Source organism: Pelodiscus sinensis, chromosome 28 (genome assembly GCF_049634645.1).
Source record: "Pelodiscus sinensis isolate JC-2024 chromosome 28, ASM4963464v1, whole genome shotgun sequence".
NCBI lineage: Eukaryota > Metazoa > Chordata > Testudines > Trionychidae > Pelodiscus > Pelodiscus sinensis.
In genome coordinates, this window is record NC_134738.1 from 12,431,052 (window position 1) to 12,719,409 (window position 288,358).

At 48.1% G+C, this 288,358-nt stretch overlaps 1 long non-coding RNA gene across 2 annotated transcripts; it reads right to left on the reverse strand.

Moving 5' to 3' along the window:
* Positions 1 to 64,328: 64,328 nt before the first annotated feature.
* On the reverse strand, positions 64,329 to 225,046 carry LOC112547383 (uncharacterized). Of its 2 annotated transcripts, none has more exons than XR_012897996.1 (3): positions 224,724 to 225,046; positions 65,077 to 65,279; positions 64,329 to 64,552 (listed from the first exon to the last, which is right to left on the reverse strand). It is a non-coding gene; the product is annotated as an uncharacterized LOC112547383 (long non-coding RNA). The 2 variants fall into 2 exon arrangements; XR_012897995.1 differs by lacking the exon at positions 224,724 to 225,046 and adding an exon at positions 67,844 to 67,984.
* Between the last annotated feature and the right edge of the window lie 63,312 nt (positions 225,047 to 288,358).

Sequence of the window (288,358 nt, forward strand, 5' to 3'; positions counted from 1 at the left end):
AAACCCTGGGCACGAGCCATTTGCCAGCTGAAAGGGGCGTGTCGCCGAACGGAGGCGGTACCTCTTGCACGCCGGTTCAGCCGTTCGCGTCCGTCGGCCATTGCGCCTCCCCAAAGAAGTGCGCCGGAGTTGTTTGTCCATGCCCTTGGTTTTTGCCATCGCCTCTTTTGATTCTTTAGCAGAGGGATCGAGTATTGCTCTGTTTCAGCTGCAGCGGGGTACCAGATATCCAGGGATGTGGCTGCTTTCTTCTAAGGCACGACTCTTCCAGGCCACTCGTACACACTCAGACAGATGGCCGGGGCTTTTACTGCTCGCCCAGTACTATCATTACCGTTACCTTTGAGCAGGCTCTCCAACCCGTAGGATTGTAGCCAGCGAGGAAGGCTGGATGGGTCTGGTTTCCGTGATATTCTGCTCAAGTGGCTGCGGAGCATCCCTCTTGGAGAATGTCTGGGAGGAGAAAAGCATTTACGAGTGGGTGTATTTTCTCATAAACTCTTGCTTTCCAAGGGCTAGCGTAACCCACGCACCTTCTGGGTACGGTGCACTGTCCCATCAAGTGGCCCCGAGGCCACTTAGAGAATAACGAGTTTGCTCTACAGCGTTGGCTGAGCGCCAGCCTGCTTTTAGCTCATGTAGCAGAGGCTCACAGAGTACTAGAACTGGAAGGGACATTGAGGGACATCAAGACCAGTCCCCAGTCCTCACCACAGGGCCAAGCACCATCTAGATCAGCTGTTTAGTGAACCTGTACTAAGCTCCAGAGGTCTCAAGTTCGATTCGGTCTGTCGGTGTTACACTAGTGGGACAGAAGCTTCTGGGATGATAGCTGTTGAGGTTTTAGGATTGTGGGGATGCTCTGTCAGCCTCTCCAGGATTTTGGGGTGACCAAAGGAGATATACAGACCTCTGAGAGTCCATACCAGGTGTCACAATGAGTCTAGGTTATTCTGGGCCAGGACTTTGGAGGTGGGGGGTTGCTGTGGTATGCTTAAAAGAAGCACACGGGATCTTTTTCAGGGGGATACAGTAACACATTGCATTTACAGGCAGTCCCTGGGTTACATACAAGATAGGGACTGTAGGTTTGTTCTTAAGTTGAATCTGTATGTAAGTTGGAACTGGCGTCCAGATTCAGCCGCTGCTGAAACTGATCAGTTTCAACAGCGGCTGAATCTGGACGCCAGTTCTGATTTACATACAGATTCAACTTAAGAACCCCAGGTGTCCCCAAGTCAGCTGCTGCTGAAACTGATCAGCGGCTGATTCCAGGAAGCCGGGGGCAGAGCAACTCTGCCTCGGGCTTACTGTAGTCAGCCGCTGGTCAGTTTCAGCAGCGGCTGACTTGGGGACACCTGGGGCAGAGCAGCTGGGGTGCTGCTGGGTTGCTCCAGTAGCGCCGCTCCTCGGCGCTACTGGAGCAACCCAGCAGCACCCCAGCTGCTCTGCCCCAGGCGTCCTGATTCAGCCGCTGCTGAAACTCACCAGCAGCAGCTGAATCAGGACGCCTGGGGCAGAGCAGCTGGGGTGCTGCCGGGTTGGTCCAGTAGCACCGAGGAGCGGCGCTGCGTGACCAACCTAGCAGTGCCCCAGCTGCTCTACCCCAGGTGTCGTGGGCAGAAAAGCCTGGTCTGCTGGGGGGGAGGGGGCACTAGCTGTGCCCCCCCCCCAGCAGACCAGGTAGATGGGGAGCAAAGCCTCGGAGGCCGCCCGCAGCGGGACAGCCCAGGTGCGCCGTGGCTGTCCGCTGGGGGCATCCTCCGAGGCTTTGCTCCCCGTCTCCCTGGTCTGACCAGCAGACCAAGGAGACGGGGAGCAGCTTTTCTCGCCCCGGGGAACGCGGGCGGCGGGACCGCGGCTCATCTGGGCGTCCCGCCGCTCCCATCCTCCGGGGCGAGAAAAGCCCCGTTCGTAACTGCGGATCCGACATAAGTCGGATCCACGTAACTCGGGGACTGCCTGTATCGATAATATAACAAAGTAGCATATGCATTTACACACAGACACCCTGTTGATGGAATAGTTACCAGATAAGTTGGGTGCGAGGAAGGAGCCGGGTTCTTGTCTGTCCGCACTGATACTCCAGGGTCGTAGCAGGATGGAACCCGAAGAACCATACAGGACACCCCATCCTTTATAGGCTTTTCCTTCTATGCCAGTCAATGCATTTTGCCTTGTCAGACCTTAATCAGTCACTCAGCATCAGCAATTCACAGACACTTACCTTCCTTCCTCCCCCTTCCCACCCCCCCCCCGCATCCCCCTTCTGTTCTGCAATGTGATTTGTCCTTTTCATATTTGTTCATTTTTTTAAATTGTATCCTTTGGTATATATGGTTGTGACTACTTTCTTCCACTATTTGATCTGAGGAAGTGGGTCTGGCCCACGAAAGCTCATCATCTAATAAACCATCTTGTTAGTCTTTAAAGTGCTACATTGTCCTGCATTTTGTTTCACTCAGCATCACAGTCAACCTTCCTGCAACATATGCTTATCGGGAAGTTGTTCTCACAGTCATTTGACATCCGTATGCTGACGACTCCTCCAGTGAAAGTTGTTAGCGGTTCCTATCAAGGGGTGCTTGCCACTAACTTCAGGGTTCGTCAACCTGCCCCGGTCCAGATTGCGTCTTCACTGTGCTTTAGCTTGATTGATAACTGTTCGGTGCTTCTGAGTTTCCGGCTTCTCCTCTAACCATCTGGGCATGCACTAGCCTTCACACTTATCGCTCTCAAAACATTCTTTCTCTCATTCACACAAACATGCATTTACATAATTGCAGCATGGAACAAAGAGGGTACTTCTAGTCACTTCAACAAAGTTACAAGGTCTTTCAACATTAAACTTCCTTCTCTCTATTACAAAGCTTTATCTAACAGGAGAATTACTATGCATTACAATGTTCAGTCTCTTCACTTCCACATGCGAACATCAAACAGAGCTGGAGCTAAGTTAACAAAGCTGCCTGGCCTGTCTGAGGCCTACATCTTGTGTTTAAGTTTAACACAAACCTTTTGCTATAACATACATTCATTATAACAAACTGACTTATTACTTACAAAATTACAGGGCTACCGCTGAAGGACAAGATGTATTTCTGGGCAGGCATGATGAATAAGAGGAGGAGAATCCTAAATCTTTCTATTACTGTAGCACCCAGAGGCCTCACTTGTCAGACAACATTGTGCTAGATGGGGGATAGGCAATTAGACAGAGGCGGTTCACCAGAGTTAGCTCCTGACAGGCTGCTGCCACTATATTTACCCCTGCCTCTGCAGGTCTGGGCGATCGTAGCTGCCGTTGGCCGGGAATAAGCCAATCGGAGTGGCAGGAAGCCGCACAAACTGGGACACCACTTCCTGCAGCTCCCATTGGCCAATCTGCCACCAATTGGAGCTGCAATCATCTGTCCCTGTGGAGGCACAGATCAATACAGTAGCAACAGCCCCCACCAAGGGCTAGCCCTGGCAAACCGGATCTCTTGCGTTAAATGCTCTCTACATACCTCGCAAGCGACAGTCCCTGTCTCAGAGAGCTGGCTGTGTAGATAGAGAAGACCTCCAAGATTTAGCAAAAATGTTGTCCTTGCCATTGTACCGTTAGGAAACTGAGTCACGGGTTAAGTAGTTGCCATCGGTCTCTCCCAGTCTGCGCTGAGCCGGGAAACGAACCCAGACTGGTCCGCGCCTGCATCCGTTCTCTGAAGCTAATGCTATGGCCATCCCTCAAGGGCTAGGACTCCATGTAGTACCCCTGTGCTAGCTGGATGAAAGCTTGTTCGAGGTAGAACTCATGTGGCCACGACAGCCTGGGCAGCAGCTTGAGCCATGCCGGGTCGACGCTTCATTGTTCTCCATTGGGTTTGCACTGGGCACAGTGGAGGTGTCTCCTTTCTAATAAAAGAAAGTTCTTCACACAGCATGTAGTCAACCTGTGGAACTCCCTGCCAGAGGAGGCTGTGAAGGCTAGGACTATAATAGAGTTTAAAGAGAAGCTAGATAATTTCATGGAGGTTAGGTCCATAAAAGGCTATTAGCCAGGGGATAAAATGGTGTCCTTGGCCTCTGTCTGTCAGGATACTGGGCTAGAAGGACCTTTGGTCTGACCCAGTACAGCCGTTCTTATGTTCTTATGTCTCCGTTTCAACTGCCTGCCCTAGCCCAACGACACTACTGTCGTACACCCTCTAGTTGGGCAGGGAGGTGTCTGTGTATGCAACCAGGGACTTGCACCCCAAGTTCACGGTGAAGGTATAGCTTGCCATAGTTGTCTTTGTGCCAGGCCAGGACCATGGCTTCTTCGCCTCTGTCACTTTCCAGGCAGTTAGCACCCATTTGTCCTTGGATTCCAAAGCAAAGGTGTTCCTGGAACAGGGCCATGTACCTGACAGGCTGTCAGAGCCAGCCAGGCCTCCGTGTTCATCTGGGGTTGTCTTTATTTATATTTTGTATGTCTGACTGGCAATGCGGCTGAGCTGATTTCAGCTAAAGTGGCTTTTATTGAAGCTTTCGGGAAATGTAAATGCCATCAGCCCTGTCAAAGAGAGAGACGGGAGAAAATAGCAGGGCTCACCACAGACAGACTTCCACGGGGGCAGCACAAATGTGGAAAGAGCTTTGCTTTTCCAGGTGCACTTGGCATTGTGGCTATGCGGAGCCTAGGTGGTCTTCAGCTCTGCCACCGACATGCTGTGTGAACCTTGGGCAAGTCTCTTTTCAAGGCATCAGATGCTCGGTGCCATCTGTGGGTCTCCCTGGAAGGGGTGGGTGGGTGAACATCTGATGCTTAATCTTTCTGCTTCCATTGTCTCTTTGCAAACTGGGGAAGGTGCTTTGTTTTCAGCCTTTGTCTTTTCAGGAGTGGGCCTCTTACTCTGGGTTTGTATAGCATCTGGCACGATGGAGTGGAACCTAGGTGGTACTGTCATACCAATAACGATATCACGATAGATAACAGTGGCACTACAAAGACTTGCAGTAGGTGATCTGATCCAAAGACTCGACCACAGAGGTGAAATTCGAGGGCAGATTTTTTTCACTTTTTCCTTCATCCCGCCTATGACCCAACAACTTCTCAAATTTCCTTCCAGGTGACTTTGGGCCTGGAGGGCAAAAGTAATCGAGTGTGCTTAGCTGCATGGCTTTGTTTCTTTCCAATGGATGCAGCTGAAGGGTGGAGACATGAAGTTCAGAAAATATAATTATTTTTAAACAGCACGAGGCTGTTTGTTCTTGCCGCTGAACCTGAGTAGCGTCCCTTTCAAGACACATTGCCGTATGGATTCATTTTTAAAGGAATTGTAAAGTGCACAGAATTATTGTACAAAGCAGGTCTAATAAGCATGTAATTAACTACCCCGGAGTTAAATGCAATTGCTTTCTAAACACACCACAGTTTTTACACCTCCTCATAGGTCACCTGATAACTGGATTGGAAGCTCTCAAACAGTTCAAAGATTAGTCCCTATGTAAGCCGAGGTTTCTAACTTTCCCATGAGGCTCCAGTTTAGAAGACTGAAATAGCACAAGAATTACCTTGTGGTTTACCTTGACAACAGACTAAAGTTGCAATGTAATTACAAAGATAGCCTTTCAAATACAAGCAAAGCCAGATCCATATTGGCATGGAATGTTTAGTTCACTTTTTTTAAAGTAAATTTCTTTCTCTTCCTTTCTGAAATGAATGGGACTTAGTCACTTTTGATAATCTGGCACTTACCAGAATCTCTAGGAGCCTGAATACCTCTGAAAATCTGTCCCAGTGTGCTCAAGTCACTCTCGAGAATGGAGTTTCGGCTCTTAATGCACGCTTGCCATTTTTACTCCATGGCTTCTTGCTTATATTGGCAAGAGACCATCAGAATCTTGGAGCAGTAATAAAGTGGACACTGCAATCCAGCAGAGGTCTGGGGGGACCGTATGGTATCTGTCTGGGTGACCTATGTGAAAAGAGAGTCTGTTCTTTGGGGGGCTGGTAATCATTTATCAAACGCACCGGAGACTCCAATGCCACTCAGCTGATTAGCAGAGCACCCGCAGCTAGGTTTGTGTTTCTGCTATTGGTGGTGCACATTCACCTACTTTGGCGCACATACAAATTATTCCACACGTGGCTGGAAAAAAATCTGCACATGGATGAACAAAATGAGGGGAACATTGCTTATCACCCTAAGAGGTCATAGAATCATAGATCTGGAAGAGACCTCAGGAGGTCAGCAAGTCCAGCCCCCTGCCCAAGGGAGGACCAATCCCAATTAAATCAACCCAGCCAGGGCTTTGTCAAGCCGAGACTTAAACACCTCTAGGGATGGAGATTCCATCACCTCCCTAGGGAACCCATCCCAGAGCTTCACCACCCTCCTAGTGAAATAGTTTTTCCTAATATCCAACCTAGACCTTCCCCACTGTAACTTGAGACCATTGTTCCTCGTTCTGCCATCTGTCACTACTGAGAACAGTCTCTCTCCAGCCTCTTTGGCACTTTCCCTCAAGAAGTTGAAGGCTGCTATCAATTCCCCCCTCACTCTTCTCTTCTGCAGACTAAACAGACCCAACTCCCTCAGTCTCTCCTCGTAGGTCATGCTCTCCAGCCCCCTAATCATCCTCCAGGTCAGTGTGATTGCCAGTCGGTGTTGAGAGGGAACCCTTCATGGGACACTTTACCCCTGCCTGTGCTTTCTCCTCTCTTCTGTACACACCATTTCGTAACCATCTTTATTGCAGGTTAGAAGCATTTCACGGACAATGTCAGATTTGCAAGAATTGCTCTTTCCTTTGCCCCCATGACCTCTGACTCTCTTGCATCCAGGCACTGGGTGGTACAGCCTGAAGGTACCATAGCATTTCATCCTTGCTTACCTGCTAGGATAACTTCAATATCCAAGGAGCCATGTAGTTTAGACACACCCTATGGGAAAGAATTAATGGACATGAACCAGCTATCGGAAAAGGCAATACAGAAAAACCTGTTGGAGAACACTTTAATCTACCTGGACACTCATTAATGGATCTCCAAGTCACTGTGTTGCTTCAGGCCAATTCCACAAGCCAGATACACAGGGAAGGGTTGGAATTTAACTTCATTTACAAGTTTAATTCTTATGTAAATGGTATGATCAAGGACATCTGTGGCTCCCTCCCTATCTTCCACATCCTGACTTAACCTACCAACCCAATAATAGAGATGCTGATTGTTCTTATCAGCCTCTTGTAACTATTTGAAACATCTACTCACTGTCTCTCTTTTTTCATTTGTTTCTCCTTTCCCCCTCCTTTTTTTCCCCTTTTTTTTCTCTCCCCTCCTCCTTCCCTTATTTATTCTTGGATCTGGACTTCCAACACTCCAGTCATCTGAAGAAGGGGGCTGTGCCCACGAAAGTTCATGATTCCATTGACATGTTTTGTTAGTCTTTAAGATGCTGCTAGTCTATTTCTTGGCTGTGTCTAGACTGGCCAGTTTTTCTGGAAAATCAGCCGCTTTTCCGGAAAAACTTGCCAGCTGTCTACACTGGCCGCTTGAATTTCTGCAAAAGCACTGACTTCCTACTGTAAGAAATCAGTGCTTTTTGTGGAAATACTATGCTGCTCCCGTTAGGGCAAAAGTCCCTTTTGAGCAAAACTTTTGCTCAAAAGGGCCAGTGTAGACAGCTGAGATTTGTTTTCTGCAAACAAGCCCCGATCGTGAAAATGGCGATCGGAGCTTTTTTGCAGAAAAGTGTGTCTAGATTGGCCATGGACGCTTTTCCGCAAAAAGTGCTTTTGCGGAAAAGCGTCCTTGCCAATCTAGACGCAGTTTTCCAAAAATGCTTTTAACGGAAAACTTTTCCGTTAAAAGCATTTCCGGAAAATCATGCCAGTGTAGACGTAGCCCTAGTGTTTTAAGTTTTTCTCGCTGCCGTCGCTACGTCAGTTAGGCACCTGTGTGGTGTTTGGGGTTTTGCGTTGTTTCCTCTCCCCCACACGCCTACCAGGCACTGCTAAGCTGCTGCACTTTTTAGCATGCACCAGTGTGTGTTTCCTGTATGCGGAGACTCTGGTGGGGATTTTCAAAGGCACAAGCGTCGTAATGGGAGAGTGTCCCGATGGGCAAACCAGGGCATCTTTGTATGCATGTGGGGGCCTGCAAGTGTGAGAACAGCCGGGCAGCGAAGCCTGATGCGATGGTGGGTATTGCACGTGTGTGCGCACCCCTTCCTGGGGCTCTCCCTGCTGTTTTAACCGCTTTGGTTGCGCTGTCGCTGGGATTGATGGGTTGTTTCCTCTGCAATAGCTCGAGCCGTGCTGCCCGAGCTTAGGGGGGATTACCCCACACCGAGGGGAACGATTGATGCGGTCTCAGCTGCAGCAGCCAGCTAATTTGTGGCTAAATGCAGTGATGCGGTGGAGGCTGTTTGAACCTGGCTGTTTGACAGGAGGAAGCGGGGGCTGTCAGAAGGACGCACGGCCCGGAAACGTCACTGCCACTGGGGCAGGTTGGAGAGCGCGGACTGTGAGCTTCCTTCTGGGCTGTCCTATAAATTCAGACAGCCACGGACGTCTGAGTCCTTCAAACGGCTGCAGGAGAGACTGACAGGGTCCAGAGCCAGCAGTAGACCCCGGTCACCCAGGGTCGCATCTGGTGTTCACTGAAGTACGTTGAGGGAAGATTTGCCATTGGTTATTTCTTTAAATCCGGCTTTAGAACAGGCCTTTAACTGAGTAATTCCTGTGACCCAGTAGAGATGTAAAATCCCGTTTAATTGGTTAAACAGGCGGTTTAAATGGTTAACCAATTAAAAGGGGGGAATCGGCACAGCCTCACCTGTAACAGCCTCACCTGTTCACTTTAAGGGTGAAGTTTATCGGTTAACTGGTTAAACCCTCACATCCCTCTTCCCCAGTGTAAAGTAGGATGAACGTGGGCAGCCACAAATGTGGAAACACCCATGAGGGTTTTACAGCCCTTGACCAAGACCTCTGCAACACCCACCAGAGGCAGCTTCCCCTCAGGGAAGGTGACCGGGAGCTGCTCGAGGTAAACCTCTCCTGCCCCCCCCCCAAGCCAGAGCTCCCTCCTGCACCCCAAAACTCCCCTCCTCCACCCCACCCCAGAGCCCACATTCCAGCCACATTATGCTGGGTTGCAGCATCAACAAATTTCTTCAACCGGGCCAGGAGGAAAAAAGCGTGGCAACCCCTAGTGTAGACACACTGCAGCGATACCACTGCTGAAACGTGGCTACTGATTTTTCCTAGAGCCGACGCGCTCTGGGAGAGGGGATGAGCACGTGTCTGCGCAGACCTTCCCTGTGCAGCTCCTCGGTACCCCTGTGGCATGCTGGCTAGAATAAGAACAACAACAGCAACAATAATAATTAATAATAATTAATAAACGAAGGGCACGTCCACCTGGAAGGCACTCAGCCGATCCCAGGTAATTCATATGAAGTGCAGCCCCCTGATGTCAATTTCACATCAGCGGAGAAGTGTTTCTTGCTGGGCAGAACTGAAATGTACAAGGAGGCTTGCGAGCCCTTTGACTGCCTTCTGCCTCCTCTTTCGCCACCCGCTCCTTTTGCAGAGTCAAATTACATCCATTTGATTAATCCAGTTTCTGGGCACAGCTCTTTGCACAAATTCATGAAGAACGGCTTGAGAGTCGGAGCTAATTGCCTGCTCCATGCTTGCCCTGGAAAATTGTTTCCTTTTGTTAGTTTCACTCATTTTTAGTCCAACCCTAGGGTGAGGGGGTGGGGGCGAGTCCCAAGGAGGCTGGATGCATGCTGCCGTGTGGTTAGGTTCATGGCGTGGCACCCTGGTGTGCTGGTCAAACCTTTCCCTGTTGCCGTGTGGTCGACTTATCGGTGGGTTGGGATGAGATTCAGTAAAGAGGCAGAGCATGAACCTATAGGTCCAATCCTCCAAAGTGCTCGGTTCCTCTCGGGAGGTGATGAGAACTCAAATCTAGTACATTCACTGAGGTTCTGATTTTTTTGTAATTGTTGTTATTCATATATGTGTCAAGTAGATGTACAATTATTATTTTTATTGGCGTATCCTCTAAAAGGCCTCACAGCCATCAGGAACCTACAGTGGTAGGGGCTGGACAAAACAGGTGAGAGAAAGTCTCTGCTCCAAATGCCTAGGAGAGACGACCGAGGAAACCGAGTCACAAAGCAGGGTAGAAATAAAGCCCTGCTCTTCTAAGATCAAGGCTTTGCGCTCTGTCTGTGGCTCCACAGCGACTTTGGACAGTGGTTTTCAACTGTTGGGTCGCGGCCCAGCGCAGAGCAGTGAGATGTCGGGCGCTGGGTCCCGTTGCTGCAGGGGGGTGTCCGGTGATCAGTGGGGGCGGGAGGAAGGCTAAGGCAGCTGCTTGCCTGGCCTGGCACCACAGACTGTGCTGCACCCTAGAAGTGGTCGGCACCAGGCCTGGTTCCTAGGTGGGGGGAAGCACACTGCGCTCCCTGCATTGCCCCTGCCCCGAGCACTAGCCCCACACTCCCATTGGCTGTGAACATGCTGCCGGCTGCTTCTGGGGTGCAGCAGAGTTTGCGGTGCCAGGATAGGCAGGAAGCTGCCGTAGCCCCCCCGCTGCTCCACTGCCCGGGAGCCACATGAGGTAAACCCCTCTTGTCGGAGCCCTGAACCCCCCCAAGTCAGAGCCTCCTCCTGCACCCCAAACTCCCCTCCTCAGGACCACCCCGAAGCCCACACTCCAGTCACATTATATTGTCACGGCATCAACAAATTTCTTCAACTGGGTCAGGAGAAAAAAGTTTGAAAGCTTGTGGCTTAGGAAATCATGACAATGGCACATTACACACACACACACACACACGTACGCACACACCCCCACACACTCCCTCTGAACTCATGTTTCAGCATTGTAGATGTTCAGGTCAGACAGGGAGAACAGTGGTATGTACAAATCCGCAACTAGACCCGAATGCCCCGGTACTGTTGGCAAGAGCCAATGACTCTGCCCTGGCGGTGGGAATTTATACCCTTCCCTGCCTTGCTGGAAGTCCCAGCCCCGAGCTATTGCTTTACTGCCTGAGAACCAGGCGGCAAACCAGGCTAGAAACCCCGCAAGGCAATGCTGAGTTTCCTTCTTGCTGCCCCGTGATGCCACGCGGAAAAGCAGGCAGCCGGCGTGCAGTAAATTGGTTTTATTCGCCGCAGGCTAGCAGCTCAGGGATGTTTTGAACAAAACTGAGCTGGGGGAGCTAGCCAAAGGGCCGGTAGGCACGCAACTTCCACTGGAAGTCAAGTCGGTGCCCAGCTTTCAGGGGGAGCGGGCTACTTCATTCCCTTGTGTCACAGAATTTCTCCTTGCCACCCCCCCGGTTTTTAAATCTCAAATGTGTCCCTGTTAACAGCACCCAATCCGATCACTGGCGGGGCCACTTGTCCGCGACGGCGCTGGGACCAGGGCACGGTTGGGGCACCGCTAGCGTGTCAGAGATGACGTTTCCGCGGATGCTGCAGATTCCTCGGCCTTGGTGCTGCTGGCGTTTGCGGTGGTCACCTGACTTTCGGGGACCCTGTTTTCACACGGTGCCTGGTGAAAGCGATTTGCCCCCCTCCCCGGCCTAACTCCCTTTTGCAGCCAGTGTCACCGCTGCAGCGTCCGCGGGTCTTAGAACGCCATACCTTCTACATGCCTAGGCCCACCCCCCGGCTAGCTACCGCCTCCCTCCCCACCGAGCTGCTCCTCCGGTTATATTTACAGCCAAGCTATTTGCTTATTAAACCTCGCACGAGTCAAAGTTGTTCCAGCCAGGGGTCCAAAGCAATCGATACCGTCCATTTTCCCTGCGATAGATTCCTGCGGCGCTGGGGACCTGCTCGATGGGAGGTGACATATATCATGCTAATTAAACTTCTTTTAAAATAGATTCTCCAACTGTCCTGTGGCGGGTGACCCTCCCCTTGCTAATCCTCCTGCTTGGCTATCGCCTCCCTGCGGGCTCTCCTTGCAGAGTGGAGGATAATTGATTTCATGGCACCTTTCCTGGGTGGATGGCAGAGCCCTTGAAAACAGCCTTGCAAGGTTAGCAGCAGCCGCAGGAACACCTGCCCCATGCTGAATAGGCCGTGCTCAGGGCCTTCTGGGTGGCTTTCTGTGTTCTCTCTCTGCTAAGCAGACAGAGCAGCAGCCCTGAGTAGGACTGAGGGTCTGGGGTGCTCATCCTGCCTCATCCAGTCACACATTTGGACTTTGTTTGCAGGAGGGTAAACTTGGAGTCGCTTCCCTCAAGTCAGCAGCGTTGCTCTTGGGTTTACCAAGCAACATAAGAAGGGCCATACTGTGTCAGGCCTAAGGTCCATCTAGCCCTGTCTCCTGTCTGCTGACAGTGGCCAATACCAGAGAGAGGGAAAACGACAGGTAATCCCCGTGTGATCCCTCTCCTGTCACTAATTTCCAGACAAACAGAGGCCAGGGACATCATTCCTACCCAGACTGGCTAATAGCCATTGATGGACCTAACTTCCATGAATCTATCTAGCTGTTTTTTGAACCTTGTTAAAGTCCTAGTCTTCACCACATCCTCTGGCAAGGAGTTCCACAGGTTGACTGTGCACCGAGTGAAGAAAAATGTCAACCTGGCTCTTCAAACCTTCCAATAGAACCAGGAGCCAGGCACAATTATACCTCCAGGTTAAAACTCTCTAAACTAAGACCCTCTGGTCTGGCAATATCTGTGGTCTGGCCTGGATGTTGCAGGGCCACAGAGTCCCAGCGGAGAGCCAGAAGCTGGGAGCCCTTGCAGGGTCAGCAGGGAAGCTGGGAGGCCGGAGGGCTGGCACAGGGGGGCATGGCAGGAGGGCTAGAAACGACCTCCCCGGGTCCAGCTAAATCCCTCATCCAGGACCGATCAGGTCTTGAGGGTGCTGGACCAGGGAGGTTCAACCCGTACGACACCCTGCTAGTGGCTGCAGCAATGGGTTTAGGTTGCATTTGAGAGGTCCCAGAGCATCTCATCCCTCCCAATTCACAGAGCGCTTCTTTCTGTCGTCTCTGCCCCTCCAGCTCTGGGAGTAGCCGGGCTAACGAGACGATCAGGCAGGACTAAGGAATAAGCAACACAATAGCTGTCCACTCATATTTCCTGCCCATAGCCTCAGGGTGGAGACAGGGAGCTGTTTGATTCCTGCGGAGGCTGCGATCAGAGCTGTGCCGTGGGCTTCCCTTTGGAAGTCCTCACGATGCCAGGGCCCCAGCTCCTGAATATTCATGCGGCCACCGCTAGGCTATGCCCCGTGCTGTGTGATTATCATTTTAAAGGCTCACAAATGCTTATCAGCGTGTAGCATGAATGAAAGCAGCATTGAGCTGGGGGCCTGCAGGGATGGCGGGGGATCGAGAGGATGGGGCACACATCTCACGGCGGGGAAGAGAGGTGGGTGGGCAGGCTTTCTCCCCACTCCTCCGCACTCTTTCCTGGGATGCGTTTCCAGCAGGGCGCGGAGGGTACCGGGAAATTTGGCTTACTCCTCTGGATAATGACAGGTAATGTCGCGGGTATCCCCTGCGATCATTACTTCCCATGTGCAAAATGTTCTCAAACCCGCAGACAAGGGCAAGGCTAGCCCGGTTGCCCACTTAGAATTTTAAGGCTGGGGTCAATCTCAGATTCTCCTCCTTCAAACCCACATATTGCTCCCAGTTGAGCTAAAGGAGAATCTCCGCTCATACTGCTGTATAGGGCTCATGACACACAGTTGGGCAGGTCTGTTTCCACCCACGAGAAGGCCGCTGTGATGCATGCTTGCAAGTCAGCCCACTGCGGCATTCTCGTGTTATCGTCGATGCGTCATGCTAGTGGGTCAGGGATGACAAGGGGTGTAACGCTTGTGAGTTTTATTAAAGAACTAGAGGAATTTCCCAACGTTGTGCCCCACCTGGAGCCAGCGGGGTAGCAGGGTTGTGCAGACTGCCCGCTGGCTTCGCCCCGGAGCTGGCCCAGTGTGGGGCATTTACTGCCCTCCAGTGATCATTTGGGTGTGTAACTCCCTGCACTCACACCACTCCCTTTCTTTTTTATGTGAACCAATCCCATTCCAGGGACATCCCATTGTCCTGGTGCAACCACGCCCTGCCCTGGCTTTAAGTTATGATCAGAGGAAGCTGCCTACCAAATATGGTGGTCCTAGTTTGTACCGTTTAGGAGGAGTGATTGGACACACAGATGGATGGACGAAGACAGACACACAAACACTCTAAAATATCGAGTAGAATATGGCAACACAGTACTTGTAAATGGCAAAAACATCAGAGACGGTGACATTAAACAGCTACGTGCACTATACGCTGAAATGCATAGCACACTAGGGCCTTGGTTGAAAACTGTTTTTCAATTTCTGGAAATGCAAAAGAATTTTTTTTTTCAAGTTTTCATTGAAAATGACCCTTTCCTATGGAAATAATCTCTTTGACAAATGAGCCATTTTCCACTTTAAAATATTTTGGATGGACATTTTCAACCAGCCTTATCTCGTCATTCATTTTTTTAGGGGGAAGAGGGCATAAAATTGTCCACTTCTTATTACCAACAGTTGTACTGGTGTTTAGGAATTATTTCAGTGACCAGGAACCAAACTTCATAGAATCATAGAATACTAAGACTGGAAGGGACCTCGAGAGGCCATCGAGTCCAGTCCAGTGCCCTTATGGTAGGACCAAATACTGTCTAGACAGTCCCTGATAGACATTTATCTAACCTACTCTTAAATATCTCCGCAGATGGAGATTCCACAACCTCCTTAGGCAATTTATTCCAGCGTTTAACCACCCTGACAGTTAGGAACTTTTTCGTAATGTCCAACTTAAACCTCCCTTGCTGCCAGTTTAAGCCCCTTGCTTCTTGTTCTATCCTTAGAAGCCAAGATGAACAAATTTTCTCCCTCTTCCTTATGACACCCTTTTTGATACCTGAAAACGGCTCTCATGTTCCCCCTCGATCTTCTCTTTTCTAAACTAAACAAACCCAATTCTTTCATCCTTCCCTCACAGGTCATGTTCTCTAGACCTTTCATCATTTTTGTTGCTCTTCTCTGGACCCTCTCCAATTTCTCCACATCTTTTTTGAAATGCGGTGCCCAGAACTGGACACAATACTCTAACTGAGGCCTAACCAGCACAGAGTAGAGCGGAAGAATGACTTCTCGTGTCTTGCTCACAACACACCTGCTAACGCCTCCCAGAATCATGTTGGCTTTTTTTGCAACTTGTGGGAAGAAACACATTTTTCAGTCAATGAAAACGTGTCCAAAGAGGCAAGAAACATTTCTGCTATGATTTAATACAGAGCGTGTGGGCAAAAGGGCCATTTTTGCCGTGTCTCATGCAAAAAAGACACATTTTCAAACCACATCGATGGGATTGGCAGCTAATTCTAAAAATCAGGCCTTACTCAACCCTGTCTAACCTCACGATCCCGAGGCTGAGGCTTCTGGGGTTGTAAGTCTGCCCGGTCATTAGCATAGTCACACCTGTGGGAAGGTCTTCTGCTAGAAATAGATAGCCTGCCAGTTTTTATTCCCTTTCCAGACCTTTCTTGCAAATAAGCCTCATCTCTCTGGCTTATCTCCAGCCATATCTTGAGGGGGTTTCATTATAAGTATCCTTTGTAATGTGTGAGCGGAGCACTTCCAATCCTCCGCACCCCCCGCAGCTGGCATCCAACGGGGGATCTTGCTGATGTTTAAGCTCGGCATCCGATACTCTCTTTCATCAAATTGCTGCATTAATAAGGGCCCGCGTGTTCTTGGAGGATCATTAATTATAGATACAGTTTTATTTCCCCTGCAAGCAAGCCCGGGTCCCCGCTCAGCGATTATGCAACGGGAAAGAGAAGGGGATACATTCTGGTCCGCAGGCCTCCGGGGAGGAGGGGAGCCCGTCAGCCTGAAGCAAGGAAACCGGCTTTCTAGGCAAGAGCTTGACTATGTGAAGGCCGTTGCCATGGGCGGCGGGTGTAAGAGGCAGGGGAAGGCGTTGCCTTCCCAAAGTGCTGAGTGTGGCTCCCCCGAGGCTTCAGCCACATTGAGGTATGGACCAGGGGCCACCTGCCCTCAGGGCTGGCTTTAGGAAGTGCGAGGGCCCAATTTGAACAAAAAAAGAGTCACGGCCCCTTTAAATGCTACAGGGCAGAGTCCCGCCTTCCCTGCGCTCAACTCAGGGAAGCCACCGACGCCCCCTCCTGCAGTGCGCCCGGCACGCCAGCACACTTCCGGCTTTAGGGTGCGGGGCCCGATTCGGGGGAATCGGACGAATTGGCCTAAAGCCGGCCCTGCCTGCCCGCCTTGTGCTCCGGGTCTGGAGAGACACATTTGAGGGGCTGAAGACCTGCCCCTGCAGTGGGGGTGGCTTGTGGGGGGATGGGAGGAGCTGGAGCACTGTCATGGGGAGGGGCTTGGCTCCTGCAGGGGGCGGGGCCTCAGTGGAAGAGGCGGGGCTGAGGCAGTGCCTCCCACAGCCCTAGGTTCGCCCCCTGTCCGTGTTGTGGGCAACAGGACTGACGAGAGGGCGGAAAAGAGGTGTCGGTCTCCCTTTGGTGTGTCATGGGGCAGGAGGCGACGGCTGTTCCATGGACCTGTACGGATTCCTCCCGCCACCACTGTACGGCGCTGTCAGTGATGCAAGGGGCGAGCAGCTGGAGCAAAAGGAGTGGGTGTCGGGGCACCTGCGTTCTAGACCCGATCCTCTCCACCCATGGTGGGCATGCTCCCGAGCAAGCCAGATTTGTGGGTGCTGCAGATCGCCTGCACATAACATTGGAAAATAACATTTACTAGGCAGGTGGGGAAGCGCTGGGATGGGTTCCCTAGGGAGGGGGTGGAATCTCCATCCCTAGAGGTGTTTAAGTCCCTGCTTGACCAAGCCCTGGCTGGGATGGTTTAGTTGGGGTTGGTCCTGCTTTGGGCCGGGGTCTGGACTCGATGACTCCCGAGGTCTCTGCCATCTCTCAGTCCCCCAGCTGGCTGTGTACCCACGTGAAAAAGATCAGCTCTGCTGTGACTGAGCAGTACCATTCTGCAGGGGTGAGAGCAGGGAGCCGGGAAACCCAGGCATCTGTGTTCTGTTTCTGGCTGCGCCTCCCATTTACCTGTGTAATTGCGTGCAAATTGTAGCACGGCTTTGTGCCTCAGTTTCCCTATGTTTCCTTGTAGAACACAGCCCGTCTCTAATGTCTTGTTCTAGTGGTTATGACATCAGGCACGACAGCCCACAGCCCCCTGTGCTTCCCCGAGAGCAGGGGTGAAAGTAACTTCTGTTTCTTACAGGTACTGTCCAGTCACAACCCGGGTCCCGGCCTGCTCTTTCGATAGTTCCTTGCTGGCTTTTGCCGCAGCTCAGCTGGCGCATCCCTAAATAGACGAACTAGAGGACACCAAATGAAATTAATGGGTAGCAGGTTTAAAACTAAGAAAAGAAAGTTCTTCTTCACATAACGTGTAGTCAACCTGTGGAACTCCTTGCCAGAGGAGGCTGTGAAGGTTAGGACTAAAATAGAGTTTAAAGAGAAGCTAGATAATTTCATGGAGGTTAGGTCCATAAAAGGCTATTAGCCAGGGGATAAAATGGTGTCCCTGGCCTCTGTTTGTCAGAGGCTAGAGAGGGATGGCAGGAGACAAATCGCTTGATCATTGTCTTCAGTCCACTCTCTCTGGGGCAGACAGGATACTGGGCTAGATGGACCTTTGGTCTGACCCAGTACGGCCGGTCTTATGTTCATCCCCTTCCTTTCACCTCTGCCCAAGAGAGATCCTCACTGTTTTCCAGAGGCGACGGGAGGCCAGGAAACATGAAAAGTCTCATCACCAAGCAAGTCCATTCCAGAGCCAAGAGTAGAACCTAGGAGTCTGGGGCCCCTGACATCAAAGTTGCCCTGCTTGCATCCGAGGATGGGGGTGCAGGGTTTGGAGGGGGTTGACGCTTTCAGTTTGCAGAGCACTTTGCACTAAAGCCCCCTCTGACCCCGGCATGTCAAAGCAACATTGTTAGGTTTCGTTAATCGGATTCCTCCGATAGCAAAAGGGCCTTGTGCAACTGTGATCACTATTGATTCGCAATTAACAAGTTGTCAGGTAGAGCTGTAGGTTTACATGGTTCTCTGTGCACCTGGGATCGAATCCAGAGTCAATGGGAGTCAGGCGCTGGGGAAGAGACCGATTCTCTTGCTCCCAAAACATACGTTAATAAAGACAACTACCAGATGGCAGGTCAGAGGAGAAGCCAAAGGCGATTGGGGCTTTTTTGCGGAAAACCGCGTCTAGATTGGCACAGACGCTTTTCTGCAAAAAGTGCTTTTGTGGAAAAGCGTCCGTGCCAATCTAGACGCTCTGTTCCGAAAATGCTTTTAATGGAAAACTTTTCCGTTAAAATCATTTCCGGAAAATCATGCCAGTCTAGACGTAGCCAGGGGTTTTTCCCGCAAAAACTTCCGCAAAAAGGATCGGAAGAAGATAGGCAAATGAGAGAGTGAGCGATGCAAATGAGCGCTCCATTTGTATTTCCTCTCCCGCAAAACACCCACAGTGTAGACGTAGCCTCAGAGCCCCAGACCGGGAGGAGGGAATGAAGCTGGAGCATGGGATTTATGCCCGGCCCTTCCCGGCTTTGCGGGAGCCAATGGGGAAGTGACACATTTACCGAGAGAAGATAAATTCCCTTTTGCAGATTTATTAGTAGAACTCGAAGGGGCGTAAAACTGGATCATAGATTTTTTTTTTTCTGGTAAAGTCTTTAAATTTTTATGTCACGCCATAATGGGAAATGAAGTCCGCCCTGCCGTTTAAATAGCCCTTGATTAAATAATTCCCCTTCCCCCTCAGCTGCCGGCTGCGCGTGGCTAAGGCTGTCCTTGCCGCTGTACGTGTGGCTGGATTGTAGAAGGAGCCCGGCTGCACGTGCAACTCGCGGGGCTGTGAGCCCAGGAGACCTGCCTGCAGACCTGGGTTCGAACCCTGGGCTTGGGTCGCCAATGGAGCAAGAGGGTTGAGCCTTATGTGGGTGGATCCTCACACACAATTAGCAGCCTGCAAGCTGGACTGAGCCAGCAAGGGGGGGTGGGGAGAGGCTGCAGGCAGGGCTGCATTATGACTTTCGTGGGCCCTACGCACTTTTGCCTTCGTGGGCCCTTTCCTCCATAAAAAAAAAAAATTACAAATTATTTTTACTATAACTTGAAATACTTCAACATTTTTTTCCGTTTTAGGCAACGGATTTTCGTGGGCCCTAAAAGTTTCGTTTTTTTCTGATGTGAGAAAAAAATTGAAACATGCTCTTCGACCCTAAAAGTTCATTTTTTTCCTTCTGATTTTGAAAGAAATTAAAACAGCTTCGTGGGCCCCTAAAAGTAGCATGGGCCCTGGGCACTGTGCCTACTGTGCCTAATGGATAAGTCGGCCCTGGCTGCAGGTCAGGATGAAGCCAGGACCCCAGAATGAAAGGATAGGGCAGGCTAGGTGTGCAGGTCTAGCAGAGCTACGTATGGGGTCAGGGCTGGCCTTACCAGGAGGCAAACTGAGGCAGCAAACTGTGGCTGGGGGGCTAAGGGACACGGACTGAGCTCGGGAGGATCCTCGGACCACAGAAGGTGCTGCAGGTCAGAGATTAGGTGTGTGGGTTCAGCTAGAGGTGGACCCGGAACTGAAATAACAGATGGGTTTCAGGCTCTGACTGCGGCGCACCGGGTAGCGTGAAAGTCGCTGTGTCAGGAAATGAAGAGCAAATTGCACACAGGGCGTGGCATGGGAGGAAAACGTCACTTCGTTTCCCAGGCTTGAAGGAGGTGGGCAGTGGGGGTTGAAAGGAGCACAAAGGGCCCGTATCCCTTTCCGCTGGCTCTTACCGCTAGCGTGCTTGGGTTGGTTTCTCTCCACGCCGGAAACTCCTCATGCTTGCGTCACTCTGCTTACGTGGGTCGAGTGGAATGACTCCTGATTTGCAGGGGGGGGGGTGAAAACAGAATCAGTCTCTGGAGGGGATAAGTGAAAACTTTGTCTTTGAGGGATGTCTGCTCATCGGATGAAATGGGTTTTGCCCGCAAAAGCGCAAGATTCTTTATGTTTTTGCTAGTCTATCAGCCCTGGTTTACATGAGGGCTTTATTCTGAAATAACTCCCGTTCTTCTGAAATCCACACTCCTGCTTTCCTCAGGGAATAATGCTCATTTCAAAATAGTTATTTCACAATAGCAGTCATGTGGACGCTCCGTTGCCGCTATTTCGAAATAACGACTTCCCAGAGTCATTCAAACTAATTACTCCCCAGTGCTTCCTGGGGTTTTACGCTGAGGTAACACATCCACATTAATAGAGCCTGCCTCGGACTCATTTTGAGGCTTTCCCCGTTGCAAGGACACGCTAGTTCGATTTTATTTGGGGAGTTATTACATCGATTTTAGTTATTTCGAAATAATGTCCTAGGTAGACATGCCTTAAGATCAGGGGCAGATGACCATTTTGCGGGGCCCAGGGCAGCACAATCTCGCGGGGCCCCCCTTTGCCACGGCGCATGCGTGGGGCTTCTTGAAGCGTGGGGCCCGGGGCGGCTGCCCCGTTCACCCTGCCCTATATCCGCCCCTGCTTAAGGTGCCGTGGGGCTGCTTGTTTTTAAAGTTGCAGACAAACCCAGCAATCCCTCTGAGACATTTTGCGGGACGTGTGTTTCCCAATCGCACAGGAGCTCTTGAAAAACCCCCTGACTTGGGGAAGCCATGCAAGCATTTTCTTCCCCCACAAACCCAGCCATCTGACCGTTTTCCAGTGCATGAACAAACACAGGCCGGTGCGCACACAAACTCCCACTCTCCCCACTTCTCATCAAAGATTTAGCAGTGGAGAGACAGCGATGTTTGCAGCCAGGTCTTTGAGGCTTCATCTTCGCCGTGGAATATACTACAGTGCATTTACCAGTACATTAGGAAGCATTATAAATATTTAAAGCCACGCTCCCCCTGCCAAAATAAACGAGGAGAGTCCATTTTGGGAGGCATTAGCCTGGTTCTTTATCGGCTCGCTTCCTCGTTCGCAGCTCAGTCAGCAGCCCCGCCAGGGAGAATCCATGAAGCTCCGCTCTGTGTCTCCTTTTAGGGCAGCCCTCGGCACCAGGGCGGGGCCAGATAGCCATCTCTACCTCTGGGCCTGATGCAAGGCCAATGGAAACACTCCCGTGGGTTTCAATGAGCCGTGGAGCAGGCCGCGGGTGGACGCGCTCATCGTGGCTTGCTCCTCTCGGTGGCTGCGTGCCCAGGAGGGGACTCAGTTGCTCAGGATCTTATCACCATCTTCTAGACAGTGCTTGGTCCTGCCAGGAGAGCAGGGACTGGACTCGATGGCCTCTCGAGGTCCCTTCCAGTTCTAGTGTTCTGTGATCTATGATAAGGCAGGGGTTGCCAGTCCACCTCCCAGACGAGGCAGCGGGGCCTACCCCTCAAATCTCGTGCTCCCCTGGGGCTCTCATATCTGGCAGGTTAGTGGGAGATCGACAGAACCCCTAGCCCCTCAGACACTGCCCCCCGGGCATTACCCAACAGCCTGGCTTGATCAGAGCCACTTTTCGGGGTGCTTTTCAGGGATCCCTGCGCTGAGAGAGCTCAGTATTGCAGGAAAGAAGGCTCTTTGGCTGGGCATCCATCTGCTCGACTCGCTCCTCTCCCTCTCAGGCTGGCGCCTGGACAGAGGGATGCTGCTGCCATAGATTCCCCCCCTTTCGAAGTGGGAGGGAGAACATAAGAGCGGCTAGACTGGGTCAGACCAAAGGTCCAAGACACCACTGTGTCTTGTCTGCCCACAGTGCCCAGCCCCGTTTGCAGAGTGTGTATCTGCGTAGATCTGGAGGGCTTGCTCATTGCGCCCTGAAAAATGATCTACTCTAAGGAGGCAGTGTGGTTTAGTGGGAATAGCAGAGGGAGCCAACAGGCATGGCTCCTCCTGGAGAAATGGAGAGTCAGAACTCCTGGGCTCTGTACATAGCTCTGGGAAGCAGTGTTGAGTACAGGCTAGAACAGGAGGAACTGGCAGTCTGTCTGCGGCTCTATTCCTACCTCGGGTGAACAGTGCAGTCTAGTGGTTAAAGCAGGCAGATTCGGCGTAACGGGACTGCTGGGTCATATTTTTCCCAGCTCTTCCACTGACCTGTTCTGTGGCCCTAAGAAGTCACTTGACTTCCCCTTGCTTCCACTTCCCCTTTGAAAAATGGCAATAATAATACCTGGCTTTAGAAAGTGCTGTGCGGTATTAAATATTAAATAAAATCCAATGTTATCAGTATTAAAGGTAATATTTTTTCCAGTAGGGCCATGTTTAAATCACTCCAGTTACCCCTGGCTGATTGACTATAGGAATGTTGCTGTCTCATACAGACAAGGAGAGCTTCCATCATGTGCTTACGGGCATTTTAAAGGACTAAAATGCTTTTTGTTTCTTAAAAAATGATTTTCTGTTCTGAGGTGGAGCCAAATATCTATATGAGGCAAATCTATAGATCCTGGTAGAAGACTGCCCAGGCATAATAAACTTCATGCACATGTCAGCTATATATCAGAAGGAAAGTAAATACATTGATGGGTTTCCTTACAAGAGCATCTATAAATTACAGTGGCTTGATGTTCCTAATAAGGTTATGGGTGATGTCACTGGCACATTCAAAGCTTGTTTCCTGAGACGATGAGTTTCGCATCATATTTTTGTAATGCAAGCCTCTAAGAACTGATAAAAGAATCCAAGAGGAAGTGTTGTCTAGTCATTAAAATAAGAGTTTAGGGAATCAGGTTTCCTGGATTCTAGTTATAAGAACAGGAGAACGGCCATGCTGGGTCAGATCACAGGTCCATCTAGTTCAGTATCTTCTGACAGTGGCCAATGCCAGATGCCCCATGGGGAGTGAACAGAACAGGGAATTAAGTGATCCCTCCTCTGTTGCTCATTCCCAGCCTCTGACAAACAGAAGGTAGGGACCATTCCTACCCATCCTGGCTAATAAGTATTGATGGACCTCTCCTCCATGAATTTATCTAGTTCTTTTTTGAACCCTGGTAAAGTCCTGGTTTTCACAAAATCCTCTGGCAAGGAGTTCCACAGGTTGGCTGTGTGCTGCGCGAAGAAAAACGTCCTTTTGTTTGTTTTAAACCTGCTGCCGATTCATTTCATTTGGTGACACCTCGTTCTTATGTGATGGGAACAGGAAAATAACTTTTCTTTATTCACTTTCTCCTCACCTGTCATGATTTTATAGACCTCTAGTCTGAACTCTGAGTACATGTTTAGAGCAGATTGGATAAACATCCATCAGGGATGATCTAGATCAGTGGTCCCCAACGTGGTGCCCGTGGGCATCATGGCGCCCGCTGGGGCCTTTATGTGCGCCCGCCTAGTGACCAAGGCCGGCCCAAGCTATTCTTGCACCCTGGGCCTCGGGCGTCCCTCCCTGGGTGCGCGGCGCATGCATGGTGCCACCTCTGGGCACGTGGCGCATACGTGGCACATGCGTGGCCCCGCTCCTGGGTGCCCGGCAGCCCCAAAAGGTTGGGGACCACTAGATGATGCTTGGTCCTGCCATGAGGGCAGGGAACTGGACTTGCTGATCTCACAAGGCCCCTTCCAGTTCTAATGTTCTATGATTCTATGATGAGTCTAATGGTAGGAACTGGGGAAAATACGGAACGTTCCAAACAAAGTCTGGCCGGCTATTTGGCCTAAACACTCACAGGATACCAGCAATACACAGCTGTTACTTCCATATGGCCTATACTCATTTCATGCAGTGTGAGAAAGCCCCTTATGCTTTCTCTTGGGAAGTCTGATCAAAGTGGAACTCACACCAAGCAACCATCCAATGAAACCTGGTGCAAAACCATGGGCAAGGTGCAGAGAAATCTCGGATCGAGATTTTTAAGTTTTAAAACGAACGGGAGCCGTGTGACAGAGTCCCCTAATCGGCTTGGAAGATTTCAGCTCCTCTCTCCGGGAGAGGACTAAGTTGAAAAACCACTTGAGAGCTTTTCCTCGAAGCCTAGACTGGTCCCTAACACACATCCCAGCTGGAAGGATCTCCAGAGCAGCAGAAACCCCTCCACAAAACAGTCTCTCCTAGAATGCAACCGGCTGGTCATTTTCAGCTGCCCGTTTTTGTTTCCACAGAGCCATTTCTGTCCCTGTGAGCCAAGAGGTCATTCCTCACCCACATAAACCTGCAGGACAATGTAGCACTTTAAAGACTAACAAGATGGTTTATTAGATGATGAGCTTTCGTGGGCCAGACCCACTTCCTCAGATCAAATAGTGGAAGACATAAACCTGTGCATGATGCTGGATCTCCAGCGAGGCAATCAGTCCTGGATCCTCCAACGTATGTCAGGGTCTAACTTCCTTAGGGAAATAGGTGCCCACATATCTTTAAAGAACTGAGCCTCAGATACTGTGGTGATGGAGAGAGGCCAGGAGTGTGGGTCAGGAGAGGCGAAGGCCATTCTTGGCTCTGCTACAGACAAACTGTGTGTCCTTGGGCAAGTCATTTTCCTCTCTGTGTGTTAGTTTCTACCCCCCACACCTTGCCTATTTAGATGATAGGCTCTTTCGGGCAGGTAATGTCCCTTACTCTTTATAAGTACCGTGCCTAGCACTATGGGGCCCTGATCTTCATTGGGGGTCTCAGGATGCTGCTGGGAGATAAATAATATAACCAGAGTAATTGATGGGCTCAAGTCATAATAAGACTGGGAGCTGGATTAATGGAGCCATTCTAGCGCCCTTAACCAAAGGAAAGACTATGGAGCTGGGATAAAACTTTTCCCTCTTCCCTTTAAGAAATATCCTGTATCGTGGATTTGAATTCTTCATCGCTGGCTTTCTCGTGCGGTTTGAAACAACAACCGGTGAATCTCTTCCTGGTTATGCGGACAGCCTGGATCAGTCCATTGGCAACACACCAGGGCACATGGTTATGATCAAGTGATTTAATGGAAATTCCTGCTTAATGGAAACTTTATTGTCCATACACCAGGAGCCCCATGTCACTTCCACTGGAGCCCGTGGAGTGACTCCTCTTCGCCTTAATGGCCTTCGGATTAGGCACCGAGCCATTTAGTGCTGATACGGTACCTTTGTGCCTGGTTAATGCCAAGCGATTTCCTGCTCCAAACAACACTTTGTGTCAATTATTGGATGCAGCACAGGCCTTGTTGCAATTACCTGCCTTATATAATTTTATATTTCCAGCCTAGCTGCATGTGGTTTGTGTATACACTGTGTAAAAAGGAGGACCGGGGCAGACAGGAGCCGGGACTTCACTTTGAGCCATAGAGTCTGGATCTTGTTTCCTGCCATCCCCCTCTTTCACTCCGGGGATGGGGAATTCTGGGTTAGTCCATGGTGCCAGCTCAGACTAGCTCCCAAGTCTCCACCAAGCGATGGGCCCTGCTCCTTGTGGCCATGCATCCGGGGGACCTTCATACCTGACCTTCCCTGCTTCTGTGAGAGAGACGTAGAAGAAAATCTATGATTTGAGGAGCCTCTCTGGGATTTATGGAGTCTGGGAGGAGGAGGGTGTAGAAACTAGGCAATGCTCAGGGAGAGGAACAGATGGGAGAGGGATGGAACTTGTGTAGGATGGCTGTGCCTTCTTTAGCCCTGCAGAAATTAGGCGGGAGGGAGGGCACTAACACAGACCCTGGAAGCAACTTCTCCCTTTGGCATTACATCACTGAGGCCACGTCTACACTAAAGGGAAAGGTCGAATCAAGATCCTCAACTCTAGCTATGTTAGTTATGTAGCTGGAGTCGATGTCCCTTGTTTTGAGTTCCTCCTGTTCCCACAGCGAGAGGCTGATGGGAGCAAATGCTACCGTCGGCTTCCCTTACTCCTTGCAGAAGCAGGAGTACTGGCTGCTGACGGGAGCACCTTCGGAGTTTGATTTAGCAGGTCTTAAACCAGACCTGCTCAATAGAACTCTGGAAGATCGATCGCGGCAGTGTCGATTTTTCATTGAGCGAAACATGGCCTGAGGCTCTCATTTGTCACCTTGGGAATCTCTGGCCCAGGCTGCTCTTGGAGACAGTTTGTCAGACCAGTTCGGGTGCAGCATTTACTCATTGGCCGTATTTAACGAGGTGCTGCAATGCAGGATGGAGGAACAGATGAATGGACAGAGAGACAGACATTGACTAGGACCCGAGGGGTGGGGGAGAGAGAACCATGCAACCATGAAGCATTGATAACCATTTATTTGCACCTGGTCCTTCTCAAAGACAGGTTCAAAGCCAGCTCCTCAGAGTCGGTCTTTTCAACTGGTTGCTAGAGCTGCCCTGAATCTGGCTAAAGAACCGCGCTGACTCACTCCCGCTGTTTGCTCTACTACAGAAATCCCCATTTTTCTTCAAACGTCCCCAGCAAGGGAGGAAATACGTTGCATGCTCTGCCTGTCGAATTGATGAATGCGCTGTGGTCCGAGCCAGGCCACTTAGTCTCTCCTTGTGCTTAAACTAATCCCCATGTCCATCAATCATCAAGGGAAAAAGCCTGGACCCTCATTTATTATTGCACAGATAAATATGCAAAGACAACTTTTCCTTAAGGCGGAGGTGGGGACAACAGGAAAACATTTTCTTTTCCCCGGTCGGGTTGTTTTAAGCTCTTTCTCCCTGCTCTTTCAGCTCTTCCTTGGTACTCCGGTAACAAACCAGGCCAGGAGAGGTTACAAAGTGCCTGCCGTTGAGTCAAGAGAGCAGGACTAGCAGGAGCAAAGGACGGGTTCTATTTACATCCCTGGGATGAGGGGTTGGTCTAGGTACCAGCCTGTCAGCTAATCAGCCCCCGAGTTTCAGAGGAATAGCCGTGGGAGTCTGACGAAGCAGGTTGCAGCTCATGAAAGCTGATGCCCACGTAAATGAGTTTGTCTTTAAGGTGCCACTAGACTCCTCGTTGTTTTTGCAGCCACCGAGTGGCATAGTCACTTTACCCCGGGGGTCTTGAACTCCCTTCGCAATCCGGCCTGCAAGATCTGGTGGCCCGGAAGGCATGTCCGAACCTGGCCCTCAAACCTGCCCCTTTCCCCTCCCCAGTCTTCTGCCCCCCATGGCATCCCATCCCCCGAGAGACCCAACTTTGGGGATTACCCAGAAGGCTTGGTGCGGTGGGGAAGTGAATGGAGGAAGTACATTTGCTGAGTGTGCTACACTTCTTCACAGTACCCACCAGTGTGAGGAACACAGGGGGGGCATGACCCGTGCACTGCACCTCCCCCCCCCCCGGCAATCCTCTAGAGGTATGGGGGTTGAGAATGGGGTGGCAGTGGTGGGAAGGGGCGGAGCTTGGGGGAGGATTTTGGACACCCCCCAGGCCAGATCGCAGATATCCTCCAGCCCCTAGATGGCCCGAAGGCCAGGAGTTTGAGACCCCGGCTTTTCACACATTTCTCTCTACAGGTGTCTCTCCAAACTCTCTGCTGCTAAATCAAACAGAGCCGTTAGGGGCCTGATCGAAAGCAGCTGCATCCCCATGATTTCAATAGGCTTTGGCTCAGAGTCTTGAAAAGAATCAATCCAGGATGATAGCAGGGGATTGCTGCACCTACTCGGGTACGGCCTGTGTTTGTACTGCACCGAGCACAACAGAGTCCTGGCCTGTGCCTCTGTAATTAACCGTTAAGGTTTGTTTTATGTAAATCCCCATTAGAGGAATTTGTTCCAATTTGGTGAGGCAATTATTATATGCTAAGTAAATAGCTGATTACTCAGTAAAGCGTGTACAGTACAGGGGTATGTGTCTGTGACCTACTGTCGTTAAGGCTCAGTTAAATACATTCTTAATAATCAGCTGGCATTTATGCAATGTACAATAACTCTGGTGCTAAGCTTCGACGGGAGGCAGAGTTAATTAAAACCATATTTTGAAATCAGTCCTCTGGGGAAAATACTTTACATGCGCTGTCTTTCTCTTCCCCCCCATGTCTGTCCCCACTGTTAATTTCATGTGTTATATTTTTCTCCCATCCTCTGGCGTGATCATTCCCATATTGATCTCTATAATAATGCAGCTTGGCAGAGGGGGCTTTTGTTCCAGCAGGCGCTGGAAATGAGGTTTGCCATTGACTTCAAGGGGGCTAGGGTTTCACCCAGAATAGTTTGATAAGTAATTTAATTAAGAAGAGTATTGTTTTATTCACACTGCAATAGGGCCTAGAGGCTACCACCAAGATGGGAGGGGGGCCCATTGAAGACAGCACTGATAAAACACAGGATGAAAGGATCCATGTCTCAAAGAGCTTAGAGTATGTCTACACAGCAAAGTTATTTCGAAATAACAACCGTTATTTCGAAATAACTCTCCTAGCGTCTACACAGCCATCCCGCTATTTCAAAATTAATTTGAAACAGCGGAGGGCTTAGTTTGAAATTGGTAAACCTCATTCCATGAGGAATAGCATCAATTTCAAAACTGCTAGTTCAAAATAAGCGCTGTGTAGATGCTTATTTCGAAATTGGGGGCCTCCAGCCCTTCTCAGGATACCCTGCAGGCCGCCCTGGCCACAAGGCAACTTCTGACCTGATGCCCTGCCGGAACTGGTTCCAACCAGCCTTAAATGCTATTCAACGTCCACTCAGTGTGGATGCGCTATTTTGAAATAGAAAAACGCTATTTCGAAATGCATTTTGTGTGTAGACGCGTTATTTCGAAGTAAGCTATTTCAAATGAACTATTCCGAAATTAGATATTTTGAAATAACGCTGTAGTGTAGACATGCCCTTCCAGTCAGACAGGGCAGGAAGTAGTTTGGATGGAAAATGACATGTTCGCGGTCGCAGAGCAGAACCCGAAATAGAGACCAGGAAGTTTTGGTTAGGATGCAGGCTACGCTTGGATTTTTACAGGTGTGTAGGGGTTCCTGCAGTCAGCACAGCACCTCTGCACAATTTAGGAGCCAATGTTGCATTTTCAGAAGGGATTTTGACTCCAAAGTGTCTAAATCACTTTTTAAAATGAGACCGAGGCTCCTAAGTCTATTAGGTGTTGCAAAGCTGAGTGTACCAATGCCTTACTAGCTTTAAAAATCTGGGCCCAAGCAACTAGCCCACATTACTTCTCACCCGAGAGGGCTTATCTATGCTATGGAGAAGAGTGACACTGCTGTGGTTGATCTTTGGGGGTGTGCAGTAGCGGGTCTAATGAAGACCCATTAATCTGGACTGAAAGGGCGTTCCCATTGGTGCCGGTAGTCTTGGAAACATGAATAAATTGCCCAGGGAGGTTGTGGAATGTCCATCTCTGGAGATATTTCAGATCAGGTTGGACAGACACCTGTCAGGGACGATCTAGATCAGGGCTACTCAATACCTGGCCTGCGGCCCATTTGTTTGTGGCTCACGGTGACGTTTGGGTTTACGCGGGGCTCAACACACAGCCCGTGGGTAAGATCCAACACAAAAAAGTTGTCCGTATAATGGTCTTCTGTTGCTATGTGGTTTAGTAGTTACATTCCTGGACTGTCATTGCTCATTAAAAGTGCTGTCATATGGGTGGAAATCGGGTAAATATTGCATTTTATTAATATCAACAGAACTGACTTAAATGGGGCCTGTGTATTGTGTAGTCTTGCCTTAATCTTTGTATTCATGCCCGTCAGTGAGAAAGAAGCGATTTGCATATATTTGCATCTATATTTGCATGTATCTGCAACCACACTGAAGTTGCGGCCCTCTGCATATGCCGTGAGTTTCATTGTGCCCTCCGGGGCTTCCAAAGTTGAGTAGCCCTGATCTAGATGGTACTTGGTCCTACTGTGAGGGCAGGAGGTCCCGTCCAGTTCTTGTGTTCTGTGATTCTAAGAGTCTATGTTTGCTGGTCCCAAAGAACAGTGATGTTGCTAAAACAGCCGACACTATTACTGTAAAATGATGTAGCATTTCGCTACCACTATTATTATTAGGCATGGGGCAGGCCAATCAAGGTGGGTCCTTCCCCATTGTACCTGTGGATGGAGGCTCTGATCATGGCTATGGCAGAGTGGAAGAGACAGTTCCACTACAGATGGTCACGGAGAAAGTTCCTCTCCTTGCTGTCCCCTGAGAGTGGACCCGAACAGCTTGGCAGAAAAAAGAAGAGAAACCTATGGGAAAATTTCTCTCCCCATCCTCACCCTGGACTCTCTGGCTGCAGAGCTTTGCCAAGGGAAAGGTCAGCGTAGAAGGCTCTCTCTCTCTTCCCCCTTCGTCGAACCTGAAAGCGAATGCGAGGGGGCCATGGAAAGTGAAAACATTCCACAGTGCAGCCTTAAAGAATCCAAAGCCTATTAAAGTGCAGGGGAAGCACAGAGCTGGCAGATTTATGGGACTTGGACGAGACCCCAGCTTCCCCGGAGCCTCGGTCATCCCTTCCCCAGAACAAAGGCGAGGTGATTAAAAGTTAATATCAGATCCTGGCTGGAAGCAGTAAGCCGGCTGTAATTACTCGGCTGTGGGGCTATTAAGGGCCGGTGTAATTATAATTCCGAGGTAATCGAGAGAATGCGCTTGGCCAGGTTTTGTGCTAATGTTGTGTTTTACATAGCACATCGTGGCATTGATCAGAAGGCTCCCTCGCTGCCTTGTCTCCGTCTCCCTCCCTACGCCGCGCAGGGGGCTTTTCTTTTCGCTCGAACAAATGAAGAACAGAATTGTTGATCCGTCGGAAGCTGGTAACAAGATAAGGACTTACACTAAGACACGGGTTGCCTCCTTCAGCATGCAGGGGCCGAATGCAGATGTCTTTGGTGTCTACTGAAAGAGAAGGAATAGGCTGCGTTGTTTTACGCCTGTACGGGGAAAGAGGGACCACGCTAAGAAACACTGAGGCTACGTCTACGCCACATGCTTCTTGTGCAAGAAGCCTTTTGTACAAGAGTTTTTGTGCAAAAACTTCTTGTGCGAGAGCATGTCCACACCTCAAAGCACATCGCAAAAGCGATATGCTTTTGTGCAGGAGGGCGTCCACACTGAACAGACGCTCTTGTTCAAGAAAGCTCTGATGGCTATTCGCAGAATGGCCATCAGAGCACCTGTGTTTTTTCCCATAGAAGCGTCCCTCTGGAGTGTCCAGACTTGCCTTTTTGCACAACAACTCTTGCGCAAAAGGGAGTTATACCTCATAAAATCAGGTTTACCTACAGCGGGAAAAGCCCTCTGTTCTGCCGTTTTACTCTGCGCAAAAGCACATTTGAGGTGTGGATGCTCCACGGGTTTTGCGCAAAAACCTTGCAGTGTAGACATAGCCTGAGTCTGAGACATCTTCAGCCTCTGTCGAAGGAGTCAGAGGTGGAGAACAGTCCCTCCGCTCTCATGGGAGATTGTGCCCCTAGGGACAGTCACAACAGCTGTTTCAACTTTCCTTGGCTGCATTAAATAGCAAATAAAAAACTCCTGGTGGATTAAAAGAAAAAAACCGAATGGAAGCAGAGTGCTACCGAGCGCGACGCATTTGTGGCTCGTCTCTCATCTCTGTGGGGTGGGTTTGTGGACATCAACTTCTGAGATGACTTAAGCTGCACGGTGACGACGTTCAAAAAAGAGCTTGATAAATTCATGGTCTGTCAGGGGCTACTAGGCGGGATGGGCAGGGATGGTGTCCGTGGCTTCTGTGTTTGTCAGAGGCTGGGAATGGGTGATAGAGGAGGGATGATCTGATGGGTCTCTGTTCTATTCACTCCCTCTGGGGCACCTGGCGTCGGCCAGTCAGAAGGCAGGACACTGAGCTGGATGAACCTTTGCTCTGACCCAGTCTGGCCGATCTTATGTTCTTACCTATTGAATGTCACAAGGTGGTCAAAGCTCCACTCACCTATTGGCATGAAGCCACCAGCTCGCAAGGGCGACTGTGCCAACACCATGGCCATCGGGCAGCAATGCTGGGATCAAACATCTCCCAAGCCTTCTGGTGCGTCGACGGGCGGACAATGGATGCAGCCTGGGTTGCAGCCTGGGTTGTGAGTTGGGGGCCGAGAGGGAACCCATCTATGCCTGCAGGGAAGCGGCGGGAGTTCTGGATGTCATAGAATCATAGAATCATAGAACTGGAAGAGACCTCAGAAGGTCATCAAGTCCAGCCCCTGCTCTAGGCAGGACCAATCCCGACTAAATCAACCCAGCCAGGGCTTTGTCAAGCCGAGGCTTAAACACCTCTAGGGATGGAGACTCCACTACTTCCCTAGGGAACCCATTCCAGTGCTTCACCACCCTCCTAGGGAAATACTTTTTCCTAATATCCAACCTGGACCTCTCCCACCACAACTTGAGACCATTGCTCCTTGTTCTGCCATCTGTCACTACTGAGAACAGCCTCTCTCCATTCTCTTTGGAACCTGCCTTCAGGAAGTTGAAGGCTGCTATCAAATCCCCCCTCATTCTTCGCTTCTGCAGACTAAACAGACCCAAGTCCCTCAGCCTCTCCTCATAAGTCATATGCTCCAGCCCCCTAATCATTTTGGTTGCCCTCCACTGGACCCTCAGATTCCACAGGTGCCAAAGCAATCAAGGAACTCCAGTCCTGTGGCTTTTCAGCCTCCTCCTGGTAGCGTGAATGCGAAGGCTGGGAGAGGGGAGGAGGCAGGAGCCCAGAGTATGAAATCTTATAGCTACTGCCTTCATCCTTCCGGCTCGCCTCGTTTCAGGGCCCCTGTATGAGATGGGATTAGAGGCACCACACGCTTCACAGCCAAAGCTGCCAGTCTGAGTCAGAAGATAAGGATGGAGAGGAAGGAGAAATCTCGCTCGGCTGCCAAGGGTGGCCAGAAACACACAAGAGGGGCCAATCCATTGCACAGTAACCCCGAATAGCTCTTTGTTGTGGTTGTTTTCTAACGGTTCGTTTTGCATTGGTTGGTTCCTTTCCGTTTCACAGCTGTACGAGCAAGAGAGCCTGCAGGGGAAGAAGGGGGAGTGGGGATTATCACTCATTTTAGGAGTAATTAGGCTTGATCCAGGAGCCTTCTGGAATACTAGGTCAGCTCAGTTTACTCCCGAGGTAATTTATTTCTGTTTCCAAATGTTTTCCCTCATAGAGAAGAGAAAGGAGCAACGTTGCCAAGACTTAGCCTTCTGTTAACATGGCAGGCTCTGATCAAGTCTCCGTCTTAGCTCCCTGGAGCAAGATTCGGCCCTCTGTAGGCACTAGATTCCTCATCAGAAAGACAAACGGGCCAGTGGGAGCTATGTCCAATCGGGCAGAGCAGGTGGGCTGTATGAAACTGGGATTCATTTTTAGAAATGAAGCCAGGGAGTAAAATAAAGCACTTTGGGCCAAGCTGTGCTCTCATTTGCGCCAGTGTAAATCTAACCTGGAATAGCATGACGCACGTCGATGGATTCAATGAGACTTCTGCACTTTCTCCCAGAATAGAGAATGGATGGGCAGTCCTCCGTCTCCAAGCGCAGCAGTGACAAAGTGTCCTCCAACTTTTTCCATCCATGCGCAGAATAAATCTTGTTACATGCACCAAAGCATGTGTGGATGTGCACCACCAGAAGAAACGCATGCTGGCAGCTGGGGGCACTCTGCTAATCAGGCCATGTCTAGATTGCAGGCTTCTTTCGGAAGAAGCTTTTCCAGAAGAGAGCTTCTGAAAAAATGTCTTCGGCAAGAGAGCGTCCACACTGCAAAAGTGCATTGAAAAAGTGATCTGCTTTTTAGCAAGATAGCGTCCACACTGAATGGATGCTATTTCACATGTAAGCTGTGATTGCTATGGACGGAATGGCCACCAGGGCACCTGTGCTTTTTCCTCTTTCCTCCTCTTCCGAAAGAACTCCCTCTTCCCGGTTCACACACGCCTTTTTCCAAAAGAGCTTTTTCCGAATAAGGCTTCTTCCTCAAAGGCTATGTCTACACTGCAGACTTTTGCCAGTAGAGAGTATACTAATGAAGTGCTTATTAGTAACTTCTCGTTCTTCATTTGCATAAGCTCTGCCTGAGGCTTTTTGCGCAAGAAGTTTTTGCGCAAAAACTAGCAGTGTAGACGGGTCCGTTTTACACAAAAAAACCCTTTTGGGCAAAATCCTTGTGCCTCAAAAAAGGAGGTATACAGATCTTGCACAAAAGGAGGGTTTTGCGCAAAACGGACCCGTCTACATGGCTAGTTTTTACCCAAAAACCTCTTGCGCAAAAAGCCTCGGGCAGAGATTATGCAAATGAAGCACAAGAAATTGCTAATGAGTGCTTCATTAGCATACTCTCTGCCGGCAAAAGCCTGCAGTGTAGACATAGTCATAGAAACATAGAAAGAGGTTTATCGATGTCGGAAAAAACCCTCTTTTGGAAAAAATCAAAAGAACGCGATTGCCGTGTGGATGTCAGTGAAGTTTTTTCAGAAAAACATTGTTTTTCCGAAAAAAACTCTGTAGTGTAGACATACCCTCCGCTGGGTGGCACTGGAATCTCTCCTGGGTGAGCACTTTGCCCCAAAGAAACTCTATCTCTAAAAGTCACACTATCAGTGCTTCTCTGTTTTTTTCTGGGTCTGCCTGCTTCTGACACACACCGAAACACACCGCTCTTTCATTTGCATCAGCCCCCAGAGAAGCTCCACCACTCACATAGGCCTTCATGTGACCTAGTTCTTTGGACAATGTTTTCTATTGTTTCCATTTATCTTACTCCACAAAGGAGCTTAATTTCTTCTTGCATTTACCCTGAATGATTTATGTTATATTAGTCAAAATGATAAAGTTGAAATAAAATGTTTCCATCATTTCAAAATGTTTGGATAATTTCCCATGAAAACATTCTGTCAGAACATTTTCTAATATTTATATATAATCCGCTATACAAAAGTACATCCCACACTGCATATGCAGCAGGGCTGAGATGAAGGCTGGCAACTCGCCCACTGCACTAATGTGGCAAATGTCGTTATGATGTATGGAATAAGTCTTTCTTAAGAAGGAGGCTTTTCATATAGACATCAAGAGTAGCTTAAGGTAAACAGGCTTCCCCTGAGCTTGAGTTCCACCTTGGTTTCTCTTGTTTACCACGGACCTTTCTCTATTTTGAATTCAACACTAAGTGTGGACATCGATTGGCTAAATAATATTCTGAAATTACATATATAATGATAGGGAAGAACATTTTGGTTGGCAGAACTTGGGCTGAACCTCCTGCTCTTTTGAAAAGTGCCACAGAATATGAAGGAGATGGTATTCTTAGCTCTGACCTGAAAGGCAATAAACAGCAAAGTGTTGAATGTACCTACCACAGGGCTGAACCTGCTGAGAAGTGAACCTTTTTTTCCCCAGGGAGACTAGCTACTGCATTTCAAAAATGATGTCTTAGATCACCCAGCCATCCCCTCAGGCAGCTAACTCAGGTATGCTTAGTGCAGTCTCTTCATCTTGTGCTGAGCAGAATTCTTCATGATAGCCTGTAACATCTTGTATGCTGGCTGGGTTTGTTTTTGTTTTTCCTTTTTTATTTCCCCATCTCCTCTTGTTTATATCAGGCGTCGTCTGGTGCATCGCAGTGTTTCTCCCCCAGGTGTTTCAATTATGTATGAATGCTGTGTATTTGATAGGTGCTGTGGGTTTCCATTTGCCATCTGAGCTTTGTACATAAACACAGTCACCCCGCTTTTAAATGCGAGACGCGCTTGAGCAGAGCTGTCGGAATGTCACCGGTTGCTTCTGCCTTTTGGTGGCTGCACATCCAGATGCCGGTGGCGTGTTTATCGCTTGTTATAGTTAACCCTCCTGCTTTCCTGATCTGTTTCTACCTGGACCTCTTCTGTTAAGTAGACGCTTGGCGCTTCTGACAACTGCAGAAGATCGAGCTAATGACTCCTCCTCTGCTTGAGCATTGGCTTATGCCTCTGCCAGAGATTTGGATACATTTTGTCGATCGTTGGTGCCTCTCCGCCTCCTGCTGAACTAGAAACATCAAATTGATACTTGACAGGTTGTGACACTTCATAATAATTTTTGAGATTTTTTTTTCCCTCCCGAGCTGTCAGTGAAGGAAGAGCTACTTAAAATGTCTCTGTGGTACTTGTCTGTTCTGCTCTCTTGTATTAGGTTGTGGCCAGTTGCTAAGGTAAACTAAGGCCATGCAAAGTGAGGTTGACCCAATGGATCACTCAAGGGTGTGAAAAATCCACACCCCTGACTGTCATCGTCAAACCATCCTAACTCCCAATTTGGACATAGGCTCTGGGTTTGTCTTCACTTACCAGATCAATCTCTCAGGGTTTGACTTATCAGGTCTAGTAAGGACCTACTACATCAACTACTGATGGTGCACCTGCCAACCCTGGTACTACCCTGGATCACGAGACATAAGGGAAGTTGATGGGAGAGTTTCTCCCGTTGACCTCCCCCAGTGAGCACGCTGCAGAAATTTGATCTAAGGTACGTTGACTCCAGCGACGCTATTCTCATAGCTGGAGTTGCGTATCTTAGGTCAGTTGTTTCCCTTAGTATAGACCAAGCCTGAAATTGAATGTAAACATTAAAGCGCTGCCCACCGGCCCAGCCTCTCAAAAGAGTTTTCCATAAAACTTCAGAGCACAAGTCTGCCACAGAAAACGTCTCTCTTTATCAGGGCCATCCCTACCAATATGCAAAATACACTGGTGCCTCAAATTTCTTGGTACCCTATGCAACTAAGTGCCCCCAATCGCAGGCAGCTGTATATAGGGCGGTGCTAGCTCCAGATACCAAACCCATCCCTGGACCAGCCCTGTAAGGGCTGTGCTCAACTGAGCCATCCCTATGGGGTGCGGGGCCTGGGACAACCCCCATTCTGCTTCTTCCTTCCCCTACTCCACCTCAACCTGCCCCCACTACACCCCAACCCCCCCGCCTCTGAGCACGGCTGGGTGCTGGGGGCGGGGAATGAGTTGGGGCTGAGTCCCACTGCCACCGGTGGGTATGGGGACGGGCCCAACCCCTGCTGCCTTCCTGCTGTACTCCTGCCTCCATGGTCCCGCAGCCTTGAGCACAATTCCCCCCCTGCAGGGGGCGCAGGTGCTTAGGTTGCCTAGGTTACCAAAACTGCTAGGGATGGGCCTGCTCTTAATTTCATGATTTGTGGGGCATGATTGGACTCCTGCATCACAGCCTATTGCTTCATGCTCCTTGATTGCATGACAGACATTTTTAGAACAGCAGAACGGAAAATAGCAACGGGAGGAGGATGAGCAGTGAATGATGTGCGCTCCGGGGCGGATTTTCAGACCAATGAGCCTTTGTCTTTGAATCTGTGAATCCTTCAGTATTTGTGACTGTTCCTTATTCAGCTGGCATCCGCCCGAGTCCTCACTCATAGATGACGTAGCAGGGAAGCGCAATGAGCCTGTTTCTTTGCAAACCTGTTCGTGGAGCAGTTTGCTCGTGACAAATCCCAGCCCTATTCTAATCAAGGGACGTTATGTCCCTTCTTGCTGACGTGTCTGAGCCCCTCCCAAAGTATTTATCCTCTTCACCTCCAGCAGTGATAGGGCAGTGCTATGAACCCCATTGTACAGATGGGGAATTGTGGCATAGACGTCGGGTATATCGCCACTGGGGAGGTTTGGAGAAAAAAGTGCGGCCGACGTGCAAAAGTCGGCAAAAGTGAAAACCGGGAAAATCAGTTTTTCTGCCTCCCGTTGTTAACATTTCATGGCCACATGGCTAGCTCCCTTGTTGATGAAGCAAAGCATTGTGGGCAAGCCGCACATAGGGCAGTGTGTTGGGAAGGCAGAGCTTATCCCTGCGCTTTTTGGGATTCCCTCAGACCTCTGGGAGTTCTCTGTGCTGAGGAATGTCAAAGCAGCATAGCTGACTCTCCAGCCATCCCTCTGCAGCAGCAGCCTGTCTGAGGCTGTGTTCCTAGCAGGGCAGAACAGAAGCATCCCAGTGATTTGCTCTTTATTTGTTCCCCAAAGGCAGCAGCTCGCTCAGCTGTAAGATATTTCCTGGAGCTTTGACAGGGGAGGGGGGACAGGGTGGCGCAAGTCTGCAGGGCAGCAGAGATCACAAAACACTGAGCAGAGCCATCAAGGCAGGCCTAGTGGGATATTGACAGAAGCCAGTTCTCTCGACAAAACAAACAGCAGAGTCCACACTGACCCTTTGTCGACAATAAAGGGAAGGGAAAAGATGAAAATGTCTTGCAGGGGTGGAAGAGTTTTGTTGTCAAAACTGGGTGTTTTCCTCCACAAAAGAAGTCAAATTGCAGTGTAAATGCTCTCATTGTTTTGTCGCCAAATGGCAGTTTTTGGTGACAAAACGTGCCAGTGTAGACAAGGCCTAAATTAGTTGCCCAAAGTCACTCACGGAATAAGGAATTAAATGCAGTTGCCCTGAGTCCCTCAAGCCAGCACCCGAACGGCAAGATCTTCCTTCCCCCTAGAATAGGAGTGGGCAATAAGTAGCCTTCGAACTGGTCACAGTTCAAAGGCTAATGCCTGGTAGGCTGCCAGATGCTTTATTTACCCCAGAGTCCACAGGTACAGCCTCTTGCAACTCCCATTGGCCACTGTTCTCATTCTCAGCCAATAGGAGCTGCCGGCCAGGCCATTGGGTGGGAACAGTAAAATGCAGCCCCTTGGAGCTGCGAGTGGCCTCATCTTTGGCGGGGCAGGTAAATAAATAATCTGGTGGCCTTCCAGGGCCCAACCCTAGCAAACGGCGTCCGGCTTATTGCACACCTCTGGACTAGCAGCACAAATATTGTAAAGCACCTGGGACTTTTCAGTTTAGAAAAGAGGAGACTGAGGGGGGATATGATCGAGGTCTATAAAATCATGAGTGGTGTGGAGAGGGCGAATAAAAAAAAGTTATTTATTAGTTCCCATAACAGAAGAACTAGAGGACACTAAATGAAATGAATGGGTAGCAGGTTTAAAACTAATAAGCGAAAGTTCTTCTTCGCACAGCGCATAGTCAACCTGTGGAACTCCTTGCCAGAGGAGGCTGTGAAGGCTAGAACTATAACAGAGTTTAAAGAGAAGCTAGATAATTTCCTGGAGGTTAGGTCCATAAAAGGCTATTAGCCCGGGGATAAAATGGTGTCCCTGGCCTCTGTTTGTCAGAGGCTGGAGAGGGATGGCACGAGACAAATCTCTTGATCGTTGTTTTCGGTCCACCCCCTCTGGGGCACCTGGTGCTGGCCACTGTCAGCAGACAGGCTACTGGGCTAGATGGACCTTTGGTCTGACCCAGTATGGCCATTCTTATGTTCTTAAATAGATTAGATTCATCTTATTAGTGTATGTCTAGCTCTAAACGTCTCCCTTTTACTATTTTCACCCTGCCCTCGACCTCCTGCCATGATGCTTTCAATGGGAGTGGCTCTGTAAAATGTGGCGTCCACAGAGCAGGAGGCCAACACTTCCCTCAGCTTCCCTCATGCCTCCCAGAAGGAGGAGTACTAGATGCCAGCAGGGGATGCTCTCAGCCTTCAATGTATGGGTCTATACTAGACCCGCTAAATCAAATGCCAGAAGATCGACCACCAGAGCGTCGGTCTTCCGGTAAGTATAGATGTTCCCTTAGTGCCCCAATTTGGGATAATAGCCCTTGTGTGCTTCCTCCGGCTTTTGAGAGAGTAAATTTACTTACAGAGAGGAGCAAAGAGACCCATCCCCATCTTCCTGAGAATAAGAAGCAATAAAAAGGGGCAAAGAAGAAAACCATAGAAATCCTCTTTTAAGAAACAACAATCCAACCGTCCAGAAATCCAGTCCAAGGGAAGTTTGGCCCAAGCCCCGGGGAGACACTGCAATTTAGTATCCTCAAATAGGAAGTGATTCCTTAGGTATTTGTTTGCCTCCTGGGCTAGGAACACCCTAGGAACATTTCTGAATCTTTCTTCTTCTCCTTCTCTGCATTTAAGGGTGAAAAAAAAGGAGCAAAGCTATTTAGACTTTCTTTCATTCGTTTGTTTGTTCTATTATTTTTTTAATCTGTCCCTTCACACCAAACACTTTCAAAGTTAATTTCAAAAAGCTGGGAACACTGATAGTTTTAATTAATCCAACGCCTGGGGAAATATGTTTTGTGTAGCCAAAGACGCTCTCGCCTTTTTCTGGATAACTATCTCGCTCTGGCTAATTTTGATGTTTCCAACTTGGCAGTGATTATAAGAGTGACTCTTGTCGCTTTATTTTATTTGATCATAAAGGTAACATATGTCCAGTTCTGGTTTTTTTCCTTCTCACAGCTGGGGTCTCACTTTGATATAACTACGACTGAATTTCCATAATCAACCTCTTTTCTGGGAGGATTTGTAAAACTTGAGCCTGGCTGAAACTGGAGGAGTGAGGACAATTTCAAAAGAACACAGAGTAAGTGGTAGACAGAGGTAGAGCACTGGAATGCAGAGGGAGTTGAAATCCCTAAGGTCTATGCTCAGCTCTGCTACTGCTCTGCTACTGCTCTGATCTTGGGCAAATCACTTTGCTTCTGTTTCTCCTCCGGCTATTTCTCTGTTTAGTTCATCATGGCAGACATGGCCTTGCTATCGGCTGGGGACTGACTGGCTAAGCAGCAGCTTGTCAGAAAAGGACCTGGGGATGACAGGAGATGAGAAGCTGGAAATGAGTCAACAAGATGGTAGCCAAGAACGCTAACAACATTTTGGGTTGTATTAGTTGGAGCATGGCCAGCAGATCTATTATTATTCCCCTTTATTCAGCACTGCTGAGGCTACATCTGGACTATTGTGTCCAATTCTGTGTCTCCTCTTTCCAGAAAGGATGTGGATGCATTGGAGAAAGTCCAGCAAAGGGCAACAAAAATAATTAGGGGGCTGGAGCACATGACTTATGAGGAGTGACTGAGGGATTTGGGCTTATTTAGTTTGCGGGAGAGAAGAGTGAGGGGGGATTTGATAGGAGCCTTCAACTCCCTGAAGGGGGGTTCCAGAGAAGATGGAGAGAGACTGTTCTGAGTGGCGGCAGATGACAGAACAAGGAGCAATGGTCTCATGTTGCAGTGAGGGAGGTCTAGGTTGGATACGAGGAAAAACGATTTCCCTAGCACAATGGGGAAGCACTGGGATGGGTTCCCTAGGGAGGTGCTGGAATCTCCATCCCTAGAGGAGAGGTCCTCGCTTGACAAATCCCTGGCTGGGATGGTTTAGTTGGGATTGGTCCTACTTTTAGCAGGGATTGGACTTGATGACTCCTGAGATCTCTTCCAAGTCTATAGTTCTATGATTCCATGACCTGCTGTACCTTGCTTAGCACAATGGAGTCCTGATCTCACCTTCAGTTTCTAGGTGCAATTAATTAATCAGAAGCCTTGATTCTCCATTTCTTTGCACCATGGTAACCCCATTGACCTCAATAATTGTTCCTGGTTTACACCAGTGTAACAATCTGATACAGAAACCGTTGGAGACTGTCTGAAGAGACCCATTGATTTGAATGGGCTTTGGACCAAGCCATAAAGGAGAAGGGAACCAGGCAAGTGTGTTCCCAACCCGAGACAGAATTCACAGTACCATCTGGGGGAGTCAGTCAGGGCCCCGGGCAGTCAATGGGGGACACTGTGGATCAGTCCCTTTGTTTGTCCCAATAATTTGTACTTGTGCAGCAACTTTCATCCAAGAATCTCAAAGCCTTGTATACAGATTAAATAGCCGAGCCTTGTGATCCCCCACCTCCATACATGACCCCATCTCTGGGGCAGACGGATGATGGAAAAGATCAACTAATATTTCTTAAAGGACTGTTCTGAATTTTTAGACTAATTTAAAATAAACAACCTGATTTTTATTTCAGATAATCTGAACGAATAGCTTATCAAGTCTAATCAGGACCATGTCCTGGAGCAATGTGGTGATATTTTTTATACAATTTGATTTGATTTAACATTAATTAATTTTTAAAAACCTAGGAGACCACTGCGATTTTCTAATGTGAGGTCCTGCATTATACAGTCCAAAGAATTCTACCTGGTGATCTGTGCCAGGCCTCTGATTTCTAGTCGAGCTACAGAACATGGTTTAGAAAGATTCCTCAGCCAATTGAGTCCTGGAATGTCCTAGACCAATAGGAATTATTTCTGAACCCAGACTCATTCTGTGCCTACACTGGGAAGGTTCGGGAACAAAAAGTGCAACATGCAAAAGTCGGCAAAAGTGAAAACTGGTCAAACTGGATTTTCTGCCTCCCACTGTTGACATTTCATGACCACATAGTTAGCTCCTCTGTTGACAGTTAAAGCAAAGCATTGTAGGTAAGCATCCTTCAAGGCAGTATGGTGGGAAAGCAGAGTTGATCCCTGTACTTCTTGGAATTCTCTTAGCTCTGGGAGCTATCTGTGCTAAGGAATTTCAAAGCAACACAGCAGCCTCTCCAGCCCCTCCCCGACAGCAGCAGCCTGCCTGCCAGGGCAGAAATGGCGTGTTCCAATGATTTGTGCTTTGTTCCTAAAATGGAGCAGCTCATTCAGCTGCTAGACACATCCCAGAGCTTTAAAAGGGGAGGGGAGTGCACGCCTGCAGGGCAGCAGAGATCACAAAACACTGAGCAGAGCAGGCCTTGTGGGATAGTGGAGAAAACCAGTTCTTTCAGCAAAACAAACAGCAGAGTCCGCCCTGGCTCTTTGTTGACAATAAAGGGAGGGGGCAGGACAAAAGTCTCTCCCAGGGCTGGAATTTTTTGGTCCCCAACCCAGGGTGGTTTTCCCATGGCAGCATAAACGCTCTCACTGTTTTGTCGCCAAAAGGCCATTTTTGGCGACAAAACGTACCAGCAGAGACAAAGCCTCGGATGCAAAATATTCTCACGTTCAACTCCAGCAGGCAGAGTCCTAACGGCTCAGCAGAGAATGCTGTGGCAGTAGAGTTGGTGCCAGCCCGGCTGTGAGCAGAGCCTTGCAAACCGTCTCTCTTATTTCAGTGCTAAAGTGACTTGGAAAGTCCCTGTCTGGCTTGTGACTTTGCTGTCAACCCTGGCGCGCCTTAGCCACACTTGACTGCCCAGGTGGAACCTCATGAGCCCGGAGAGGGAATGTTTGTTAATGTGCCACAGGTGAATGCAAATGAAACAAAGCAAACTCTGTGCACATGGGCAGCCGAGACACTTCTGCCAGGAGCAGCCCTGGTTCAGCGTGTGGGACGTCGACCTCAGGGAGAGGTACTCGAGAGAGCCCTGCTGAGAGGAGACGCGAGCCATCAAGCATTGCTGTGATGACTGCCCCTCCTCTCTCCTGCCCTCGCCTCCAAGCTGTCTGCTGGCACGAGACCCTTTGCCCTTCTACAAAGCCCCGTGTCCTCCCTTTCATTCCCCATCAGGCGGGCGGGGGGATGGTTCGGGCCCCATCTCTCCCCATAATCTAGCGTAAATGCTGCACTTTGTAGCCAGTTAGCTAAGGCTGGCATTTGGAAATGACATTTAAAGGTCACTGCCAATCTTCTTGCTTGGAGAATATGGAAAGAAGGCGGCAGCGGAGGATTTGGGGACCCGCGTAGTCACCTAATGAGCATTTGTGTGAGGCTATTAGCGGTACATGGCTGGGGGTGAGGAGGGAGTGAGGGCCAGAGCAGGTGCAGCATTCAGAAGGAGAGGAGAGGGAAGGGCGGAGGGGGAGTTTTGCACCCCGCTGCCTGAGCCACAGGAGAGAGTAGCGACAGCCCCCGCTGGGACGATGTGTCTTTGGCTCAAGCAGTAGCAGCTCCCACTTTGGCTTCTGGAGGTCTGCGGTCCAGGCTTGGTGGGTCGGCCAAGGTAGCAGCCATGCCATACGCAAGGCTGGCTGAAAACAAGGCTGGCTGGGTGGTGGAGATGTTGGGCGCTGGGTCTTGTTGCTGCAGGGGGATCAGGTGAGCAATGGGAGTGGGAGGGGGGGAGGTAGGGCAGCTCCCTGCCTGGCCTGGCACCACAGACTGCGCTGCGCCCCAGAAGAGGCCAGCAGCAGGCCCGGTTCCTAGGTGAGGGGGCAGATGAGCGCACAGGGCTCCCTGCACTGCCCCTGCCCCGAACACTAGCTCCACACTCCCATTGACTGGGAACCTGCTGCCGGCTGCTTCTGGGGCGCAGCAGGGTCTGCAGAGGCAGGAAGCTGCCTTAGCTCCTCCCACTGCACCGCTGCCCGGGAGCCGCTCGAGATAAGCCCCTCCCACCCCACCCCTCCCCCTCCCCCAAAACCAGAGCCCCTTCTTCCACCCCAAAGCTCCCCTCCTCAGCCCCACGCCAGAGCCCACACTCCGGTCACATTCTGCCGGGTCGCGCCATCGATGGTTTTCTTCAGAGGGGTCATGAGAAAAAAGTCTGAACTCCGCTGCCATGGGGAAGAGCTGATGCAGACAGCAAAGAAGCCAGGAGATGGGGTGGCGGGGGCGGGGGTCACTTTGCAGCCAGTCCTGCAGCCCCCAGACTGCTCTATTCACTGTAGTGCCTCCCATTCGATGAAGCAGGGCAAGCGCCAGTAGATCCACTCAGTGGCGGGTGCCAGATTTTGACCATCTGCCCCTGCCCTGTTCATGGACCTCTCTGCTCTGGGACATAGGAGGGGCCTTTACAAAGTGAGTTGCCATTGTGTGGCTGGGGGCACACACTTCAAGCTGGCGTCCTACCACCTGCCCACGAAAGCTGCAGTACTTGAAAGGGTGAAAATTGTTCTCCTTGGCCTCTGAGGACAGGACAAGAAGCAATGGGCTTAAACTGCAGCAAGGGAGGTTGAGGTTGGACATTAGGGGTACGTCTAAACTACATGCCTCCGTCGACGGAGGCATGTAGATTAGCCAGATCGGCAGAGGGAAATGAAGCCGCGATTAAAATAATCGCGGCTTCATTTAAATTTAAATGGCTGCCCCGCTCTGCCAATCAGCTGTTTGTCGGCAGATGGGGGCAGTCTGGACACGCCGCGCCGACAAAGAAGCCTTTCTTGATCGGCACAGGTAAACCTGGTTTCACGAGGCACACCTGTGCCGATCAAGAAAGGCTTCTTTGTCGGCGCGTCGCGTCCAGACTGCCCGGATCTGCCGACAAACAGCTGATCGGCAGAGCGGGGCAGCCATTTAAATTTAAATGAAGCCGCGATTATTTTAATCGCGGCTTCATTTCCCTCTGCCGATCTGGCTAATCTACATGCCTCCGTCGATGGAGGCATGTAGTTTAGACACACCCTAGGAGAAACTTCCTACCTGTCAGGGAGGTGAAGCAGTGGAATAAGTTGCCTAGGGGGGTTGTGGAATCTCCATCTATGGAGATTTTTAAGAGCAGGTTAGATAGACGCCTATCAGGAATGATTTAGACAGTGCTTGGTCCTGCCGTGAGGGATTCCTTTCTGATTCTAGTGTTCTATGATTCTATGAGTCAAATATACACGAGGCTCCACTATAAGCAGCTAGGTTGCTTGTGGTGAGTCTCTGGCTACACAGTTTTGCCCCGGGTTCAATTGCAAGCCAGTGGAAAATTTTCTACTGAAATATCATTTTTTCCTCCACAGAAAATAGATTTTTGGATACAATGGGAAAGTCTATGAAAAATATCCCTTTTGTTGAAATATTTGTGTTTCCATTCCTTTGTCAACAGACCCATCCCCAAAATTTTTAAAGGAAAATTGACATAGATGAGGGACAGTTTTCCTTCTCCTTGACATTTTTTATAGGGGTGAGGGGAAGAAACTACACTTCTAATGGATTTCCACCATTGCTTGTCATGTAACAGGTTGCCACCTATGGGACAGAATGAGAACTGCTCAGATCTGTGTCATATGCCCAATACTTGAAGAAGCTAATGGTGATTCTCCTTTAGCTCAAGTGCTTTTGCAAGCAAGAGAGCCTGAATTGAATCCTGATGGGTTGCTATGAAGTTCCTTGCAGTCATGGCGTACAGCACCAATGACAGCCACAATATTATTTCGTTACTTGTATCGCTGCCTTCTGTGTGGCACATTTTGTCTGGTTTAACCTGGTTTTTAGCATCCCTGTAAGGGGGGGGAGGGTATAAATACAGATTTCAAAGCATTTGAAAATTGCATTACCTATTTCCAGTGAAATAATAATAAAACAATACAAATGAAATGTCAAAAAAAAAAAAGACTCTTTCTATTCTCTGCACTAGGTTCCAGGGCAATTATTTCCATATCTCCCTCATAAAATTAATAAGTATTCTGCTTGAACGTTCAAAAGAACTTGGCTTTGCCTAGCATCTTTAAGGCAAAAGGAGCACAGAATGCTTGATTAGTTTCTTACAGACACTCCTCTTAGAATAGTGTGGGGATGGTACTGCATGTAGGTGGTTCAGCAGCCACAAACTTGGGCGGAGCTCTTGTAGTGGGAGAGAAAGATGTGTATCACAGCCTTTCAGAGAAGGCGAAGGTAACAAGGGAATGAGCTTTGAACTGCTTAATTAGTAAGGAATGGTCGAAGGATCAGAAAGGGGGGAGAAGCAATTGGGTTGGACAGGCATTAGAATAATCAATGGTAGGCCATTGATTTGGTTTCACTGACTCTGAAAGGAAAGCGCTCCCTTACTGAAAGGCATTAGGATAAACAGAATACCTACAGTGTGTGTGTGTGTGTGTGTGTGTGTGTGTATACACATAGTGGATGTAACATGCGCTGCATGCGACAGGAAAGAAAATGTGGAGATTACAATCTCCCCAGTTCAGCTGGCATTAATCTGCAGGAAGAATACATGCTAAACAAAGGTGGGTTAAGGAGCAGTTGATTAGGAGTTGAACATCATAAGCTTGTATATCGACAACCTGCTTTGGGGAAGAAGTGGCCAGTCACAAGGTTCTTTGATGAGTGGTTCAGATAAACCCAGTTTGCCAGCAGCTACCTCTGAGGTAAATAGGATGAAGTTTAATAAGGACAAATGCAAAGTGCTCCACTGAGGAAGGATCAGTCTCACACATAAAGAATGGGAAGCGACTGTCTAGGAAGGAGCCCTGCAGAAAGGAATCGAGGGGTGATAGTGGACCACAAGCTAAATATGAGCCAACAATGTGACAATGCTGCAAAAAAAGCCAACCTGATTCTGGGCTGCATTGATAGGGGTGTTGTGAGCAAGACACGAGAAGTCATTCTTTTACTCTACTCTGTGCTGGTTACGCCTCAGCTGGAGGATTGAGTCCAGTGGAGAAATTGGAGAAGGTCCAGAGAAGAGCAACAAGAATGATTAAAGGTCTAGAGAACATGAGCTATGAAGGAAGACTGAAAGAACTGGGCGGCTACGTCTACACTGGCCCCTTTTCCGAAAGGGGCATGCTAATTTTCAGCTTCAGAATAGGGATATCCGCGGGGGATTTAAATATCCCCCGCAGGATTTAAATAAAGATGTCCGCCGCTTTTTTCCGGCTTGGGGAAAAGCCGTAAAAAAGCATCTAGACTGGCCCGATCCTCCGGAATAAAGCCCTATTCCGGAGGATCTCTTATTCCTACTTTGAAGGACAGTTAGGGTACGTCTAAACTACATGGCTCCATCGACAGAGCCATGTAGATTTGTTTGTTTGGCAAAGGGAAATGAAGCCGCGATTTAAATAATCACAGCTTCATTTAAATTTAAATGGCTGCCACACTAAGCCGACAAACAGCTGATCAGCTGTTTGTCGGCTCAGTGCGCTAGTCTGGACGCTCCCGCGCCGACCTGAAAGCCCTTTATCGACCTCCCCGTTATGCCTCCTAGGATGAAGTTTACCGGGGAGGTTGATAAAGGGCTTTCATGTCGACAGGGGAGCGTCCAGACTGCCCTGATCTGCCGACAAACAGCTGATCGGCAGAGCAGGGCAGCCATTTAAATTTAAATGAAGCCGCGATTATTTAAATCGTGGCTTCATTTCCCTTTGCCAAACAAACAAATCTACATGGCTCCGTCGACAGAGCCATGTAGTCTAGACGTACCCAGGGAAACCAGCCCGCGACTGCTTTTGAGGCTTCCCTGCAGTGTAGACGTACTATTTTGAAGGAAGCTATTTCAGAATAACTATTCCAGAATAGATGATTTCGAAATAGCTGTGCAGTGTAGCTGTACCCTGAAGCAGGAACTCGGTGGAAGTCTCCTGGTAGGGCACGTGGGAATTGATGATGCTCTATCCAGTTTCCATGCAAGTCACCGGAGAAGTTTCCAGGGATTTAGTGCCTGTTGGGTCAAGCCCCGTGTGTCTCATAAATGGAGAGCCCAGTCAGGCGTTTTTCGCTTCCTTTCCAGCGCACAGTGAACCCCTCGCCGCAGAGTCCCTGGGGGAAAAGCAGATCATGCTCCAGACTCCAGATTTACCAAGCTGAGGTCCTCGGATGGCCCCCACTAATGGACCATCGGAGCAGCTCACGGACAGTAGCACGTTGCTTTACAGACCCCCTCAGAGGTAATGCTGTTTTCCTCCTTGTGCAGGTGGGGAATGCAGCCATAGTGGGATTCAGTCACAGAGCTCTCTGGCAAAGCAGGGAATTGTGTCTAGTTTTCCCAAGTTCACCCTCTCTGTTCCCTCTGGAGACATGCTTTCCTCCCTGCACCCCCTCCCCCCACGGCCTGTCCTTCCCCTCCAAGACGCATCTTTCAATGGCTCCCCTCCACTTCGTTCTTGTCTGCTACTCCTCCATAGACACCAGCACTTAGATCACATGGAGATGCTTGTCATGGAAACCTGAACTTGACTGATAGATAGATGGATGGGTACATACGGTAGGGGAGGAGAGGGAGAGAGATTCAAGAGAGAACACTCTCCCGGCCTCAAATCAAATTAAGAAATCTCTCACATCTAAATCGGAGCGATGCCAAACTCTTCCTTCCATCCAAGCCTCAATTATGCAGAGCTCACTTCCCTCCTAAGCATCATCAATAAAGCATCGTTAGCAAGAGGACATCACTATTATGCTAATAAAATCACACGCCATAAACAAACAATGAAAGATGTCACTGACAGTCAGGTGTGTGTGTGGGGGGGTGAGGGGGAATATGCTACCCACTGTAACATCTCACTATTGAATGCAGTGAGACCTTCTGGGATGGTTTTTGTCTAGTGGTCCAGATCTTTAGCTGCTGTGTATCCACAAGGCTCCTTGGCATCCATGGAGCTATGGCAAATTTGCACCAACGTAATATCGATTTAGAGTCACTCCTTCAATTGGGGTAAATCAACACAAAAGCTCTTTGGAAGTCAATATGCGGGGGGGGGGGGTGATAGTGTGTTTTTAGTTAGATGTATTTATGGACACACACGTATACATATATTTCCTCTCTAAAATATTAAAATAAATTACATCTTTTTTTCCCCCAGAATACAGACATTAATTCTGTTTCCAGGAGATTTGTCAAATCAGTGGTCTGTGTTTGCATAACAAGCTCTTTGGTTGTGTGGCACAGAATACAAATTACCACGTCCTCAGACTCCAGATCAGAATCCCTGGACTTTCAAGCACTGATGAAGATGTGCCATGAAGCGTGTGCCTCTCTACGCTCTGGCTATGCGAGAACAGGCCCGAAGGCGGCTTTTTACCAAATGAAACGGCACTGGGGAATGGCTGGGGTTGTGGCAAAAATAAGATGCCTCGGGAACCTTTCAGTGATCCCAAAATCGTTGTTTACTTATATTCTCCTTCCCTCTCCTGCGTCTGGTTTACAGAGAGCAGGGGGCCACGTGTTCAGAAACGTGAGGGAAGAATATTCCAGAAGTATTTCTGGCCCGCCTCAGAGTGGACACAATGGTGATGCCATATGGGCTCCAGCACTTGGATAAAGCAACGGGCACCATATTGGCTGGCTGGCTAGATTGATCACCAGTTGGCGTTTGGTGTATAGGGGATAGAAAAACAGATGAATGACTCCGGAAAACTTAAATTTCCCCCTTTGTCGCAGGGGTTAATTGGAACATTTTGTTCCTGTAGAAACAGGCGTTCTTCTCTACAGCAGAAGAGGTGAATATTGAAGACGCTGGAATGATCGATGCTTTTCTGCTAACCTGTTTGTTGTAACCTCATCCTCACAACCTACCCTATATATCTTCGCTGTCCTGTCTGACATACAGACCGTAAGCTGCCCGTGGCACAGACTGCTGTCTTTGTTACTGGGCTGTAAACAGGGCTCTGGGCACGGTGGGACATAGCTGCCTCTGACAGATGCATAAGAGGCCTGGCTTTTGCTTTGGCACCACTTGTGATGCTAATAAAGCCTCGGTGAATGTAATTGGATTGAATGGTACCTACCACCCCTGGGCTATGTCTAGACTGCATCCCTTTTTCGAAAAAGGGATGCAGATTAGGCACATCGAAATTGCTAATGAAGCAGGGATTTAAATATCCCATGCCTCATTAGCCTAAACATGGCCACCGCTTTTTTTCAAAACGGAGCTTTTTTGAAAAAAAACCCTGCAGTCTAGATGTGATCTTTCGAAAATACAACCCTGTTTTGAAAGATCCTGTAAACCTCATTTTTTGAGGAACTTGGGATCTGTCGAAAAAGGGTTTATTTTTGACAGCTCCGTGTCTAGACTGCCGAGGGTTTTTTTTCGAAAAAACTCAGTTTAAAAAAAAGCGGCGGCCATGTTTATGCTAATGAGTTGCAGGATATTTACATGCCAGCTTCATTAGCAATTTTGACGTGCTTGATTTGCATCCCTCTGTCGACAGAGGGATGCAGTCTAGATGTAGTGATGGGGGCTAGGGTTCTTCATCTGGTTCAAGATGGACAGAGACCCAAAGCTGGAATATCCAGAGGTCTAGATTCTGCTCCCAACTCGACCGCGAATCTACTGTGTGCTCTCACTATTCCTGCTCGTTGTGTTGTCAGTCAGCTCTTGAGAGCAGAGACTCGCTTTCTACCACCTGATCTCAGCAGAGGGGCTGCTAATAAATATAATAATGACACAGAACCTCTGTGGCGGCACTGCAGGGCCTAGAGCGGCGGAGGGCCGCACGCAGCCCCTTGGGGTTCTAGATGCGACCCACGAGACGTTGTGTTTCCCTACTGATATTAAGCGGCATTCATGTGAAGTCAGGGGCATGCGGATGGCACAGAATGCTGAGCCGTGTGCTCCTCCTGCATCCGGTCCCCATGAGGCTTCGGTCCGGTTGGTATCCCCCGCACGTTCTAAGGACGCCAGCACAGTGAGCAAAACTGCCCGACCCTGGGAAACCATCTTGGTTGCAACAATATTGGGGCCCTCTGAAGTAAAGGAGGGCCACTCACGCGCCCCCCACACCAGCCTAGGTTGCCCATGGCTGTCCGAGAGCGTTGGATAGCTCAGAGTAACTTGGCAACCCCTGCCCTCCAGTCCCCCGTCATGGGGTCGTGTAGTAATTTTCATGGTCAGAAGTGGGTCACCGTGCAGTGAAGTTTGAGAACTTCTGGATCTAAACCAGGGGTGGGGAACCTCAGGCCCGGGGCCCGAATGCGGCCCTCGGCTTGGCTGGATCTGGCCCCCAACACTCAGGGCGTCTCCCAGCATTGGGGGCCCACTCTGGTGCTCCGGCCCCACTGCTACCCCCCTGGTGGCAGGAGCACATAAAATCTACTAGGCTGCCCCCCCCCCCCCCAGCTCTGGTGTGCGAGAGGACTGTGGGGCGTGTCTTTTTCCTTCTCAGTCAGGGGACAGTGAGGGTTTTTCCCCGCTTCTCACTTGTGTGCAGCCCTTGACTGTTTTTACTGTGGGTTAGGGACCCCTGACTCAAAAAAAGTTCCCCACCCGTAATTAAAGCAAAGGCTATGGGCCCTTCCACAACCTCCCTCCGTGTCTATTCCATTCTCCTACTATTCTTAGAGGTAGAACTTTTTCCTGAGATTGAATCTAAATCTGCTCTGCTGTAGTTTGGATTCCTTGCCACTTGCCTTTTGCCACAGAGAGAAGGACAATAACTCCCCCCCCCCCTCATTATTATGGAAGTCTTTCAAGTATCAGAAGAGAGCTATTGAAAAGGATATGATAGAGGGCCATAAAATCATCACTGGTGTGGAAAAAAGTGAATAAGGAAAAGTTATTTACCAGTTACCATAACATAAGAACTAGGGGGCACCAAATGAAATTAATAGGTAGCAGATTTAAAAGAAACAGAAGGAAGTATTTCTTAATGCAACACACAGTCAACCTGTGGAACTCCTTGCCAGAGGAGATGGTGAAGGCAGGGACTTTAACAGGGTTCAAAAAAGAGCTAGTTAAATTCATGGAGGTCAGGTACATCAGTGGGTATTAGCAAAGATGGGTAGGGATGGTGTTCCTATCCTCTGTCAGAAGATGGATTACTTGGTGATTCCCTGTTCTGTTAGTTCCATCTGGGGTACCTGGCATTGGTCACTGTCGGCAGACAGGACATCGGGCTAGCTGGACCTTTGGTCTGACCCAGTGTGGCCGTTCTGATGTTCTTATATGGCTTGCATGCCAGCCCCTTCATTATCTTTGTTGCTCACCTGTGGATCCTTTCAAATTTTTTTAACATCCTTTCTGTACAATGGTGTGACAGGGTAGACCAGGCCCCAAAGCCCCCTGCTGGAAACTTGTGGCCTTGCCACACCCCACCCAGCAAACATAGAGAAGTCCTCCAGGAAAGATAGAGTGGCACAAAGGACATGACCAATCAGGGCCCGGCATGCCAGTTAAAAGGAAGCTTTGAGGCCAGAATGAGGCAGTTCCTCCTTGGAGCTCAAGAGGCTCAGACTCAGCTGAAGAGCTGGGTTGAGTGCCACAGCCCTCCCCTTCCCTTCCCTTCCCCATCTAGGCCCCTCTGCCTTATACTTTCCAAGAGCCCAGGCTTGGTACGATCAGGGTTATGGGTAGAGTACACGTTCCCTCTCTTAAGCTACTCTCAGAGCCTGCGGTTGCTTGCAGAATTTGGTTTGGTCTGGTCTCGGAATCAATTTTTCAGTGAGATGTGTTATCGCACACGTGCACACACAAAAAAAGTCCATTAAATGTATAAACCCCAGACTGTCTCTTCTTCTCTTAAAGGCTAAACTTATCTGCCAAGGCAGTAAACAGCTTGGGGTTTATAAAGTGCAATCAGGAATCGCATTTCCCCTGTTGATGCGGGCAACAGGCATCTGTTCGTTTGTTTTAATGAGATAAAGCCCTCTCCAGAAGACAGGGATACGGTCTCCAAAGTGCTTTGCCTTCTTCTAAATTTCTCGTGCTGGTTTGCCCTGGCAGCTGGGGACGCCTGCTCTGATTCCGCTTTGATTTATTGGGTGACGGTTGCCTGGGCCCTGCCAAGCCAAGATGCATGACCCTCTTCCCCCTTCCCAGCAGATCACTGCTACATGTGGACAGATATCAAATAGCAGGTCTCTCCAAGGACGTGGCGCTTGTGGATGTCACTTTCAAAAGTTTCTGACAGATAGAAATAAGAAGCACAGCTCATGATTAAAGAAAAGTTTAGCGAGCGCCAGGCAGGCACTCACATAGCAAGAGAAAACGAAACCCTTCATCTTGTGGTTATAGTAGGTACCTGGGAGTCAGGGGACTTGACTTTTCAGTTGTCCTGCTGTGTGATTTCAATTGAGCTGGCGTGCCTCAGTTTCCCCCCATGAAACGGGAGCAACGATAAACACAGCAGATTGCGATGCTCCACCTTTTTGTTTGCCCCTCTCTCCTATTGCACTTTTCATTAGAGGAAATCAAAGTGTTTTTCACTCCTGCCTGTTCAAGGGAACATTCTCCTACACGTTAATTGCTTTTAAAACAAACAAACAAAAACCCACCGGGAAATGAGTCTGCGACTGTTTCTTTGCAAAGTGAGAGAAAAGCAGCTGCTGAATTCATTCCTAATGCGCAGCCTGGCAGCGAACCCAGGAATCAAACCATTCTCTTGGCAGTTCTCTTTGCTAAATTCTAGTGGGCATGGGACCTCTGTATGGTTTTTGACTTCCACAGAGTTGCTCCTAATTTGCAACAGTGTGTAGACGTTGTAGACTGTGGGGCGGGGAGAGGAGAAGGGGAGGGGGACTGTCCTTTGCTCCCTAGTTGTACATCTCCTGGCACAGTGGAACTCCAGGGTGGCTGTACATGGCGATGACAGCCACCATAGTGTCTTGTGGTCAGTCGGAAACGATTGACGCTAACCGCAGATATCAGAAAGTGAGGCCTTCTCTCCTCCCCTCACCCTTCTTGATAACATCTCTTCTCATTGCTAGAATCCTGGCCATGCCGTTCGGATTCTTTAGGTGGGGAACCTAAGGCTTTGGGGCGGATGCGGCCCCCGTCTCACCTGGATCTAGCTTCTGAGGATCAGGGCCCTCTCTCAGCATTGGGGCTTCCTGCCACCCCACTACGGCGCTGGAGCGCACAAACTCCACTCAGCTGGGTCCCCTTAGGCTCTGGTGTGGGAATGTGGGGAGAGTCTTTCCCCTGCTCAGTTGGGGGCCATGTCAGTGAGGGTTTTTTTTTTCTTTTTGCAACTCACTTGTGCGCGGCCCGGACCGATTTTCCTGGGGGTCGGTGGCTCCCTGCCCCTCCTTTACGGGGAACTGTTGAATTGGCAGCTGGAATGCAAAAAATTGTCCATCCTTGTGTCCCATGGTGACCTCCTGGAAGGGCTGTGCTGCACAATCAGACAGAAGTCCTCGAGGTCTTACACCATGGGACTCTACACCTTGAACTCAGTGACCAGCCTCAGCGGTGGGCTCTTAAACGTCTTTATATGGGTCAGCCACTAGAGGGGAACAAAGACATAGCAGGCCAGCATGTGACAGGTGGAAGAGAGAATTTGCTTACTCAGCAATAAACCCATGTGGACAACCAACTCCTGATAGCAGCAGTGATTGGTAAAGCATCTTGGGGGGTTATTTTTTCTTGGCTAGACTACATTTCCCATGATGCAATGCAGTATCTCATGTGAGCACCTGGTGTCCGAACATCATGGGTGACACATCTCATCAAATTCATTGATAGCGTATCTTAGCCCTGGGGCATTTAAAATCAGCATAGCTCAATAAAATGTACAGTTTAAAAATACATGAATTACAAACACAAGATTACCCCTTCTCCCAAAATGAGTTCCATTTTTTAAATCACCCTCTCCCCTTTCGAACACTAACACAATAAACAAAAATAAAATGACAAGGGTTTAAAAAACATTATTTACATTGTGGGAATGACATAGATGTAGGTACCACGCAGGAGATGGAGGCTGGTCCACCAAGGAGAATAGGGCTATATCTACACTGCATGATTTTCAGCAAATGCTTTTAACAGAAACGTTTTTCCGTTAAAAGCATTTGCAGAAAAGAGCGTCTCGATTGGCACGCATCTGACGAAGTGGGTCTTTGCCCACGAAAGCTTATGCTCCTACACTTCAGTTAGTCTATAAGGTGCCACAGGACTCCTCGCCACTTTTGTAGATTGGCACGGACGCTTTTCCACAAAAGCACTTTTTGCAGAAAAGCGTCCGTACCAATCTAGACGCGGTTTTGCGCAAGAAAGCCCCGATCGCCATTTTCACGATCGGGGCTTTTTTGCGCAAAACAATACCGCTTTGTCTACACTGGCCCTCTCGCACAAAAGCAGCATAGTATTTCCGCAAGAACACTGACAATCTTACATGAGATCGTCAGTGTTCTTGCGGAAATTCAAGCGGCCAGTGTAGACAGCTGGCAAGTTTTTCCTCAAAAGCAGCTGGTTTTGCGGAAAAACTTGCCAGTCTAGACGCAGCCTAGGAATATAAGAAATCCAAGCTACAATCCCTAGGAGACAAATCAGTGAAATGCCATTTAATGTTGACCTGACGTGAAACAAAACCTTTCGATTTGGAAACCTCAAAATATTTCATTTTGACTGAAAAAGCTGAAATGAAAACATGTTGTCACGTCTAAAAATGATTTTTAAAAAACTTCTTATTCTGCAAAAAAACTGTTGATATTTCAATTGGGAGGGAGGATGAAAAGGAATGTTGAAATAACCAGCGTTTTCCATCGGATGCAAATTTAAATTTTTCTGAGCTCTGATGATTATCAAGTTTGACTCACTTAACACAGGCCGGAGAATGCCATCCCGCCATTCCTGCATTAAACCTCTAACTTCTGGCAGAGTGACAGTATTTCTTTTAGAACGAGGCATTCAGCCTGCTGTGTCTACACTGGGCCACTTATTCCGGAAAAGCAGCCACTTTTCCGGAATAACTTGCCAGCTGTCTACACTGGCCACTTGCTTTTCCAGAAAAGCAATGACGATCTACTGTAAAATTGTCAGTGTTTTTCCGGAAAAACTATGCTGCTCCCGTTCGGGCAAAAGTCCTTTTCCGGAAAAACTGTTCCGGAAAAGGGCCAGTGTAGACAGCAGAGATTTCTTTTCCGCAAAAAAGCCCCGATCGCGAAAATGACAATCGGGGCTTTTTTCTGGAAAAGCGCGTCTACATTGGCCACGGACGCTTTTCCGGAAAAAGTGCTTTTCCGGAAAAGCATCCTGCTAATGTAGACGCGCTTTTTCCGGAAATACTTATAACGGAAAACTGTTCCATTTTAAGCATTTCCGGAAAAGGGTGCCAGTTTAGACGTAGCCCCTTTGTGTAAAAAACATCAAGAGGTGGTGAATCCAACACCTCTCTGGGGACATTGTTCTGATGGCTAATTACCATCACCCTATTCCTAGCCTGCATTTGTCTAGCAAGAGTTTCCAGCCTCCACTGAGGCTGCCAGCAAAAGGGTCATGTGTGATGATGATTTCAGGCTGATGCATCTGTTTAGTAGGAATTGAGCTGAGACCTGCCAGCTCATTTCAAGCCAGGCTCTGGAGCAGAAGCAGATGGGAACGGCTTTTGGTCACCCACCAGAATGTGGAAGGAAACGTTAATGACAAAGCTAAGTGGGAAGGGAGCGAATGGATTTAAACCAGCACACGTAACGTTCTTCCTTCATGTTGGGCAGAAGCACCTGGGAGCCAGCTACGGTTTAATTGTCTTGCTTTAATTTTACCAGTGAGATGCCTGGAGGCAGAGACACATGAAAGGAGATTATGATCCAGGAGAGTTCCTCTTCTGGTTTACCAGAAAGAGTGTTTCCTTAATGCCTTTGCCTTCAGGGCACAGTGCAGGAGATGAGGGAAAGGAGTTTGTACTACACCTGTGCTAGTCCAGAGGCAGGAATTTGTATATCATCAAGCGCGATAATGCATTGGTTCTTACTCCTCCTCCGCGAGCAGAATGATTATTATTCTCCCCATATGACAGGTGGGGAAACTGAGGCTCGAGACAGATCACATGGTGGGCTTGTGACTGCACCAGGAACTGAACCAGATCTCGCAGATGTGTTGTGCTTCACATAACCTTGTGTTCAAGAAATGAATTTTTATTCTTGACTTTGCATCCTTCTAACAGCATACCAACAATACTAGGCTCCCATGGGAAGTGGGTGAGGGTAGGTGAAGGAACAGAATCTGGACACCGTATGTGAAGCAAGCAGGAGAGTTTATTACACACAGCACTGTGGGAGTGTCACATCACTTGTTATGGCTCAGTGAACAATAGGTTACAACTACGTATATAGGATGCTCAATGGGCAGATCAAAGTGATGGGGGAGGGGGAGATCCTGGACTCCTGGATACGTGCTAATCGTGAGGCAAAATAAGAGTAATAATATAAAGTTACATAGTGTTTCTAGAAAAACAAATAAAACAAAGCAGACACCAATTATGTGTTCAGTGGTGATATGTCTGTCAGCTTCAAGAAGGTATCTGCAGGATGTGGTCCATCTGGGGATTAAAGCAGAGACATTAGAAGTACTTGACAATGGCACATTGTTCCTAGCACCACTGAATGTGTCTTGTCCTGTCTCCCACCCTGGGCTAGGTGTGGGGGGGTAACCATCATGTACTGTGTGTGCCAATCCCAGACTCCAAATTTACAATAGGGGTTCTTAACAGAATATCATAGCCTGCCTCTCAGAATTTTCATCCTACGGTAGGGCTGGGGAAGGCAAGCTCCCAGCCCCACCAGCCCCACCACTTCTGTCCCCATGGGAGCTGCCACTCCCTCCCCCCCACATAAAAAAGGTGGGCAGTGTGTGACCCCAGCCTCCCCAACCCCGCCAGTAGGTGTTATGGGGGCAGAGTCTGGGTGAGGCTAGGCTGGCAGGTTTGGGAAGGTAATGTCTTCCCCCACCCATTCTACCTGCCACATCTGCAGGCTCCCATCCGTTCTGCTGAGTTTTGGGAGACTTATGGTGTCAAGATGGACCATTTGAACTCTTCTGCTAACAGCAGTTGCTCCATTGAGAAGGTTGGGCTGAAATCCATAGACCTTTAAAGAATCCAAGGCCATGAAATTGTTAGAGAGTGAGAGAGTTGCTGATTCTTCTTCAAAGGAAATCTCCCACTCCATAAATATATCCACTGAAATGCAGGCCAAATATAATGTATAAAAGATGGAATAGAAGATATATTATGCTATTGCATAGCAATCCTGTCTGCGGGAATTTATAGCTGCGCTATGTTCCCTGTTAAAAGAGGTTCTGCCAGCTGATGGAGGCGTTCAATTTATCATGTGCCTCTTGCCAAGCATCAATATTATGGCGCACCTATTTACACGGGAGATGGGACCAGCTCTTTTGCCAGTGAGGCTGGCAGAAGGGTGCAGAGAACTAAAAAGTCCATCGAACATCTGTGTAGACTGGTTCCAATGTGTGTTGCGGAGAAGCTGTAGGCCAGGAGTGAAGTGCATTGACGGAGCTGTGTCTCGGTTTTGGTCCAGGACTGGAATAACAAGGGTGCCTCTGGCTACAGGCGGTTGTCGGTATCTGTTGGAGGGCGGATGGTCCCAAGACTCAAAAGGTAAGGGGTGTCAGTGATCAGGGATGCATTATGGGAATCCCTGGTATGGAATTGTATGCCAAAAGTGGGTTGTCTCCTCCTTTTTCACTCTGTCCAAATATGCGGTTGAGAAAATGGATCAACTTCGCTTCTAATCCAGGCTTGAGATCCTTTGGGGTTGTCATACCGATGTCTAGGGCTTGAAGCTGGGATCTGTTCCCAGATCAGCTAGGGTGCGTCTACACTGCACCGTTATTTCGAGATAACGCGCGTTATTTCAAAATAACGATGTGAGCGTCTATACAGCCATTCCGTTATTTCGAAATAATTTTGAAATAAGGGACACCTTATTCCAAAATCTATAAACCTCATTCCACGAAGAATAACACCTATTCCGAAATAGCTATTTCAAAATAAGGCGTGTGTAGACGCCCTGCTACTGCTATTTCGGAATAGCCCCTCACCAGGGCCATTCTGAGTTATTCCTCCCCAGTGCCTCCTGGGGCTCTAAATCAAGATAGCACATCTGCATTAGGGAAGCCTGACTGGGACTCCCTGAAGTGTAGACATGCTATTTTTAAATAAGCTATTTTGGAATAACTATTCTAAAATAGCTTATTTCGAAATAAGCGTGTAGTGTAGACGTACCTACCTACAGATCTGCGCAAAGGACTTTTCTTTGTGCCTCACATTCTGTGTCTGTAAAATGGGAATAACACCGGAGTGTTCTGAGCCCTTAGTATTTGTTAAGTGCTCTGAGATACTCTGGTGGAAAATGCTACAGATGTTTTCTTTAGAGAAGTCAAATAGAATGTACACTAGCCAGGCGCACAGAAATGCAGACATGAATACACACTCACACAAAGACCTGAGCATGTGCAGCTGCATGCACACGCGCACATACACACAGAAATGCACTGGCACACGACCACCACAATAACACACAAACAGGCACACAAGCACATAGACACATAAACACACACAAAGACAGGCAGGGTATGCACACACACTTACACAGATGCAAATTTGGACACTCTCATGCATCCATCTATGAACATGCGTACACATGTGCACCTACACACATTTCTGCATACTTTCAGATACCCAATTGGGGTTCATCTATGCTGCAGAGCTATTTCGGGATACTGGAAGTATCCCAAAATAGCTATTCTTCATCTTTAAATGCTCCCGTTATTTCAAAATATATTTAGAAATAATGGACATGCTGTTCCGGCATCCCTGTAACCCTTGTTCCACAAGGATTAAGGGATTTGTCGAAATAGTGCTTTATTTTGAAATTTGGGGCTGTATAGGCAGCATCAAATTTCCAAATAAGCTCTTTCAAAATAACCTCGAAATAAGCTATACACAATTTGCATAGTGCAAATTGCTTAGCTTATTTCGAGGAAAGGGTGCTGTGCAGATTCACTTTTACAGTCACAGATTAACTACCATCCCATAATCATGTTGGAGAATTAAGGGGTAACCCACTAGCTAGAAAAAAAATCATTGCTGTCAATTTAGGCAGGTGGTGATCACCAAGATGGATGTAAATGTTGGAAGTGGAGTGTTTTTGTAGATCATGTAATGTTAATATATTGTTGAGCATCCAATACGGAAAAAAAATCCCCCAAAAGTCCATAACTCACAGAAACATAGTTTATTTGTGACCAAAATTGTCAGAAAGATTCTAAATACAGCTATGTACTCAAAACTGTACTGTTTTGGAAAGTTTGAGCAATTTTTAGCCCCCGGTGACATATTTTGTGCATTTTTGTGCTTTCGGATAAAGCAAACTCTGAAGTCACATGACAGAATAAGCTTGTTTGCACCATGTCATCCATCAAAATATTTGTTACTTTTTGTGGAATGGACAGATTTGGAAAATGTTTTTCTGTCTGCTATTTTTATGAAGTTACGCAGATAATAAAACCTCTACCCCCTAATTATAAAAAATCTATTTTTGATTATATCTGCTTGGCTGCCAACATAAGTTTAAAGCACACCTGGTACGACTGTAATTATCTTCCTACTATCATTGAATATAATGACAATACATGGAAACTACTTATATTACAGTAATGACACTAGGAGAAAGGCTACTGCATGTCTTGTATGAATAACAAAGCTATACCCTGGTACTCTAGGTAGCTCCGACATAGAACTATGAGCTACTGAATGTCTAATGCAACCCCGGTTAGAGCCGATCTTGATTCAGCTACCATTTGGCTCTTTATTAACTTTCTGGCTAGGTCAGCTCTGTCCATGTCATGAGTTCCAAGTAATGGTCATAAGTTATTAAGCCATCAACAAGCAGAGATGTAGCTTCCTCCTAGATTGTCATCTTTGATTGTCATCTTTGATGTCCATGATTGTCATCTTTGATGTGTGACCATGTCTGAGTGTTTCTGCTCTTTGCCCTCACATGGCTCCCCCGGTAGGTGTCGGGAGCAGGCTTATAAATGACAGCCTGCAATTAGGTTCCCAACATACCACAGCTGATAGATCACGCTTGTTCTTGGGCTGGGAAAAAATCACAACACTCAGGTGAACGTTCACCTAGGCACTAGAGTATCCCTAAATAGCTTTCCCATGTCCTCACAGCAAGCCTGTTATTTCGGGCGCACTATTCCGGTTTCCCCATAAACCTCACTCTATAAGGAGTAAGGGACATTTTGGAATAGCACTTTGTTCTGAAATTTGGTGCTGTGTAGATAGCGGCAAATGTTGAAATAAGCTATTTCGAAATAGCCAATTGTGTGGCTCAAATTACGTCTCTTATTTTGAATTACTGTGCTGTGTAAACACACCCCTAGAGGGCATCTCACGAGGCTTCCCCTGAGCTGCCCTGTTCTTAGCTCCCAGACCTGGGGCATCAAGAGATACAAAAGAGGCACAAAGGCTGCACTAGCATTTGGGTTTAGAGCACATTGAACGTTACCTCTAAAGGTCATAGACAACATCAGACTGGCTTGGAAAACCGTGTGCTAGGAGACGGCCTCGGGGATACCATTTGGAGGGCACATTTGGGGGTGTGGTCAGAGGGCCATCTTGCAAAGGCCCTGTATGTAATTTTAAAGAGCTTAAAAAGGAAATGCAGAGTGGGAGATCTTTGAGAGTTTGTGGTTCAAATCCCGCCTGTTTAAGAAGGAGTTGGAATAAGGGTATCCCAGGTGAGCAGAAAGGTGGGAGATTCCTGTTTAAGATGCTCTCGTGTCACTCATCTTTTCCTTTCTGACTGTCCTCCCCCTTGCTTTGCTTCTGAGCCTTGTTTTGCTTCGAGGAGCTTCCATCATGAGCCTGTTCCCAGCATCTACTTCCAACTGAAATTGCTTATGCATAGATCAGCTATCCATATATTTTAGAAAAGTACATCTGCATGTCTATGAGTCTGTTTCTTCAAGAATACCTCCTAGACAGCAAGAGTTAGGACCACCAAATTTGATAGGCAGCTTCCTCTTGTCTTGAAACAAAGCCAGGGGTTGGTGCTTCCAGGAAAATGGGAAGTGCTGGGAATGGGACTGTTTTCCATAACGCGGAAAGGGAGGGGAACAGAAAGGAGGGAGGTGATACTGAGAGTGACCACTGGGGGGCAGCGACCCACAGGGGAGAACTATATGCAGAAGAACACTAGGGGTAGTCACACCAGGATCTGCCATCTTGCCTGCCCATCAGACTGGATAAGGATCTCTCCTGAACCAAACCATGCCCCCAAGGGTACGTAGACATGGTGGGGAGGGGGAGCTGGAGGTAGTCAGCCAGTCTGGCTGGTTTCAAGCAGGTTAGAGCTGAAGTGAAATGCTCTGTGGCCCATTGGTAACATTTTGAGCCACGTTGCTTTCCCGTCCTCAACCTCCTGCTGCTTCGGCATCTTAAATTAGGTTGGCTCGATGCTTTCCCAAGGGTAGGAGGCTGTGGAGGCAGCTTCCCGCTTCCACCGGGGCCTCCCCTGCATCCCACAGCGTCAGGACCAGCTCCCAAGAAACTTGCCAGAGAGAAACTCATCACTTATGCCGTGCGGGTCAGCTGCAATCACAGCCATTTGAATACTGTCATCAGACAGTTTCCTCTCGCTGCGACGTGCCGGCGAGTGTGAATAAATCCTCGTCGAATCTTTCTCGCACGCTGCCTCTTGTGCAGGGTCTGCTTTTTATCTCCTGCGGCTCAGCGCTCTTATTTCACTCACTTTTATGCTCCGGTGTAAGGAGTAAAATGCTCTATAAAAACTTCATGGCGCGGCCTGTGCTCACCGTTGTCAAACCGCGGCACTTTTGGGGATGTAAAAGCTGGGGAATGAAATCAATCAATCATTATTGGATTTATAGAGCTTGCTGCATGCAAAAGCCCAACGAGCCGCTTTACATTTTAATCAGCGCAGCACCCTATCGAAACTCTTGCAAAACAGAGAAAAGACGAACCAAAAACCCAGCGAGTGCCGCTCAAGGCTCTGTAGGCCTCTTCTATGCATTTAAGGTGCTTATTTGACCCTGGTCACAAATATCTGAACACTGGACACCGCTGTTTGCCGCTTTTTGACCTGAGTGGCTGGTCAAAATTCAGGGTGTTGTGTATGTTTTGATCTGGAATAGAAATTGATTGAGTCTGGTATTTTTTTTATTTGTTCCTTTTAAGTAAAAAATATTGTTTCAGATAGATGCTCTTCTGAACTCAGGGGCTATGTCTACACGACAAGGTTTTTGTGTAAAAACTTGTGAAGACTCCACACCTCAAATGAGCTCTTGGACATTTAAATGGTCAGTTAAATGACAGAACGGAGAGTTTTTTCTACCGTAGGTAAACCTCCTTTTCTGAGGCATCACTGCTTTTAGAGCTACAGCTATCGTGCAAGAAGGCTAGTGTGGATGTATCCTGCACAAGAAACCCATATGGGAAAAAGCACAGGTGCGCATGTAGATTTGTTTGTTTGGCAAAGGGAAATGAAGCCGCGATTTAAATAATCGCGGCTTCATTTACATTTACATGGCTGCCACACTGAGCCGACAAACAGCTGATCAGCTGTTTGTCGGCTCAGCGCGCTAGTCTGGACTCTCCCGCGCCGACCTGAAAGCCCTTTATCGACCTCCCCGTTATGCCTCGTAGGATGAGGTTTACCGGGAAGGTCGATAAAGGGCTTTCATGTCAGCAGGGGAGCGTCCAGACTAGCGCGCTGAGCCGACATATAGCTGATCAGCTGTTTGTCGGCTTAGTGTGGCAGCCATTTAAATTTAAATGAAGCTGCGATTATTTAAATCGCGGCTTCATTTCCCTTTGCCAAACAAACAAATCTACATGGCTCTGTTGACGGAGCCATGTAGTTTAGACGTACCCTAACTGTCCTTTAAAGTCTATCCCTCTATGTGTGTATAGCACCTCCCCCAATGGTGCCCTTGTCCTTAATTAGACTCTCTCTGTGAGACCACAATCAATAGTAATTGCGGTGACTTACAGTGACAAATGTAGGGAGCAGTGTTCACTGTTCACTCATTTTACCACTCAGGAGTGATTCAAATGCCACCCAGCTGATTAGCAGGGTGTTCAGAACTAGTTTTTTTTTCAGGTGGTGCACACCTGCACCTGCTTTGTTGCACATAAAATTTATTCTGCACATGGGTGGAAAAAAAACCTCATGTGGATGGAAAAGATTAGAGGGAACATTGGTATGGAGCTCAGCTTAGCTTATTGAAAAAGGAGACTGAGTCATGACTTGATTATGGTCCATCAGTACCTTCACAAGGAGAAAATACGGGATGCTAAAGGGCTCTCTAATCTAGGGGAGAAAGGCATAAGAAGAACTAGGAAACTAAAGCCAGACAAATTCCAACTGGAAAAAAGATGACAGATTTTTAAAACAGTGCAGGTGATCACCTTTTGGAACATACTGCCAAGGGAATGGTGACGTGTCCATCTCTGGATGTCTTCCGGCTGGATACTTTGCTGGAAGACAGACACAAGGGTCACTGGGTGAAATGTAACACAGGAGTCAGACTAGGTGACCTAATGATCTTTTCTGGCCTTAAACCCTATGGCTGTGTCTATACTGGCCGCTTGAATTTCCGGAAAAGCACTGACAATCTCATGTAAAATCATCAGTGCTTTTCTGGAAAAACTATGCTGCTCCTGTTCAGGCAAAAGTCTTTTTCCGGAAAACTGTTCTGGAAAACGGCCAGTGTAGACAGCAGAGATTTCTTTTCCGCAAAAAAGCCCCGATCGCAAAAATGACGATCGGGGCCTTTTTGCGGAAAAGCGCGTCTAGATTGGCACGAACGCTTTTCCACAAAAAGTGCTTTTCTGGAGAAGCATCCTGCCAATCTAGACGCGATTTTCCCTAAAATGCTTTTAACGGAAAACTTTCCCGTTAAAAGCATTTCCGGAAAATCATGCCAATGTAGACGTAGCCTATGAATCTACGTATGTCGTCTTATATTCCTTAGTTTCTCCCGTTCTCTCTTTGTCCTGACCTCTCCCAGCCTGCACATGACCCTGCGATGACTGGTCAATGTCCGTCTCCATTCCATTTGCTCCAGCAGATTTTTGCCCGGGTGGTTGCATAGCTCCCCGACAAGCTGTGCTCCAGGATGTCGATTCAGTTGGCTTCCAAACTCAGCCCTTCTGATGCTGCTGCTTTGCTCTGTCTCATCAATCATTGATCTCTCTGCGCGCTCTGTTTAAAAAAGAAAGAAATCAATATTACACTAGATAAGGCTCAGGGCAGAAGCGTGAGGCGGCTCCAAGGGGCCCACGAAATGCAAAGGACAAGACGCTGAGCTCCAAACGGAGCAGAGACATCACAGGAATGATGGAGCAGAAAGGAGTGGGTGACAGAGGCAGATGGATGGAATATCAAAGGAGCAGAGAGGGAAAGCATGTGTATTAGATACACACCGATTGCCACTGAGTCACTCCTGACGCAGCTGTGTATCTTCTTGCCTCTTTCTCCATCTGTGTAGTCAGAAAAGGGCAACAAAAATGATGAGGGGTTTGGAACAATTGCCATATGAAGAGAGATTAAAAAGATGGGGACTTTTCAGCCTAGAAAAGAGGAGACTAATGGGGGGATATGATGGAGGTCTCTAAAATAATTCACTTTCTCAACACCTGTCATAAGGAAAAGTTATTCTCTTGTTCCCATCACCCAAGAACTAAGGTCACCAAATGAAATTAGAGTCATAGAACACTAGAACTGGAAGGGACCTTGGGAGGTTATCAAGTTCGGTCCACTGCCCTCACGGCAGGACCAAGCACCATCTAGATCATCCTTGACAGGTGTCTGTCCAACCTGATCTTAAATATCTCCAGTGATGGAGATTCCACAACCTCATCTCAGTCTTCTCTTTTCCAGACTAAACAAGCCCAATTCCTTCAGCCTTGCCCCAATAGCTCATGTTTACTAGACCTTTCATTATTCTTGTTGCTCTTCTCTGGACCGTCTCCAATTTCTCCACATCTTTCTTGAAATGTGGTGCCCAGACCTGGACACAATACTCCAGCTGAGGCCTAATCAGTGCAGAGTAGAGCAGAAGAATGACTTCTCGTGTCTTGCTCACAACACTCCCGTTAGTGAGTCCCAGGACCGTGTTTGTTTTAAACCTGCTATCAATTAATTGAGTGGACCACAAGCTAAATATGCATCAACGGTGTGACACTGTTGCAAAAAAAGCAAACAAAAGGAAGCATTTCTCTACACAATACATAGTCAACCCTTGGAACTCCTTGCCAGAGGATGTTGTGAAAACCAGGACTTTAACAGGTTCAAAAAAGTGCTAGATAAATGCACGGAGAATAGATTCATCAATGGCTATTAGCCAGGATGGGTAGAAATGGAGTCCCTAGCCTCTGTTTGTCAGAATCTGGGTATGGGTAACAGGCGAGGAATCACCTGAGGATTCCCTATTCTGTTCACTCCCTTTGAGGCATCTGGCACTGGCCACTGTGGGCAGACAGGACACTGGACTAGATGGACTTCTGATCTGACCCAGTACGTCCATTCTTATGTTCTTATGTTCTCATATGACAATGACCTCTGTCATGGTCCCAGTGATCCCATCAGAGAAACCAGCCTCAGAACTAAGGCATGAATGGGCCATGGAAACATGTATCCACGCTGACTCTGGAGCCTGCGTTAGCATTCCGGCCGGGGGCACTTTATACACAGTTCTGTGTTGCTCTGCTCTGCCACCTCTCAGCTGTGGCGCTCGAAGCCTTCTACAGAGAGGAATGAATTCAGCAGGAGAGTTCCCCTCTGGAAGAAGAGAGGTTCTAAGGATCCCCATTTTACCAGTGGGAACACTGAGGTACGTAACAATTAAGGGCCAGCTTTTTGAGAGCGGGGACTGAGGTCTTCTGAAAATCTGTCGTTAAGGGGCCTGCTGGGTGAATTCTTTTGAAAAGCTGACCCCACGTGACTTGCTCATGGTTGCATAGCCAGTTGCTGTCATAACTCGTTGTTACCAGCCCCACTTTGTGCGCCATCTCCAGGTTTTCAGGAGCTTGTGTTATCACAACTTTGGCAGTTCCCGGTCAATGTGCCTGCTAATTTTTTCCATCCGTGTGTGGAATAAATTTTGTCATGTACACCAAGGCATGTGTGAATGTGCACCACCAATAGAAACACATGCGGCCGGCTGTGGGCCCTCTGCTAATCAGCTGGGTGGCATTTGAGTCTCTTCTGGGTGGCCTCCCAAGCACGTAGGTTACAGGAAACATGGTCCCTGGTTCATTCCCCTGGGTGCCGGGCAAGATGGCAGGACAGGAGTAGAATGCAAGTGCCCAGCATTGTGTTCCATGCCACAGGGCACCAACCTGGCCCAGAGCTGATCCATAGCTAGTTAGAAGGCTCTGCTCTCCAGGCCTGCCAAACACACCCCTGAATGGCAAAGGAAGCATCTACCAAAAAACGTTTACATTCCACTTAATCAGTCCGAAGTATTTCTTTTTTTTTTCTATCAATTCCACATGGAGCTCCATGAAGTTGACCTAGCCGGGACCGGCTCAGGAAGAAAAAGGGTTCCTCTGGTTTCTGTTTAGCCCTGCAAGAGCTGTGATCCCCATAAAAGGCCCCTCTGTACAAGAACGATGCACCAGGGTGGGGTAGAAGCAGTGGAAGAGCAGTGGGAGCTGGATTGCATGTCACAGCCTTGTTTGACAAGCCCCTGGAAGGATCCAGAGATAAAAAGGAAGCCACAGCACTGGAGGACAGGATACTAATCACCCGCATCCCTTGCTCACCTCTCTCCCATCCGAATCCAGTTCAGGCAGCAGAGTTTACATGGGCATACCTCACCGCTGACATGTGCAGAGTTCAGTGCACCTCTCTCTTTGCGCAACCGGCAGCCAGCTGTGAGACAGAAGACGACACGGAAGAAGCAAACCTAGGCAGCAAACAAGTAGCCAGGGAGGTCAAAGCAACTTCAGGGCATTTGGTTACCCGCGGGCACAGAGCCATGTTGTTCATTGGCTGCAGGATTGGCTGCAAGGACCTCCACTCTGTATTCAGAGTTAGTTGTTCATGTTGTAGGGGAGAGCTCAGTTGTGCAAGGTGCTGTACTGCAGATCAGTCCCCACCTACCCCACAGCATTGATAATATTCCCTGGGTCTGTTCTATGATCTCAGTTTTACAGATGGGGAATGGAGGCATGGGCAGATTAAGTGATATGCACAAGGGCATGCTGGTATCAGTGGCAGAGCCAAGAAACACATCCCCATCGTCACAGCTGTCGCCCAGGGCCTTAGCCACAAGGGTCTGCTGCCTCTTGAATGGCTGGTCTCTGCTTTAATGCAAGAACAACGCAGCGCCTTTGTATCAAAACAGCATAGCACCCAGGTGGGAACCGTGTCTAGCAACTGATACACAAGCCAGGGGCCATTCGCTTTGCCACTGACTTAATCTGCATGACGTTAGGCAAGTAAGTTCACTTCTCCATGGCTCCTCCTGGGCCTCTGTAGCACAGATACAAACGCACGCCTGCCTCTCTGAAGTGCTTTGAAATCCCCAGGTGCTGTTATTCAACGGGGGTGGGAGGAGCAGGGTGTTCATGCCACAAAGAGCCCGAAGCAGGCCGCTTGCTAGCCTCCCTCTGTTGCCAACAGTTTCTCCTTGAGCCAAGGAAGGACACACACGCACAGCTTCAGACAGAGAGGGGATTTGGGAGGAGGCAGGTTATAAAACACTCTGCAAGCAGGAAAGGTTCCATTCAGTGCTTCGGGACTAGAATTAATAGGTGCAACCCATAATCCTCTTGTAGGGGGAGAGGAATGGGAGAGAGCGCGCACGAGAGAAAAATAATGGCCAAATCCTCGGGTCTGGTTGTCAGGGAGGCTTCCAGGTTTGTGAAGTTCGATGCATGGGAAATGAGGTGGAGAGGCCCTGCCTGCCTCAGCAGGGTGTTTTTTTGGAGAGGAAGGGTCAGGACTGACCTTCACACAATCAGCCCTGGTTGGGAAACACGAGTGTTTGTTGCTAGGAACAGGCGGGCAGCAGAGCAACAGGGACGGTTGTTATAGCGCTCATCTAGCGACCCCCGTCCTTTCATCGCTGTGCGCCTGGGGCGGGTGTTTTTTTATCTCCACGGTTTCTGCGCTGGCAGTTTTTCCCTCTTGCGTGCGGCGCGGGTGGAAGGGGTGAGCCGGAGAGCACAAAGGCCTCTGGTGAATACAGAGCAGGTACCTCAGAGGCAGGAGTAGGGCAAGCTTCCCTCACACACTGGATCTGCAGAAGCCAGCGACAGAATGGATCCTAGAGCCTGAACACCCTTGGAGACAGAGCTGGGGTGCTTCTGCTGCAGTCAGACAGCAGAGAGCTAGGCAGGTCCCCACTGTAGGGTGGGGGGGGGGGTTCAGTGTCAGGGAGGGTGAAGGTGTAACGCCCACCCCTTCGTCTACCTCCAGGGGAGGAAGAATACAGCCAGCAACACAACCCGTGGGACTATTTATGATGCCGTGGGCTGGGTGTAAAGTCACTCTTCCCTCAGCACGACAGAGTTTACACCTGCTGACCACTGGCTCACCCCACAAGGCCATGGGGCTACTGAGATGCTGTGGTGGTCCAGGAGGATTCATGAAGGAACAGAATGAAGGGGAGAGAGCTCATCTCCCTGTCAGAGAGAGAAGAACCCTCATTCCCCCAGGGAGTCGGGTCTTTCACCTGAATTAGGGCCCCACAAACCTGGTGTCTCTTGGGTACTTTTTGCCCCCTTTTGTTATCATTGGGGTGGGGGCGAATTAGGGTCTCTCAATTTCCCTCTGAGATTTAGCGGGCGTCAACACAGCACCGTAACTCGCAGTAAGAGGCGCCATTTGAGCGGCACAAATGGCGTAGCTTATTTCGATGCCACTTCAAAATAGCTTATTTCGTCATTTGGCACCATCTACACAGCGCCAAATTTAGAAATCAAGCGCTATGCCAAAATGTCCCTGACTCCTTGTGGAATGAGGTTTACAGGGGCCACAGAATAGTGAGCCCCTTATATTTGGAAATAACAGGCCTGCTCAAAAGACGGGATACTTCTGTTTTCCCGAAATAGCTCCGCAGTGTAGTCGTAGCCTAATGCTGCCCAGCACAGAGGGGTACCAGCGCTGGGGGAGGGAGCAGAGGGTGTCCTTTACCACCTCGAAGGACAAATGATGGAGGACGGGGAACCCAGCAGAACGAGGGGGGAGGGACAGGGTCTTGGGGGAAGGGGGAAGAGGCGGTATGGGAGTGGGGCTTCAGGAGAAGGAGCAGTGTGAGGGTGAAGTCTCAAGGGAAGGGGCGGTATAAGGGCACAGCCTTGGGGCACAGGGGTGGCATGGGAGACAGGGCCATGATTTGGGTGCCAATGGGTCCCCCACACACACACTTTTAGGGGCCTTCTGCCTCTCCTGACTGGGGAGCTGGGCTGGTGTGCATGCAGGGCGATTGGCAGACACGCTGCTCTTTTGAGGCCCTAGCTTCAGTCTGTCTACACGGGCTGGAATCACACGTCTCAGCTCCAACGCCACTGTGCCCTATGGGCATGTCAAACCTCTCAGGCTGACCAGGCTGACCGGGAGTCACATGCATGGAGGCGTCTGGGCTTCATTCCCGGTGTTGGCTAAGCTGGTAACTGCCCCCTAAGGGGCTCTCGGAAGAGTTTAAACCTTGCCTGTGTGGCAGCGGTGGAGCGGGTCAGTGTTTGAACAATCCAACCCCGGAAAGGCAGAGTCCTGGTTGGAGGAATCAAAGCTCCCCCTCATTGCCTTTTCTTCTTCAGATCACTTGCTTTTGGCTCCTCAAGGATTCCTCCTTGGAAGAGGGATCATGCATTCACACACACACACACTCATGCACACGCATGCACACCCACACACACAGACTCACACACACACACTCATGTATGCACACTCACGTGCACACATGCACACACAGACTTCTACATGCACTCATGCACACACACAAACATGCGCGCACGCATGCACACACACACGCACACTTATACACACACACACATGCACGCATGCTCACTCACACACATGCACACTCGCACATGCACACTCAAATATGCCCACGCACACTCGCGTATGCACACTTACACGCACATGCGTGCACTCACTTTGTCTCCAACATGATGTATTTGTTGCTACCAGCTGCAGTGCACCAGAAAGATCAAAAAGAGGGGGAGAGAAGGGGATACTTCTTTTAAAAAACACGAATAATGGAAATTGTCAAAAGAAAAGGGCGAGAAAAAAGGCCATTAAAAAACCCCTCTAAATCTACTTGTGACTTGTCCAGTTGTCCTGAGCGTATTTGATTGGTGGCCGTGCACAGGGCTCTCATAGCCCGATCTGTTCTATTTCTTTCCCTTTTGCCATTTACGATTTCTTTCCCCACCGCTGGCTGGGTGCTGCTGAGCGCTGACCTATTTTGTATGCAGGAGAGAAGGGGCGGAAGGGGGGGGGATAAAACAACCCACCTCACTCACTTTATCCACTTCCAGTGATTCCCCCCACCCCCTCCCTTCAAGCCAATAAGACTCGTATTTCATTTTTTAAACTAACCCGTCAGCTCCCATTATGCTCCTGGCTAAATGGCCCCTTCCATCTCTACCTCTCCATTTTCAGCTCCCTTCACTAGGGATGGGAACACAGCTGGTCTGAGATGTTTGGGGTGAGGGGGGGGGAGCTGTTTGGGGTCAGAGTGTTTTCACTTTCCCAGCAAGTGTGAGAAGTCAATGGAACCAGGCGCTGCATTTTTAGCACCTGGCTGGGGAGGAAGGCCAGCTGGGTGTGAGGTTGGGGAGGGGGCTGTTGCTTATGTTTGCAGGTGATTTCCCCCTTCTCTTCTCTCACCCACATCTGCTCTTTCTTGTTTTCAGTTGATAGCAGGAAACAGAGGAAGACCAAGTTCAGGAGTTAGAATAAAATGCAGGGTCTGAGTCTCCCACCCAAATCGGAGGCTAATCTACGTGTGGTTTGCAGGACAGACCCGGTCCTACACAGCGATTAAACACCTGCCTCAGCCGGCTTGGACTAATTGTGGTTTTAATGGATTCCCCGTCCCAGAAAGTGCACGGAAACAGCTTCCTAGCCAGAGCGCCCAGAAGCCCAGACAGCTGGCAGGGGTCTGCTACAGTGGTTTAACTGCAGTGCAGACGTACACTGCAGTGTAGATCACACCTCCCTGAGAGTACGTCCACACTGCACGCTTATTTCGAAATAAGCTATGCCGGAAGAAATACTCCGAATATCTTATTTCAAACTAGCACGTCTACACTACAGGGAAGCCTCAAAATGAGTCTGAGGCAGGCTGCCCTCATGTGGACACGCTTCCTCAATTTAGAGCCCCAGGAGGCACTGGGGAGAAATTAATTTGAATGGCCCTGGGGAGGAGCGATTTCAAAATAACAGCCGTGAAGCGTCCACACGACCACTACTTCGAAATGCCGTTATTCCTTGTGGAATGAGGTTTACAGAAGTTGGAATCAGCCGCCCGTTATTTTGAAATTATTTCGAAATAACGGAATTGCTGTGCAGATGTTAGTTCGGAATAACGGCCGTAATTCCGAAATAGCGCTGCCGTGTAGACGCACCCTCTGAGAGTCTAGGTTTCTCTGGACTTTCTTTCTACCTACCCTTCCCCTCTCCTCCTTCCAGCTCTCTGTTCACTCATCTCAGTGGAGGAGCAGAATCGCTTTAACTGGTTTATTGCCTGGTATTTAACTCGTCACCTCCTCAGTTTGTCCCACAGAGGGATGCTCCTGTAATGCCGGCAGGCAGAACCAAACCTGAGACCGGTGGGGCTTAGGGCAGGAGCCTCTACAGCTTGAGCTAAAAGCCAGCTGGCTCTCAGGTAAGGCTGCAGAGCAGGCTCATTCTCTCTCGCTGTAAATGGTTTCCGTGCTACTAGAGGCGACAGTGTCCTGCATGCCGCAGGTGTGTGGGTTACACTTATAAAGTGCAGCCAAAGGCTAATCACAAACTCTCACAAATGGACCGAGGGGAATGACTTTGAGGTCTGGCCAAGGCTGAAAACTTAGATTGACCCAACTTTGTCATGCAGGGGTGAGACAAGTTCATCCCGGTCCGTGAGGGCATGAAACTGACCGAACTCCCAGTGTGGACAGAAGGAGGTCAATGGAAACATTCTTCCATCACCCTAGCGACTGCCTCTCTGGAGGGTGGATTCTGCATTGAACAACACCGGTGAACCCCCACACACTGGGGCTGTGTCTAGACTGACAAGTTTTCCAGAAAATCATCTGCTTTTCCGGAAAAACTTGCCAGCTGTCTACACTGGCCGCTTGAATTTCCGGAAAAGCACTGACGATCTCATGTAAAATCATCAGTGCTTTTCCAGAAAAACTATGCTGCTCCCGTTTGGGCAAAAGACTTTTTCCGAAAGACTTTTGCACAAAAGGGCCAGTGTAGACAGTATAGTACTGTTTTCTGCAAAAAAGCCCCAATCGTGAAAAAGGCGATCAGGGCTTTTTTGCGGAAAACCGCATCTAGATTGGCAGGACGCTTTTCCGAAAAAGCACTTTTTGCGGAAAAGCGTCCATGGCCAATCTAGACGCGCTTTTCCAAAAATGCTTTTAATGGAAAACTTTTCCGCTAAAAGCATTTTCGGAAATTCATGACAGTGTAGACGTAGCCTTCCGGTCTAAAAGATCAAAACCAGTGACGGGCAACCGAGGCTAGTGAGCGGGCTGTATGAGTGGCCCTCTTCATCCCAGTGGGCAGTGAGATTGTCGGGATCAAGACGGCCTCCTGGGACCACCTGCCCTGCTTTAGGTGCCTGTCACATTAATAACACAGGTAGGAAAAAAATGACATGGATGATGACCAGCGGAATCTGGCAACCCTGCCCATGGGCAACGGTAAACAAAGTGTGTCATGGACCACACACAGAACCTCAAGGGGCCCCATGTGGCCCTCGGGCTGCAGGGTGCCCATCGCTGGTCAAAATTCTCGATCCTGGAGCAGCGTCACAGTGGATAAGGTGAAGGTGGAACAGAGACTGAATCCTCCTGCTAGGTCTTACCCATGGTGCCTCCAAGTTGGAAATCAAGGCACAATTCCATGGTACCCAGCGGCTGCTCTTTGGGCTTCATCTATTCCTCAAACGTCACTTCCCGACACTGTCCTGTCCACGCTCCCTGCAATGTGACGATTGCTGCGTTTGGTGCTTTAATTGCAACACAGCGTAAACAACCAGGGCAGTAACCGTGTTGTGTTGCTCTTTTCTCTTTGCACAGTCATCTGTCTCAAATTGCAGTGGGAGGAGGCCTAGGTTGGACAGTAGGAAAAATGATTTCCATAGGAGGGTGGGGAAGCGCTGGGATGGGTTCTCTAGGGAGGGGTGGAATCTCCATCCCTAGAGGTTTTTAAGTCCCAGCTTGACAAAGCCCTGGCTGGGATGATTGAGTTGGGGTCAGTCCTACTTGGGGCAGGGGGCTGGACTAAATGACTCGTGAGGCCCCTGGTCATATAATCCCAGAATCCTTGGGATGGCAACGGCCAGTCTGGTACAGCATCCTAATGGCCAGAGAAATCTCCGGGGCTGGAGGACTCCTAGCACAACACGCTCTGACCCGGTGTTCAGAGAGGCGGCAGAGGAATCCGTAACAAAGGCATGCTTAGCACGCTTCCTATGGCCTCATCCAAAGTTGGCGGGAGTGAACGGAAAGTCTCCCAGACACGGCCAGGGATGCACTGTGCTCCGTGGACAATACTCTGGAGATGCATCGCACCAGGCAAGGGAGAACGCTGAGGGCGGCTGGATATTTCACAGCCACGCTGCCTCCGAGCAAGGAGAAAAGGCTCAGTCGTGCTTATTTCTCCCTTTCTCAAACCTCCCCACCGCAGGTGATAAAAGACTCATTGGGGAAGATGAATGGCTCTCACCTACCAAGGGCTCCTGTACTCATTGATTATGAGCGCTCTTAACCGTTGTGATGAGCACAGCGCAGACTCAGAAGCCAGCGACGTTAAAAAGAGCAGCTGGCGCAGGGTGGATTGTTGAGTCTGATTTTTTTTTTTTATAAAGCAACCTATTTAGAGGCAATTATACCAAGATACCTGCACTGCACTTCCTCCGGCTTTATTGCGAAGGGCATTTGCATGAAAATAGGTTTTTGTGTTTAATTTCCCACCTGCTCTCACAAATAACCAGCGCAGTGAAGCCGTGGCAGCAAAGTCGGTACAACCTCACCCGGGACCCTGGATCGCACTTGAGCGGCTAGCCATGTGGCTACTTCTGCTGCCGCAGTTTCATTGCTCGCTATATCAGAGCTGCTTCAGCTGTGACTCCATATGCTGCAAGTTCATTCTGCTTGCACAATGGACAGGCCTTCGAAAGGATGCTGGTTAATAGGGGCTATTTGTCTGAAATAGTAGGATGCCTTTGGGTTGCTCTGGGTGGACAAGAGAGGAGATTTGATGAGCTTCCCTTATTAGTTTCTTAGGGTGTGTCTAGAATACAGGGTTTTGTTGACAAAAGTGGCCTTTTGTCAACAACAACAACCTTTTGTTGACATAATGTCGATAGAACTCTGTTGACAAAAGGAGTTATTCGTCGTAGAATGAGGTTTATCGCCGTCGACAAAACTGCCGAGTTCTGTCAACAGAAGGTGTTATTGCACCTACAGGCTACGTCTAGACTGGCATGATTTTCCGGAAATGCTTTTAACAGAAAACTTTTCTGTTAAATGCATTTTCGGAAAATCGTGTCTCGATTGGCAGGACGCTTTTCCGCAAAAGCACTTTTTGCGGAAAAGCTTCCGTGGCCAATCTAGATGCGGTTTTGCGCAAAAAAGCCCCGATCGCCATTTTAGCCATTGAGGCTTTTTTGCGCAAAACAGTACTGTGCTGTTTACACTGGCCCTCTTGCGCAAATGATTTGTGCAAGAGGACTTTTGCCCGAACGGGAGCAGCATAGTATTTCCGCAAGAACACTGACGATCTTACATGAGAGCGTCAGTGTTCTTGTGGAAATTCAAGCGGCCAGTGTAGACAGCTGGCAAGTTTTTCCGGAAAAGTGGCTGATTTTCCGAAAAACTTGCCAGTCTAGACACAGCCACACTGTGCTTTGCGTCTACACTCTGATGTCGACAAAGCGGCTTGCTTTTCGACAGAACTGACTGTAGTCTAGATACTCTTTGTCAACAGAAGCCTGTAGTCTAGACGTACCCTAAGTTCCTCATTAATGAACCCCCCAAGTAATTGGCATACAGGGTACCAGACAGGTGCTTCTAATCAAATTAAACTGACATTGTTGGTTTGTTGCTAACAGTTAATGTTGTTTATTTACAAAGCCACACACAAAAAATCCCAAGGGAGTCCCACCCACAAGCCAGTTTTGCCTTCTTTTTTGGGGACACTGGGGCAAACAGAGAAACCTTGGACAGAATCCTTCAGGCCAGCAAATCCAGAGACTGGAGTCAGCTCCTGCATCCGGGGTCTTTGCTGGACAAGCTTTGCTTCCTGCCTTCTTCTATGGCGACCGACTACAGGGGCTAGTAAGTCCGGCTCCTTAGCCAGGTACAGATGTTTGGCCATTGGTGTGGGTAGGCCAGCATCTGTGGGCAGCCTGTTGGGAGAGTCAGAAAATTTTCGGCCAGAAGGGACCCTTATGATTATCTAGCCCCGTGGTTCTCAACGGCTGTGTCTAGATTGGCATGATTTTCCGGAAATGCTTTTAACTAACTGCGGCCTGGCCTCCAGGGGAGCCGGCACTTCCATTCTCAGCGAGGGTTTCCGGGGGCTCAGGGCTTCTCCCCCACAAGTGGTGCCGAGGCTCGGAGCTTCAGCCCTGTGGATTTGACAATATTTACCAGAGAGGAGTTCTGAGAAGCTCTGGAGCACAGAGCGGAGACTCTCCTCTGATCATTTTTGCCTCCGGCCCATAGCTCGTGGCTGAGCTAGGGCCTCTCTTTTAAAAGGACACCCAGTCCTGCCTGAAGGCCTGCAGGCGAGAGGTAGCCATCAGGCCCTAAGGTTCATGACATCAGGCTCATGGCATTCGTGTCTCTGGGACAGGAGATATTGGATCAGATCGACCTATGGCCTGGCTGTCTTACGCATTTTTATTAGCATAGCACCTACAGGCCTGTTTTGAGATGAAGGCTGCTCTGTGTGAAGCGCTATACCCAGACGCAGTCACCCAAAGACTATACGTAGACAAGACGGTGTCCCATGTACTAGAATGCGATAGGAAGCTAAGGCCCAGAACGGTTAAGGGATTTACCCAAGTCACACCAGCAATCTGTGGCAGAGGCCTAAATCGACTACACAGCTGTGGGAAATAGGGGGAGAGTGCTGAAGGCTCCTCCAGCCTCTGGTCCCAGCCTCTGGGTGGCCCCTGCAGGGTCCTGCTGACCCCGCCGGCCCTTGGGGTCCCATCACCCGCCTGCCCCGTGGGCCAGACTTCATTCACAGCAATGGAGTCCAGTCTGGGAGAGAGGTCTCAAGGGGTGCCCGCCTAAAGTAGTCCCAGTGCCACCAACTGATCTCAAACCTCTGGAATCCCCCTTGAGCGCCTGATTCACATTCTTCCACTTGCGGGGGCCGAACGCTGTTCTCTGTTGACTAGGCAGGCCTTGAGGGACTGTTCAGTTTCTTCCCGGCTTCCTCAGCTCTCTGCCTCTCTGTTAGCCAAGTGCCGGCTCCAAAGCACGCTTTGTGAAACCAGCCAGGCCTTTTCTATTTGTTTGGTAATCATATTTCATTTAATTTCAGGTTTCCCCTTATTCTCTCCTTTGTGCCTTCCATTTGGAAATAACGGAGGCAATGTGCTGTTATTACTCCTGTCCGTGCAGAGATTCCTTCCCTCCCCTTGTTGTTGCCAGCTCTGATCTATTTTTTCGCCTCCCTACAATGACTTCGGCATTTCTGCTTGCTCACCTGGAAACGGCAACATTTCCTGTTTCTCTCTGATTAGATTGTGTCTTACAGACGCACGCGGCTGAGCCCTTTTTAAATAAGACGTTCGCTTAGCACAATGGCCTAATTATGTGGAGTTTAGTGCCATTGTATTTTTACATACACTTTTACAATTGATTTTTTTTTTTTGAGCAGGAAAGAAATTCAATTGTTCCGCTGGACGCTGGTGTATTTTATACATGGTGGGTTTTGTGCGCATATTACATTTTTAGAAAATCAATTTCAGGCTGTGTACGTATTTATTAAACTCGAGGCAGAACGTGATGCTTGGTGCTGGGGCCGGAAGGACTTAGTGGGACTTTGCAAGGCGCTGGCGCAGAGCGGACATTTATTCCTGTAACATACCTAAGCAGCAGGCAAGCTGTCCTTGAATGCAGATCTTGCCCCACACAGACCCAGAGCCTTCTTGCTTGTACTCTTGTATGTTATTTGCAAAAGAGACAGAGTGACCCATAATACTGAGCATTGGAGAAGTGTTGCTACTATTTTTGGGGGGCGGGGAGGTGTAGTATTCCCTGTACGCTGGGGTGTTGGGACAGCCACCCAGGAGAGATTCAAATGCCACCCAGCTGATTAGCAGCGCGCCCACAGCCAGAAGCATATGTTTCTACTGGTGGTGCGCATCTGCACATGCCTCGGTGCATATAACAAAATTTGTTCCACACATGGATGGAAACCAATTAGAGGGAACATTGGTGGCAGTGAGGTGTGTGCATGTTGCTGATTCTTATGATCTGGAATCTGATGCCTGAACTTCTACTGACCAGAACATAATTCTATGAGTAAACCCATTGGCCACGTCTACACTGGCATGATTTTCCAGAAATGCTTTTAACGGAAAACTTTTCCGTTAAAAGCATTTTCGGAAAAGTGCATCTAGATTGGCAGGATGCTTTTCCGCCAAAGCACTTTTTGCGGAAAAGCATCCATGGCCAATCTAGACGCGCTTTTCCGCAAAAAAGCCCCAATTGCCATTTTCGCGATCGGGGCTTTTTTGTGGAAAACTGTACTGTGCTGTCTACACTGGCCCTTTTGCGCAAAAGTCTTTCGGAAAAAGACTTTTGCCCGAAGGGGAGCAGCATAGTATTTCCGGAAAAGCACTGACAATTTTACATGAGATTGTCAGTGCTTTTCCGGAAATTCAAGCGGCCAGTGTAGACAGCTGGCAAGTTTTTCCAGAAAAGCGTCTGATTTTCTGGAAAAACTTGCCAGTCTAGACACAGCCAATTGAGATCGGCTTCCTACTCAACCCTAAAAGGGACTAGAGAAGAATTCTTTGGGCACAGGCCCCTCCTGCGACCCTGGCAGGGTGCATACCGAAGGCCTGGCCACAATGCATGTGGCTATGCCCAGTCTGGGGTTTGCTGCGAGATATTTAGCCCTGCACAGACTGGCATAATGTAGTGCATCCCCAGCCTCACGCTGGGATTCCCTGCATCACACTATGGCCCCTGCATCAGACCAGAATTAGAAAGACTCCAAGGCGATGGCCTGTCTTTTGCTCTCTGCACAATGGTAATAACACAGAGAAACCACACAGAGCACAGCTGGGTTCCGATAACCGCTCTTACTAAATAAACACACACACAGTGCGGCTGCGGTGGGTTCCTGGTGGTTTATCAGACCCAGAACACAGTGAGCACCGCGACAGGGTTCACCGACTACGTAAAGAGAGACAACACTATTTTTAGAAAGATGCCTTACAGCCCATCCTCCAGGCTATGCCGAAATCTCAGCCACTTTCTTTACATTTTCCATACAGAGTGTTTCTCTAAAAGATCTGGTCTAGGTTGACAGAAGTTATTCAGGGAAGTTACATGGCTTGTTTTCTCAGTCGGTCAGACTAGATTATCACAGTGATCCTTCTGGCTTTATAATCTGTGAATTAATGAATGAGTAGGGCCTGGAAGGCATGTTCAGGAAACTATTTTGAAATAGCTAAAATTATTTTAATAACTCCCAAAATAACCAAGTTGAAATAGCATGTCCATGTTATGGGGAAGTCTCAAAATTAGTCCGAGGCAGGCTTCATTAATGTGGATGTGCTACCTTGACTCAGAGCTCCAGGAAGCACTGGGGAGTAATTAGTTCGAATTACCCTGGGGATTAGTTATTTCGAAATAGCAGCATCGGAGAGTCCACACTACCCAGAAGTGGCCCGAGACCGGTTGAGGCAGCTGGCGCCCCAGGCAGAAGGTGCGATCGGCGGCCCCGCCTGCACGGCCGTCAATGGCCGTGACGTCATCATCAGGCACCCCGGGCCGGTGGCGTCCTAGGCAATTGCCTAGTTTGCCTAGCCTCACTACCACTATGTTGGAATAACTATTTTGAAATTTGTGTTATTCCCTGAGGAAAGCAGAAGTAATTATGAAGAGAGATTAAAAAGTCTTGCACTTTTCATCTTAGAAAAGAGGAGACTAAGGGAGGAATATGATAGAGGTCCATAAAATCATGACTGGTGTGGAAAAAATGAACAAGTAGAAGTTATTTACTTATTACTACAATATAAAAACTAGGGGTCACCAAATGAAATTAATAGATAGCAAACAAAAGGAAGTTTTTCTTCACTCAGCGAACAGTCAACCTGTGGAACTCCTTGCCAGAGGATGTGGTGAAGGCTAGAAGTTTAATAGGGTTCAAAAAAGAGCTAGATAGATTCATGAAGGTTAGATCCATGAATGGCTATTAGCCAGGATGGATAGGAATGGTGTCCCTAGCCTCTATTTGTGTGGAAATGGGTGACAGGAGAGGGATCATGTGAGGATTATCTATTGTGTTCCCTCCCGTGGGGGCCTCTAGTATTGGCCACTGTTGGCAGACAGTATACTGGGCTAGATGGACTTTTGGTCTGACCCAGTGTGGCCGTTCTTACATTCTTATTTCCCTGAACCAAATACCCACCTGCCTCCCCAAAGTTGCTTTGAATCAATCAAAAGTTTCCCCCCCTTTTTTAGCATAGATTTACCAATGAAAAGTTGTTTCAGCTCAAAAATTCAAACTCTCATTTGGCAGTGTCAAAATGGGACTTTTGGATAAATCTGGAAACTCTTCTTGACCTAAAATGTTTTGATTCAGGAGTTGGGTTGAACCCAAGATTGTTTTGAGAGCAGTTTGGGTTTCAACACATCAGCGATTCATCAAGATTTCTTTATTGTGAACAAGAAGCTCATCACTGGGTCTATAGGAGTCTATTCCCCAGTCCCAGATCCAGTGTTAAAATGAAGCCCCATGCATGGGAAGAGAAAATAAAGCTCCCTCGGAAATCAGGGATTTCACCTCTGAGCTGAATTAACACTTTGCACATGTTGGTCTCACTTTTGCCTTGATTGTGCTTCAGAGAAATCACGCTATGCATGTAAAGACACAGAGAGGAGAAAGGCAGGAGTGCCACACTAATGAGTTATCTGTACACATACATATAGAGATATTAACCCAGAAAAGCTGCTCTGAATGCCTTTATAATTCCTCTGCCTCCAGCGGTCTCTCCCGGGGGAAGGCTCAAGTTGCCATGCTTAACGGATTTGTAAATTCCTTGCAAAACAAGCAAAATGAAGAAAGCAGATGTGCTTGAAAAAAAGCAGGGGTCTTGGAGGCCCCCTCTGCTCTGGACCTGCACCAATGCTAGCCAAGTATGTTCCTACCACCAATAAAGGGGTGTGTGGGGGTAAATGCACCAATAAAACCCACCAGTATGCTGATAATTAAGTATTTCATTACACATGCTGGTGGCTGCACTGCTGTCTCTTTATAGGTGTCTTTCCATAGGCGTCCCTGATACCTGAACAAAACTGGCTATCTGCCTGCATCGCTTGGTTTCTATTCCTGGCTTTGCCACTGACACACTGTGTGACCTCAGTTTCTCCATCTTTGAAATGGGCATATGATTGTTGTTAATCGTATTGCAGTGGAACTTCTTGACCTTTGACCTAGCTAATATGACTACTCTGATGCAAAATGCATATATATATTGGATTTTGTTATTTCCTCTCCAACTCATCTGATGAAGTGGACTCTGCCCATGAAAGCTCATGACCCTATATATTTTTGTTAGTCGCTAAAATGCCACAGGATCACTCGTTGTTGATAGTGTTTGTTACTCTTTTATTTGTTTTAATAAAGCTTTTAATAAATTGGTATTGTCCTCGACTTGAGCAGCTTTGCCATGTTCTCTGAAGCTCCCCTGCTCTGACAGAGCTCTCTGAATTCTCTCTCTTTCTCTGTAACCCGAATCGGGACGAGATCCTAAATATCTTCTGGTCAGATGTGGCCAGTGGTAAACCATAACTCCCTAGCCCATCAATTCAGAAATTCATGTCTACAGGTCTCTCCTTTTATACTTATAGGCTGTGTCTAGACTGGCCAGTTTTTCCAGAAAATCAGCCGCTTTTCCGGAAAAACTTGCCAGCTGTCTACACTGGCTGCTTGAATTTCCGCAAAAGCACTGACTTGCTACTGTAAGAAATCAGTGCTTCTTGCGGAAATAGTATTCTGCTCCCGTTCAGGCAAAAGTCCCTTTTGCGCAAAGCTTTTGCGCAAAAGAACCAGTGTAGACAGCTCAGATTTGTCTTCTGCAAAAAAGCCCCAATCGTGAATATGGCGATCGGGGCTTTTTTGCGGAAAAGTGCATCTAGATTGGCCACGGAAGCTTTTCCGCAAAAAGTGCTTTTGCGGAAAAGCGTCTGTGCCAATCTAGACACTCTTTTCCGAAAATGCTTTTAATGGAAAACTTTTCCGTTAAAAGCATTTCCGGAAAATCATGCCAATCTAGATGCAGCCATATTGTAAAATGCCTCAGGGTGTTATGTGTGTGCATAGCACCTAACACAGTATGTCCCTAGTCCTTGATTAGAGCCTCGAGGAATAATAAATAATAATAAAATCCCCTGAACAGTGTTCAAACGATATGGTGATTAGTGACAAAATTAGATACATTAAATAGAGAAAAAATCCCCTACGCTAATTAATTGCTTTGGCTTCTCAGTAATATCAACATTGCTTGAAAACTTTTAGGATTATGAACTCTCCTGATGCTGTTTAAACACATCTTAAACCCTAATCTCTAAACAAAGACACCATGATTCCTGCTAAATATGTTGGATTATTTATCAAGATAAAGTCAAGGATGCAAGGAAACAACATCTGTTCTAACACTGACTTCTTATAAAGATGGGAGAGACTGCTGAACAAGGTCTGTGCTTAGAAATATACATAATAAATACACGTGTCAGGTCGCTACTCAGCATTGTGGTTACAGATTATAGGGTTGGTGGGTTTTTTTTTTTACCTTGGTTGCTTGGTAATGAGACAGGCAATGAGAGGATGTACAAATCTTTGGACAGCTGAGTTAGTGTCCTATACAGGATGCAAGTACCATGCATGTGGGTGGCTAATTTGACTTTCAGAGACAGCAAGCATTTGTCTACATGGCCAAAATATTGTGTGGCAGCCAGATGCCTGTGTATTTATTTATCCATCCAGCTGCAGGATCCATCCCTCCGTCTGCATGTGCTTGCCCTGAGATTGGTTTTCTGGATCTCTGCGTTTCCCATAGAACATTAATCCACCATCATATTTGTTTTCCTACTGATTCACCACTCCCCGAGGTGCTTCGGGCTCTCCGATTCAAAGGAGAAACCACATGGTTGCTTACTAAGAAATGCGGGGCACTTCGCAACCCTTGACCACTGACAGAATCAGCCCCCTAAGCTGAGATGTGCTATATGTACAGCTGGAAATAGTATAGGAAATGGTTTGCCTAAGGCCACAGAGCAGGTAAGAGGTGGAGCCAGGAACAGAACACAGGTGTTCAGAGTCTTGGCCAGTCACTCTCTCCCTGTCCTGGCACATATTCCGTTTTTCACTAGCAATGAGTGGTCCTGTGGCATCGTAGAGACTAACAAATAAATATATAGAAAGAGAGAAGGGGATCATGAGCTTCCGAGGGGAAGACCCGCTTCATCAGATGTGTTGGAGTGGAAATAACAGAATCCACGATATATACAATAGCAAAAGAAGTAGCTGCCAATTGTAAGACTGGTGTTATTGAAGCTAATTAAGTGGGCTAGAGGTGGCCCATTCATAGCTTTTGATGTGAAAATGCGGTGGGCAAAGGCAGGGGAAATTGGCTTTGTAGTGCACCAATTAGTTAATGTCTTTATTCAGGCTCAGCGTACCAGTGTCAAATCCATAGATGAATTCCAGTTCTGCAGTCTCTCTGTAACTGGCTGGTGAAATTCCTTTGTAGAAGAATGGCTCCTTTTCAATCCATGATTGAGGGGTGAAGCACAGTTGTGTAGCTTCTGGGGCCATGATAGGGTGATACTGTGACTGTGAGACTGCTGCATGGCATATTTGCTACCAGTCTGACTTTTGGGAGTATGTCAGGGCTGTATCATGATAACTGTTGTCCTCATAATGTAAACGCTTCACAGGGAAGTTTGTTGGGGTGATTAGAGAGCCTGGTTCTAGATTCATCGTCTCCCCCTCGCTCTCCGTGAAGAAGTTGCAGAGTTAACCCATTAAAAATGATCATTTGGATAGCAGCAGTAATTCAACCCCGGCAGAGTGTTTCACTCACTCCTCATGGCCCAAGAGACTTTGCAAAGCACAATTCCAATTGCTCGAACAACGCAATTTATTTCTACAGCGGCATCCCTCAGTCACAGCTTCCCCAGATGTTCCTCCCTCAAGCTGTCACTAAAGTGCTGATTTGGAGAGGAGATGTAAAGACCCCCATCACCGTGGCTTTGCTCCAACTATAAGCTAGTGTTACTGCCGGGAAATCCATGGTGCTAGGCTGACCCGAAGCAGAAATAACACAGCAGTGAATTGGAAGCACACACAATGGGATCAAATCCAGTTCTCAGTGTTTGGGAGCAGGAAGGAGAAAGATTTGTGCATAGATGGTGCAGCTCTGTTGTCACCAGCAAGGAGCACATGCAGCAAAGAGAAACCACATGGATCTAGTGGACAGTACAGTGGATTAACAACCAGGGCACATGGGACTTTACCAGGCTGAGTGACCTTAAACAAGTCACTTCTCTACTTTGTTGCTCCTTGTTTTTTCCTCCCCCAGATAATGTGGTTATAAAGCACCATGCTAACCTTGATCCGAGCCTGTAGACGCTAACTGGAGTACTCAGCGGAAGATCAGTCAGATGCTGGGAACCATTTCCCATCATTTGTCAAACTGGTTCTTTGCAGGTGGTGTTTTTTCCCCCATTGTTTGACCTGCTTTGAGCAAACAAACACTCCTGATTGCTTAGTAGTTTCACAAGCCCTTGACCGACACGGGGACATTGGTGGGAGGATTTCTGCTGCGTGAGGCTCTGTGGGCTGTGAACGTCCTTAGCACCCTCCTATCTGGGCTTGGAGAAACTCGTTACGTGTTACGGGAGGGCACATCCGTGGGGGTGGTTTCAGGATGCAGTCTCCCACGCTGCCCCTCCCACGTGCAAGAAGCTCCCCGTGAACTTCCACTAAGCCACCTCCTTGTCCTCCTTCCGATACCTCCAGAAAACTTGTCTGGGCCAGGATGGGGGCAAAAACCCCTCAACTCCCATTAGGCAGCCGGTGTGCTGAGTAGTCCCCGTTTCATGCTGCCGACTGTTGTCTCATCGTGTCTATGTGCTCCAGTCTGTCTCCACATGTGGCTTAGAGTCTGATAGTCAGATGGTAAATTCTTTGGGGGCACAGCCGGTCTTTTTTGCCCTATGTTTGTACAGCACCTAACCCAATAGGGCTCTGCTTCTGCTCCAGGATGGCAAACTCCTGGGGGGCTACCATGATACAAATAAATCATAATTGATAGAATTTTGAAGATGTGAAGGGAGACATCTGGGCTGGGAGAGGAAGTCGCGAAGATCCTGTCCATGGGGTTATGGGTCTAACACAACGTCCCACTTAAAATCTACATGCACAGACCTAGTAGCGAGTTTGGAAAGGGCTCTGGAATATAAGGGAAGCTGGCGTGAGCCACTGAGAGGTGTTTTCCCTGCCCCCTCCTCTCCTGGCTAAGCCTTGACAGAACAGCTCCCTGCGTCTGCGACCAGACAATGGAGAGCTGTCGTTTTCGTCCAGGTGACAGGGGTCATGGGTCCTGAGCTGGAGGCAGGTTCATTCTATCCCAACACAGAGTCCCAGGGATGCAACAGCTGCCATTGCTGATTTTCAGGGTTTTTTTTAAATTATTTAAGAGGTTGTAAAAGGCAGGCTGCACGTTTGAGCCATTTCCTGTGCATCTGCTATTAAAATACCCGCAGGAGGGCAAAAACAGAGGGCTCTGTTCTTCATTCAGATAGCAAGAGATCCACATTGCTTCTTTGTTTCGGCTGAAACAAGGTTTTTGTCGGGATCTGGCCGCTGACCTTTGAGCCTTCCTTAATCCTTGTCGCGGGGTCATACACTCACCCTTCCCGGAGGGGGGGGGGGGGGGGGGGGCAGGGTAGTCGAGTCTCTAGGGTGGTTAGAGTTATGCTCTAACCCAACACGTCCAGAAATTTCTCTTCAGTCCTCAGCCCCCGGCCCTCCTGTTGTGACTGTAGAGCCTAATTGACGCAGTTAATAGTCAACACCCCGTTTGCTGGAGCCAAGCAGCTGGAATCACTAACCAACAACCCTCTCACTGGGGCAGTGCGGCCTAATAGCCAGAGTCACTAACCAACAACCCTCTCACTGGGGCAGTGCGGCCTAATAGCCAGAGTCACTAACCAACAACCCTCTCACTGGGGCAGTGCGGCCTAATAGCCAGAGTCACTAACCAACAACCCTCTCACTGGGGCAGTGCGGCCTAATAGCCAGAGTCACTAACCAACACCCCTCTCACTGGGGCAGTGCGGCCTAATAGCCAGAGTCACTAACCAACAACCCTCTCACTGGGGCAGTGCGGCCTAATAGCCAGAGTCACTAACCAACACCCCTCTCACTGGGGCAGTGCGGCCTAATAGCCAGAGTCACTAACCAACACCCCTCTCACTGGGGCAGTGCGGCCTAATAGCCAGAGTCACTAACCAACACCCCTCTCACTGGGGCAGTGCGGCCTAATAGCCGGAGTCACTAACCAACAACCCTCTCACTGGGGCAGTGCGGCCTAATAGCCAGAGTCACTAACCAACAACCCTCTCACTGGGGCAGTGCGGCCTAATAGCCAGAGTCACTAACCAACAACCCTCTCACTGGGGCAGTGCGGCCTAATAGCCAGAGTCACTAACCAACACCCCTCTCACTGGGGCAGTGCGGCCTAATAGCCAGAGTCACTAACCAACACCCCTCTCACTGGGGCAGTGCGGCCTAATAGCCGGAGTCGGTATACAGCATTTGCAGTCCCCATTTGCAGTCCCCACTGGTTATAGGAGTGAGGCAAATGGATGAAGGGGAACCCGGACCCTCCCTATTCCACTGGGTCCCAGCCCAGGGCCCTAATAGCAGAGGTGTGGGCCACTGCTCGCTCTGCGGGGAATCCCACCGCAACGCGCTGAGCTTTTCGGGACTCAGTCGCCTGCCTTGGGCTACTTCCTGCTTCCATACTCCTCTGAACTCCCTCCAGGGTCTTCCTCCAGCTCTTCTGTGTCCTGTGGGCTGGTGGTTCGCCTGCAGGAGTTCCAGCGGCACCTCCTTCCTCCCAGTCCTTGCTGGAGCATGGGCATCTCGCTGGCTGGTTCCCAGCTTCGGTCCCTCTGGCGCTTCGCCAGCGGGAGCTCGGGTAATACCTCCTGCCTCCTCAGCAGCCGGCCCTGACTGAGCCTCTCTCCACACTTTTATACCTGGGCTGCAGTCTGAGCATGCCCAGCAGGGCCGTGGGGGCGGAGCTTCTTCCGGCAGGTGAGCCTTTTTAAGCCAGCTTTCCCCATGCAGGGCTGGGTACATCCTGTCACAGTCCTTTCAAAAGGAACATTGAGGCGAAGCTTGGAAGGAATTCCTCCTTCACCTTTCAGGGTCCTGGATATTAAACTGGCAAGTGTTCAGATTGTTCCACATCTCCTGTCTCTGCAACCACGTGCCTGCAACCTGCAAGGCACAAGGAGCTGGGAAGAAGGGAAGGGGCAAATGAAGCCTCAGAGCTGTCTGAATTGTTGATTTTTTTGGTTCAGTGCATGAATTGTTCTCCAGCTGATCCTGTTCCCGCAAAGACGTTGGTTCTTTGCGGGTGGGAAAAGAGGGTCTTGTGGTTCACATGTGGGACACACCTTAGACAAGTCATTTAATATCTGGAGGCCTCAACTCTCCGGGTGTGAAACATGGATAACTCGGCTAGCTCGCGTGAGCAGAAGTGTGCTCTTCTAGAATACAAAATACAGGACTATGTAGCACTTTAAAGACTAACAAGATGGTTTATTAGATGATGAGCTTTCGTGGGCCAGACCTACTTCCTCAGATCAAATAGTGGAAGAAAATTGTCACAACCATATATTCCACTATTTGATCTGAGGAAGTGGGTCTGGCCCACGAAAGCTCATCACCTAATAAACCATCTTGTTAGTCTGTAAAGTGCTACATAGTCCTGTGTTTTGTTTCAGCTACACCAGACTAACATGGCTACATTTCTATCACTCTTCTAGAATACGACATTGAAGGGTGCCATATATGCACTGAAATAGACAATATTTCAATTCGGCTGTCCCTAACAATGATTTTGCATCAAGGCAGCTCCATGGAACTCCCTGGAGTTATTTCTGAGTCATATCAGAATCTAATACCCAGAGATGTGAAATGGCCTCCCCAAAAGCAGGCTGGGTTGTGGGGTTGTGGGTTCGAGGCCCGCCTGCCCCTGGAGTAGCCTGGTACCCACCACCTACTTGCTCACGGCTGGACCAGGTGCCAGCTGAGGGTCGGGAGTATAAGGCATCTACTGATTTAGTGTCCAAATCAGGATTAGAGATGAAGAAATGCTGGCTTCCAGCACTGTCCAGGGCATACCATCTCAATGTATGCTCATGATACCATCTTCCACCACTGAAAGGCATCCACCTCTGGGGTGAAATGTAGCAGCTTTTTAACAGTACACCACGTACATAATCAATCGGGTGGGAAAGTGAATCCGAAACTCACATCCCGCTGGAACTGGAGAGTAGAGTAACCTGAGGGTAAGGTTTGGCCAGGAGATCTTTACTAACCATAAACATTCAGGACCTGGGTTTTAAGTCTCGTGCCAAAGGACAGCAGCATATTCTGTGCTCCCGAACCTCCCCCCCCCCGACTCTCTCCTCACTCAGAAGAATGAAGGCCACCCATTCAATCTCCCCCACTACTCCCTGCTCAAAGTCTCCGTAAAGCACCCTGACCGAGCCCACCCTCACAAAGCTTGTGTGGTCTGGTGGGTGGCCGCCCAGGTGGTCTGGCCAAGGGAAGGGAGCACAGGAGCAAGTTTCCTTCCTGGCACACCCAGCAGCTGGGAAGAATCCTTGGGGCACTTTGTCAAGTGGCAAAGACATGCCACCTCTGCCTGAGCAGAGCTGCAAATCAACCTCCCCTTTGCAGGATATACATACGGAATGAAGTTTATTTACGAGAGGGAACGAGCCGATAAAGAAGAGTTACGATGTCCAAGAGGAGCTGATTTATGGAACAGCAAACTTCAGAAGATGGCTCAGCTGGAGGCATGACAGGTGTCCGTGAATAAATCCAAAAGTTTTCTTGCCTCTGGTTGCCAGCGGCCAAATTCTTCGGCAGGTTAGAGTAAAATTTCACCTGCCATGATCTTTAATAGCCAAGAGAGAAAAGACAGCGTGGGAGGAAAAAAAGGCCATTCACTAATGAAAAGCACTGGACGTTAAAAAACAACAACAATCTCTTAGCTGATCATGTATCCCACATGGAGACTTGTGGATCGGGCCAACAGAATCCAACAGCCGAGAGAAAGACAGACCTGGGTACCTCCTGACAAACATGGCAGTACCACTGGACCAATGCGGCTGGCAATTTGGACTGCTTTTTAGAACCATACAATTGCTTAATGGGGTCCTTACCCCAGAGCACCAGCTCTTGCGTGGCCCGCTCTTGTCTCAGTACAATGTTGGTTGAGAAGGTAGCGCTTGATGGTGTCAACCTGCCTTGCTTTGTGGTCCCTATTCATGGTGACTCCTGACTTTACCGGCAGACAGGTCTATGCCGTATCATCCTGCATTGTCCATGGCTGCGTGAGCATCTGCATTTGCGATTGCCAACCTGTGCTGAGCATATCCCCTCCAAGGGGGCCCAGAAAATGCCAAATCGCAGCAGCCAGCAAAATCCAGCAAACGAACCCACAGGCCCCACACACACTACAGCAGTTGTTAGGCCATAACCAGAGTCACTATTTGTGTGATAGCCAATGGCCTGTTCCATTGACTTTGGATCCGAATCATACTGCGCTGGCGCTAGCCATGTCCCCCGCATTCCCAATTCTCTCTGCTTTGACATCCCTTGTGTTGATTTTAGAGCTTGGTGCTGACTCTACCTACTGGCTCTAGCTACCAAGCCCAGAGCTCTCCCCCATGAGCCAAGCCATGGCCATCAATGGAATACGGACAGTCTTTATCAATAGGCCATTCTGTGATGCTCCTCATTGTGGTGTCCGGGGATCTAACAAGCGTAGATGACACACTTGAGTGGTAAGTCACTAATCTCACAGATGGGGAACGGACACACACAGGATGGTGACACGACTAATTATGCTACCATGCCTCCCCCTTGCTCCCAAGAGAAGTCCTAGTGATTTGAACAGGAAAACCTGAGACGGGCAGGGGGAAAGAGGGAGAGTTGCTCCAGAGCCTGGTGGTCAGAACCCTGGGCCATTTGAATTACCACCAGAGCCCAGCACTGTGAGCTCCATGAGCTCTGAGAGCTGGGGGGGGGAGTCTGTGCGGCATGGAGGGCTGTCTGCTCATGGCCATGCCCCTTTCTGCCTGAGGCCACGCCCCTTCCACCAGAGGCCCCGCCCCTTCCACCTGAGGCTCTGCCCTTTCTGAGAGGATGGAGCCAGCCCCGCCCACTTTGCCCAGGGGCCCACAGAGGCTGTCAGCCCTTCTAGGTGGGGTGTGTGTGTAAAGCATCAGGCCTTCAACAACTTGGCCCACACAGGAATTTTGCAACCATGTTTGTATCCAGTTTTCCTGAGCCCCAGTCAAACCCTTGCATAGCAGACTAGCATTCCAGAGGCAGAGATGATGCATGGCAGCAAGTGTTTTTAGTGACATCCCCTAGGTAATATATTGCTCACGGCAAGTAAAATCTTACACCCTTTGAAGTTAGGGTGCTTTGCCCTAGACTTCAATGAGCCAAAACTTCACCCTGTGTCTATTATTTGCCAGGGCTGCTCCGGGGAAATACACTAGCCATATGCAACTGGTGAATTTCAGAACCGGGAGCCATTTCAGAACCTGGAGCCATTTCACACCATTGTCCTTGGGAGCATGTGGGGAAGGATGCTGGTCTCCTGACACAGGGCTTGCTGGAGCAGTGGCCACCCCCCGACAATGATAAGCATCACGGCCAACTCCACTTCCTTGCCCAGTTAGACTGCAGACTAGCTCCTGCCCTCTGACAAAGCTGTTTCCATTGCGCCACTGGTGAAAGCCACCCTTAAAGATGCCCTAGTGGGGTAGCTGCAGATGCCACCCAAAAAGCATACTCAGCTGTTAGCTCCCTTCTCCCTCCAGGCGCTAGGGTCTGGCGGCAACAGACGGAGCACAGCCAACACATGCTGTAGGCTGACATCCTCCAGATGTGGACTGGCCCTTGGTGGACCCCTGCAGCGAGGAGAAATGTACAGCTGGTTTTTAGCCTCTCTTCTCCACTGCATGGAGCAGAGCAGGGGCCTCGCTGAAGATCTAGGTCCATGAAGTGAAAATGTTTCCAGTGAATCATGAACATTTCCAGTATCTCTTGCAGGCCACATTCCACTGGGCTATAAGATCAGAGAGGTAAGTCACAAGAAATGGTGCCATAAAACAATGAAAACCCCCTTTTCTGTGCTGAAAACAACTGGGTTTGCAATGTTTACTGTCCCGTGGGGAGACGTCTATGTTCTGTAGGTAGTAGCCCAGCCTCCCTGCCGTGCTGCGGGTGTTGTCAGAAACACTGCCCTCTGCACTATCATATATGCACATACCGGCTGTATCCCCGCGAGGCAGATTTACCCCTTTCTCTGCAGTGTGTCCTGGAGTCAGACTGGCTCACCTGATGCTCAGTGGCAAGTGATCTTTCCTGGCATGCTGATTTCCCCAATTGCCCTCCATCTCCATATACATTTTTAAAAGCCTTCGATACAGTTCAAGCCAGCACAGAGCAATCCTTCCTCCTCAGATGCTGACCTAAAGGATTTAGGGCCACGCATATATCTCCTTCCACGCACAGCGTTCCGAACCCCCGGCACACTCCTGTGATTGTAGCGTGGAGATCCCACTTCTGCCACCACGGGTCGGGCAGCGTGCCGCATCCTCAACCTGCCACCTGCTATGCCATGCCAGTTCTGGGCAGCACACCCTGCTCTCCTGATGTGCTTTTACCCACCACTGGCTTTCTCTGCTAACCCGGCACAGGGCTACACTCACAGTGCAGTATTTTGATGCACCACATTCCTACCCTCCCATTGTGTCCTGCTGTTCCAGTCTAGTGACCTCTCCAAAGCATGAGGCTGCACATTTTACATCTCACTACACCAGTCCAGAAAAACTAGAGACTCCAGGCGTTCCCTCACCAGGTAACATGCTGGGAACTCCTGTCCGCTCTTCAGCTCTCTGGAAAAATATCCCCAGTGGTGCTGTCAGCTGGTCCCACCCCCAGCTCCAGGGAGGGCAGTACTGCAGACAAGTAGGTTGAATAGACAGAGTGATGAAAATGGGTCCAGACCCAGGACCCTTCTTTGCCCCAGGGGCCATCAAATTAAATAATGTTTGCACTAGTGGGAAGCTCTAGTGCAATTTGAAAAGAGTGGCATGTGTGTGCAGAAGAGAGCTGCTAATGCCTCACCAGGGTCCTATGCAACTGCAGTTCTGATCCCATCTCTGCCCAGGTGTGATAGGGTGGACCAAACCCCAAAGCCCTTTACTGGAGCCTTGTAGCCTTGCCACATCCTGTCCCAGAAAACCATAGAGAAATCCTCCAGGGAGCCTACAGTGTCTGCAGAAAGAAGCAGCCAATCAGGGTCCAGGAAGGCCCTATAAAAGGAGCGGTAGGACCAGAGTCAACTTATTGCAGCTGGAGCTCTCAAGGAGAGAAGGCCATGGGTGACTGGCTAGCTAGGGAGCGTCAGCACCATGGAGAGCTCCACGTGGGGAGCTATTGTGGACTACATGAGGAAATGTGATAGAGCCCGAGCTAAGGGCAAAGGGAAGCGCTGGAAGAACCACTCTCCATCTGAGTGTGGAATAGATTGAGACACCAAACAGAGGGCACCGAAAAGGCCCTTGTAAACATATACCCTGGAAGGGAGCTTGAGCGACTCACACCGGGCTGTATGACTTAGCCAGAGGGCCGAGTAGCCAAAAAAACCTGAATTATAGAACACTAGAACTGGAAGGGACCTCAAGAGCTCACAAAGTCCAGTCGCCTGTCCTCATGGCAGGACCAAGCACCGTCTAGATCATCCCTGAAAGGTGTTTATACAACCTGCTCTTAAATTGCCTGGGGAGGTTGTGGAATCTCCATCATTGGAGATATTTATGTCAGCATTTAACCACCCTGACAATTAGGAAGTTTTTCCTAATGTAACAACCTAAACCTCCCTTGTTGCAATTTAAGCCCATTTCTTCTTGTTCTATCCTCAGAGGTTAAGGAGAACAATTTTTCTCCCTCCTCCTTGTCACACCCTTTTAGGTCCTTGAAAACTGCTCTCATGTTGCCTCTCAGTCTCCTCTTTTCCAAACTAAACAAGCCCAATTCTTCCAGTCTTCCTGCGCAGGCCATGAGTTCTAGACCTTTTGTCATTTTTGTTGCTCTTCTCTGGACCTTCTCCCATTTGTCCACCACTCTTTCTTCCAATGTGGCACCCAGAACTGGACACAATACTCTAGTGGAGGCCTAACCGGTGCAGAGTAGAGCAGAAGAATGACGTCTCATGTCTTGCTCACATCATACTGGGATGCATTAACAGAAGTGTTGTTTGCTTTTTTGCAAGGGTGGAGATTGCCTATCTCCTAGAACTGGAAGGGACCTTGAAAGGTCATCAAGTCTAGTCCCCTGCCCTCACAGCAGGACCAAGTATCATCCCTGACAAATTTTTGCCCCAAATCCTTAAATGGCCACCACAAGGATTGAACTCACAACCCTAGGTTTAGCAGGCCAATGCTCAGGCTATCCCTCCCCCCACTCATGTTTAGCTTGTCACTATGACCCCATGACCAGCCAGACGGGGGCACTTGTGGGAGATGGGTGCCCCCCTGTTACACCATGTCAGTTCACATCAACACCATTGAGCCCCGCCGGGGCCCAGAATGGCTTGTAGCAGCAAGGACTCAACCAGCCCATTTAGTGTCATCCCGCGACCCTCATGCTGTTCCCATGGGGGCTGCTCAGGAGTGGTAGTGCCATGGAACTCCTGCACCTTTACAAAGCTGGGGGGAGTGAGAGAGGACCTAGACCCCATCTCTGCTCTGTAGTCACTGTATGCCAGCGCCACTGGCCGCCAATCTTCCAGAAAGCTCCCCCAAGGAATAAATCCTCTAGCAGTGAATTCTGGACACATGCAGACCAGCTGTTGCCAACTCAACCTCCGCCCCACCAGGAATGCCTAATGCCGGGAGGCAGGGCGGGCTGGGAAGAGTGATGCCTGATGCCATCCTGTGACCTACCTACCAGGACAACCCATAGGAGCACAAGCTAGAGCAACCCCTGGGCTGCTCACACCGGAATTGACCCAGCACCCGGCTCACACTCCTGCTCCCTCGGCCGAGAGTAGAATTGTCCCCCCTGGTTCGTTTGAGCCCCAGTCTGCATAGCTGGAAACCCAGAGCATGAACCCCCCCTTGCCGGCAGGTGGAGAAACGTAACGGTTGCCATTTGGGCCCTTCCACCAGCACGCCCTTCGGAAATCTAACCCCGCTGCTGCTCTGTAGGGTCTCCCGGCTGCAAAGGCAACTGACTAATTAACTCCTGTCCATTCCCGTAATTGCACCGCTTGCCAGCCTCATTCACTAGAGCACTTTGGAGGTGATTAATTTTTTGCTGATGAAAGGTGAGGCCAGGCACAAACCTGTTTGCGTCATGCCTCGCTCCCAATCACTCAATAACCCAGCCGCACAGCAATCGCTCCACTTCACTGCCTAGCAGGGACTGCATTTTTTTAGAGGTGAAAGTACAGTTTAATTTCTAGAATCACTGAGCCGTGGCCCCAGCCTATGAATTAGGCAGATAATGAAATATCCGTGCTGCATATTTGATGATGTGGCTCCGCTGATCAGCCCGTCTCATATATAACAAGTGCACATGGACACCAATTGGATCTAACCCTCCCTGAGCATCAGAGCGGGCCTTTCGCAAAGTTTGCAGAAGGGAAGCTCCCGGTTCTCGGCAAACAAAGCCGTGCTCAGTCCCGATGAATGTTATGATCCCTCCGGCTGAAAGAGCCCATTCATTACGCTGAGCAAACAAGAGAATGGAACATACGGGACTCTGGGCAGATAGCCTGCAACTGATGTCTTCTGTTTGCTGGGGCTTCCCAGTTTACAATGGCGTTAAAAAAAAAAGGGGGGGGGGGAAGAAATCATTTTTCAAAAAGAGTTTCATTTCTCAATTTACAGCGTGGCATCCAGCAGCACACAGCAATATGAAATAGTTCCTTGTTATCTCTCCCCCAAAAAGAGACAGGCTGTACAGGAGAAATAGATAATTTCAATCCCGTTTTTTATATGCTTCATAAAGTGCATTGTGCAGACATGTAAAATATATGTCGCCACATATAAATATGTTTAAAGGCAGAATTTTAGAAACAACTTGGTGGTATTTTGGAAAGACTCTAGTTGGCACAAAATTGCGAGAGCGATGTTGCTTAGCATTTACGTGACCCCTTTTGCCAAAGATCACCACATGCTTTCCAAAGGACAAGTTTTTGCTTCTTGATTTTACAGATGGAGAAACTAAGGCAGAAAGAGATGCAGTGAGCTGCCCAGGCTCATACAATTGTAGAATGCTATTTAATATTTTTTTCTAACAAGTCATGCTGTCAGACAGCCATGCTGTTCTTCTGACGACACCGAGTCAACCCATGGAACTCCTCGCCAGAGGAAGTTGTTAAGGTCAATACCATAACAGGGTTCAAAAAAGAACTAGATACATTCATGGAGGTTAGATGCATCAGTACGTGTTAGCCAGGATGAATAGGATGGTATCCTTGCCTCTGTTTGTCAGAGACTGGGAATGGGCGACAGGGGAGGGACCACTGGATGATTCCCTGTTCTGTTCATACCTTCTGGGGCACCTGGCATTGGCCACTGCTGGAAGACAGGGTACTGGGCTAGATGGAGCTTTGGTCTGACCAAGTATGGCCATTCTTAACTTCTTATATACGCTTAGTCCAGGCTGGGCTGGGACACCAGACGTGTGGGCTCCGTCCCAGACTCTGCCACTGTGAAATTGGTTAATTTCCCCCGGATTCCGTGAAACCAGGATGACAACACTTGCCCACCTCTTTAAAGGGCTTTAAGATCTTTAGCTGAAAAGGGGGGTGCGTGTCTCCTAGGATCAGTATTCTCAACAACTCCATGTTCAAACAGGGACGGGGGCACTCAACTAGTGTGGAAATTCTCAGAGGGGTCGTCCTGTTAGTTTCTAACTTTAAAAACAGTGCGTGGTCCTGTGGCACCTTAGAAACTAACAAATGTGCGTGTGTGTGTGTGTGAGAGAGAGTGAGAGAGAGAATCATGAGCTTTCATGGGCATAAACCCATTCTGTCATTCCTGCATATGTGTCAACCAAACTTGTAAAACAGTCAGAGACAGGTGAAGGATATTTTGGTGAAGGACATTGGCGAACACCCCCAGCTTGTACTAAACTGTGCTGTCTAGTAGTTAGGGCTCCCAAATCCCTATTCATGGCTTTACCAGTGATTTTGCAATGCTGCCTTGGGTAAGTTAATTCGGGTTAAAATTTCCAGACCTTGAACCAACAAAAATTATGGTGGCAGATGCAAATGGGCACTCATACCTGACATTACTTACTGTTCACCATCCCAAGCATATACTCAGGAGCAGCCCGAGGCAGGCTGCGGCAGCTGGTACCCCAGGTGGAACGCACTATCAGTGCCCCCGCCTGCATGTCCGTCAATGGGCTGTCAATGGAGTGATGTCATCATCGGGTGCCCCGTGACATCATCATTGGGCGCCGTTGAAGGCGGTGCCTAGGCAACAGCCGAGTCGGCCTATAGCTACGGGCCGCTCCTGCATATACTGCATGTAGAATTTAGATCCATTTTGTTAAAAAGTGGACCATTACTTCTCTGTGGCTCAGCTTTACCATCTGCAGAATGTGATCTATTTATCTACTTTCGTAAAATACTTTGGATCATACTTAGGGTGTTACAAGGAAGAGAGAGAAAAAATATTCTCCTTGGCCTCTGAGGCTAGGACAAGAAGCAATGGGCTTAAACTGCTGCAAGGGAGGTGTAGGTTGGATATTAGGAAAAACTCTTTCACTGTGAGGGTGGTTAAACACTGAAATAAGTTGCCTAGGGAGGTTGTGAAATTTCCATCACTGGGGATATTTAAGAGCAGGTTGGACAGACACCTGTCAGGGATGATCTAACTGGTGCATGGTCCTTCTGTGAGGGCAGAGGACTGGACTCGATGGCCTCTCGAGGTCCCTTCCAGTTCTAGTGTTCTATGATTCTATATGTCCCTTAAAGCCCTTCTGGAAGACACCCAGATCCCATGGTGATGGATGTAGCAAAAGAACCTGAATAGCACAGAACAGAAGCTATACAGTACCAAGTATTATTCCTTCATTATTCACTTGCAAAGAGCCGCTTTGGGAACTAAATCTTTGCTTCCCAGGAGTCTAGCTATTCTAAATGTGGTGCTCTCCCTTCGTAAAAATGTTCAAAAGCAAGTTAGGAGGAGTTAGGTGCTTAAAAAACCCCTGACTTTCAATGGGAATTGTTTATTCAACTGCACCTTGTATATTGTGAGGGCATAAACATATGGAGGATCAGGAATTCACCTTGTGTCTTTGCAAACCAACCCCCAGCTCCGGATCACTAGCTCATCTCCTATGCGGGAAGAGCAAAGTGGAACAGACCTGACGTGCTACCAGGAGAGACGTGTCTCCAAATGAAATGTGTTTTCCGGAAAGTGTCAGTGACTCCTCATGGGGTTAATCCTCCGAGCAGGGAAAGCAGCTCTCTCCGGGTCTGTTGCTGGGGATACCGAAAGCTTCAGCTGTCAATCAGGTTGCAAGTGTTTACTTTTAAAGTAGTTGATCTTTTACAAGTCCTCCAGGTCAGCAGGATTTTCCTTGTCTCTTTCTCTGCCCTGAAATCAACGACCCGTATTGAGAGCGTGGCAGCCCAGCCTGCTGCTCTGCATGCAGCACTCGCCATGTGCATACTCTTCCTGCTCCGCCAGGCTCATTCATTTCCACCCTCGCAGACGGCTGCGCCAACACGGACGGCTGGGCAAACGAGCCAGCGAGCTCTCTTTTGTCTATTGATCTATCTACAGGGCTGCTCAACCTCGAACAGCCAAATCACTACTTCATCACCTAGTGGAGTCTCCAAAGACTGGATGCTGGAGGGGAGGGGGTGTTTATTTTTTGGAGTGAATTAATATTGGTAGGGAGAGCCCTGGAGACAGAACACCAGCCAGGGGAAATAGCAGGGCTAGTTTCCCCCTGTGAACTATGAAGCCCAAAGGCCTAACACCAAGTGAACCGAACCCTAGGAGGTTACGAATAATTGTTAATAATATTAAGTACAGGTTGGACCTCCCTGGTCCGGCACTCTTGGTACCTGAGCTGCCCTGAGACAGGGAGTTTGCCGGACCAGGGAGGTCGTGCTCCCCCTCATGCACCGCTCCTGAGCTCTGACACGGACTCTCCACGCTGCTGCCCCAGGTTCTCCTGGGGCTCTGCTCAGCCACCCCACCTCGCTGCCGCTGGGGATTCCAGCCACCCGCCTCTGCCAGCCCCTCTTCAGCTGGGGCCGTTCCTGGCCAGGGCTGTCCAGCTGCCAACAGCCCTGCCACAAGCAGGGACTCCCCAGTCACCGTGGCCCAGCTGATGCTGGAGGTTCCCCTGCTGGGGTGGGAGCTCCCAGCTGCTTCCTGCCCCACTAATGCCAGGGGTTCCTCAGCTGGTGATGGGGCTCCCCAGCCACCTTGCTTTGCTAGTTCTGGGGGTTCCCCAGCCAGGGTGCGGAGGGCTCCCCGGATGCCACCTGACTCAGCCAGGGTTCCCCAGCCCCTGGATTGCTCCCGCCTCTGGGGATCTCTGATCCAGCAACATCTGTGGTCATGCCGGACCATGGATGTTGCTGGACTAAAGAGTTCCGGATCTGGGAGGTTCAACCTGTACGGGATAGCATGGCAGAGAACTTTCCTTTAAGAGCAGGTTGGACAACCCCCCGTCAGAGACGATCTAGATCAGTAATGGACAACCTAGGCAAGTGTGTGGCATGAGGCCGTCCATCGCAGTGGGCCACAAGATGGTCACAGTCAAGATGATCTCCCGGGACAGGGCAATTTTACTCACTGCACTTGTGGGAGGTGCCGATGGAACCATGGCAGCACTTTGATTGGATGCAGAGAGAGCGTGCGGCTCTCACAGCCTGTGTTGTGTGCAATCCGCACACCCCTCCCATCACGGGCCCTGGCTGCACGTGTGTGTCACTGTAGTAATATTGGTAGGGAAAAAAAAACAATGTGGTTGTAAACCAGCAGAATCTGGCAACCCTCCTATAGAACCCTGAAGGGCCACGTGTGACCCTCGGGGTGTAGGCTGCCCACCACCGGTCTAGATAATGCTTAGTCCTGCCATGACTGCAGAGGACTGGCCTTGATGATCCCTTGAGATCCCTTCCAGTCCTAGAATTCTATGATTCTAAATGGAGCTTAGTAAGAGTGGAAAGTTGAGTGGCGTAAGGCCTAGGATAAGATCCTGATGATCAGACTCAGCGTTTTTAACTGCAAAATGTACTCATAGCCTCAGTATGGCCGTTCCGGATACTGTAAATGTGCTTGGACATTGGCAGCATGCACGGGACAAAAGGGGACATGCATAATTGTGTAAAAAATGATGTCAATGATAGCTATTGGTCAGACTGACCAGGCTGTCATCAGCTGTACGCATTGCTTCCATAAGGATTGAGTGTTGTACACCTATGCCTCAATAATAATGACAACTTCATTAATAAAGGCAATCAGGCTTAACAATAACATAGCGAGAGAGAAGTGCCTGGGTGCTGGAAATAGCAGCACGGAGGCTGCAGCACCCCCTGACTTGAAGTGGTTTCCATTATTTACAGGACTAGAGGATTTACCAAGAATTGTTTAAGTCCTTCAGGGCAGGGGACTCAAGGTGTGGGAGCGGGAGTGAGGAGGGGATCAGGGTAGGGGGCGAGATGCGGGTATGTGGGGTGCAGGAACTGGCAGGGAATATGCTTCCCTGTCTAGGCAGCAGCTCCCTGGGGCTGGCCATGGCAGGGGCTGGACTGGCTGGGGGATATTTGGAAGCTTCTGCCCCCTGATGCCTCAGTGGAGTTATCACTGCCCTTGTCTCCATCTTTGGCTCCTTGCTGCCTCCTATGGTCATTACACAGTATAACTGTGCTTACTAGCAGCTCCCGCCCTTTCCATTTTATGGAAAACAATCACATTCGAGGCACATCCCGTTGTTCTGGCACAACCAAACCCTGCCCTTGCTATGATGAGAGGAAGCTGCCTACCGAAAGCGGTGGCCCTAACTCTTACTATTTCGCTGGAGTTCTTGAACAAACAGAAGGACTCACTCACTCGCTCTCACACAAACAAACTCTCTCAAATATAGAGCAGATTTACAGTTTGGGTCAATGGCTCACAGCATGCTCGCTATAAAAATTGATCCTGCGCCCCTCATTACCTGCTAAAAATAAACCACTAATAAATAAAATTGAATCAATAGAGACTGAAAGAGAGTCCTCTACCCTGCCTGCTGACTACCGACTCTGAGGTTAGCTCTAGAGAGGACAGATGATCCAATTATCAGTTGCTTGCTGGGGTTTGGAGATACCTGAGTTGTACTCCGGGCTCTGCCAAAGGTTTTCTGGGTCCTTTGGAGAAGTCTTTTAGGCCCAGATTTTTAAGGGTATGTAGGCATTGCTGTGTTCAGAATGGCAGTATCAAACTAATTTAGGAGCCCAGGAGCCCATTTCAAAAAGGGCAAATGAGACTTAGGTGCTGCAACGCTGAACACAGCAATGTTGAAATGCCATAAAAAATCTGGGGTTTTGCCTCTCTGGGCCTCAGTTCTCTATCTGTGAAATGGGGCTATTTGCACAGGCATGGGGCTGGGGGTGGTGAAGTTCAATATATGTATGATTGGGAGGTACTCAGGCACTCCAGGAATGGGGGCCACATCTAGGCCAGAGGTAGAGATTAGCTACAGAACGAAAGGAGCAACAATTTCCTCGTTGCTGACTGATTGTCAGCCGTGCATGCCGTGAGCTAGTGCTGGCAACATTTTGCCCCACCCGATTCCCTTGATTTCAGCGCGAGTTAGATGCATAGGTGCCACCAAGGATTTTCAAATGGGGCTAGCTGCATCTTCAGGCACCTAAATCCCTTTGAAAAACCTGCTGTTAGGCACCTAAGTGACTTAGGCCCTTCAAAACCCTTAGAGACGCTGAACAGTGCTAGAAAACAACATGCTTAACATTCCAGTCAGTTGTGTGTTCCAGATACATGGGTCACAGCTTTCTGGGGGCAAGAGGATCGGAATGGGGCTATTGTTTGCATTTGTCTCATCGGCACCCATCATGGATTACTGTCAGGGTGAGGTGCTGGGGATTGTTTCAAATTAGAATATGTGAATGGCAGAGCAAAAGCAAAAAGTCTCTTTTTGAGCCAAAGTCAACCCAGAAAATATTGCGCTCTGTGAAACAGATAAGCAGAAGAGCTGTTTATTCCCTTGGTGGCGTGAGGCTGCCTTTGAAGCTGATAAATCTTTGCTGGTAATACAGTACTTAAACCAGAACTGACACCTTTTTATATCAACTGCAGAGAATTGCCTTTGTGAGACTCTGATATAAAGGCTGCCTCGGCTGTACATCGCATACCAATTTCTCTCTAGGCAGCCAGTTAACTCTTCCACTCTGTCAGTGCAAAAGGGGGCAGGAAGTCTTGCTACATCCAAGGGCTGCGTTCCGCACACACGTGGGCTTGGTGTCACCCTTAGCACAAGATGCAGTGGGAGAAAGCATCATGAGAGAATCCCATGAGCCCGGTGTGTGCTGGCCCAGAACACGGGAGTTTTAACCACTGTTGTGTGACTACGCCTGTGCAAATGCCACAGATAGGGTATGCCTAGACTACATCCCTCTGCCGCCAGAGGGATGTAAATTAGACATCCCGAAATTGCTAATGAAGTGGGGATTTAAATATCCCGCGCTTCATTAGAATAAAAATGGCCGCCGCTTTTTGCCGACGTGGCAATCTGACGGCAAAAAGCAGCAGTCTAAACGGGGTTTAGTCAACAAGGAAAGCCTTTTCCAACCGATCCCTAATGCCTCGTGCAACGAAGTTTACAAGATCGGTCGGAAAAGGCTTTCCCTGTCAACCGATCCCTGTCTAGACTGCCGCTTTTTGCCGGAAAATTGCTGTGTCGTCAAAAAGCGGTGGCCATTTTTATTCTAATGAAGCGCGGGATATTTAAATCTCTGCTTCATTAGCAATTTCGGGATGTCTAATTTACATCCCTCTGGCGACAGAGGGATGTAGTCTAGGCATATCCATAAAGACTTTCACAGAGCATTGATTCAACAATCAATCGCAAGGCACCGTGTCACAACACCCACCTCCTGAAAAGCGTTGTGGTTAACACCCTTCAAAGGCAGCCTCCTCTCTCTTGATAGTCCCATTTCCCCTGAGTTGATTAGCCTCATTAACACTTGATAGGTGACTTCTTTCTTTCCTATATATATACCCCCGCCTCTGTCATTTGCACTCCAATTCATCTGATGAAGTGGGTTTTACCCACCAAAGCTTATCCACTAATACAGGGGAGGGGAACCTCAGGAAAAGGGGCCGGATGCGGCCCCCGACTTGCCTGGATCCAGCCTGCCATTGGAGAGCCTGCCTTGGTTTTTCAGCCCCCTTCCTCCCCTTCAGCCACCTACCCACAGGGCTGGAGCACACAATATCTACTACCCTGCATCCCTCTAGGCTCCGGTGTGCAAAGGGAATGGGGAAAGAGTCTTTCTCCTGATGCATCAGGGGCTTCTCACTTTGCTTCTCACTTGTGTGTGGCCCCCCAATTTGATTTTTCTGTGGGTCTGCGGCCCCCGACCTAAAAAAGGTTCCTCATCCCTGCCCTAATCAATTGGTTAGTCTTGAAGGTTTCATAGGACTCGTTATCCTTGCATAAAGATAAGGAAGAACCAGGTATTCATGGAATGAGCACTTATTATACACCTCGCCATACATTTATACAGATTGGCTGTGGCTAGACTGGCAAGTTTTTCCGCAAAATCAGATGATTTTGTGGAAAAACTTGCCAGCTGTCTACACTGGCTGCTTGAATTTCTGCGAGAACACTGATGATCTCATGTAAGATTGTCAGTGTTCTTGCAGAAATACTATGCTGCTCCCGTTCCGGCAAAAGTCTTTTTCCGAAAGACTTTTGCGCAAAAGGGCCAGTGTAGACAGCACAGTAGTGTTTTCCGCAAAGAAGCCCCGATCGCGAAAATGTCTTATAATCTATCCCTTTCTTTCTCATCTGCTCTCTGGGGCTATGTCTAGACTGCAGGCTTCTTTTGGAAGAAGCTTCTTCGGAAGAGATCTTCCAAAAAACCTTCTTGCGAAAGAGAGCATCCACACTGAGAAAGTGCATCGAAAAAGCGATCTGGTTTTTCGAAAGATAGCGACCATACTGAATGGATGCTCTCTTCTCATGTAGGCTGTGATTGCTATGGATGGAATGGCCACCAGGGCACCTGTGCTTTTTCCTCTTTCCTCTTCCGAAAGAACTCCCTCTTCCCCATCCACACACACCTTTTTGTGAAAGAGCTCTTTTGCAAAAAGGTTTCTTCCTTATAGAATGGGGATTACCAATGCCAGAAACCCCCCTCTGTTCTTTCGATTTTCTTGTGGAAGAACGCAATTGCAGTGTGGACATTTTTCCGACAAAACTCTGTAGTGTAGACATATCCTAGGTTAGTAGATGGGGGGACCGAATTGAAGCTACCAGGCTGGCAACCCAGGAGGGTGCCTTATAAAGGATGGAGACAATGGGGAATGTGAAGGCCTTGCTCGAAACTGTACAGGGATTAGCATGGAGCCTTTATGTGTGGAGCTGATATATGAGAGCCTCATGCCTTTAAATTGTTTTTTGGAGGGAATTAAATAGGAGCCAGCTGTAGGTGGGTGCTAAAAATTCATCCTCAATGAGCTGAAATGATGGAATCCGAAGGGCCTGATTCAATTCTCATTGACATTGTGTTTGCCCCAGCTGAGCACCAGCCAGTTCCCTGGAGTTACACCAGCAAGAGAGAGCACAGAATCAGACCCTATGAATTTTCTCTGCCATGTGGTCATCTCTGCTGGTTTCCTTCTTATGCTGTCACACAATGGAATTAAGATAAAACGTCATACCGCCAAGAGACAATGTAGGGCTGTGTCTACACTGGCCACTTATTCTGGAAAATCAGCCGCTTTTCCGGAATAACTTGCCAGCTGTCTACACTGGCCCCTTGAATTTCCAGAAAAGCACTGACGATCTAATGTAAAATCATCAATGCTTTTCCGGAAAAACTATGCTGCTCCCGTTCGGGCAAAAGTCCTTTTCTGGAAAACTGTTCCAGAAAAGGGCCAGTGCAGACAGCAGAGATTTCTTTTCCACAAAAAAGCCCCGATCGCGAAAATGACGATCGGAGCTTTTTTGTGTAAAAGCGCGTCTAGATTGGCACGGACCCTTTTCCACAAAAAGTGCTTTTCCAGAAAAGCATCCTGCCAATCTAGACGCGCTTTTTCCGAAAATGCTTTTAACCGAAAACTTTTCTGTTATAAGCATTTCCAGAAAATCATGCCAGGGTAGACGTAGCCTAGGTGATTATACTAACTATTTGACAACAAAATTGTAAGTACTGAAAGATCTGGGAAGGGGGAGGGAGAACCCTCCGAAATCATGTAATAGCTGTAGGTTCCTACTAACAACCTACAATCCATAACATAATAAATGGTGTAGTTAAAAGTATTTAATACTGCTAGATACCTTATTACATTCTGATCAGAGCCACAGTTTATTTCAAGCAGAAGAGATAGACGATGTGAAACTTTGCTGCTGCTGATTATTACAGAGCAGTTGGGGTTCGTTATTTGTTTGTAGCTAGAGATGAATTTCCCATAAAACAAAGATCAGGGAAAGAATGTGCCGGCTTACTTTTTTCTTTCCAAGGCTAAGACAACTACAATGGACAAAGCTGACACCGGATGTTGAACCAGTTTGAAACCTTCAAATAACACTTATGGAGGGCAAAAAATATTCTTTTCCTGCCATCGTCTTGCAACAAGTGGCTATAATGCATCGTATGACGTCAATTAGACATCAATCTGAGACATACTTGTCAAGAGAAAGGGGCATGGAAGGGGAGAATCTTGAATAGATGGCCCAATGACTCAGCCATCTATTTCCCCTGGCTCCTACAGATGACAAAGCTGTTTTAGTGACTCAGTCCCTTTAACCTCCATCCTAAAATGTATAAATTCTCAGTGGGAGTGTTTCCTGTATGCGGTGTGCTTGTGCGGCCACTGAGGAGAGATTTAAATGCTGCCCACTGATTAGCAGAGCACTCACATCTAGGTTTTGTTTCTACAGGTGGTGCACAGTTACACATGCCTTGGTGCACATTCAAATTATTCCGCACATGAGTGGAAAAGATCAGAAAGAACCTTGATCTGTGGCTTTGGAATATGCTATGGCCAAGCACTTCCCCACTGATGTGCCAGTAATCCCTTAGCTGATTTCATAGCCTTTCCAACTCTATGATTGGTGTCACATCTGGAGCAAGTGGCAGGGCTACAAACTAGTTGGAAAGTTTGCCACCGCACTCTTTTACCGTCTCAGTAAGTGTCATGGTAATGCTGCTATTGCTGGCCTGTTACAGCATGTGTGAGCTTTCCCTGCTTCCTTGTTTACTCCCTTTGTGTTTCTTCATCTCAGTTGTCGTCTCTCGACAGAGACTTAGATTGTTATGTGCTTTGGGGCATGTACTGTCTTTTTTACTGATCCAAGCCCAGGGATCCTTTGCTGGGGTTTCTAAATGCTAGGATGATGGCAATGCTAATATTAAAAAATGAGGAGCCCTGTAGCACTTTAAAGACAGAGGGTATGTCTACACTACAGCATTATTTCAAAAAATCTTATTTTGAAATAGTTCATTCGAAATAAATTATTTCGAAATAACGTGTCTACACACAAAATGCATTTCAAAATAGTGTTTTTCTATTTTGAAATAGCGCATCCATGCTGAGTGGTCGCTGAATTGCATTTAAGGCTGGCTGAAACCATGTCCATCAGGTCAGGAGTTGCTTTGTGTGGCTGCTGCCTGAGGCTATCTGAGGCTTGTGCTTAAAGGTACCCCTCCGGACAGCCAGTTCTCAGCTTTCCCTGCTTGCTTGCCTACCTTGATGAGGAAGAGCAAAGCATTTTGTCTCTGCGTGCTGTGGTTGCCCTCACTCGGGACATCACAGCACTCTGCAACATGGAGACAGAGCTGCCCCTGGGCACTCCAGTGCTTCTCGAGGATGCATTGCTGCGAGCTTGGCTGCACTTTCTGCAGGCTGCCATCCGGGAGGTCCATCCGGGGGCTGTCCGTATCCAGGAGGCCCTGCGGGAGAGCTTCCATCCTGAGGAGCACTAAGAGCCTCCCTGGTCTGCCCCACTGGGGACTTGTGCCTCATTCCTCCCTCACATCCTTCCACTCACCCCTCCCTAACCCTCCTTCCTAATGTCAAATAAAATACATGTATTTTCATGAACACAAACTCTCTTTATTTAACAAAACTAGGGGGGAGGGAATGAAACTCTGGTGAGACGGGGAAAAGGAGGCGGAAGAGGGGAGAAGAGAGGTTGGGAGAGGGGAGGGGAAAACCTGGGAGGAGGGAGTTGGAAGGGGGAAGGAAGGGGAAGAAGGAGGAGGGAAAACTTAGGGCTCCGGGTTGCGGGTCTCGCCGGACCAACTTGATTTTCATGCAAACCCGATCCCGGGTTTGCATGTGGCCTTTGGTGGACAGGCTGGCAGCTATCCTGCCATAGACAGCCGCGTTCCTCCATCTAGTGCAGAGATCATGGACGTTGGTGGCATTCCCCACAAACCTGAATAAGGTCCATGATCTCCACCCTGGACCAGGAAGGTGCCCGCCTTCTCCAGGCCCTGGCAGGATCCTGGGAGCTGGCAGACTGCTCCTGGGGAGCAGTGGAGGGCTGGCTGCTAGTGCCTTTCTGGCTCAAGTTTTGGGGCCACTGGGTCAGGGTCAGTGACTGCTGGCTCTGGGCTGGCAGGCTTGGAGCTGGCACAGACACTGTGGCCAGAGTCAACCCCTTTAAGGGCTCTGGGGAGGAGGAGAGGGAGAGGAGTGTTCTTGCTTGAGGCTAGAGTGGCCACCAGGGCACCCTGGGAAGGCTGGAGGCCTCCTATTTCGAAATGTGTCTACACAGCACTTATTTCAAAATAGCTGTTTCGAATTTGGCGTTATTCCTCATGGAATGAGGTTTACCAAATTCAAAATAAGCACTTTGTAGTTTAGACATACCCCTAACGTCTACACAGCCAAACCGCTATTTCGAAATTAATTTGAATAGCAAAGTTAATTCGAACTAACAGATGTTAGTTCGAATTAACTTTGATAGGCGCTACACTAGCGCTCTGTTAGTCCTCATAGAATGAGGTTTACCTAGTTCGAATTAAGCGCTCCGCTAGTTCGAATTAAGTTTGAACTAACGCCTAGTTCAAATTAGCTAGTTAGAATTAACTAATTCGAACTACGTTAGTTCGAATTAGCGCTGTAGTGTAGACATACCCTGGTAAAGTTATTTCGAAATATCAGCTGTTATTTCAAAATAACTTTACTGTGTAGACATACCCAAACAGATTTATTTGTTCATAAGCAGACTTTGAAGTTGATCTTTGCCCATAAAAGCTTCTGCCCAGATAAATCTGTTAGCCAACTAACATGGGAACCCTTCAGATACTTGTCATTTTATCCTTTTTCTTTCCTTTGGGAATAATATTCATTATGCTTCTAGTTATTTCCCTGCTAATCATTTGGAAATATTACATAACCCATCTCACCAAAGGATCTGAAGAGTCATTGATGAAGATTTTGCAACATCCATAGAAAGCAGCTATTCTTAGCTCCGTTTTGCAGAGGCGGGAGAACTGAAGCACAGAGAGGTTTTGCATTGTAAAGAGCTGTGCACAAGAAAACATTTGCCGCACACACCGTGTTCTATTGATCCAACAAAACCCATGAACCACGCTACATATTTCTGTGCACAATCTACTGACACCTTCCCTGTTAACTGACTACATATAACTACACACGCAGCATTCCTGCGATACATGACCTGAGCAAGGAGAGGCAGTGACAGAATCAGGCATATGTGGAATCGGACCCAGCCAGCTCCCAGCTGCAAAACTGGACAATTCTACTACTCTTAAAGAGGGATTTTCATGTGGGAGCACACTTGACAATGGTGGGAGGAAGGGATGGGAGGCACTGTGTTTGGAAAAGGAAAAATATCTCGCTGGTAACTCTTTGAATTTTCCTTTCTGACTCTGGAAGTCGCTTGCGTTTTTGTGAAGGGTTCTGCTTCCCGACTGTGTTCAGCCAGCGCTTCCTCTTGCTTACCCCCTACAGTAGCATCACAATTGCATTGTCCTGCTGGCACAGAAGAGAAAGGACTTGACTGTGATGACCACAAAGATTTTCTGTGGCAGCGGCTGGATCCAGACAGACTCTGTGGTCTCTCTGGCTATTGTCCCTTGGCAGGCTGGTATGACCCTAAAACCTGGGCTGGAGTACACAACCCTGGACCAATTGATTATGCTCCAGTAACTGTATTTAACTCTGCTTCAGACACAGAGTTCACAGCAATGAACCACCTGGGTTCAGACTATTTGCCTGTCTTAAATTGAAGACTGCTGTCCATTGCTTAGTTTCTGGTCCCCTTCCATGTGAGATCAGGCAGACAGCAACTGTGAAATCCACTAGGCATTTTGCCGACACTTCTCACACAAAGATTGAGCTGTCTGCTTCTGATGTGCCATGGGATAGACTTGAGAGGACAAATTCATGGCCGTCAATTCTCCAGGGTCTCCTTTTACCCTATGCCTGGCTTCCTGCCTCGCACATGTGCTGCAAAGAAACCCTGGTGAGCAAAGAGACTGTGATTGATCCGTTGACTCTGAGTGCAAAGATTCCGATGAAATCAAGCCATTTCTGCAAGCTCGTCAGTTGCAAACCTTGTCCCAGAAGCAGCCAAAGAGCTTAGCATCCTGCCCCTAGGAACCAGGCATGGAAGGGAACAGGTCTTTGTGCTGGGTAGCATTAGGCTACGTCTACACTGCGGAGCTATTACAGCATACCGGAAGTATCCCAAAATAGCTATTCCGCATCTTTTGAGCAAGCCTGTTATTTCAAAATACAACGGGCTTGTTAGTCCGTCATCCTGTAAAACCTCGTTCCACAAGGCACACGGGACATTTCGGAATAGCACTCGATTTCAAAATCTGGCACTGTGTAGACAGCGCCAAATTTCAAAAGAAGCTCTTTCGCAATTGACTCAAAATAGGCCCCGCCATTTGCATCGCTCAAATTGCACAGCTTATTTCGAGCGACGAGGGCAGTGTAGACACACAATTCGAGTCTGAGAGCCCAGGGTACACCGTGTCTGTGCTCATCTTGAGATCCCCTCCAGCCAGGTATGCACTAAAGGGGGAGGGCGAATCAAGGTTCGTTAATGACGTAGCTGGAGCCCACGTGTCTTGTTTTGAGTTTCCCGCTGACGGGAGCAAAAACCTGCCACTAGCTCTCCAACCCACTGGCCTTCAGTGCTTCCAAGTCTACTACCACCCCAGCTGCCTCCCCCACACACTGCCAGCCCTGTCTGGACTGCTGCTAATGGTGCTGCCAGGCCTCAGTCTACAGGCTGCTAGGAGTTATGGTCCCAGGCCTGCGTTGCCAAGGGCTACCAGGGACTCCGGCTCTGGCCTGCCCTGCTGGCCTTCCTAACACTCAGCCCCTCGGGCTCTGGTCAAGGAACATTCATGATCCCTCCAGACCACAAATGTTGCCAGACCAGAGAGCACCAGTTTGGGGAGATGCAAGCAGTAAGGGAGAAAGGAAGGAGTCTATAATACACCCTGCGGCCCGAGGGCTGCATACGGCCCATTGGGGTTCTGTGTGTGGCCCACAAGATATTTTGTTGCCCATGTGCAGGGTTGCAAGATTCTTCTGGTTTCTGCCTGCATCGTTATATTCCTAGTGACACGCACGTAAAGCCAGGGCAGGCGAGGTGAGGGGCATGCGTCTGGCACACAACACTGACGGTGAGAGCTGCACGCTCCCCCAGCAGCCAATCACAGCGTTGCTACGGCTGAGTCGGCAACTTCCCCAAATTCTAGGGGAATTCTAGCACTCGATTTCAAAATCTGGCACTGTGTAGACAGCGCCAAATTTCAAAAGAAGCTCTTGCACAATTGACTCAAAACTTCCCTCACCCAGGATTCTGTCTTGGCTACGATAACCTTGCAACCTGCCGGGCTGAAAAAGGGCCCCGTCTATACCGTACGAGCTTTATGTCTTGCTCAGAGGGTCTGCAAACTCAGACACTGTCAGACCGCTAGGGGAAATGGATTCCAGAGCTGGCTTCCACTGCGCACGCCCTCCCTTTTGTGCTACAGGCTTCCAGTTTAGGGATTATTAACAGATCTATCCCAGATGATCTCAGCGCAGGATACTAAATAAAACTGCGAATATCTCTGTGCCAAATGAGCGTCAGACGAGTGCCTGCAGAGACTCAGGGAAAGGAAGAAAGACTGAATAGGTAGTAAATTTTCAGAATTGCCCAAAAAAGCATATCCACTAAGTAAATCCAATAGCACAGGCTGTCTGTCTACATATAATGTATTCCTTATTAATAATATAGCCATGATGGAGGTTTTTATTGATCTCCAATATATAAATCTAACCTCCCTATGAATAAAAAATGTAATAAGATTTTTGAGATAGGCTAAATAATAGCACACAAGTCCTAAATGACAGGGATAAATTGCCGCACGATTGAAATAGCTAATGGTTGGTCAGTCCCATGCCATTTGCTCATGATCTTGCTAGCGACCGTCAATAAGAGGAGAATCATGCCAGATTGCAACTTCTCAGCAACTACCTTTCAGTTCATTAGGATGCACCTGAAGGACAGATCTTCAAAGTGGTCCCTACTTTGCTGCCATTTCACCCCAAAAGAATCCCAAACAGGGGACAGTTTGAAAGTTTCTGGTAATGCCACTAGTGCTGAAACCGCTGAATTGTGGGTGATCAGAAGTAGAAATTAATCTCGATTTGGCCCAAATTTTGCCCATATTGCATAAAACATTAATAAAGTATTTTTCTAGAGTGATATCTATATACTTACATATATACCCATCACCCATCCATCTGTGTATTGCCGTATGTAGCTTATGCCAAGTTTGTGCTCTAATCTACACTTGCAATTCAGAGAGTTTAACATATTTTAATTTCCCCATCAGGAAAAAGAGGATGAATGATGCTTATCCTCCTTTGGAAGGCGCATTGAGATCTCTGGAGGAAAAGGATGCGGGATTAAATCTTTCCACAGCTCTAAATTGTGGAAATGAAGTGGATGATGCTTGGTCTTGCCGTGAGGGCAGGGGACTGGACTCGATGACCTCTCTAGGTCACTTCCAGTTCTAGTGTTCTATGATTCTATGATTCTAAGCGTTTACTTAGCAAAAGGATCCTTTTTCAATACTGAACTTTGCTTCCAAAGAAATAGAAACACAGAAATTACTTCCTTAAGTTTAGTAGCTTGCCTACTGAGAATAATCCCAAGTTCTCCCATAACAGTTTCCATCAGTAGATCTCAAAACTCTTTAGAAAGGACCCCAGTATCATTATCCTTATTTTATAATGGGGGAAACTGAGTCACAGAGCAAGGGAATGACTTGCCCAACATCTTTCAGTGTGCTAGGGGCCAGCGCAGGAATAGAATCTGGATCTCCTGAGTCTCCTATGTCTACACTATGTCCCTCATAGGGTATGTCTACACTGCCACCCTAGTTCAAACTAGGGTGGCTAATGTAGGCATTTGAAGTTGCAAATGAAGCCCGGGATTTAAATATCCCAGGCTTCATTTGCATCTTGCCAGGCGCTGCCATTTTTAAATCCCCCTTAGTGCGGACTCCGTGCCCACGGCTACACGCGGCACGGAGTAGGTAGTTCGAACTAGGGTGGCAGTGTAGACATACCCGTAGTGACAGAGCTGTAAGGTCTGAGAACTTTCCTGCCCACATACTTAAACCACCCCCTGCGTGGCATTAGCAGTATCAGCAGGAGAGAATCTCCCACCAGCATAGTATTGTTCACATCTGCACTTTGCCAATGAAACTTTTGCTGGTAAAAATTTTTCAAGCAACCAACATAAGCGGTAGTGTAAACAAACCCTAAGATAGGTACTCTATCTGCTGGTTCACGCTGCTTCCCCAACCAACTACAAACTTCTCTTCAATACCCCCCCTTTTACTTTGCTCACTAAAATTCACTCCAACCCTTTAAGAATAAAACCAAACGTCCAATGAGCTCTCCATGTGAATTACAGAGGCAACACCACTTGCTGCTGGGTTTGCTACTCTCAGGCCTCATCTCCACTTACTGGAGGATCGATGTTCCACGATCCATCTTCCATGGTCTGATTTAGCAGGTCTAGTAAAGACCTGCTAACTCGAACACTGAGGGTTCTTCCACTGGCTGTCACAAGGGGTAAGGGAAGTCGACAGGAGAAATTCTCCCGTCAACCTCCCACTGTGCGGCCTCCCCAGAGACTCAAGGTAAGGTATGTTGATTCCAGCTACGCAATTGTAGTAGCTGGAATTGTGTATATTACATCTATTTTCTTCACCAGTGTAGACCTGATCTATGTCACAGTCAGATGCCATATTACAGTCTTTGGCATAGGCTCCACCAGGCACAGCATCATAGGTCAATGAGTGTGCCCTCAGCATTCAATTTAGCAGGCCTTTACTAGACCTGCTAAATCAAACCCTGGAAGATCGATCACTAGAATGTCAATCCTCTGGTAAGTGGAAACGTGGCCTTACTCTTGGTTATTGGGGCAGGGGATGGGGGAGAGAGAGTCTGAAAGTTAAAGGGACAAGCACAAAGAGAACCATAGTCTCATTTTCCCTATGAAGAAAGATTTCAATGTCTTGCAGGCATTCCTTTCCACCAAAATCTTTCTCTCACCTTTTGACCCTGTGACCACGTGGGAGTTTGTGGCACCCACACTCAATGTTCCCTCAATATTGCATGCGTGGAATAATTTTTTTGTGCACTTTAGTGTACCACCAGTACAAACACATGCTGACAGTGCTAGCAGCTATGGGTTCTTCTGCTAATTACCTGAGCAGCATTTGAATCTCTGCTGGGTGACCGCCCAAACACTCAGCTTACAGGGAACACTGCCTACAGTTACTTCTTGTCTACTTAATTCTCAACAGGCCCCCTCTAATTGTTTAGTACTTTTACCTTCACTATTTCCATTAACCTTAGTTTGAGACGTTAAAACAAGCAATTTCATCGTTGTATTTATAGGCCTTTCTCAGTTGCTATCTGCAGCACACACCACGGAGCTGAAATCCATGTCCATTTGATTCTGTGTTGGGCTTGGAACTGCTCTATTTTGGGGGGGGGGGGGGGGGGATTAATTGAAAAGCCGAATTAAAGGCCTGGCATCCATAATTTGTGACAGGTCTTCAGAATGCGCTCAGTAGCATCAGCAACAGCCTGGTTGTTATCTGCACCCCAACTGTTCCAGCAATGCTTTTCAGCAGTTTTATATCATCTGTACAGTTAGTCTTGATACTATTTGTATGAGCCTTCCCAGGCCCGCTGATGGTGGGGGCAAAGACCTGGAGTCCGGTGATCCAGAAAGGCCCGGCTCTCTTGCCTGCTGCTGCTACAGAAGCAGGGACTGGAAGACTTGGGCCCTTTAAATTGCTGCATGCCCCAGCCCGCCCCTTTAAATTGCCACCAGAGGGCCTCAGCCCACCCCTTTAAATTGCCACCAGAGTGCCCCAGCCCGCCCCTTTAAATCACTGCCAGAGTGCCCCAGCCTGCCCCTTTAATTGCCACCAGAGGGCCCCAGCCCGCCCCTTTAAATCACTGCCAGAGGGCCCCAGCCTGCCCCTTTAATTGCCACCAGAGGGCCCCAGCCCGCCCCTTTAATTGCCACCAGAGGGCCCCAGCCCGCCCCTTTAAATCACTGCCGGAGTGCCCCAGCCCGCCCCTTTAAATTGCCACCAGAGGGCCCCAGCCCGCCCCTTTAAATTGCTGCCGGAGTGCCCCAGCCCGCCCCTTTAAATTGCTGCCAGAGTGCCCCAGCCCGCCCCTTTAAATTGCCACCAGAGGGCCTCAGCCCGCCCCTTTAAATTGCTGCCGGAGTGCCCCAGCCTGCCCCTTTAAATTGCCACCAGAGGGCCTCAGTCCCCCCCTTTAAATCGCTGCCGGAGTGCCCCAGCCCGCCCCTTTAAATTGTCACCAGAGGGCCCCAGCCTGCCCCTTTAAATCGCTGCCGGAGTGCCCCAGCCCACCCCTTTAAATTGTCACCAGAGGGCCCCAGCCTGCCCCTTTAAATCGCTGCCGGAGTGCCCCAGCCTGCCCCTTTAAATTGTCACCAGAGGGCCCCAGCCTGCCCCTTTAAATTGCTTCCGGAGTGCCCCAGCCCACCCCTTTAAATCGCTGCCGGAGTGCCCCAGCCCGCCCCTTTCAATTGTCACCAGAGGGCCCCAGCCTGCCCCTTTAAATCGCTGCCAGAGTGCTCCTACCCGCCCCTTCTACCTGAGGCCCTGCCCCTTCCAGGGGTGCAGAGCAGGCTCCATTCCCCGCCATGCCCAGGACCCCAGCCAGGCTGTCGGTCCCGCTGAGCCATCCACAGAGATATAGTTTCCATTATCCCCCAATCTCCCTTTTGGTGAAGCTCATTTCCTTTGTTTTCGCAAGCCAGAACTTAAATCCCCAAATAATCTCCCCGTTTCGAAATCCCCTTGAGCCCCTCACTGGTCCTCGCCACCGCTATTGTACGTCTTCTCCGTTTGGCCCCCATCACATAGTCATCCGCAAACAGCATAATACCTATTCCTGCCTGTGTTCTCACCAGGAGATCATTAATCATAATGTTAAACAGGAATGGGCTGATAACACTCCCTGGTGGAGTGCCATTAGTCAGTTTATAAATATTCGAGAAAGCAGCTACAACTCTGACTTGCACAGTTCTATCACTTAACAAGTCTCTTATCCACCAGAACATTCCTCTTCTCATTCCAGTGGTGGCTAGTGTATACAGCAAGCCATCCCTGCATAGCATGTCACACACTTTTTCAGTGTAGAAAAAGACAGTGATCATAAACTCCCGGTTCCTCTCGGGGTTTGTTTTGTATTCCTGTTTTTAATCTTACTGTTCAACTGGGCCTCTTCCTTTCCTGAAACCACTTTGTGCACAGAATATAATTTCATTTTTTCCAAGTGTGCTACTAATCTCTCATTTATTATTCTTTCCATGACTTTGCCCACACATGATGTGAGGGCGATGAGTCTATATGCAGCCAGTCTTGTGAGTAATTTGCCAGGTTTTCTTAGCATTCTGTTGGTAGTATTCCATATATTATTATACAATTTCAATAAAACTCTTAACCTTCCTTCTGGTAGGTGCTTAAACATTACATTACATACCCTATCTTTACCTAAGATGGTTTTTTACCTTTGTCTATAGGGCTTTTCCCCCTATATGCTGAATTTTTCATTCAGTACATCATCTTTATAGTCTATCTGGACATGTAAGAGCTTCAGCTAACATTCATTTTTCCGCATAAAACTCTCTGCTTTGATTTGTGTCTCCACAAACTTTTTGGAGCTCTTTTGCTAAAATGCCTGCTTTTCCAAAGTTAGAACTTTCAACTTTATAACTTACTATAAGCCTAGGTGTAAATTTGATTTTATTCCGTATCCCATTCCTTCTTTTAACTAGTTTATATCCCTCTGAAACCTTGCAGTCTTTTTTCCAACTCTTTGTTGTTTTAAAAATTCTTTGTGCCAATGTTTTACATATTTTTTTTAGTTCATTAAGTCTTTGTTACTCATTGTACTTCTTGTTTGTTTTTATGCCTTGATTTCTTTCTTTAATTGTTGCTTTACAAGCTTCATTCCAACAGGGAACTGGATTTCTGAGTTTGTGGAAATTCAGTGTCTCACAAATAGCTAGGCTGGCTGTTGCTACAACTCCCTGTGCTACACTATCATGAAATTTCTTTCAGATTATCACTCATGCAATTGGTACTTAAATACGCAGCACGCTTACTCTTAAAAAGTCCCCAATTTGCTTTTGGCTCAAGGTAGCAATTCCGTCAGTTGCTTCAACATTACTTTGGCCTTGATTTGCAATTAACACAGAGAAGTGATCACTTCCCATTCCATCTTCTTTATAGATTTCTCAACTGCATTTACTTGCTATATTGCTTACTGCATCTCCCCGATCCAAAACACGAAAAGGTTCCAACCTCCAAATTAAACTTAGAAGAGTGAGTTAAAGGTTTGAATGCTCATATATTATTTGTGGAGACTTCAATCTTCATAATGAATTATGGAAAAGCAGAAAATCAGATTATAATGCCAAATGCCTGCTTTTGTTCAGTTCTGGATCACCTACTAATTCTAAATTGTCTAGTTTTTTGTTGTTGTTGTTTTAAACATAGGTAGTAAATATAGTAGATTTGTATAAAGATAGTATTACTCTGCAGAGGAATCTCAACACTAGTATACTCAGAACTTTAGTTCTGTACACACATGGCAACATAACTAAGACCTTCCTTTATAAATAGGCAGACTCACCATCCCCTTCCTGTTATTTCTCTGTGATGTCGGATGACATCCTGGAAATCTAAACTGTACATTTTCTCACTAACCCTGTTTCTTGTGCAAAAAGGTTTTTCCATTTCAAAACCAGTTTTCTTTAATTCCTGATCATGTGTAATTCAACTATGTCCAGGCCAGAAAAAAAAACACAACCCCTCCCGCCCCAAACATTTGTTTCCACTGTATTGTTGTCTTCTTTGAAAACAGCACAAATGCGCTTTACCAAGAGATGGCCTATAAGCAAATACTTCTCTGCCACTTTTCTTCGGCTACATCTAGGCGACAGGCTTCTTGCGCAAGAAACTTTTTGCGAAAAAGATCTTCCGCCAAAAATTCTTGTGCAAGAGTGCGTCCACACTGCAAAAGCGCATCGGAAAAACGATGCGCTTTTGCACAAGAGAACGTCCAGACTGCATGGACGCTCTCTCGCAAAAAAGCTCTGATTGCCATTCACAGAATGGCCACCAGGGCACCTGTGCTTCTTCTGAAAGGCTGTTTTTGCACAAAAAACACCTGTTTCCCGTCCACACGCACCTTTTTGCACAAGAGGTCTTGCACAAAAAGGAGTTATTCCTTGTAGAAAGAGGAATAACTACACCACAGAAACCCCTCTGTTCTGTCAATTCACTGTAAATTTTCTTGTACAAAAACGCGCTGGAGGTGTGTACGCTCTGCAGGTTTTGCGCAAAAATGGCTGTTTTTGCACAAAAACCCTGTAGTGTAGACGTAGCCTTACAGTTTTTGTTCTTTCAGTCTTCTTACCTATCAGTAGAGTGCAATTAAACACTTCTATCATGAATAATATACCTTTACTTTTGCCTGCAAGTAATATAGCGCTTCATCTAGTCCCCTTGTAGTTTCTTTTCTGCCCCGCATTCTGCTAACAGCTCTTTTCCCCCTTCTCCACATTCTGCTGTGAGTATCTTTTGGCAGCTTTTGTGCAGGATATTTTATGGATAGTTTTAATTTTCTCTAACACTCTATTTCCGTCTGCTGCCACACACCTTTTGGATGCTGCGCTTCTCCGCACCACGGCTGCATCTTAGTTCTGTTCCTTCCATGCAGTTCTCTGACGACTCTCAGCCCTTCCATGTTTCCCAAACCTCTTTTGCCCCTTACAGACAGCTGCTGCATTTCCCAAACCTTTGGCATTTATAACATCTCAGCAGGGCTGGACTAGGGGGGTGTAACTCAGAAGAGAAGAGACCCTATATTAATCCTATCAGGCAGCATTGGCTACTTTGTCATGTGAACAGTGGTTTGGTTCAAGTTCTACCCCCTTCACCTGCTTAACAACCATAAGAACATAAGAACGGCCGTACTGGGTCAGACCAAAGGTCCATCTAGCCCAGTATCCTGTCTGCCGACAGTGGCCAGCACCAGGTGCCCCAGAGAGGGTGAACCGAAGACAATGATCAAGAAATTTGTCTCCTGCCATCCCTCTCCAGCCTCTGACGAACAGAGACCAAGGACACCATTTTATCCTCTGGCTAATAGAGTTTAAAGAGAAGCTAGATAATTTCATGGAGGTTAGGTCCATAAAAGGCTATTATAGTCCTAGCCTTCACAGCCTCCTCTGGCAAGGAGTTCCACAGGTTGACTACACGCTGTGTGAAGAAGAACTTTCTTTTATTAGTTTTAAACCTGCTCCCCATTAATTTAATTTGGTGTCTTCTAGTTCTTCTATTTAGGGAACTAATAAATAACTTGGTTATCACCCATATTCTCGATTTCTACCTCAATTTGCGGCCCACCCCTTCTCTGCTCTCAACTTCCTTGTTTTATACCAGGACTGTGCCTAGGGGGGGCCATGCGTCCAGGGCAACCCCCTCCCTGTCCTGGCCTCTTCCTGCACCTGCTCCACCCCCTGGCCCACCTCTTGCCACCCCTGTTCTGCCCCCATTGCAACCTTTCCCCCGAGACACACAAGCTGGTGGTTACCATGGGGGAGATCCTGGTCGCAGGAGGGCTGGAGGGTTCCCCCACACTCACCATGGAAACGGGCGCCATGTCGCAGACAAGTCTCTCAGCTTCACCATGGTGGTGGGAAGCGAAGTGCCCTGGCCCGCTCCCCTGGGCCCTGCATTGCTCGTGGAGTGAAGTGAGCTGGGGCGGAGACACGCCGCTTCCCGTCGCCATGGAGGAGCGGCCTGGTTGGAAGGTGACGGCAAAACGGAGCAGGCCACTGTGTTGCTCTGCATCTGTCAGCTCCTGGCGCCGCAGTGAATGCAAGGCAGGGGTCTGACCCCAGCTGCCACCTCACGCCAGGTACCCCAGCTATATTCCCTCAGGTGATGCCGCTAACGTGGGGAACTGTCCTGTCCATAGGATGGTTGCGGCAGCCACCACAACCTCTCCTTTTCCCCCAAGCATGGGGCGGCCACACTGACCCACTCTATAGAGGGGATAGCTCTGTTCATACAAACTCAGACTGTCTAGACTTCATGCTTCTTTCGGAAAAACCGCTTTTTCGGAAGAGCTCTTCCGGAAAAACTTCTTCCGAAAGAGATCATCCGCACACAAAAGCGTCCACACTGAATGAACGCTTTCTCGCATGTAAGATGTGATGACTATAGGCAGAATGGCCACCAGGGCACCTGTGCTTTTACCTCTTTCCTCTTCTTTCGAAAGAACTCTCTCTTTCCCATCCACACACGCCTTTTTCCAAAAGAGCTCTTTCGGGAAAAGGCTTCTTCCTTGTAGAAAGAGTTTGACCAATGCCGGAAAAAAACCCTCTGTTCGTTTGTTTTACTTTCCGAAGAAAGCGACTGCAGTGTGGACGTAACTCAGGTTTTGTCGGAAAAACGACCATTTTTCTGACGAAACTCTGTAGTGTAGACATACCCTCGGCCTGCCCCTGTCCATTTGGGCTTCATCATCATCAGCTAAGCCTGCCCCCTCCCCGTGTGCATCTCGTACAGCTAACTTGATCCATCCTAGCCACATTCGCCCCTTCAGAGATGGTATGAGGTAAACAGCCCCATGGCGTGTGCTGCCCATGCTGTTAAAGGCCCCGAGTATCCAGCCAAAGCCAGCGAACACAAAAAGGCCAAGGGAAGAGTGTTGACCACAATGCGCAGAGGCGGAGACTATTAATGCTAATAGATACGCCAATTAATATAAAGACAATTAAATCAGAGAATGCTAGCGTGAGGCTCTTTAGCTGCCTGGCTGAACTGCAGACTCACTGGGGAAGTGCCTGTGTTAATAGCAATACTGCTAGCTGGGTGTTGTATAACCCGTCTAATCCCATTAACCCTTGATCAATCCACATTGCCAGTTGCGTGCTGAGATTTGAACTGTGGCTTTCATGGCGAGAGACATGGAACAGTCCAGGATTTCCGCTCCTCTGGGAAGGGGCCTGTTAGCAGACCTCGCTAGAAACACTGAAGGGCTGTGGGGGGAGGAGAATTTGACATAAAATGTTCATGCATTTTGGAGCTAGCTAATGCCTGATCCATCAACTTTCCAAGGAAGTGATAGCTAATCCCAAGCTCTTCGTTATTGTAGAATCATAGAACACTAGGACTGGAAGGGACCTCGAGAGGTCTTGGAGTTCAGTCCCCTGCCCTCATGGCAGGACCCAGTACTGTCTAGATCATCCCTGATAGATGTCTATCTAACCTGCTTTTAAATATCTCCAGTGATGGAGATTCCACAACCTCCCTAGGCAACTTATGCCAGTGTTTCACCACCCCAACAGTCAGGAAGTTTTTCCTAATGTCCAACCTCAACCTCCCTTGCTGCAGTTTAAGCCCATTGCTTCTTGTCCTGTCCTCACAGGCCAAGGAGAACAATTTTTCTCCCTCCTCCTTGTGACACCTTTTAAATACCTGACAAAATGAGGGAGAGGAGAGATTAAATGGCTTGTGGGGGAAAAATTTGCTATTTCTCAAAGCAGTTTTCAGGGGCGAGGAAGGAGAGAGGCAGAAGATACATAAGAACAACTATACTGTGTCAGACCAAAGGTCCTTCTAGCGCAGTGTCCTGTCTGCTGACACTAGCCAATACCAGATGTCCCAGAGGGAGGGGACACAACAGGTAATCATCACGTGATCCCTCTCCTGTCACCTATTTACAGACAAACAAATGATAGGGACACCATTCCTACCCATCCTGGCTCATAGCCATTGATGGACCTAACTAACCTTGATCTATCTAGCTCTTTTTTGAACCCTGTTAATGTCCTAGTCTTCACCACATCCTTTGGCAAGGAGTTCCACAGGTTGTTTGTTGCACGAAGAAAGACTTCCTTTTATTTGTTTTAAACCTGCTGCCTATTAATTTCATGTGGTGACCTCTAGTTCTTATATTGTGGGAATAAGTAAATAACTTTTCCTTATTCACTTTCTCCACACCAGTCATGATTTTATAAACCTCTATCGTATCCCCCCTTCGTCTCCTCTTTTCTAAGCTGAAAAGTCCGAACCTTTTAAATCTCTCTTCTCTTTAATGTCTCTTCAAGATATTTATGCACATTAAAATCACCTGTACAGTGAGTATTACTGTAGTTACAAAGCAAATCACTGGATTGCGTCTGACTCCGTTAATTAATTAGGCTTTCAAGACACTCCTGCCTTGGCTTGTGATCTCTTTATAGCTCATGGACCAGTGAGAGATGCACCCAGACCATGCTAGGAAGATCCAGGGACACCCCAGATGTGAGTGAGTCAGCTACTAGCACTTTTTGCTCTGAAAAGGATCTTCTGAATTTCTGTCCAAGTTCTAGTGTGGATAATCAGGAAAAACTTCTTACCTGTCAGGGTGGTTAAACACTGGAATAAATTGCCCAGGGAGGTTGTGGAATCTCCATCACTGGAGATATTTAAGAGCAGGTTAGACAGACACCTGTCAGGAGTGATCTAGATGATGCTTGGTCCTGCCGTGAGGGCAGGGAACTGGACTCGATGACCTCTCGAGGTCCCTTCCAGTTCTATGATTCTATGTTTTCCCCCTTCCTCCCTTGCCACTGTGGGTTTGGATGCAGATATAGGATTCACTTCCTGTCCTAACCCACAGCCTAGCAGTGGTAGGAGCTGACATAAAACTGCTTTTGCGTTCCATCCCAGGAGCAGCGGGCTGAGTTTCAGTGCTGGGTCCGTACAGCCAATACAAGTCTTCGGGATCCTTCGGGAGGGAAGGCATTAGATAGATGTGAAGGGTTATTATGGTCAATACATAGGAGTCTCCTAAGTGCCAGTCTGTTGTGTGTGTAATTGCTAAGCAATCTGCGGGAACATGTTCTCTGTAGCTACAGGGTGTTTTATTTGCTGAATAACCCTCTGGGTGGTGATACTGTTTTTTCAGCCTTCCCGCCTGTGGGTGTAAAATGCTGAACCCGTGAGCTAAAAAAACCTTCCGGCGATGCGCTTCCTCGACAGACCCACCCCGTCAGCACCTGGCTTTCTGTCGCTATGGCAACGCAGGTGAAAAAACACAGGGATGCCCAGGGTGAGGGAAAGGGGTCACGGCTGAGGGCGGAGAAAGGGAAAGAGAATTTTGGCCAAACTTGGTGCTGCCAGTTGAAATCGTTGGCTGAGGCGGGCGGTGGTGCAGAATGCTAACACCGCGTGAGGCAGGGCGCGGAGCAAGCAGAGCCGGGAGGGCGGTCAGCAACAAAAAGGAGTGCCGCAGATGTTGAAATGCACGCATCTGGGCGCCTCGGGAGATGGTGCTTGCTAATTGACAACCGCTCTTCTCGCTGAGCCACATGGATTTGACTGGTGAATCGTAAAAGGCTTGTCGCTGGCTTAGGTCTGCTGCTCCCCTGGTGGGGAACCGCATGCCGATAAGCTGCTCTAAAAGGGAAGGGACTCGTCTCTGATGGACCCTGTCTCCTTCCACCGTGCCCCCAAAACAGATCAGGCTTCAAACTGACCTCGATGGGAGCCATGTTAGACAGCGTCAGCAAAACCAACAGTCAATCTTCAAAGTGCCACCGGACTCCTGGCTGTTTTGACCTAAATGGACAAGTTGTGTTGTGTTGTGTTACAAGCACAGCATTAGGAACAGGGATTTCACCTGCTCTGCTGCCTGCAGTCCAAAGACTGTTCCTCTAGCCGTCGTCACACCTTGCTGGGGGGCTCTGTCATGACCCCCTCAGGACTTGTCGGAGCTTGCGTGGACACATGCATCAGCCCTTCCCTGAGCAGCGGTAAAGGTCTAGGCCCGTGGTCACCAACTAGTAGATCGCGATCTACCGGTAGATCTCAGGGGCTCTACGAGTAGCTCTTGAGCCCTCTCTGAACTGCGCACCTGCGCAGTACATTTACATTAGATTTCCTCATGTAATGTAGGCGGGGCTTCAAGGAAGGGGCGGGGCAGTAGATCTTTGCCTGTTCTGAGACATAAAAAGTGATCTTGGGTGTAAAAAGGTTGGAGACCACTGGTCTAGGCCATGGCTACTCAACATGCAGTCGGATGCCCATTTCTTTGTGGCCCATGATGTAGTCTGGGTTTACACGGGGTTCAACGGGTGGGAGCCAACACAAAAACGTTGTCAATATAATCGGGTCAATATTGCATTTTCTTAATATCATCAGAACTGACTTAAGTGGGGCCTGTGTGTTGTGTAGGCTTGCCTTAATCTTTGTATTCATGCCCGTCAGCGTGAAAGAAGCGATTTGCATAAATTTGCATCTATATTTGCATGTATGTGCAACCACACTTACGTTGCGGCCCTCGGCATGTGCTGTGAGTATCATTGTGGCCCCTGGGGTTTCCAAAGTTGAGAAGCTCTGGTCTAGGCTGTGCTTGGCTGGAGATGTATAGGTGTCATTGAGGTACAAGCGTTGCCTCTGTTGTGCTCATGAGGAAGAGAAGAAAGCAGAAGGAACCACGCCTTTTTTTTGAAACAGCTCCCTTTCGGAAAAAAAGCGGCAGCCATGTTTATGCTAATGAGGTGTGGAATATTTAAATCCCGGCTTCATTAGCAATTTTGACGGGCTTGATTGGCATCCCTCTGTCGACAGAGGGATGCAGTCTAGATGTAGCCTTGGAGAGGGTGCTACAAGGGTAAACTCCAGTGCATCTGGCCTATCAGGGCACAACATAGCAGAGACTTGATTCTTTGATCTCAGCTGTCTCGGAATTTAGTGGGCCAAGTCCCCAGAGTGCCCTAGGTGAAATTTACCTGAATGCCAGCAAGAAGCCAATGCCCCATTTAAGTCTTACTTAAACCCTCAGGCACTTCAATTCCGTATAAGGGCTGGCCCCTTAGCGCCAAGGTGAATTCAAGCCAACTTGAGCAAGGATGGCATCCTATCTATTTAACACAGGATTCGGCTAGCTTGGCTCAGTCATCTGCCCCCCTGCCTTTCTCCGACCCCCACTGGCTTTCCACTGCCTGCTAATGTTTTCGCCTGAAGACTTAACAAAATGGAGCATTTATTTCCTGCTGAATGACTCTTGCCAGTGATAGGCTCCAGCAACCGGCGCTGTGCGTTGTTTGTGTCCCCCCCCTACACACTTGTTAAAATCAATGGTGTTTGTTCATTGTGTGGAATGACAGCTCATTTCTCCGGACAGGTTGGCTTCACAATTGCTTGCTCAAGAGGAAATCTGATAAGAAACAATAGGCTGGTTTTTTTGGGAGCATTAAACTGCCGTATTCTAATTCCAGCGTCTGCCACACTCAATGTCTCTTTATTTTTTTCCCCCTTTTTCATATTGATTTCCCTTCTCGGAGCAACCCCCCCTCCCCCGCTCAGACACACATAACACATTACAAATCACGCAAGGATATATCAATCTCCACCCTTAGCGATAATAACCAGACAAGCATTGCAAGTCAAATCTTAGAATAGGATGGAGAGGAAAGGGAGCTAAGGCCTGGCCTTTATTTAAGAATTAGGGTGTGTCTACACTGCACCGTTTTTCCAGCATAATGGCCGTTTTTTCGGAAAAAACAATACTAGCGTCCACACAGCAATTACGTTATTTTGAAAGAAAATAGAAATAACGGTGGGCGTTTTCCGATGTTGGTAAACCTCATTCCACAAGGGATAACGCCTCTTCTGAAACAGCTTTTTCGGAAGAGGGTGTGTGTGGACGCTCCAGGGTCATCCTCCTCCCCAGGGCCATTCTAAATGTATTCTTCTCCAGTGCCTCTAAATCGAGATAGACCGTCCACATTAGGGGAACCTGCCTTAGACTAATTTTGAGGCTTCCTTCTAGTGTGGACGCTCTAGCTTATTCCAAAAGAAGCTTGCAGTATAGACGTACTCTTAGGTGCATATCCGGGTTGAGAAAAAATAAGTTGCCCAAAGTGCCCTAATTAGATTGACCTGAATGTGGCTAGGTCTCTGGAAGAATATTTCTGTTGTAGCCCAAATGTAGCATTTTAGTGTTGGTATAAGAATACAACTATAGTAATAGTTAGGGCTCGACAAATAATGTAATCTACTCGCCCATGGCGAGTAGTTTACAACCCAGAAGAGCTGGCACAGAGCGATCTGCACAAGCACAGAATGATCTGCGCATGCGCAGAACACAGAATGGCGCAAAACCGAGTGGCTGGCAAGCAGGGCACGCCGCCGCTTGGCGAGTCTTGGTAATAGTAACAAGTCCTGTATGAGCTTAAAAAACAATAAATAGTCTAGCAGCACCTTAAAGACTAACAAAACATGTAGATGGTCTCATGAGCTTTCATGGGCATGGCTACCCCTGTAAAGATTATGAAAAGTTTATGATCTCTGATTATCCTATTTGTTTGCATGCGTCACGTCCGTTTCTGGAGTTAGGAATATGGACTATAGATTTATATCACCCAAGTGAAAACAATGAGGAGTCCCATGGCACCTTAGAGATGAGCAGATTGATTAGGGCATCAGCTTTCGTGATAAAACCCATTTCATCAGATGAACTGGAGTGGAAGTGACAGAGGTAGGGGTAGATATAAGGAAGAACCTGCCTGTGTGGACGAAGTTAATCAAATCCGGGTGGAAGTGGCTCATTCACAGCATTTGGGGTGGAGAGGTGAATATCTAGAGAGGGGAAATTGCCTTTGTAGTGCGCTAACCAGTTAAGATCCTTATTCAATCTTCAACTGATAGTGCTGCCTTTGCAAATGAATTCCAGTTCCGTGGTCTCCCTTTGTAATCGGAGTTTGCAATTCTTTTGTCGAAGAATGGCTACTTTCAAATCCATTACTGAATGCCCAGGGTGGTTAAAGTGTTCCCCTACAGGTTTACAGGTGTTACCGTACCTGATGTCTGATTTGTGTCCATTTATCCTTTGTTGCAGTGACTGTCCGGTTTGGCCAATATCCATGGCAGAGGGGCATTGCTGGCACTTGATGGCATCTATCACATTAGTGAATGTGCAGGTGGATGAGCCCCTGATGGCATGGCTGATGTGGTGAGGTCCTGTGATGTTGTCGCTTGTATAGATGTGTGGACAGAGTTGGCAACAGGGTTTGTTGCAGCATCTGTAACTTCCACTCCAGTTCATCTGGTGAAGTGGATTTTCCTGCACTGGTGTGCCTAATAAATCTGTTAGTCTCAGAGGTACATTAATCTGTACCTGCAAAAACAAGGAGGAGTCCTGTGGCACCTTAGAGACAATTAGCAATGTGTCTATACTGGGTGAAGCTGCCCTACAAGGATCAGCATGAAAAGCCCGACCGTGCTCATGGCCCACTAGCAAGAGGGAACGGACCATAAAGGAGTTTAGTCTTCTGACAAACATGTTGATCAGCCTGTAAAGAAGGCCTACAGGGGCCCAACAGGGTCACATGACCATGTCACCTGATACTGGAACACATCTGGAATTCTGTACTTTTCCATAGGGAGTCAAACTAGGGTTTCTCCCCTTCTGGAAATTGTATATAAGGTGGGGGGAATGAAACCATGATTGTCTTCAGCTTGCTTTGCCTCTGCCTCCCCAACCCAAAGAGATACTTCAAATGCCTGGAAACAAAAGGATAGTAACTGAAGTACAAGAGAGGGGAGAGGGAAACTGCTAGACACAGCTCCAGAGACACTTGGCCTGTGAATGACTTCACTTTAAAGACTAACACAGCTGCATCTCTATCTCTTTTCACCATGTTTATTGTTTAAAGTGCTACATAGTTCTGTCTTTTGTTTCAGCTAGACCAGACTAACAAGATGGTTTTCATAAGCAGCTTTGTTAGTGAATCTAGCTTAGACTGTGTGCTTTGTCTTTTTTCTTGGTAACCTGCTTTGTTCCGCTGGCTACCTCTTCAACCACTTCAGAGGCTCCTTTTTCATAGTTAATAAACAGAACAATGAGCAATGGTCTCAAGTTGTCATGGGAGAGATCCAGTTCAAACAGTAGGAAAAACTATTTCACTTGGAGGGTGGTGAAGCACTGGAATGGGTTACCTAGGGAAGTAGTGGAGTCTCCATCCCTAGAGGTGTTTAAGCCTCAGCTTGACAAAGCCCTGGCTGGATTGATTTAGTTGGGATTGGTCCTGCCTAGGGCTGGGGGCTGGACTTGATGACCTTCTGAAGTCTCTTCCAGCTCTGTGGTTCTATGGTTTTATGATTCTATGAATACGTAGTTTCGTACGGGGCTTCAAAGAGCTCACTAAACAAAAATGACAATGTTGATACTAACATATTGATCTAATTTATATCTAATTTAGTACAAATCTGTATACATTTACAAAATGAAAAGTGATGGTAAGTTTAACAATATTCTTCAGGAACTTTACCTCTTCAAGGAAGTTACCGCATACAAAGACATGGAAGAAAGAAACCCCTCAAAGCTTACACCAAAGAGAAAAAGACTCTCCACAGGCTTTGAACAAAATGTATTATTTGTGAAGAAAATCAAAAGAATGCAAAAATTATCAAAAACCACCAATACTGGACAGAATTCTGTGATGCTGAAACCAGAGGTGAAGAAGAGATGGATTCTATTAGAAGCTACTGTAGGAGTTTTCTAGTTTAAATGATATTTCACTGTGATGAAGTGGGGATTGTATTCACTTTGTTATGTTGGATGTCAGTTCTATTGTCCTATAGCAATCCAGTTTCCTGGAACACTGTGGCACATTCCTGACCGGATTGATTTAATTGGGAGTGGTCCTGCCTTGGGCAGGGGGCTGGACTTGATGGTCTTCTAAGTTCTCTCCCAGCTCTATGATGCTATGGGTATGTCTAGATTCCATGCCTCTGCCGACAGAGGCATGTAAATTAGACTACCCGACATAGTCAATGAAGCTGGGATTTAAATATCCCCGGCTTCATTAAAATAAAAATGGCCACCACGCTGTACCGGCTCAGCTGATTGTCGGCACAGCGCGGCAGTCAAGACACAGATCAGTCGACGAGGGAAGCCTTTGCCGACTGCTCCTGTAAACCTCGTTTCACTCGGCATAAGGGAGCAGTTGACAAAGGCTTCCCCTGTTGACTGATGCGCGTCTTGACTCGTGCACTGTGCTGACGATCGGCTGAGCTGGCACAGCTCGGCGGCCATTTTTATTTTAATGACGCCGGGGATATTTAAATTCCGGCTTCACTGACTATGTCGGGTAGCCTATTTTACATACCTCTCTCGGAAGAGGCATGGAATCTAGACGTACCCTATGATTCTATGATTAAACTTATTTCTGGTTTATAACATAACCCAGATTGGGTCATGTTTAACAGGGTAAGAGGCTGTGCATCTCTTCACAATGAGGAGAACTTCATTGAACTCTTGGGCTGTGTCTAGATGGGCAAGTTTTTCCGCAAAAGCAAATGCTTTTGCGGAAAAACTTGCCGGCTGTCTACACTGGCCGCTTGAATGTCCACAAGAACACTGACGATCTCATGTGAGAAATCAGTGCTTCTTGCGGAAATACGATGCTGCTCCCGTTCGGGCAAGTCCCTTTTGCGCAAAAGCTTTTGTGTAAAAGGGCCAGTGTAGACAGCTCAGATTTGTTTTGCGCAAAAAAGGCCCAATCGCGAAAATGGCAATCGGGGCTTTTTTGAGCAAAAGCACATCTAGATGCTCTTTTCCACAAATGCTTTTAACAGAAAACTTTTCTGTTAAAAGCATTTGTGGAAAATCATGCCAGTCTAGACATAGCCTTGGTTTCTACCCCAAGGAGGTAATGTATGTCTTGATTGTTCCTATTGCTAACAGTGTCCTTGACAGCACATTTCATCCACATCCAGTCAGAAAAGAAAGTTCAGAAAAGGGCAACAAAAATGATAAAGGGTTTGAAACAGCTGCCATATGAGGAGAGATTAAAAAGACTAGGACTTTTCATCTTAGAAATGAGGAGACTAAGGAGGGATATGATAGAGGTCTATAAAATCATGGCTGGTGTAGAGAAAGTGAATAAGGAAAAGTTCTTTACTTGTTGCCCTAACACAAGACCTAAGGGATCACCCAATGAAATTAATAGGTAGTGGATTTAAAACTCACAAAATGAAGTATTTCTTCATGCAACACACAACCTGTGGAACTCCTTGCCTGAGGATGTTGTGAAGACCAGGACTTTACCGGGATTCAAAAAATAACTAGATAAATTCATGACGGTTAGGTCCAATACTTATTAGCCAGCATGGGTAGGAATGGTGTCCCTAGCCTCTGTATGTTAGGGGCTGGAAATGGATGACAGGGGATGGATCACTTGATGAATCCCTGTTCTGTTCATTCCCTTTGGTGCACCTGGCATTTGCCACTGTCGGAAAACAGGACACTGGGCTAGATGGACCTTTGATCTGGTTCAGTCTGGCCATTCTTATGTTCTTGCCCCTTTAAGCTTCCTGCCTCTTGCCCATTTTCACACATTCCCGCTGACCTCTTGCCCATTGCTCATGATTCACCAGTCATCTCTGGTCAGTCTCTGGCTCTTCCTTGAGTCAAGCCGCTGTGCACAGCAACTCTCCTTACGAGGAAGGCCTGGAGTGGGGAAGGGCGCAGCTGTGCTTCCGAGACAGATGGCAACAAATATATATGTTAAACACATGGAAATGAGAGCAAATAGTAGGGACAAGATAGCAAATATTGAACAGGGTCCAGGGCTGAAACTAAACAAACACTGGGAAATGAGACGCTTGTTGAAATGAGATGAGTGCCAGGCAGATGAGAAAGGCAGGGAATTAAACTGACGAGTGAATCAAAGCCACACGGCACCGAGCGCAGAGCAGAACCCACACAACAGCCCACAGGCACTGAGCGGGAAGCGCCAGGAATACCGGAGGCAAAGGGCACCCCAAGGATCAGGCCTCGCTCTCCGCAGATGAAGTGTGCGCATAAGGTTGAGCGAGGCGCTCTTTAGATAAAGCGAGCACAAGAGACGATGTCGCATAAAGATTGAGTTCCCCAAAGACCATGCCAGATATGTCAGGGATAATGTGTGCACTGGAGACCATGCCAGGGACACAGTATGCATTCCAGATTGTAGCCTGCAGTTTGAAGGAATCGTTTTAGTTCAAACCCCTTGCAATTTCTTCCTTCCTTCTTCCCTCCCTCCCTCCCTTTCCTCTTTCCCTTACTTTCTTCCTTCTTTCCTTCCTCCCTACCTCCCTCTCTCCCTTTCTTCCTTCTTTCCTTCCTCCCTACCTCCCTCTCTCCCTTTCTTCCTTCTTTCCTTCCTCCCTACCTCCCTCTTTCCCTTCCTTCCTTTCCTCTCTCCCTTCCTTCCCTCCCTTCCTTGTTTCTTCCCTCCCTCCCTTCCCTCTTTCTCTTCCTTTCTTCCTTCTTTCCTTCCTTCCTCTCTCCCTCTCTCCCTTCCTTCCTCCCTACCTCCCTCTTTCCCTTCCTTCCTTTCCTCTCTCCCTTCCTTCCCTCCCTTCCTTGTTTCTTCCCTCCCTCCCTTCCCTCTTTCTCTTCCTTTCTTCCTTCTTTCCTTCCTTCCTCTCTCCCTCTCTCCCTTCCTTCCTCCCTACCTCCCTCTTTCCCTTCCTTCCTTTCCTCTCTCCCTTCCTTCCCTCCCTTCCTTGCTTCTTCTCTCCCTCCCTTCCCTCTCTCCCTTCCTTTCTTCCTTCTTTCCTTCCTTCCTCTCTCCCTCTCTCCCTTCCTTCCTTTCCTCTCTCTCTTCCTTCCCTCCCTTCCTTGCTTCTTCCCTCCCTCCCTCCCTTCCCTCTTTCCCTTCCTTTCTTCCTTCTTTCCTTCCTTCCTCTCTCCCTCTTTCCCTTCCTTCCTCCCTCCCTCCCTTCCCTCTTTCCCTTCCTTTCTTCCTTCTTTCCTTCCTTCCTCTCTTCCTCTCTCCCTTCTTTCCTTCCTCCCTACCTCCCTCTTTCCCTTCCTTCCTTTCCTCTCTCCCTTCCTTCCCTCCCTTCCTCCCTTCCCTCTCTCCCTTCCTGCCTTCCTTTTCTCCCTCCCTCCCATAAGAACGACCATACTGGATGAGAACAAAGGTCCATCTAGCCCTGTATCTTGTCTTCTGATACTGGCCAATGCTAGAAGCCCCAGAAAGAGTGAGCAGAAACAGGGGATTGTCAAGTGATCCCTCTCCTGTCATCCATTTCTAGCCTCTAACAAGCAGAGGCCAGGGATGCCATTCCTACCCATCCTGGCTAAATAAGTATTGATGGACCTAACCTCCACGAATTTATCGAGTTCTTTTTTTAATAAAGTCCTGTTCTTCACAACATCCTCTAGCAAGGAGTTCCACAGGTTGACAGTGCACTGCATGACGAAACTTCCTTTTGTTTGTTTTAAATCTACTACCCATTAATTTCATTGGGGGTCTCCTACTTCTTATTTTAGAGGAACAAGTAAAGAACTTTTCCTTATTCACTTTCTCCATACCTGCCATGAATTTATAGTCCTCTATCATATCCCCCCTTAGCATCCTCTTGTCTAAGCTGAAATTTCCCAGTCTTTTAAATCTCTCTTCACACAGCAACCGTTTCAAAACCCTCATCGTTTTTGGTGCCCTTTTTGGAACCTTTTCCCCTGCCAAGATATCTTTTCAGATGAGGTGATCACATCTGTATGCCGTATTCAAGATGTGAATGTGCTATGATTCATACGGAGGCAATAAGATATTCTCTGTCTTATTCTCTATCCCTTTTTTTAATGATTCCCAACTTTCTGTTTGCTTTTTTGACTGTGCATGGAATGGATGTTTTCCTAGGATTCTTCTCTCTCTCTTGCCATCCACTTTGTGCTCTCTGAGGAGTTCAGTCTTTTACCAGGATGTGTAACAGAAATATACAAGCAACAAGTGGTGATGTAAATAGAGGAAGACAATGTGAAACTCTCGGCTCTCCTGCACCTGGCTGGAGAAGCAGGTGAGTGAATTTGGGAATGTGCTCCATATGGCGTGAAGATAGCCCGGGAATCCCCGCTGGGTTTTGGACGTGGTGCCTGCTGCCAACATGAGTTGCAGCACTTCAAGAAGCCTATTCCACATGTCTGTCTTTTCATCTGTCAGTAGCCAAAGCCACCTTTGTAGTGATGCAACGTGCCATAAACTCCACTGGCACTGCTAATTGGGTCTTCTATTGCAGCCCCCACGCTGTCCGACGAGGACAATGCATTAATTACGCAAGAGGAACCGGGGACAGCATGGTGGGACTCATAACTCATTTGCAATAAATGGAAAGTAATTGCCTTTGTAAACACCTTCATTATAAAGCAATCATTCTGTGTTGCTCAGGCGTAATGGACACATGGAACTGAATCCTTTTCCTGGCTGCAGGGCTGCAGAGCGGCCGGCCTGGAAAAAAATTAACTGGAATGCAATCACAAAGCACTCACACAATTAGAAGCAGGCTGTTGTGTGGCTCTGGAATGTTAACACTCAGAGTTCTGCCTGTTTGCATCTGAGAGAGAGGCGTCAGTCTGGATCGGGAAAGACAGTCTCGCTCTCTCTTTCTCGATGTGGGACTTTCTCGCCATCCATCAGCTTTGGCTCCGAGTTTCTGGGTTTGGACCATGACAATGGAAATGCAGATGTTAATGGCAAGGCCAATATCTCCTGCTGCTAACATCTGCAGTTCCACCTCAAAAGCTATCTCGGGGAGCCATCCAGCCTACTTACTTAGCCTCGTTGACACGGGTCCTACAATGGACAGATACTTCTTCTGCTGTGATATAAATCTCTTGGTTTCTGTCATTTCCACTCCCATTCATCTGAGGAAGTGGGTTTAGCTCATGGGTCTATATGTTTGGGTCAGTCTCTAAGGCTATGTCTAGACTACAAGCCTCTTTCAAAAGAGACCGTCTAGACTACAGCCGGTACTTTCGAAAAAGCGAGCCACTTTCTCGAAAGAGAGCACCCAGGCAGTCTGGATGCTCTCTTTCGAAAAAGCACAGTTTGCATTACATAGTGCCTTCTTTGAAAAGAGCACTTTCGAAAAAAGGCATCCTTCCTTGTAAAGCGAGGTTTTCTGTGGTCAAAAAAACTGCCACTTTTTTTTATTTACTTGCGAAAGAACTACTTGCAGCGGTCTAGACACAGGGGAAGTTTTTCGACAAAAGGCCACATTTTTTTCAAAAAAACCCTGTAGTCTAGACACACCCTAAGGTGCCACAGAGTTACTCGCTGTCTTTATTCGCCAGACCTGTCAATCCAACCCTTTTCACCAACACATACAAAGAAAGATACAAATTCAGGAACTAAAAATCGCCACGGCCAGATCTGCTGGCATAAATTCTCGAGTATTCTGTTGGCATCTCCGTGTGTGGCAGCAACTGGCTACTCCACTATCCATTAGCAACTCCCATGTGTCGTGGCATCCCGGGATGCCATTAATGCAGCAGATCAATACAATTCCTCTTTAGGGACTGGCCTCATTTGTATTAAACCCGCAATCTTGTGCAGACCTTCGCAGCAAGGATGTGTGGGGGAGGCTTCAACATGAGCTACCCCGCCCTGCCGCCATACCTGCTTGTGCAGCCTGTACTAAACCCTAGCCTTTGTGAACTCAGTACCATTTTTAGCAAGCTGGATTGCCTAGGTTAAAGCTCCATCTATTTCAAATCCCACCCTCTACTCCTCGCAGTAGTGCGACGTACCTTTAACAAAATGAGGTCCATGGACCACTAGTGGCCCACGACCATCTTGCACAGGGGTACCGCTCGAGGTTCACCATGACCCTGCAGCGGGGAACCTGCTCTGGTTCTCCAGCTCCCTGCTCCCTCCCTCACGGTTGTAACACCAGTGCTGGCTTCCCGCTGGAAGGAGGGTTGCGCCTCATGGGTCAGATCTAGTTTGTGGGAGGAGGAAACAGCTCCGCATGCTGCCACACCCCTTCCTCCCAGCAGGGGGAACAGCAGCGCAGGAAACCACTCACCTGCAGGCTTTCCTTGCTGCTCCCATTGGCCGGAACGCGGTCAATGGGAGCAGCAGGGGGGCAGTGTCTGGGAGCAGCAGGAGATGCAGAGCCAGGTAAACGCTGCCCACCTCTTCACACAAACCCTCCCACCAAGACCCCACCCCTCATCATGGGTGGTTGTCTGGTGGTCCGCAGAAAGGTCTGTGTTGACCAGGGTGGGCCATGGGCCAAAGGGTTTGAGCACCACGGCTTTAACTAAAGCCATTTGGAATTTTAAAACTTCAACTACTTTTTTTTGTTGAGCTGCCACTGAAAAAAACCTGGGATGAAATACTCGTGAACATTTTCATGACAGTTTCATTCATTTCTCAGCCTGCTCTAATTTAGTATTCTCTCTGTTTTCCAGTTACCACTTGGGAGCTTAAGGGTAAAAAACAACCATGAATAAAAAGGTAGATGGATTTATTTACAAGCCTAGCAAAATTGTGGGCTAAATATTTACATACAAAACAAAAAGGGAAGAGATAAGGCACCATCCTTTCAAAAGTAATTACTAAATCGTAACAAAGAGAAAACATTTTAACAATGACAGAATTACAGGAAAAATAAAACAATTACCTTATCAGTCACAAAAGAATATTGATTTCCTTAGCAAGGTTACTATGCTCTGAGCTATTGTTACCCAAGTTTCATTCTTTAGGAGCGAGTAGTCAGTTCTCCATGCACGTTTCGGCAGAATCAAGACATGGCTTCCGATAGCTGCATTTGTCTTCCTCAGATCCAGCCATTATTTTCATGATGAGATTAGAGAGCTCTCAGTACAAGAGTTTAAAGATTAAAGAAAGTCCACAGCATCCCTAAGGCTTGGTCTACACTTACCTGGAGATCCATGCCCTGAAGATTGATCTTCCGGGCTTTGATTTAGTGGGTCTGGTAAGGACCCACTAAATCAACTGCTGATGGTGTCCTTGTTGACCACAGTACTTCATGGGGTCACAAGGAGTAAGGGAAGCTGATGGGATAATTTCTTCTGTAGACCTCCCGTAGTGGGAACACTGCAGAAATGTGATGTAAGGTATGTCAACTCTAGCTACGTTATTCATGTAGCTAGAGTTGCATATCTTAGGTCTCAGAAGGGTAACTGTGTTAGTCTCTACGGTGCCACAGGACTACCCGTTGTTCTTAAAGTTACAGACGAACCAAAATGTATAGAATTGTGAGCTTTCATGGACAAAGCCCACTTCATCAGATGAACTGGAGTGGAAATAACAGAAACCAAGAGATCTATATCACAGGAGAAGACGTACCTGTCAATTGTAGGACCTGTGTCAATGAGAGTAATTAAGTGTGCTGGATGTGTCTCAGTCATAGCTTTTGAAGTGGAAATGAAGATGTTAATGAGAGAAGAAACTGGCTTTGTAATGCACCAACCAGTTAATGTCTGATATCTGATACCATCTCCCTGGGCTTAAACAAATGTTGTATCACGGGTTGACTTTCTCCTGTGGTGCAGATTTGGCCTCAGTGACCTTTGGTAAGTTACTGAGTCAGCGTATTTGCAAAAGGAGGAATCTAGCACTGAAATACCAGGGAGTGCTACTGCTTAGGAATGAGGTGGATGAGGATAATAATTTTGTTCTCCCAGGCTTTATCTGTCTTGCTTATTTACCCTGAAAGTTCTGTGGGACAGAGACTCTGTTTTGTCTCATGTTCTGTACGGTACCTAGAACAATGGGGCTCTGATCTCAGTTTGGAGGGGGAGGGTTAAAGTGCTACTGTAATAAAGAATAATAAGTAATGGTACAAATAACCTAGTAAAATAGAATTCAAAAGTCTGGGGAACACATTTGCACCCCACATAAGTTCCAGGCACAAATATGTATAAATTCCAGGTGCAGCTGAACATCCCGACTGAACAATGCGTTCTCTGCATGCATCACTGGTTGTCATGACAAAGTGTGGCAATAATGCATGACTACTGATGTAATTAACCTCAGAATATGCACACACGGTGCGCAGGCTCTGGTGATACTGGACATGGAAAATCATAGAACAGTAGAATGGGAAGGGACTTTGAGAGATCAAGTCCAGTCCCCTGCCCTGGTGACAGCACTAAGCTCCATAGACAGTTATCTAACCTGCTCTTAAGTATCTTGGCTGTGTCTAGACAGGCAAGTTTTTCCGGAAAATCAGCCGCTTTTCTGGAAAAACTTGCCAGCTGTCTACACTGGCCGCTTGAATTTCCGGAAAAGCACTGATGAACTCATGTAAGATCGTCAGTGATTTTCCAGAAATACTATGCTGTGCCCGTTCGGGCAAAAGTCTTTTTCCGAAAGACTTTTGCGCAAAAGGGCCAGTGTAGACAGCACAGTACTGTTTTCCGCAAAAAAAAGCCCCGATCGCAAAAATGGCAATCGGGGCTTTCTTGCAGAAAAGTGCGTCTAGATTGGCCATGGACACTTTTCCTCAAAAAGCGCTTTTCCAGAAAAGTGTCCTGCCAATCTAGACGCGCTTTTCCGAAAATGCTTTTAACGGAAAACTTTTCCGTTAAAAGCATTTTTGGAAAATCATGCCAGTGTAGACGTAGCCCTCCAGTGGAGGAGATTCCACAATCCCCGTAGGCAATTTATTCCTGTGCTTTACCACCCTGATAGGTAGAGAGTTTTTCCTAATATCCAACCTAAACCTTCCTTGTTGCAGTTTAAGCCCCTTGATTCTTATCCTATCCTCAGAGGTCAAGGAGAACATTTTTCTCCTTCCTCCATGTAACACCCTTTTAGGTACTTGAAACGTTATCATGTCCCCTCTCAGTCTTCTCTTTTCCAAACTAAACAAACCCAGTTCTTTCAATCTTCCCTCATAGCTCATGTTTTCTAGACCTTTCATCATTTTTGTTGCTCTTCTCTGGACCTTCTCTAATTTCTCCACCTCTTTCCTGAAATGTGGTGTCCACAACGGGACACAATATTCCAGCTGAGGACTAAGCAGCACCGAGTAGAGCAGAAGAACGACTTCTCATGTCCTGCTCACAACAGTCCTGTAAATGCACCCTAGAATAATGCTTCCTTATTTTTTTTAACAGTATCACACTGGTGACTCATATTTAGCTTGTGGTGCATTATGACCCCTAGATCCCTTTCAGCAGTACTCCTTCCTTGACAATCGCTTCCCATTCTGTATGGCCATTCATCTATGCACACAAAATACTTGCTCAAGTCACAAATGCACAATTCACAGGGGTCCAAATGCCCTTTGGATGCACGCTGCCCTTTCTGTGCCCAGTCAGACCTGCATTCCGATAACTCAGCAAAAATTGCTGGAGTGGTAAGATTTTGTAGTCTTAATTGTGCTCTTCGCCTTTAATAATTCATCACCGTGGTCAGCTCTTTTCTCTTGTTTTGTCTCAGAGAAATGTAAGACACAGGAAAAATTCTAACCTTGTAAATCTGTAGTGGGAAAGCGACCACCTACCAGCTGTGATTAAAACAGAGCACTTGCTCCCAGTGGGTAGTGCTAACATAGAAATGTAGCTACGACGGCAGGGAGCAAATCAAGAGCGAATGTCTGCAGGGATGAGGCAAGGAAGAGAGCGAGCGACTAAAATGGAGCAAAGGTCAGTATTGAGGTGCCAACTGAGCTGTGTGAGGACGAGGGGTATTTCTACGCCCACAAGTTTTGCCAACAAAACTTATGTCGACACTCAAAAGTCAACAAAACAAAAATTGCCTGAGGGTGGCCACATTTGTTCCCTATCATGTGCACATTGCGGGCACCAGTGTGGACAGTGTGAGCAAGGCACTGTGGGTAAGTATCCCACCACGTAATGTTGTGGGAAGGCAGAGCTGATCCCTGCACATATCGGGATTACCTTTAAGTTTTCCCACAGCTTCCTCTGCTGCCAGGAGCAGCATCATGAGTCACTCTGGGAGCTCTCCGTGCTGAGAAATGTCCAACCAACACTACCATCTCACAGGCTCTCCCCCTATAGCAGCAGCCTGGCTGCCGCTGGGTTCCTAGCAGGGCAGAACAGGAGCAGTCCAATGATTTTCTCTTTGCTCCCAAAACAGAGCAGCTCACTCAGCTGTCAGACACTTCCTGGAGATTTGAAAGGATAGGGGTGCAGGCCTGCAGGGTTGCAAAGATCACAAAACACTGAACACAGCCAGCAGGGCCGGGATTGTGGGATATGGATGGAAGCCAGTTCTCCTAACAGAACAAACAGCAGAGTCCACACTGGCTCTTTGTCGCCAATAAAGGGAGGGGAAAAGACGAAAGTCTCTGGCAGGGCTGGAAGTTTTTTGTTGCTGCAGCTGGACTTTTTTTCCCAACAAAAGTCACATGGCAGTGTGTACACTCTGAGGGCACGTGTACACTACAGTGTTATTTCAAAATAACAAGGTGAGCATCCACAAAGCAAGCCTGTTATTTTGAAATTATTTCAAAGTAACAGGCTTTGTATTCTGGAATAAGAAACCCTCATTTCATGAGGAATAATGCCCATTTCAAAATAGCGGTAGTGTGGGTGCTCCACTGCTGCTATTTTTAAATATCTCCTCCCCAGGGCCCTTCAAAGTAATTACTCCCCTGCGCTTCCTGGGGCTCTAAACTGAGGTAGTGTGTCCACCTTCGGGGAGCCTGCTTCGGACTAATTTTGAGGCTTCCCTGTAGTGTGCACGTGCTATTTCGAAATAATTATTTTGGGAGTTATTATTTCTTCCTGGCCTCTGAGGATAGAACAAGAAGCAATTGGCTTAAACTGAAGCAAGGGAGGTTTAAGTTGGACATTAGGAAAAAGTTCTTAACTGTCAGGGTGGTGAAACGCTGGAATAAATTGCCTACGGAGGTTGTGGAATCTTTATCTCTGGAGATATTTAAGAGTAAGTTAGATAAATGTCTATCAGGGATGGTCTAGACAGTGCTGGGTCCTGCCATGATGGCAGGGGACTGGACTCAACGATCTTTCAAGGTCCCTTCCAGTCCTAGTATTCTATGATTCTATGATTTCAAAATAGCTTATTTCAGAACACCCTTGTAATGTAGAGTGTTGGGGCAGTTTTTGGCAACAAAACTTTGTAGTGTAGACAAAGCCTAGGACTAGTGTAGCAGCTGGTACTAGAAGTCAGAATTGAGAGGCGCAATATTGCAGTTGGAAGGGGAAGCACTAGGCTGGAAAAGCAAAAGATGCTGCAGGTCAGAAATTAGGTGCGTCAATAGAGATGGGTGGGGATGCCTTAGGAAGTCAGTGCTGCCGTTGCTAAGGGCAGCCCAAGCTTGCAACAGCAGAAGATGCTGCAGGTCAGATGGAGCAGCATTAGCCAAGCTGCATTATGGAACCAGGGCCGGTAGAGCAGAGGACTGGGATCCATCCGCAGGGCCAAGAGGGGAAGGCTTTGGAAATACTGTGCCGACTACACTGAATGCTACACAGTTCAGTATCAGCCTCTCTGTGTCAGAAGCACTAATTCAAGCCCATTGGCAGGAAAAAGTTGCTAGAAATGGAAGGGAACCGAGTCCATTGTAGCCCACAGTACCAAAGCCCTGCCATCCAGGCTGTGTCTAGACTACACCTCTCAATCGACAGAGAGCTGTAGATTAAGCACATCGAAATTGCTAATGAAGCAGGGATTTAAATATCCCATGCCTCATTAGCATAAACATGGCTGCCGCTTTTAAAAAAACGGCAGTCTAGACACGAATCTGTCGAAAATAAACTCGTTTTCGACAGATCCTGTAAACCTCATTTTTTGAGGCATACACGATATGTTGAAAAAGGGTTTATTTTCGACAGATCCATGTCTAGACTGCCGGGTTTTTTTTCAAAAACAGCTCTGTTTTGAAAAAAAAAAGAGGCAGCCATGTTTATGCTAATGAAGCATGGGATATTTAAATCCCTGCTTCCTTAGCAATTTCAATGTGCTTGATTTGCATCCCTCTGTCGACAAAGGGATGCAGTCTAGACGTAACCCTGGAGATACCAGCCATGCCAGCCACTAGCCCTGCATTGTGACTACAGACAGCCTGAAGACTCTGGTCTCTTACGGCTCATGAATGGTGAAATGTGTTTCCTGAAAACTGAAGAAATAAAACCTCCCCGAGTAATTCAGACTGTCCGATCCCGCCTCCATGGGTGCTCTTTCACCGTTTGTTTCAACCTTGGTGGGTTGAAGGGGAATTGTTGGGCCAGCTTTGTAGACTTCAGGAAATTTTACAGAAGAGGAGAAAGGGAAAGAAGGAAAAGGGGGGGAGGGGGAGGGAACTGAAATAGAAAAAGTGCTGAAAAGCCTCCTGGAGCCTGCCAAGAGTATTAACTTAGGATGATGTAGGGGAAACAACTAAGTGGTTTTCATGTCAGCTACATTGAATCAAACTTGTTCAAAAATATGCGAGCGTGTGCACAGTGGAGAACATAACCCACCTCTGGAATGGAAAGCAGCCTCTTCGTATTAAAGAGCTGGGTTTTTTTTTATGTTTTGCAAATATGAGGAGAGCGATGAATAAATTAGACTGGGAATGAAGGTGAAAAAACAAAGCTGAGGCTGCTGAGCTATCCTCAGCGTCTACCAATGGGAGGATGGAGGCAGCTGGGGCGGAAATAGAAGACCAGATGCCATGGTGATTGGTGTAAGTTAAAGGGGGCGGGGGAGAGAAAGGGTATGGGGGGATAGATAGATAGATAGATAGATAGATAGATAGATAGATAGATAGATAGATAGATAGATAGATAGATAGATAGATAGATAGATAGATGTTAACAGTGAAAGGCCCAAGATTCTAAAGTAGGCCCAGGGATTGGTGTATTAATCAATGATCTGGAAAATGGAGCAAACATGGAAGGGGTAAGATGAGCAGCTGGCCCTGCACTTGGAAGATGGATCAAGATGAGAGAAGACCGTGAGGAACTTCAGACAGATTGAACCAAATTAAGCGAATGGGCAGCATCCTGGCCGACATAAGTCGCTGCTGACACAAGCTACACAGTGCACACAGGAGGGAATCATTTGAACACCTCCTACATTTACTTGCCAGTGCTGCATTAGTATCCTCAGCAAGGCACTGAAGGGAGCAAAATGGGCATCACTGCACCTAAGAGTTGAGCTGGACATCCTGGCTTAATCCCTAGCTGGTGTAACTTGTTGCAAGGTCCTAGTGGTCAATGGATTTGTTCCAGGTGAGGATCTGGACTAATCTATCCGCTTGCAGATATTTGGACCCCACAGACGCTCTTAAAGGCTCCTTTCGAGGGCCATTAATACTGGCAGGGCAGGAGGCTCAGAATCTCATAGGGGGCATCATTTTTTCCCACCGATCTAGAGACAAAGTGAACAGGAGGCCAGGGTGTCCTGTAGGTAAGTGTTTCCCAAGAGGGGTTCCGCAGAACCCCAGGGTTCTGTGAAGTGAAAATAAGGGTTCCGCGAGAAAATTCCCGTACAATCACATTTTATGATTTTAAAATAATAATAAATAATATTTAAGCATTTATGAATTTTATTGAAAACAATTTTAATGTGTGTTTGCCATAATAATGGTCCCTGGGTAATGCCGGCTTCGCCAAAGAGTGGGATGATGATGTCACTACTCGGCGCTGATGCCCATATATTAGACTGTTATTAGGGGTTCCGCAAAATTCTTTTGAGTTTAAAAGGTTTCCATGGCCAAATAAAATTGGGAAACACTGCAAAGTCATTTGCAAATCATTAGCAACTAGTCAATTACAGGCTGCCTTGTTCTCTGAAGCCACTTGAACCCTGAACTTTTTTTGTTTTACTCCCCTTCTTCAACTCCTAGTGCCTTCTGCTTTGTAGGTTCTGGTGGGATATTTAGTGCTGTGGTTGGCAGACCACATAGCCATTCTTAATAGTGACAAGCCAAGGTCATTCAGGGAATTGTATTAGGGCCAAAGAAGCTGAAGTCTAATTAGAATGTCATTAGTTCAGCGTGAGGGTCTAACTAACTGATGCTCTCCATGATATTACGCACGTTTGTCCTTTGTATTGAGCTAGGTATGGGGGGAATGTATCAGCCACACTATTCGTTAGGTGCTTCGTTATACAGAGTGCCAGATGTTGGTGTTTCCAGATAATTTCTGCTCTAAATAAATGAATAGGAGTCAGCCACATCTTCTTCCTAGATGAGTGGTACTTGACCATTGCTACAAGGGAAATAGGGTTTTGTGTCTGATTCAGCAAAGCACTTAAGCGTATGAGTAATTTTAAGCACATGATTAATCCCTCTAAGCAATCACTTAAGTGCTTTATTGAATCAGGACCTAACAAAGGGTCACTCTGGACTGAGAACAAAGCATCAAAATGGCATTTCTGAACAGAAAACTAGTCAAGGTGATTAGTACAGATGTGTGAAGAAGTGAGTTTTTGGTTAGCTGGCCATTCTAAAAAATTAATAATTTCAGGTGGTCTTGCAAGGAATTTTTTTATATCGATTTCTGGTGAACTGAAAAGTTCTCTTAAAAATGATTTTGCATTGTATACAACATTTTGTATAGCTTTTCAGCTTTTAAAAGTTTTAAAAATAAAATGTTGAAAGTCATTTCAAATCAAACTATTGAAAAAAAGATTTAGAAAGCACCCAAAGATTTTTTTCGGAATTTTAGTTCATTCGTTGCGTTTGTTTGTTTGCCTGTTTGTTTGTTGGGGTTTTTTTTGTTTTTTGTTTTTTTAAACTATGTGGCAAGTATTTCTTGCCATTTTTCACCATTGTATCTCTTGAACATTTTCAGACACTGAATCCCCAGCTTAAAAAGCTCCAGCTAAAAAGCTTTTTTCAGTTTAGTCTAATTTATAGAGTCAGACTAATATAAGGTCCAAAAATATTAGGGTGTGTCTAGATTACAGGGTTTTGTCGACAAAAGTGGACTTTTGTCGACAAAACTATACCTGCGTCTATACTGCCGCTGAGTTCTGTTGATGTAACATCGACAGAAGATGGCAGTATTGTTGATGGCGGTAAACCTCATTCAATGAGGAATAACGCCTTTTGTCCACAGAGTTCTGTCGACAGACGGCAAGCATTGCATCTACACTGTCTTTTGCATCTACACTGTCATGTCAACAAAGCGGCTTGCTTTGTCGAGAGAACTGGCTGTAGTCTAGATGCTCTTTGTCGACAGAAGCTTTGTCGATAGTATCTGTCGAGAAAACTTCTGTCTACAAAAGCCTGTAGTCTAGACGTACCCCTATAGTGGTCACCTTGTATGACCTTGTGTGTAACAAAGGACGTAGTATTTTATCCATTCGTATGCTGGAATAACACTTATTTATCCTGTATATTGTGTGAAGTAGGTCTATTAGCAGAACTAAGAAGCAACTCCGAATGGCTATGCTCACAGAGGATTTCTTGAGTTCCCTTCCCTTTTGGGAATGCCAACAATGCCAGTTCTGGACACAACCTCGTGGGTTTGATCAAGACATTGTTGGCTCAATGCGTAGTGAAAAAGGAGCCGTTTTGAGTAGGAATAAAAAATGCTAGTCATAACATTTGCACTTCACTAGCACTCCCCAATGGGAGGAAGACTCCCTTGAGATAAAGTGGACCGTGACAATAACAGGATCCCCATTTTACAGCCTGTGAAGTGGAGGCCAAAGGCCACAAGGAACAAAGCTGGCTCCGAGTTAGTGAAGGACATAAGAGAATAATAAAAACATGACATAACTATGCAGAAAGGGTGGTCTTGTGGTTAAGGTGAAGTGAGCTATAATAATTTACAACTGCTTTATATCTTCTTCTGTAAAACGTGGGTAATAATTCCCACTTTCTTGCAGCCGTAGTCTCTGCTGTTTAGATTTGGAGCTATACTTGTGTGTGTAACATTGTTAATTTCACCATCTCTCTCCTGAAATCCATTCCTTTTTTGTTTTTGGTTTTTTGTAAGAAATGTTTTGCTGTGTCTTGCTTCCCTCCTAGGGAATAGCCTTTTAAGAGATAGGCTGTATGCAGGAAGAACATCTGTATGGCACTTTCAATCTGAAGCATTCGTGACATGATAGGGAAGAAAAAGCTCAGACTGTTTTTTATTTTTTTCCCCCTTTTAATAACATCTCACCATCTGACACGCCACCTTTTGTAACAATTACATTTCTAACCCAGCGGCTTAATTGGATTTTGTTTAGTAACTTGTAAGATGTAGTCTTTTAGCTTGACAACCCTGCCGAAGGCAAGAAAGGAAAGATTCAACATGGCCCTAGGTGGTAAAAAGTGAGATACGGAGCTGGGATGTTTCCCACTGTGAATGTGGGTTGTTTGCGGGGTGGATTTTTTTTTACCACTTTGCTTTGAAGAACATGATCAATAAGTAACTTAATAGCCAAAGGGGAACTCAAGAAATCTACAGTTACATTAAGCAGGAAAAGGTGGAACTCTAACAGCCTTGGAGAAAAGACTTTTGCACTGCTACTGCTTCCTTTTAAGGCTTTTCACCAATGAGCTGCAGCCTATTTGAGATCTTTGCTCGCTCCTCATTTCCCTTGTCCTCAGGGTGTGAGTTTGATGATTGGCCGGTGTTTACTACCCCATTCCACGAAGCCCAGTAATTTCCTCAGAATCAATGTATGACATGCAAACATGGTGATGTCATGGAAACAGTCAAGCCAGGATCCTGCTAAAATGGTGTGTGTGTGGGGGGGGGAAGCCTTTTACCTCAGTTTGATATTTTCATGAATATGGGTTTGCCATCCCCCCAGCTGCATAGCAGCCAAGGTTAAACATTTTCATATAGAAAGTCCCCCTTTTTCCTCCACTCAAGCTCATCGGAGGAAGTGGGTTTTGCCCAGGAAGGCTCATGATACTTAGTCCGAAATAACCCCTCCCCACCAAAGTTCAAATTTGTAAGTGGTGCGTCCACATTTCCAAGCCCTTTATTCTGGAACTAGCCAATTAGCCCATCCTAAAACGGGATTTTCAGTTCTCTCCTCCACGTCAGTCTTCTCTCCTGAGCCTCCGGTATCTCTCTCTCTCCCTCGCTCTCTCTCCTCCAACTGCCTCCCCCCCCTCTCTCCTCCGCCTCCTGCCTCCCCCCCCTCTCTCTCTCTCTCCTCCGCCTCCTGCCTCTCTCTCTCTCTCTCTCTCTCCTCCAACTGCCTCCCCCCTCTCTCTCTCCTCCGCCTCCTGCCTCCCCCCCCTCTCTCCTCCGCCTCCTGCCTCTCTCTCTCTCTCTCTCTCTCCTCCAACTGCCTCCCCCCCTCTCTCTCTCTCTCCTCCAACTGCCTCCCCCTCTCTCTCTCTCTCTCTCTCTCCTCCGCCTCCTGCCTCCCCCCCTCTCTCTCTCTCCTCCAACTGCCTCCCCCCCCCTCTCTCTCCTCCGCCTCCTGCCTCTCTCTCTCTTTCTCTTCTCCTCCCCCTCCTGCCTCTCACTTGGGGACCACGGAGCCCAAATGGCCATTTGGGTGCTGCACTCCCCGTACTGCATGAGGGGTCGCTTGCACCACTTGCTCCCACGCGGCAGCCTGGCTGAGCGGCGCAGAAGTCAGCCGAGCGCCATGGCGGGAGGTGAATGGGGGTAGGGCGGTGACGTTCACGGCCAGGGAGCGGGGCCTGGAGCTGCTGTCACACCGCACGTCACCGTCCCGCCCCCTTTCACCTCCCGCCGTGACGCTCGGTTGACTTCTGTGCCACTCAGCCGAGCCGCCACGGGGGAGCAAGCAGCTGTTTGAGCCCCACACTCCCCATGCAGCACGGGCCACCCAGAGGGAACAGCCAGCATTTCAGGAACAGCGCCCCCCCAGAAGGAACAGCCAGCATTTCAGCATTACAGACTCTCAGACACTGGGCTACTATATATATGATAAGGAGCTTCAGAATTTGAACTCTGTAGTCCTGCTTTCCATGAGGAATAACACTATTCCTGAACTCATAAATCCGAAATAACAGTAGTGGGGATGCTCTGGTGCCTCTAATTTGAACTGATTGGCTTTTGGAACACCCCCCGCAGCTCCCCAGAATGCTTCCTGGGGCTCTGAGTCTGAGGTAGCGCGTCCACATTCACAGAGCCTGCCTCGGGCTCATTTCACTGCTTGCCCGTAGTGAGCACGTGCGCATTCAAATTTGTGAAATCAGGAGACCAGAAGTTGAATTTAGTAAAGCTGAAATAATTTCCTTGTGTAGACATGGCCTAAGGTGCCACAGAGCCCTCGTTTTTATGGAGTTGAGAATTCTCCGACCCCCTGAAAAATCAGTCGGGGGCCGCATACGAGTGAGAAGTGAAAAACCCCAAACAACCCCCCACTGAAGTGGCCCCCAGATGAGAAGGAGAAAGACTCTCCCCACATACCCCTCACACACTGGATCCTGGCAAGTCCGGGCTAGTAGATTCTGTACGCTTGAGCCCCATGGAGGGATGGCAGGAGACTGGCACATCAACGCAGGCTCCCCAGTGCTGTGGAGGGAACACTGAGGTTTGGGGGCCATATCCAGGCAAGCCGAGGGCTGCATCTGGACCCCGCGTCTTAGATTCCCTACCCCTGCTTTAAAAGCTGTGTTCGAGACTACGGGGATGGGCACAATTTTCCACATAGACAGAGAGACAGGCATTGCCATATTGGATCAGACTGGCGGTCCATTACATTCAGCTGCCACCTATGACAATGTGAATGACTTCAGAAGAAGTTGCAGGAAACATGCAGCAGGCAGTTATCTGGTAATCTGTGCCCAGGGAAAATTTCCTCGTAACCCCTATTAGTCAGACGTTGGCTTGTCTCTGAAGATTACACAGATGTGTAAGTCTTATGCTTGGGGGTCAAATGTCTGTCCTAGGAAAGCTATCCTACTAATTGATCTGACTTTCCTTTTTCCACTGAGAGGGGAAAGAATGAATGGGTCGCACAAATGAAGGGCTCGTCTACTCTTTACATTTAAAGTGTGAAAAGTCCTCTTTTGGTGCAAAAACCAGAGGGGTGTCCACACTTGGCAATGTCTTTATGCAGGAGAAAACAGAGGTTTCACTGCAAAAAGAGGCAGATAGATTTTACTGGTGAGGCTTTTGTGGCAATGTGCAAGTGAAGGCAAGTTTACATAGTTTTTAGCCTCCCGACTGATATCCCACAATGCCTAGGTGACCACACTGGCCAGCACCTCTGCTGCTCTGACACCAGGTGGTAAACACACATCTTCCCCTCCCCTTTAGAGCATCGGGAACTTTGAAAGTCCCCTTCCTGTTTTCTTGGCAAGTGCTCACTTATCCTCTGTGAGCAAATGATTCCTTGCTTGGAGCAATGCTGAGTTACTGGAGCTGATCAGTGGTTGGAGACAGGAGACTGTGCAGGGACCCAGGATGCCCTGTCATCTTTCTGCTTTCCCACCAGGCCTTTTGTCAAAATGGAGAGAGCTGCATTGTGGGTTAGCTGCCCTCAGGATACTGCTCTCATCTGGGATAGAAGTGCAGCAAATGTAAACTCTCTATGACGCCTGTGGACAAACCGGTGCTTTTCTTTCCCGGACAGCACAAAAACTCTAGAATCCCGCACCAAAATCAGGGCCTTTTTATACTGAGTGATGAAACAGAGAACGTCTGCCCCAAAGATCATACAAACTCACTGGAGACAACCCAGCCCAAGGATGGGTCTAGACTACAGGGTTTTGTCGACAAAAATGGCCTTTTGTCAACAAAACTATGCCTGCGTCTACACTACCACTGAGTTCTGCTGACAGAACGTCCACAGAATGCAGCAGTTTTGTCGATGGCGGTAAACCTCATTCTACGAGGAATAACGCCTCTTGTCGACAGAGTGCTGTCGACAGAAGGCGTTATTGCATCTACACTGTCCTTTGCGTCTACACCGTCATGTCGACAAAGCGGCTTGCTTTGTCGACAGAACTGGATGTTGTCTAGACGCTCTTTGTCAACAGAAGCTTTGTCGTAGATGCTCTTTGTCAACAGAAGGTTTGTCAACAGTATGGGTACGTCTAGATGACAGGCTTTTGTTGACAGAAGTTTTGTTGACAGATACTGTCAACAAAGCTTCTGTCGACAAAGAGTGTCTAGACGACAGCCAGTTCTGTCGACAAAGCAAGCCGCTTTGGTGTAGACGCAAAGGACAGTGTAGATGCATAGTGCCTTCTGTCGACAGAACTCTGACGATAAAAGGCATTATTCCTCATAGAATAAGGTTTACAGCTGTCTACAAAACTGCCGAGTTCTGTTGACGTTATGTAGACAAAACTCAGCGGCATTGTAGATGCAGATATAGTTTTGTCGACAAAACCCTGTAGTCTAGACATTCCCCAAGGGTGGGCAGGGGAAGGGAGGATCCGAGAAGTGAAGTGACATGGATAAGATCACATGTTGGGTCAAGAGAAGCTGGGTTCCTCAAGTTTCTCCACGAACCCCTAGCTGCTACATCACACTGCCTTTCTGCGAGCACCTCTCTGAAGTTGGTCCTTCCATCCTACGCCTATGTTCTGACCCTACAACCATTATGTGGAGACACGGAGAATGTTGCAGCACTTCCTTGTTCTCCGGCATAAATATGTTGGGGGCAGGGGAAGGGAAAGAACTGCATTATGGGTTTTTTTTTCCCTGAGGGAGGGGAAAATAGCCATCAGATTTAAAGCGGGGATTGTAATACACTTTGCCTCAGGTGTTCTTAAGCTTTGAAAGGGGCACACAAGGACTTCTTCACAGAGATAACTGACACAATGCCAAATAAATTCAGACTATAAGAAGGGATGTTGACGTTTAGACAGCTTGGAGAAACCTTCTTGTTAGAAACAATTCTGCTCTGCCATACAGTGTCTGAATTCTTCTCGGTGCTGTACAGCAGCACAGAAAAAGAAGGGCAGTCGCATGAACTAATGATTTAGGTACGTAGAGCTGTGCCTTCCAAGACTAAAACGCCCAGTTCTGCCCAGGATTTCTTGGTAGACAAAGAACTTCTCTCAGAATGCCTGAAATGCCATCTTGGCTTTCATTTCATCCCTCAAGATGCTTGGTGTTTTATAACTGCAAAATGTAGCATCATGGGTTGGATTCAGTCTCTTCAAAAAGGGTGAATGCAACAACCACTGTAAATTTGTGACCCATGTAAGAAACAGCGAAGCTCCTTCTGGAACCAGGGAGCCGAAACAATAGCAGGAAACAAAAAAGCAAATCCAAGGACGTGTGGGTAGAGGATTTGCACTGGGTATTGTTTTGTCAGTGTTTGTGTGCCCATGAAAAGCAGTTGGAGAGCTCAGAGAAAAATCTGCGTGGTAGCGGCAGACACAGACACAGCACTAGCAGCATGGCCCTGAGAAAAAGCGGAGAGGGAGAAAGAACGAGAGCACTTTGGGGCTAAGTGCTGTCCAGAAAAAGACATATAGGAAAAGAAACCGTCTCCTGCTGTTTGAGTCCGTCTGTGCACAGGGACACAGGACTTTGTAGAAATCCGCTACATCTGAATGTTTTGTGCACCCCTTAAAACTATTAAAGAATGATTAAAGGTCTAGAGAACATGAGCTATGAGGGAAGACTGAAAGAATTGGGCTTGTTTAGTTTGGAAAAGAAAAGATTGAGAGGGGACATGATAGTGGTTTTCAGGTATCTAAAAGGGGGTATGTCTACACTACCCCGCTAGTTCGAACTAGCGGGGTAATGTATGCATACCGCACTTGCTAATGAAGCCCGGGATTTGAATTTCCCGGGCTTCATTAGCATAAGCGGGGAGCCGCCATTTTTAAATCCCCGCTGCTTCGAACCCCGTGTAGCGCGGCTACACGGGGCTCGAACTAGGTAGTTCGGACTAGGGTGCCTATTCCGAACTACCGGTACACCTCGTTTCACGAGGAGTACCGGTAGTTCGGAATAGGACCCTAGTCCGAACTACCTAGTTCGAGCCCCGTGTAGCCGCGCTACACGGGGTTCGAAGCAGCGGGGATTTAAAAATGGCGGCTCCCCGCTTATGCTAATGAAGCCCGGGAAATTCAAATCCCGGGCTTCATTAGCAAGTGCGGTATGCATACATTACCCCGCTAGTTCGAACTAGCGGGGTAGTGTAGACATACCCAGGGTGTCACAAGGAGGAGGAAGAAAACTTGTTCATCTTGGCTTCTAAGGATAGAACAAGAAGCAATGGGCTTAAACTGCAGCAAGGGAGGTTTAAGTTGGACATTAGGAAAAAGTTCCTACCTGTCAGGGTGGTGAAACACTGGAATAAATTTCCTGGGGAGCTTGTGGAAACTCCATCTCTGGAGATATTTAAGAGTAGGTTAGATAAATGTCTATCAGGGGTGGTCTGGACAGTTCTGGGTCCTGCCATGAGGGCAGGGGACTGGACTCAATGACTTCTCAAGGTCCCTTCCAGTCCAAGTATTCTAGGATTCTATGGCCATAAAAGAATCACAGTTTTTGTTGTTGCTGTTGTTTTTAATTTGGAAATATGATCTGCTTTAGTTAAGGAGGACGCATGATACATAGCAGGATCTGGTTCAGTGTTTGGATCATGAACATCCACTCGGGAATATCTGCTCATGATCAGAGATGGACCTGGACATCTGCCTGAATTTGGGTTCAAATCCAACTCTAACATTTTCACTCCCAATTGGAATCCCAAACCAGAAAGGCCTTCCTTATATCATTGGACTTAGTTGTAGTACTAGAAGGAAGTGGGGAGGGAGAGATCGTATGGTTCCCGTGATACGGACACCATCTGGTGTGGAAATCTCTCCAGGATCCTCCCAACTCAAACCAAAGCTCTGCACCAGTTTTGAATTCAAAATGTCCCCCCTGTCCTAAACCTAATACTAACCAATCTAGCTATGGAACTATGGCACCCCAACTCTGCTCTCAGACCACCTCTTCAATTTCCATGAACATGGCTCATAATAAGGGAAGAGAAAGAGAGAGAAATAAAGAAAATAGCACCTCTGAATAGGGCCCTACCACACTCACACTTCATTTTGGTCAATTCCACAGTCATAGGATTTTAAACATCGATAAATTTTGTGATTTCAGATATTTAAATCTGACCTTTCATGGTGGTGTGATTGTAAGGCGCCGGATCCAAAAAGGAGTTTGGGGAGGGGGGGTTGCAATACTGCTACCTTTACTTCTGCTCTGCTGTTGGCAGCGGTGCTGCCTTCAGAGCTGAGCTGCTGGAGAGAAGCAGCTGCTGGCCAGGAATCCAGCTGTGAAGGCAGAGCCGCTGCCCGCAGCAGTGCTGAAGTCAGGATGGCCTGGTATGGTGTTGTCATCCTTATTTCCGCACTGCTGCCTGCAGAGCTGGGCCCTTTCTTAGCAGCCACCACTGTCTGGCCACCCAGCACTGAAGCAGCCGTACAGAAGCCAGGGTGACATGGGCATGGTATTGCCACCCTGACGTCTGCACTGCTGCTGGCCGGGCACTGCCTTCAGAGCTGGGCACCCAGCCAGCATTACAGCCACTGCTCTGAAGGCAGCACAGAACTCAGGGTGGAAATACCATGACCCTCCTGAAACAACCTTGAGTTCTCCCTGCAACTCCCTTTGGGGTCAAGACCCCCAATTTGAGGAACTCTGGTCTCCCCCATGAAATCAGTACTGTAGAGGGTAAAAGCACACGAAAGGCCAGATTTCACGGTCTGTGATGCATTTTGCATGGCTAGGAATTGGGTAGGACTCTCCAGCCTCAGACTGCAAGACTATAAATAGCTGTTTAGATGTTCCAACTCCGGCTGGAGCCTAGGCTGTGAAGACTGGCAGGAAAGAAAGACTTCCAGCCTGGCCGGGAATGTCTACAGGGCTAGTTTTAGCTCTGCGCGCCTGAGTTGGAGGAGCTCGGCTCCGCGATGCGCTGCCCCAGGTTTCTCTTTGCGGCGGCGACGTATTGAAGACTTCCCCGAGAGGGACGAGAAAGAAAAAATAAATCAGTCCTCTCTGCGCTAGATAAACTCTATTTTAATTACCCAGAGCAGCTCAGTAGAAGTGCTCCCCCTAACACAATCATTTTATTCTGTAGTTACACAGCAGTATCCGCAGTAGTGGCACCATGGAATTACACACCGGGCCCTAATGTTTTAAGATCCAACAGGAACAAATATGCAATTATATAGTTCACTGATGCAGCACCGTATTGGCAGCTGCGGAAGAGATGGAGTCACTACTTCTGCCACTGAATAAGAACTCAGGACTCCCTAGCTGAAAGGAATCACGCCCGTGGCCAAACGCAACGTAGGGGCCGTACAATACGGAGCACAAGTCCATGCCAGTTTGTTGCATTCGCTCTTTCCGGAACACAATCCAATGCAGTTGTTTGGAAGTTAATTAAATGTCATGTAGCATTAAGCACAACAGGCCCAATGCATCCCTGCACTCACTTGGAATGACGAATGACACTCATTTGGACTGGTGGAGTTTCATTTTGGTTTTTGAGGATTGAGGCAAGTTCATTCAGGGTTTGTTTTGTTTTGTAAATGGCAGGGTCGGTTTCGGTTCGCTGTAGTTCTACACAGGTGCCTCCTCATAGACATCAACGGAGTTAGTCCTGATTTATGAGGCTATTGGGGAGATGGCAAGTCAGGGATTGACCTGGGATTTTAGAAACCCATTGGCTTGACCTTGGGGCATGTCTACACTACCTGCTAGATCGACGGGCGGCCATCGGTCCAGTAGGGGTCATAAGAACAGAACAGCAGCCATACTGGGTCAGACCAAAGATCCATCTAGTCCAGTATCTTCCAACAGTGGTCAATGCCATGTGCCCCAGAGGGACTGAACAGGGAATCGTCAAGTGATCCCTCCCATGTCACCCATTTCCAGTCTCTGACAGAGACTAGGGACACCATTCCTACCCATCCTGGCTAATACGTATTGATGGACTCATCCTCCATGAATGTATCTAGTTCTTTTTTTAACATCCTAGTCTTCACAACATCCTCTAGCAAGGAGTTCCACAGGTTGACTGTGCATTGTGTGAAGAAAAACTTCCCTTTGTTTTAAACATGCTACCTATTTATTTCATTTGACCTCTAGTTCTTATGTGACGGGAACAATTAAATAACTTTTCCGTATTCACTTTCTCTGCACCCGTCATGAATTTATAGACCTTTATCCTTTCCCCTCCCCCCCTTCTCTTTTCTAAGCTGAAAAGTCCCAGTCTTTTATTGTGTCTACTATAGATGCGATAAGTCAACCGCTGATTCCAGTACTCAACTAGAACAAGAACCCTAGGTAGAGTAATGAGAGAGTGTTTGCCACAGTGACGCTACCATGGTAAGTAGAGCCAAGTACGCTGACTTCAGCTATGTTATTCATGTAGCTAAAGTTGCGTTATTTAGCTCAGCATAGAATAGGCCTCAGTGTTTTTAGAACAAGGTGGGTTTGAACTGGGTGATTGTTTTAGCCTGAGCCACTAAAGAATGGGAAAGAAAGTCTCAGAAGATGTGTTCTTGGTTTAGCTATTGTTAGTTAAAACAAGAATAAAACAGAACCTTCCAACTTTGTGTCTGAAAATGCTAATGTAACAAGAGAGCTCTGAATCTGCATTTCTGGGTTCCGTCAGGGGGAAAAAACGTTTCTCCTCCCTGCGTTTCCAACCCCAATGAAAGACAAAGCAGCACAATCATCTCATTTTAGTGCCATCGACTAATTGACTATGAGACAGCATCTCTGACTTCGAATTTCAGGGCCAGCTATAGAATTACAGCAAGCAAGAAAAGAACACAGAGCCATAAAATGTTCCGGTGTATGCTGTAGCAATCAGAATCCCTTAGACAACTCACACAAACAGAGCTTTTAAGGACATTTTAAAACAAGTTTTTATTTTCCTTGAATTTTGTCCACCCCTCCCCCCAGCCCACTTCACCCAGTGCTCCAGGCAAACAGGGAAGAAGGGTGGAGGGAAGATATCACTGGATTTGTTTTTATTTAGTGGTGCGCCCTGATTTGTTTTCAGAGTAAATATATCAGCTTAATATCACGTACATGCCTACCCTAGGATTCTGGCATGAACCTGGAGGAGTCTAGACTCAGTACATCATTAATAGCTCACCAGTGATTTTTATATTTGCCAATACAAAGATGTGGGTGGTGTCTTCATTTCATGCGAAAGAAAGAAAAGGGAAGAGAATTCAAGGAAAACGCATCTTTGCTCAAAAATCATCCATGCTGTGGAGAGGGAGGGAAAAGCATGACAAATTTAACTGGAGGCTCAAAGGGTGTTTGTGATTTAGGGAACGTGAAATTAACGCTGATGAACAGTGACTGAGAAATCGAGACCCTCTGTTTATCCACCAGTTGGGTACAGCATAGATCGCAGAAGTGCAAACTTTTCCCCCGAATTGTTCCCTTCACTAAAACCACATGCCCGTCTGACAGCAAGCGGATTTCAAGATGGAAAGACTGACCATAAGCACAGTTTTGCCAGGGTGTTCCAGAAAGCATGTTCGTCGGGGACCCTCGCATTATCCAAGACCAGCTAAGACTTTAGTATGTCCCTTTCTCAACTAAAACAAAACACAGGACTATGTAGCTCTTTAAAGACTAACAAGATGGTTTATTAGATGATGAGCTTTCGTGGGCCAGACCCACTTCCTCAGATCAAATAGTCTGGCCCACGAAAGCTCATCACCTAATAAACCATCTTGTTAGTCTTTAAAGTGCTACATAGTCCTGTGTTTTGTTTCAGCTAGACCAGACTACCAAGGCTACATTTCTATCACCTTTCTCAATTAGGGACTGTCCTATTTAACACTGTTAGAAAAAGAGTTAGCCAGTACATTTCAACTCTGTCTACAGAAGACCTGGCGTACGATCACTCCTTGTCCATGACTGTGGAGGCAGGAAAGGGAATAAGGGAATTTGTGTGCAGCCATCTTGGTCTTGTTAACAAGAGAGCAAGAGTCAGGCTAACTTCCCCCCCTATCCAAACCAGTTTTTCCCCTTGCTGCAGCTCGTAATAAAATTGCCTCTGGCTACTTGTTGCTTACAAACTCAGAGTGAGGACAATGTTTTCTTCCACAATGACCCATTCAATTCCCTCAGCTGAAGCTTTTAACAAGGGAGCACGGGGTGGCATAGGTATTTCATTAGAAAGTGCTGCATTAATTGAACCCTTCACAAACCTGGAGCTCGTATAAACCCACCTGAAAAGTATCGGTGTATAAACTCAACCCATTAGCCCATGCTGAGGTAGCTTCACCGTGATGCTGTACTAGCTAGAGCCAAGTTACTTCAGCTATGTCCACTCATGCTGCCTTCTGGCCTCCAGCTGGGGTGTAGATGTACCCAGAGTATGTACAGCACCTAGCACCATAGGCCTGATCTTCGTCGGGAATTCATGATAGTGCAACACCAATTACAGGGCCTATGTTTGAAGTAGTGACCTAGAGGGTAAGTGTCCCGGTGATCCCATAACACAAGATTAGGGCTCACCAAATGAGGTTAATAGGTAGCAGGTTTAAAACAAACAAAAGGAAATTTTTCTTCATGCAGCGCACAGTCTACCTGTGGAACTCCTTGCCACATGATGTGGTGAAGACCAGGACTTTAACGGGGTCCAAAAAAGAGCTAGATAAATTCATGGAGGATAGGCCCATCAATGCTTATTAGCTAGGATGGGTAGGAATGGTGTCCCTAGCCTCTGTATGTCAGAGGTTGGGAATGAGCAACAGGGCTGGCATCACTTGATGATTCCCTATTCTGTTCATTCCCCTGGGGTATCTGGCATTGGCCACTGTTGGAAGACAGGACAGTGAGCTACACGGACTTTTGGTCTGACCCAGTGTGGTCATTCTGATGATCATCCAGCAATTTCCCGCTACTCTCTTTTGTGGGGCAGTTTTCTTCCAAGGTGGAATTTCTCTTTCGACTTTTCTTGCAGATCCTGACAGCATCAACAGACTTCATTAAAAATCTGCAACTTTCATAAATCTTGATCCATATTCATCAGGCCCCTTCGCCACTATTTATGCCCAATTTATCTGTCCTCCTCTCTGTAATGAGAACGTACAGCTCCTACCCTCTCTTCCTTCTCTTAGGCTGCTTATTTACTTTTGCAGTTCTCGTGGAAATTGGCCCATTTATTCATTAACTTTAATGTGTCCCTTTGCAGGATGCTGTTACTACTCGGAATTTTATCATTACTCACTGAGGCTCCTTCTACATGTCAAAACTTTATTAAATATGTTTCTAACAGGGGGGGGAGAATACATAAAAGACATTGAACGCTTTCAAATTGTGGTGCTTTTGCATTTTGTTGATCTCCTCCCAAGCAATAAGATGTGACAGGCAGGCAGTCTGTTGCAAGGCAATTATATCACACTTCAGGAGGCGAGGGAGGGAACTATAATGCAGAACAGAAAGACAATAAAGGAAAACTACTTGTCTCTTGCATATGCCATCCCAGACCCACCCTGTCCCACCAGCACCATGACACAGGAGGGAAGAGTTGAGAATGGCTGGGAAGTTCTGGTAGATGCAAATGTCAAGAAGGGAGAAGAATTATTTAGTCAGGTACAAGGTAGGGATGTAATAGAGTAGTCAATTAAGGGATAAGCAAAGGCTTATAGGTTAATGATATAGACTACATGCATTCCCCTCCCCCCCAACACACACACACACGCTAGTAAATATTTTCGCAATCTGGCCAGCGGCCTAGCTCAATCCGCAGTCTGGGGACCTACCCCCACTGCAGCTCTGCATTTAACGTGTATCAGGAGCTAGGTGGGCAGGAAGCCCTTTCAGTTCCCGTGGAACTCAGACCCCGCCCTAGACAGGGGCTGCTGTCAACCCGCCACTGCTGCCTCTTTCTCAGAGGCAGCAACAGGGCGAAAGACAGTCAGCCCATGAGGGGAGCTGGTTTTTAAATTGGCTCCCCTCGCAGACCAGCTCCCACCTGGCACCCGACACTGCTGCCTCTGATACAGAGGCAGCAGCACACAGTGGCAGGGGGCACCTCGGAAGTGGGGCCGGAGCGCACTGGCTGCCGGCCCCACCCCCAGGACTATAGAATAGTCGACTAACCGATAAGAATTCATCAGGTTGCTCGACTATTCGGTTACCCGACATTTAACATCCCTAGTACCAGGGGACATAAATACCATGAGCGTGGTGGGATGAGATCGGGTAAGGGATGTGTTAGAGGGAACCGCAGCAAAATAACGAACCAGACACTCCGATCTTTTCACGAGCAGCTAATGACACGCCGGAGGAGGTGGAGCGCAATACGCAAACCTGAGAGCTATTCAGCTGTAGGCCGGCTATCAGTCTTGTGAACCGATCTACACCGAAAAACGGGAAAGGGAAGGTGTCAGTTTCCCTAACAGGTGTGTCTCCATTTCTCCTGACTAAACATAGGGGATCTGCTGCCCACCATGGATCTCTCATTGCAGCTTCATCAGGAAAGAGCGATTCCCCGGGGCCAGGGAGGGAAATCTATGTCAGGCACGCTAGATAGACCATGCATTTCACCGGATCATACGGACTCCATTTCCCAATCCTTAAGCACAGAGCCACTATCCTCCCTTTGTGCGCATGCAGAGTTGTCCTGCCTGTAACCACTGGGTTCCCTGGACTTTCAAGATCCCAGAAAAGACTTGGCATCTAAGAACATAACATAACATAAGAACATAAGATCGGCCAGACTGGGTCAGACCAAAGGTTCATCCAGCCCAGTGTCCTGTCTGCCAACAGTGGCCAGCACCAGGTGCCCCAGAGGAAGTGAACAGAACAGGTAATGATCAAGCGATCTCTCTCCTGCCATCCATCTCCACCCTCTGACAAACAGAGACTAGGGACACCGTTCCTTACCCATTCCGGCTAGTAGCCATTTATGGCCTTAACCTCCATGAATGTATCTAGTTCTCTTTTAAACCCTGTTATAGTCCTAGCCCTCACAGCCTCCTCAGGCAAGGAGTTCCACAGATTGACTATGCGCGGTGTGAAGAAGAACTTCCTTTTATTTGTTTTAATTCTGCTGCCCATTTGTTTCATTTGGTGGCCCCTAGTTCTTATAATATGGGAACAAGTAAATAACTTTTCCTTATTCACTTTCTCCACAGCACCCATGATTTTATAGACCTCGATCATTAGTCTCCTCTTTTCCAAGCTGAAAAGTCCTAATCTCTTTAATCTCTCCTCATATGGGACCCGTTCCAAACCCCTCATCATTTTAGTTACCCTTCTGTGAACCTTTTCTAATGCCAGTAAATCTTTTTTGAGATGAGGAGACCACATCTGTACTCAGTATTCCAGATGTGGGCATACCATGGATTTTATATAAGGGCAATAGGATATTCTCCGTCTTATTTTCTATCCCTTTTTTAATGATTCCTAACACCTTGTTTGCTTTTTTTGACTGCCGCTGCGCACTGCGTGGACGTCTTCAGAGCATCTTTTTCCTTTCTGTTGGAGCTAGGACAAGGACAGGAGGCGTGAAGACAGAGATGGTTTGACTAAGAAGCCCTGTGGAGATTTAGGACCAAGAGCTAAGATGGTTTTACTATGAAGGGTGGCACTGGGTGTCAGGACTTTGGTTCTGCCAGAGATACTGCCTGACCTGGCCAGGTTATTTCTCCCTCCCCTCTCCCAATCAGACTGTTTTTCCTGCTGTAAAATAAGGTGTATGGGGATGAAGGTAGGGGAAGAGAGAAAGACCTTCCCGACTCGTGTGTTTACTGTGATCATTAGTTCATTGATCAGGACGGCATGATGAACCAGGCAAGTGTTATCATTTAGCTAACATCTCATCCTGCTAATGGGCTGGACTTGATCAAGCAGCGCTCAGGGTAACAGAAGCCACTACTGTGAGTGTGATAAACCCTCTGCTTCGCTTTTCGTTCCGCTGTCCTTGGGAAAGGTGCCAGGTGCCCCACAATCCAAAAGCCTGGCTCTGTTTCCTTTCCAAATGACTCGTACCTGTGGGCTGTGTCTAGACTGGCCAGTTTTTCCAGAAAATCAGCCGCTTTTCTGGAAAAACTTGCCAGCTGTCTACACTGGCCGCTTGAATTTCCACAAAAGCACTGACTTCCTACTGTAAGAAATCCGTGCTTCTTGCGGAAATACTATGCTGCTCCCGTTCAGGCAAAAGTCCCTTTGCGCAAAACTTTTGGGCAAAAGGGCCAGTGTAGACAGCTCAGATTTGTTTTCCGCAAAAAAGCCCCGATCGCGAAAATGGCGAAAAGCGCGTCTAGATTGGCACTGACGCTTTTCCGCAAAAAGTGCTTTTGCGGAAAAGCGTCCGTGCCAACCTAGATGCTCTGTTCCGAAAATGCTTTTAACGGAAAACTTTTCCGTTAAAAGCATTTGCAGAAAATCATGCCAGTCTAGACGTAGCCGTGTTGTTATTTGGGCAAACCTTTGCCCTTGGTGTTAGTTGGGCACATGCTACATCTTAAAGGACATGCTAGAGAAGTGACTGTTTCCGCATGTCCCTGCCTGTTTGGGACAGGCTATTGTTTGGGGTTGGCCTAATTTAATTCACCGAAAAACTTACATCAGTTTTGGGGAAAAAACATCACATTTTTCTGAACCTCCCCCCTGAAAATAATCAATAAACTGGAAGCAAAGTTCAAAAACCATTTTGGATAAAAACCAGATAAAAAACACTCCATTGGAAGCATTGCGCTGAAGAGTTTTGATTTGTTCCAGATGAAAACAATTCAGTGCACAGGACACATTTGTAAAATGATTCGATTGACCCCAATCTGCATTTTTCAGCAAAGAGGAGTTCTGGCCGAAAAGTTTTGCCATGTACTCTGCTGGGTGGGCATTATTGGTTTTAAGCCTCTAGACTCTCCCCAGGTTTGGAAGCTGATCAGAGGAGGCGCAGAACAGACACAGTGTACGAAACCTGCCTTGCAACAGACAAGTCTGACAAAGTGATAGAAAGGAAACAGAGGTTAAGTAACAACTTGCTAGCCACAAATCTCCAAAAGCCACGAGTCAGGCACCAAAATAAAGCGACTGTTGGGGGTTTGTGCAGTACCTTGTACTGGGGTCCCGGCTCATGACTAGGCCTCCCAAAGATTACAGTTAGGGATGTTAAATATCGGTTAATTGAATAGTCGTCTACACTATTACATCCCTAGTTACAATACAATTAATAAATGATGAGATTAAAAAAACCACCCCACAATTTGCCGAATTCCTTTTCCTTTCCGGGTTGTCTACAGCCATGAAGGTGAGAGTTACGGCTAGTCTCCTCTAACTGCATGATTCTGGGAGAGCTGAGGCTTTAAAGAAAACCAGCAACGGTTGAAGGGACTTGCCCAAGGTCACCCAACAGTTCAGTAGCAGAGGTGGAGGAGGGGCGGGACATCTAGTCTCTTGCTTCCCAGTCTGATGCCTTCTCCACTGGCCCAGCATGTCCCATTCTAAGCATAAGGGCGTGCACTGTTAATGCTTCACCCAGGCTGCATTTTTCTATGCGGTGCTGCATTTTTCAGGATCAAGGGGACATTAATCCTCCTCTGGATATTTTGGAGCAAGTTTGGGGTTGATTCCATTGGCTTCAGCTGCATCTCCCCAGCTGGCATCTGCCACCTCATGCTCCTGATGCACTGCGAATAAACCCGTGCCTAGCTCAAGGGCAGCAATACCCCCCCGTGGTTACCACCTCCGTGGAACATTCCACCGCTCAGCTGGGACGGTGCGGGAAAGCTGGCTGCTTCGAGGGGTGCGGGGAGCAAGCGGCTGGTTGATTCAGATCTACTCCAGAGCTGCTGTAAACAGTAGCCGAGTATGGGCTGAAGGGGGTCTATGGCAATTGGGAATCCGTTCATGGGCATTGCTTCCCCGTCAGCAGGCACCCAAGGAAAGACACAAACTGGCTAATTTTAGAGGGCACAAGAGCGCCTTTGGCTCCCGTCATGGGGAGGGGCAGGTGCTCCGCCCCTCCCAGCATCTGGGCCTAGATGGGGGTGAATAACCCTGCCTTGCCTGCAAAGGCGTCTGTGGAAAGGGAGTGCAAGGGGGGCTCACCCTCCCTCCCTCGCACTGCACAAACCCCGCTTATGATTAGCTTAATTAAAGCCATAAAAGCCCATTCTGATTTGCAGGGAACGGTTGGGAGCAGATGGTGACCGGCGCGGTGTGCCGTAAAAGAGAATTGAAAGATATAAAGAGGCTTGGGCACAGATGAGCCGAAGGGCGGGGGGAGGGGAGGAGACGCGTTAGGGGGATCGTAAGTAGCCCCTCCTAGGAGGAGACCGGAGCAAGGGGCTGTGGGTTAGGCGGGAAGGGCTAAGCAAGCGCCTCTGTGTTTGAAATTCCTTGCTTTACTGGCTCGTGCTGGGCAGCTCGCATGGGCAATGGGCCACACGGGACCTCCTAAACGGATCTCTCTAGCTACAAGCAGGCGACAACACCCTCCACAGGCCCCCCGGGAAGGTGTGGGGGGGTCCCTGACTCCACGCCTCCAGGAGGGGCAGGGCTTCGGGCAGAAGAGGTGGGGCCAGAGCAGCCAGCTGTCAGTGCTACTTGGACTGTGGCATGTCCCCCCCCCCCCGCCTCGCAGCGTTGCCTGAAGTGCATGGCATGGCACCTGCCCCGCCCTGGGAAGCCCTACAAGCCAACCAAGCGGCCACTGTGGCTAGGAGCCCGGGGTCCCGTTGAATCACTAGGCCCAGAGGCAGCTTCCCCTGTGTCGGCTGCCTTAGCTACAAGGCCATTACGGATAGAACTCGTCCAGGGATTCGGTGCCTCGTGGGCACTGTGGGGTGAGCCCCTCGTGGCACTGACAGCAGCTCCGGAGTTGGCTTCGCTGAAGGGGCGTGGCTGATTTGGGGGGGGGGGAGTGGTTTTTTTGCTCCCTGCTAAAAGAACTAGCGCTGAAGAAAACAGGCCCAATTTTCAGACCCCTCCGGTACAGAGGTGGGATCGAACGCTGGGTCGTTTGGAAGTGCTAACTAGTGACCCAGTCGTAGGCTCATCTTCCCTCTCAAATGAGAAAGTCCTTGAACGCTGCAGTGAATCTGGGGTCAGATTTGACTGAGCCGAGGGCTGATTTAATGGGTTTGGATGGAAATAATGCAACCTTTCGGCTGTGTTTTCTTGGAGATGTCTGAAGATTGAGGATACCAGCTATTCCGGACTGGCCCAAAACAGTGCAAGCTGGTATTTTGCAGGTACAAGTTGCACCTCCCTAAACCGGGACTCTCTGGTCGAGCAACATCCATGGTCCTGCCCAACCAGCAACCTGGCTGGGGCCAGCAGCAGACTGGGAGCTAGGGCCAGCAGCAGGAGACATCTCCTGGTTCAGCAAATCCTCTTGTTCGGGACCAGTCAGATCCTGAGGATGCTGGACCAGGGAGGTCCAACCTCACCATTAAGGGTGGATATAAAGAGCTCTTGGAAAAACGCTATCTGCAGGGGGGAAAAAGCAAGTTTTTGTTGGTCCTGCGTATCCTAAATAGTTTACGAATTCTGGAGTACCATTGATGGGTACCACACACAGTAATTTACTATATAGGGATATCTCACTCCTGTAAACAGACAGGGGAGTTGCGAAGGCGTCTATGAAAAGCTGGGACTGTGTACGGGAACGGATTGAGGGAGTCACCTAGGATTCCTCTAGTGACTCATCGTTCACACACACAGGCCACAGAGACAAGGACTCACAAGGCAACCCTATTGAATGGGCTGAACACAGCCGACAAAATAAGACAAAGGAGTTGGGTCTCCTTTTGTTCATGTTGTGCCTTCAATGGGACCGTTTCAAAGAATCCAACCCCCAGGACAGCCATGACAGTGGTTGGAAAGGCTTGCCTTTTTCCACCTCTCTGCTGCCCACAGCACACACGGCTCGGAGGATAATCATCACATACATGTAGTTTCCATGCCCACACGGGCTTACACAACAACGGCATGAACAGCCGTAACACTTTTCAGGTGCCCCTGAAAGATTTGGCATGGATACAAACCACTTTGGTGGAAGAATTTGGCTGTAAACAGTGGGAAAATTGGCCATAAATCCCTATTATAACAAGTGATAATGAGCCAGCTACATCATTTAGATTAGTCAAAGGGGTGGGAGATTTTTGTAGCGAAGAGGATGGAGGGGGAGGCCAGAAAGACAGGTTCAACTCCCCGCTGTGGTGGGAGCCCATGGACAAGGCAAGTCCTTGTATTTAAAACAGCACTTATGAAGCATCATAGAGGCAAGGATAAATGGACACAACACACACAGAAACTTGGAACATTTTAGCCTACTTGGGCACTGAGTCATGGATTTAAAAGTAGCCAACCTTCTACAAAGGAATTTCACCAGCCAGTTACAGAGAGAGTGTGTGGAATTGGTATTCATCTACAAATCGGACACTGTTTCCCTAGGCTTGAACAAAGACATTAACTGGATGTCACATTACAAAGCCAGTCTTCCCTGCCTATAACAACTGCTTTTTAAATCAAAAGCTAAGAATGGGACACATTAGCCTCATTAGCACCAGTCTTACAATTGACTGGTACCTTTTTTTGCTACATATCTCTCGATTTCTGTTATTTTCACTCCAGCTCATCTGAGGAAATGGGTTTTGCCCACGAAAGCTCATGATACTATACATTTTGGTTAGTCTCTAAGGGTATGTCTAGACTGCACCCATCTGCCGGCAGAGGGATGCAAATTAGGCAGGTCGAAATTGCTAATGAAGCAGGGATTTAAATATCCTGCACTTCATTAGCATAAAAATGGCCACCGCTTTTTTCGGCACAAAGCTTTGTCAGAGAAAAGCACCAGCCTAGAGGCTGATCTTTAGCTAAAGAAAGCCTTTTCCGATAGATCCCTTATGCCTGGTAAAACGAAATCTATCGGAAAAGGCTTTCTTTAGCGAAAGATCAGTCTCTAGTCTGCCGCTTTTCTCTGACAAAGCTCTGTGCTGAAAAAAGCGGCGGCCATTTTTATGCTAAGGAAGTGCAGGATATTTAAATCCCCGCTTCATTAGAAATTTTGACCTGCCTAATTTGAATCCCTCTGCCGGCAGAGGGGTGCAGTCTAGACATACCCTGTGGTGCCACAGGACTATTCATTTTTTAAGATTACAGACTAACACAGCAACCACTCTGAGATTCAGATGCAAGCTATTTGATGCCACCCCCAGTCTGATGGGGCCCTGATTGCAAAGGTTGCTTCTAACTTGATGAGAAGCTGGATATGAGTCAACAGGGTGCCCTTGTAGCCAGAAGGCTAATTGCATATTGAGGTGCATTAGGAGGAGCATGGCCAGCAGATCCAGAGAAGTGATTATTCCCCTTTATTTGGCTGTTGTGAGGCCACATCTGGAGTATTGCACCCAGTTCTGGGACGCCCACTATAGAAAAGATGTGGATGCAGAGGGCAACCATGATGAGGGGGCTGGAGCGCATGACCTATGAGGAGAGGCTGAGAGATCTGGGCTTATTTAGTCTACAGAAGAGAAGAGCGAGGGGGGATTTGATAGCAGCCGTCAACTACCTGAAGGGAGGTTCCAAAGAGGATGGAGAGAGGCTGTTCTCAGTAGTGATGAATGGCAGAACAAGGAGCAATGGTCTCAAGTTGTAGTGGGGAAGGTCTAGGTTGGATATTAGAAAAAACTCTTTCCCTAGGAGGGTGGGGAAGCGCTGGGATGGGTTCCCTAAGGAGGGGGTAGAATCTCCCTCCTTAGAAGTTTTTAAGTCCCAGCTTGACCAAGCCCTGGCTGGGATGATTGAGTTGGGTTGGACATGCTTTGGGCAGGGGGCTGGACTCGATGGCTCCTGAGGTCTCTTCCAGCCCTAGGATTCTAACTGTGTAATAAAGAGAACAGCATAATTTATTTTGAATTGGTAAAAGCACACGTAGTGTAACCACACTTCCTGGTTTTGCTCTGCCCCTGTACCAAGTTATTTCCATTGCAAGGTCCTTGGGGTACCTATCCCAGAATTCTTAGCTGAGCACCAGGGAGCAATGTGTTCTGAGAGAGTTTGCAAGGCCGTCGGTGCTTTGCAGAGCCACATTGAGGGGAGTTTGGTGCATCCTTTCATATCCACCATGGCATGTAAGCGATTCAGCTCGAAAGGCCACCTATCCCAATAGGCCAGCACTTGGCCTGGCTTCAAGGTGAGGTGAACTAAGGATGGGAACACCAGTGATAATGAACGTGGCAAATCGGTCGGTAGTGTAGACAAGGTTCAGATGGATTCAGACCGAGCCACCAGGAGGCGGGTGAAGACTTGGTAGTGCGAACCACTTTCTGCCATCAACCCCTCCCTCTCTGACCAGCACAACCAGAGGAACGGTTCCCCTTCAAATGGGAATGCACGGTGTTGTTTAATTTGCTAACTCCTTAATTGGGAGGCCTAGAAAGGCTGGCGAGTTCTCGGGATGCTGCACACAGCGAGTCTGTGCCGCTGTGATTAGATGGCTAAGTCCCAACCACAGCAGCTGTTAATCCCGACTATTAATTAGAAGATTTGGGGTAAGAATTCCTGCACGGAAGCTCAGTTAAGCTTGAACAGTCGCTGCTTTCATGCGCCTCCCTCTTGCATCATAATCCTCCAGAAAACCTGCTGTGCAAATAGGATCCGATCCTCCGGTAAAGCAAGGGAAGCACGGGGATAGATCTCCATCCCTGATCATTAAATCCAGGCTAACGTCATGGCTGTGCTATTCAGAAAGCGATCCCATTGTTCACTGGGGCTTGTGTTATTGTTATTATATATTACCGTGGCACAAAGCAGTCTCTGCCAAGAAAAGTGCCCCATTGTGTTAGGTGCTGGACACGCGTGTCTAACCAGACATGGCAAAAAGAGCCAGGAGGAGAAACAAGCACAGGCAAGTGACATGCGACCAGGCACACAGAGGACTAGTAACCGAGTTTCCTAACATCCATCCCAACCTCCCATCTACTACACAAGTGGAACGCCAGGTCAATATAGCGGCGGGGGCCGGTGTTTGCCCACCTCTGCCAGGGCATGTCTACACTTGGAAATTATTTTGAAATAATTCAATTCAAAATCATAACTCCCGAAATAAAATCGAAAGAACGTGTCTCTGCTACAGGGGAGCCTGGAAATTAGTGCGAGGCAGGCTCCCTTAATGTGGACCTGCTACCACCAAGCACTGGGGAGGGATTGCTTCGAATGACTCTGGGGAGCAGTTATTTCAAAAGAGCAGCAGCAGTGTGTCCACACAGTCGCTATTTTGAAATAACCATTTCAAAATCAGCATCAGGCCCCGTGGAAAGCAGGAGCCCAGATTTCAAACTAACCAGCCTGCGATTTCAAAATGGGTTTGGTAAGGTGGACTCGCCGTATTTTATTTTGAAATAAGGGGGAGTGAATAAGGAGGCCAGATCACATTGGAATCTGCCCAAGAAATGCTATTGGCATCTGAGCGAATGCCCTCTGGATGGCCAGAAATCTATGAACAGGAATGAGAAGTCTGGCCACCGTACCATATGGTATTATGCCGATTCTGCTTGAAGTACAAAAGGGGAAAACTGAGATAATGCAAGCAAGATAAAGAAGCCAAAAGGAGAAGCTGAACTAAGGGGCACAGAGGCCCAGGTGTGCGTATCAGTCTCTTTTTTTCTGCTGTGTTGTCTAAACTAAATTGCTTGACAGAAGAAAAGAAACGCTTAACACATTCACGGCAACTCCTTCTAAAAAAAGCCAGTGGCTTTAATTGAATTGCCAAGGTTCTTTTATTGAAGGAGAGGGGGAAAAAAACCTCTCTTCTGCCTGGAGAATGTACGAGTATTTATGGTAATGCTTGGAATGACTGTGGGCTAAGCTTCCTGGAGTTCTAAGGATCTGGGGGTAAGTAAGCATAGTCCCAAATAAAAGGGGCAGTTTAGGAAGCCAGCGGTGGGCTGGACTCTAGGGCTACGTCTAGACTGTACGCCTTTTTCGACAGAGGCTTTTTCGACAGTATCTTTCGAAAAAGCCTCTGTCAAACAGAGTCTGGACCCCAAGAAGATTTTTCGAAAAAGCATCTCGCTTTTTTGAAAGAGGGTGTAGACGGTCTCTTTTGAAAAAAACCTGTTTTCATACAATAGCACTTTTTTTTTCGAAAAATTACTTTTTCGAAAGGTTTACCACCATTGACAAAATTGCCACGTTCTGTCGACTTACTGTGGACAGAATGCAGCGGTAGTGTAGATGCAGGTATAGTTTTTTCGACAAAAGCCAACTTTTGTCAAAAAAACCCTGTAATCTTGACACTCCATAGATGAGGACTCAGAAATCCAGGTTACTATTCCCTACGCTACCCATGGTCTCCTGGAGAACGGTGGGAACGGTTGGCTTTCTCCCCTTCGTCTAGGGACCAGGTTGAACTATCTTTGTTAGGCACTTTGAGCTCTAACAGCCACAAGCTAGGAAGTATATCTACTCGGACGCATCAATTGACTTTGCTGTGGACAGAATTTATCAAGCATCTCTTTATCCACAGTTATTGAACGTGTATTGATGCCATTCATTGATCGCCTACCAGTGATCACAGTAGCGAGGTGCCGGTTCCCTTACAGAAGGAGTGAGACCCAGACCAACCTGTGCTTGTTAGGGGTGCACGAGGATCCCGTAGGCAGCAAGATGTTCCAAACTGGACTTTCAGTTACTCAGCAGCCACTATTGGGGTCCGGATTTTCAAAAGCATGAAGCACCTAACAGGCCAACATCCATGCAGCTGCATCAGTGAGATAAGCTGGGGATCTGGTTACTCAAGTCACAGAGGATTCAGTAGGAAATCAAGCAGACGTCATGGGGGCTGGTTAGAGAGGTCTCCTTTCGTGTGCCCATTCATAGATCTTTTGTTGTATTAGGCCAGGTCTACACTAGGGGGCGATGTCAAACTAAGGTTCATGAATAGCGTAGCCGAGTCGATATATCTTAGATCGAGTTACCCTGGTGTTCCCACTGCATGGGTCGATGGGAGAAACTCCTCTCGACTCCTCACTCATCTCACTCCAGTGGAATACCAGAGTCGCTGGGAGCATGATCAGCAGTTGATTCAGTGTGTCTTTACTGGACACACTAAATCAACCCCCGAGAGATCGATTCCCACAGCCGTAAGTGTAGACCAAGGCAAGAGCTATTCTAAAAGGGGACTTTGAAGAAGGAATATCTGATCATGAAACCTGGGCACGAACAAGTTTTCCTTTATTCCATCGGTTCCTGTGGCATGGTGTCTGGCGCCTTCCTCTCAAGCAGTGAAACAGGCCTTTGAGAGGTGACATATTGATTAGATGCTCTTCTGGCTGGATGTGGTTCAGCAGTCCCTATGGCCTAGCAGACCTGGGTTTGGTCCCTCATTTCGCCATGAGCTTGCTATAGAACCTTGCTCCCTGTAACAGAGGGACCATTTCTCAGCATCCCGGCTGCTCTGCGTTCATAAAGTTCAGCTACATATAGTTAAGCCTTGAGCTGACCTGGCTCTAAGCATGTAATTTCTGGATCAGGGCACTGTTGAACTCTGTAGGCAGAACGGGTGACAAGGATGGGATAGGGCTGCCTAATAGCGACATCACAGCTAGGGCTGAGTTGTAAATGGGTCTGAAGACAGCTAGGAACCAATGGCCCTTCTTGAAACGTAGGTGGAGTATGGGCATGCAATTCCACACACAGTTAGTTTTCATTCCCTTTGAATTCTGCACAGGTTGCTTGATTTCTCTTCATACATTTTTAATAGGGCCTCTTCAAAATTGGGCGCTTGCTGTTCTTTGTCCTTGACTCGACCTTGCATCGTGGCGGCTTGTGGAGAGCTGGCCACCCATACAAAATAGGGGATAACTAGAGCAATGTGTAGGGCAGGGGTGGCCAACGCACGGCTCGTGAGCCGCATGTGGCTTTTCACCCCTGAAAATGCGGCTCGCGAAGCCTCCCCTGTGGTTCGCAAAGCCACCCTGTGTGCCCCTACAATCGGCCCCAGGCCCTGGCCCCCTGTGCTCAGCGGGTGCAGGGAAGCCATGCGGCACGGCAAAATGGTGCTGGCAAGATGGTGGCGGATGATGGGAACCTGATGTAGCCCAAAAGCCTGCAAGTGGTTTTTAAAGGGACAGCATCCTTTTTTTTTCTTTTTTGCTCAACAATTTTGGTGCAACTCTTCGCATTTTTTCCACCACTATTTCGGCTGTCTTCGTTTAATAGGTTGGCCACCCCTGGCGTGTGTGTGTGTGTGTGTGTGTGTGTGCGCGCGCCAAAGCACATGTCCATGCACACTTAGTCCCGGAATACCCTGACTTTGCAATCTTCACACCCTTTGGATGGACCATTGAGTGTGAAATTCCAGTGTAAACAAATATCTTCGCTGTCAGCTCTCCAAGCAGCTCAGCATGACCCCTACCTCCTCCCTGTGTTGCACCTGGCTCCAGACTCAGCCAGGGGAAAACAAAGAGCAAATCTGGCTGCTGAATGAAGCACGCTTGGTTGGCTATGACAGCTCTAGCATATGGCTGCGAGCTGGCAGAGGCAAGAGCAGAGAAGGTGGCTGGGCAGGTCTGTGCGCAATGAAGAGGAAAAGGGTTGAGAAAAAATCCCCCAAGCCACCCCAGCAGCATGTACAGAACCCTGCTGCCCTGTCTGCCATCTGTTCCCCGCCCCCTTCCCTTCCGATGGAAGGCACCTTGGTTACTGAAAAAAGACGCCACTTTGAGACGGCGCAGAGAGCATGCCGTAGTGCCTTGGCACTCGGAAATGGAAGAGCTCTCTTTAAAAAAAAAACACGACCTGCTCCCAGCAAGAGAGACAGATCTTCCCAATTACTCAACAATTAGACAGTGCCGGTAATTAGGCGACTGTGCTTCAAGTGGAAAATTGCTAGGCACAGGCCTAACAGGCTCATTTGAGTGAGGCCTGCCTGAGATGATGGAGTGATCATTTCCCTGACCCATGTGTGCTGCAGAGAGGCAGCGGTCGGTGCCAGCCATGGTAATTAAACCAGGGCTGCTGCTCGATTGTTAGTGCACTGGTAACAGAGCAAGGCAGGTGCCTCTCTGCGGCCACGGACGAGTACGAGGAGCGAGGAGCCAGTGTTCCGCTTCCCCCACCCTGCTTGTTTTCATGTGTTGGCATCGCACGGTTTGGTGCAGTGCTCTCAGACTTTGCTAGGCTACCAGAAGTCTGATTTGTCTTGCAGGCTTCCAAGTTTCACCTCCCTTAAAAACACTTGCTAAAAAAAACCAACCCCAAAACCAGCAAACAAACAACCCACACACCCCAAAAAATCAAACACAAAAACCAAACAAAAAACCCCTAAGGGTATGTCTACACTACCCTCCTAGTTCGAACTAGGAGGGTAATGTAGAATTACCGCACTTGCAAATGAAGCCCGGGATTTGAATTTCCCGGGCTTCATTTGCATAAGACGGGCGCCGCCATTTTTAAATCCCGGCTCGTTTGAACCCCGTGCCGCGCGGCTACACGTGGCACGGACTAGGTAGTTCGGACTAGGCTTCCTAGTCCGAACTACCGTTACTCCTCATTCCACGAGGAGTGGACACAAATCAGACATCAAGAAAGGTAACACACAACCACTTCTTCAGATGATCTCATCACCATGTTTTGTTGGTCTCTGAGGTGATGCTAGATTATTGGTTGTTTAAGTTTTTCCAGTTACAGGCTAACTCGGCTACCCCTCTGAAGCTTTAGCTACAAAAACCAGTCGGAGAACACTAATTTCCCTGTGTGTGAGGGCCAGACTAAGCGGTGGGCTAGCCAGGCAGCTGCCCAGGGCACCAAACTATGGGGGGCACCTGGCTCCCAGTGGGCTGCAGCGGCCGCCCGGGGAGGGGGCCGTATTAACCCCCCGCAGCACTGACCAGCAGCTCCCTTCCCCTGTGGCTGCAGGGCCCTGCACGGCCAGGCGCAGCAGTGTCCGGGACGAATGGGAAGCGCATGTGTCGTGCATCCACCCACGCATCCCGGGGGTGGGCCTGCGCATACGTCATGTGCCTGGAAGTGGGGCCGCACATCCTGGGGGTGGGCCTGCACCTGGGGCCAGACACGTGGGGCCCAGGGCACCAAAATGGCTCGGGTTGGCCCTGGTGTGTGCATCTAACAAAGTGGTTTTTACCCACAGAAGCGGATGCGAGGATGTGGCCCCCAGCTTGCCTGGATCTGCCCCCCAAGGCTCAGCCCTTGCCCCCCCTAGCATTGGGGAGCTTGTGCTAGTGCTACAGCCCCTCTGCTGATCCCCTGTGGGGCTGGAGCACTCAAAATCTACTAGACTTGGCCACCCCTAGGCTCTGGTGTGGGGAGTATCCTCAGTTGAGGATTTGGGGCACCCATCAGTGAAGGTTGTTTTTCGTGGCTTCTCACTTGTCTGCCCCCCGACTGATTTTTCTCTGGGTCAGTGGCCCGAATAAATCTGTCTTTAAGGTGCCACAGGATTCTTAATTGCTTTTACAAGTGGACTAACACAGCTTCCCCTCTGAGATGTGTTCAGCAGGGGTGCGATAAATCCACACACCTGAGCAACAATTCAGTTGACCAAGTCCCTGGGGCAGACCACAGCCAGGTAATAGAATTCCTCGGTCCATCTCTGCAAGCAGCCGTAGCTAGGCTAGTTACCTATGGCAACAGGAGAAGCCCGCCCGTCAGCATCGGTAGTTTGCACACCGAAGCAGGACAGAAGTGGAGCTTCCTCCGTAGCATGTGAAGTGCAGGCGTCATCAAAGACTGTTTGCTGTCTAAATAGTTGCCTTAGTTTTCCCTAGGTTTACCATAGCACCTTCCCTTCAAGGGATGCGTTAGATTCACAGCACCAGAGCAATCCCATCTTTATTATTTCATTCAGAAAGATAGGCAGGAGTGGATCCGATTATTGGTGAACATTTCCACTCCGTGCACACACAAAACATCGCCATTGATTGTTTTCACTGAACCAAGCCACCCCGGCTACCCCTCGGAAATTCTTTTTTTAAAGTAATCGACAGTTAGAAAGAGACAAGGAGGAGTCCCGTGGCATCTTGAGGATGAACATTTATTTCTCCCACAAGCTTGTGGGCATGGAGCCCACTTCATCAGATGCATGAAGTGGAAACTTCAGTTTGACAGGGAAGTTCCCGGCCAAAGTGAAGTTTCCACTTCATGCGCCTGATGAAGTGGGCTGCAGCCCATGAAAGCTTATGCCCAAATAAAGAAAAGGAGAGCGCGCTGCTGGAGAACTTGATTTGATTTAAGGCTATTGGCTCTGTATACTTTGGCACGTGATGATGAATATTGGTGTTTTAACAGTTCTACAGCTCTTATTTTATCTCAATCGCTCCTATAATTGTGGGGGAATTTTGGGGGACGGATAACCATAAAAAATTTTTTAAAAGCACTGATCTGTCAAAATTATAACATCAGGGTCAAGTTTCACCAAGCTATGTACTGGTGACAGTTTTTCAAAAGCTGGGTAGTCTGAGGGGTGACAGAGAAAGTTAAGAGCAGAATGTTCCTAGCTTGGCTGAAGTGAGACTAATTGAAACGGGCAGACAAACTACCATCCACAAATATCCGAAAGGTGTACTCATCACTAGGTTTTGAACGTTGGACCTTCCTCACATCCAAGGTTGACCACCTGCACAGTGGGTGTGTCTAGACAACAGGGTTTTGTTGACAAAAGTGGACTTTTGTCAACAAAACCATACCTGCGTCTACACTACTGCCGAGTTCTGTCAACATAACGTCAACAGAACTCGGCAGTTTTGTCGACGGTGGTAAACCTCATTCTACGAGGAATAACACCTCTTGTTGACAGAGTTTTGTTGACAGAAGGCATTATTGCACCTACACTGTCCTTTGCATCTACACTCTCATGTCAACAAAGCAGCTTGCTTTGTTGACAGAACTGGATGTAGTCTAGACGCCGTTTGTTGACAGAAGCTCTGTCGACAGTATCTGTCGACAAAGCCTCTGTCGACAAAAGCCTGTAGTCTAGACGTACCCTATAATAGCAGCCTTATTAAGTTCAGCAGTAGCAGGTTGTTATCTTGCAATAGACAGGGAGATGGCACACTTTACCAGTGGTTTTCCCAGCCATTAGATCTGGTTGGAAGACACCAGAAAAATGCAGAACAGCGATGTTAACTGACCACATCAGTAGCTTGTTACCCTCCGCTAGACCAGCCAGCAGGGATGTACGTCTGCCAGCAAGCTGTACTCACACGAGAGCTGGTTGGAAGACACACACAGGGTGGAAAAAAAGCCATTTATCAGGAAGAGACTGGCTGACCCAATTCGCTCTTTTTATCTCGGACTCCCATGATCCTCCGAAGTACACAAACCGAGCAGACAGAAGCCAGGGCTAAACTATTTCATAAGTCAGATTCTCTGCAGGCGTGAGTCAACACAGCTCCATAAATCTTGGTGGTGCCTTGCCAGTTGATCTGAGCGGAGGTTCAGGTCTGAGAATTGAGGTGTAACGCTCCTCCCCCACCGATTAACTACTTGCGGGGGGAGCTACACCTGTCAGTCCTGGCTAATATTCTCCATGGATTTATCTGGCTCTTTTCTGAACAGTGTTACAGTATGTGACAGCGTGTCGGAGAGCCCCCCAACCCTGCACCCCCATCCTCACACAGATGTGACTATCAGCCGGCCAATGGAGTAGAAGCGTTTGTTGGTTCTCAGAGACACAGCGTACCATAGGAGCAATGTTCGCTCAGACATGGAGAGCACACTCGGGGGGTGGGGGGAAGGGCTCACGGGCTCTGAACCCCCCTTTCCTGCTCTCAGTCTGCTCTCCTCATTCTGTCCAGCCAGGACTGCCTCATCCCCACAGCCACTGCTCACTTGTCCCAGGCAGCCCTGCCTCCCCCCCCCCCCCATTGTCCTCTTTCCAGGCCCAAGGTGCTATGTGCGGTCACCTGGACCCCAGGAGGTGAGAGACGGCACATACTTCCCCAGTGAGTCACACCCAGCCTCCCCCTCCTCATGCAGCTAGTGCTGCAGGGCCTGGGGAAACTGAGGCACACACACCGTCAGCAGAGAGCAGCACAGGACAGTAGGATGACAGAGAACCCCACAAGACAGTAGTGAATGCAGCACCAAAGCCAATATAGGATTGCAAAAGTAGTCAGCGCCCTCACACAGTAGTAGGGTGACCATTACAGTGAGGGACTTGGTAGTGAACCTACAGGCAACCTTGGTCCCCATGCCCCTCTTCCCCCAAGTAGGCATAAGGCCAACAGATGGAACTGAACCTGGGAAGCTCAGCACATGAGCCTCTGCAGAATGAGCAAGAAGCCGGCTGGTGCTCGGGTGAAGCAGTAAAGCCAACCCCCTTCTCTCTCTGGAATCAGTCTCCACGGGACAGGGCACTGCGCCCAGCAGCAGCAGGCGGGCGGGTGACACGCACAGGGAGCGGGCTGCGACCCCACCCGGGGAAGGGGGTGAGCCATAGGGTTGCTCTGCAGCAGCTGCCATTTGCCTTATCGTGCTGAGAGAAATCTGGTATTTAACATTACAGCCGAGCGAAATAGCTAAGACTCAGCTCGTTTCATGGGATTCCCTATAAACACCTAAAGCGCTGGGCACACTGGCATTCACGGCTGCAGCTACATCTGGGGATGAGCGCCGTCTTGGTCTGACGACCTTCGGCTGCCTCTTCTCTGGACTCAAGATGCCCCTTCATGACTCAGCCCTCTAGTCAGGCCACCCGGCCCTCCCCTGCTGGGGAATTCAAAGCCCCTCTAGACAACTATTCACTAACTCAGGCAGTTTTCTAATCCACGTCCAAGTCTGTGCAGCAGGGGAAATCCCGCCCCACCCACTACTCCGGATTCCACGCTGGGACCCAGGCGTAGCAGCTGCTGTCTCCTCAAGTGCCAACCCTGCTTCCCTGGACGCTTATCTCTTGGCCACACTCTTGGGTTTACCAGCCCCATGCTTCCTGCACTCCGTGGCTGTTCTCCCTTGCTATCCATTGCCACCGCCTGCAGCCCAAAGCAGAATCCCACAGCCCCTCCTTGTGCTTAGCCAATTCCCTTCTGGCCAAGGAGCGGCTGCATCTTCCACTTCATTACCTTGTCCCATCACCTGCTGAAACAACATGGCCTTTTCTGTAGCCACGTTGGAAGACTTAAAGCCGTGATTCCCAACTGGGGGGTCCGTGGACCCCTGTGGGTCCATGAGGGCACTGCAGGGGGTCTGCAGAAAGTTTTTTAAAGTAAGGCGGTGAGCCTGATCCTTACTTCTCTTTTCTCTTTCTTCTTCCCCCCCTTTCCCGGAGCATGGGGGTAGGAGGCAACGACCACGCATGCCAGGATGTGGCTTGCTTTTGATCCTGTTCTCTGGAAGTGAAGGGAGCATGGGGGATTTTGCTAGGGGTAATTGGATCAGCGAGTAAAATTATTGGTTATGGTTTAGCTAAGCAGGACTCATGTTTCACTGTATGATCTGAGATCCAAGAAGGAGACCAGCAGGAAGGAAGGAAAGAAGGAAGGAACAAAGGGAGTAGAAAGAAGAAGGAAAGACCTAGAAGAATTCCTCTCTAAGACACAGCTTAAGACCAGAGCTGCTAAGAAGGACTGTGACGTGCAGCAGCCAGAATCCAGATGAGACTGACCTTGCCTGGCCACCGGGGAAGTCTGCCTGCCTTTATCAGGATTGGTGAGCATGGCATTGTGAGCTTAGCACTGTGTTCTGTTTGCTCGGGGATTGCTAATAAACATATTGGCTGTGTCTAGACTGGCATGATTTTGCGCAAATACTTTGAACGGAAAAGTTTTTCAGTTCAAAGTATTTGTGCAAGAGAGCATCTATACTGGCATGTGCCTTTGCGCAAAAGATGTGCTTTTGCGCAAAAGCATCCGTGCCAGTGTAGACGCTCTCTTGTGCAAGAAAGCTCCGATGGCCATTTTAGCCATGGGGCTTTCTTGCGCAAGATATTAACTTGTCTGTCTACACTGGCCCTCTTGCACAAGAATACTTGCACAAGAGGGCTTATCCCTGAGCGGGAGCGTCGAAGTATTTGCGCAAGAACCACTGATTTTATATAGTACAAAGTCAGTGTTCTTGTGCAAATACTCGCAGCCAGTCTAGACAGGCGGCAAGATTTTGCACAAAAGTAGCCGCTTTGTGTAAGGCTCCTTCAGTGGTAAAAGATCCTGCAAACCCACAGGATGGTATGCTCTGAGCCGTAGGAACTGAGTAAACGTGTGTGTCCCTAGAGTGTGCGAGGAATAGAGAGATCTTCCCCTCATCTTGATCTTTTTCTCCGGGTCCAAGTCGTAAAGTTGGTTGGCCTTGTGTGAAGCAGTCACCTATGACAGGGACACCCCAGAATAAATCTCCTTGCCCCTCCGCAGTAGCATCACGTGGTGCGGTGCACAGACACCACGGTGCACCCCCTGGTTTAACAGGTTCATGCTATTTGCATAATATTATTGAAGTGCTGAGGCTGCTGTCACGTATGTCCCTTTTTTTATTCAGCAGAAAATTAAATTACACACTAAAAAAAAAAAGTTTTCACTGCATTGTAATTTATGTCCTGGACAGGAGCCGATTGTTTTTGTATTCCAGCAAATATCACAGCCTCTTGTCTTAATGAATTCATAAGAATTGAGTCCTGTGGGTAATAGCAGAAATATTATAGTGTAAAATACAGCATTTCTGACCTATGTAAAATACTCAATGCTGCCTCCCCCACTCTATTTTTTACATTTTGTATAATGGTATCTTACACCATTTAGCTGTCCTCATGTGGAATTCAAGAACAATTGCAGTGTTGTAGGATTCTCTGGGCTAATTCTGAAAGAGCACTTTGCAACTACTGACCTCGCCAAATCTGTCTACTATGGATCTGATCGCAGGGCTGTGCTCACATGTCAGTTAAAAGATCAGTAGAGAGACAAACACCCTTTGCTTTAATACCTTTTAGTTTAGTTAATAGGGAACGGCTGTAAGCTGGCTTTTGGGCAAGATCCGTTATAGCCATTCACCAGGGCTACGTCTAGACTGGCATGATTTTCCGGAAATGCTTTTAACTGAAAAGTTTTCCGTTAAAAGCATTTTCGGAACAGAGCGTCTAGATTGGAACGGACGCTTTTCCGCAAAAGCACTTTTTGCGGAAAAGCGTCCTTGCCAATCTAGACGCGCTTTTCCGCAAAAAAGCCCTGATTGCCATTTTCGCGATCGGGGCTTTTTTGCGGAAAACAAATCTGAGCTGTCTACACTGGCCCTTTTGCGCAAAAGGACTTTTGCCCGAACAGGAGCAGCATAGTATTTCTGCAAGAACACTGACAATCTTACATGAGATCGTCAGTGCTTTTGCGGAAAGTCAAGCGGCCAGTGTAGACAGCTGGCAAGTTTTTCCGGAAAAGCGGTTGATTTTCCAGAAAAACTGGCCAGTCTAGACAGCCCTTTAGAGGAGATGTGTCTGATCCTTTACAACGGGGAGAACTTTTTTACACAATGGATAAGATTTTCAGTAATCCTCGGCATATTTGATTTGGGTGTCTGGGGAGAGGCTGTAGGTTGGGTTGCTTTAAGGGAACTGGTTTGGCTTCTGGGTAACCCGGAAGGTTTTATAGAAGCTGTTTTAAGGCTAGGTTGGTAGACGGAAGTGCTGAAATGACCCTCACACTGCAGGCTCACGTGGACTCTGCTACCGAGATGACTGGTTAATTCTCCGTTGCTAGAGAGGGAGAACCATTGATTTTTTAACAGGGATTGACTCCCCAATAACAGTCCTAAAAAAGACAGACCCCAAAATAGGGAGTTAACACTTGGTATAAGCAACTACGGGTCCTTCTAATCTCTCTCACTTTACAATGGTTTTCCTTCTGCCCTAAGAAATCCTCATTTGCAGCCTTGGTGGTTGCCTGATGGTTGAAGGATGTGCTATTAACGACACTAAATTAATAACTGTTAGAGAGTATATTCGAGAGGATCGTAAAAATCTGTAATGTCATGAAGTCAAGCAAAGTTTGATGATTTTATTTAAATTATGCATGTCTTCTATTCTTCTCCCCTTCCAACATCGATCTGAAGCTTTCAGAGGGACATTAATCTACCTGACCACATCAGAATCCTTAATTATTCACATTCCGCCGTACGTCTAGTTCCTGGGGAGCTCCCAGGAGACCTGTAATTGTTGGAGTTTATTTCTGAAATTCAGGCTCAGTTCTCTTGGTGCTCCCCTTCTTGGTTTTACTTTGCTATGTCACAAACATGCTACCGGTAAATCAGAGCAGTGTGGCTCCTCTGCCCTGCTTTTCTTGGAGTTAAAAGTTCTGGCTACTCACAAAGAAGATTCACTCTCTGGAAAAAGGCTCAGGATTACTTTGGATCTCAGCTTTTTGTCTACTGGTCATGCTCAAGCTGCTAAAGGTTAAGGGTTGAAAATGCGTGACTGTCACTTGAGTGGATGAAGATTTACTCGCTCGGGTAGTTCCATTTACGTCAGCCAACTTCACATTCCTGATTCTGGAAACAATCTTCTTGCTCAGGTCAGGTCAACACCGTTAGAGAAAGTCAACCTAAGATTATGCAATGCCAGCTATAACAATAGCATCGCTGGAGTTGATGTTCCTTAGGTCAAATTTCTGCGACTTCCCTTACTCCTCATGACCCAATGAGTATTGGGGTGAATGGGCATGCCATCAGCAGTTGATTTAGCAGGTCCTTCACAGACCCTCTAAATGGATCCCCAGGAGCTCGATCTCCTGAATGTCGATCTCGAGGTAAGTGAAGACAAGGCATCAGCCAAGCCCATGATGTCTGTTTTTGAAAGATTCTCAACCACAGAGCTATTCTAGTGAGAAAGTGCATCCCGATATCCGGAACAAAACATAAGAACATAAGAACGGCCGTACTGGGTCAGACCAAAGGTCCATCTAGCCCAGTATCCTGTCTACCGACAGTGGCCAGCACCAGGTGCCCCAGAGAGGGTGGACCGAAGACAATGATCAAGCGATTTGTCTCCTGCCATCCCTCTCCAGCCTCTGACAAACAGAGGCCAAGGACACCATTTCATCCCCTGGCTAATAGCCTTTTATGGACCTAACCTCCATGAAATTATCTAGCTTCTCTTTAAACTCTATTATAGTCCTAGCCTTCACAGCCTCCTCTGGCAAGGAGTTCCACAGGTTGACTACACGCTGTGTGAAGAAGAACTTTCTTTTATTAGTTTTAAACCTGCTACCCATTAATTTCATTTGGTGTCCTCTAGTTCTTCTATTATGGGAATTAATAAATAACTTTTCTTTATCAGCCCTCTCCACACCACTCATGATTTTATAGACCTCTATCATATCCCCCCTCAGTCTCCTCTTTTCTAAACTGAAAAGTCCCAGTCGCTTTAACCTCTCCTCATATGGGACCCGTTCCAAACCCCTCATCATTTTAGTTGCCCTTTTCTGAACCCTTTCCAAGGACAAAATATCTTTTCTGAGGTGAGGAGACCACATCTGTACACAGTATTCAAGATGTGGGCTTACCATAGTTTTATACAGGGGCAGTAAGATATTCTGGGTCTTATTTTCTATCCCTTTCCTAATAATTCCTAGCATCCTATTTGCCTTTTTGACCGCCGCTGCACTTTGTGTGGAAGTTTTCAGAGAACTGTCCACGATAACTCCAAGATCTCTTTCCTGATTTGTCGTAGCCAAATTAGCCCCCATCATACTGTACGTATAGTTGGGGTTATTTTTCCCAATGTGCATTACTTTACACTTATCCACATTAAATTTCATTTGCCATTTTGTTGCCCAATCACTCAGTTTGGTGAGATCTTCTTGGAGTCCCTCACAGTCTGCTTCTGTCTTGACTATCCTAAACAGTTTGGTATCATCTGCAAACTTTACTACCTCACTGCTTACCCCTTTCTCCAGATCATTTATGAATAAGTTGAAAAGGATTGGTCCCAGGACTGACCCTTGGGGGACACCACTAGTTACCCCTCTCCAATCTGAAAATTTACCATTTATTCCTACCCTTTGTTTCCTGTCTTTTAACCAGTTCTCAATCCAAGAAAGGACCTTCCCTCTTATCCCATGGCCATGTAATTTACACAAGAGCCTTTGGTGAGGGACCTTGTCAAAGGCTTTCTGAAAATCCAAGTATACTATATCTACTGGATTCCCCTTGTCCGCATGTTTGTTAACCCCTTCAAAGAACTCTAACAGATTAGTAAGACAGGATTTCCCTTTACAGAAACCATGTTGACTTTTGTCCAACAAATTATGTTCTTCTACATGCTTCACAATTTTATTCTTTACTATTGTTTCGACTAATTTGCCCGGTACTGAAATTAGACTTACCGGTCTGTAATTGCCAGGATCGCCTCTAGAGCCCTTTTTAAATATTGGTGTCACGTTGGCTACCTTCCAGTCATTAGGTACGGAAGCCGATTTAAAGGATAGGTTACAAGCCACAGATAATAGCTCAGCAATTTCCCATTTAAGTTTTTTTAGAACCCTTGGATGAATGCCATCCGGTCCCGGAGATTTGTTAACATTAAATTTTTCTATTTGTTCCAAAACCTCCTCTAATGACACTTCAATCCGGGACAGTTCCTCAGATTCATCACCCACAAAGGACGGTGCAGATTCGGGAATCTCCCCAATGTCCTCAGCCGTGAAGACTGAAGCAAAGAAATCATTTAGTTTCTCCGCAATGGCTTTATCGTCCTTGATTGCTCCTTTTATAGCTCGATCATCTAGGGGACCCACAGGATTTTTAGCAGGCTTCCTGCTTCTAATGTACTTAAAAAAAATTGTTATTTCTTTTTGAATTTTTGGATAGCTGTTCCTCAAAATCTTTTTTTGCTTTTCTTATTACATGTTTACACTTGATTTGACAGTGTTTATGTTCCTTTCTATTTATCTCACTAGGATTGGACTTCCACTTCTTAAAAGATACCTTTTTGTCCCTCACTGCTTCTTTTACATGGTGGTTAAGCCACGGTGACTCTTTTTTAGGTCTCTTGCTATGTTTTTTAATTTGGGGTATACATTTAAGTTGGGCCTCTATTATGGTGTCTTTAAAAAGTTTCCATGCAGCTTTCAGGGATTTGGCTCTAGTCACTGTGCCTTTTAATTTCTGTTTAACTAACCTCCTCATTTTTGCGTAATTCCCCTTTTTGAAATTAAATGCCAGGGTGCTGGACTGCTGAGGTGTTCTTCCCACCACAGGAATGTTGAATGTTATTATATTATGGTCACTATTCCCAAGCAGTCCTGCAACGGTTATATCCTGGACCTGATCCTGCACTCCACTCAGAACTAAATTGAAAATTGCCTCTCCCCTTGTGGGTTCCTGCACTAGCTGCTCCAAGAAGCAGTCATTTAAGCCATTGAGAAATTTTATCTCCGCTTCTCTTCCTGAGGTGACATGTATCCAGTCAATATGGGGGTAATTAAAATCCCCCCTTATTATAGTGTTCTTTATTTTGGTAGCCTCTCTAATCTCCCTCAGCATTTCTATGTCAGTATCGCTGTCCTGGTCAGGTGGTCGGTAATATATCCCTACTGCTAATTTCTTATTATTGGAGCATGGAATTACTACCCATAGCGATTCTATTGAACATGTTGATTCACTTAATATTTTTATTTCATTTGATTCCACATTATCTTTCACATACAGTGCCACTCCGCCACCCACCCAGCCTGCTCTATCCTTTCTATATATTTTATATCCCGGTACGATTGTGTCCCACAGATTTTCCTCATTCCACCAGGTTTCAGTGATGCCTATTATGTCTATCTCCTCATTTAATACAAGGTACTCTAGTTCACCCATCTTATTAGTCAGACTCCTAGCATTTGTGTACAAGCACTTTAAAAATTTGCCACTGGTTATTTGTCTGCCCTTCCCTGATACATTGGATTCCTTTGTATGCGGTTGTTTGTCAGCTCTGGCCCATGGTTTGCCCTCTCCCCTCTTCTCTTTCCGACTACAGCCTAGAGAATCTCTATCAATGGATTCTCCTCTAAGAGAAGTCTCTCTCCGATTTACGTGCATCTCCGCACCAATCGGCTTTCCCCCATCTCTTAGTTTAAAAACTGCTCTATGGCCTTATTAATGTTTAATGCCAGCAGTCTGGTTCCACCCTGGTTTAGGTGGAGCCCATCTTTCCTGTATAGGCTCCCCCTCTCCCAAAAGTGTCCCCTGTTCCTAATAAATTCAAACCCTTCTTCCCTACACCATTGTCTCAGCCACGCATTGAGACTCTGAAGCTCTGCCTGCTTACCTGGCCCTGCGCGTGGAACTGGAAGCATTTCCGAGAACGCCACCATAGAGGTCCTGGATTTCAGTCTCTTTCCTAGCAGCCTAAATTTGGCCTCCAGGACATCTCTCCTACCCTTCCCTACGTCATTGGTACCTGCATGTACCACGACCACCGGCTCCTCCCCAGCACTACACATAAGTCTATCTAGATGCCTCGAGAGATCCACAACCTTCGCACCAGGCAGGCAAGTGACCATACGGTTCTCCTGGTCATCACCAACCCAACTATCTATGTTTCTAACGATCGAATCACCCACTACTAACACCTGCCTCTTCCTAACAACTGGCATTCCCTCCCCATCAGAGGTATCCTCAGTGCGAGAGGATACCGCAGCATCCTCGGGAAGGAGGGTCCCAGCTACGGGATGGCTTCCCTCTGCTCCCATTGAATGCTCTGTTCCCTTGAGACTTTCATCCTCCTTAAGAGCACTGGGGCTCTCAGACTGGAGGTGGGACAGTACTACAGTGTCCCGGAAAGTCTCATCAACATAGCTCTCTACCTCCCTTAGCTCCTCCAGTTCAGCCACCCTGGCCTCCAAAGCCCGAACTCAGTCTCTGTGGGTCAGGAGCTCCTTGCAAGGGGTGCACACATACGCCACCCGCCCACAGGGCAGGTAATCATACATGTTACACTCGACACAATAAACAGGATAGCCCCCACTCTGCTGCTGGGCTTCTGTCTCCATGTTTGTAATGAATAAGTTTAAGTATAAACTGGGATTCTTTTTAAACTTCTGGAGTATAGATTATTCTAAGAGTTAGATTTTAAAGAAGGACAGAAGTCACTAGTGCCCTCTAAACTCCCTCTCCAAACTCTCCTGTTAGCTGTTCCTGGTTGCTGAGTCAAAGGCTTATATAGCTCTGGTAGCCCCTCCCCCTGACTGAGGCTCAGCCAATTAACAGAGGCTTCTAGATTTCAAACCTTTTAGAAGCTCCTTCAAACAAACAAACAAACCAAACAAACAAACCAAACAGACAAACACAGGCTCAGCACACTGCAAATAACTCCCCCCCACACAAACACACACCCCAGACAGCCACTTACCACCAGGGTCCCATTTTTACTCCTCTTTTACCTGGAGAACTCCCTCTCCAAACTCTCCTGTTAGCTGTTCCTGGTTGCTGAGTCACAGGCTTATATAGCTCTGGTAGCCCCTCCCCCTGACTGAGGCTCAGCCAATTAACAGAGGCTTACAAGACACACTTTTTCTGCTGCATGAGTAACCCCCTACCCGAGTATTTTTCACAAGTATTCTTCTATTAGTTCTGCAGCCTGTTTCTGCCAGTGGGAGCGGGGGAGGGAGGAGGCAGAATCACCTATGGTGAAACTGGCAGATTCTGCACCACTGGCCTACACTGAAAAAAGTTGGGAAAGCAAAGTCTGGCTGTGCCTGTGATTAAGGAACAAACTTGTTAAGAGAATCTGCTGCTTTATAACCCCACAAGAAAGAGCCCGATCAGAAAGGGAACAGCCTACCGAAGGAGCCGGCCTGCTAAGCAGATCTATTGTTAGTTGCCATGTGTCAAGCGAGCACTGTATTCTACAAAGCAAAAAGGGCTGCAAGAGAAGAGAGCGGGCAGAGGAGACTATTACCGCTTGGGCTCAGGGCAGGTGATGAGAGGGCGCCTGGCGACCTTCAGGTACTTTTAATAATCAGGGGAAGTTGAAGGTCTACTTAGCCCAGAGGAAAAAGCTCATTGAACTCAGCAAAGCGTCTCATTTTTCTCACCAGTTCTAACAGCAAGTCTGCTCTGTGCTCACAAAGACCCGTCCCGGCTGCCAATTAGAGCGGCACCCTTGCTGACCTGTGGGAAACGCTCTATTTCTTCTCCTCGGGGGCGAGGGATTCCTCCTTTGCATTCCCCAGAGACTTCATTGGTGTAACATCCTGTTTGCTCGCTTCAGTCCCCAGTATGAGATCACCTCTTCATTTCCCATTGTGAGAGCCCCTAGGAGGCCAGATGCCGACAGGGCTCCATGAGGCTAGACCAGCGATGGGCGACCTAGGCTAACAAGTGGGCGGCGTATGTGTGTCTCCTTCATCTCAAGGGGCTGTAAGATTGTCATAATCAAGACAGTCTCCTGGCACTGTTTCTTGGTTCTGGATGTCCAACACTCAGGTCATCTGAGCTGAGAACCTCAGGGTGATGGGGTTGAGTCCTGCCCCCTCTTCACCCGCTCTGCATATAGATCCCACTCCAAAGCTTTTCTCCTATACACCAGAGCAGAGGAAAAGAGAACCATGCACTTCTAACCAATACCCAACTAAAAATCCCTTTCCCCTAAGAATCATAGAGCTGGAAGAGACCTCAGAAGGTCATCAAGTCCAGCCCCCTGCCCAAGGCAGGACTAACCCCAACTAAATCAACCCGGCCAGAGCTTTGTCAAGCCGAGACTTAAAAATCTCTAGGGATGGAGACTCCACTACTTCCCTAGGTAACCCATTCCAGTGCTTCATCACTCTCCTAGGGAAATAGTTTTTCCTAATATCCAACCTGGACCTCTCCCACCACAACTTGAGGCCATTGCTCCTTTTTCTGCCATCTGTCACCACTGAGAACAGCCTCTCTCCATCCTCTTTGGAACCTCCCTTCAGGAAGTTGAAGGCAGCTATCAAATCCCCCCTCCCTCTTCGCTTCTGCAGACTAAACAGACCCAACTCCCTCATCCGCTCCTCATAGGTCATATGCTCCAGCCCCCTAATTGTTTTGGTTGCCCTCCACTGGACCCTGTCCAATACGTCCACATCCTTTTTGTAGTGGGGGGCCCAGAACTGGACACAATACTCCAGATGTGGCCTCTCAAGAGCCGAATAAAGGGGAATAATGACATCTCTGGATCTGCTGGCAATGCTCCTCTTAATGCAACCTAATATGCCATTAGCCTTCTTGGCTACAAGGGCGCCCAGTTGACTCATATCCAGCTTCTCATCCACTGTTATCCCCAGGTCCTTTCCTGCAGAACTGCTACTTAGCTGGTTCGTCCCCAGCTTTGTGTCTTCCCCGCTCCTTGCTCTCACTCCCCTTTTCTTCTCTGTGGACCTCTTACCTTTCCTACCCTTTTCCTTCCCTTCCAAATCCAGCTCACAGTGCTGCCGCCTCCCTTCCTCGAAGCAAGAGGTCAGCCGTGTGTGTGGTGGGTAGGCAGCATAGTGCAAAATCCTCCCCTTAATAGGTTGCCATTTGATAAATTATCAGTTGAAGATACAGAGGGAAGAAATACATTGTGCAAATGACTTGGTAACGTGCAACAGCACCCAGACTTCATGACCTTCAAAAATGCCTCTTAACAGAAACAAGAAAAGCCCAGCCTTGCTTTGCTAGCACACTCACTAGTCTAGATGGGAAAATGGAATTGGTTTTTAGTATTCTTTAACTCTGCCCTTAAGGTCAACCATTTTCCTCCAAGAAAAAGCTGGTGCTTCTATGGGAATTTAAGTTCTGGTGCCTCCCAAAAGGAGCTCATGCCATCACAATGGATGGGTAAGGCTCTGCTGAGCACATTGGCTAGTGAACCAGGAATAGGGACGCCTCTATGATGGTTTAGATTACAGAAATCCCCTGGGGGTTGTCACCCAGTGTGCGGATCATGCCACTGACACCCACTTTCTGCCCTCTTGGGGTCCCCACCACAGTGGCTCAGAAGCTCTGGTCTCCCCTAGAAAAGGTGCAGAGTTGGGTTAACCGCCTCCTCCCCCACACAGAGCAATATAGATGCTAAACCAACTCAGCTCTGGGAGGGCTTACCACCCAGGAAACCCACCCCCAGAAGGGACCAAAACTTCAACTAAATCCATCTTATTCTGAGTAGAAATGTCACACATAGAAAGCTCATAAGGTCCCTCCCCTCTCACCGTGAAAGAGAGAGATGCACAGTGGTTGCTCCCTCCCATCCCTAGCAACAATTATTTACACTGGCCTTGATGATAAACAAGAGTGTTTAAATACAAGAAGTAGGATTTAAGTGAAAACAGACAGATCAAAGTAAATTACTAAATTAAAATAACCAAAATGCCAGCTAATCCTAATCCATTGAGATACTTGTTTGGAACAACTGTTTAGGGCAAGAATTTGCATGAAACATCTCATCATAAGCTAAGCAGCTTCCTAGCTTGGGCCCAAGCCTTCCCTCTGGTCAGTCTTAGTTATTTCCCACTTGCATATAAGGCGGTAAGTAGTATTCTCTCTAATTTTTCCATCCATGTGAGGAATACATTTTGTTGCATGCACCGAGTCATGTATGAATGTGCACCACCAGTAGAAACATATGCTATTGGGTTTGGGTGCTCTGCTAATCAACAGGGTGGCACTGGAATCTCTCCTGGGTAGCCACCTACGCGCTCAGAGTGAGCACGAGTGTTAAGGAGAGGGATGTCTCCTGGTATATGCCCTCTTTTTTGTTTTCTTCCTTCATATCCATTTTGCCAGTGATGGGATTTTTTGTGTGCTTGGTTCAAGTTTCTCACTGAGTGAAAAAGTACCAGATCCAAAATGAGATTGAGCAGCAGGTGGGCTGGTTACATCCTTCTAGGACCAAACACAGTTTGGGCTTATAGGACAAACCTATCTATTCACAGGTCATTGATTTGATCACCAAGCCATTCAGTTTCAGGAGCATCAATAATGGCCCTCGTTAGCACATTTACAAGTATAAACAGATTCCCACTTCCTATGTCTAACTTCACATTCAAGAATGACGCACGCACAGAAATAGGATATACACTTTTAGCAGATTGTAACATTAACATTGATGTGACACAAGGAATTTTGTCTAAAGCATCTTTGAGATCTGCATATTCATAAGCCAATTTTCATAAAGCATGGGGGAGGTGGCTGTGACAACCTCCACCGGGGCGGGTACAGGAGGCATGAGGAGCATCCAACAGGGAATGTGGCATGCTCAGAGCAGGCAAGCTTATGGGCAACAATGAAATTAGTAACAAAAGCTACTAACTCGCAGTGACTATCTACATGACATTTGACCTGCTTCATTTAAGGTGCAAATTTAAACCTGTGTTGGTTCAGCCTAGGAGTGCCATACCGCAGCGTAGCTTAAAATCATTGAGATCTGCATGCCACATGGTACTGGTTTAATTTTAAACTGATTTGGGCCGAGTCTACGCAATAGAATTATGCTGACGTATCTAGGAGAGGGAGGGAGAGAGAGAGAGAGAGAGAGAGAGAGAGAGAGAGAGAGAGAGAGTGTATGTGTGTGTGTGTGTGTGTGTGTGTGTGTGTGTTGGAGGGAGGGGCAATATAGCTGTGTTGCCAAAACCCGCAGTATAGACACAACGATGCTGGCAGAAGAACTTCTACTGTTGGCAGATGTTATTTATGGCTACATTAGGGGAGCTATGTCAGTGCAGTGGTACTTCAGGGGTCAGCAAAAGGGCTCTGTGGGCAGGATCTGGCCTGCTAAGCGGGTTGATCCAGCCCACGGAGACCCTCCCGCTCTCTCCCACCCCAGGCCAATCAGGATTTGGGGGCAGAGGAAGAACACAAAGTTTCCTCCACCCTGCCAGAAGCACGTAGCACTTTAAAGTGCCGCATGCTCCTGGCAGGGTGGGCGGAGACTTCTCATGCTGCCCCGCCCCCAAGCCTGGATTGGCCTAGGGGTGGGAGGAGAATGCAAAGTTTCCTCCACCCTACCCTCGGGGTGGAGCCATCCCGTGACCCTGTCCCCAAATTCATTTAGCGCCTCCCCTCCCCTCCCATGAAAATGATTGTCCACCCCTGCTCCAGACACTCCAGGCCTGGGGGCGCACAGAATCAGGAATTCCTAGGCCAATTTCAGCCCTGGAGTACAATACATGGGACCCTTTTTGACTCCCGTGTCCCATTCCACCAAGACCGGACTTAATTCCCGGGGTACCCGTAGAGAGGAAGACTGGAGGAACCAGCACTCATTGCTGCGGATCGGGCAGCGCGTGGGAAACGTGGAAAGCAGGTTTCCCGGAGAGAGAACAAGAAGCCAGAGGTGTAAAAGCAAAGAGAAAGGGTGGGAATCCTATGCTGAGGATTTGTACTGGGGTAGCATTGAGGAGCCCTAGCCTAGACCAGGACCTACTGGGCCAGGTTCTGTACAGTCACAGTGCTTAGTTGGTCCTTGCTCCCAAGACTTTGCAATCCACTGAGGCTCACTGACACCACCTCCCCACGACACAAAGAATTGCAGCGTGCTCACCCCTGCGATTCTGTCCAGGTCGAGAAAGCGTCCCTCCTCCATAGAAAGGTGCCACTCCAGCAAAAGACTTCATCATGTGCTTCCCTGCTAAGGACCAGCCAAGCTGCCTTGCTCAGCTGAGGTCCCCATGGCCTGTTGTGACATCACAGCAAGACGATTTGTGGCTGATGGACTAGGAACGGGGCGGAGACTCAGCGATGCGAACCCTATCTTGCTGCTTAGCCTGCCAGCTGTGTTCCCTGTTTGCCGAGCGCTCTGGCAGCCACCCAGAAGCGATCCAAATGCTGCCCGGATGATTAGCAGAGCGACCCCAGATTGTGTTTCCAGTGGTGGTGCACATGCCTGGTGCACAAAATTTATTCCGCACGTGGATAAAAACAAGCGAGGGAACACTACCTGCCGGCTGCACTTTGTTCAGCATGGCAAAGTCAGGTTATTGGGCAGCCAACAGATTGGGATTGCTCTCCGTTCCCGTTGTCTGTCCTCCTGCATCCCTCTCTTCTTTGTGGCAAACAGCCCTCCGTAAAACTTTAGGAACTCCAGCTGTCTGTGAGTAACAAGCATCCTCCAAGGACCAAAAATAATGGCCTGGTTTCCATGGCAACCCTCCTTCCCCAGGTGGGGTTACAGTCAACTATTCTCGCCCTGCTTGAAGTCTCTCCCTAGACAAATTCGGTGGGAAGCAATCTCCTCTTCTGGTATTGACATGGCAACCGAACGCTGAGGCAGAGAGGAGGGAACAAAGGTCCCTAGCTAAGACACGATACGACATGCTGCCAACACATCGGACACCAGCCCCTTTCAATGCTGTGTGCAGTTTGCTCACATCTGCAGCACAAGACTTATTTTTTCCTCTCTTCTTCTTTGCAACAAAATAGATGACCAGGGCCTGGAAGTAGTTTTTAATATTCCCCTGGGTGTACACCTCCCAGATGCACTGACTCCATATGTGATTCTGCCACCTCTCCTTGTGGAAAGCAGCACCACAGTGACCCAAGTGCCTGCACACAGCAATGGCACACATGGAATTTTGCAGCTCCCCTTCTCCTGAATATGAAGTTGTGGACGTGGGGATAATACATCCCCATCAGATGAGCCAGGACAATGGCAAACAAACAATCAGAGGAAGCAGAAAGACGGTGAGCAAGCGGCCAGAATTCAGTTCCAATTTCTTATTCCAGCATCTCTGTGTAGCTGCCGGCACCACGCCCCCTCCCCCTGCTTTATGAAAATTGGCTTATGAATATGCATAACTCAAAGATGCTTTATGCAAAATGCATAATGCAACCTATCAATTTTAAAGTTGCAATCTGCTGAATGTCTATATCCTATTTTGGTGCATGAATTGTTCTTATATGTGAAGCACGAAAAACAAAGTGTGACGCTGTTTACAGTTCTCAGTGCACTAACAAGGGCTATTTGTGATACTTAATGGCTCGGTACTCAAACCAGTGACCTGTGAATAGTTTTGATTGTCCTGTAAGCCCAAACTGTGATTGGTTCTAGACAGACATGTGATCATGCCATGTGGTACTGGAACTCATCCTAAACCTAGTATTTTTCTATAGGAATGGGGAGTGCTGAACAAACGGTTCTCACCCTGGGAGAAAGCCTATTTAATCAATAGGAAGCCATCGGTCCTTTGTCATTGGCTAGTCTTTGAAACTGCCCGGGCCCACCTCAAGAGGACACCGGACAATGAAGAACTCTGAAAGGCTGTAGACCCAGGCCAGAGTAAAGGTGAACTCTGACTTGAAGCTTTTTACCGGAGATAAAAACAGCTGTGTAGGGTAAGAGTTTACATGTAGCGAGTTTTAGTGGATTAGAACTAGCTGCCAGTTTTAATTGAGTCAATTACTTTGATCTGGCTGTTTTCACTTGCAATCACTGAAATCCTACTTTTTATGCTTAGTAACGCCACTTTTGTTCATTATCAAGCTCAGTGTAAATAATTGTTGTGTGTTATGAGGAGAAGGAAAGCAACCACTGTGCATCTCTCTCTTTCATTGATAAAGAGCTGACCTGACTTCATGAGCTTTTTCTGTGTAAAACTTTTCCACAGGGCAAGAGAGATTTGTTTGGGGTTTTGGTCCCTTTTGGGGGTTGGTTTCCTGGGTCCTGGGCCCTTAGAGATGCGCCCTCGTGGAGCTGAACTAGTTTAGTGTTCATGCTGCTATGGAGGGGGGTGGTAACCCCAACTCTGGGCCTTAATGGGGAGGGGGAAGAGATCAAAACTTCTAGCCTAGCAGGACAGGGAGGTGGGGACCCCCGGACAACAGGTAGGTGGGCATCCATGTCATGATCAGTACACTGTGGGATACCCCCCATAGGGACTTCTGTGATCTAGCCCATCACATCCAGTTCTACCCATTCTACTTAGCCCTTTAAAGAGTTTCCTTTCCCGTAACAGAAGTGTGTCTAGTTTTTGGCAGGAACACAATTATTCAACTGCTTTGAACTGGCAGGATCAGAGGATTTTTAAGAGGCCAGGACTTTATGAAGGTGTTAAGCTCACTACGCGAGCCTACATCTCTCTCTCCTGACATCCATCCTACAGACTGGTAACCCAACCCATCTAACGTGAAGGGGTCACTGCAAATGTTAATGGAAATTTTAAATCATTTTGGCAGATGGACAAGAAATGCCAAGTGTTATCAATAGCTACTCCCAGCACTGCCCAGACCCTAGTGGTACTGGGAGTGAGCATGACAGAATTGTAGGGGAATTGAATGGTTATTAATCTGTCTTACAGTACAGGTTGAATGTCTCTAGTCCGGCACCCTCGGGACTAGAGAATTTGCCAGACCATAGGAGGTCGATATTGTCTAGCAGCATCACCAAAAATGCCACTTTTTGCTGGATTCTGAAGAAGTGGGCTGTGCCCACAAAAGCTCACGATACCATCTACATGTTTTGTTAGTCTATAAAGTGCTACCAGACTATTTGTTGGGTTTTTTTTAAGTTTATCCTGTACAGATTAACTTGGCTACCCCTCTGAAGCTTTTGGGCTCTTAGGATGTGTCTACATAGCAATGTTATTTCGGAATAATGGCTGTTCTTCTGAAACAACTATGCAAGTGTCTACTCAGCAATTCTTTTATTTTGAAATTATTTCAAAATAATGGGCGGCTAATTCCGACTTCTGTGAGCCACATTCTATGAAGAACACCACCTATTCCGAAATAGCTATTTCGAACTAAGGCGTGTTTAGATGCTCCACTTCGGCTATTTCAAAATAGCCCCTCACCTGGGCCATTCTAACTTATGCCTCCTGGAGCTCTAAATTGAGATAGCACATCTCCATTAGGGAAGCCGGCCTCAGACTCGTTTTGAGGCTTCCCTGCAGCGTAGATGTGCTATTTCGAAATAAACTATTTCAAAATTACTATACCGGAATAGTTTATTCTGAAATAACTGTGTTGTGTAGATGTAGCCTTAGAAGACATTTTGGGGTAAATTAAATAATAGCACAGAACACAGAGTCAGGATTGGTGGCTGTTGACAAACTTTAGGGCAGGGGTGGCCAATGCATGGCTCTTCCCCCCCTTAAAGTGTGGCTCACGAAGTCTCCCAAAGCCGCCCCTGCAGCCCTAGAAATGGTCCCTGGCTCTCTGTGCTCACTGGGGCAGGGGAGTTGTCTGGTGCAACAATTCAAAATGGTGTCTGACAGGAGCCTGATGAGGCCAAAAAGCCTTGTCTTTTAAAGGGGCAGAGTCCTTTTTTTTTCTCCAAAAAAAGAAAAATTCCAGTGCAGTTCTTCTCATTTTTTTCCACCGCTGTTTCGGCTCTTTTCATTTAATGGGTTGGCCACTCCTGCCTTAGGGGAAACTTGGCCACTCCCCTGATAAGTGGACATCCAGCTAACTAAAACCATGCCTGACCACGGCTATTGCTGGACCAGAGTGCGCCAGACCAGAGAGGTACAAATCAGGAGTAGCACTCATCCAAGACCAGACCTGGTTGCGTTTGATGCACTGCAGACATCGTGAGAAAGAGCTCCCTGCCCACACAGACAAACCAGACCCAGTGCAGCACAGAAGCAGAGAAGTGGCTTCTCCAAGGTCACCTAGCAAGTCAGCAAATGCAACCCACAGCCCAGTGCCCAGACAGCTGCACCGGGTAACTGAGTCGTGCCATTAAGCTCTGTTTTCCTCGTCGGGTCTCGCAGCTGAGCTCAGGCACGCCTCCTCCGCCAACAAGCGGGGGCCCAGCGGCAGGAGCACGTTGATTTATTTTTAGCACGTTGATTTAATCCAACATCCCTTTTTAAAGCTCATACACAGGCCCCGCCAGCCTCCCACCCGGTCAGAGCGTGAAGGCAGGGAACGGAAAGCATCCGACTCAGGTGGCGTCCACGCATTATCGCCAGATGCTGGGGCCTCATCCATCTAAGCTGTCGGAGGAGACAGGCCCTCTGCTGGAAGGGAAAACTTGTTGATAGCACGGCATTGAAGGGGGTGATTATGCCAGATCCTGCATTCAAATGTCAGCTATCCAGGGAGAGATCTAAGTGACACACTGAAACAGCAGCGCGGCCTTTGCTGCTGCTGTGATTGACAGAGACAAGCGCTTGCTAATGACACTATGGGAGGCTGGAAACTGTGGAGGTGAAAGATGTTCCTGCTCAAAGCTTTATCTTCAGACCAACTAAGTCATCACTGTGTTATCTGGCAGCAGTTCGCAGTCCCCGTACATCCCATGCCAGAGCCTGACAGTGGCTTACTTTGACAGGTATTAAGAGATGTAACTTGATTTAGCACCTAAATCCCTTGGGGGGGGGGGTAAATACCTGTGCCCAAGTGACTTAGGTACTCTGATCCCATTTAATTTCAGAGTCACCACAGATGATGTTTTCAGAAGTCCCTAAGTTACGTTGGCCCAGGTTTTTAAGGGGCATTGCTGAACTCTGCCTCACAATATTCATAGGTCTCATTTTCAGATGAGATTCGGGCACTTAGGAGTCTAAATCCCATTGGCCTGTCTTATGGGAATTATAACAGCCTCTAGATCAGTGTTTCTTAAACTTTTTAAGATGGAGGAACACCAAACAATAATTTTTATGAGGAACGCCAAGAGGTTTTGGTTGAGCAAAAAAACAAAAACAAACCCCACACCTACACACCTTGCCCCAGGACACCAGACGACACTTTTACTGACAACGACAATATTCGCCAATGATCATTTAAGTATCTTTTTCATTATCTTTTGAAAAGTGGAACATCTTTTTCAGTCTAAGGAGCCCAAACGTAACCTGTCAATCGCTATCCATTAAATAAAAAAGAAAGTAGTCCCACAAAGAAGGAACGTTGTATCTGGCCCCCGTCAGCTGTCCTGGGTAACAAGTGAAGGCTAAAGGCCGCGGTGCAAAGATCCGGTTGGGGTGGCGGCTGTAGGGCAATTCTCCCCCTGGCAGGCAGGATCCCCAGACCAGCAGCGGAGACAGCCAATCAGAGCTGGCCCTGCAATGCTCCTCCTCTCTGGCAAGGGGCGGAGCTTTCCCAGGGGATTGCAAGCCAGGTGCAAAAGCATGTGGGGAGGAATGCGGGTAGCCCGGCCTCCTTTCCAGCCGCATCACCACTCCCTCGCCTCATCCGCTCTTTGCACCACTCGCTGCATCTCAGCAGCTCTTGCGGCCGTTATTTTTCCTCAAACGGCCGCGGCACACCTGGGAGTTCTCCGTTGAACACAGTTTAAGACACAAGGCTCTAGCTGTCCAGCCCAGCTCCCTCTGTGCAAGGCATTTTGCAAACTACACAGGGAGAGACTAACCCAGTGCCAGTGAGTTTTCAGATTAAGTAGACAAGGCAGGCAATGAACAGGAGGGGAAATGGAGTCACAGGGAGGGAAAGGGCACAGCAAGCCAACTGTGTGGCCATGACTAGGACCCAGGGTTCCCCAACGTCTTGTCCAGCTCCCTAACCACTAGACCACACTGCCTGTTCTATCACCAGCGTGTTGGCTAGAGGATGAGAAAGGAGTACACTCCAGGCATCAGGGCAATCACGAAAGGCTGGATTTTGGCTTTTGCTTCACCGTGCCTGCACTGCTCCCACTCCGCAGGGGCTGCCACTGAAAAACATCCCTGGAAATCCCAATTTTACACTTCCCCCTGCTCGCTCCACGGAGGTCTCAATTTGCTTCTGGTGTCTCCGAGCGCCGCTAACAGCCAGGGCGTGTTCGGCCAACCAGAGAGGAAGGAGCAGGGAGCCGAGGCTGTGCTTGCTGGTCGAGGGAGGCCAAAAGGTCCCATGTGATGGGGGATTCAAGGGGTGGATGGTCTAGTGGTTAGTGCGCCTGATCCCTAACCTTCTATGTCACTGTCAGGGGTCAGTAGCTGTGCCCAGTTCCCATCTCCAGGCCAGGAGTCCCATTCCCGCTCCTTCCCCCCCCCCCCCAGGCATCTGGAGCTTTAACTCTTACTGGGCCATGACAGAGGGAGGCAGGCCTTCCCTGTCCTCTAGGTCCCAGCTCTACAGGAAGTAACACTGGCAGGTTCTGCCCCTTAGAGAGCCTGAATCTGCCCCCCTAGGCTACTTCCATGTGCCCCACCGGTCTGAGACCATAGGATCAGGGAGTAGTAGTGCAGGAGACGCTGCAGCTTTTGTACCCAGTTTCCCCACATCCAGGGGCCAGTCCCGCTGCTGACCCCCATGGGCTCCACCAGCCCCAGGTCCTGGCCTCCCGGCAGTCCCCGAGGGGTCCTGTGGGTTTCGGCACCCTCTGAGGTCCCGCTGGCCTTGCGGGCTCTGCGGCCTGCTGTCCTTGCTGCCACTTGGAGTCCCGCCATTGGCCCGGGGCTCCGCAGCAGCCTCTCTCTGTTGCTAGGTTACCAACTGTGAGGGACCAGACACCATTTGCAGCCACGGAGTTCAGTCCCGCCAGTGGAGTTGGCAACTGAAGGGGAGACCCCACTCCGGGGAGGGGCGCAGCTTAGTACTCATCATGGGAGCCCTCTCCTATCATCCATTTCCAGACAAACAGGGGCTAGGGACACCATTCCGACCCATCCTGGCTAATAGCCATTGAACCCTGTTTAAGTCCTGGTCTTCACAGTATCCCCTGGCAAGGAGTTCCACAGGTTGACTGTGCATTTCATGAAAAAAAAAACTCCTTCCTTTTGTTTGTTTTAAATCTGCATTTGGTGCCCCCTAGTTCTTATGTTACGGGAGGAAGTACAGTAAATAACTTTTCCTGATTCACTTTTTCCACACTAGTCTCTCTCTCTTTTTTTTTTTGAGATGAGGCGACCACCTCTGTACGCAGTATTCAAGATGTGAACGTCCCACGGTTTTATAGAGGTATCCCCACCCTAAAAACAGGTCCTGTGCTGCTGTTTCGGGCATGGTCCAAACCATCACTAATGTTCCCGAGTCCCAGACCTGCAGACCCTGCAAGACCTGCTCTGTCTTGAAGGCGGAAGTGCGGGGGCGAAGAAGGCACTGGGGACCTTACCTTCTATGAAGTTCCCTGCCACAGGTTGTACCTTCTGTCTAGCTTCCCCGGAGAAGGCGTCTCTGCCCCCTCTCCCCTCACCTGCCCTTCCTCAGACCTTTTAAGAACATAAGAACGGCCGTACTGGGTCAGACCAAAGGTCCATCTAGCCCAGTAGCCTGTCTGCCGACAGTGGCCAGCACCAGGCGCCCCACAGAGGGTGGACCAAAAACAACGATCAAGAGATTTGTCTCCTGCAATCCCTCTCCAGCCTCTGACAAACAGAGGCCAGGGACACCATTTTATCCCCTGGCTAATAGCCTTTTATAGACCTAACCTCCATGAAATTATCTAGCTTCTCTTTAAACTCTATTATAGTCCTAGCCTTCACAGCCTCCTCTGGCAAGGAGTTCCACAGGTTGACTACACGCTGCCACAGCGCTCCAGCTACCACACGCTCAGTGGGGCTGAGTGGGGCTCCCTGGGCCTGGTATGACCTTTAACCCCGACAGACCCAGCACGAGGTTCATTTGTCCCATCCTGCCTTCGTGGGACGAAGAATGGAATTCAAAATCAACGTTTGCACCATTTCGTTAAACCCGGGCCTGTATTTACAGGCATTTGCATCAACAGCCCAAGGAGCCAGTGTGACACCTGCCACTCTGGGAATGCTCCCTGCGAGGCTGACGGTCTCTGGTCCGTGGTCCCTTTCTCATGCCCCGAATGGCAGCAACCGCTTTGTGACACCCCCTGCCCCCGGCCAGGTCACTCTCCCCTTCCGGAGGCCTTTCAAAGCCTCTGGCACTCCCTACGGCCATACAGGCACTTTCCCCATTCGTTGCCCCCTCTCCAGCGTGGGTAGGGGGACGCAGGCCTGCCCTTGCTTTACTTCTATCCCAGGGACCCTACAGCAGGCAGTCAAAGTTTACTCCGTCCCTCGCTTGCTGCTTCCGTCCTGTGCGCTTCAGCTTGCCTCTTCTCCGCGCTTGCCACAAAGCCACCTTTTCTTTCTACGGCCCACAAACCCAGGCCTTCCCCCCCAAAGGGGCTGCAAACCACCATCCTGCCACCCTCTTCCCATGCTCCGTTCCTTGGGCTTTATGGAAACCCCGCCTGCTCCCATACAGCTGAACTTCCCACAGTAGCCTCCTCAGGAATTGAAATTAGGGAGGTGTTTGAATTTCCAAGGGGGGTGTCAGGGCCAGTGAAGGTGAAGATGGGCTGTATGGCACCCCAACTCAGGGGATGTTGGGGAAATTCGGGGGGGTATACACCCCCATGCGGGGGGTGTAGGGAAATCCCTGATTTCCCCTCATTAGTGCTGTCCCCTCTGCTTCCATACTCACAGGTGAGCTGACCCATCTCGCCTCTATTAGCTCTTTCGGGGAGAATGTGACATGGACGCCCTATCACACGGGGACCTACTAGGCTCCATGCCCAGGGACACACAAGGAAGTCGTGGCAGAGCAAAGAATGGAGCCGAGTTTTCCAAAAATCCCAGCTGGCCACTCTCACCACTGGGCCAGCCTTCCTCTCATCTCACTTCCCGCCATCCTGGGCTAGGCTGTGCATTGCACCGGCCTGGCTAGCGAAACCATTTGGCCTCCTTGTCTCCCGGCAACAGCTACAGGGATATTTTGGTACAGAGAGAGGCCTGCCTTGAAACTGCCCGGATCTGAGGGCTGCTTTTCCAGCTGCCTACCACTGTGCTTCTCAGCACTGGAAAGCAAGAGGCGAGAATGCAGAGTCGCCCTGTGACACCTTTGCAAGGGAGTTTGGGGCTGGCAAGTGGTGGCAGGACTAGCAGCCCTGGAGACAGGCTCTATCCACTGAACAGGTACAGTAGGGACAGGATACGCCTCCTCCTCGCGCTTCCAATGTGCTTCCACCCAGCTACATCTTAGGTCAGACAGGGGAATTGGTTCACCCCAGAGATTGGCGCCTCTCTGTTGAGGCTTTGCTGGGGCTATTTATCATCCGGTTTTTTTCTTTTCCAGTGATGCTAAGAGATTGGGGATCGTTTGTGCAAGGTGCTGTGCACAGGATGGGGCAAAGGGGTAATTGCTCCAGGGCCCAGTGTTTCAAAGGGGCCAGAAGCTCCTACCCACCACTGCTACAGCATGGGACCCCGGCCCCTTTGATTTGCCAACAGAGTTCCATGCCGTGAGGGGTGCTCTGTATGGCTGTGAGGGGTAGAGAAGGTAGGAAGCATCCACCTTGTGCAGGGCTGCGACGCAGGGAGGAATGCGACCTCGCGTTCACAGCCTCTTCGTCGACAAACTGAGCAGAAAGGTCAAGGCCTGCTCGGAGCAGGGGGACTTCACTTCTGTGCCAGTCCCGCAGACAGGTGCGGCACAAGGGTTGCGTGAGGGCAGCGTGTTGCTTTTCGCCCTGCGGGGCTGTCGGTCCGTCCGCACGCTCATCAGCGCCGAGACAATATTGGAATAAACAAACGCTGCCAAGGATGGGGGGGAAACACAGATGGCAGCTTGCCTGGTGCCGGCACGCAAGCAAACAAAGTCTCCAGCTAGGAAAAGTTTGCTCTCCATTAGCATCTGCCTCTCCCAGGTGGCTCTGTCGCAGCCAGCAGGACAGCGAGAGAAATGAGCGGGTGTATGCACACAAAGGGAGATCTGGCACTCACCCAACACAAGACTAAACAGCTTTCTTAATAGCTTTGATCAAGACCCAACAAACACAATTAACCTTCAGCTTCCTCCCTTGTAGCTGCCTGTCCCTATATAGCAGAAGCCTGATCTGTTCCCTAGCAGGATTGGCAGTGACAAGTCGCCTCTTGCATGCAAAGAGATGGAGGGGGGAGCTGGTTTTGAGCTCAGACCAAGAGGGGAGGGGAAAGGAGTCGGTAGGGTCACCCTCAAGCTTGTCTGACAACAGAATTTCGGGGGGATTACATCTGAGAGCTTCAAAACTGCCTCAGGGACTTTAATGCCCACTGTCTAAATCCACCTGGGATGGCGTTTGCGTCCCTTTTTTTATACCGTTGCCCTTTTGTAGAGGCGAAAAAAGCCCCGGGCGCCTCCCGCAGCAACATTGCTTGCTGAAGGTGATAAAAGTGAAGCCGTGTCTTCACGCGTTATTTCGTCTCCGCTAGGAAGATGACTGGCACTGACATCTCTCTGCCTGTACGATGGACTCGTTATGGTCACAGGGAGAGATTCAAATGTAAGACATAAATATTAATAGTCCTTCTTAGAAAACTCCCCCTCTCCCAGTGATCCTTCCTTGGCCCAAATTTATACAGCACACGGCACAGTTAGTTCATTTGATCAATGAAGCTTTCTTCAAAGAAGCTGGCGAGGGCCGACACTGTGTTTCATGTAGGCCATTTGTGCTCGATTACTGCCTCCCCACATCAAACACCGCTCCTTTGGCTTCGTGGACATTCCGGGAATCTTCCATGAGAAATCCTTCCACTCTGCCTGGCCGAAAAGCCCTCCTGTGCCACGGCCCCCCTATTAAGGTTGCCAGATGGTTTAATCAAAAATACCGAACCCTTCCCTCCCCCACAAAAAAACACTGGGGAAAAAATTCCATTGGGACCTGATGAAATGCAGGAGTTCAGTTTTCAAATTCCATGGCCCGTTATTTCGAAATAACAGGCTTGGTAATGTGGATGCACAGCTTATAAATTTGATGTTGGTGGGGAGGGGGGTTATTTTGAAATATAGTCCTCGTGTAGACCAGGGCTAAGAGAGCAAACAGCCCACAAATCTTCACTGGCCCAAAATTGATAGATGTGTGGGGGAGACATGGAAAACCAGATCCATATTTTGGGCTCAGGCCCAGCAAACCCAGAGGTCAAGGTCTGTCCTAGATTTTCAGAAGTGACTAATCTTTGGGGGCCCCACTTTACGTAAATTAATGTGGGTTGATTGTCAGAAGGTGGGTGCCCAGCAATGTTCCCTCTTATCTTTTTCATCCATGTGCAGAATAATTTTTTGGATGTGCACGGGGGCATGTAAATTGTGCACCACCAATAGAAACAAACACCTAGGTGGGGGCGCTCTGCTAAACAACTGGGTGGCATTTGAGTCCTGAGTGGCCACACCAGCACCCAGATTACAGGGAACACGAGGGCTCAGCACTTCCTGAAAATCCAGTGTCCCTAAATGACCACTCACTCTTGAAACTCTTCCCAGTCGGCATTTCCATTTCCAGTCCCCAGAGGTACCCAGCCTGTAGCTAGTTAACAAGTTTCTCTGCATGGATGTTGGCAGGAAGCAGCGGAGTAATTAAAAAGCGGCACTGGCTTTGTTTTAACTTTTCTTAATCTACCTCTCTGCTCGGGCATTGACGGCCTCTGCCGTGCTTGTATATTTCAGGAAGGCTGACAGAGACCTTGCTGGCTGTCCTTGTTTTGAAGGGGACATGATGGATCTGGCTTTCCAAAGGAACATGGAGGCCCTGATCTGACATCAGCAAGGTGAATAATATTTTACCCCACAAATGATTACTTGGAAAAACTTTGCAGTCCGTAAATATTGAGCCTGGCACCCACCCCCTACAGAAGCACAGAGGCTCTCACTCGAAGGGTGTTTCCTTGAATTTGAGCAACTCCGCTGGCTGCTGTCCTGTGTATTACCACCTGTGACTATCTCAGAGTGGCTTCTTCCGCACCCACTTGCTGGTTAGTCGAGAACAGTAAGTCCCAGAGTAAAGACCTCGCTTCCTGATGTTGACCTGAAAGAAGCCGAGGTTTTCTGTCCCTGAGCTGCACTTCCTTATCCTCCTTCTCTGATCCGGGCAGATCCATTCTGCTTCCTTAGTTTCTCCATTCTCCCGAGTGGTAAAAGCACTTGAAAAGGAGAAACAATATGGCTATGTCTACGCTGGCGGGTTATTGCGCAAGAATGGCAGTTCTTCCGGAAAGCATACACACTGCCCACCCGCTCTTGCGCAAGCAGATTTACAGTACGGAGTGGTAAGAGAGGGCTTCTTGCGCAAGGGCTACGCTCTTTTTTAACAGGTGTAAGCCCTCTTGTGCAGGAGCTCTTGCGCAAGAGGTCAATGTGGATGCTCTGCAGGGGTTTCTTGCTCAAGAAAGCCCTATGGCTAAAACGGCCATTGGAGCTTTCTTGCACAAGAGAGCGACTACACTGCCATGGGCACTATTGCGCAAAAGCACAGCTCACACATGGCAGCGTGGACGTGTTCTTGCACAAGACTTCTTGCACAAGAATCCTTGCACAAAATGTTCTTGCACAAGAAGCCACCAGTGTAGGACATAGCCTGCAGGCCTAGGGACCAGGCATGTCCCAAGTAGCAATTCTGAAGCTTCCAACACAAATGTCTGAAGATGGGTGGACCCTAAAAGCCTACAGGTTTGGTTTGGATCCATATTTCTGGTCTTTGGCATTCCCATGGTTTCCTAGTTTCTACTCGTGGGTCTGCATTTCTGGAGATAGGCTTTGCCTGGAATTCTAAACCGCACCAAGCCATTTGGAATAATTATTGTTTTCACTTCTCAGCTACAGATCTCAAAAGCACTTGGGAACAGTGAGTAAGCTTAACTGCTTTCCTTCTCCGGAAGGAATTCTTTAAGCCCACACAACCCTGTTCATTACGACACTTAGCACGTTCTGCTTCGAAGCATATCGCTAGCATTCATTTATTTAAAAAGTAAGAAATGCTGAAATTCACACAAAAAAACCCCTTTCCTTATTTATGAGGGATGTCCACCAAAATTTTCATTTTTGGGTGAGAAATTTTACCAGGCCTATGGATTAATCCTCCCAACCTCCCTTCTCCCGAGAGTTTTGACAATATTATCTCCCATTTTGGGACCAACATGGCTGCACCTGTCACGTGGTTCGATTTATTTTAGATCCGAGGGAAACCAGGACGCTCCAGAGAGACTTAAGCACTTTCTTATTTATTGCAAGCTTTAAGCAAGCAGTTAATATAGTTAAGTTTTACTAGCCTTAAGAACAATCACTATACAATTTAAACCTCAAATACGATAAATTCTAAAATAACCAGCGCAGCGCAAAGCAATGCAAAAGCAATTAATGGAAAATTTATTATATTACAATTATAATTAAGCCTCGTTCACTTACACTTCACCCGTATGCCGCCTACAGTACCAGGCAGGAGGTCGTGGTTTCCTTTTATTGCCACCCCTCGGGACGCCATGAACTGATGTAGCCAGCGTGAAGGGCCTATTTACTTCTAGTTACACAGAGCAGGACCTGTCGGTCAATATTCCTTCCTCCCTCCCATCGATTCTTCTTACTAAGCCCATTTTATAGCAGAGAGAGACTTGGTCACTCTAATAATATTAGTCAATTAGCCCGTCATAAGATGGGATTTTCAGGTATCTCCTCCACGTCGGTCTTCTCACCTGAGCCTCCAGTCTCTCGCTCCATCTCTCTCTCTCACTCTTCCTCCTACTGCCTCCCCCCCCCCTCCTCCGCCTCCTGCCTCTCTCTCTGTCTCTCTCTTTCTCTTCTCCTCCCCCTCCTGCATCTCACTCAGGCGACTGCGGAGCCCAAACAGCCGTTTGAGCTCCATGCTCCCCGTGCTACATGCCACTTGCTCCCACGCGGCAGCCTGACTGAGTGGCTCAGAAGTCAGCTGAGCGCCACGGCGGGAGGTGAAGGGGGGCAGGGTGCTGACGTTCACAGCCAGGGGGCGGGGCCTGGAACCAGTGTCACGCTGCACATCACCTTCCCGCCCCCCTACGTCTCCCGCCGTGGCACTCGGCTGCCTTCTGCACCGCTCAGCCGGGCCGCCGCGGGGGAGCAAGCAGCACAAGCGGCCGTTTGGGTCCCGCGCTCCCCATGCAGCACGGGCCGCCCAGAGGGAACAGCCGGCATTTCAGCGCTACAGACTCACAGACACTGGGCTACTCTATATATGATTTACCAATTGATCACATAGTGTGCAAGATGCCTACAATGCCCAATGCCCTTAATTGGGGTATGTCCTGCGACTCAGGAGGTTGCAAAAATGATGTACATAGTGAACAGTTTTATGGCTGTCTCTGAAAATTTTGCTTATCAGAAAGGGAAGTACCGGTACAAGGATGCCCCCAAGGTCTTGGCATGGTCTCACAGTACCATTCTGTATCTGCATGACTGTGCAAAACATTCCTGCCTCTCAATATCTCCCCCAGCCTTGCCTGCGTGCGTACGTGCATGAGACTGGAGACAGGCCTGGGGTTTGCTTGTTAGAGATCCACACTGTGGTCCAGACAGATATTATCATCATTGTCCAGGCTCACCTACAGCACCGACATTCTAAGTTTTTTTTGCCTCGGTCTTCACTGACAAGATCAGTGCAGTGTGGGAAGGAAGGGAGCAGCCTTCAATAATCAAAGAACAGGTTAAGGATTATTTGGAAAAGCTGACACGTCCATGGGACCTAATACATCTGAGACTTGCTGAGAGTTGGCTGATGTCATCGCAGGGCCATTGGCCGTTATCTTTGAAAACTCGTGGCGATCGGGGGAAGCCCTGGATAACTGGAGAAAGGCAAATGTAGGGCCCATCTTTACAAAGGGGAAGAAGAATCCGGGGAATTACAGCCCGGTCAACCTCACTTCAGTTCCTGGAAAAATCATGGAGCAGGCCCTCAAGGGATTCAGTTTGAAAGACTTGGAGGGAAGGAAAGTGATCAAGAACAGTCATCCTGACTTCAGCCAGGGAAAGTCCTGCCTAGCCAACCTGATTGACTTCTATGGTGAGGTAACTGGCTCTATGAATACGGGGAAAGCAGTGGATGTGATATACCTTGACTTGAGCCAAGCTTTTGATGCGGTCTCCCACAGTATTCTTGCAAGTTAAAGACGTATGGATTGGATGAATGGACTGTAAGGAACATATGTAACCCACACGCCTCGTACTGTCCCATGTAGTGGCACTTAGACCACGTACAGTGAGTGATAAGAACAAAGGAGCTCTACAGCCTAAACAATGCGCCAGCTGGCTTTAGAGCTCACACTATAGAGGCTCCTACATTAAATTTCAGAGATCCCAGGTTCAAATCTGCCCAGTGGTGGTTACCCATAAAAAGCTGAGTAGATCATTGGGCTCAATAATTAGTAATGAACTGCTTGATGGTAGCCAGTATGAAGTGGTGTGCCCCAGGGGTCAGTCGTAGGGCTGTTTTTGTTCAACATCTTCAGTAATGATCTGGATGAGGAGATGGGTTTCACTCTCAGCAAGTTAGCCAGATGGGTAGGAATGGTGTCTCCAGCCTCCGTTTCTCTGGAGGTGGGTGACTGGGGAGGGATCACATGAGGATAACCTGGTGTGTCCCCTCTCTCTGGGGCATCAGGAATTGGCCACCGTGGGCAGACAGGATACAGGGCTGGATGGACCATTGGTCTGACCCAGTCTGGTTGTTCTTATGACACTAAGGCTGTGTCCAGACTCAGGGGTTTTTTCGAAAAAAGTAGCCTTTTTTTGAAAAAACTTCCCCTGCGTCCAGACTCAAGCCGCGTTCTTTCGAAATTAATTCGAAAGAACGCGGCTTTTCTTTCGATGGCAGTAAACCTCATTTCACGAGGAAGAACGCCTTCTTTCGAAAGTTCCTCTTTCGAAAGAAGGCGTTCAATGTAAATAGGGCTTCTTCAAAAGAGAGCATCCAGACTCACTGGATGCTTTCTTTCGAAAAAGCAAGCCGCTTTTTTGAAATTTCTCCGTGCAGTCTAGATGCTCTTTCGAAAGAGGCTCTTTCGAAAGATGCTTTCGAAAGAGCCTCTTTCGAAAGAAGCCTGCAGTCTAGACATAGCCTAAGCGAGGTGGAGAGGTAGACACGCTGGAGGGTAGGGATAGAGTCCAGAGTGACCTAGACAAATTGGAGGATCGGGCCAAAAGAAATCCGATGGGGTTCAACAAGGACAGGTGCAGAGTCCAGCTCTTACAGAGGAATCCCAGACACAGCTAAGTGGCACTTCTGCAGAAAAGGAGCTGGGGATGACGGTGGATGAGAAGCTGGAGATGAGTCAACAGGGCGCCCTGGTAGCCAAGGAGACTAACGGCGTATTGGGCTGCCTCATGAGGAGCGTTGCCAGCTGATCCAGGGAAGTGATTATTCCCCTTTATTCGGCACTGCTGAGGCCACGTCTGGAGTTTTGCATCTAATTCTGAGTCCCCCATGACAGAAAGGATGTGGGCGCATTGGAGAAAGCGCAGAAGAGGGCAATAAAAGTGATTAGGCAGCTGAGGCACAGGAGGAGAGGCTGAGGGAACTGGACTTATTTGTTCTGCAGAAAAAAAAGTAATGAGGGGGGATTTGATAGTGAATTTCAACTCCCTGAAGGGGGATTCCACAGAGGATGGAGAGAGGCTGGTCTCAGTGGGGGCAGATGGCAGAACGAGGAGCAACAGTCTCAAATTACAATGGGGGAGGTTTAGGTTGGATACGAGGAAAAACTATTTCCCTGGGAGGGTGGGGAAGCACTGGGATGGGTTCCCTAGGGAGGGGGTGGAATTTCCATCCCTACAGGTTTTTAAGTCCCAGTTTGACAAAGCCCTGGCTGGGATGATTGAGTTGGGATTGGTCCTGCTTTGAGCAGGGGGGTTGGACTAGATGACCTCCTACGGTCTCTTCCATCTCCAATCATCAGCTCTTTGTGTAGACTCCTATATCAGGAAGGATACTGTCAACTGACTTATTCTTATCTGCTTCCTTTTATTTACCCAATCTTCAGAGACTTACTGATTCCCTCTAGCTCCCTGTCTCCCCTTCCCCCTTCTCTATTTATTTTGGGTCTGCACATCCTAAACTCATAACTCCGATCATCTGAAGAAGTGAGCTGTGCCCACGCAAGATCATGATCCCATCGACATGTTTCATTAGTCTATAAAGTGCTACCAGACCATTTTTGATTGATTCTAAGAACACTGCAAACCATCTTCCGTCTGTAAAATGGGTATAGCTATGCTTCATTGCTCTGTTCAGAATGCAAGTTCTTTAGAGGAGGAACATATATGTGAGGCATTGTGAGGCCCAGGATTCAATTGGGCTGTCTAGATGCTAAATAGCAAAACAAAGCTCTTAAGACTCGATGCATGTTTTAGGGATCGATTCAGTTTTGGGTGGACGTTTTAGTCAGTCGGTTCTTGTTTTTGCATCCAAACCATCCTCCTCTGATTCTCATGAGAACACCCTTGACCTAATTCACTTCTCATACTGGGATAATTCAAGGATAACCCCGCAGAAGTCAGCAGAGTTGCACCGGTGTAACCGAGGAGAATCAGCCGCATTATGCCGGTTGCAGTGCAAATCAGCTGCAAAGGCAGCTGAGGTTAATTCAGCTAGAAGTCAGCCAATAAAAGAAGAAAATGTCTTATCTACAGTTTAGAAAAAACTGTAGAGGGGGGAGGGAACAAATGGAGAGATACACTGGGAAAGGCAAATTTATAAACAGGCTCTTATCAGAAAGCAATACAGATAATAAACAGCTCTTCAGATCTAGGGCCCCGGCTAACAGAGGACAGAAAAGAGAATGGAATTCCTCAGGAAATGGAAAGAGCCGATAAGAATCCACCGTGACAGAACAAATATTGTTTAAAATTAAAAAATAAATGTCTTCTGTCTTCATATGAGAAAATTACCCACAGCTCCTGCAGAGATTCATTGGGCCCTAAATTACTATACAAAAAAAAAAAAAAAAAAGAGCCGCCAATGCCTCGTGGAAAAGTTTAACATAAAGGTCCTCTCTGGAAATGGTTCTCCCAAAACATTTCCATGGTGGGCAAAGTACAGGCTGTGGGCCCAAGCCGACCCTCTGCGTTCTGCTGGGTGGCCTATAGCCAAGTGCCCGTTCTGCTTACAGAGCAAGGTTCCAGCACCAAATGTTCTACCTTGGTCAGCCTGGCCTTGCACAGCATGGCAGCTGTGATGAACATGGCAAGCCTTGAACCTTAACTTCCATATTAAAGGTAAGGACAGTGCTCAGTAAAGGAGGATGGGGCTGTGGTTAAGTCAGGATGCAGGTGATCTGTAGTTGGTTCCTTCCTCTGCCACTGACTCTCCGTGGGACCTTGGGCCTGTCACATTGGGTAAAATTTCCAAGTGACCTAGCAGCCTAAGAGGCTCTGAAAAGACTTGAGTTCTTAAAGCATTTAGATGCTTCTGAAGACTTTATCCTGAATATTTCTGTGCCTTGCCTATAAAATGGGGATAATTGTGTTTCATTTCTCCCACTGTTGTCAATCTTTTTTGTTTATTGTAAACTCTGCAAAAGCAGAGACTGCCTCTTATGTGCATCACTTAATACAATAATCCCCAGTCTCAACTAGCTTAGCTTCGCATCTACATCTGACGGTTTGAGTCTATGTAGCTTCCTACGTTGAGTCTTACACCGTGGTACCTGAGAGCTGACCCCTTACAGAAGATACGGGGCACCTGTAAAATGCAGACTCAGATCAGAGTTCAGTTTCCAAATCATCCTGATGCTTATTGTTTCTGGACAAAAATCGATCCCTAGTTTGTGCCTGATCCTGTGAGATATTCCCGAGTCCAGCTGCTCAGCAGAATTCAAAGAAGGGTTAGACAGGCATCTAGATAATGAGATCATCCCTAGGATAATAAAAGTGTATGTGGATGGTGGTTGAGGCAGGAGATCAAATAAACCCCTAGATTCCAGGGCATAAGACAAGCACTAATTGATGAGGGACAGGAAGAAATTTCCCTGAAGTCCATACAGTAATTGCCTGCCTTGTCTTTCCTCTGAAGTAGCTGGTCAAAGACAAGGTGTTACTATAGTAGATGCAGTCGTCTTCGAGCCAAGTTCAGATGCCTTTTGAAATGTTACGCTATAACTCAGCTGCACACTATAAAGTGCAGTAACATTCCCTTGGGTAGTAAGAAGAACTTCTATCCGTTGGGTTAAATTCTCAGGCCTGGTTATGCCAGACGTCAGACTGCATGATCACCATGATCCTTAACCTTGAAATCTATTAGGATACGTCTACACAGCAGCATTATTTTGGAATAACTGATGTTATTTCGAAATAACCATCTCTACTGCAAGCCTTTCACAAGGAGTAAGGGAAGTCAAAGGAAGCATGCTCTTCCTTCGACTTCCTCCACGTAGACAGCACCAAAAGCCGAATTAAGCTATTTCAACATCAGCTACGCAACTACCATAGCTGAAGTTGCATAGCTTAACTCTACTTTTGCCCTCTGGTGTAGATGTGCCCATAATGTATGAATTGACCTTCTTTGGTGTGGCAGTTTTTGTTTCTTCTAGCGGTGCATCTAGACTGCAAGGTTTTTTTGGAAAAACATCAGTTTTTCTGAAAAAAAACTTCACTTACATCCACACTACTACTGCACTCTTTTGAAAGAAAATTGAAAGAACGCAGAGGTTTTTCTGACATTGGTAAACCTCATTCCATGAGGAAGAACACCTTTTCCAAAAGAGCTCTTTCAGAAAAAGGTGTGTGTAGACACAGAAGAGGGAGTTTTTTCAAAAGAAGAGGCCCCCAGGAAAAAGCACAGGTGCCCTGGCAGCCACTCCATCCATAATAATCACAGCTTAAATGAACATAAGAACAGCCGTACTGGGTCAGACCAAAGGTCCATCTAGCCCAGTAGCCTGTCTGCCAAAAGTGGCCAGCACCAGGTGCCCCAGAGGGGATGGACCAAAGACAATGATCAAGCGATTTGTCTCGTGCCATCCCTCTCCAGCCTCTGACAAACAGAGGCCAGGGACACCATTTCTATCCCCTGGCTAACAGCCTTTTATGGACCTAACCTCCATGAAATTATCTAGCTTCTCTTTAAACTCTGTTACAGTCCTAGCCTTCACAGCCTCCTCTGGCAAGGAGTTCCACAGGTTGACTATGCGCTGTGTGAAGAAGAACTTTCACTTATTAGCTTTAAACCTGCTACTCATTAATTTAATTTGGTGTCCTCTAGTCCTTATATTATGGGAACTAATGAATAACTTTTCTTTATTCAGCCTCTCCACACCACTCATGATTTTATATACTTCTATCATATCCCCCCCTCAGTCTCCTCTTTTCTAAACTGCAAAGTCCCAGTCACTTTAGCCTCTCTTCATATGGGAAATAATATGCTTTCGCCTCTCTTCAAGTGCGAAATAACGTCCATTCAGTGTGGGCATTATCTTTCGAAAAAGCAGTTCACTTTTTCTATGCATTTTGATAGTGTGGACGCTTTCTTTCGGAAGATCTCTTCCGAAAAAGCTTTTTTTGGAAGAAGCCTGCAGTCTCACTGTACCCTGGGTGTGGTTTACTGTCCCATCTAGTGTTCGATGCTCCCGAGGTGCCAGGTTTGATTCCCCCTGTCGGCACTACACGTGGTCATGTGTTAGTAAATTTATTTTTAACCTTGCTGGCGAAGTCTGTGGATGTTCAGAGCCCCGACTGAGACGTGGCGAGATTGCCTGGGATGGTAACAGCAGATGGCTGCAGTCCAATTGGACAATTTTGTTACCGCTGCATTGGTTACCTGTCTATTTATTTACAGTCATTCCATATTTACATTCCATTTATGGACCCTTTTGTTAGCTAAGTGCTTCGCATAAAAGTAATTGTGCCACTGCAAAAAATAAACCCCAAAAACCTCAATGCTTTAAAAGAAAAAACAGAAAAAAAAAAATCACTTCAACTGCTACAAGAAGCTGTGTAAATAAGGACCTGAAAGGAGACCCTGGAATTATTGCCTACTTACTTGCTGCTGTCAGGAGACCGGTACACTGCTGTGGCCCCATCTAGATCATTTTAGCTCGCATGCCATCCCGACCAGGAAAACTTCTTCTCATGTGGGAAGCAGCAGGCCTCCAGGGACTGCATCAGCCTCCCTAACAGAGCTGTCTACCTGCTCCACCAATTTCTACCCACAACCCCTTGCATCTGCCTTTGCCCCACCCCAGCAATGGCATTTTCTCCATGTATATTTAAAGGCAAATCAATGAAGACCACAGACTATGAAGGAGAGGGACGTGAGGGAGATTGAAGGCGCCGGGGACTGGGTACTAAGGAGTCCTGAGTCCCTTTTCTCCTCAGGTTTCTCTCCTCTGAACAATGGTGGCTTGACCGTCTCCAGCACTTACTCCCTGTTCATGAGGAGGCGTGAGAAGCATCCGCAACAAGCGTTAGTTTTGTGCTAGAGCAGTGTTTCTCAACCAGTGGTCCGGGTACCCTGAGGGGTACTTGAGAAAAATCTGGGGGTACAACAACTGAAATTTGGAGAAAACTGAAATTGTTTTAAGTTTTACAACATTTTATTATTTTTGTACTTTTTACACCCAAATATTTCATCGCCCACCCGGCTTTGATTAAGTTGTTTAAACGAATGTGTTACACATTTGTTTTCTACTATTGCATCTGAAAAAGAGAGAGGCCAAAAGGTGTGAGTGTGGGGAGGGTACGTGAGGGGACAGGGCAGGACCTGTTCTCACTTGGTTTCTCAGGGAGTTAGGAGCAGAGGGAGGACCAATGGGGCACATTTTCCTCGCTCACCTGGCCTCATTGCAAAGAAAGAAGGGCGGGTATCTTTTTTTAGTCTGTGCTCGGGTAAACACCATCCATCTGCGTGCTTGGCCGGTGGTGTGGAGGGACACGCTCTTCCCCGACAGGGAGAATTGCTCTGTCTCTTTCACAAATGGAGCAGCCAAAGCCAAGAAACAGCATCATGGATCAAACGTCAGCCTGAGATTTCTTTAAAGGGAAACAGAGAGATACAGTGAACTCGGCGCCGAGGCTCTGGAGACTTACTATGATCAGCTACAGTCACTGACAACCAACCTACTCCCGAAACTAATCTCGATTCCAAATCTACTGCTGGCTACAATAGGTAACTATTACCATTTCTACCCCTCTTTTGCCTAGAAGCAGCAGACTCCATTGCACTCACTGCTGACTTATGCACAGTAATACACCATCTGGGTGCTGAAAAACAATCGAAATAGGTCAGGCAAAAGATGCAATATTATGCCCATTTTACAGATGGGGAGTTAAGCATGAAGTAACTTGCTCAAGGTCCAACATCAGATACTGGGGGTGTGTCTAGACTACATGCCTCCATCGATGGAGGCATGTAGATTAGACAGATGGGCAAAGGGAAATGAAGCCGCGATTTAAATAATCGCAGCTTCATTTAAATTTACATGGCTGCCGCACTGAGCCGACAAACAGCTGATCAGCTGTTTGTTGGCTCAGTGCGCTAGTCTGGATGCTCCCGCGCCAACCTGAAAGCCTTTTATCGACATCCCCCTTATGCCTCGTAGGATGAGGTTTACCGGGGATGTCGATAAAAGGCTTTCATTTTGACAGGGGAGCATTCAGACTAGCGCGCTGAGCCAACAAACAGCTGATCAGCTGTTTGTCGGCTCAGCGCGGCAGCCACGTAAATTTAAATGAAGCCGTGATTATTTAAATCGCGGCTTCATTTCCCTTTGCCAAACAAACAAATCTAGACGTACCCTGGGAGTTGAACCCTGAGCAGAAGGGCCAGTACCACAGGCCTGAAGCCTTTCTTATGGTGAGACAACTTTGGTCCCGACTCCAAAGCTACCCCTAGTCCTGAATCCAAATGACAACTAATCCACCTCTGGTTGTAAGTATACTCCCTAAGAGTGAGTTTACACACCACCCTAAACTCAAAATAAGATACACAATTTGCCAAATTTCACAGCGCCAAATGTCAAAATAATGCGCTATTTCAAGCTATCCCTCGCATGATGTCAAGTATAAGAGGGGTAGCTGTGTTAGTCTGGATCTGCAAAAGCGACAAGGAGTCCTGTAGCACCTTATAGACTAACAGATGTATTGGAGCATAAGCTTTCGTGGGCAAAGACCCCCTTCATCAGATGCATGCAGTGGGAATTTCCAGAGGCAGGTATAAATGCACATCTTGCCTGCATATTTATACCTACCTACCATTTATACGTGCATCTGACCAAGTGGGTCCCCTTGCAAGATCAGGAAGAAGGCCATAAGCCACTTTAAACCAACGCTATGCTGGTTACACAAAAAGCCGTCCACTGTTGGTTGTTCCCTGGAGAAGGAAATCAAAGAGAAGGCGAGTAAAATGTGATGTACAACCTTGCCTAAGAACTAATTGGCTTCTAGAGGCTGCAGTAGATGCTCCTGGATTTAGGACCTATGGTTCCCAGGTTCAAGCCCATCTACTGATCACCAGGGAACAACCTGCTGAGCTAGGCTATTTGGACCTTTTCAGGCTAGAGCCCAGAGCAGTGGCGGATGTGTTGCTCGAATCCACCTCCACTTAGTAGTACGTGAAATTAATTACCACCCTGACAATGGTTGGTCTCAGTCTCACAACGACACATCATCACAGCAGAAGAATTGTACAGTGCTAACACCGTACGTTCCAGATTGTGATTTCCAGGTTAGGAAAGAAACACTCTCTGCTAACTTTACCATGAGAACTAAACGAAGCGGGCAGATCGCTTTCTCTAACCAGCCCGGTGAGGCCTATGGCATCTGGACTGTTTCTCAAGGGTTAAACGGAAGTGGTCCGAGGGCCGGTGACACGTCAGGGCACAAAGCCGTCTTCCAGGCCCGTCACCTTCCAATTAGGAGCTCCTGTCTCTCTAGTGAGATGCTAGCTTGCCTGGGGATAAACGTCCTGCACTCAGAAGCCACTGTGAAGTGTGACCTTTTGGGTCCTCGTCAGGAAGAGAGTCCGGGGCGCTAGAGGTTTCAAGTCTCCCTCTGTAATGCACCACTCCCCCGGTTGTCACGTAAATCTCTCGGGAATCTTTACACTGTTCTTTTTAACTTCAAAAAGTAGCAACGTGGCCTGGAGAAGGAAAGAAGCCAGCAACTCGCTCACTCCTCCCTTCCCAGGCGGCTGCCTGGCCAGGGCCTGAGAGATTACTACGGAATTCAAAGCACATTTTTTTTTCCTGCTTCTTTTCTGTCAGCCTTTGGCGGGCGCAGGCTACGTGGACTGGGCTAAGCGGGGGATGATGGAGAGATTGAATTAAGAGCGCGAATGCTGTGTCAGCACTTGCTGGATTCACTTCACTGCAGGAGCCTAATAACTGAGTTATAGTTTTTCATTTTGATGAATTCATTTACTCCTGTGCGGCTTTTGATTGGATTTGATTTTTGGCCTGATCGAGGGGTGATTCTCTGTAAGCCGCCAGAATCAAATCGGCTCTTGCGGGCCTGCTTGAGGGGGACCTTACAACCCCTAGAAGGGTCTCCGGGGAATGCTGTTGCAATGAGGCGCAGCATGGAGGGGCAGAAGGTGCGAGGGTGGTAGAGTCAGTAGCAGAATTCCCGGTGACTCCTATGAGCGCAGGCATGGGGGTGGGAGAATAAACCTAAGTTGGGGGGGCCCCCAGCCTTGCCCCTGCTGCCTGGGAATCCCCCACCTTTGCTGTCTATGGCTGCCGTGGGAGCAAAGCCCCTCGTCATGAGCAGTCCGTGCCCCCCCCCCAGTGCGAGCACGCCATGACTGCCCCCACCCCGGAGCACGGGCAGTATACAGCCTTCCTCAGCCTCCCCAGAGCATGGGTGGCCCAAGGCCCAGCCCCTCCAGAGCCTAGCCCTGGCCATCCTGGAGCATGGGGCAGGCAGGAGGGGGACCCTCCAGCCCCAGCCCCCCCAGAGCCCAGGCAGCCCCGGAGAGTGGGGGAGCCACAGTGAATGGGTGGGGAGGGACCCTGGGGGCGGGGTATAGGCAGGTCCAGCCATGCAGTTTGGGAAGCCCCTTATACCCGCCACCCATGGGCTCGGGTAACCAGAAGGGCTGAGAACATGCAATCATTTTTGGCTGGTGTGATCCGCCAACGGGGCATGGGCAGGGGTGGCTCTTACCTCTGCCCCACCCTGCTGGAAGAGGAAGGCCAGCCTGCCCGCCCACCTCATGGCATGGGAGCTGGGAGGCTTGGGGGCAGACGCTGACCTGCCCGGCTGAGAGACTCTTCCCCCTTGCCCCTGTCTGAGTGTGAGGGCTCCTGGAAGGCAGCACTAGCAAAGGGGTTGTGCTCCCCCAAAAGAGGACAGTTAGGCTAGGGAATAGCCACACAGACCCACCTTGGCCTAGACACTGTTCCAGCCAGGGCATTGGGCTCGCCCTGGGTAGTGCACACACTGTCCATTCTTGAAGAGTGCGACCCTCTGGCACGCACTCCCCATAGCACTGTGCGCCTCACCGATTCGTATCATTGAACACCAGAACCTGAGAGGTCCTCCAGTACTGTCCCTTCCCCTCACAACAGGGCCAGCCACCATCATCCCCGACAGAGGTCTCTGTAACCTGCTCTGAAATATCTCCACAGATGGAGATTCCACAACCTCCCTACACAACTTCTTCCAGTGCTTCACCACCCTGACAGGAAGTTGTTCCTAATGTCCACCCTAAACCTTCCTTGCTGCGGTTTAAGACCATTACTTCCTTTCCTATCCTATCAAGGAGAACAATTTTTTCTCCCTCCTTGTAACACCCTTTTAGCGACTTGAAATGCTATCACGTCCCCTCTCGGTCTTCTTTTTCCAAACTAAACAAGCCCAGTTCCTTCAGTCTTCCCTCCTAGCTCATGATTTCTAGACCTGTCATCATGTGTGTTGCTTTTCTCTGGACCGTCTCGAATTTCTCCACATCTTTCCTGAAATGTAGCACCCAGAGCTGGACACAGTACTCCAGTTGAGCCTAATCGGTGCAGAGTAAAGTGGAAGAATGACTTCTCCTGTCTTGCTCACAACACCCCTGTTAATGCAGCCCAGAATTGTGTTTGCTTTTTTTTTTTTTTTTTTTTTTTTTTTTTTTACAAGTGTCACACTGCTGACTCATATTTAGCCTGTGGTGCAATAAGACCCCTTTCTGCAGGCCTCCTACCTAGACAGTCACTTCCCATTCTGATCTGAGGAAGTGGGTCTGGCCCACGAAAGCTCATCATCTAATAAACCATCTTGTTAGTCTTTAAAGTGCTACATAGTCCTGTATTTTGTTTCAGCTACACCAGACTAACACGGCTACATTTCTATCACTATTCCCATTCTGTGTGTGCGAAAGGGAATGTTCCTTCCTAAGTGGAGCACTTTGCATTTGTCCTTATTAAATGTAGACATGTTGTGCACCAGCTCCCAGTGGGACTATACAACTCTGCCCTCCTCCTGTTGGCTGGCAAACAACAACTGAGCCCTTAGATCATGAATACTTGTCAAGGGCTTTGCATGCCTTGCCTGGAATGTGTTTGAGGAGTGGGGATACTATTGTGAGCATCCATAAGCATTCGGTGCATGAACCAGCTGCAGATTACGCAGCCAAGACTTGCAGAATTGCTCCGAGGAGAGAACAGAAACTAGCGGGGGAGCAGTTTACCATTTGAGAAGACTGGTCTCGTGACAAAGGCACAGGGCACTTGAGTGGGCAGTTTCTGGCTCTGCCATGGAGCAGTTTCTGGCTCTGCCATGGAGCAGTGTGCTCTGTAAGCTGTGCGCTTGTGCAGCTGTTCAAGAGACATTCTGATTCTGACCGGCTGATTAGCAAAGTGACCACAGCTAGTTTTTTGGTTTTAGTGGTGGTGCACATTCACATATGGCTTGGTGCACATAAAAATATTCCACACATGGGTGGGAACAATCCGCACGTGGATGGAAAAGATTAGGTACAGACTCCCTGTGTGCTGATCCCTTAATCTGGCTGTGTCTTAGCTCTCCAAGGGTATGTCTACATTACCCTCCTAGTTCGAACTAGGAGGGTAATGTAGGCATACCGCACTTGCAAATGAAGCCTGGGATTTGAATTTCCCGGGCTTCATTTGCATAAGCGGGGAGCCGCCATTTTTAAATCCCCGCTGGTTCGAACCCCGTGCAGCGCGGCTACATGGGGTTCGAACTACCTAGTTCGAACTAGGATGCCTATTCCGAACTACCAGTACACCTCGTGAAACGAGGTGTACCGGTAGTTCGGAGTAGGAATCCTAGTCCGAACTACCTAGTTTGAACGCCGTGTAGCCGTGCTGCACGGGGTTCGAACCAGCGGGGATTTAAAAATGGCGGCTCCCTGCTTATGCAAATGAAGCCCGGGAAATTCAAATCCCAGGCTTCATTTGCAAGTGCGGTATGCCTACATTACCCTCCTAGTTCGAACTAGCGGGGTAGTGTAGACATACCCCAAGTTAGTTCCCAGGCTGGAATAATGTCTTTTCCCCCACCACTTCTCTGTCATGTCTAGTCAGACTGAAAGCTCTTCAAAGCAGGCTTTGTCTTTTTAACACATGAATGTACAGTGCCTAGCATAATGAGACTCCAGACTGGGTTCCTCAAGCCACTGCACTAATACCAATAATGATACCACACTTGATACCGGAGCAAGGTATCTCCCATTTTCCTTTCCTTCTCACATGTACCTACCTAGAAGCTCCAGTTCGTCTGTTGCGTGTGATCGATCACACTGTTTCATTTTATTTTTGTCCTGTCAATAATTCACCTAGTTACACGGATGCAGTCAAAAGAGAATGCAAAATTCTACCAAAACATCATTAACCTCGCTGCTTCCAAAGTGTACTCATAAATCTCCCAGAGTTGGATGTACCAGGTTGGTGGCACCTGGAAGGTATATTTAGACAGTTGGGTTTGGGGTTTTGTATTTGTTCATCTGGAGAACTTGCCGTGCTACGGTAATGCACACTTTGATTTTTTTTAAAGCATTTCAGATATTTTACAGCAAATTACCTCAATTTATAGCACTTTTTCTTCCACACATAATTGTTATAAATAACCTTCCAATGACATGAAAGCCATAAATATTGCAAAGGAGGGAAGAGAGCAAGTCAGAGAGATTGCAGAGCATACACAGGACAACGCATGCATTGATCATTTAGGGGCGCTTGCCTGCTTTCTTTTTTTGTTCCTTTCCCTTCCCCCAAATCATCCCTCTCACATTCCTTTCATAAATATTCCACTACAAATAAATATTTCCCCGTCTGGATGAGAAGATCCTAGGAAGCTGCGTATAAACCAGGCCTATTGGTCCTCTCATTAGATGGCAAACGCTAAGCAAGACTAAGGGTATGGCTAGACTGCGAGGCTCTATCAGAAAAAGACACACAAAATGCACTCCGGATTTTGCGTATCTTTTTCCGATACTTATGTTGGAAGAGACTTTTCCTAAATTTGTCCCATCTAGATTGGGACAAATTTCAGAAAAAAAAACTTTCGAAAGCCCCCTTCTTCCTAATGGAACGTGTTCTCCGGACGCAGCAGAGTTTTTTCGGAATACCCGAAAACCCCCTGCTGTCTAGCTGTACCGAGTCTTAACCAAATTTGGGGATGGGGTTTCCAGGATGCTGCAAGATGGTGGGGGGGAGGAGCACTGAATCAATACTGAACCAACGCCCTGGCTTGTGGCTAGAGGGGGGCGCTATGCTTCGAGGCGCATATTGCAGAAGAGAAATCAATCCAGCTGGTTAATGTTAAACTGGTCTTGGATCCCACCTGAAAGATGGCAGAGTGCCCCATGGTGTCTGGGACTGAAGAACTGCCACCTGTATTACTGAGTTGCTGCAAATTTAGGGTCTGCTGGGAGTTAATAAAAACTCACACTAAGTTCAGTGGAGGTTGGATCAAAACCTTACTTGGCAAGGAGTTTGTTTTCATTCTGCTATGCCAATGGTTTCACACCATGGTGATGGAAGTAGTGGAAGAACCTAACTAGACAGACTGACAGACAGACACTCTATTTGGCACCACATCAGGGCGGCGTCTAGACTGGCATGATTTTGCGGAAATACTTTTAACAGAAAAGTTTTTCCGTTAAAAGTATTTCCGCAAAAGAGCGTCTAGATTGGCACCGCTGCTTTTGTGCAAAAGCATCCGTGGCCAGTCTAGATGCAAGTTTGTGCCAGAAAGCTCTGGTGGCCATTTTCACCACCGGGGCTTTCTTACACAAAAAATTCCTTCCCTGTCTACATTGGCCCTCTTGCGCAAGAACACTTTCTCCCGAGTGGGAGCGTCAAAGTATTTGCGCAAGAAGCACTGATTTTGTACATTACAAAGTCAGTGCTCTTGTGCAAATTCACGCGGCCATTGTACACGGCTGACAAGTTTTTGCGGCTGCTTTTGCGCAAAATTTTGCCAGTCTAGATGCAGCCCAGGGGTATTGCATCCCCCACTACAGAAAGGATATGGACACACTGGAGAGGATCCAGTGGAGGGCAATGAAAATGATGAGGGGGCTGGAGCACATGACCTATGAGGAGAGGCTGAGGGATTTGGTCTTTAATCTACAGAAGAAAAGAGTGAGGGGGAATTTGATGGCAACCTCAAAGAGAGTTCCAAAGAAGATGGAGAGAGGCTGTTCTCAGTGGTGGCAGATGGCAGAATGAGGAGCAATGGTCTCAAGTTACAGTGGGAGAGGCTTAGGTTGGAGATTAGGAAAAACTATTTCCCTAGGCGGTTTGGGGAAGCACTGGGATGGGTTCCCTAGGGAGGGGATGGAATCTCCATCCCTGGAGGTTTGAAGCCCCAGCTTTACAAAGCCCTGGCTGGGATGATTGAGTTGGGTTGGTCCTGCTTTGGGCAGGGGGCTGGACTCGATGACTCCTGGGCCCTTCCAGTCTCAGTCTATCAGTGTGTCTAGACTACATGGTTCCATCGACGGAGCCATGTAAAGTAGTTTACCCAAGATAGTCAATGAAGCGGGGATTTAAATAATCCCCGCTTCATTAAAATAAACATGGCCGCCGTGCTGTGCCGACAATCAGCTGACCCGGCACAGCGCGGCAGTCTAGACGCAGATCGATCGACAAGGGAAGCCTTTGTCAATCACTCCTGTAAACCTCGTTTCAAAAGGCATAAGGGAGCAGTCTACAAAGGCTTGCCTTGTTGACCGCTCCACGTCTAGACTGCCACGCTGTGCCGGATCAGCTGATTGTCGGCATTATTTAAATCCCCGCTTCTTTGACTATGCCGGGTAAACTACTTTACATGGCTCCATCAGCGGAGCCATGTAGTCTAGACACATCCTATGATCGTATGTGGATGTCTCCTTAGTTTATCGATGGGTGGCAGGTGTTCTACCAATGCCAAACACAGAAACTTGCATTAATAGCTGTCCCGGCTCCAAAATCACACATTAATAATCAATTTCTTCCAAAAACTGAAGCTCAAACTAGCTGGGCCCGCCAATAAGCAACTGAAGAGAGGCCAGGCTTCCAGCTGGAAGGGGCTGGAAGCAGCAAAAAGGAAAGAGTTCCTGTTTGGGGTGACTCAGTGAACTGCAGGGAGTAATGGAGCTTCCATTATAGGCGGAACAGCAAGGGAAATTTCCCCACAGGGAGACATTTCAGGGAGTGAAAGGCATGAATCATGTAACGTCAGGCTTGACAAATCATGACATCCCAGGGGCCATGTTGACGTCACTACTCTGTGGAGCAAGCCCGGCAGTCACATGTGCAGGATTAAAGGCTTTGTTTTCTTCCTGGAGAAAGCCTGAGTCGAGGTGACAGAAAGTATCAGCAATCTGAGATGCTTAAGATCATAAGAGCAGCCGTACTGAGTCAGGCCAAAGGTCCATCTAGCTCAGTGTCCTGTCTTCCACCATGGCTAAGGCCAGGTGCCCCCACGGGGGATGAACACAACCGGGAATCATCAAGCGATCCCACCCCCGTCACCCATTCCCATCTTCTGGCAAACAAAAGCTAGGGACTCCGTCCCTGCCTATCCTGGTTAATATCCATTGCTGGACCTATCCTCCATAACCCTTTTTTGAACCCTGTTAAAGTCCTTATCTTCACATCCTCTGGCAAGGAGTTCCACAGGTTGATTGTTTGGTCAAGCAGAGATGACATTTTTAAAGTTTCAAAATTAACAATCTGACCTGTCAGGGTGGTGAAGCACTGGAATAAGTTGCCTAGGGAGGTTGTGGAATCTCCATCTCTGGAGATATTTAAGAGCAGGTTGGACAGACACCTGTCAGGGATGATCTAAACAGTGCTTGGTCCTGCTGGGAGGGCAGGGAACTGGACTTAATGACCTCTCAAGGTCCCTTCCAGTTCTAGTGTCCTATGATTCTATGCAGCTAACATGGATTTTACCCACAAAATCTTGAGCCTAAATAAATCTGAGTCCTGAAGATGCCACAGGACTCCTTATTGTGTTTTGTTTTATGAAAAAAAAAATCTAAAACTTATACCTGACCCTTTTTGGATTTTTTAAAAAATTCCTTCCCAAACTTTCTAGTGTTTAAGTGGGGGACGGGGAAGGTTCTAAGAATTTATAGGAACTACAACTATATCTTTTCTTTTCTTTTCCAATGAAACTACATACCATTTTTGCCCAGCTGCAGACAGGCGTTAATTCCACTGCAGACAATGGATTTGCACCCAAGTCAAACTAGCATGAGACTCAAGCCTCCGTCAGTCCTTATAAACTTAGTTGAACCACCTGAATGTGTGCGCCTTGCTGGTGATAATAGACCCTGACATTGTGTGAACATGTCAATCCCAGTTGCGAGACCGAAGTTGTGAACTGCAGGAACCGCTGTACAGATTACCCGCTGAAGCGCAGCTCACTCGCCCTGCCCCGCAAGGTGCGTGCCACGGCTTCTATTTCTCATCCCAAACGGACTGGAAATGAGAAGGGAATAAAAGCAGAAGAGAAGACGTTGCAGGGATTCACTTGGAACTCAGTGCTGTAGCTAATCATATGGTTGCTTATATTATGTGCCTGCTGGAATGACTAGGTTCCTTTTCCCATTACATGATATCAAACGCTTGCATTGTACAGTATTTCAGGCTTATGAGGTATAATGAGGACCCGCTAGAGGGAATTGAGTGGCCATCAGGGAAGCAAGAAAATTGCCGTTTTCAAACAGCATGTCACTTTGCTGATTTATGTCAAGATGTGCATAGATAATTCACTGCCAAGGCATCCTACTAATCCTTTAGATTATGCATTTGTGGCATCGTCAGAACAGCCTCCGTCTTTGCTGCGCAAAGGGGCACAATAATTTGTTTATGCACATTCCAATCAGGGGGGAAGATTCATATGCCACGTCTAAGAGGAATGGATCACTTGCTTTTGACTTTTATGCTCCTGAGATTTTGAAATAAATATTTGATCTTTAAAGATCATTTTGTTGCTTGTAGCAGTCAACGCCGCCAGGTTTTTAGTGTTTGTTTATGGTTTACACCATATGATTCAATAAACTCTGGCTGAGAAACATGTGCATAATTAAGTTTAAAAGCCGGTCTCAATTCTACTCCAGGACTTGTTTTTCAGATCATGGTTTATGCAACAAATTCAGTTTATCGCTAATGGGAATTTTGCCCCTCCCCCATTAATTCACTGACTCACGGATTGCTGGGATTTTAAAAATCATTTTAGTAAACCGTTCTCTCATCAGCGGGGTCTAGAGTTGTTCAGGGCCCTGCAGAAAGAGAGATGGTCTTTCCGCAGACTTACATGTTAATTAACAAACTCCCCTAACCCCCATGTCATGGAGGGAAGCATTTTTTGCCTTAGGTCACGTTGCTGAATTGGAGGGAAGCAGCCAGATCGCTGCTGCACCCTTAGGTGGGGGTGTTGGCCCCAGAAATTGGTGTGGGGGGAGCCATGTGGGGTATTGAATGGGAGATTATTGTTTGTTGATCTTATGTACGCTATTTATGTGAGTGTATAATGTCTATGTGTGTAGGTAGGAATCTGTAATCTGTGTGGAAGCTGAATATTTCTGTGAATGTGGTTAAGCATGGCTATGGACAGGCTGAGTAGCAAAGCCCTGTGGAACAATGGCTCTCAATAGGCTATGGACACACCCAAAGAATGGGGGCTGTCACCTGAAAGCAGCCAGCAGGGAACATAGAGGTTGGCCTCTGACCAGGTGACTTGCTGCATACAAGAAGAGGCCAGGAAGGGGATAAAAGAGGCCATGTGGTCGATGCCATTTTGTTCTCAGCTCAGCACTTCATCCCAGAGGCAGCACTGCAGGGATTAAAGAGCCCAGAAGACCTGTGAACCCATCCTGATCGTAGGATGTGCAATAAGAACTTTTAAACCAGCAGCTGCAACATCTCTGCTAGAGCCTGCATCGAGAACTGGGAGATTCGGTGCATGTAACGTACTGTACTTTAATAACCTCACTCTCAGGCTTTTCTTTCTTGTAATAATAAACCTTTAGATATAGATTCTAAAGGATTGACCCAGCGTGATTTGTGGGTAAGGTCCAGAGGGTAAATTGACCAGGGATCTGTGGCTGGTTTCTTGGAACCGGACAGAACTTGTTCGGGGTAGGTGGGATTGGGTGCTAGGACCCCCCCACCTGTGTATAGGCCCGGGGCCATCTGGGGCACGGATATTGCTGGGGTGTCGGAGGGGTTTTGCTCGGGAGGCTTCAGGCAGGTTGCTGAAGCGCTCTGTGGGACTGGTTTGTGGCCTGTTTGGAGAGGTCTCCAGTCAGGGGAACTGTAAGGAGCCCCGGATTTGAGCAATTCGCCCTGAGCGGACGCTCTCAGCTGTATCCAGACACGGCCCGGTCCGTCACAGTGGCGTAGTCGGCAGGATCCACAGATCTTGGTCAATTGAGCTTTGGGATCAGGACCCCACGCTGTCTAAATTTGATTTTTGGTGTTGAGAGTTTGGTTGATTAAAGAGCCGCTGCGATGATCCCGGAATTATATGAGAGTCTGAGCAAAAGTGCTCTGAAGGATTTGTGCTTGGGGAGAGGCATTGCCTTTAGGAAAAGGGCCTCTAAACTAGATCTGGTAGTGTTGTTACTAACCAGAGATGTGGATGAAAGGGATCAGAAGCAAGCCAAGGAAGCTGCTGAAAGAAGGCAGATGAAGAAATTGCTAAGAGACAGAAGGAGCTGGATCGGGAACTTGAGATGAGAAAAGCAGAACTTGAGGAGAAAAAGGCAGAATATGCTGAAAGACAGCGGAGGGAAGAGGTAGAGCATGTGAAGAAGATGGCCCTAGCCAAAGAGGAACATGCTAGACTTGACCTCCAGCTTAAGAGACTAAAAGAACAAGAGAGACTGTATTCTCCTGGAGGTTCAATGTGTAACTCTGTGGGTATGTGGTGCGCTTATGATATGGCAGACGTATTTTGCCCAGCTGATGTGATGACCCAACCCCAAAGCATGTGTGAATGCAAACCTTTTGTGTTACCTGCAGCTAACAGGGAGGTTTGGGAAGGGGGTGCATGTGGGTATGAAAAGTTTCCTGGAGCTGGTCAGTCTCCCTGTAACCAAGGGGAAAGTGTCTCTACATGTGAGCCTGTGGGTGAGGGCCCGTCTGATACCTCAGAGGTGAGGCTGGAATCAGAACCAGGGCAGGAAGAGCCCAGAAATCAGGGAAATGTTTCTCTGGGGCAGCCTGGAGTGGCTGGCCAGAGTGAAGTTTTAGTTGAGGAGTTGGTGGCTGGTGAGGTTTGTGGAATTGAACCTGCACAAGCTGAAGTTGATTTGTGTGAAGAAGCACAGTGTGTGCAAGCTGGCAATTTGGCTGGTGGAAGTAGCAGTGGGGCAGTAAAGGAAGCTGTCTCAGTGGCTAGATGTATGCCTAAGATTAGCCAGGGGTGTGGGGACAAGGGAGAAGCTGTCTCTGGTTGTCTGTCTGTGTGTGGGGAAGAGTTTCTTCCTGTGTCTGAGGAAGGTGCCCCACAGCCTGTGAAGGCTGAGAGCAGTGTGGTTGTCCCAGAGTTGGGTCTGGATATGTCTAAGGCCCAGGAAGGGGGTGGCCCGAGGTTTGTGTCTGCTGGGGAGAGGGATGAGGTGACTCAGGTAGAGTCAGTCAGTGTTTTACCAGAACCCCAGAGACCGGACAGTGGTGACCCTGATATTGTGCCTGATGCTGCTGTGTTGCTGGTAGAGGGGGGAGTGACTCTGTGGGAGCAGGGAGACCCCTTAGCCCAGGCACAAGGAGAGAATGAGGGTGTGTTAACTCTGGTGCCTAATGATGGTGTGGCCGTTTACAGCCATCTAGAGAGCTGCACAGGGAGTGAAGATGACTCTGACCCTGTCTCTTGTGAGTCTATGTGCCTGAGAAGGGATTATCTGTGAATCCACCTGAGGGGCCAGAGATGACTCACGGAGTAAGGGAATTGCAGGAGGAATTGGTTGGGGCTCAGCAGGGCAATGCTACTGGAGAGCCAGGGAAGGGTGAACTGCTGCTTAAGGAAGCTCATAGGGAGGAGAGTCCTGGCAGTGCTTGTAGCAAGCAGTTTGCTGTGACTGAGGGAGGTGACAGGGCCTTGCTGGGAGAAGGCATTCAGGAGAAAGCTCTGCCTGTAAAAGGCAGCAGCTTCTTGTGTGAGGCCCTTGTTGCAGTGCCTGACAGACAGAACTTGTCTGTTAACAGTGACTCCACTGATTTGGGTTTAGGGAAACCCAGGGTGGATGGTGTTGGAGAAGTCTCAGAGGGACTGAGGGTTGTTCCAGATGAGGCAGGAACAGCCAGAGAATTGGAACCAGATTCTTCCCAGCAGCCTCCACCTGCCTCCCCCAAATACAAGCATTCATGACTTTGGCTTCACCACTAGGGCTGGTCTACAATTGGCCCCAAAACACACCAGGAATTTATAGACCGGTCAAACGTTGAACCCAGATCTTTGTGAGGGGGTCACTCACCACCGTAGCGGGGGTCCCTCGTCTGTCCCCGGAATCAGTCCATTCCGCCCGCACAGGCCTCCGCTCACGTGGCGTTTCCCCTCTGAAATCTTCCGGTCGCGTTGCTCTCTTCGCCACACTGCCCTCCGGCAGTGCTCAGGTCACTCGCTCTGAGCCCCCCTTCCGGGGGTTTGGTGTCTCTCCGGCAGGCCTTGCCGTAGGCCTAGCAGGCTGGCCAGGTGGCTGTCCAAGCGCCCTGGCCCAGCCTGACTCTCTAGCCCTGCCCTAGCTCCAGAAAGCATCCTGCTCCCTCAGCAGCCAGGCTCACACTGCCTTGGCTGAAGCAGCCCTTGCCTTTTATAGCTCCCAGCTGGGCCTTAATGGGCCAACACCACCCAGCTGGGCTGAACTCCCCGGGCCTGCTCCAGGCTGGGGTTTGGCTCTTAAAGGGGCCAGTACAGGGCAGCTGCCCCGTTACAATCTTCTAAGTCCTTCTCTAGGGCTTTATCCCCAAGAGTAGAACGTCCACTCTCCTAGCTCTTCCTCCTTTCTAGTAGGGCTCATTGGCCCTTTTAAAATGCTTCCCTGTCCTCTGCCTTTCCTCGGTCTTTCCCCATCCACTAGAAACAATTGTGAGGGTAATCAGTGATGCTATTCACTGCGGCATCTTGCCCAGTCCCATGGGAGCTGCTGGACTGGACGCCAGGCGAGCGGCAAGTCAAGAAACCCTGCTAAGAATAGGTGCGGGCCAGGGAAAACTCTGGTGAGGAAGGATGTGGTTGGCTGTCTTATGGGATCCATCTACAGAGGGCTCGCAAAGATCGGAACCCCAACATCCACCGGAGAGCCGGGAAAAGGTCGCCCAGCAAAACTAAGATGCAAAAATGAAAGAGTTTGTGCGTGGCAGGGAGGGAACCAACCCCCCATTGTTGGAGCTGCCCCCCGGTGCTCACTGGGGAAAGAATTTGGAGAAGCTGCTCTGCTTTGGGTCCATTGTGGCCGCGTAGCTGTTTTCCCACTCTCTCTCCTTGCCCTTTTTCTGCCGAAGCCGGTTGCCACATGTCTGCAAAATGTGACTCTCCTGAAATCTCCGGAACAGATTCTCAGGCTGCACATGGGAGGAAAAGCAAACAGCAACAGTGACACCCACCGCAGCTTGCAGCAAAGTGTCAGAGCATGTGACGCTTTGCAAGCCTGGAGCCCGGCATGCACACACCAGCTGTGCTTTCCTTCCCAGTGCACTCAGACAGAAGTGAGTAGGGTTACCAGGCAGACCCCCCCCAAAATAACAGACACACTTAATTGTGGGGGGGGGGGAGGAACCGGCCGGGAGGGTGCTGTGGTTGGCTGGGAGGAAGGGGGATGGGAGGCGGGGCTGGCGGAGGGAGAAGGTCGGGGGCTGCAGGGCTGACCGGGAGGAAGTAGGGCTACCAGGTAGATCCCCCCAAAATACCGGACACACTTAATTGTGGGCAGAGGGGAGGGACTGGCCAGGAGGGGGGCGTGGCTGGCCGGGAGGGAGGGGGGCGGGAGGCGGGGCTGGCGGCGGGGGTGGGGGCCACGGGGCTGGCCAGGAGGAAGGGAGGGGCTGGGAAGCAGAGCTGGCGGGGGGTAAGGGGTGCAGCCACTGGCCTCAGCCGTCCAACAGGCCACGCCCACAGCAGGCGCTCCCTCTAGTTGCTAGTAGAAGCCGGGCGGGGGCGAGGGGAGGTGCTGGGAGCCGCTCCCCCCGCCAGGCTTCTGCAGCAACCAGAGGCTCCCAGCTGTGAGGCGGAGCCGCGATTGGTGCTGGGAGCCTCTGGTTGTTTGCAAAAGCCGGGTGGGGGGAGTGGCTGGATGCTCCAGCCACTGCCCCCTCCCCCCCGCCCCTCCTGGCTTTTGCACGCGACCACAGGGCTCCCAGCGCCAATGGCGGCCCCGCCTCCCAGTTGCTCCCCCGCCCCCGCCAGGCTTCCATCCAGCGCCCAGCCGGGAATTCAGAAAATATCGACATTGTACATTGCACGTGTCCGGTATTTTCTGAAGTTTTCTACCGGACAGAGGATGCAAATACCGAACTGTCCGCGAGAAAACCGGACACCTGGCGACCCTAGAAACTTAAGGGAGGCCCCGGTCAATCAAATCCAGCCCGGCCCAGCGGATGGTTCATTCTGCAGGGGGATTCCCACAATTGTCCTGGAAATCAAGAAGCGACTGAACAAGCTGCTCCGCCTGCATTCCCCAGACTGCAGGAATTCCGTCCTCTGTTCGCTGGGGCCAACGGGTAAAACTCCCTCCAAGCCAAATCGCTTTTGGAAAAGAAAAAAGTAAAAGGCCGGGGGATGCTTCAAGGGCCAGATTTTGAGACTGTCCCTCACACTGAATAGCACCGTACTCCACATGGGACTCCCTTGGGGCTGTCTACATGGCAGGAAAAGCGGCTTTCTAAGACGAGGTTAGCAGAGATCCGTCCATTTTGGCTGAGCCCGGAACACTCTTCAGCCCCCAAATCCACATGTACTAAGGTCCCATTAACTCAGGGGTGGGCAATAATTTTTTGCCCCGGGGGCCACTTCAAAAATTTGTGAAGTTGCCCTGGGTTACCCCGGAAGGGGCGTGGCCTAAACAGGAAGGGGTGTGGCCTAAATGAGATGGGGCGGGGCTACCCCACTCCCAAACCATGGTTGGTCTTGGGTTGGGGGCAGAGCAGAGAAGGCTTCGGGTGCTCCCTTGCCCCCAGGGCCTAATTGGACTGGGGGCGGGGGAGCAGCAGGGCCTTTGTGGGCCGAATTCACCCACTTGGTGGGCTGAATTCGGCTTGCAGAGGCCCGTTTGCCCACGCCTGCATTGTTACACTGAAGCTTATGCCTCCCACCTAGGCTACGGCATGGCCTACCGAACATAGCTGATGAACTTATGAGCTTGGTTGAACTTCTACAATTTAAAACAACTGCACCTAAGTAACCATTTTTAAAACTTTGCCTACTGCCGGACTGCTTTGACTGTGCCCATCCAGTTGAAGCAGAACAGAAAGCAAACATGATTCTGGGATGCATTAATAGGTGTGTTGTGAGCAAGACACGAGGAGTCATTCTTCCGCTCTACTCTGCGCTGGTTAGGCCTCAGTTGGAGTATTGTGTCCAGTTCGGGGCACCACATTTCAGGAAAGATGCGGAGGAATTGGAGAAGGCCCAGAGAAGAGCAACAAGAATAATTCAAGGTCTAGAACACGTGAACTGTGGGAAGACTGAAAAAACTGAGCTTGTTTAGTTTGGAAAGCAGAAGTCTGAGAGGGGACATGAGAGCAGTTTTCAAGTATCTGAAAGGGTGTTACAAGGAGGAGGGAGAAAATTTATTCTCCTTAACCTCTGAGGATAGGACAAGAAGCAATGGGCTTAAACTGCAGCAAGAGAGGTTTAGGCTAGACATTAGGAAAAACTTCCTATCTGTCACGGTGGTTAAACACTGGAATAAATTGCCTAGGGGGGTTGTGGAATCTCCATCACCGGAGATATTTGAGAGCAGGTTAGACAGACACCTGTCGGGATGATCTAGATGGTGCTTGGTCCTGCCGTGAGGGCAGGGGACTGGACTCGATGACCTCTCCAGTCCCTTCCAGTTCTAGTGTTCTAGGAGTCTATGATTCCGTAACCCAACAAGGACGGGTGTCATTCTTAGGCTCTACTACCTTGCTGGTAGATACAGACTGTCATTAGTAGCACTCCAGTGCTTTCAAGAGCACTACCTGCATTTGACAGATGGGGAAACTGAGGCACGGAAGATTTACTCAAAAGTAGCCCAGCAATAAAGTGGAAGAGCAGCGAAGAGAAACCAAGCCTGCTGGGTCCCAGTTCTGTGTTCGGTCTAAAATGCCTCCTACAGGAAGGGTCACACATACTGCTACAGAGCTCTTGTGTACCACTAATAGGGCTCATCCCAATATAACTAAGTCAGGGGGGTATCACACCCCTAAACCAAAATCTTTTGGCATCTGAAAGCCCTTTCAATTGCTGTCAGAGCGCTGCTGCCGTGCGGCCTCGGTAGCTGTGAGGGCTGAAGGAGGCCACCGCACTCCGGGCAGCACTCAGGTCTGCTGCGAGGGAGGGAAGGAACAACTCCGCCCCTTCCTCCTGAGGCCCCGCCCCTTCTTGGAGCGTGGAGCCATGTCCCCACCCCCGTTGCCCGGGGTCCTGCACCTGAGCCCCTGGGAGAGTTTCTCTTGTCAGCAAAGGAACGCCCCCTCCTGGAGAGAAGCCCTCTGTGTCCACAAGGGAAAATCCACACTCCGGAGTGATGTAGTTACTCTAACCTGAGTCTGTCGTGCCGACCAGGGCTGAGAAACCAATGAGGAGGATTGTTGGCCAAGTTCTCATGCTTGAGAGCGCTCACCCAACGGCAAGGCTTTGAGCACTTGATCCATAGGGCATGAACAGCTCCAGCAGAGGGCGTGTCTACACTCTGTCTGGGAGGTGCAAGTTCTAGGAGACATACATGTGCTAGCTTGAATTGGGTTAGTACACTCAGAACAGCACAGTTGCCATGGCCGCACAGGCTAGTCCAACCCCAGAGAGGGAGCCGTGTCTGTCTGTAACATTAAAAGCAACAAGTGAGCCTGTGGCACCTTAGGGACTAACCCAAATATTTAGAATCATGCATATTCGTGGGCACAACCCACTTCCTCAGATGAATTGGAGTGGAAATAAAAGAAACCAAGTGATATACACAACAGCAGCAGAAGTACCTGTCAATTGTAGGACCCGTGTTAATGAGGCTAATGAAGTGGCCTGATGTGTCCCATGCATAGCTTTTGAGGTGAAAATGTGGATGTCAAAGGCAGGAGAAATTGGCTTTGTAATGTGCCAGCCACTTCATGTCTTTTTTCAAGCTCAGGGTAACAGTGTCAAATCTGTAGCTGAATTCCAGTTCTGCAGACTCATGCTGTAGTTGGTTAGTGAAATTCCTTTGTGGAAGGATAATTGAATGTCCAGGGAGGTTGCAATATTCCCCTACCGGTTTCTGTGTGTTACCATTTCTGATGTCTGATTCGTGTCCATTTCTCCTTTGCAATAGAGATTGTCTGGTTTGGCCAATATCCATGGCAGAGGGGCATTACTGGCCCTTGCTGTCCTAGATCACGTTAGGTGCGATCCTATCCAAGATCCTACAGCCATACCAGCCTGAACCACCGGGGCCCCTCTGCTATATTTAGCACACTCGCTCAATCAGATCTGTGCTGGTACCCCTACATGAGCTGGGAATTACACATCCTAGCTGCCGTGTAGATTTACCTGAGTGAGTAAGTGGTAGCTCTGAACAGAGCGAAGCCTCTTAAAAACCCCCCACAATAATACATGACTCCAGCCTTTCCAGTTCAATAGTGAAGTGAAAAGGAACATAATCCAGGGGCTGTAACTGCAGTGTAGGCTCTTACTTCCTAGTCAATTACCACCTTGTGCCGAGTAGCTTTTGTCTGGAAAGACTGTAGAACAGTGTTTATGGGGAGAAGGACTAATTTCATACACAGTTTAACTAGGGTGGCTCAATCAAACTGTTCGCTCCTATGAAATTTGATGGTGGGAAATGATTACCATATAAAAAAGATTTCACCCGGTTTGATTCAATGATTCCTACAGCAGGCCCAGAGCATCATTTCATGGCTGTGAGCATTAATTTCACAACAGCCGCGTGTAATTGGGTGCCGAGGACAGTGAAAGGCGCATGGTAACTTCTTCTCCCCCATTCCTCCCCATAGATCTGGCTTCTCCAAGGGGTTGAATGATGATTGAATCTCACCGGGGTGCGAATGCTTGGCTGAAAAGTTTAACTTTCTGCTCTGAAAACTCACGGAATGGGAAATAATAAATTACATTTCCCATTTGCTCCTAGACGTACCAAGGAGTTCTTCCACGCTCAGCCTTTTTTTTTTTAAAGTGTTTCCAGACTCACTGGTTGAATAAAAAAAAATTTATGAGTAGAATGAAAAGTGCTGTTTCCTCCTTTTTTCCCCCTCTTCCAGTTCATCTGCCTTCGTGGCTGAGCACAGTTTTGGCTCTGATACCTCTTACACAGTAAGTCGATCATTGGAGTTAATAATAATAAGACGTGGTACTTATCTAGCACTTTACATCTTCAAAGTGCTGTGCAAACATTAACTTGCTAATTGAGTTAAACTGAAGCTGCTTTTTAAAAAAAATAAAAAGGTGTGGAGGAAAGGGAGAATTTGCCCGAGTTCCTCACTTTTTTGTCCCCTATTATTCCACCCTTTGGAAGCTAACCTAGGGTAGGTCTACACGGCAACACTATTTCGAAATAACTAGTGTTGTTCCGAAATAACTTAGTCTGCTTCCACACAGCAGGAAGTTATTTCAAATTAGCATCAAAATAGTGTCAAGCTAGAGGACTTCTTACTCCAACTCCTGTAACCCTCATGGTACGAGGAATAAGGGACGTCGGAGGCAGAGCACTCTATTTTGAAATAAGTGCTTTGTAGATGCTCCCTATTTCAAAATAAGCTACACAATTGACATTGCTCAATTTGCATAGCTTATTTCAAGTTAAGCCCTGCACTACAGATGCACCCATACAAGCTCACCCATCCAGCTATCTTAAAGTACAGGCAACATCCATGATCTGGCATGTCTTTAGTTAGCTGGATGGCCACTTATCATATGTGTGGCCAAGTTTCCTGAGATCCCATAAACTTTGCTGTTAGTCACCAGGCCTGGTGTTATCAGGTCTCAGTGTTCTGTGCTGCTATTTAGCACCAATATACGCCTAAATGTCTTCCATGTAAGCAGTGACAGTGTTGGTAATGCTGCTAAACCAGTGGTTCTCAACTCGTTTCAGTCCACGGACCACCAGGCCAATCAAAAAATTTTTGTGGACCACCTCCTTTTTGAGACATGATAAAAAAAGAGCGGACACGGAACATTTTGGTTTGAAATTTATTTCTTACGAGCAGATTTTTGGTGCCTGTCCTCACCGTGTGACTTTGGACAATGTTCCTGTGGACCACCGAAAAAGTCACCATGGACCACCATGGAACACAAGTCGAGAACCACAGTGGTAAACAATACCGACCTCTGGGCAAATTCTCTGGTTCGGCACCGGTCAGGTTCCGATTCTCTGGTTCGGTGCTGGACTAGGGATGTTCAACCTGTACTAAATGATACTGAAGCATTCTTCAGTAACTTACCAGAGAGTTTATTCAGAGACCCCCCTCGTCTTTATATATTCCCATTCTTTATTACTAGTGTTGTGTTAGCAGTGGGGTAGGTATTTTAGGCATAGCAAGCAGGAGGAGGAAGAGCTAAGTAGAGGTCGCAATTAGGAGAAATGCATTCCTGTGACACGGCTCAAGTACCTGCGCCCCCCTGAATCTGTAAAATGGGACTAGCAGGGCTTTGTTTGTCGGTCACATCTGTTTAGCATGGAAGGTCTTGGGGCAGAAACTGTCTCTCATTATGGGAATGCACAGCATCCAATTCCAGTCTCAGACGAGGTATCCAGGAGCTGCCAAAGCACGATTGCTAGTATGCTGTTAAACCCTCCCTCTCCCTCCCGCCTCCTGTCTCTTCCAAACCTTCCCCCCGGTCTCTTCCACTGCATTGTACAAAGCAGCAGAGAACAGACATATAGGGGCTAGCACGTTTTTGGCAAGAAAGGATAGTAGAGATGGAATGGGATACATCTTGTATTCATTTAGTGAGGAAGGCTGAGTTACTAGCCCAGGCCTTAAGGCTACGTCTGCACTGCGGCACTTGGAGGTATCCTGAAATAGCTGTTCCATGTCTTTTGAGTGCACCCGTCCTTTCAAAATATAACAGGCTCGCAATTCCGACATCCGTGTAAACCTCGCTCCACGAGGAGTAAGGGACGTTTTATTTCAAAATAAGTGCCATCTAGACAGCGCCAAATTTCAGAATAAGCTCTTTGGAAATAACATTGAAAAAAGATACACAATTTATGTAGCTCAAATTGCGTAGCTTATTTCAAGCTATGGGTATAGTGTGGATGCATCCTAAGGGTGTGTCTACACAATAGGGCTTAACTCGAAATAAGCTACTCAACTTCAAAATAGCTTATTTCAAAATTGGGAGCATCTGCACAGCACTGATTTCAAAATAGAGAACTCCTCCTCTGACTCCCCTTACTTCTCATAAAATGAGGGTTACAGGAGTTGGAGTAAGAAGTCCTCCAGCTTGACAATATTTTGACATTATGTCGAAATAACTGCTGGCTGTGTAGATGTAGACTAAGTTATTTTGAAATAATGTTGCAGTGTAGACATAACTTACGAGACCCGTGTTGAGTTCACACTCTGCCACAGACTTCTAGTGTGTCCTTGGGCATGTTGCTTAGCCTCTGTGTCGCAGTTCTGCAGCTGTACAGTAGGATAATGGGATTTCCGCACCTCACAAGAAGCAATGAGGATAAAGAGAGTGAGGTGCTTGGATGCTATGTGATGAGGGCAATATAAGCAACTTTGATTGATAATGGATTCTAGCCTCTCAGCCCCCCCAGTGAGGAGGGAACTATTAGCCATGGGGAACATGAACCATGGGTTGGATTAAGCAATGAATGAACCAGACAATTTGGCATCTCTCTTCTTGGTGATCCTTCTTATGGACAGAATCCACTGTCTGATTAGGCCATAGTTGGAGTAGTGTGTCTAGTTCTGGTCACCGTCTTTCAGGAAAGATATGGAGAAATTGGAGAGGGTCCAGAGAAGAGCAACAAGAATGATTCAAGATCTAGAAAACATGAGCTATGAGGGAAGACTGAAAGAACTGGGTTTGTTTAGTCTGGAAAAAAGAGGACTGAGAGGGGACCTGATAGCAGTTTTCAAGTGCCTAAAAGAGTGTGACAAAGAGGAGGGAGAAAAATTATTCTCCTTAACCTCTGATGATAGGACAAGAAGCAATGGGCTTAAACTGCAGCAAGGGAGGTTGAAATTGGACATTAGGAAAAACATCCGACCTGTCAGGATGGTTAAACACTGAAATAAATTGCAGAGGGAGTTTGTGGAATCTCCCTCACTGGAGATATTTAAGAGAAGGATAGATAAACGCCTGTCAGAAATGATCTCTAGATGGTGCTTGGTCATGCTTTGAGGGTGGACTTGATGACCTCTTGAGATCCCTTCCTGTCAGCAGTGAAAGTAGCTTAACATTTCTTCCAGGTGTGTCTACACTGCACCCAAAACTTGAAATAAGCTACGCAATTTGAGCCATGCAAATTGCAGAGCTCATTTTGAATCAATCTGGAGTCAATTTCGAAAGAACTTATGCTGTCGACACAGCTCTTATCTCAAAGTAAAGCGCTATTCCAAAACGTCCCTTACGCCTCGTGGAATGAGGTTTACAGGGATGCCGGAATAGCGCGCCTGTTATATTTCGAAGTAACAGGCGCACTCAAAAGACACAGAATAAATATGTTGGTGTAGAAACAGCCCTCCTGTCCTATTGCAACCCAGGTCCCTGGCAGCTAAACAGCTCCCTGATGGCTTAAGCCGCAGCTCAGTCAGCTTTTGCTGGAGCTACGCACTACGGCGCACCCGCATACTTTCGCCTCCGCTTCCAGTCCTAGTGTTCTATGATTCTATGATCTGTAGAGGGACGGGACATAGTCCCGGTCACATCCTGGCTTTCATCCTTCTGCTCACCATGGATTCTTGTAAACCAATATTTAACAAAAAAAAAAAAAACACGGGAGCCTTAATTGAACAGCCCTGTTGTATCGTTACAGTGAGACGAGGGCCGTTTCCTGTCAGTTATTGAGCTACTTAGCAATTATTTCTAATTGTTAGTTTGCAAATTTGACAGCATTCCGGCCCCTAGCTCTGACTGGGAAGTGAGACTTTAACAAGGTATTAAGATCTCTCCTGCTGCCTACCTCCCTGGAGGCTGGCGAAACACGACTCCCCAAGAAGGAGAAATGTTTGATTACGCCACAAGAGGTCTGCGGCCCGGCACAGATCCTGCCTAATGGAGTGTTTGCGCTGTCGTTAGCTAATGAAAAGCACCGTTTCCAACCCGGCTGGGGAAAAGCCTCATTATCATGAGCAGCCATTATCCAGCAAAATAGGGCATAGGGCATTGGGCTTAGCACCATCATCTTCAGCAAATACAGATGGCACTTGCTAATTAAGCAATGATCTCAGAGACTTCGGCTCTGGCCAGGCCTTCTGAATTGTTCCTCTACTCTGCAGAGGAAAACGAGATATCACGAGAGCTCCTTGTGGATATAAAATTGGTGCATCTGCACAGGTTGAATTCCTCGGGACACGACCGGTGCCGAACCAGAGAATTTACCAGACCATGGAAGGTCAGTATTATCTAGCAGCATGACCAACACTTCCACTGCTGAATGGACTCTAGACTACCCTCGGCTTCCGAAAGACGATATGCAAATTAGGCATGAATTTGCATATCTTCTTCCAATCCCTTTTTTGGAAGAGTTTTTTAGGGGGAAAAAAAGCAGTCTAGACAGAGTTTTTTGTGCAATCCCCCCCCTTTTTTTTAAAGAACACTGCAAACCTCATTTTTTGAGGAATAAGGGTTCTTTCAAAAAAGGGGGGAGGTTGTGTGAAAAGGGGTGTCTTGGGGTGTCTCTTCCGAAAAGAGGATCGGAAGAAGTTATACAAATTCACACCTAATTTGCATATCTTCTTTTGGAAGCCGAGCATAGCCTAGATGCGCCCTTAGACATTTTGGAGTAAATTAGAGCTAAATCACAGCACAGAACACTGAGGCTGTGTCTAGACTACACCTCTGTCGACAGAGTGATGTAGACTAGGCACGTCAAAATTGCTAATGAAGCAGGAATTTAAATATCGCACGCCTCATTAGCATAAACATGGCCACCGCTTTTTTCCAAAATGGAACTTTTTCGAAAAAAACGGCAGTCTAGATGCGGATCTGTTGAAAATAAACCCTTTTCTGACAGATCCTGTAAACCTCATTTTTTGAGGAATATTTCAATCCCGGCTTCATTCGCAATTTCAACGTGCCTAATCGACATCTCTCTGTCGATAGAGAGGTGTAGTTTAGACGCAGCCTGAGAGTCAGGCTGTAAACGAACGTTATGGGACCACAGGAAACTTGGTCATGCCCACAATCAGTGGACATGTGGAGAACTAAACTCATGCCGGATTACGGGTGCGGCCAGACCAGAGTGCCAGACTGGAGAGGTCCAACCTGTATTGGCAAGAATGAGCCATGGAGATCCGCATCTACATCCACGCATGCCGATACCTGTGGAAATATAGCGGCTCTCTGCACATGGGCAGGACTCTTGAGACAAAAATTGTATCCGCACCCGTAGCCACAAAAATGAGTGTCAGATCTTTGCCTCCTGCAGAGACCGTGGGTATAAAGCAGGTCCTGGTGGATTTGCAGGGCTGTAAATATCACTGCTGCCTTTCCACTTACCTGCCACACCTCTGCCTCGCCAGAAAGGACAGCAAGCTGAGGGGTGAATTCACACTTGGGGGTCTTTACGTCTACCATAGGGTTAGGGTTGACTCAATTCTGATGATGGGAGCAGCACTGCTCTGTCCCTCAGGTGGGACAGTCTGTCAATGTCCATTTTCCCCATCTCAGGGAAAAGTTAACAGTCTCTTGTCCCAGTGTCCTGGCTTGCCAGGGCCAACCCACAACATTTTGCAACCTATGGGGGAGGAGCTCAAATGACGCCCCCATGTCTCCTCGCTTGGGCAGAATTTGACAGGAATTCTGCCTTCTTTCTGTTCTGCTCCTCTCATGGCACTCCACCATCTCTGTGCATCTAGAGCAGAGAGACTACAGCTGCACCAGCAGCAGACAATTTTCTACACTCTGGGTCCTAGTGGTGCTCTCCACAGTCTGGCACCTGAGGCAGCCCCTTCAGTTTGCCTCATGGTAAGGCTTGCTCACCGGAACCATGGTAAGGCTTGCTCACCAACCCTGCGGCTTGCTCACCGGAACCATCTCAGCCCTGCTTGAAATGCCAGCGCAAACTCTTTTAAGTCGACGGGGATCTTTGAAAAGGGCCTAACACAGAATTGCAGCTGACTCCCGCCTTGCGTTGCAAAGCGCTCTGGGACTCAGCACCTTGGGTATGAAAGAGGCTAAATAAAACCCAGTGCTGCTCCATTGTGTGCTTTTGCATTGCTTTCCCTGGCATTACGCTGTACTGTTGGCTTAAGAATGCTTTGAACAAAGGCTCCCCATCAAGGGAGCTCGAAAGTGTGGGTAAACGATATAATACAGTGTGGGCATTTCGGTACCTGGTGTCATGGGCTGAAAGCGTGGCTGGATCCCATCCAGCCTCCACAAAAGCTGAAAGCCATTGAAACCCGCGTTTCTGTTCCCTGTTTAAAAAGAAATATTCAAATTGTGGAGAGCGATTAAATGCCATTTTCAAGGAAGGGGGAGGAAAAAAAAGCCATCAAAGTAGATGAATTATTCAGTTCCCAAACTGCAGCATGAGCATTATCAGGTAACGATCTATAATTATTAATAAATAATTTAGGTTTAATAGCTAGGAAAGAAATGCTTAATTGCATCATAACATAATTAATGGAATTAGCTTCTATGGATAAAATGAGGAATTTCTCTCTCTTTCTTTCTCAATCTTTTCCCCCCAAGTAAAATAATTCCATTTTCTCTTAAACTCTGTTCGTTAATTAAATTCCACTCAGGTGTAAATATGATGAGCTGTTAAAATAGGTCGGGGTTTGTATCCTGCTCTATGGTCCTGTGGTTTTACTAGACTGAGGTTGGGCCTGATGATGGGGAGGGAGAAGTTTCTCCAGGACCCGGTGATTCAAAAATGCCCCGGGCTCCTGGCTGCTGTTGCTGTTACTGCTCCCACAGGCCCACCCCTTCTGCCTGAGACCCCGCCCCTTCTGCCTGAGGCTCCACCCATTCTCGGAGCACGGAGCCGGGCCCTCCCACCGTACCCAGGGTCCCGGCAATTCTATCAGACCCTCTGACTTAGGCTCTGGGGTCTGGCACTAGAGTCCAGGGAGTCTACGCCCCTGGCTAGCTTGGGCAAGGCACTCCAATGGGAGTGAGGCACCTCCATACCTTTCCAACCCTGGCTCTTAGGCCAGGCTTTTCTAAGAAAATCAGTGATTTTAGACACCCTACACAGGAGCTGGCGTTCAGAATCCGGGTGCGCAGCCCTTTCTGGACATCAGGCCCCTTTTTAGGGGCCTCAGCTGGTACAACCGAAAACGGAGGCAACCGAAACCCAGCCAAGTCCCATCTATGTCCAACGCCCTTGCTAGGTAGCACCAACAACCCTGAATAAAAGTCCAACAAGTCTTCACACAAATCCTCAAGGCTTCCCGGACAGGAGCCCAACCTGCTCCGATAGCATCTTTCTTCTGCTCTTTCCAGCCTGATAAAACTTTCCCCAGAGCTTCTCCCTGCCAGAGACCCAGCTCCTCAGCATCCTTCTCCAAACTGAGCTCCTTCCACCTACCAAGAGGACACAAGAGCCCTGCTACTCCACACCAAAGAATCCTAAGCTCTAAGAAGGAACAAGATCTCGGTCTGGTCCTAAATGAAGACTGTGCCTAGTCCACTCAAGAAAGCTTTTAAGCACTTCCTTTAGCACCCTTTCTGCATAGATGTTTCTCTTTTCAAAAACCAATGGAAAGACCCCTTTGGACTTCCATTGGCTTGGGATCAGATGCTCTGATTTTGGACTTTTCCAGGCAGATACCGCGTTTTCATGACATGGACGTAAAGCAAGGAGCAAAATAGGTTCTCCCTTCACGATCAGGACTTCCAGGTGCCGCAGAGGCACACATAAGTGAAGAAAGAACCAGCGGCAGATCGTGACACCCCTAAGAATGGAAAACAGAAGTTGGTCCAACAAATATGATCTCACCCACCTGGTGTCACTGATAACAGAGTCAGCTAACTCAGATGGAAAATAAATATGATAAGATCCTCTGCATCTATGGTGTCAGAAAAATAGTATATGAGTATGCTTTATTTAAGGAATAGGGCATGCTCTTTTGTTAAGGACTGTCATAGAATCACAGAATACTAGAACTGGAAGGGACCTCGAGAGGTCATCAAGTACAGGCCCTGCCCTCCCGGCAGGACCAAGCACCATCTAGATCAGGGGTGGGCAATCATTTTTGAGCGGGGGCCTCTTCAAAATGTTTTGAAGTGGTCGTGGCCTGCTCTCAAAGTGTATGGCCTCTGACGGAAGGAGCGGAGTCTTGAAATAGGAGTTGAAAGGGATCATACCTCCCCGAAAGCTACCAGGCATCCCATTAGCAGAGGATGGGAGTGGCAAGCCCTTTCAATTCTTTCTATTTAACGGTCTCGCTGCTCCCGGCCTTGCTGTTAGCACGTTGCCTGGCAGGCTGTATCTAGACTTCACCTCTCTGTCAACATTTAATGAGGTTTACAGGATCTTTTGAAAAAGGGGTTATTTTCGACAGATCCGCGTCTAGACTGCCGGGGGAGCGGGGGGGGGGGGGAAGCTCCATTTCGAAAAAAAGCGTCGGCCATGTTTATGCTAATGAGGCATGGGCTATTTAAATTCCCGCTTCATTAGCAATTTCGATGTGCCTGATCTACATCTCTCTGTCTACAGAAAGGTGTAGTCTAGATGTACCCAGAGCCAGGCACATGCGAGTCCTTTCAACAGCTTCTATTTAAAGGGCTTGCGCCTTCTCCGTGGCTTCCAAGCAACATGCTGGGGGCGGGGCCTGGAACAGCCAGATGGGCCAGATCACAGCCCTAGATGGGCCGGATCCAGCCCACAGAGTGGCTTTTGTTCACCCCTGATCTAGATCTTCCCTGAAAAATGTTTATCCAACCTGCTCCTAAATATCTACAGTGTTGGAGATTCCACAACCCCCCTAGGCAATTTATCCCAGTGTTTCACCACCCTGACAGGTAGGAAGTTTTTCTTAATGTCCAACCTAAACCTCCCTTGCTGCAGTTTAAGCCCATTGCTTCTTGTCCTGTCCTCAGAGGCCAAGGGGAACAATTTTTCTCCCTCCTCCTTGGAACACCCTTTTAGATACTTGAAAACTGTTATCATGTCCCACCTCAGTCTTCTCTTTTCTAAACTAAACAAACCCAATTCCTTCAGTCTTCCCTCCTAGCTCATGTTCTCTAGACTTTTCATCATTTTTGTTGCTCTTCTCTGGACCCTCTCCAGTTTCTCCATATTTTCCTGAAATGTGGCTCCCAGAACCGGACACAACACGCCAACGGAGGCCTCATCAGCGCAGAGTGAAGCGGAAATATAAGTCGTGAAATACAAGACAAAAGAGGCAGGCACATGGAGCCTTCGCTTTATCATTTGGTGCTTAACCATGCACTCCTAAGGGTCTTTTCATGCATGGGCAGGAGTAGCATGGGATATTATTATTCCTTTCCCTCTGGGCTCTTTGCCCTCCCTATAGGAAGGCCTTATAAACAAACTCTAGCAGGCTTTCCTGGGCTGCAGGTGCTCTGATTAGCCTGCTGCTTCTGTCAAGCTCGATATTGGCCCCAGGTGCCTGCCTGGTTACATTGCACTGAGCTCAGGCCTGATTACTCAGGGAAGAGAAAACTGTTCAGCCAAAGCCCAGCAAACCTTCCCTCCATTAGTGTGCGGCAGCCAGCTGGTCTGTATCTGTCACAATGCATTACTTGCAATGAGCAATCTCTGACAAAGAGAGATTCGGGGCTGGACTAGCAGACTGTGCTGAAGGTTAAGATTAAGGTGTGCAAGCAAAGTTGTGTGAGGTGCTTACACAGGACGGGGTGGGGGGGAGCTACAGTTTAATGTTGATGGGTCTGAGCAGATCTGTGTGCGCGGGGACCACAGGTTTGGAATAGCAAGGGGGTGACAAGGGTAGGAAGCGAAGAGACCTGCTGGAGTGGAGCAAGGACGGGATTTGCTTTTCGTATTCCCAGCTCTGTCTTGCTGAATCGATGCATCACTTGCAAAAACACAAGCCCGCCTCTTCCCTGTCAATATCTCTGAATGAAATTACAGTTTGATCTTGCTTCAGGAACTGACTAGCTTTGTGTCAGCTTGTGCCCACAGCTGTTTCACGCAATGTATGATTTTTTTAAGGAAACTTCCTGGCATGATTTCTCTCTCTCTCTTTGTTTTCTTCCCTCTTTGGAGCGAGCCCTAAATAAGACGCATCCTGTTTTACCCTTACTGTTTCAATTTTCTCAAGGATATCAGCAAGTGCGGTACCTTTGTGTGTCTGCATCATTGTGCCTTTGCCCTGTATCGGGGAAGGAAATAATTTTCAATGGGTCTCTTTACCGGAGTCTTTGAATACACCAAGAGAAATGATCAATTATCCTACGTTTAGACAATGACTTTCACAAACCGATAGATCCACGTCATCCCAGTGGGGAGGAATTTGGCAGCTATTAAGCAGCATGCAGAATTGTTGTGCAGCACTTTAGAATGGGAATTGTAGAATGATTCCTCCTTAGACTGAAACTCCCAGGGGAAATTTACAGCATGTCTATGCTATGCAGCTTTTCGTGACAAGGCTGTGTCGGCACAGCCCCGTTGCTAGAAGTTGGCTTGTGGGAACACTGTTTGTCGGTACTGTTACAAGCAAAATACTTTCAACTCCCCCCATAATCCCCACACAGGAACACCCCTTCCGACAAAGCAGAGTTCACATTTACACTTGCCCCAGCCAAAATTTTGTCTTTGAGGGGTGAAGGAGTTAAGCACCCAGCAATGACCAAAGTTTTGTCCCTGGATTGCAAGTGTCCCGCAGGATAGCAATATGCCATGCTCTTGAAAACTGTCCCAGAGCAAGGGTGACTGTGCCAAAGCCCAGCTAAAGAATTCTGCCCTGAGCAATGCTTGAGTGTCTGAGCTAGGCCTGTTCCACTCGTTAAACCAGCCGTTTTCCAACTTTTTTTCTCATGACCCAGTTGAAGGAAATTGTTGTTGCTACGACCAAGCATAATGTGACTGAGTGTGGGCTCCGGGGTGGAGCTGAGGAGGGGAGTTTTGGGGTGCAGAAGGGGACTCTGGCTTTGGGGGGCAGGGTTGGGGCAGGAGGGGCTTACCTTGAGCAGCTCCCGGTCAGCGGTGCAGTGGGGGGAAGGGGGCTAAGGCAGCTTCCTGCCTCTCCTGGTCGCACAGACTCCAGAAGCAGCCACAGCAGGTTCCTAGCCAATGGGAGTGTGGTGCTAGTGCTTGGGGCAGGGGCAGTGCACGGAGCCCTGTGCACTCCCTCCAGCACCACCTACGAGCCGGGCCTGCTGCTGACCACTTCTGGGGCACAGCACAGTCTGCGGTGCCAAGACAGGCAGGGAGCTGCCTTAGCTCCCCTATTGCTCACCAGACCCCCTTGCAGCAACAAGACCTCGCAACCGGTATCCCACCATGCAGAGCTGGGCCGTGACCCATAGTCTGAAAACGGCCACATTAAAGGGCTATCCCTACACTGACCAAGCCTGCTATCACGTAACTTAGGAGATCTAACAAGAACATAACCTCCGAGGGGCACAGCTGCCAGCTGTCCAAGGTGTTCTGAAATATCCACAATGCAACTCTCATCGTTCAGCTGGTTTTTGGACCCATTCCAAACCCCCAACTAAACTCTATAGACTATTGCGCAATGGTTGGGGGGTAGAAACCCCAAGCAAAATAAGGGCCCCCTTATCACTGTGGTGGGGCACAGCTCTACCCCAAAACAGACCCCAAAAGCTTAAATAGACAAGGGTTGGGGAAAGTAAATACCATTATCCCCCTTTTACATGTGGGGAACGGAGGTAGAGATTTTGAGTGTGATGTCACCGGGAGTTGCAGGTGATCCTAGCTTAGAAACTTGGCCCCTGTGCACAAGTCCCCACTGTGGCTCGTCGCAAGCCATCCAGCTCCAGATTCAGGCTCACGGCGCATGAGCTAGAGCAGTGTTTCTTAAACTGTGTTCTCCGGTACACCGGTGTGCCGCGAGGCAGTTGGAGGTGTGCCACGGAGAACAACAGAGTTAAAAATGGCCACCCTTAAAGGGACAGGCAATTTTTTTTTCACCCTCAATAACTTCCCCCCGACCCTATTTTTCTTTTCTTTTCTTTTTTTGCTCAACAACTTTTCCCTTGCCTCTTTTCGTTTAGCTCAACAAAAAGTACTTGGTGTTCCTCATAAAACATTTTTATTGTTTGCTGTTCCTCTGTCTTAAAAAGTTTAAGAAACGCTGAGCTAGAGCATGAAAAGCAGCAGGGTGGACCTGGCAGCTGATGCTCAAGAGAAAGGGTCTCTCTACCTGGGCTGCAACGTTCCCAAGCTATTTTCAGCACTCTCACTCGGCTAAAGAAGTCTTGCTCCCCTCTTCCCAGCTGCAGCTAGGCATGTACCCATGGGAACCTACTCAAAGCCACATGAGGATTTGTAGTACAGACTGAACCTCTCTGGTCTGGCACCCTCAGGACTTGATTAGTGCTGAATCTGAGAATTTTCCAGCCCACAGGCGGCTAATATTGTCTAGCAGCATCTCCGACGCGGCCACTGCTTGCTGAGCTGTTAGAAGACATTTGGGGGTAAATTAGAACTAAATAACAGCACAGAACACAGAACGGCTGGTTGTCAACAAAGTTTAGGGGACCGCGGGAAACTTGGCCATTCCCATGATAAGTAGCTGTCCGACTAACTAAAATCATACCCGACCATGGATGCTTCTGGACCAGAGAGTGCTGGACTGGAGAGGTACAACCTGGACAGCTAAGAATTAAACCCACATCGCCCGAGCTACAGTTCAGTGGCTTAAGCCCCCGTCCTCAGTAAGTCTCAGGGGCAATTGTTGTCTCCCCAGCTCCTTTCGAAATCCAAGCCCACCCCTTTCTCTGACCTTTGCCCTACTTTGTCGACTTATCTGTCTAGATTGCAAACCATGGTGGGGAAGCAACCTGCCATGCCCAGCGGGGACAGGTTGCAAGCATTGCCAAACTCAATCACACACATATACACACACACACACACACACACACACACACACACACCACCGCCCAAGCAATTCTTGCAAAGCAACGCCGGAACTGTCGGCCAACTCAGCCAGCTGGAGCACAAAAGGAAAAAGGGTACAACTGCCTTGGGCTGCTCTCTCCACTTCCTGGTTGGGGGATCAAGCTACAGTCCCATCAGAAAAAGGTTTGCAGACTCATAAATAATAAAGCGACTGACAATTGCGGTGTTAACTCGATCTCAGATGTATACGTTAATATCTCGCTCGCTTCTGCCCCTGCACTTTGCCTCCCCATCCAGGACTCATCATTTATTTACAAAGCCTTTTCGTCTTTATCTGAATGAAACGCTGAGACAATGAGTCACCTCGGAGACACCTGTAGCTTGCAGCAGCCTTGATAAAGCAGCTATCCTGAGTCTCTTTTCAAGGGGGCAAAGGAGGTGGGGGTGTTTATTGTCTGGGCTATATATTTTTTTTCAGTTACAGGCATTTTCTGCCACTCCCTGGAGGGAAGGGGGAAAAACGCTCCATGAATTATGAATAAACAGATGCGACCAGTCCAGGGTCCCTTTTTTCCCCCTCATGGTAAATTTCCAGGAACAAGCCAGCCAATGGCAGTAAAGGAGAGGGGATTGAAAATGATTTCAAAGGAGGCTTATCATGCTGGGGACATATGCACATTGAGCCTTGTAGATAGGATGAATGCGGGTTCCTTTCTGTGGGAGAAAGACAAATATATAAACAGGTTTTCTATTTGCTTTCTGCTTTTCCTTTCGGTTGCTTTTTTCTGATTGTCCAACCTGTCAGCATTTCCTCATCTGGGCCTGGTGCCTTCAAGAACTAAATAAAATCTCTCCCTTAAAGGAACACCGCCAGTGCAGAAAACTCAGGCGAACTCTGGCTGTGGTGTTGGAAATAAAATAGAAAATGCTCAGCTGTATTTCTAAGAAGAGAGTAGTCGGGTAGCTCCATTTTTAAAATGGAGAGAATATTAATACTTGTCGTTTCTTTGAGCTTTTTGTACAGATGTGGAAGGATGTCCTCTCCCTTCCTCCCACTCTTTTCTTTTCAGAAGCTTAAAACAATGTCTTGCACAGGGCTGACATTTCTAGGTGCCCCTGCAGTGCAATTAATTGGAATAATATCAATTATTGATATTATCTTCTTCATCAACCATTTAGATATTGGCATTGAAAGTGTGCTTATTAAGTTTGTAGATGATCCCAAGCTGGGAGGGGTTGCAACTGCTTTGGAGGATAGGATCATAATTCAAAATGATCTGGACAAATTGGAGAAATGGCCTGAGGTGAACAGGATGAAGTTTAATAAAGACAAATGCAAAGTGCTCCACTTGGGAAGGAACAATCAGTTTCGCACATACAGAATGGGAAGCGACTGTCTAGGAAGGAGTACGGCAGAAAGGGATCTAGGGGTTATAGTGGACCACAAGCTGAATGTGAGTCAGCAGTGTGATGCTGCTGCAAAAAAAGCAAACATGATTCTGGGATGCATTAACAGGCGTGTTGTCAGCAAGACACGAGAAGTCATTCTTCCGCTCTACACTGCGCTGGTTAGACCTCAGTTGGAGTATTATGTGCAGTTCTGGGCACTGCATTTCAAGAAAGATGTGGAGAAATTGGAGAGGGTCCAGAGAAGAGCAACAAGAATGATTAAAGGTCTAGAGAACATGACCTATGAAGGAAGGCTGAAAGAATTGGGTTTGTTTAGAAAAGAGAAGATTGAGGGGGGACATGATAGCAGTTTTTAGGTTTCTAAAAGGGTGTCACAAGGAGGGAGAAAACTTGTTCTTCCTGGCTTCTGAGGATAGAACAAGAAGCAATGGGCTTAAATTGCAGCAAGGGAGGGTTAGGTTGGATGTTAGGAAAAAGTTCCTAACTGTCAGGGTGGTGAAGCGCTGGAATAAATTTCCCAGGGAGGTTGTGGAATCTCCATCTCTGGAGATATTTAAGAGTAGGTTGGATAAATGTCTATCAGGGATGGTCTAGACAGTATTTGGTCCTGCTGTGAGGGCAGGGGACTGGACTCGATGACCTCTCAAGGTCCTTTCCAGTCCTAGTATTCTATGATTCTATGAATAACACTAAGCATAAAAGGAACTGGAAAAGGCCTAACCTTGTTCTCTAGGCCAGTGTTTCTTAAACTTTTTAAGACCAAGGAACACCAAACAATATATTTTTTATGAGGAACACCAAGGATTTTTGTTGTTGTTGTTGTTGAGGGAAAAAAAAGCCCCCAGGGAAAAGTTGTTGAGCAAAAAAAAAAAAAAAAAAGGAGGCTTGTGTCTTTAAGGACGACCATTTTGAATTCTGTTCTCTGTTCCCTCCACCACACACCTGGCTCACTGGAGAACACACTTTAAGAAACGCTGTTCTAGGCCAACTGGGCAGAACACTGGTAGCTGAAAGAGCAGGAAGATTCCCCTTCAGGGAGATATATATTGAGCATTCATTCCATTTGCCACACTGTTCACTGTACTTTTGTGCATCCTCATCTCTCTCCTCCCTCCCCACCCTGCACTCTCTCCTGGTTGGATTTATTTGTTGCGAGAGGGCTTGAGGCTGTCTCACACGGCTCTTGGACAAAGCTGATTTTCCTTAACAAAATGAGAAGTGTGTATTACACGGCGTGCACTTGAAAAGTACAACGGATTTCACGAGCTGCCTAATGTTCTGTTTTGACACACACACGAGCAGGGGGGACGGGCCAGCTCTTCACTGAAGTAAGCTAGCATGGCTCTTCATGCAGCAACAAGAAGTTACGCCCGCTGGGGGATTGCCCCTGGTTCATTTCCATGCACAAGATACCCTGCCACCTCAAGGCGAGACCGTGTGTATTTATACAGCATCCTTCACGCACGGTGTCACAACGAGCGAGAATGCTGCAAGCAACGACGGCGGGAGCGGGGGAGGAAGGCTTCGAGGGAGAATTTAAGGAATGGAAGCGACTCCGCATCTCCAGAGGAGGGTGGAAGGAGAGAGAAAGATTTCAAATGCAGGGAATGGAAGAAGAAGGTTTGCCACCTGCTGTGAAGGGAGAGGACAGGGAAGCAGAGAACATCACTTTGGAGAGCGATAGAAGCCAAGGGGATAGTTTTGACTAGGATTCTCTGATGACTAAGAATCCAGTGAAGAATCCAGTGATGCATGGAATCCGAATGTCTCCAATCCAATAAAATTAGGGCAAGGGACTATTTCATCTGGAGAGGCGGGAGCGATCCTGTGGCAGACTTTTAGCTCTGAGCTCTACGCGGAGCTCTCCTGTGAGGGGCGTTTTAATGACAGAGGGCATGAAACTCAACGTGACTTTCCTCCGTATAGAGGAAAGAAGCCCAGAACTGGTGGATTCTGACCCTTCCGCGGCATATGTTGCCACGGTTCTCAGAGGCCTCATTGTCCTCTGCGCTGCACACACACGCAATAGGAACCATCGCCATCCCAAAGAGCTAACTCTGAGGCCGCGGGTGTCACAATTTTTTCCTTCTGACGCGGTTGATGAGAATTGGTGATGCCAAGACCCCATAGTGTGACTGGAGTGTGGGCTGCGGGGTGGGGTTGAGGAGGGGAGCTTTGGGGTGCAGGAGGGGGCTCCAGCTTTGGGGGGCAGGGCTGGGGTGGGAGGGGTTCCTGGTCAGTGGTGCAGCAGAGGGAGTTAAGGCAGCTTCCTGCCTCTCCTGGCACCACAGACCCTGCTGCGCCCCAGAAGCAGCCGGCAGCAGGTTCCCAGCCAATGGGAGGGCGGAGCTAGTGCTCGGGGTAGGGGCAGTGCAGGGAGCCCTGTGTGCTTTCCCTCCCCCCCCCCCACTCTCCCCAGGAGTCGGGCCTGCTGCTGGCCGTGTCTGGGGCGCAGCGCAGTCGGCAGTGCCAGGAAAGACAGGGAGCTGCCTCAGCCCCCCACTGCTCACCTGAGCCCCCCTGCAGCCACAAGCCCCAGCGCCCGACATCCCATCCCCCAGCGCTGGGCTGCGACCCGTCGTTTGCAACCTCCTGGTCTAAATGTTCAAGATGGGCAAATTACAGGAGGGGGGAAAGAAAGGCCTGATCATTTGTTCCAGGTCACTGGCAAAGAAACAAAACCCAGGCCCCAGACTCCCACACCACCGCCGTACCTCCCACTCCAAAGTGCACCGTGCGTTACACTTTTGCAACGTATTACACTGCCCTGCCACAGGGCGTGCAATCTTCAAAAGCTGCGACTCCCGCTCATGCTCAAAACCTGGCCATTGCTTCAAACTATTACACGCAGGGGATGTCTAGACTATATTTTTTTTAAACTATCCTTTTTCGAAAAAATGTCACCTGCGTCCACACTGCCATAGTGTTCTTTCGAAATTAAATCAAAATGAGGTTTACAGGATCTTTCAAAAAAGTGCCTCTTTTTCAAAAGAACTGCATCTAACTGCCGTTTTACATTCAAAATGGTGCTTTTTCGAAAGAGCACCATTACGTGATTATACAAATGAAGCACGGGATTTTAAATCCCCACTTCATTTGTGATTTCAAAGTGATTCATTTACATACCTCTGCCGACAGAAGGACGTAATCTCGTAGCCTAAGTGTCTGAGCTGAAACTAACGACATCGCTACCCAAATTCCTTCGACAGCAGCAGGCGTTGGATGGGCCCATCAGCTCGTTCTGAAGAACAACGTTGTTCTGCTTCTTATCCCATCAGGATGGCTGGATTTCACCCATCTATGGGGCCTCATCTGGAGTGGACACTGCTAGCAGAACTGGAGGCAGAATTCTGTCTTTTGCTCTGGACTTGGACAGCACCTGGCTTGACAGGACTCAGCTATGGGTTTGAGCCTCGAGGGATACCTCGGATGCGGACTACACCTAGGCTGTGTCTACACTGCATCCCTATTCCATAAAAGGGATGCAAATTAGACACAGCGCAATTGCAAATGAAGCGGGGATTTAAATCCCCCCGCTTCATTTGCATAAACATGGCTGCCGCTTTTCTCCGGCTCGGAGCTTTGCCGGAAAAAAGCACCAGTCTAGACGGGGATCTTTTGGAAAATAAAGCCTTTTCCGAAAGATCCCTTATTCCTAATCCCTGCTTCATTTGCAATTGCGATGTGTCTAATTTGCATCCCTTTTACGGAAAAGGGATGCAGTCTAGACACAGCCCTAAAGTATAGACAGTGGTTTAGGGCTGTGATAAGTGTTGCACTAAGTACCAGTCAAGTTGACTTAACCCCCAGTACAGCTGTAGGGTAGGGGAGTGGAAGAATTCTTCTCTGAACCTACCTACCACTTCTGGGAGGGCTGGATTAACACCATCGATGGAGAAACCCCTTCCATAGCTGGGCCGCTGAAGCAGCTGTCATGTAGACATGAGCTCTGATGGAAATAATAACACTCAGTGGTAATGTTACAGTCGCACCAAGGCATTTGGCTGCCTTTCTACAGGCGGCAGCATCCCGGGTAGTTTTACTGTGCGCTAATTCGGGATCAATGCCACATTTTTGTTTGGGTTCCCTCCCTCCCTGTCTGCAAGTCTCCATGGGGTTATCCCAGGGAGAAATAAGCTTATAGAAACCCTCTGAAAGCCCTGGGAATGTGTTGTGTCCACGTGCCACAGTCCTGCTCATTAGCGCATTGTTGAGATTCATTAATGGAGTGTAAAACCGTAATTAAAAATAATCTCCTTTTCTTGAAGCAGCCGGCAAAGAAAAAGAAGACGAGGAACAAGGGGAAATATAACTAGTGCATGAATGTGCTGATTGCAGCTGTGGGAACATGATGGCAAAACAATTTGCTGTTTTGTTTCCTTTTCTATAGTAACGAGAGAAAGGCACTTTGGCGCCGGCAGGAGAGCCGATTAACCACTCGCATGCCAAGGGAGCTGGTTCCGTGCAGAGCCATGTGCTGCTGCAAACATTGTGATGGGTGGTAGTGTGGCCCAATGGGTAGGCATGGACTCAGGCCAGAGAGGAGCCATGTCATTTTCCTAACATAAGAGGACGTCAGTGTCTGATGCACCAAAGGACGTATCAGTGACACTTCCCCTCCCTGCCTCTCAGTTGCCCTGCCCATAAAATGGGAGACAGCATCCGAGAAGGGCGCTTGGCGCTTGGGACTGTGGAGTTCAATCCCATGCTCAGACATCAATTCTCTGTGTCCCCTTGGGTAAATCATGGGATCATAGAATCCCAACCCCCTGGCCAAAGCAGGATCAATATAAATGAAATCATTCCAGCCAGGGTTTTGTCAAACTGGGACTTCAAAACCTCTAGGGATGGAAATTCTACCCCCTCCCCAGGGAACCACCCTCCTAGGGAGACAGTTTTTCCTAATCTCCAACCTAGACCTCCCCCACTGTAACTTGAGACCATTGCTCCTCGTTCTGTCATCTGCCACCACTGAGAACAGCCTCTCTCCAGCCTCTTTGGAACCCCTCTTCAGGCATCTGAAGGCTGCTATCAAATCCCCCCTCACTCTTTTCTTCTGCAGACTAAATAAGCCCAAATCCCTCAGCCTCTCCTCCAGCCCCCTCATTTTTGTTGCCCTTTGCTGGATTCTCTCCAATTCATTTCAAAGCAATTAAGCTGCCCTGTGCCTCAGTTTGCTTACCTATAAAATGGGGGCAACAGAGGCATCTTATGTGAGTAACATCCACTAAAGACAGCAAAGAGCTCAGCTGCTGTGGAGAGGAGGGTCATATAAGGGTCTCGAGAGATGTTCGCCTTCATTGTAAGCTGATTGGCGATCTACAGGTGAAGAGCATTGTAGAGGTGCTAGTTATTAGTATTTAGTGGACCCCAATCTTCTCCGGCCCAGGTCCTGGCCTATCCATTAGGCCATACTACCTCCCACAACACCGTTTGTATCGGTACCTAGCTCTGCATAAAACCAGCTCCCACCAGCATCAGATAAGGGTCTGGCTACCATCTCACCATCTGCCTGTGCACGGCCGCATTTCTCAGAGACTTCCCTTTCCCCCAGCCACTCCCATCTCTTCTTCTAACATCCCCTTTTATGATGGCCTAGGATCCCTGTGCCTGGTAAGGATTCCCCAATAAGCCAGCCAGAGAGGATCACAGGGTTTGTTTGTGCTCAGCATCTCAGCGAATTTTATTCATTACAATAAAAATCTGAGATGCCTGTCAGTCTCGGGGCTTGTCTACACTGGCCCGTTTTGTTGCCAAAAACATCCTCTTGGTGACAAAACAGAGAGAGCATTTACACTGCCATGTGACTTTTGTCGGGAAAAACACCCAGTTTTGGTGACAGAAATCTTGCAGCCCTGCGAGAGACTTTTGTCTTACCCCTCCCTTTATTGTCGACAAAGAGCCACTGTGGACTCTGCTGTTTGTTTTGTCGAGAGAACTGGCTTCCGCCAGTATCTCACAAGGCCAGTCCTGATGGCTCTGCTCAGTGTACTGTGATCTCTGCTGCCCTGCAGGCCAGCGCCCCTCCCCTTTCAAAGCTCTGGGAAGTGTCTGACAGCTGAGTGAGCTGCTCTTTTTGGGGAACAAAGAGCAAATCATTAGACTGCTGCTGTTCTGCCTTGCTCGGAGCCCAGTGGCAGGCAGGCTGCTGCTGTGGGGGAGTGCCAGAGCAGCTGCTGTGCTGCTTGGACATTCCTTAGCATGGAGAGCTCCCAGAGAATCCCAAGAAGTGCAAGGATCCGCTCTGCATTCCCACCGCACTGCCCTGTGGGATGCTTCCCCACAATGCTTTGCTCTGTCTGTCCACAGGGGAACTAGCCGTGTGTCCATAAATGTCGACAATGGGAGGCAGAAAAACCAGTTTGACCCGTTTTCACTTTTGGCAGCCGTGGCATGTGGCCAGCACTTGTGTGGCCAAACCTCCCCAGTGTAGATCTAGCCCAGGTGCCTGTCCTAGACAGGTCTCAAGCACTGTGTCTGTCTCTCTGTGTGTGTCTCTTTCTCTCTCCCACTGCCTTTGTCCCCTGTCACTCCCGTGGATAGCACCACAGCTGGGAGTTCAGAATACAGTTTGCCTGATGTTTGTTACCTTGCATGCACTGACGGGCTTAGAGAGCCTTGTGGAATATGGCAGATTGAATCTGGGGCCCAATTGTCTTTGCAGGGGATCTCTCCTTTTCAGACCCCCCGCGGCTCTAGAAAATTGGCACCTTAACAGCCAAAACAAGTAAATAAGCCTGGAAGGGAAAGCAAGTTAACACCACGAGTGCCAGCCCCACGGCAGCCCGCTCTGCCTCGCCAGCACTTAATTGAGATGCTGACTTTCCCCCTCCCCTTTGATAAGTGGTTATAGCAGATGGTATTAATTGGAATAACTAAATAATAAATGTTTGTTTATGGGGATTTGGGGGGAAGTAAACACTTTACGAGAGCAAACCAGACGGCGGCTGTATTTCTTAGCGGGATTTTTTTTCTTCCTGCACCGGTTGGGCTAAGCCTTCCCCACTCGTTTGGGAGTGGCACTGCATTTTATACCAGGTGATTTATCGGTGCGGTGAAGCTTTCATTTCAACTTGGAGGGAGTTCAAAGTAAAGCTAGCCCTGTAACAGACTTAATTGGACCATATTTCAGTCGCTGTGCATCTGTTCAGTGTGGATTCCTTATTCTAGGTCCATAAACTTTTATTAACTTATATATCAAGGAATATACATATATGGTATATAGTGTAGCCCACTAACGTGTTTTTGAAATGAAAGAAGTTGAGGATAGTCTGTCTGTCTATCAATTACTATTCAAGCGTCTCTCTCTGTCTCTTTCTCTTGTCATTCAAGCCTATCTATCTATTTCCATACACCACATCTCTCTCTCTCTCTCTTTCTCCTCATACACCACCTCTATCTATTTATATCTCTATCTCTCCCCATTCTCTCTCTCTCTCACTCTATCTATCTCCATATACAACATCTCTCTCTCTCTATGCCCATACGCCACTTCTATTTATCTCTCTCTCTCCCCCTCCCTCATACACCACCTCCATCTCTCTATCTCTCTATCCTCATACCACCCTCTCTCTCTCTCTCTCTCTCTCTCTCTCTCTCTATCCTGATACAGCATCACCCCATACCATTCAAGCCTTCCTATCTGTCTGTCTGTCTGTCTGCCTGTCTGTCCATCTGGCATTGCACCCGGGTTTAGTGTGTGAGTGCTGGGTGGGACTGGGAGACTGTGACGTAGAGACGGTCAGACTCATTGATCTGGGAATCTCTTGTGGGCTTTAAGCTCTGTAACACCATTCATGTTCCTCTACCTAGCGAGCTGGAAGTTGCTTGGCTGTAGGGACATCCCTTTTGGTGTGTACAGCCCATGCCTCACCAGTCATACCCGCACACTTCTGCTTAGGGGACATTCTTTCTATGCCCGTGCGTGACTGGAGCAGGGTTGAAGAGCAGTATGGCCCTGCAATTCGGAGCCAACAGCACAGTCCCGAGAGGGTCCTCACAGACAGTGTGAACGAAAGCAGCTCTGGGGTTGCTCTCAGTTGAGCCATGAGCACTCTTTGCAGTTAGTTGGCTCCAGGTTAGGGGGAAATAAAAAGACGTCCAAGTGTCAGCTTTGCTGCTCCTCCAGCTGTCCCAGCCCCAAGCGTGAGCTCACTGCAATGAAGGATGATGCTCCATCTGCAGCATGGTCATGCCACAGAACCCCCCTCCACGCTTATATGAAAATATGGATATGCATAAATCAAAGGCACTGTGTGCAGAATGCACCATGCAACCTATCAATTTTTAAGTTGCAATCTGTTAAATACGTGTGTCCTATTTTGCTGCACGTATCATTCGTGTATGTGAAGTTAGAAATATGAAGTGTGAATCTGGTTTTAATTCTGAATGAGGACCAGTAGGGTACGTCCACACTGCAACACTATTTCGAAAAAACTAGCTTTAGTCCAAAATTACTTAGTCTGTGGCTGTGTCTAGACTGCAGGGTTTTTTCGAAAAAAGTAGGCTTTTTTCGAAAAAATGTCACCTGCGTCTAGACTAAAGCCACATTCTTTCGAAATTAAATTGAAAGAACGTGGCTTTTCTTTTGATGGTGATACTCCTCATTTCACAAGGAATAATGCCTTTTTTCGAAAGTGCTCTTTCGAAAAAAGGCGCTTTGTAATGCAAACTGTGCTTTTTCAAAAGAGAGCATCCAGACTGCCTGAGTGCTCTCTTTCGGAAAAGCAGCTTGCTTTTTCAAAAGTACTGATTGTTGTCTAGATGCTCTTTTTCAAAAGAAGCTTTTTCGAAAGTATCTTTCGAAAAAGCCTCTTTCGAAAGAGACTTGCAGTCTAGATGTAGCCTGAGTCTACACAGCAGGCAGTTATTTCGAAATAGTGCCAAAATACTGTCAAGCTGGAGGACTTCTTACTCCGACTCCTGTAACCCTCATTATATGAGGAGTAAGGGAAGTCAGAGGAAGAGTGCTCTATTTCGATATAAGTTCCGTGTAGACACTCCCTATTTTGAAATAAGCTATTTGCATAGCTCAATTTTTTATAGTGTATTTCGGGTTAAGCCCTGCAGTAATACTTTGGGAACATAATGGCTCAATACTCAAACCAATGACCTGTGCATTGTCTTGTTTGTTCTGTAAGCCCAAACTGTGGTTGGCTCTAGAAAGACATGTTACCATGCCACCTGGTGCTGAAATCCATCTTGAAAGTGGTACTTTTCCATAGGGATGGGGAGTTCTAAATAAAGGTTTTCTATCCTGGGGGAATGTCTATGTAAGGAATGGAAAGTGATCAGGCTTTATCTTCAGCTGGCTTTTGAAACTGCCCGGCCCACCCTAAGAGGATACACATGAAGAAACCTGAAAACAAAGGACTCTAAAGAAATCTGGGAAAAGCTCTTAGACCTCAGGCCAGAGTAAAGCTCAACTCTGACAGGAAGCATTTTACCTTTATTATCAAGACCTTTATTTATTACCTTTATTAAAAACACCTTTATTATCAAGCCCAATGTAAATAATTGTTATCTGGGGGAAGAAGCAACCACTGTGCATATCTCTCTTTCACTGATGAAGGGGGATGACCTTATGAGCTTTCTCTGGGTAAAACTTGTACACAGAGTGAGATGGATTTATTTGGGAGGTTGATCCACTTTTGGGGTTCATGTTCCTGGGTGCTGAATCCATATAGCTGAACTGGTTCAGCATCTGTGTTGCTCTGCAGGGGTTTGTGGTAACCCCCACTCTGTGTGTTGGCTGGGGGAGACCAGAGCTTCTGGCCCAGCTGGACAGGGTGGTTGGGACCTCCAGAGGGTAAGAAGGTGGGCACCCGGGGTTTGATCAGCTTACTAGGTGACAACCCCAAGGGAAGTCCTGTGATCCAACTCATCACAAGTAGGCCAAGTCCACACTGGCTATAGAAGCGATGTTGGACCATTGAAATCCCATGGAATTACAGCAATGTGAAACTAGTGCAGAGAGTGATGTATCCATCCCAGCTTTTCTCTTTCTCTCCACAGGCATGTTCTCTCCGGCTTCTGCTCAGGCGCCTGATTTCAGCTGGTTTTCACTCGCCTCTCTCCCTCTTATTGAGCTGAGGTTACTTTCAAAAGACAAGCAATTACTCGCGTGTTATCCACACTCAGCCCCATGTTGTAACAGCACCCGCTGATGTTCAGTGGGTTGATAATGGCACATATTTAAGCTGATTGCCCCTGGAGAGAAATGATCTTGCTGAGTGGATGTACTTTTGTTAAATGTGTGGAGGCAGAAGGAAAACGTGGTTTGGAGATTTTTTTTTTTTTGGTAGGGGGGAGAGATTTTTCAAGGCATCCTTTGAAAAGGACATGCCTCCCCCGCAATTCTCATTTCCGATTAGGGTATCAGGTGTACAGTGAGAGATCTCTGATTTCATGACTGTCAGAGCTGCTGTTTGATATTCAAACCTTTGATGTGATCATTCCTGAGTACCTGTCTCAGTGTCCTTGAGGATAGCTCTATTAAATGCCAAACCTGCTTCCTTTCCCTCTGAATCTAGAATGAGCTGGAACTACTCACATGCAGCAGAGTCTGATGTATTAGTGCATCTCAATTCTGCTTTTTAAGCACAGCCGCGAGAGAGGGAGAGAGAGGTGAAAAGGGGAGGGGAAGGGGTGAAGGAATAAAGCCCACTTCAAATGAAGTGTATGGATCTACTGAAACACAGAATAGAGAGACCCAGAGGTCAGAAAACGACAGTATCTCTGGGAAGGGGGAAAAAAAGAAGTCAATGTAAAAGCCGATCGGGGAATTTAATAGCAACCCTTTAGGTCATTCAAATAAACACTTATTCAGGGATGCTGGGTTAAAAAAATAATTAGTTATCCAGAGCTTCCCAGAAGTCAATACAGGTTGAACAGAGCAGTGGCTGAGACAAAGTAAAGCGGATGAAAAGGGATCCTTTGCAAGGAGTGGTCCAGGGCGCCTGGTTGCTCAGAGGAGTGGTACACAGATGTAATAGTTATTTCAGAACTGAATGCAGAGTAGTATCTGGATAAACATATTACGTCACTGTCGAGACAATGCAATATGATACAAGGCAGGTGGCTGGAAAACCACTTAGCGGGTGACCTGATGCCGTGGCCGTCACAACCCAAATAGAGGCGTGTTCCCAAGAATGAAAATGTGCAATGTAATTATGTTTCTATTCAAAGGTGCCTGGATTGCCAAAGTCACTTTGAGTTAATTACATAGTTAATTACACAGCCAATAACTCTGTTACTAATAGGCATAACGGATTTTGGTGAGGCTTGATAGATAAGTCCTGAGGGTTAGAAACACACAGATACTACAGATGAAGGATTCCAATCTTTTTTTTCCTTTCCTTGATGAACAGCAAATTATTCAAATATCATTCGCTATCGCCTTTACTCGTTATCTGAGGGTAATTAGAAGTGAATAGCTGCTACCAGGCTGCCTTGGCGGTAGATATGAGATTGTTGCACTTGTCCTGCCTTCATAGTTGATGCTAATCGATTGTGTAGGAACCTCCTCCCATGGAGAACTCCTAGCCCACATCCCCATCAGACACCACATCCCTTCCTCACACTGCCTCTTCCTCTCTAATGTTCTGTCACATATATGTGCATGCACACGCACACACATCACGTGCATGCACACACACATGGGTGCACACACACCAGGAGTAGGTACCAAAGAGGCTGTCCCAACTGAGCACGGGCTGCCCTGTTTACACTGATGAGCTACATCCACACTCACAGTGACCCAGAAACAGGAAGATGCATTGGCGCCATGAAGTCCGTCAGGGCTACTCACCTGGGTTGCTGCTCCTGAAGGTGCCACGCGGTGTGACCCTAAACACTTTGGTGACAGACTCATCAAAATTAGGTAGGCGAATAGGTCGCTGTTTTCCCTGTAAATTGAGCACTTGGGAGGCCATCTAAGAGAAATTCAAATGTTGCCCAGCTGATTAGCACACACATACACATGCCCACAGTACCCACGTGCAGCAGTATGTCTGTCTACTGGTAGTGCACATTCACACATGCCTCAGTGCATAGAATAAAATGTGTTCCACACATGGATGGAAAACTTAGAGGGAACATAGATAGATAGATAGATAGATAGATAGATAGATAGATAGATAGATAGATAGATAGATGTGTGGGGATTAGAAAGAAAGAAAGAAAGAAAGAAAGAAAGAAAGAAAGAAAGAAAGAAAGAAAGAAAGAAAGAAAGAAAGAAAGAAAGAAAGAAAGAAAGAAAGAAAGAAAGAACTTTTGTTGGAAGAAACATCTAGTTTTGTTGACAGATTCCGGCTCTGTGAGAGACTTATCTCTTCTCTTCCTTTTTTATTGACAAACAGTCAATGTGGGACTCTGCTGTTTGTTTTGTTGAGAGAACTGGCTTCCCTCAGTATCCCACAAGGGCTGCCCTGATGGCTCTGCTCAGTGTTTTGTGATCTCTGCTGCCCTGCAGGCCTGCGCCCTTCCCCTGGGAAGCTCTGGGAAGTGTCTGACAGCTGAGTGAGCTGCTCCATTTGGGGAACAAACAAAGAGCAAATCATTGGACTGCTCCTGTTCTGCTCTGGTAGGAACCTGCGCCAGGCAGGCTGCTGCTGCTGGGGGAGGACTGGAGAGGCTGCTGCGCTGCTTTGACAGTCCTCAGCACACTCCTAGAGCTACGAGGGAATCCAAGAAGTTCAGGGATCCGCTCTGCCTTCCAACCGCACTGCTCTGTGGGATGCTTACCCACAATGCTTTGCTCTGTCTGTCTACAGGGGAACTAGCCATGTGGCCATGTAATGTTGACAGTGGAAGGCAGAAAAAACGATTTGATCGGTTTTTACTTTTGGCAACTTTTGCACATCGACCGCACTTGTGTCGCCAAACCTCCCCAATGTAGACACAGCCTGAGACTATCACTGTCACCCTGCCCTGTGCGGCAAGATTATGGTGTCAATTTCTTTACTCGACAGTAGAAGGCAGGAAACATAAGACCTTTTATGAGAGCAGCTATCGCCAGCACTGCTGAAGCTACTTTGGAAGAGACATCTGCTCCAAGGTGGCTCACCAGCTGTCTGGGGCATGGGGTCAAACCCAGGCCAGATGGCTTGAGGAATCAATGCAGACCACAAAGGTTCTTTTTCCCACTGAGTGGTTGGCAGGAGAAAGCCATAAGAAGACAATGATAAGCAAAATGTCCCCACCTGACATTCCATGAGTGAAATGAGTTACTGGTCCTCAGCCCCATTCCCATTGCATGGTCAAGCACACAGACCCCCATATTTGGAAGTGTCATTATTTGGATCTAGCATCTACAGATTCATTATCCTTCCCCATATATAAAAAAGTTTTTCCTGCCAGGCGACAGAATGACATTAACAGGCTCTCACAGCAAAGCAAAGTGGACAGAGAGAGGGGGGTAGGCGAGCATACCAAGCAGAGGATGCTCCCCTAGTTATTATTATTACTAGAATATTTACTCGGTGCGGCTCAGGTCCTTAACTCAAATAAGTTTTGTTTTCCTTAACTTTAATTATTGCATGGGGGTGGAACTGGGGACGAGGGGGGTCAGGGTGCGGGCTTCCCCAGGGAGAACGAATTCCAGGCATGTCCATTGTCCTGGACAACCTAACCCTGCCCTGGCTTTGAAGTTATGATAAGAGGAAGCTGCCTACTGAATTGGGTGGTCCTAGCTCTTACTATTTAGGAGGAGGGCTTGAACCAATGGATTCACAGACGGATGGACAGGCAGACAGATGCACATTTCTAAAATATATAGTAACAATTGTTATTAATTATTAATTTTAATTATTATTTATTGATGTAGATGGTGCCACACAACTACTACTTCTAAATAATAATAATATCTGTATTACTGTAGCACCGAGGAGCCCCCATCACAGATAAGGACCCCATTATGTCAGGTGCTGTACAAATACACAGAACAAAAGACTGTCTTTACTTCCAGAGGGATTCCAAGTTAAGTAGACTGATAGATCTTAAGATCAGAGAGGACTCCTGTGGCTATCTAGTCTGCCCTCCTGCCTAATGTAGACAGTAAGGGTGTGTCTAAACTACATGGCTCCATCGATGGAGCCATGTAGATTAGGCTGATTGGCAAAGGGAAATGAAGCCGTGATTTAAATAATCGCAGCTTCATTTAAATTTACATGGCTGCCGCTCTGAGCCGACAAACAGCTAATCAGCTGTTTGTCGGCTCAGTGCGCTAGCCTGGACGCTCCCGCGCCAACCTGAAAGCCCTTTATCGATCTCCCCGTTATGCCTCATAGGATGAGGTTTACCGCGGAGGTTGATAAAAGGCTTTCATGTCGGCAGGGGAGCGTCCAGACTAGCACGCTGAGCCGACAAACAGCTGATCAGCTGTTTGTCGGCTCAGCGCGGCAGCCATGTAAATTTAAATGAAGTCACGATTATTTAAATCGCAGCTTCATTTCCATTTGCCAAACAAACAAATCTACATGGCTCCGTCGACGGAGCCGTGTAGTTTAGACGTACCCTAACATTCCAGCCCATATTCCTCCCCCAAGCCTTGTAACGTCTGGTGGTGTTGAATGTGTCCTAGCATTGGAACGCTGACGGCTGCTTGGCTGTGGCTGCCAGCTATCGGGGGAGCATTGACTTCACCTACTTCGGGATTGCTCGGGTTTCCATGGAGGTTGGAGCAGGGCAGTCCCACCTGCACTCCCCAAACACAAATCGTTAAGACGGGCAAACTGAGGGCTTCATTCTGAGCTGCCTTCCAAAGCGCAACCTTTTCCCAAACAAACCAATTTGCAAACTGACAGAAGCAGAAAGATCAGGCGCTAGCTGAATAAACCCCTCTCCGAAACCCAGAACACCGTTTATTCTTTTTCTAATAGAGAAACATCAGAGCGGTGGGGAAATAAATGCAATAAACCAAGTGCAATCCCCCACTAACATTTGTTTTCTTATCTGTTGAAAATCAATATACGTGTTGCAATTATTTCCTTCGATGAATCTCCCAAATTGTGAGCCTCTCCTAAGGTTTCCTGCTGCAGCCACGTTCACGGCATTGCTCTTTTTCTTCCATCGAGATAAATTTGTTTCTCGCATTTTTGAGCTGTTTCCTTGAGTGGTTTCATTTCTCCTCGGCTTCCTTTGCAAGGAGAACATGGCTTTCCTTGGCTTTAATCTCATCAGAAGTAATGTAATTTAATTGCTGCCTCGCTTTGATCTGTGGCGGAATCCCAGTGACAAATAAATTACAATAAAATAAAGGCAAGTGCTTTGCGTACCGTGGATCTGTCGCACTCTTCACCTGAGATAACAGTATCCCGCAGTCCGGATTTCCAGCAGGCGAGCGGAGCTATTCATCAGATTTGTCCTGGTTGTGTGGAATTCAAGCATTTGTTAGGAGCTTTAATAGCAAATGGACAGGACAGCTGCCATGAGCTTTTAAAATATAGCTCCCTCTTTTTTAAATATATGCTTTATTGAGTTGACTCCGCTAAAGCAGCTTTGTCAAACTCCAGATTGTAAATGTTATTTAATGCATCTCTCCTTTTCTTCTCTCTCTCTGGCTTTTGATTTCGCAGGCCTCCTTTACATTGTCTAGACTGTACCTTTGCACCCCCACACCTCACACCCCGCCCCGCGAAAATAGCTTAGCTGAAGTCAACGTACGTAATGAAGCGTCTTCTGTGAGGTACGGTCGATGGGGCCAGCTCTCCCATTGACTCCAGCTATCTTTCTCATCCTGGTGGAGTACTGTTATTGACAGAAGAGAGCTCAGAGATCAATGTATCATGCCTAAGCAGACATGATAAATCGACTATCGGTAGATCGATCACTGAAGCGTTGATACACTGCGTTGTGAAGACAAGCCCTCATTCAGTCTCTCCTCTACCATAATATTTCCCCTCCTCACCAAGAGACAGGGTATCCTGTCCTGCTTCAGCATTTCTTGCACCTCTGAAGCAACTGAGGGGTGGTTTATCATCACACATTAAGCTCAATGGGGAGATTTCAGCTGACGTCATTGGTTGGTTAGACTTGACTTCTGCAGCTGGCCACACTTGGAGAACATAGAATCATAGAATACTAGAACTGGAAGTGACCTCGAGAGGTCATCGAGTCCAGTCCCCTGCCCTCACGGCAGGACCCAGCACTGTCTAGACCATCCCTGATAGATGTCTATCTAACCTGCTCTTAAATATCTCCAGAGATGGAGATTCCACAACTTCCCTAGGCAATTTATTCCAGTATTTAACCACCCTGACAGGTGGGAAGTTTTGTCCAACCTAAACCTCCCTTGCTGCAATTTAAGCCCATTGCTTCTTGTCCTATCCTCAGAGGCCAAGGAGAACAATTTTTCTCCCTCCTCCTTGTGACACACTTTTAGATACCTGAGAACTGCTAACATGACCCTTTCTCTGTCTTCTCCTTTCCAAACTAAACAATTCTTTCAGTCTTCCTTCATAGCTCATGTTCTCTAGACCTTGAATCATTCTTGTTGCTCTTCTCTGGACCGTCTCCAATTTCTTCACTTCTTTTTTGAAATGTGGCACCCAGAATTGGACACAAGACTCCAACTGAGGCCTAATCAGCACAGAGCATTGTGGAAGAATGACTTCTCGTGTCTTGCTCGAGATGGGACAGGATAGTTCACTGCTCAGATGGTTGAGGGGTGTCCCTGTGTTCCCAAGGAAAGCCATTCATCATATTCCATTCCAAATCCAGTCACTCCGAATCTCAGGCTAGATCCAATGCCCTCATATCCTTTGGTTGGCAATTGTCTGCTCGTTCCAATGGCTTTGATAGGGTGCTCATGTAGCTATGGTTTGTGACAGAGTCAGGCCAGAGGGCTACAGAAGAGTAGTGGAGGGGAAATATATTAGCCCCAGATTAAATAGGTCTCTCTTCCCAGGGTAGACGAACAAGGGCTGATCCAGAACCTGCAGGAACCTGCTAGAATCAGTCAGAGCAATTGGGTCAATTAAAACACCTGGAACTAATTAGGAGGCTTCCAGCCTCAAGGGAACCAGACTAATTAGAACACTTGAGGGCCACTTAAGAACCAATTGAGACTGGTTCCAAAAGGCTCCCCTTCTGTTTGCTCTGTGTGTGTGAGGAAGGAACTGAGGAGAGCGAGAGTGGTGGAGAGTCTGGGTGAAGAAAGTACATGCGGGTACCAGGAGAATTAACCTTTGGTAAGGAACGTGCTGGGGATGGCTGTGGGGAAGTGGGCCAGGGATCCATAGCTGTCATGTTGCTCCTACTAGAGACATTACAGACAGCTGCTATCACAGAGTCCCTAGGCTAACACCTGGAATAGAAGCCAGGCCCGGGTTCCCCCTGACCCATTCAGGACTACGAAGAGACTGGCTTTGGTAGAAGGATTTGTCCTACCCTTTACACTGGAAGGGGCCACAGAGACTATGAAATTTGGTTTCCCCTCTTTTCCCTACGCTGGCCAATGTGGAGAAAAGCTCAACACACAGCAAGCTGGTGTCTAAATTGGAGGCTGCTGTGAGTCTCTAAGGCAAGTCATCTGCCTGAAAGTGGAGGACCCGCCAAGCTTAAGGAGACTCTAAAACAGGTTAGTTTTGCTGTGACCTGATGAAGAATGAACAGTCTGGGCTGTATTAGCCCTGTGCTATTTTGGGGCTGTGGCTTTCTAAAGTGTTTGCAAGATTAAAGTGGGTATGACACCGGCTATCATTCCAGCCCTGTGTGCAAGGGGGGTGGGAAATAGGCATCTATCTTCCATTCCGTTGTGGCAGTTCCCTTCCTTATTATTAAAGTATGAAAATCAGATAAATAACTTATAGTCCTGATGATAATCCAGAGGCAACTATGAAGATAATATCTGCCCCATTCAATATTCATAAAGTGCTGTTTTCCTATAAATATAGAAATTTGGGTAATTACCACTCAGGATTATTCATTATTTATCTTCCTTCTATTTTTAATGAAGGGGAAAATGTCATACGGTCATGACAATTTCAAAGAAACAGAAAACATCTCCCTCTGATTAATTCTGCCCTGTCCAGACAAATCCCGTCAAACGCGTACTACTTAGACACTGGCCAAGACATGGAAAAGACTTTGCACAATCTTCACAATCAGGTTAGTGTGGATCTTCAATGGGGCTCTCTTGGCCCAGGCCCTCTCAAATAAGATCATCCAATTGTAGGCTTTGTCTACACTTATCAGCCTCATCAATCTACTTAAGCTACTCAGATAGCGTAGCTGAAATCAATATACTCACCATGGTATCTTGCACACCGTAAGGTCCCCTGCCGATGCCAGCTACTCTTGTCATCTTAGGGGAATACCAACGTCAACAGGAGTGCACTTGGGTATCAATTTATTGCATCTAAGCAGACATGATATATTGGAAACAGGTGGATCGATTGCTATAGCATCGATTGTTAGTAGGGATTGGTCCTGCCTAGAGCTGGGGGCTGGACTTGATGACCTTCTGAGGTCCCTTCCAGCTCTATGATTCTATGATCCACCACATCACGTAGACAAGGCCTTACTAAGTAAGAGTGGGATGAGTTTGAAGTATTCCCAATGATGGAGTCTCTTCTATTTCTCTGGTGGGAGATTATCCTCCAGAGTTCAGTAGAATAGAGCATACTAACGATGCATCTATACTGCAGGGCTTAACTCGAAATAAGCTGCGCAAATTGAGCAATGTCCATTGCGTAGCTTATTTCAAAATAGCTTATTTCGAAATAGGGAGCGTCTACACGGCATTTATTTCAAACTCGAGCACTCTTCCTCCGACTTCCCTTATTCCTCGTACAATGAGGGTTACAGGAATCAGAGTAAGAAATCCTTCAGCTTGAGAATATTTTGACACTATTTTGAAATAACTGCCAGCTGTGTAGACGCAGACTGTGGGTACGTCTACACTACAGCGCTAGTTCGAACTAACTTAGTTCGAATTAGTTAATTCGAACTAAGCTAGTTCGAACTAACGCATCTAGAACTAAAAACTAGTTCGAACTAGCGTTTTGCTAGTTCGAACTAGTAAGTCCACATTGAGTGGACTCTGAACAGGGCTTAAGGATGGCCGGAAGCAGTGCCGGCAGGGCATAAAAGGAGGACTTAGAGCATGGAGATACTGTCTCAGGCTAGCCGAGGGCTGCGCTTAAAGGGTCCCGACCCCCACCCCGGACACACAGTTCTAAGGGGTGCCCCGCTTGCAAAGAAGTTCTGGCTTGGAGTGCCCTGAGTGCCCACACTGGGCACATCACACCACTCGGCCATCAGCCCAGCTGCACTTGCCGCAAGCTGCCATCTGGGGAGAGGGAGTAATTGGGGGGCTGCAGGAGAACTTCCACCCCCAGAAGCCCGCAGAGCCAGCCCAGTCCTCCCCATCGGGGGCTCGTACCCCATTCCTCCCTCACCTCCTTCCACTTACCCTTCCTTAGCCCCCCTTCTTATTGATGTACAAAATAAAGATAACGTTTCTTCCAACATTGACTCTGTCTTTATTGAAAAAAACTGGGGGAGACTGGGAAAAGGAGGTGGGAGAGGGGAAGAGAAAGGCTGGGAGAGGGGAGGGCAACTAACATGATCAGGGGTTGGGAACAGGTCCCAGATGAAGAGAGGCTACAGAGACTGGGACTGTTCAGCTTAGAAAAGAGGAGACGGAGGGGGGACAGGATAGAGGTCTGTAAAAGCAGGGGTTGGGTGGAGAGGGTGCATTCAGAAAAGTTCTTCCTGAGATCCCATAAAGAAGGACTAGAGGACACCAAAGGAAAGGAATGGGTAGCAGGCTTGAAACTAGTAAGAGAAAGTTGTTCTTGACAAAGCAAATAGTTAACCTGTGGAACTCCTTGCTGCAGGAGGCTGTGAAGGCTACAACTAGAACAGAGTTTAAAGGGAAGTGAGATCAAGTCATGGAGGTTGGGTCCATGGAGTCCTATTAGCCAGAGGGTAGGAGTGGTGTCCCTGCCCAAAGTTTGTGGAAGGCTGGAGAGGGATGGCACGAGACAAATGGCTTGGTCATTGTCTTCGGTCCATCCCCTCCAGGGTCCCTAGGGTTGGCCGCTGTGGGCAGACAGGCTACTGGGCTAGATGGACCTTTGGTCTGACCCAGGACGGCCATTGTAAGCTCAGGGCTCAGTGTCGGGGGTCTCAGTGGACCCCCTTGATTTTCATGCACACCTGGTCCTGGGTGGCCAGGCTGGCAGCTCTCCTGCCCTAGCCGGCCACTTTCCTGTGCCTAGTGCGGAGATCGTGGACAAGGTCCACGATGTCCGCACTAGCCCAGGAAGGTGCCCGCCTCTTGCGGTCCAGGGCAAGCTCCCGGGAGCCGCCAGCCTGGTCCCGGCAAGAGGGGGTGGGCTGGGGGGCATCGGGTGGGTGGCTCTGTGCCGTGCCAGGTGCAGGGTCTGCTAGCTGGGTGCTGGCAGGCTTGCACCTGGCACGGGCACCGTAGCCAGCCCGTGCCCCTTTAAGGGGTCCGGGGCCGGGAGGGGGGCATAGAGTTTCCCTGGTGTTGGCCAGAGTGGCCACCAGGGAAACCTGGGGAGGGCTAGCCTCCCACTAGTTCGAACTAAAGGGCTACACAGCCCTTAGTTCGAACTAGCTAGTTCGAACTAGGCGTTAGTCCTCGTAAAATGAGGTTTACCTAGTTCGAACTAAGCGCTCCGCTAGTTCGATTCAAATTCGAACTAGCGGAGCGCTAGTGTAGCGCATAGGAAAGTTAGTTCGAACTAACGTCCGTTAGTTCGAACTAACTTTCTAGTGTAGACATACCCTAAGTTATTTTGGAATAGCGCTAATTGCTTCAACATAGTGTTGCATTGTAGATGCACCCTAAGGGACCAGTATGGTCTGGTGGGTAGGATCCTACCCTTGGAATCAGAACTCTGGATTCTACCCCAACTTTGGCTGCCGTGTGGCTTCAGTTAAGTCGTTTCACTTTCACATCCCCTTGTTGCTTAAGTCCTAATACATTTGTTAGTCTTTAAAGTGCCACCAGACTCCTTTTTGGTTTTTCTGAAACAGACTAACATCGTGACCCCTCTAAAAACTTTCCACTGTAGGTATTGTCAACTTCTTATCCACATCCACCGTAACTGAATTAGCTCTGATGTAACACTCCCATCCATGGATCCCTACTCTCTGGTTCTTTTTCTTCCCCTTCATGTATCCGATGAAGTGAGTTGCAACTCATGATAGCTTACGCCATAATAAAATTGTTAGTTTTTAATGTGCCACCGGACTCCTGGTGGTTTTATTGACTTTATAGTCAGGATCTTTCTTTCTTTCTTTCTTTCTTTCTTTCTTTCTTTCTTTCTTTCTTTCTTTCTTTCTTTCTTTCTTTCTTTCTTTCTTTCTTTCTTTCTTTCTTTCTTTCTTTCTCAATGGATGCAGCTGAAATAACCTATGTTTATATAGCAAATAAAATCCCAGAGCCCAACAGAGTGCAACATTATGTGATGGTGTGGTTATTAGTGCACTCAGGAGAAAAAAGGGGATAAGACAAATTGAATTAAAATTAACACGTAGCCGCAGCCTGGAGGGGGTATGTGGACAACAATGAATATCTTATTTAACGTACGATCCCGCAGGCTCATGGAGCCCAATGTTCCGTACAGCCAGCTAATGGTTCATTTGTAAGATTCAATTGGTTCAGAGTTCAGAATGTCCGAGTGTCATGGCAGCTTAGTTTAAGAATATGGATCTTCTACTTAAGGAAACACAACCGTACATCAAAGTGTTTAGCAGCCGGAGGTCAGCATCTTCCTGTTTGGGGAGATCTGGGAAGAGTGCCAAAGGGAACCACTCCTTTCATTATAGGACTGCTTGCAGAACTGTTTAAGAAACCTTTCAAATAATGCAAGAGAAAAGAGGTTTGGCTGAGGACAGCATATTTTTTCCCTTCTGGGTGTCAGGCAGTGGGTAGCAGAGAAGCATGGGAATGCTTCAAGCCCTGGTCTTCTCTCGTCAGTTCTGCAAGACACCACGAGTCAGAGATTCAGCATGAACAAGTCGCAGCACTGAACATTTATGATGACAGACAAAGCAATCAGGGAAAATAAAAACTGGGATTAATAGCATGAGGCTGAATGAGGGGGCATGTAGGCCTAATCTCAGGGAACATTTCATAGCGGTGAAACCTTTTAGGCTGCATGAGGTGGAGGGAGATCCCCATAATTTGGGGACATTGAAAGTATGTCTACACTACATGGCTCCATCAACGGAGCCACGTAGATTACCTTTGTAGTCATAGGAAAATGAAGCAGTAATTTAAATAATCACCGCTTCATTTAAATTAAAATAGCTGCCGCGCTGTGCTGATCAGCTGTTTGTCGGCACAGCGCTGTAGTCTGGATGCTCTGCAGTTGACATCAAAGGCATTTGTCGACCTCCCTGGTAAACCTCTTCCCACAAGGCATACCAGAGAGGTCAACAAATGCCTTTGATGTCAACCGTGGAGTGTCCAGACTACAGCGCTGTGCCCACAAACAGCTGATTGGCACAGTGCAGCAGCCATTTTAATTTAAATGAAGCGGCGATTATTTAAATCGCTGCTTCATTTTCCTATGTCTACAAAGGTAATCTACATGGCTCCGTTGACGGAGTAGACTCAGGGAGGCACTGGGGTGCTCTGTCTTGGAAAAGCCACCAGGGGATGAATTAGATAGCAGCTGATGGGTCTCCTTTGTTTCACACACCTATGAATAGCTAAAATGTTTTGTTCAAAGACCCGTTTTTTACCCAAGATAGTCTTTGTCCCCCTCAATTAAAATGTGTGTGAGGAACTTATGGTTTAAAAAAAAATTCAGATGAATCAGCTTGTGATGGATGAGACAGGTACTACCCTTTTCTAACTATCCCACCGCTGCCACCATGTCCAGGCTGTTCCCTACTCTGACACTTTGAGTGCGGACTTTAAACATACCTTGCCTCTGTAGGCTTTAAAGAGACTTTAAACATACCTTGCCTCTGTACGCTTCTGCTTAAAAACTCCCCAAGGTCACAGGTATGAGTTGTTAAGCAGAAGCCTCTAGAGGCAATGTATTTTTAAAGTCTCTTGCGGGCACATTCGAAGTCCCAGAATGGGGAACGGCCTTGTTACCTCCTCTCCAAAAAAACCCCAAACAAACAAGACAATTTTTCAGTTTTCAAATTTTGACCAACTTTCTGGAATCTGAAAACAACCAAAAATACCCCACCCTTATTTTCATTTTTCCACTGGTAAACCAAACCATTTCTGCTAAAATCCCTGGAATAAACAAAGAGCTGTTTAAATGTGCTGGGGGTACAATGTTATTTTTATTTTCTGATCAGCTCTGACATGGCTGTGCCCTGGGATGCATGGGAAGGCTACAGGTCAAGTGCACATCCTGGGAATCTCTAGACTTCTTGCTTGGGATGAGTGTCTATTTCTTGAACACTTGATGGGATACAACAGTCAGTCCCCAAATGGGGAGACTTCAGCCCCTCTTTGTTTTAATGTAGGTTGTTAATTACTCATTCATGTTGCCTTTGAATCCATCCCAGGGCAGCGTCTCCCCAACTTTGCCTGATTCCCTTCTTGGGGCTGCTATTCCACACCCCCCCATTAGCAAAGCTACGTATGATTCCATTAATGCCACGCCCTTGAGTTTACTCCTGGAGGAGAAGACTCAGACGCAGGCATCATGAGGGTGTTTCCATCTCACCTGCAACTTCATTGTGCTGTGAAGGGAAACTGCTGAGCCTGCATTGCTGTAGGGCAGTGGTCACCGACCAGTAGATCGGGATCTCCTGGTAGATCTTGGAGCCTTTGACAGGGGATCCTAAAGCCAGCCGGGAGGCTGTCAAGTGCAGGCACATCATCTGCCCATCTCAGCACTGACGTGCTGCTCCTCCCTTCTGTCTTGAAGCAGCCTTCCACCCTCCAGGAGCCTCCTGCTTGCTGGGCAGGGCATGGGAAGAAGAGGAGGAGGTGCTGACGTCTGGGTGCCCTTCTCCCCTCCCCCGGACCTTATTTCCACAAAGCAAAGGGGGGAAAGGGAGGAAGAGAGTTTGCTGGCTGCTTTTGGGAGTGGTGCAGGGCCAGGGGAGGGGTGACCTGCCCCCTGCCTCACCATTCAGAAGACACCTACGGTAAGTGGTGTCCAGCTGGAGCCTTCCCTCACCCCTCCTGTCCTAGCCCTGAGTCCCGCCTGCACCCAAACTCCCTCCCAGAACCTGCATCCTGAACCCCCTCCTGCACCTCAACTCCCTATCTCAGGTTCAGCTCAGAGCCCCTCCCACACTCCTGATCCTTTCACCTGAGATCAGAGCCTGCGCCCCCCTCCCCTGCACCCCAGCCCTCTGCCTGATAAGGGGCGGGGCCTTGGAGAAGGGGCGGGAAGGAGGCGGGGCCAGGGTGTTTGGGTGGGAGGTAGATCCTGGATTGCATTTCAATTCAAAAAGTGACCGTGTGTTTAAAAAGCTTGGAGATCCCTGCTATAGGAGGTCGGGACCTCCTTGATGGACTGGAAGAGAAAGAGCAAAAGGAGTAACCCATGGTCATATTAATTCCTACCCCAAGAGACAGCTCTGAAAGCCTGGGTCTCTCAGATTCCTCCTAGTAGAGCCACTTCATCATATGTGGCCTTCCATCGTGAGGTCCTCGAGGCGCACCTGAGAGAGAACGGAATAATGACACGCATGGCTGAGGCCAGCAAAGTCAGGCAGATACCGTGGAGATGGGTGTAGAAAACCACAGCTAGAGGGTGAGCTATGCTTTCGAGGGGATGGCACGTTGGACTGGGCCTCACCTGACCTGGTTTCTGTTCTCAGCCAGGCCACTGTGATACTAGGCAAGTGACTTCCCCTCTTGCTTTTTGTCTGTTTAGACCACAAACCCTGCTGGGTAGAAAATGTCTCTTACTATGTGTGTCTGCCACACTTAGCACAACAGGGCCCTGCTCTTAGCCGGAGCCTTCAAGCACTAGTCCCATAATCCAAATATTAGTAAGAGTAGGCATTTACCCCATCCCCATTCCCACAATATCTGAGCTTCTCACAAACAGCACCCCAATGAAGTAGGTCGCATGAGAGATCATCTAAGGCCAGATCTACCCTAAAGGGGAAGGGCAAATCAAGATACGCAACTCCAGCTATGCTAACTATGTTGCTGGAGTTGACATACCTTGAGTCAAGTTTCCCCACAATCCCCACAGTGGGAGGCCAACAGGAGCAAACGTTCCCATCGGCTTCTCTTATTCCTCAAAAGAGCAGCAGTCCTAACCGCCGATAGGGGCGCTCTCTGAGTTTGATTTAGCGGGTCTTAACTAGACCTGCTAAATTGAACTCCAGAAGATCGATCACTGCAGCGTTGATCTTCCACTTAGTAAAGACACGACCTAATTCCCACATAAACCCTGAAAACAGGATTTATCTGATCCACGAGTGCTGTCCAGATCTTGGGGCTTTCTCCTCTGCCCAAGGGAGAACTCCACCCACAGGGAATCTGCGGCAGACCCAGGAACAGAGAGTCCACATTGTCAATGTCCGAAGGAGAAGACCAAGATAAATGGAAGAGAATAGACCCACAGAAGAGGACCCCTGGGTGCCTTGCTGGAGGCCATCCAGAGCTGATGAGGAACCCCCACAAAGATTGTCGAGTGACAAGGAAAAAGAAATCAAAAGAAAATTGAGAAAAGCAGAAAATGTTCCAAACCATATTGTGGGTTTTATGAGTCTCTCTCTCCACTCCTCCAGGGACTGCTGTATTTTTTCCTGTAATTAGCAGCAAGCTGCAATTGCCTAGCTTTAATGATCAGAAAGTCCCTTTGGATGCTGCCTAGGGGGTCTTTCCCCCCCTTCCCTTCTTTTAAATTTTATTTCCCGCTATATAATTAAATCAGATTTGGCAGCCGACAGAGCTTTTAGAGACCGTGCGAGTGTAATCTAAACAGGGGCTCCTCATGGAGCTATGAGAATTTACTCATTTGGGGTTTACATTGGGGTCATTACTTACCCTGCTGCTGGGGCGGTCCAGGAGACAGAAGTCAGCCGGAGAGCCACAGCTGCCCCCTTACTCACACAAAGTAAATCGAGTGTATTTCAGAGATGGTGAAACTGCAAATCTTGATGCAACCAGGGGGAGCATTTCAGAGTCTCCCCAGGCTCAGCAATGCAGAATTGCTGCCGGACTGTGATTACAACCGGAATTTATGGCATGGAGATGGAGTGGTTTCTGTAAATTGCAGTGGCTCAAATCTCCTGCAAAGGTTTCTCGCTAGATCTGGTGGAAATTTTTCAAATAGGAGGGTTTTTTACATCTGAAAATGGCTATTTCCCCTCCCCCAAACTGACTCATTTCGTGACAAGTCCTCGTGTTTTGTTTCTTGACATAGTTTTTCATACCAACATATATTAAAAATGCTACTTAAGTGGTCATGGCAATGCCCCGATAACTAAGTTCTCAAAAAAGGGTTTCCAGAAAACCATTTTGGTTCAAAAAAAAATTTTTTTTTAATTAAAAAACAAAGGTCCATTTCAAACACTTAGGCTTTGCCTATAGTGCCAATTGAATGAGAAAACGTTTGTCGTTCGCAGGTGCTTAACCCCCACCCACCTCCCTGAGCAACAGAAGTTTTGCGGCAGCAAGTGGCAGTGTAAATGGATTGTTGTCGGCAGGCCCGCTCTCCTTTTGACAACACAAATCCCGCTCCTAGAGGGTGGAAGTATGTTGTCAGCAAAAGTGCTGACAAACAGTGTTTATGTTGTATGGCTTTTAGCAACAGGACCATGCCGCTAAAAGCTGTGTAGTGGAGACAAAGCCTGAGACACAAAAGACATCACTGAATTTTTTAAATTTTGCACAAAACCTCTCTTTTTTTTTCCAGCCAGCGCTGCTTCTCATTTGTTTTCCATGGGAAGTATTTCTCTCTACTTCTTCTTCTCTAGATAGAGAAGACAGACACCGGTCAGGGATGATCTAGACTGTGCTTAGTCCTGTCGTGAGGGCAGGGGACTGCACTCGATCTCTTGAGGTCCCTTCCAGTTCTAGTGTTCTAGGATTCTTAGACAGATAGATAGATAGAGGGGGTGCATGGAGATAGATAGATAGATAGATAGATAGATAGATAGATAGATAGATAGATAGAGGGGGTTCATGGAGATGGATGGATGGATGGATGGATGGATGAGGGGAGTGTAGATAGATAGATAGAGGGGGTTCATGGAGATAGATAGATGGATGGATGGATGAGGGGAGTGTAGATAGATAGATAGAGGGGGTTCATGGATGGATGGATGGATGGATGGATGGATGGATGAGGGGAGTGTAGATAGATAGATAGAGGGGGTTCATGAATGGATGGATGGATGGATGAGGGGAGTGTAGATAGATAGATAGAGGGGGTTCATGGATGGATGGATGGATGGATGGATGGATGAGGGGAGTGTAGATAGATAGATAGAGGGGGTTCATGGATGGATGGATGGATGAGGGGAGTGTAGATAGATAGAGGGGGTTCATGGAGATGGATGGATGGATGGATGGATGGATGAGGGGAGTGTAGATAGATAGATAGAGGGGGTTCATGGATGGATGGATGGATGGATGGATGGATGGATGAGGGGAGTGTAGATAGATAGAGGGGGTTCATGGAGATGGATGGATGGATGGATGGATGGATGAGGGGAGTGTAGATAGATAGATAGAGGGGGTTCATGGATGGATGGATGGATGGATGAGGGGAGTGTAGATAGATAGAGGGGGTTCATGGATGGATGGATGGATGGATGGATGAGGGGAGTGTAGATAGATAGAGGGGGTTCATGGAGATGGATGGATGGATGGATGGATGGATGAGGGGAGTGTAGATAGATAGAGGGGGTTCATGGATGGATGGATGGATGGATGGATGGATGGATGAGGGGAGTGTAGCTAGCTAGCAAGATAGATGATCTGAAATCCTCAGCACCGTGGTTTAGTGCTTGAGATTTAAACCGTTTGCAGCCATGTGGTGACTCCAAGTCAAGGGGCCTCCAATGCCTTTGCAGCCCTTCTGTGGGAACTCTTGTTTGTATCGAAGTCAATGGAAATGTTGCCATTGGCTCCAAGAGGGCCAAGATTTCGTCCTAAGCCTGCCAGCCGCTCTCTGTGTGGGTGTCGATCCTGATTCCCAGGGCTGGATGGGAGGGGAAGGAAGCCCTTGCGCAGGAAAGCACCTCAGCTGGCAAAATGGGGGGTGAGGAAAAGGAGAAGTGCGGCGGAGCATCATCTGCGGGCATAGGGGTGGGGATTAGGGGTGCAGGGTGCTGCAGCACCCCTGGGCTCCCGGCCTATCACCCTGGGGCCTGGCTGTTTCCATGACACCGGGGCGCTGCTGTTGGCCCCACACCAGGGGACCCAGCTACCACCTGTGCTCCAAGGGCTCTGCTACCACCTCTGCACCCAGGTCCTGTCTACTGCTTTCGTGCCTGCAACTCGGAGCTCTGTTGCTTGTCCCGGGCCTGGGGTCTGGGCTGCTGGTCCTGCACACCGGGGGGCTCTGCTTCACCCCACATGTGGGGGGGTCTGCTGCCAGCCCCGAGTCCCAACTGCTGCCCCACATGCCAGGACTTTGCTCACAGCTTCAGCTGGTAGGGAGGGAGAGGACAGGGTAAGGGGGATTATCAGCACCCCCCCTTCTTAAAAATGTTCCCACATCATTGCTCCCAAATCCATCCAAAGCCTTGTGTGCCCATTGAACAGAGCCGGCTGCTAGACTGCAGCCAGGGAGGAAGAGAAATTACTCAGCGTCATCCTCCGAAATATCCTTGTCAGTCCTGACAAAAACCTCCATGACCTGATTCTTAGTCACAAATCTTTATTTCTCTTCATTACCTATTTATCTGGGTCAAATTCGTTCTCCGTCCCTCATTGTCAGCTGACTGCCCCGGGGTGGATTCTCACAGGAAAACTTAGTTTTGCGTGAAATGAAATGTTCCGGGTTGCCTCAGAATTCGCGTATGTGGTTTTTTTTTTTTCAAAACAGAACAATAATTTGGGGGGGATTTTTCCCCTGTGGGAAAAAAGGGGAGAAAATTGGGCTTTTTCCCCCAAAAAGGTGTTGGATTTTCATAAGAAATAGCAGGTGTCTTTATAACTTCTGTGGGGCTTCACTGCAGGCTGCGGAGGGCACCCCAAAACGTCAGCATAGATTCACGTGGGCAGGACGCTGCATCCATGCGGAGTGCAATGAAAACAAAGGTGCAGGCATCTCCCCTCGTGCATCTGATTGCAGGATACAGGCCCGGGAGTGCGGCCAACCCTCCTGTCGTCTATCAAAGCAGCCCTGATCCTCTGATCCAGAAAACCTTTTCCCCCTTTTTGTAAAGCAACTTGTAATGGTGACACGGAGACACAATGCTAAAGAGAGAGGTGCTGAATAAAACATGAATCCGAAAGTAAATCCTTTCTGGCACCTGGTTACCTCTCTTCGGAGTGCAATATGCGAGGCTGCTAATTGCTTGATTTACTGTAGCAGTCACTCTGCCAACAGCAATAAATAAAGTTAATTAATATAAGGTAACCCACTGACAGGAAGGCTGGTAATTACCAGGAAACCAGAGAGATGGGCCTTTTGTGGCTCTGTTAGGCGAGAAAAGGCACAATTTCCTCCCCTCTGCCTTTTGTGATCTATCATCCTTTATTTGTTTGCCGGGAGCACGATGTGAAAAGATCTTGGATCCAATTTCTGTTTAGGTTTTGTTTCTTTTTCCCTTCCCCAAAGATGGCTGCTCACCGGAGGAGAGTGTCGAAAAGAACTGAAGGGCCACCCGTCCCTGAGCACTGATGGGAAACTGAGGCCAAAGGTGGCGGGGCAGCAATGTGGGGGATGGTTTTATAGGTCTGACAAAGTAAGGGGCTGATGCAGTGAGCCAGGTCGGCACACCCTAAAGTCCTGTCCCGCTGAGCAAAGCCCTGAACATTGACATCAATGGCTCTTCAGCCTAGGCTTAAAGTGCTTATGGGCAGTTGCTGACTCTGGGCTTTAGCAAATGTAGGCTGAGTGGAACAGGTCGTGACTTGCTGCTATGGCGCCTCCTGCTGGTCTCCCGGGGAATCAGATCTTCAGCCTCGGAGCGCCCTCTGCTGGCCGGTGTCTCACCCGCCTTTACCTGCCCCCTGCTCCAGTTCAGGTCCCGTGTCCCCCCTCCCAGGGAACCCCCATCCCCTATATCCACCTTGCATCAGTAACTCACATCCAGTCGTCATCTAGCCCCGGCCCTGGGGGCAAGCTGCAGACTGAAATGGCCGCTCATCGCTGGCAAGGGGGTGTGGACATGCTGCCTGCTCCTGCCCTGGCTGCCTCCCTGCAGCCCTAGGGCTCTCCAGCCTTGAGAGCGAGGTCTCAGCCTGGGAATGTGCCTGGCCAGAGCTCCAGCTCTGCCTGCCTTTCCCCAGCCCTGCTGTCTCAGGAAGCCTCCAGCTTCCCTGGCAGCCAGGTCCCCCCTACTGCCCAGCTGGAGTCAGAGTGGGGTCTCCTCCACTCCAGGACCCCTCGTTTATACAGCCCCTGTTGGGCCTTAATTGGCTGCTCCCTGCCATCACTCCAGGTCCCACAATTTCAGCCCTCTCCCAGGGCTGGCTTTAACCCTTGTCCGGGCCAGTGTGGGACAGAGGCCCCATCCCACTGACGTATGACTTGCACCAAAGATTGCCCAATAATTTAGGTGACCTAGTACCATGGGGATCTGCCTGCTGGGCTGGCACTGAACAAATGGGCTGGCACGGTGCTGTGCTGCTAATGCTGCTGCGTGTCAGATGAGACCTAAAATAGATGCCCTCCGTGTCCCAGTTTGGGACCCTATTCTGTCTCCTCTGGCCAGCAAGGACACTCAGCCTCAAGCTTCCAGCTCTTGAGTGGAGATCGTAGGACACTAGAACTGGAAGGGATCTCGAGAGGTCATCCAGTCCAGTTCCCTGCCCTCGCGGCAAGACTGAGCACCTTCATTTTGTCTGGAAATGGATGACAGGAGAGGGATCATGTGAGGATTAGCTGTTGTGTTCCCTCCCTCTGGGACATCTGGCATTGGCCAGTTGGAAGACAAGACACTGGGCCAGATGGACCATTGGTCTGACCCAGTGTGGCCGTTCTCATGTTCTTACATTCTAGATCATCCCTGATAGATGTCTATCCAACGTGTTCTTTAATATCCCCAGTGATGGAGATTCCACAACCTCCCCAGACGATTCGTTCCAGTGTTTCTCCACCCTGACAGGTAGGAAGTTTTTCCTAATGCCCAACCTAAAACCTCCCTGGCTGCAGTTTAAGCCCATTGTCTCTCTTTCCTCCTGATGGGGGTATTTCCAGGCATCTTGGTTCCCTGCTCACACTCAGAATCCCCCAGCAAGTCAGGGGTGTAGCTGGGAAGGAATAGAACAAGGAATCATCAAGTGACCCCTAGGGCCCATTCCCAGCCATATAAATACTGCATGGACCCATCAGTGTCTGGTACCTAGAACAGTATAAACAAGCCGTTTTCCATATATCGCACTGCGTACGGGCTTGGCGACTGCTTTTTCGGTCACCGGTTGTAAAACTAGGCAAATATCGAGATAATTTGATGCACCTCCAGGAACGCCCATGCAGCCTTTGAGAACTGGACTGAACCATCCCCAAACACACCTGCTCATTTCTAACAGATGCCCTGGGGAAGGTGATGGAAAGTAGCTGAATTAAATTATTTAAAAATTAACTGCAGCGTCGTAGGTTCTGGCAGCCTCAAGGCATCTCAATCGAGGCCACTTCTCCTGAGTGGATTCTCTCCAGCTGGATGTAGGATTCCGTTCCTGGGTCGCGCCCAGGTAATTCATTCTGTCGGTGGGAGATTTCCTGGTCCGGCAATAACTGATCTAGACAAATTATTCTGGCCAAACTCTATGACAGCTCCTAATGAGCCTCATTCTGGGCCACTGTGGAAGTGACATCTAATCATTCTGCTGATGCACGCTTTGATGAGCGATGTGTGTGATATGGGAACCGCCCAGAGTATTCCCCGGCATTAGAACTCAGGAGCTCAGAAGATTGTGTGCTCTGAATTGCCCGGAGTGTGGAGTGAGGGGTGGTGGTGAAGAGGGGGTCAGAGAGGGATGCTGGGATAAATATAAAAATGTCATATTGTGTTGTAGTGGCAATGGGCCAAATTCAGCACTGTGGCCAGCTGGTGAATTCAATGGGAGCTCCTCGGAGGCCAGTTAGTCTAAATCAGCATCGTTCTATGTGAACTCAACAAAGTTAAGCTGTGTTGCATTCATGGAGGGTCTGGCCCCACCCCTGAAATTAATCGGATACGTGTTTCACCCCCACTTGGAGGGAAAGTCAGACTTGCTCTCTCTTGTGGGATTGTTAGAATTGGTCCACTTTTTTCCAATGTCAATGTTTGGGGTTGAAAATGTGAATGTTGCCACCACCGAGAGAACCCAAAACGTTTTTGGGAAAACGTCCAGCATGGTCCAATCTGCGAGATCGCTGGGTGGGATGTTTCCGTTTTCAGAAGAGGTTGACGTTCTCGAAAATGTTGAAAATGTGGATGTTTTAATAAAGGGTCCAAAATGCCAATTCATTCATTTATTTATTTAACCGGTTCTAAGATGAAATCCTGGCCCCACAAAGGTCAATGTTGACTTCAAAAGGCCAAGCGATCACCCCCACTGGACCCCCTGTCCAATCTGCTTCAGTGTCCGTGTGACATCCTTATGAAGTGGAACTGTTGCAGGCTACTCCATGCTGAGACAGTTATTTTGGACATGACCTTTCAATCCCATTATTTTGTGTCTGGTTTGGAAGTCAAGACCCTGGCTTTGCTGTCTATCACTTAGCCTCAACTCTCACACCTGTGAACATGCCGCTCTACTCTGCACTAGTTAGGCCTCAGCTGGAGTACTGTGTCCAGTTCTGGGCGCCACATTTCAAGAAAGATGTGGAGAAATTGGAAAGGGTACAGAGAAGAGCGACAAGAATGATTAAAGGTCTAGAGAACATGACCTATGAAGCCAGGCTTCATGAACTGGGCTTGTTTAGTTTGGAAAAAAGAAGATTAAGGGGGGACATGATAGCGGTTTTCAAATATCTAAAAGGGTGTCACAAGGAGGAAGGAGAAAATTTGTTCCTCTTGGTTTCTGAGGACAGGACAAGGAGTAATGGGCTTAAAGTGCAGCAGGGGAGGTTTAGATTGGACATTAGGAAAAAATTCCTAACTGTCAGGGTGGTCAAATATTGGAATAAATTGCCAAAGGAGGTGGTGGAATCTCCCTCTCTGGAGATATTTAAGAACAGGTTAGATAGACATCTGTCAGGGATGGTGTAGATGGAGCTTGGTCCTGCCTTGAGGGCTGGGGGCTGGACTCGATGACCTCTCGAGGTCCCTTCCAGTCCTATTATTCTATGATTCTATGATTCTATGATTCTATGAGCAGAATAGACAGGAGCACTGCAGAACAGGATCTCGGGGTCATAGTGGACCACAAGCTAAATAGGAGTCAGCAGTGTGACACTGTTTAAAAAAAAAGCAGACATCCTTCTGGGAGGCATTCACAGGCGTGTTGTGAGCAAGACACGAGAAGTCATTCTTCCGCTCCACTCTGCACTGGTTGGGCCTCAGTTGGAATAGTGTGTCCACTTCTGGGTGCCACATTTCAGGAAAAATGTGGAGAAATTGGAGAGGGTCCAGAGAAGAGCAACAAAAATGATTTGAGGTCTAGAGAACACGAGGTCTGAGGGAAGATTGATAGAATTGACTTTGTTTAGTTTGGAAAGGAGAAGACAGAGAGGGGACATGAGAGCACCTTTCAAGTGCCTAAAAGGGTGTTACAAGAAGAAGAGAGAAAAAATATTCTCCTTAACCTCTGAGGACAGGACAAGAAGCAATGGGCTTAAATTGCAGCAAGGGAGTTTAGGTTGGACATTAGGAAAAACTTTCTACCTGCCAGGGTGGTGAAGCACTGGAATCAATTGTTGAGGGAGGTTGTGGAATCTCCATTTCTAGGGATTTTTAAGAGCTGGTTAGATAAACATCTTCGAGGGATGTCCTAGACCAGTGGTTCCCAGACTTTTCAGCATCGCGCCCCCTTTTTGATTTTTGAGAAACCCTCACGCCCCCTCCCCAAAAAATAGCAGCAAAACTTGTTGAGCAAAAAAAAAAGAAAAAGGAACCGACCGGGGATAAAAAACAAAAATAGCTGCAAAACTTGGGGTGGGATTGACCAGTTTGGAGAGTGGCTGGGATTTCTACATGCTCTCCCCCTGGAATTTCTTCACGCCTCCTAGTTTGGGGACTCATGATCTAGATGATGCTTGGTCCTGTTGTGAGGGCCGGAGATGGGATTTGATGACCTCTCGAGGTCCCTTCCAGTTCCGGTGTTCCATGATTCTAGGATTCTGTGCTACCAGCAATAGAAGCAAGTAGAAAACTGCATTTCCCACCACTTTGCACATGTAGATGGGAGGTTGTCTTCTGCTTCATGCATGGTTCTAATGCACAGCTACTCCAGCCAGTGAACGGAGGTTCATTCCAAATGATTGGGGTGAGATAGCCTGATTCCTTCCCTATTCACAGGGGTGGAAATCAAGTGTAACACCCATGGCAATGAAAGGACAGTCAGACATGGAACATTTAGATGCCCCTGTCTTCACAGCCCACATGGGGGTGCTCATATTTGTAAGATGACAATCGCGCTGCCAGTTCCATCCGCAATCTAGCATATTCTTATTGCCTTCTCGGTCAAAGGCCCAAACTCAGCAACGACTTAAATGTCAGTGAGCAAGTTACACACTGGACTTGATTCCGGTTTCTCTGAGCCTGGTGGGAAGGAGGGAAGCATCGCAAGTCAAATATAAATCCGGTGGCTGTACATGCAAGTAGAATCAGGCTCGCTGGAGGAAGTGGGAAATGAGAACAGGCTGAAACTCTCTTAACCGGGACTCTGGTCCGATAACGCAGATGTGGCAGGACCACAGAGGCCTGGTGAAGGGGCAGCAGCAGGGAGCACTGCAGGTCTGGCAGGGCAGTGGGATGCCAGCAGCGAGATGCTCACAGGGTCACCCAGTGTGTGGCAGTGTGGCTTCCCAGTGGGGCTGGGAACCCTGGAACGTGGGTGCCCAGCAGGGCCGGGAGCCGCAGCAGCGGGGTCGGCAGGGCAGTGGGTCTGGCAGCGAGCTGGGAACCGGTCAGGAGGTTGACATCCTGGGCCAGAAACGACCTGCCCTGATCTGGAAAAATCCCTTATCCAGGGCCAGTGAAGTACTGAGGGGGTCGGACCAGGAAAGTACAACTTGTACAAATATGAACAAACTATAGACATGTAAGGCAAGATACTCCTCTGCAGATTTTCATAGCTGACAAAGTCACTGGAGTTAAGCCCCTTTTCACCAGATGAGGGTCTGCTCTCTAGGCGCTGTGTTGAATTGGTACCAGTTTATTCCCACTTTACACAGATATAAAGGCCAACGCAAGATTAAAATGACCCCACTTCCCAGTAGATAGTCCTGATTTTTCATGTAATATCCTAGTCTCCTAGGAACTTCTCTGGCAGCATCTAAAATGTCCTTTCCCCCCCTCCCCTTTGTATTCATTTTGGACAAAATATTTGATCTTTTCTTTCTAACTGTAAGATGTTTGTACGAGCCGTAGAAACTCTGGAACTCCTTGACAGAGGATTTAATGAAGGACTTTAACACAGGACTTTAACAGGGTTCAGAAAAGAGCTAGATAGAGTCATGAAGGTTACGTCCATCAATGGCTATCAGCCAGGATGGGTAAAAAAGGGGTCCCTAGCCTTAGTTTTTCTGGAGGTGGATGACAGGGGAAGAATCACATGAGGATTACCTGTTGTGTTCCCTCCCTCTGGGGCACCTGGTATTGGCCACTGTCGGCAGACAGGATGGAACGTTGGTCTGACCCAGTTTGGTCATTCTTACATATGCTGCACTGAGGAACTTTTGCTCTGTGTTTACCAAGAACAAACAGGCCAACAGAATGAGCGTTCAGCCGGAGGAGCCGTGTCTGGAGAGAAGGGGTAAAAGCAATGGAGAGGAGACTCCATCGAAGCTGTGCTTTTGGAGACAAGTGAAAGTTAATGACATTTGTTCTGTGTCTCATGATGAACTGGTTCGATAAACTGAGTTACCGGAAGGAACACTCCACTGTGAGTAATATGCCCAGGTTGCTTGTGAGTCAGAAGCTGGCAGCAACAAGACTAGCTCACATTTTATTGAAAAGTGCACTTTTGTCATGGAAGGACTATTTCCTAACTCTAATATATGGGGCCACAAAAGTGTCCTGAAAATATGGAAGTCGGGGGGAGATTAGGTGCTTAATAGCTGCATTGAATTTGTCCTGGAAATGGGGGTTAACACTCCCATTCAGACAAAACAAGCACACAAAACCCAGCCATCTGTCTTGGCTGGATTTGTAATGGCTCGGAGCGTTCAGGAGTCGGGTGTCTTGGCTTACTTGACAGGCAATGTTTAGACAGATCTTCATGGAGTGCGAAATGTCTTTACTTTGGCATTGCAGGCCAATCTCTCAGCTGGTGTTAACTAAGGGAATGTCTATACTGCACGGCTATTCAAAATAAGCTATTTTAGAGTTTCAGGTATCTAAAAGGGTGTCCCAAGGAGGAGGGAGAAAAATTGTTCTCCTTGGCCTCTGAGGACAGGACAAGAAGCAATGGGCTTCAACTGCAGCCAGGGAGGTTTAGGAAAAACTTCCTCCCTGTCAGGGTGGTTAAACACTGGATTAAGTTGCCAAGAGAGGTTGTAGAATCTCTGCATCTCTGGAGATACATAAGAGCAGGTTAGATAGAAATCTATCAGGGATGGTCTGGACAGTACTGGGATCTCTCAATCTCTTTCTGCCCTACTCCTTCCAAGACAGTCGCTTCCCATTTTCCCCTAGCTCTCATAGTGGCTGCATCTAGACTGGCATGCTTTTGCGGAAATACTTTCAACGGAAAAGTGTTTCCGTTAAAAGCATTTCTGCAAAAAGGCGTCTAGATTGGCATGGATGCTTTTGCGCAAAAGCATCCATGCCCAGTATAGATGCGCTTTTGCGCAAGAAAGCTCCAATGGCCATTTTAGCCATCGGGCTTTCTTGCACAAAAAATTAAGGTGCCTGTCTACACTGGCCCTCTTGCGCAAGTATTCTTGCACAAGAGGGCTTATCCCTGAGAGGGAGCGTCAAAGTATTTGCGTAAGAAGCACTGAATTCTTACATTAGAACGTCAGTGCTCTTGCACAAATTCAAGCGGCCAGTGTAGACAGCTGGCACGTTTTTGCACAAAATCTTGCCAGTCTAGACGCACCTTGACAGTTTGTGGAAGTTTGGCACCTACCTTACCGAGGCACATGTATTAACCCCATTCGGTGCCGTGAATTGAATAGAATTTGTATCTTCCGGGACCTTTGTAAACCGGATCCGAGCCAGTAACAGAAAGGGACTGGCCAGACTGATTTCTGAAGGAGAATAAAAGTATTTAGGGCCTGATTTTCTAGCAGCACAAGAGATCAGAAGAAGACGTCGTTTTGCCACATTACATGTGGCCAGGGCTCCAAGTGGACCTGTGACCAGCAGCGAGAGTGTGAAAGGTGGGGGCGCCAAGCTTAGAAAGATTTGTTCACTGTGAGACTAGGAAGAATTGAAGCCAGGAAAAGGGAGATTTAGATTGAAAAGGGTTTGTGAGTGGAGCCTCTCAGGGGTTGTCTACATGGCGGGCTGTGCCTCCATGGGGGTGGGATTTCTGAAGTGAAGCATTTATTGGGTCATGCTGGTGGGCTGTCGCACGGAGCTTCCTGAGACATACTGTGCCCTTGGGGACTGTCATGGAGTCGGCAGTCGCCTCCCGCGAGTGCCCCTCTTTGGCCAAGTGCGGATCCCGCAGCCACGCATCCTTGTGTGTAATCACCAACCCTTCCAGGGTGCAGCCCTAACAAAGGCCCCTCCTGACACCCTCTCTAGAGCATCCCCCTGAGTCCAGGCCAGTCTCTCAGTCTGTTTCCCCCACTCGGTAGGAGAGTGGAGCCTCCAGGGCTTCTCCTCCAGGAGACAGCGTCCTGAACAGCTTCTCAATCTGAGCTGCCCCTGGTTCTGCCAGCCCAGCCATGCCCGACCTTCTCCCTCCCAGGTCTGGGCTGCAACTGAGCTGCCGCCAGTCCTACGGCTTCTTTTGTAGTCCCTCCTGGCCCCTGATTGGCTGGTTCCTCCCCAGCCATTCTAACCGCCTGGAGGACTTCTCTATGGCCTTTGTGGGCCTAGCCCCATTACAGGGGTCTTTTATTCCTTATGTGGAATGGGGAAAAATTCAATATTTTAATTTTTTTCCAAGGGAAGGGAAAGCTGTTTCCAAAGCAGCTCCAAGTTAAACCACTTTCCAAAGCTGTTTCTGACCCTGATTGTCAGCAAAGGGCAAGTTTCCTAGTTTACATGAGGGTTAAATCTTTTCAAGCATGGCTGCCATGCTCCAGTCTTTGCAATAGGTTACCAGTGTATTCTCTCTAGGACTCAATGTGTGTCTTTTTTTTCCCCTTTTGTATTAACTTTGGAGCCACTTGCACCTTGTAACATGATGTGATCCCGGAGCTAAAACTCTGGAGTAAGCGTCGCAAGACGTGACTTTCATTCCTTACTCTGTCAATGACTTGCCGTGTGACCTTGGGCAAGTCACTTGACGTCTTTGCACCTTTCAGGAGGTAGAGTGTGAGCACTTTAGGACAGGGTCTGTCTCTGGCTATGTGGTTGCCTAGTGTTTAACACAATGAAGTGCTACTTTAACACAACCCATAATAACCGCCCCTCTGGGCTGGTATCTCATTGTTCCCTCCCTGTGCTGGCATCATGCTCCCCTAGGGTGCTCCCATGTCCTAGGGGAAAAAACTCCGCACTTTTGAACATTAAAAGCGCATCAAAGAGATTGTTATTTTTAATGCTGCAAGATTTGTCTCCAGCATTTTCTGCTTCTCATTGTTCATTAATAACAGGCAAGGCCTTGTCCCATGACTCCTGTGTCTGCTGTTCTTGCCTCTCATTTTGTGCAATTCAAAGGCTTGTGCTGCTCAGACTTCCAAAGCATTATTATGCTATATTTATCTTGCTTGTGCTGCCTTTGGAACTTGTAGGCCTTTAACATTTCAAGTCCTTTGGTGTCTGGCTACAATTCCTCCTTCTATTCACTGGTTTTCTATCCTCTCTTTCTGACATGCACTCCTCGAGTTACTTACCAGTGGGGTCTGCCCTTCGCATGGACAGAAAAATCACAGCCTTGCTACTTAGTCCTGGCATTCCCTTCCTCTTTATTGATCATATTCAAAGATGCAGACACTTGGCTTTATGTCTGTGCCATGCGTAATTCTGCATATTAAAGGAGCAAGGCATGCACATCTCCCGGAGAGCCTTTTTAAGTCCGCGCCATTGTTTTAATGTGCACGCGTAAGGGAGTATGAATTTTGCAGCATTTTGAGACCAACTGATGAAAAGCTCCATATTAAGAGCTAGGTGGTGCATTAATTAATTATTCATTGTATTAATAATCATCATTAGAGACGCAAACGACCCCTTAGTTGGTTTTACCTACTCCTTCTGCTACTGAAAGATTGATCCCTCCAGTATATTACTCTTTTTTTCCTTTATAACAAACCGATAACACATTATTTCCCCAGGCCTGCATCCACGGTTCTAGGGTTATTATCATTTATTATTTGCATTATGGTAGCACTTAGAAGCCCCACTCAAAATCAGGGCAATAAAAAAAATTGACATTTTTCGACCGGCCTTTGTGCTTATCATTCAATTCCAGGATTTATGGATTCCTCCCCTGCCTTTCCTACTTGCATTGACTAGCTTGCTATGGCTTCCTTTCTCAATATTTTTCTTATTCAAGATCAATGTTGAAAAGTAAATGCAAGTCAGTGCTGCCCATTTTGGTTCTATTATTAATGGTTTCACTGTCCTTACTTATCAATGGTCCTGTTTTCTAATTATGTGTCCACAAAACTCTTTTTACATCTCTTAAACTTCTTTCAAAGTTCTCAATTCTTCTCTCTTTCATAGCCATCTGTCTTTATCTTTACATTCTGCTGGAGTCTTTTTTAGTTCTTCCAGTGGTAAATTGAGCTACGATTTGAACCTAAGAGTCTGCATGAAAATTAAAGAGCTAGAATAAAGTTCACGGGAGTTACTGCAACATTTTGAAGGCCTGAAGATACCATTATTACCATAATTGATTTGGACCATTTTTGCACCACAAGCCCTAGAATTTCAATCTGTAGTTTGTACCTCGAACCCAACAGCTTGTGGTCAGACTAGACTGATCTTTGGTCAATGGTTAATTACTTACCATTAATTAACTTCAAGACTTAAAATGTGCATCTTACATCCAGTTACAATTTAGCTGACTTCAGTTTCCAGACACTGAATCTATGTTATGCCTTGTCTGCTTAGTTTAAGCTTCCCATAGTAACAAGTATCTTCTCTGTGTGGCAATAATTACAGACCACACGCAAGTCATCGCTTAACATTTGCTTGAGTTTTGCACCAATGCATCAGCATCTGCCCCGAAGTCTGGAGGCAAAACGCTGATTCTGTAAGGGTCCAAAGCTCACTAAAGTCAAGAGAAATAATCATATTAAGGGGCTTTGAACCAGGCCCTGACCCACTGTATAATCTAGACAGCTTTTTACCAACTCATCCAATCGCAGGACTGAAAGGCAAAGGCACCGTTTCAGGAGAATGGGAGGCAAAAGCCATGCGTGCCAGAATGCAGCTTGCTTTTCTTTTGTTCCCCTATTAGGGAGCGAGAGGAAAGTACATCGCTTCTGTGCATGCCTCTCTCACCTGGCTTTTGAAGGGAGGGAGCAGAGGAGTAATTCATGGAATGCAAGTACTTTATCCTTGCTCCCTAATAATCATGGAGACCGGGAAAAAAACAAGCTGTGTCCCAGTACACATGGCAGCTCTCCCCACACTCTCCCAAAACTCTGCTCTTGCTGGAAGGGACTTTGAGAGGTCATTTAATCCAGACCCCTGAACTCACAGAAGGACCAAGCACCAAGATCATCCCTGATAGATGTCTATCTAACCTGCTCTTAAATATCTCCAGTGATGGAGATTCCACAACCCCCCCTAGGCAAATTATTCCAGTGTTTCACCACCCTGACAATTAGGACGTTTTTCCTAATGTCCAACCTAACCCTGCCGTGCTGCAATTCAAGCCCATTGCTTCTTGTCCTGTCCTCAGAAGTTAAGAAGAACAATTCTTTTCCCTCCTCGTCAACTCAGTTGATGCCTACATCTCTTGGTACACACATACGGTGCATCAGTGGGCTTTGGGTTGTTGTTTTTTTCTCATTCAAAGGGATGAAGTTTGTTTTTTCCCCCCATTCATGAAAAATACACTTGCACTGTGTGGGCCTGTCAGACCCTTAGGCTGTGTCTAGACTGGCAAGTTTTTCTGCAAAAGCACCTGCTTTTGCAGAAAAACTTGCCAGCTGTCTACACTGGCCGCTTGAATTTCCGCAAGAACGCTGACTTCCTACTGTCTGAAATCAGTGCTTCTTGCGGAAATACTATGCTGCTCCCATTCGGGCAAAAGTCCTTTTGCGCAAAGCTTTTGCACAAAAGGGCCAGTGTAGACAGCTTAGATTTGTTTTGCGCAAAAAAGCCCCGATCGTGAAAATGGCGATCAGGGCTTTTTTGCGGAAAAGCGCGTCTAGATTGGCACGGACGCTTTTCCGCAAAAAGTGCTTTTGCAGAAAAGCGTCCGTGCCAATCTAGACGCTCTTTTCCGCAAATGTTTTCAACAGAAAACTTTTCCGTTAAAAGCATTTGCAGAAAATCATGCCAGTCTAGACGGAGCCTTAGTCTCTCTCATGTTCCCCACAAACAATTGCAGAAGAATAAAACTCCAAAGGCAGAGCCAAGGGGCATCTGAGAACCCAAAAAAAGCCTCAGAGAGTGGTTGGAACAGCCAATTTCAAGGGGATTAGCGTTCGGTGTAATCCAGACCTTCGGAGCATTCTTTCCAGTGGCATGTAAGAGGCAGAAGCAAAAAATGAGCCGCCGCATTGGAAAATCCAATGTCTTGCTTGTTAATGTCAGATTTTCCATCAATCAAGCCCTAAGGAGACACTCTTTAAAGTTTCCTAATATGTAGAGTTCCAGTTTGAAGGCTGCCACAGTTTGCCAATCAATGTACATGCTCCCTCTTATTAAGGGAACCCCCAGGGCCACTTCCTGGAGGAAAGGAAAGTACTTTATGGATTAGAATAAAGACGGATTCAACAGCCTTGGCTGGCCCTTAGCCCCTTATTGCAAGGCCTTGTATGCACACAGCGACAAAGCAGCCTGGGGAAAGTTAAAAGATTTCCAGGGTCACATCACAAAGGAAGCATAAGTTCCCCTTTCTCCTGGTTAGCAAGTGTATGATGTTCAATGGGATACTTTGGCCTTTCCTTTTCTCTTTGTGCCACCCATTCTTTTGGGGCTTGGGGTCCTGCCTGTGAAAATTGGCTTAGGAGTATAAATATGCATAACCCAGAGCTGCTTTGAACCCAAAACCTCATGCGACCTGTCAATGTTAATGTGACAGACTGCTGGAGCTGCATATCTTATTTGGGAGCATATGCCTGTTCTTGTGTGTATAGTGAGAAATGGGAACTTTGAGACTGTTTAATGTGCTAATGAGAGACATTACTGACCCCCTCCCCCCCATGCCTTAATGACTGGGTGATCAACTTAACGACTTGTAAACAGCCTCCTTTGTCCTGTAAATCCAAAGCTGATTGGACTAGTATGACATGCGACCATATCACCTGGAACTGGGATTCCATTCTGACTCAGGTATTTTTCCATGGAAGGAGGAATGTAGAAGGAGATGCTTGATCTGGGGAATTGACTGTTTGAGCGAGAGGTGGGGAAACTAAGGACCGGGGGGGGGGGGGGGGGGGGCGCGATTTACTCCCCCCCCCCCCACAGGACTGGAGCACACAACATATACTAGCCTGCCCCCAACCTGGCTCTGGTGTACAAGGGGAATGTGGGAAGTGTCTTTTTCCTTCTCAGTCAGGGGCCATCTTAGGGTGTGTCTAGACTACATGCCTCCTTCGACGGAGGCATGTAGATTAGCCAGATCGGAAGAGGGAAATGAAGCTGCGATTAAAATAATCGCGGCTTCATTTAAATTTAAATGGCTGCCCCGATCTGCCGATCAGCTGTTTGTCGGCAGATCGGGGGAGTCTGGACGCGATGCCCCGACAAAGAAGCCTTTCTTCATCGACACAGGTAAGCCTGGTTTCACGAGGCTTACCTGTGTCGATGAAGAAAGGCTTCTTTGTCGGGGCATC